Raw genomic sequence first — 288,358 nt, 5'->3', positions numbered from 1 at the left:
CCTTTTGCCCCTCCTGCTCTGCAATGTTTGTAGCCTAACGCAGAAGGGGTATTGAGACTTTTTTCCCCCTCAGAATATGGATTTGGAAATAAAACTAACAATGTGGTAGGAAAAAGTGATACACATTATTTTTTTTTTGTGTGCTTCAAGAAAATCCCAGAGGGAAATACCGTAAGGATTGCACTCTCTTGAATTAACCCACTGGTTTCTTTACAGATCTACTGTATAATTGCCTAGTAAAGCCCATTTCAATGAGATGCCAAGACGTGGAGGAAAAGAGTTGAACAAATCACAAAATACCTGCTTAAACCCAAACTGTGGTGTTTCCAAATACAAAAGCCCAGAGCGTGTCTCACCAGGCTGCCTGGCTTTGGAAATAGCTATTGCTACACCAAGTTTTGGGGGAAGTGTTGGAGGGGGAGGCAGGGGGCAGGAGCGGCTGCTGGACTTGTGGCTCACACTAGTGGCTGTTTGCCGCCCAGAAAACCATGTGGTGCTCTGCAGCTGGATAGTTAGAGGGTTCGTGGCTGTTCGTATGGTACATACTGCGGCCGAGGCCTCGTGGAGTGAAGGCAGCGTTTGGTTGGGGCGGAGGAGGCGGTGGGTCAGGTTGCCCGCCGTCCTTCTTCCCACCGTGCCCAGGGAACCAGGACTCTGCTGGGAAGTGGGGATGTCGGGTCTCTCGTTTTTTAACTCCAGGCTAGCTCAAGGTATTTTAAAGAGATCTTTTTCTAATCTGTGCTATAAAACAATCAAATTAAATTTAGAGTGGGGTAAATTTTGTCTCTCCTGGTTATCTCTAGCATCTAGATTTATATCTCTGTATGCAAGGACAGGAGTGACTAGTACTGGAGAAAACAAAGTATGCTCTTCCTCCACCACTGAAACAATGTTCTTCTGCTCTCTGAAAAAGCACTGAGTCTTGCAAATAGAAAATGAGAGTGGTTTGGTTGTTTTGGTCTTGTTTTGAGGCAGTGATTTATAAAATAAGTCAAATTGCACATCTGAAAATGGGTGAAGAGTAACTCAGAAAGAACTAGTCCTTTGTGCCTGCAGGACGGGCTCTTTCAGAAGTCAAGATGTCTGGCTTAACTACCGGAAGGTGAGCTTTTAATTATTACTGTAATTAATCTCTGTTTTATCTTTTTTTTTTTTTAATCTACTCATCAGTGACAGAAGGAGCTGTTGAAGAAACCCATTGAAAGCAGGACTCTTTAGCAGAGCAGGGCTTTCCCAGGTGTGGGCAGTGGGGTGCGGGCTCAAAAATAGCCCGTTGGGCTGATGGCAGCATTTAGGACTTCAAATACCGCTCTAGGACAGCTTGAAACCTTCGAACTATCAAAAAGCTGGACTGTGCTTAAAAGCTGGACTGTGCATTTGATGTGGAAGTCTTGGGTGAGAGAGTGGCATCCCAGCATGCTAACCGCCCTGGCGGCATGAAGCCCACTTCGCGGGGGGGGGGGTCCCATTCAAGGGTCCCAAATGAAACGTGAACATCCCATGGCTAAGCCTGAGTTTGCAGTAAGATGCTGTTGGAGACTATGGCCGCAGTGGGGTATGGGAATGAACAACAGCTGTGTCCTTTTCAAAACAGATCTACATTAAAAACAGTATGTCTTTCTCTTCAGCAGAAAAGTGTTTAGTTTTACAAGATAAAAATACATTTGTTTCTACGCTTCTGCCTTTCTATGATTGGTTAAGAAAACACCTAGCTTTGGTAGCATCATTGTAGAATAAATGTTTTAAAATCTCTTGATGTCTGTTCGTCATGTTTCTGTGGATAGTTCCACAGTCAAGGTTTGAACAAAAAATTCTTTTGAGACAAAACAACTAACTTTTATGTGATTTAAAGACGGCATTCTGCAAATACTGCCTTTGCTTAGATGTGGTCAGATCTGCACCACGTGAGTAAGTGTATTAAAGATGACCAAAAGTATTCTGACCGGCTGGGCTGCAAATTAAATATGAAGTCACTGTAAAACTATTTGGAAGATTAAAACTTTGTTTCCTAAGCTGAAAAGAGAGGGTTGAAAGCTAAATGCTTATCCATGGGAATGCCTGAACCATCACGTGATTTTAGATGTCAAAAAATAAGTGTTATGAATCTGTGGGGCTGAGGGGGGGATCTGCTTTCTATTGGCACATAGGATAGGTCACCATTTACAATAACAAAAGCAACAGCATCCACCAAAACCTTCAAACCTGGCATCACCCTCCCCAAAATCTGCGCTCACTTTTCATTGCAAGTACTTCTATGTTTGCATTGTGGTGAAATCCAATGTCCTGCTGCCTGTTTAATTTTTGAGGCAGACCGCTGTGCAGTCTGTCTCACGTGGTGAGACTCTGATGTTGAAAAATCTAGCAGAAAACTGGCAGGTCAGATGGGGAAGCGGTACAGATCTTGCTTTTTTTTTTTTTTTGTCAGGGTGAAACAAGGTGCTAAATAATGGGAGGTTTTGTGTGTTGTTTGATATTTGTATATACCACCAGGCATAACCACACGGTGCTGATCAGGAAGACGGACTGATAGGCAAGTGTGTAGCTGAAGGTGATCGCCAGGGGGGTTCCTAGGGAGGTTATTAAGGGCTGTAGAGAAGGGGAACGCAAGCTAATTGTTTTGATTCTCCTGGTCTGCAGCAAGAAAGGAAATCTTCACCTCTGCTGATCCAGTCACGGCCCTGCCACTTTGCTTGCAGTGCTCCGGATGAGAAAATGAACCCTCTGACCATCGTGTGCCATACAGTGCTGGCTGCCCGGGGGTCTCACCTGTGTGCTGTTAAAGCCCTGCCTCGCAGGTGCTCTGGTCTCTCCAGAAGGGCCGTAGCCGATCTCCTCGCTGGGCTGGGGCAGCACGGGGCTCCCAGGGCTTCCACTACTCAGTGAAAATCCAAGCTTCAAAATAACTACCCAGTGCTTGGAAGAGGATGGCCAAAGAAAGAGCAAGGTTGGTTTCCTGCGCTTCTGAGAACTGTTTTCATATTCACTTCTCACAGTAAAGAATTAAAATTGCTATTTTGTTTGAATCCATAGCTTTTGTAAAGCATGCTCCCCTCTGAGGAAATTACCACAAACCCAAATGTTCAAAAGCTGAACATCATTTTTCCTTATTAGACCATGCTATTATCCCATGTAATCTCTGGATTATAACTAATTAATGTAGCTACACCTAATTATTGAGTTAGCTACAGGTGAGAAGGAGCTTACTTTTAATGAGATTTTTGTTTGATGGAAATGAATGGGTTCTCTAAATGGCACGTCCTTTCATTCACAATTATTTGCCAAGAATTGGATATCACAGTGATGTCGGTTGTTTTCTGTTTTGTTTTGTTTTCCAAACACAATGCAAAATGTAACGTGTGGTGATTTGGTTGACTGCTCAGGAGCAGAGTGCTATTTGAGAAGAGGCTTGGAGTGATGACTTGCACTTTGCTAGGATTCCCAAATGTAAGAAACTGGGAGCGCAGGCAATAGTGCAGAGATATCACAGCGATGTGATTGAGGGTGGCAATAAAGTCACTGCTTGGAACTGGGCATCTGGAAGAGATCTAGTCCATTAAAAAACTTCTAGAACAGTGTACAGGTACAGCTTGTGCGCAGCCCCAAAATGATGTTCATTCACTGCACAGGTGATTCTGATCTACAGCAGGCTGGTGCTGCTCTGCCATAAACCATTTTCTCCCTCGCCTGGCTGCCATTAGTACTTGGGATATTTTAACCAAAATCTGAAAGAGAAAAAGATGTCCCTTTTGCTGGTCTCAGTGAGATCAGAGCGCGATACACTCTCTTGTTAACATTGCTGTCACAACTTGAAGCCAAATATAGTCCTAAATATTATTTATTGGTTCATCCAAATGCAGACTAATAGTTTCCCCCCTTATTTATGGAAATAACATGGTTTACTTGCCATCTGGTTGTTATATGCTATTTCCTTTTTCTTCTCTCCCCAAGATACAATGAAGATCTTTTGATTAGCAGCTACAGTAAAATGCAACTGATTTATTTGTGAGAATTGCTGTTTGCCAAGTACATTGCTGTACCAAAAGCACTGTTTGTTATGATATTGTACTGAGTCACTTGTTGATGCTATTTGAGGGAGAGAATTTAGTTAAAGAAACTGTAACAGGATGTTCATTTTATTTCAGTACTTGTAATCCTGAGTCGTGTCTGACAGATGATGAAATACAGCAACTCACATTTTAGCCATGGCTTCTCTTAACATAATTTGGTGATCCTGTAACCTGATAGAGGGTGGAAAAATACACAGAGCTGGTTTCATGCAGAGAGGTTTATTTTAGTTGTCGCTCTCTGTTGAAGCACTCTTAAACTTTGCACGTCTGCGGCACTTCGCCATGTCTTTAAATATTGTGTAGTTAGGGTGAGACAAGAGCCGGTGTGTAGGCAGCGCATGGCTTTGCAGGTAGTGGATCCGTCTCAAGTGCGCGGGTTCTGCCTGCGGAGATCAACTAGGCTGACTCTTGGTTGACCATGTTGGCTGCCTCACAGTTTGCTTCCACTGCAAAACTAGGAAATCCCCAGGTGTTTGGTTGTGTGCATGCAAAGTAAGGAAGCAAAGGGAAAGTTATTTCTTGTTTAAGTGGTTGAATTCAAACATTAAGTGAAAGTTTGGATATAATTTTATGCAAGCCTGTTCATCCACGGGATTGTGACTATTCAGGCGACTATCAGAGTGGTATGAACCATCGAATGTGTATTATTATTATTATTTCCTGTATGAATGTATTAATGATGGTAAGATCCTGAAGTTGGGCGTATTTCCTCTTAGGAGCACAGAGACCTTTCAAAATAATTTGCATGTATCACTTCAGCTTCACTTCAGGGTAGCAGGCAGCCAATCTTTAAAAGCACAGAGGACTTACGGTCAGAAAATAAAGAATATTGACTCTATTTGTGTGGGAAGAATTTATGTCGGAAGAATGCAATTATTAAATTTGGAATTTGACCAGGATGCACGATACTGCTTTAACTGAGGGAAAATACTATAGGGTGAACATTGATCAGAGGATATAAGGATGTCGTTTCACTTTTAATTTGGGTACATGCATGTTCAGCAGGGCAGTTCATGTTGTTGGCACCAAGGTGACAAGTTGGCTGGGAAAGCAAGATGATACCCCTCATCTCGCGCAGTCATTGGTTTTCTTTTGGTATCCTGCAGATGCAGCATAGCCAGGTTTGGTCTCGCACTGGTACGGCAGCGTGCCTGTCCAAAGGCTTCTCCCTTCACCCCTTCGCCTCCGGGCATTCCCAGGAAATGTGTGTGACCAGGCAGCAGAGCAGCTAAGAAGGCTTCTTCACCCCTTCATAGAAAAGTACAACAAACACAGGGAACGTAGGTAAAACTGTACATTTAAATCATCTGCAGACAAGTAGTGAAATACATTCATCCCTCCTGGCACTGTTCCTAATTTATATTTAAAGCAATATGAATTTCATGAGCGTTTTAAAAAATCATATTTTAAATTCAATTTGCTGTCAACTCATTTGATGTTTTGTGTAAAGTCATTTCCCGTAAACAGGTTACTGAATATCAAAAGACTTGTCTCATACATAATTTTTGGAAATAAATAATATTATAATAAAGATGAGAATCTGGCCCTCATGTGAGTCAGCAAGCGCTTTCTGGATCGCTGCAATTCTTTGGTGCTTGCTTTATCACAGTCAAGGGAGTGTCCTGGGCAAAAAACATTCCAGAAACACTCAACAACAATAACAGTATTTTCTAGGCTACAGTAGGTTATTCTGCAATTAACTACTGACATATAATATATGAAGAAAGACATCAGTGTATTTTTTTTTCCAAAAATCAAAAAGGGAGTTGGAAGAAAATGGATTAAAATACCTCAAATCTGACAGAACTTTCATGCTGTAGAGCTCGTGCAGAGTAATGGACTGGGTAATATTAATAGATATGTTGAAAACTAAGACATGTTTGTTAAAAACTGTTGAAGAAATAGCTGCTGTATTTCCTTGGCATGGGATTCTTACCTATGCTTGGAGATTGCTGTCATTTGGCAGATGCTGCGCTCTGTAAAACTGAGCATCAAAGCTGGTATGAAACCGAATCCTTGGCAAAAACAAATAAATTGGCCTCTGGATGTCACCAATTTCTCTTCCAAATGCTGAATAATGTACCCTGGGTGTTAGCATATAATGTACAATTAAGCTTCTTGGGCTTTCTCAAAGAATTGATGGATTCCTATCATGGTAGATCAGGCCAGTGAGGTTGAAATAGCTTTTTATTTATTCATTTCTTTATTCATATATTTGAACAAGCTCTGTTGTGAAAGTGGGCTTCTCCCTCTGTCTTTGAAAACTGCTACAAAAACTAGTTTCTAAATTTTGGATCTCTTGCATTGTAGTTGCATCAATATAACATAAACACTGAAATAGTATCTGTTATATTAAAGGTCATTATGGGCAACTGGACATTGCACTGGGTAGAACTGAACTCTCCTTTTGGCTTTCTCCAGCAAACTGCCTCCTAATTGGTACAGGTTTGAAGCCGTTTTATACCTTCATAAAATTCAAAGCTAGACTTTGAATTCCCAAGCTCCCAAATTTTCCCAAAACAATCTTTTTTTCCCAGCTGCTCATTGCCCTGGAAGAATTTGTGTGTTATTTCAGTTAGGGAAGGAAGCTCTACCTAATTGCTAAGCATCAAAATGCCCTAAAAAGTAGAATTTCTGAGTGTGAAGCAGCTCAGCTGAAGCCACTGAAGCATTTCTGAAACTGCACCATCACATCCCAGCTCTGAACCCACCTCAGGGCCCCTCTCTGCTTGTCTCCAAGGTTTGCTGTGCATGCCTTGTGGCACTGAGAGACATGACAACTCTGTTACAGGGCTCGGACAAAAGAGGTGTCCAGCCTTTGCCTTTCCCCATCACTTCTGGGCTGGCTCCAGATGTGCTACACATGGCCAGAGCTTTCTCCTTCTGAGCCAAAGGTTTTGAGCTGGGTCCTGCCTGCTGCGAGACCGTGGGCTGAGCTGACAGCAGTGGTACCCACATATATATTTAGCCTCCGTCAGCTACGTGTCTTTCAGTATATTATTAATGACGCTAGAAAAGACTTGGGAGCCAGAAGGTTTGTAGGCAAGGAGACCAAAGCAGACCCATGCTGCAGGGGTGGGAGAGAACGATGACTCCTGGCAAGGGCTGAAGGAAAACCCTGTTATTGCAAAAGGTGGACAGTGGTGGTCACCACCGAAAGGAGAAAGGAGCAGGTTTGTCTTTCTATTCTGCACCATGTGCTTTATAGTTGTTGGGCAAATTCTCATCTGGTGGGTATTGGATCTATTTATCTTCAGTGGAACTGATCTGACTTAAAACATGATAGGGATATGACCTAATGTGTGTGCCTGAGAAAAGATTCATTATGAGGAATGGAGAGGTGTGGTACAAATCCCGGGTGTTCGTGCAGTAGCGTTTTCCCCTGCGTCCCTTTTATGAAGAAAATGAAATGAATCCCTGAGGGTCATAGACACCTGGACCTAGTCTGAAAATGCTGACACCATTGCCTTGATTTGATTCTTGGAAAACATTCAGAGTGGATAGAAAGTGGAGCATGGCGCAGGCAGAATGGGGAAACTGGGAATAAAACCAGCATTCCCCAGTGAGTACATGGCTTTGAAGGAGTAGAACTGTAATGTGTGCTGGTAACGCTGAAGCCTGAAAGTTAAAATTGTCATAATATGAAGCAAATCCACAATACCCACAGCAGGAAGCTCAGCACATTACAGCGGAATTAATACACTATTTCTGTGGTAAAACGTGGGGCATGCTGAATAGCAGCTAAATCATCAGGGAAGAGCCTAGCCAGAAACCCTGTATTCCTTTTGAGTTCTTGTTCTGAGAGCATTTGACATGTCCTTTCCCACTCCGGGGAAAAGCAAAAATAAAGCTTCCCAGTGCCTGCATGCAGGGCAGGACTGATATCCATCTCGGTCACGGCAGCTCTTTTCTTTGAGAGGCCACCATGTCCTCAGGGTCACCGAGATGCCTCCTCCACGGAGACCATGGCCTGAGGGCAGTGAGTGGTCGTCAAAGGTGAGGAAGAAATAGCATCCTTTGGTCGTTGGCAGGTGTTGTGCTGACTCTCGATCGTGGCCTGTGCTCATAGTTGCAACAGTTATTAAAAAGAAGTCACCACAGATGTCACCACCTGGGACAGCCTCCCAAAGTATCAATAGCTCTCTGCTGCACACAGAGGTCAGATGATGCTGGGGGAAATTTTTATGTAACGTAGTATTTCTGATGATACTGATGTCTGAGAGCCTGCTGTGAAGTTTGTAGAAAAGGCTCAGCAGTGCGGAGGTGCCAGGTGATGACTGTGACCTGTGCGTCCCTTCGCTGCAGGGCCAGTGGGGTAGGGGTAAGCTGGGAATCAGAGCTTCCTATGTGATGACAATAAATTAAATTGGAGAAGAGGTTGTCTTTGAGTTCTTGAAAGGGGGAAGGAAAAAGAAAGTTAACTTCAAGTGAAGGCAGTTCTCTGTGGCCAGGGCTCTTTGTGACAAGGAATCCAGAAATGCTTGAGCCAGAGGTGAGGAGGCACAGGACCTCCTCTGCAAAGCACAGTCACTCATGGAGGGGCAGCTGCACCCCTTGGCCACCCCGGGGCCTCCAGGCTCACCCACTGTGCTGGGATGGGTGGACGTGTAGGAGGGCAGAAGATACAGTCAGGTCAGGGGCACCCTGGTGTTTGCCAAACAGCTGGTAAGATTGAGCGCTGCTTTTTTTGAGGCATATTATAATGTAAGATGCTGGAAGTACAATGATGAGTTTCTGTACCAAGGAGCACGGCTGAATTGCTGTCGGGTTTCTGTCCCTGAACCACTGGCTCTGTCGCGTCGATAGGTGGTGCAAGTTTGCTTCAGTTTCTGGAAAGCTGGAGCATTTTTTCAAAGATTGCAGTACATGTGTTAGGCTAACAGTGGGATTGGAGAAGGAAAAGCTAAACACTGTGCCAGTTGTAAGTAAAGCTGAATCTTAAATATAACCTCTCCGTGGTCTGGGCAGTACCAAAACAGCAGAGGCAGTGTCATGTTGTGTGTGTTACTTCCATAGGTGCTCGGGATTGTGCCTGGTAGATGGCATTTAGACAGGTCTTGCAGCAGAGGGACAGGGCAGACAGCAGTGAACTCCCAAGAGTGAGGACCAGGTCGGTGGGAGCCCGGGTCTGCTGCCGGGGGCTGCCCCGGCCCCTCGGCACAGCCTGGCTGCTGCAGCCGAGAGGGGTGAGCTCAGCTCGCCCAAAAGGAGCTCTTGGAGGAAAAAAGGCTGCAGCAGGGAGGACAGTGAAGCAATTGGACAGTCTCCATCTTCTGCGTAGCGCTAAGTGGTTATGACGGAAAGTGAAAACCTTGCTGATGCTGAGCAGAAATGACAAAGCCCCAGTGTCAGCTAAGGCAGCTATGACTGACAAAAAAAAAAAAAAAAAGAAAAGAAAGAAAAGAAAAAAGAGGATCTGCACCAATCTGCACCAAAGCTGGGCGTCTAACAAGCCCTTGCCCACTGAATGTGCAGTTGTGTAGTTTGCTGATCGGACTGTAAACGTGTCCTGTAAGGTTTGTAAATGGGTTGTGTTGCAGGTCTGGGAAATCTGGTATAAATCAGAGAAGCAGAGTTAGTGGTTTGCAGGAACATGAGGCAATCAGGACTTCCACTGCCAAAGGAGCTCTGTCCTAGTTTTTCCAGCGGTTAACTGTGGGGTTGTGGAGTCTAAATTTATTATATGGAAATATTTGGTTCAGCTTTTTCTTCGAAATAGATCCCTATGGATATCTGTTTGCAGGTCCACCCAACAGCAGAAGGAATTGATGCTCAGGCCATACAGTGTTTAATGTAAGGAGACTATGAAGCTGAGGAGAGAGAAAACTAATCGGTGCAGACTGTCTGCAGGAATATTTTCTAAAAGGGTTTGTTTGCATGCCCTGTAGCTGGCAGTCATCCTGCGCACAGCTGTCCAGGGAATGATGATTTCTCTTTGCTGCGGCTTTCAAGGTTTTTAACTGTGTCTTTTTCATATGGAAACAAAAAAAAATTCTTTTGGACTCTTTTCATCAAAATTGAAACGTCTGGTTCGGGTGCAAAAATAGTGGACGTGTTCTCAAGGCAGCGCACATTTTGCTTCTGCTTGCCCTGGTGTGTAAGGGCATTAGGTGCCACTATGGGAGATTCAGGTCCCCCCTGTCACTATGGCACCGACCTGCAAAACCCCTTGTGTGCGTATGTGCCTGCCCGCACCCTTCCAGCCTCCCTGCCTGCTTTCCCAGGCAGCTTTAATTGAAAGCAGTATATCTCCAGGCTGAAATGTTTTCTGGAAAAGCAGTATGCTTCAGAAAAATGTTGCTTGGTTAAAAATGTCTCAAACAGTAAGAACAGTCCTGGAGATAGAAGTAGTGGAGATAACAGGGTTTAGACAGCTTTTCTACTAGGTTGCTGCTTTGCTACATTTGTGGATTAATCAAGGCCTTTGACAGATAGGATGGAAGAGCAAAGTTAAGGCAGATCAGTCTCTGGTATCTCGGTCATTTGTTTTTCCTCCCCTTCCCAGCTGCCTCTCCTCACACAGCACAGTTTTGGACAGGGCGACCGCTTTCTCCCGCTGCTGTTGAAGTCAAGCTGCAGGAAAAAACTGCAGTGACCACCAGTCCCCGCAGACGAGGAGAAGACCTTGCCATCGTTCCCAGCTTCCCTGCCGGGTGGGCAGGTCCTGCTCCGCACCAACACGTAGCCTGCTCTGACAAGTGGGATGGGTCATGATCCCATGGTGTGCGATTCTCCAGTCGATGAATTCAGGGAGGACGGCCCTCTCCAGAGAAACGTGGAGCGCCTCTGAGACGGATGGGTGAAAACGCTGCATTAAGATCTCTTGCTAATAATCTTTGATTAATGTGGTTATACTGTTGTTAAAGGCTGTTGCTGGACAGGATTAAGGAAGAAAGACCTATGAGAAGTAGGATTGGTTGCAAGTTATCTCCCCGTATCTTTTAATCTCATGTGGTACAGCCTGATGTTTTCAAGTCTTCCTTTTGAAATGGCAGATAGAAACATATTGCTGCTGTCTGGAACCTTTAATCTTCAAATGGAAATAAGCTTTTCTTGCAGAAGTAGGCTGCTTTTTCAGATGCTTTCAGAAATGCTGATGTTGTGCCTTCGTTGATCTGGCTAATTAAAAATGAGCTCCTGTCAATCAAAACCATTACTTTAATGGTAATGGCAAAAATGCGAAGTGCAGCTCTAGTAAATCAGTATTAGGGAGAAATGTGCCTCCTTTCCTCCATCTAATTCACTGAGGAAGAATTTAGGTTTTTATTGTGAGTTTTGATATTTACAGACCTTTCTGTTACGAATTTTACTCTTTTAATTTCTGTTGGCTGCCCAGATGACCAATGAGAGTTTATTCAAAATACTTCATTACTTACCCAAAGTTTGCAAAGAGCCTTATGAGGTCTCTCCTCGAGGCCTCTGTTGGGCTGAGTCCAGCTGGGTTCAAGACACTTCCTCCTTTTCCACCTCGTACAGTTCACATCCTGGCCCCTTAGGAACACCTGGTTTTAGCAGATACTACATTTTGCTCCCTGCAAAAATGGTCAGAACTGAACCCGTAGCCCCAGGTTGTCAGTCCCCTGAGCTGTGCAATTCACCATGGTCTGTGTGCTGCCCTAAATGTTCAGAGAGCTGACCCTGATGATGCTGAATCCTTCTCTCGAGAAGCCCATCTTGCTGGCTATGTCTGGCTGAGAAGGCACCTAATGTATGCTCCCTGGTTATGCACACACAGACACGGAAGTATTTTTCCTCCCTCCCTTACATCCCCTCTGTGTATTTGGCTTTTTTAAAATCTATTTCTGCACCAAATAGATTGGTTGTTGCAGTGAGTATAGAGTTTTACTTAGAAGCGCACACAAGAAAGATACCTGATGGTAAAAAAAAATAAAAATAAAAATCCTTCTGGAAACCATGCTAAGGCACATGGAAAATAAGTAGAAAATAAGGAGGTGATTGGTGACAGCCAACATGGCTTCACTAAGGGCAAATCATGCTTAATAAATTTAGTGGCCTTCTATGATGGCATTACAGCATTGGTGATAAGGTAAGAGCAACTGATATCACCTACCTGGACTTGCTGTCAATGCAAAGCATTTGACACTGTCCCACATGGCATCCTGGTCTCTAAATTGGACAGACATAGATCTGATGGATGGACCACTCAGTGGATAAGAAATTGGCTGTATGGCCGCACTCAAAGTTGTGGTCAACGGCTCAATGTCCCAGTGGAGACCAGTGATGAGTGGTGATCCTCAAGGGTCGGTACTGGGACTGGTGCTGTTTAACTGTTTAACCATCTTTGTCGGTGGCATGGACAGTGGGATTGAGTACACCCTCAGCAAGTTTGCCGATGACACCAAGCTGTGTGGAGCGGTTGACATGCTGGAGGGAAGGGATGCCATCCAGAGGGACCTGGACAGTCTTGAGAGGTGGGCCTGTGCAAACCTCACAGAGTTCAACCAGGCCAAGTGCAAGGTCCTGCATGTGGGTCGAGGCAATCCCAAGCACAAATACAGGCTGGGCGGAGAATGGATTGAGAGCAGCCCGGAGGAGGACTTGGCGGTGCTGGTGGATGAGAAGCTCAACTTGAGCCAGCAATGTGTGCTTGCAGCCCAGAAAGCCAACTGCATCCTGGGCTGCATCAAAGGAATTGTGGCCAGCAGGTCAAGGGAGGTTATTCTCCCCTTCTACTCCACCTGGAGCACTGAGTCCAGCTCTGGGGCCCCGGACATAAGAGGGACTTGGACCTGTTGTAGCGGGTCCAGAGGAGGGCCATGAAGATGATCAGAGGGCTGGAGCATCTCTCCTGTGAAGACAGGCTGAGAGTTGGGTTTGTTCAGCCTGGAAAAGAGAAGGCTCAGGGGAGACCTTATTTTGCTCTTTCCAGCCCCCTGCCAAAGGGGGCCTACAGGAAAGATAGGGAGGGACTCTTCATCAGGGATTGGAGCGATAGGATGAGGGGTAACAGTTTTAAACTGTTTTAAGCTGGAAGAGGGGACATTTAGATTAGATATTAGGAAGAAATTCTTTACTCTGAGGGTGGTGAGACACTGGAACAGGTTGCTCGGAGAAGTTGTGGATGCCCCATCCCTGGAAGTGTTCAAGGCCAGGCTGGATGGGGCTTCGAGCAGCCTGGTCTAGTGGGAGGTGTCCCCACCCAGGGCAGAGGGGCTGGAACTAGATGATCTTTAAGGTCCCTTCCAACTTCAACCATTCTACGATTCTATGGTCAAGGTTTGAAGGTTATAAGTGTGCAGTGTTAGAGTGGTGTCAGCTCTGTCCCTGGCTAGCAAACCTGTTTGCAACAAAGATGAACCAAAACAAACCTGCCTTTATATATGGAATTTCTCAAATGCTGGTACAAAGACCCCAGGTGCCTTAATGATTAATTAGACTCAAAATGGCAAATATGACTGCCTAGCAGCAAAAACTAATTATATGCAAATAGTGAATTAACTCAACAAAAGTTAACTCAAACGACCTCAAAGCAGCTTGAGGATATTAAAAAATATTTCTTGTCCTCCCCCATGCCACAAAATGCAAGAAACAAACCTTCCTCAGAACAGCCTTGTATAGAGACACTCTTTGACTTCCCCCTCTTTTCCTGTTCTTGCTAATCTCCAGTATCACTCTTTGTCACTTGAACTTTTCAGTGGCTGTGTCCCCCTGCTTCTGTCTGCCCCGAGCTCCTTCCCCTGCTGACTCCTGGTATCTTTGGCTCTGCCATTCCTGTTCTCTCCTTTTTGAAATAATGCTCTTTTGTTCTGCCCGCATGCACGTTCTTGCATCCCACAGTCCAGTAGCACTTCCCTGGTTTTTCAGTTGCTGCCTTTTCCCTTCTTTCCGTTCTTACATGAAGCACTCTGGTGCATCCTGTTTCTCCTGCTCGTCTGCAGCCCCACTGCAATCGTGAGCTAAAAATCCTGGGGCAATTTAATAGCAGACCTGAATGCATCAGGACAGGCTACTGCAGGCGCAATACCTTTTCCCAAGTGCTGTAAAAGTCAGTCTTCCCTATTTATCTGCTCTTCAGATTAATTTGACACAAGCATGGTGGCACCAGTTCCCTTCACAAGGTCCTACTTTAGCCTGTCTCCGTGTAGGAGCCCTGGAAGTTTGCACGGATCTGTGACGAAGAAGAGCTGACATAGATCCTGCACGTGTTTACAGCAGAGCCTCTTGCCTTCCCAAGGTGGAGGCCTCAAAGAAAGTATCTGCTAGGGTATTCCAGTGCTCTTACACCCCTAATTACATTCTCATGACTTAATCATAAGCTGCCTTTTGCTCAGGTCTGCTTGTAACATCTTCCTCTCTTCTGCTTCTGACGCGTGGGCTTTCCCTTTAATGTAGCAGCTGTTCAGTTCCTGCCTGAGTGATGGGATTGAAATACCCACAGACAAGCGGAGGATCTTTCAAATTCCTTTTGAAATACACCTGGAAATCGCAAATTCAGTTCTCAGATGGAAAGCTCAACTGCCTGCCACCCGAGGGAAGAAACGAAGCACGAGCTTCCTGCACAAACAGGCAAACGGCACAGATATGAAACACAGCCTCTATGTTTAAAGACCTCTGCACTTCACAGTTCACTCCTGTTCTTTTGCTAGGGAGTCTCATGATAGTCAGTATTCTCCTCAGGGCTCAAGCTTCCAGTCTTGTGATCAGACTGCTTTCATTAAATAAAACTGGCCTGAAAGCATGAGGGTGCTCAACAGGGTGATGCAACTGGCTTGAAAACCACAAGACAAAGATATATAACACCCCATTTTAAAGCTTTTTGGCTTTAGAGGTCATGATTTCTTTGGAGAAAACCAGGGTGATAATTTTGTTGTGCTACTGGCAACTTATTCACAGCTGTTTTTTATTGTTAAGGTGGCACCTGAAAGAATGTTTTCCCCTGGTTTTGCTTCTTTGGGATATATCTCATGGTGGAAAGGATCATTTTGAAAAGCCTTTTTGTTTTGTATGACTTTTATATTTGAAATGTTGTTTTTGCTTAGACTGGAAGATGTGGATTCTTAGCCAAGCTCTTTTGAACGTGGCTGTTGACATGTGCACTTTGAGGGGAGCACAGCTTGGTTAAAGATCTCTCTTTACCAGTGAAGGTGGAGGTACCGTTTTGTTTCTTTCTGGTCATGTCTCCAACACATATGTGTTGAAGTAGTTTTGCCTTCGGATGATGTGAACACACAATGCACAAATTAAAATCTTGAGTGTCCTTCATGCTCTGTTGGGTCCCACCCCCAACTTGATGTTTTGATAGTGAGAAAAGAGAATATGTCCAAGTGGAGAAGAAAACAAACCAACCCTATATAAGCTAGGATGAAAAATGCATAAAATAAGTACCCTTTATTTCCCACAGGCCCTGCAGCAAAGCTGTCAAAGATCTGCCTTACCTTTCTAACGAAAAAAAACAAGATTTACTTTTTAAAAAAATTTCTTGAGTGTTTAAGTTAAAAAACATTTGAATTGAGTTACAAAAAATCATATACAGGTTAACTTTATCATCTGTTTAATGAGAACTAAAGCAAATCTGTGGAGAAAGTAAAAAGCTAAGAAACTTGGCAATGAGTTTGGGAACTCGAAAACCTTGAGAACTGTGTATTTGGATCATGCTGTCATCCAGTGATGAAAAATCTCCAGAGTCACCTTCTCGACCTTTTGGTGCATGTGATACATTTGTCATTCTACTGCATATTGTGAATTCACCTGGCTCAGATTTATGCACATATAAACATTATAATGAGAAGGAATTACTGCTGCCACCAGTGGATGTGTCTGGCCGGCTGCCAGGGAGTTCACTGATTGCTGGGGAGATGCCAGCGTTTATGAAAAACGAGTATTCTTTCAAATCACAAAATTGTTTGTGATTGAGGGGGAATTATGAATAGCTGCAGTGTCTGCGATGGCCAAATAAGTTTACTCTGAAATCAGTGCTTGGTGCTCTGATTGGCAAACCGCTCGACCGCTATTGGGGATTTGGGGCCTGATTTTCTGGTGCGCAGAGTGCTGCTGGTTGGGATTTGGCTTGCGTCTGGCCCTGGGAGACCCTTTGCCAGTGCCTGCGTAGCCAACAGTCCTGCCGGGCTGCTCCGCTCTGCGCCGTCTGCCGCTCTTTCCTGAGCTGGCTCCTGCTGCTAATGAGTTGTGGGGAAAAACCCTTCGACCTGGAGGATGTCTAGAAATATTCTGTATTTCCTTTATTTAGTCCTGACACCTTCTCCCTTTTGCCACGTGTAATCCCGTCTTGGTTTGGCTGCTTCTCTTCGGTTTCTTTAGGTTGGCTAGGCTCGCTTTGCCCTCCTGTGGCTGACAGCGGAGATTCAAGAGGTCTGTACGGTGGCTGCCCCGGACTGATTGATCCCTGCCATCAGTGGCCTCCAGGGCTGGAGTTGCCCACAAGCTCAACTCTTCTGCTCAAAGCAACTCCTTGATGGTTGCACTCAGTATTTAGTACTTGCTTTTAAGGGTAAACACAAATGCCTTTTCTTATCATTTAATGAGGAGTTGTAAACTCGTGATTAGTGTTGCCTATATTGTTTTTAACATTGCTAACTGGAGTAGCTAATAGATATAATTCCTTTAGGATTTATTTCCTCACCTTGCAATACAACTGAATTCTTATGAAGAGAAACCCACTGCCAGTTCTTCTTCCTCTGAACCCAAATAATTATAACTTCAGACAAAAGAATTCTCAAGAACAAAAGCCTCCTTGTAAGAGATGAAGCATTCAAATCCACTTCTTGAAATATGTGTAATTCTACCCCAAAATAATGTTAATATTGTTAACCTCCTGCAGAACTGTTGCATCCTCAGGTCTTCAGATCTGTGGCTACTTCAGATGTCGGTTGTTGATGTTGATTCAGTTGTTGGTTTGTTTTCAGTTGCCATTTTGTTGTATTTGTAATAAAATACACCGAGAGGGATAAGATGGGAATTGCTCACTGGCTCTGTGGGTTGTTGCCTTCTCGGATGCTGCAGAGGCGAGCTGTGTCGGCAGTGTGCAGGATGGCTTGAGCAGATGTGTGGAAACACACCACCTCGTATGGCCCCCATGATGGTGGCACGTGGCTTTCTCCATCTGTCTCATGCAGGCGTGGGGACGCCATCTCCTAGTCATTCTGATTAAGCAGCTGGGACTGCAGGGTGATGTTAGATTGACTTTATCTTGAGAAACTGGAGGTGTCACATATGGGAGTGGGAAACGGCTTCCAAATTTATAGCTGCTGCATGTCAGGGTGACTTACTCATTGGAAGTGGAAGGGTTTGTGGTTTTTTTTCTCATTGGCAGGTAGAATTTTTAATGTTTTAATAGTGATTAAGAGAAAATTACTGAAATAAGGAAAGTTGATGATCTTTGCCTTTGACCCAACTGGTACTCATTGGCTATGTTTCCAGTTTCAGCATGGCTGAAGGATATCATTGGGATATTTTGATTTATAGGTGGGGAAATGAGAGGACAGCATGAACACACATAAAGTAAAGCTTTCTTAAGAAATATGTCTTTAAAATACCATAAATGAATTAGTAATTAACTGGTACTTCATTTAAGATAGTTGAAATCTAAGCAGCTTAGGTCAGGTAAGGGTTCTTATTCTCTGGTACATGTGCAGTTCCCTATAAATCTCTTAACTGTTTGTAAGGATTGTGAAGAGGAAAAAGGGAAAGGTAAAGGAGAGCACACTTTGAGATGTATGAATTGCATCACACTAAAATAAATACAAGCTACCACTTTTAAGATAAATGCAATAGACTAAAGAAAACCACCTGATAATGCAAGGAAAAGCAGTTCTTAAAGCAAGTAGGAGCTTTTCCTTTCCCCACTGTGCAAACGCTGCTACCCCTGGTAAGCTGATTTCATTAGATACCATATTCTCTTTTCCCTGGCTATGGTGCCAGCCAAGGGCGGCTATGTCCCATGCAGAAGTCCACCTTGTAGATATCTGAAGTTAGGTGAGAGTAATCCCACCACATATGTAATAAGCTCCATAGTAACAGGGTAAGATTTTTACTGGATTCTTTTCTCCTGTTTCTGAGCTTTAATTACTGTTGCAAACATCTGCTATTGGCTGTGCATCCTCCTGGCAAAATTCCTGAAGCATGTTCTTACAGTTTGTTGAGGATGAATTCTGGGAAAAGTTGGGAATTTCTGTTCAAAGCTTACCCAAAATCATGTGTTTGATGCATTTTGCATAAAATACTCAGAGTTTGGGCGTAAAATGGATTTTTCCCTGTTCTACTATGATTGTAGGTAGGCACAACTTCTTGTCCCTCCTACAGATACAGAATACTTCTATTGCTAAGCTCCAAAAAAACCCAGCATTATAACATCTTTGAGAGTGACAGTAACAAAATCTCATTTAATGCTGGAGCCATATTCCTTTTTAGCATCTCTTTAATAAAGAGGGTGTTGAGGATTCTGCACTGTATAGTTTTTGCAGCCAGAAGTCCAGATGCGGTAACTGGTGCATTCAAATGGTGAAGAACCAGTTTCTTGGCTGCGGCAATAAAGATTGCATATGGCTTAACCGAAGATGGGTGCTGTGCATTGGAAGATATGTCCCTGCCCGCAGCCATGAAATCTCCAAAGCAGGACTGGGACCCGAATGTGATTATAATGTGAGTCAGAATGTAATTATGAATGCAGGAGGGGATGCAGGAGTGCAAACTGCGTTTGATATGGTAAAATCTTCAGCGTGCTGTAGTTCTCAGCCTGAAGTTCTGCGCCCATTGAAGATTTACAAAGTTGGAGCTTTGGAGTTGCTTTAATGCGAAATATTTATTTTTATATTACAAAGAAAATAATGGCCTAGGAAAAAAAAACGTAGGGAAAGTGTTCACAAAACACCAGGATTAGGACTGTGAAAAATTGCATAGAAAATTGCTTTCAGGTCCACATTTCAGAGCCGAAGTGGCACGAGTTCTCAGATGTGACAAGCAATCACCAGCTCCTCTTAGACTCTACAGGAGCTGCTGAGTGCTCAGTGTGTGTTTGAAATGAGGCCACTGATTTAGGCTTCTGTGTAGGGACTTAACGGCCTGATCTGAGGCATCCACTTCAGAAAGTTTTGACTGGATTCACATAAACCCTTCAAGTCAGAGTACATAATTTCATATTTCCTGTAGCCAGTCAGAGACTTAACTGCAGTTTTGCATTTCATAGGCAGAGATTGCTTATTGCCCTGGGAGGAAGGGAGGCCTTTTAAGCAGCGTTGTTCTGAGGACTGGTCAACCTCTTAAAACTCACTGGGTATTTCTGCTCTTGCAGGCTGAGGGGAGCAAAAAGCTGAGTGGATGCTTGATGACGACTTGGGGACAGGCTGACTCACGATGTCCTGGCTCCCACCTTGCCAGCGAACAGAATTGGAGGCTCAGTGCTGCAAAGAGTCTTCAGAGGGTCTAGTGCCACCACCTCGTCCAGGTACAGGTACGTCATTCCTGGCAGGGCTCTGTCCAACCTGCTCTTACCAGCATCTGATGACGGAGACTCCTCAGCCTCCTCAAACAATCTCGCTAGTGCATCGTGGTGGGTACCGTTAAAAAGCATCTTCTCCCCCTTTCTGTTGTTCAGAATTCTCTTTGCTGACAGCATAGATCATTACTTTTCTCCCTTCCTTTAGGGAGACAATAACTAGATGATCCCTTCCTAGTTTTGTAAAGTCCTTCTCATAACTGACCACTGGTAAGTTTTCCTCTGATCTTCAAGCATTATGACAAATGAATTATGACAAATGTATCATGTATTTTCCGTTCCTTTAACACTTTTGGCTCTCTCCAGTTGGCCCGTAGCTTTCTAAATGCAGTATTTCAGCTGATGTCTAAGGACTGCTGGGTTTGCTGTTATTGTTACTCCACAGGGATTTCTTATAGATACTGCATTTTATGATGTAAGTCTTTTTGCAGCAGCATTACTTTGACTCATATGCATTTTATGAATCCTTACAAACATCCCAGAAGCATTCCTGCACCACTGCCTTGCCCTTCCCTGTTTCATATGGGTGCTTATCCTGACTAAGGGTAGGCCACGGCATTTTTTTCTTCACTAGATTACAAAGCTGGGTTACATTTTTAAGACTTACTTGCATTTTTAAGACTGTTTGTTCTTCTGGTTTGCCAAGATCATGTTCATTCTAGCTCTGTCTTCAAACTTCCTTAAAGCTTTTGTCATCTGCAGAACTAGTAAGCATGTTCTTTTCCATCATCCAAATTATTTATGAAAGTGTTTAAGTCACCCAAGACAAATCATCATAGAAAATATCCTTTCGATTTGACAGTGAACCACTGACAATGCTCTCTGAGGACAGAGTATCTTCTGCACTCTAGGTCATGTCTCCTTTTCTTTATGATTATATCTGCAAAGAAAGCCTTGCTGAAGGCAAGATACGCATCATTGCTCCTTTTTTAATAAGAAGGGGAGCACAAGACAATCATGGATGGTCATGCAAGTTCTGTCCTGTCCTACTATCTGATCCCATTAAGGCAGGGACAAACTTCACGGACATGCCAAGGTGGAAGGAATGGGCACAGGGGATTTTCCATTCCACGTTTCTCTTCCTCTGAGTCCTATGGGATTCAGATGACCAAGGCTAAAACAGAAAAGTATATTCTTATGTTATCCGGCACATAGGTGAGTCTGTTTCTCCTGGTTCCTTAGGTGTAACCCTGTACCGTGTCCTGACCGGGCTGCCTTTATACAATCCCAAGGCACTGTTGCGTTGACTGGACACGCTTTTGTGTTACCCTAACAGCTTCGACCTACTAAACAAGGCCTGGGACCTTGGGAGCTGAGCACCACGCTAGCACTTTTAATTGCTTTCAACCAGGACTTGAAACGCAGCCAGAAAACGCACCACCTCTGAAAGCTGCTGTCTCAGCAGGGCTGTATTAAAAGGAGATTTAATGAGGGGAACGTGGATGGAAAGCTGCCGGAGAACCGCTGCCAGAGTGCTGGTCGGTTTTAGCCCCTTTTGCTGCTGGTGCCTCCGCCCGTGAGATGGACGGGCCTTTGCCCCAGCCAGCCTGCAGTCTGCAGAGACGTGGAGGGGTCTGCGGAAGACGACCTGGAGCGGAGGGGAGCCAGGTTACCCGCTCTGTCCCCTCTCCGGCGACGCTCCAGCCTGCACTGCAGCCTTCGTCGGAGAGGGCTTGGGCTATGGAGTGAGCAGCCCGGGGATGCGGAGGGGCCACGTTTGGGCTCCCGTTGCTGCGGGGGTACGGGAGAGGCGTCGCGGCACCGTCACGGGCACAGAGAGGCTGACGGGACGAGCCGCCGGCTGAACACCGACGGCTTGGGGGGACGCCGGCCTGAGGACGGGCCGGGCGCGGCCTCCCCCGTGCCGTCTGCCGTCGGGGCGCTAGGGGGCGCCTCAGAGCGACATCCCGCCCTGGCCGGCGGCTGGGCGATGGCCGGTGCCGTCCCTCAGGGCCAGCAGCCAGCTGGAGGCCCGTCGGGGGCTTTCAGTCGGCCGGGCCGGTGGTGGGTGGTGCGGAGGGTGGAGGCTTCCGCCCACCGGGCCCTCAGGCCCCTGTTTCCTCCTTGGAAAAGCAGCCGCGGGGGTGCCCGTACGGCGTGGAAGGCCTTGACGCCGCCGCACCGGGAGGTTGTGTGGGAGGGGAGCTGCGGTCGGTTCTCCGGGAATACGTGTGGTCAGGATGAGGAGGAGGAGGAGAGGCTACAGCGCTGGGTGAGGAGCAAGCTCCAGGGGCTCAGGCCGGGCTTTCCCATCTGTAGGAGCCAGGCGCTGTTTGCCTCCAACATGGCTGCACCGGGACCTGGTGCTAGCGGACACGCAGTAAATAATATTCTTAGAAAAGATGCATGTACTGCATATGCTGTAATTTTAAGCACAAGATCTGTGGAAGGAAGGTACAGCCTTTACATGAATGTGCGCTAAAGCGCTACAGAAGTTACATGACTCACGCTAAAGTCAGCAGGTCCAAAAAATGTCTGTCCTGAGGCATTAGTAGCCTGGGCTGTCCCGAGGGCATAGCGCTGGCCGGCCCTTAGCTGGGGTGAAACTTGGGTTTTCTCGAAGTGTTTCCAACCTGTGGTCCCTGTCTGATAAGCGATCTTGAAGATCTGTAATGGTAGAGGAAGGGGAAATCCTGTGAACTGAGCCCCACCTATAAGCAAAAAAGAAAATGCAGAGGGTGAACTTGAATGCGTCCTTGGATTTTGCATCCCACATAAATTAGTGGTGAATCATAAAGCAGCAACAAATTCCAGTCCCCGTGACTGCCCCTCTTCCCTTGCTTATCTGCTGGCTGCTGCCTTGCTTCGTGCTAAGCAGGTCACCAGACCATTAATAGTTCAGCGGTTCTTGCATAGACGAAAGTACAGGCTGGGGAAGGAAAAGGAGAATAGTGCTACTAATTATTAAAAGCATGGGATAACTCTAGTGCTGTAAAAATAAGAGATTTCATACCGTAAACGTTAGTCGCCGCTAACGGGAAGCATCGCGTATAAATAACATTCCCATCTGGTTAAATATTTTCCACTGAAAGGTAATTCCCGACTACATGCTTTTTTTTCTGAAGCAGACGCTGTCTCCCGCTTTGGCCTGATGCTTTGCTGCACAGGCATGTGGTCCGTCGATAGTACATTGTGAGGCATGTTAAGCATTTTACACCGTATTCTTATCTTAATTGATATTCATAACCAGCCAACTTTTTCATGAAGAGGGGAGGAGAAGGCAGAGCTATGAATTAAAAGCACCTGTATATGTCAGGAATACAAAGAATGTTGATTTCTAATAGTTTCACCTTACAAGGTATAATATAAGCTAAGCTGGAGAGTAATGTTAGTTGCTTCATCTCCTGAGGCACTTGACTCACCTTTGTGCTATCAGAGGGCAGATTTTCAGTTGAATTGAAGTGCAATAGTGGAACTAGCAATAATAATAATTCTTACTTTTGTATTGTTTCAGTAAGTGGTGCTAAGGACCTGTTCCTTGGTTCCCTCTCCTGTTCTTTCAGGGTGAGTTAGATGGATCTGACATTCACAGCTTGTTAATCACCAGAACCCCAGGTAAAAATAACTGGATACTTTAAGTGCTGTGAGATTTTCTACTGACATTTAATAACACCCTGGATGTTTTTCTTAGCTCTTGTACCGTGTGTACATTGTAGTGGTTTCATCATTGCAGCATAAACGTGTCTTCAGCCGCACTGAGATGGAGCAGGAAATGGGGTGGATGTTTCAAGCTGCAACAATGGCTCTGCAAGTTTTTGTTACATCTGGCAATTTCATTCCAACCCATTTTATTCAGTTTATTGTGAGTGGGGAAAAATACAGTCCTTGAAAGTGCAGTGTTTCAAGCTATACAAAAAGGAGCCATGCTCTAAGGAGCGTTATGGGCTTCAGTGCATCACACCACTCTTTTGCAGGGAAGGACAAATGACATGTAAATTGTATTTGTTTACTCTTAGATTCTGTTCCTGTGTTGACATCAGGGACACAGTTGCATTCACTTGACGTTTTCGCTTTTGTCGCTGTTCTCATACCAAGAAGAAAGATGTGTTTTAGAAACAGTGAATTTCAGATGGTAGAATAGTTATAGATTGAAGGTGAAGAAGAGGAAGATGGTCTTCAAGTTTTGGGTTTTTTTTATTTACATATCCATTTTGACACTAAAATCAGAAATTGCATGGTCTGATTTCTGCCACGTGTGTTCAGGGTAGCTCTTTCTATTAGTTGGTGTTACAGGGCATTGGTTGTCAGGTAATATTTGCATTATTAGAGATGTGATAAGCCTCTGCCAGAATTTGGCTGGCATGCAGCTGCGTGGACCCAGCTCAGATTGAGAGGGATTGCTGCTTAAACGCTGTTGGAGTTCCCACCTGGAAATTTGGGAAAATTAAATCGAACTACCTGGTGTCTAACATACTAATTTTCCTCACTTACAAACACGAATCAATTGGTTTAACAAGCAATACTTTATTGAAAGGAATTAAGTTCCCCTAGCTGGTACTGCTTTCATCTGCCCATGTGATCCCAGACAGCAGATGGTTGGCTTTAGTTGTCCCATAGATGTAGTATTTTTGCTTGCCTGAAGGCCACAGCGTACCCATAAATGCTGATCATCATCCAGTAGGAGATCCTGACACTTCAATTGTTCACCAATGTGAGCTGATCAGAGCCCTGTGTTGTGTGAGTTGGGGACATTCATGATTTCATGACCTTTTTTGGGTCTCTGCTAGGAACAACTTTCATATTGTGTAGCTTCATTGTCCTGGGGAAGAACATCTGTCATTCGCTTCAGTAGTCAGTCCGGCCCAAACCACTACATTCATTTACACAGTGTTTGGCCACTATCCCTGATGAGAGCTGACTTGTAACTGTAAAGCATTGGAAAATACTGCAGGCCTTGTCCATGCATTGTTTATTGCATTCCGTGGGTTGGCACTGCACGACATAAATTCGTTCCTGGATATGCAAACTCTGCTGCAGTTGTACTTGGTTTAGTTCTGGGGAATGCTTGTATTGGAGGGAAAGATTTACATGTCAGGCATGTCTTTGAATTACAGAGCACTCCCGTATTAATAGTTCGAGGTTTTAATATTGCTGTGACAGTTTGCTGAAAAACAGATGTATACATCCTCACGAACACCAATACATGAACATTTCCCTCTAAGCTCAGGGAAGAGGCTAATTTATTTTTGCTCTCAGTTCATGCCTTTCAGCATCATGAGCAGCAGCGCTAGCCACAACTGATGTCATAGAGTCCATGGCTAACAAACAGCAAAGAAAATCAGTGTTTTCACAGGCTCGTAATGCCCTGTTTATTTATGTAATAGATTGAATGTCATGTACAGTTTGAAACTGCACTTAGCTTTTCTCAGCTCCCTTGATCTGTCTTGCAGCTGCGGTGTATGGTTCTCTCAGCTGCTGTTGCTGCCTCTCTAATCTGTGCTTTGATTTTGCAGGCATTTCTTATCTGCTGGTTGTGGTCTGTTTGACACGTCCAGCTATGAAAGGAAAAACAGACTGTTGAGAACGTTTGTGATAATGCTTCTGCCCCAGTATAAAGGAACTTTATGTTCCTTGGAAACTTGCCATATGCATGCAAAACTGCGTGTCTTAAAAAATTCTTGTAAGGACCAAGTTACTAAATGCCAGTATTACCTTAATGTATTTTGCACTTGATTTTCAGTGGGTATGAGCTGATGTATCTCTGTTGGTATGGATGGAGCTATATGTGTTGTCAGAAAAAACGTCAGAGCTGTGTAGTTCCTGGAGCTTTGCAATGACCTGGTTGTACTAAATCGGCTCATGATGATTAATATTTTTGCCTGTATGTCTGTGTTGTGAGGACTGAGCCCAGGTTCCCCAAGGCTCAGGCTGACCCTGGAGACAAAACCCTGGAGTCAGAAGCTGCATTGGATGATATGGGACCCAGATGACTGAGCACAGACAGTGACTTATCGCACTGCCCAGGTTGCTGCTGCCTGCCCACGAGCGGTATACAGGCTGCCCCTGCAGCTGAATTGGGGTGGGTTACAGGGTGTGCCATGCTATGGGTAGTCTAAATTTCACAGCTCCATAGCCGTTGGTGCTGTTCATCCTGAGCAACAATGCTGGCTGCTGGACCTGACACTGGAGCCACATGTGACTGCATAGGAAGCTCATCTGTCATGAGGCACAGTCTCTCCTCTGCAGCAGCCCTCCATCTTCAGCACAGACTCTATTTTATCTAGGCTTGTGCAGCTTTTTAGTATGTAAGTTTATTTTTTTTCTGCATGCTAATTGTAGTTACTTTGATGTTCATAAGTAGGCTTAAAATTTGGCTTCTTTGGTTTGCTTCTAGCGCTGTTCAGGAAGCCAACTACCAAAGCCTGCTCTGACTACCATTTTGTCTTCTGACCTGAAAAAGCTGGTGCAAAAGAAAACAAGCTGCTTCTGCTTTGCCTCCTGCTCTCCTGTAGTCTCAATGACAGAAACCTGCTCCTTCAGTGGCATAAGGCTACGGGTAAGTGTTTTGCTGGAGCTGTGATATACGTAACCAGCTGTTCATCTTCTCTAAGTAGGGAAGAAAATCACCCAGAGGAGCAATGGCTCTCCCCGAGGCAGTAGCTGACGTGGATTTATAAGGCTGTAGCAGACATAATCAACCTATTTAGTTTTCCCAAAGCAGGAAGCAAAGCTCTCCTGTGGGAACAGACCTTCTTTTACCCTTAAGCAAAATAAATCTTGCTTCCTGGGTGATTCTGCTAGACGGGAGCCAAAAGCTGGGTGTTGTGCTGCTTTGGCTGTGGGAAGCTTATTTACCTGCTTGTGGAACAAGATCAGATGCTCAGGGCTTTATTTCACCTGGCAGGTATGACAGTCTATCCTAAACCTTTGGAAATAGGTTTCTAATGGATACTTGCCTGCCTGAGGAAAAGACAGTACTCATCCTTTCTTTCTCGCTACCTTAGGCTCTAAGCTAGTGCTAGTTTTTCTGAAATAGAGTGCTGCTTTTCCCTGAGAGGTGACCCTCATCAGCAATGACTCGTTTCAGCAATGCTCCCTGCGTAGATGGTAATGTTCAGGTACAACCAAAGCTGTTGAACCTGGGGGCTGGTTAGAGAGCACACTAAATCTATGGCAAATAGCGCACAAGTGGGTTGTGCTGTTCCGGATTCTGGTGTTTTCTCATTTGAATTGTTTGGAGATGAGGGCAGGCTGAGCAACGAGGGCCAGAGGCAAGCCTAGGTGCAGGAAAGCGTGCATGTGTAGCAGCGTCCCTTGAGAGGGAACTCTTCACCTCTCACAAGACTTGGGAACACAGGAACTATTCTGAAAGCAATGCCGTCTGTGCTTCTGATTGTTTGGATGCTCGCTTATCGCTGTGAGGCAAGTGCCTGGATGCAGTCCTCTTGGGGGGAAACCTGTTGTTGTTTCCTCTATTTACTCTCTATTGTGGTAGTATCTGAGAGCCACAGTCATGGTTCAGAGTCCCCTTGTGCAGGGAATTGATCATGAGCAGGACTGGGATGAAAGGGGACGGGTCCTCAGGGACAGGCTGAAGTTTAGTATTTTTCTCAAGTTTTATGGAAAAATAAATTATTTACTAAATGAGTGACAGAGCTGTTGGTATTTATGGCCAATGTGAGCAATATAACTCCTTTCAGCGTTTTACTTCAGGATGTGAGCAGCAGAAGGTTGAGTCCTGGGAAGAAGAGCTTCTAAGCTGAGCTCTGAAAACATTACTGCATTCAGCTGGCACATTTCAGTGGCAAATTCTGGCATTTTTAGCCTGTGCCTATGGTTTCAGAAAATGTTGAGGTAAAACACAGGTTTAAGGAGATGTGGAAGTCATCTTCAAGGAGTGAAATATTCACTATTGTTGGAAGATCTAGTAAGAGTGTGTTTAAACATTTGCGTGGTGCAGTGTAAGGAAGTTGGTAAATGCCTGTGGAAACTTTCATTGTTTTCTGTTAAGTGTGACCTTTTCTTACCCTTCTTTTTCTATTCTATTTTGTTGGCTGATTTTGTGGTAGGTTTTGGTTTTGTTTTGTTGTTGTTGTTGTTTTTTTAAATCAGAAGAAGCTCCTTGGGAGTTACTGTCGATCTACTTCAAAATCTCTTTGTAAAGCATTGAGATTTTTTGCTTGTATAATTCATGCTGAAAAGGGGCATAGTCCACAGGAAGCACCATTAATTTCAAGGAACCATTCAGCTTTAGTAAGGTTGATTATTTGAGAGCATTAGGTGAGAGGTTTTGCAATATTGAAAGTGTCAAGTTATTACCAAATTTTACGTTGATTTTTACCGATTGTCAGGTTTTTTGACAAGTGTTTTAATTGTTGACAGGAAAAGGAAATGAGTATTCATATTCCTTCTTTTGCTGCCTCTCTATTTTAGAGAGAGGAGTAATTAATTATCTCGCAGATACAAAACAATTAAAGTGTTGTGGCTTTCATCACTGCGTGATAATGGAATAACAAAATGGTGTCTCAGACCCTAAGTTCTTAACAGAGCTCTCGGGAGGGAGAGGAGTACTGTGTGCAGCTGAGCTAGCATAAGAAATGTCTCATTTGTCATGTGCTAGGGGGTGACTGAAATCTCCCTGTAAGCTACTCTATTAGATATGCTTATGCACTACTGAAAAAAATGCAGGCTGTAGAAAATACCACTGCAAGCAAAGCCTGAATATAGTAATACTTGCAGGCAGTGCTCCACTTATCTGGCTGAGAGCCACCTTTTTTATGATACAGGCGTCAGTGTTTGTTTAATGTGTCCCTTATCAAATCCAAAAGCTAATATTTGAGTTAGTCCTCCATGAAGATAAACAGGAACTGTTTGAGTGAGAATTAAGATATTGTGTATCATACTCCTTAGAACAGTATCTGGGTACTTTACCTTGCATCCAAAGAAACGTCTTGCAGATGAGTATTTAATCTGTGTTCAGAGAAAGTTCTTTTAAAAGCTAGTTTACATACTGAAAGTATTTGGGGAGGTTATAGCAAAGGGGGGTATCTCGTTTTTAATCAAATGCAAAGCATGCTGAAGTTGGTTTGAATTAATTCTCAGGTCAGGCTTTTAGTATTGAAGGTACTGAAGAGTCCGTCTGTCTTTTGAAAAAGCTCAAATAGGACTTCTGTATTCCTACAAACAAGAATTCTGCAATCCTAACCTAGCTGTGCAGGGGAGCCTGGTCCACAATCATCTTTTCTGCTACACAGCATAGATGGAGCTTACACAGTCCCATTGGCTTCAGTGCATTCATTTCAAAACTGCATCCACGTATACAAGAGTAGAATTAAGCTCCCCATACTTAGCTCTCACTCAGTGTCATGGTTTAACCCCAGCTGGCTGATAGGCCCACACAGCCGCTCGCACAGTTCTCCCCTTTCCCCTCCAGAAGGGTAGGAAGAAGAAGGAGAAAAGGAGGGGAAAGGAAAGGGAAAAAAAACCTCATGAGCTGAGATAAAGACAGTTTAATGGAACAATAACAGAAAAGGAGAATAATAATAATTAAAATAATAATGGTAAAAGAATATACAAGATAAAGTAATACAACACAAGTCACTCTCACCATCCGGTGAATTGCTTGCCCAGCCCATACCAAGCAGCGATCCTGGATTCCTGACCCCCAGCTAACGCACATTTCTATAGGGAGCATGACATCTATGGTACAGAATGCTCCGTTGGCCATTCCTTTGTTCTGTATATGCTCCTTCTCAGCTTCTATGGGAAGCTGAAAAAAGTCCCTGAGTAGTATAAACATCACCTGGCAACAACTAAAACAATATGCATTATTGACATTCCTTTCATACTAAATCTGAAACATAGCGACCAGAAAGAACATTAAGTCTAAGAAAGAAATTAACTCCTGGAACCAGGACACTCAGTTTATCCATTTATGATTTTGTTTCTGAAAATGGCACTTTTGAGTACCTTATGTACAAACTCAGTCAGATCTGAAGGCAAGCAGCAACATAAGGACTCTTACGATATGGTCAGGGTAAATGTAAATGAATGGATGGTGCAACAAATGATTCCAGGACGCCACTGCTGATGGATGTTAGGACCCCACGTCCCACATCACCACCACCAAAAGAAAAGAGTATAGTTAGGTCACTGCAGAGTTTAACATGGGTTAGTACAAGCCTGGTGAAAAACAATCTTATAGTGCAAATCAGGTGGTAGTGGTAGTGAAATATGGATGGAAAACAAGCAAGAAATTTGGAAGGCTGCAGCCACAGCAATGCAACTTGGGAAAGGAACAACAACAAATGATCACTGTACTAAATCCAGTTAAGAATGAAACTATAACATATATTAATTGTAGCAGGCTTTTCCTCACCAGGCAGTAGCCATGTACCATTCAAAGCTGAACATGAAAATCTGAAAATACCACGTTGCTATGGAAAGAGTATTATTGTGCAAGAAGTATTTCTAGTAGTCAGGAAAAAAGAACGACTTCTTACTAAGGGCAAGCTTTAACTATTGCTATAAGAACAATAACAGCGATTAATGCTGATAATCATGAACATTTAATGCCTTCAGGTTCTTGCCAGGCTCACCACAAGCTTTGTCAAGTTAAATGCTGGGAGGAAGCAATGTAGCTGGAACTTGCTGGAATGCATTAGGTGGAGAAGAGGAAACCCTATTTCCTGACAAATACTTTTTTCAGCTAATACTTTTTTGTAGTATTTGGCCAGCTGCATTGTTGAGTAAAAATAATATTTGGAGAAAGATGGCACAATTCACTGAATAATATATAATCTTAAAGAATAAAATGTCTCCATCACAGCGGGGCTACGGAAGTAGGCTAAAGCCTCATCCTTACCTACACAAAGTAGTTATTCTGTGTAAGCTTCTTGAATTCTTTGTATCTCAGGCATGTCAGAAAAGCATCTTGCCACTTCTTCCACCTCAAGTCCCTGTGGTCATCTGGACGGCAGAGCCATGGCAAGAGAACTGAGCTGGCGACAAATCTGACTGTGAGCTTTGCCCAGAGGCCCAGTGGATGGGCCCCTGTATCATGGAGGGGGAGACACATGCCTTGCTGCTGAGTCCACAGGCAGTATTTCATGCCACTTTCCCCAGAGCATTTAGACAGAAGAAAACCACTACAGAGTTCAGCTGATCTCTTCTTTATTCTCCTATTGGAGCCTTGTACAAAGAAAATGAGAGGAGACATTTTTTTCTGAAACTTCAGTACTTACTACAGGTAAAACATTTACCCGATGTATTTTTTTTTTCCTAATTATAGTCTAAAGATCTACTTTCTTCTATTACTTGGGGTAGGTTAGGCATTAACAGAGCAACAATGGAGTAATACCCCCTGCAACTGTATTGTTCCTGCAGGCAAAACTCTCTGTCTGCGTTGCCTAACTGTATTGTACGGGCAGAGATGATCTCACCCTGTCTGTGTTTTGAGCTGACCAGGCATCATATGGATGCAGTTAGTGCATTTCAGCTAATAAGAGACGTGGCATATTAGCTTGGGGCAACGTCTGACATTTAACATGTCTTCCAGTTGGCTTGAAGTGAGCTTGCATCTGTCTCAGTGTGAACATTGCCTCTGCCTGAAAAATATTGTGCAAAACTGTGTATGAAAGAAACGTATGAAATCCTTATAAAGGCAAACACTCTCTGTAATATGGGATTACTCCTATTAGAGCTGCAGCTTGAGTAACTCTCATATGTGATCAAGAACCACCAATTCAAGTTCTTTTGTCCCTAATTTTCTCTAAACACATTTGGATTTCGTTAATCTACCACTGCTGGCACAGATTTTGGCTTCTGTCACATCACGTAAAAGGGGACTGCCTGAATTTGTTTAGTTTTTCATCTTTTTACAACTGAGTTTCCACTGTCATTTTCATCTCTCAGTACATGTCCCCCTTCCTCTCTTCTGAACAAGCACTAAAATTTGACAGCAGCAGACAAGTAGGCGAGGAGACATTTCCCGTTTGGAGAGTCCTAATCCAGGTTTTCCTTCCATTGGCTCCAAAGCTCTTAAGCGTTTTGTCCCTGTTTCCCTCTTCTGTGTAGAAAACGATCCAAGTATGGTAGATATGAAACGCCCTGTATCAATTAACTTGCATCCTGTGAGACATTAACAGGAATTAATAGTAGAGCCTTTCATTTTATAAGAGAGTTATATAGTGAACTGAAGAGCTTCTGGAAAAGTACAAGAAAACGCCAGGAAACAACCTAGGAGATGTCAGGAGTGGAGCAGGAGAAAGCTGCTTCTGATCTGAGGGGTGTGTGGTAAGAATGGGACTTGGGTAGGTTCTTGCCAATGTCAGAGCAGAACCTGGCCTCTGCTGTGCAAAGTGGCAGAAAGGCACCACTAAAAAAAGAAACTGAGGAAAGCCAGAAAGAACAAGCTGTTTCTCAGCAGATATGTGAGGATGGAGCAACTCCCACGGGAAGCCAAGCACGAAGGAGAAGTGGCCCAGCCAGCATGGCTGCCTCGTATCTTAATATAGCAGACTTCTTGGCAAAGCAGGGGGTGAGGCCCAGTGGAGGAGGAGAGCTGTGTTTACTTTCTCAGAAACCTGTTTGCAATAGCAAAGAAATCCCACTGGCTCTGTTCCAGCAAACCGTTAGGATTCAGTGATCTGGCAGTGAAATCCAGCTGTTGGGGGTGCATTCCTCAGTGCTTCTAGTAGATCCTGCCTGCCCCGTGTCCACAGGTGGTCCATACTCAGTGGGGCATTAGCTAAATGTCTGGACAGGAGGAGACCCCATCCTGCTGTTAGCAGCCTCTACCCTCTTTCCCCCAGCCCTCCTCCCTGCAAGCCTTTTTGGAAGCAAGTAGGCATGGCAAATGTGCAGTGTTGCATGAGCATACGCTGACAAGCAGGAGTCAGCCCAGAATTATTTTCTTCATAAGCACTGCAGACCTGGGAACGGGCTGTTTCCAGCATGGGCTTCTGCAGGCTCAGGCTGAGCTGTTACGGTGTGTGTGAATATGATGTTGCTTTTGCCTATTCCTGACTAACTTCTCTCCCTGAAAAGAAACAAAAAATGAAAACAAAACAAAATACTTCAAGCAAAACAAAAAGCATTGACAACATTGCACAATAAAAATAATTTCTAGACCCAAATCCTGGGTGCTGCCTCTGCAATACTGATTGGCAGGTAGGGAGATGATTACATATTGTGCTCTTTCCTCGCTGTTGCTGTCTCTTCCACGGCAGCTATCTCACAGTCTTTTCTGACTGCCTACTCTCATTTCCATCCTTTTGAAATCTAGACCTTATTGGGTCTTGTTTTTCTTTGTTTTCTCTGTTTTGTTAGTGCCTCTTGGTTCTGTCCCATCCTTTGCTTTGTTGTCTTTGTCTCCATTCTGGGTGTTCCGCTGGTGTTTCTTAGTAGCCTTTCAGCTCCTTCCTCCCTGTTGCTCACCCTTCACACCAACTCCTTCCCTCACATGCTCCCTCTCTCGTGCACATCCCACCGTTCTATTTCTTACCCACATTTTCCTATTTGTTTTCTCTTCCCACACACTTTTCCCTGTCTTAATTCTTCCTTCCACTCCCAGCTGAATGTCAGCTATAGTATCATTAAGAAGCAATGGGAGCTGATTAAAATAATCTGATGGATTGGTTTTTAGGATTGGATTTATAGGATCCTGTTCTTCTGTTTTATTTTTAGTGAAAGAATTTAAAACCATTCCAAAATCCATAAAAACTTTTCCAGGTTCTCACCTTATTTGAAACTGGATGTCATGTATATTCCATGTTTTTGTCATATGTAGTGGCTTAGAACTAACATGAGCTTGTTTTAATTGAGATCTCCATGATGGAAAACCTAAACCAGAACTGCATATGTCCATGTACTACAGGCTTGTCTTTTATTTGAAGAGGTGTGCACTGGCATGCAGAGCATGCAGTCATTCTTCTAAAGAGCTAACGCCTGGACATGCAAACAGAAAACCCCTTCTTTTCAAATATGTGTAGGTCCTATTTACACAGGTCTTGCATGACATATCACCTGCTAATGTTTTCGGTCATAACCTGCTCACTGATTTTCAATTTCCAACGATCATCAACAGTAAAATGGTAAACCTTGTAGGAAAATGAAGGCGATTTAAAAGAAGTCACAGTGCATGTAGCTTTCACTGTGATGGTGTGGAAGTGACAATTGACTCTGCAAATGCAGACGACTTCTCTGTGTTCATAATTTGTTTACTGCTAGTCAGACATTCTCACTGTCCTTTTTTTCCATGTCTCTCTCAGTGCTGTGTGGAGTTGTAATGATTCAGGGACCAGGCAGCTGGTTAATGCAGCTCATGTTGTCACCCTCACGGGGCTCATTTGCCTACAGGCATGTCAGAAGGAACAAGTAATATAAGGGCATATATAACTGTAGTTGGCAGCGTACTGAAAAGATGCTGAAGCTCGCTTTAAATGAATAGCGTAGGACATCAGGAGCTAAGTAGCTGAGAAATAAGATAAATTTGCTTGAATGGAGCATTGTGTTTCTGTAGTTAGGCTGTGCCTGGTACTTGATCTAAATGAGGTATGTGTACATGGTGTGCAGTGTAGACATCCCCTGTGTGTTATTTGTACCTAACACTGTCTTGCACATTTTCAGTATCCAGGCACAGTTCACATCACCCGCACTTCCACACAACATAAGTGTGATGGGAGGGAGTAAAGAAGATAGAGCCAGACTTTCCTCATTGGAGTTAATGGCACAGGGCTTTACAAAGACCTTCTGCTCCCTGTGTTCAGGAATTTGAACGTTTGGGTTTTTTCTCCCACACCTTTAGGGAGGAGTACACAAGTCTGTAGAGTGATTGATATTATGCTAGTTGGTGTTCTGGTCTTTAACTGTGTGCCTGCACAAGCCTGAGCCTGCGTGAGCTGCTTCATGTCGGGCAAGGCAAGAACAAACCATGTACCCTTTGTATTGATGTCATCTGGCTTTGGTTTAGCAGCTGGGGATGACACTGCAAAGCAGCGAGAGACGCAAGCTTGTTCTGTCTCTCCATTTTGGATTATGACTGTTGACTGAATGTGTGTGTCCTTGGGTTGCTAATCTTCTTTCCTAATTCCTCTCCTGCAACAGACACTATAGGTTTTCTGAGCGCTTTGCACCAGCATGCAGCAGACGGTATGGGAAACAAACTGTCAGGGAAGCAGGAGATGGCCACACACACGCACAAAAAAAAAAGTCTTACAATCTCTTGTGATGATCTGGTGTGATCATCTGCTGAGCTATTCCAAGGACCTGTATGTGTAAGTTGTTCCAAAGCCAGGTTTTCAGTGAAGGGAGTAAAGAGAATCACGATTATTACTGAATTTGGGCTGTATATTGCAGCTGTGTTCTGTGGGAGAGGAGCTGTCGGAGAGTTCAAAGCTATTGACTGGCAGAGGAGCCATGAAAGTTTGTAACCTTGCTGCCACCCAGTATAATACAGTTTCTAGTTTGGATCAGTTCCAGCTGTCAGACCCCAATTTACTAACCATGTTGTGAAGGACACGAGTTTTCTTTCAGAAGGTCAGTATCATTTAAGGTTATTGAAAGCAAGGAAACCCGTTCCACCTTTGTAAGGAAAACATTGCTCTGGATTTTTTAGAAGCACACAGTTATAATGAATAACGGATGTATGGTACTTTGTGTAGTGTTTAGCTCAGCCTGAGAAAGAAAATAATGGAAGTTTCTTCTTTCTGCCTGTGTGTTCAAACGAAGGAAAATCAAAGCTGTTATACCAGAGCTATAAATCAGCTAATATATTTTAGGAACTGTGGAATGATCATAATTACAAAAAAGTCCTCCAGAGAGAAATTATGACTCATAGTTTATGTTCTCTTTAGTGTTGCTATGGAAAAAGAGGTTAGTGCCAATGGTCATACAGCAATATTAATCTCTGATCTGAAAGAAAAATAAATAACAATCTCTAGCTTAACCCAAAGCAGATTTATTCTCAGTTACTGCAGCACACTCCATTAAAGGGGATAACCATGTAAGAAAAATTAAAGATGACATTGATTATCAGTTCTCAACATGCAGTTAGAGAGAGTTCTTTATTTGAATTAGTGTGCACTTCAGACTCTCCCATTTGACTTGCCAGAGCGAGAGGAAGGGAAAAAAGGCATTTTGACCAAAAGGAGGGCAGGACAGATCAGCCACCACCGACAGCTGCAAGTGTGCTGATTAAAATTTCTTTATGCATGCAGTTAGATGCAGCCTGGGGTTGAGGCTGGTTCAAATGCAGATCCTGAAACAAAACCCTGGCAACGGGCAGTTTAAAGTGGTGGAAAGTGGCTATCAGCCTTTTTCCGTTTATTTGGGAAAGCAAGGGCCTGTAAGTCAGAGAGTAGCGGATACTTACCTACTGAGTCAGCACCCTCCGGGCTGCTCTGGCAGTTGTTTCCTGCCAGTTGTTTGGTTGCCTAGGCAAAGCCCTAACCAGGACTGGGGCCAAACAGCTGCGTGCTTGCTTTGCTCGGGTGGTAAACCTTTTTTCTTTGCATGCAGGAAGACTACCTGACACCTTCCTCTTGACGCTCAGAGCGAGTGTGGTGTGTCTTAGTGGGTCACAGTAAAACTTTTAAACTTTTCTACCTAAATACTCAACTTTGTTTTCCAGAGTTGGAGCTGCACTTGCTCCATTGTAAGCAGTTACTGACAGCAAAGACCTTGCAGTCAGAACTTAGCTTGAAATTTTGCTCACAGTTCACCCTGCAAAGCAGGCTATAGCCTTCCTTTCTGCCACGCTGTTGTGCCTGCTGTGCTGATGGCAGTAAAACTTTTTATTCTGTTGATGAGCTAAGCAGATTGGAATGGGGAGATACACAGATCTCATGTCCTGCATCCATGCACACAGCTCTTAGTGATGGCCACAGGAGTTGTATGTTTGGTCCAAAAACCTTGTACGGCTCAGAGAGTCCTTTGAGCCAGCTGGAGGCTTTTCACTGACTTTCAGGGTTGGACAGTTTGCCCTCTAACAGATTGCCATTACTTCACTAATTCTCCTGAGTTTATCTCTTTTTTAAGCGTGTGACTACCAGTCATGTAACTGTTTGGCACTACAGTGTATAACAACAAATGGGTTTCATTGCATCAGCGTAAAGGGCATACAGGTATCTTTTACCTTCTGATCCTTTTCTTCTTCTTTCTTCCGTCTCTTTAATCATCAACCATGCTTCATTCAGGAACGTATGAGGGCTTTCACTGCATTCTCTTTATTTGACAGTGAAATGGTCCAGAAAGCCCGTATCTGTGCCTTTTCACAGAGGAGCCAGCTCATGGATTAGCACGTGGGGGTCAACAGGATGCTCTTTGCCCTTTCCCCTAAAAGGGGACAGAAATGTCAGCTGGTTTTCTGGCATTGAGAATGGAAGTAGCAGGAGCTGCTGAGTGCTGTTAGTTTAAATATTTATACCATAAGGACTTTATCACACCCTCTTTCTTTGTGCAAAGCTTCCACTTATTTCAGTGGAGGTCAAACTCTGAATCTGTGCAGCAGCTAACAGGTCAGGTCTTCCAAGGAATAATGGGATGAGTGGAGCCCACAGGCAGGTGCTGTCCCCGTGTTATCGTGTCAAGAAGGGTAAACAAGCAGTTTTTTAAAAAGTAATTATGTAGACAAACCTGTCAGCACAAGCATGGAATACCCATGCATATGCTTGACATCTGCCAGCTTGACAAGATCCAGGCACATACTTCAGATACTTGAAAGAATACAGTGCTGCTGGTGCCGCAGTCTGCCTCCTCCCTGAAACAGTAAGTTTTGCAGACTAATATTTTTAGTCAGGACTCGAGAATGGAAGGAGAGGGGAAGAAACAGCTTGGGGGACATCTTGGGATCCTGAGCTTGCCTCTTTCTCTGGCTTATAAGATAGCGCAAAGGCCGACATTCATGAGTTGAGTAAACATTTTTCTTTCTTGCAAAACATGCTTTCTCAGTTTTGTTAGGATTACAGGCCTGCTCGTCCTTGTAAATGTGTGATTGTGATGGAGAAAACGTTTAATTCTAGCCCTGCAACTGATGGCTGTGTGTGTGGCGTATCCTTAAGTGGGTATTTGAATTAATTCTTACAGATGCTCAGTATCTGCATTTCCAATGGTTTTACTGGATAGCATTGTAATGCTCTTAAAACACTGCACATGGGATTCGTTTCAGCATCTCTAAAACTGGATAAAGCATGGCCAGGGGTATTGTTTGAATTAAAGCTTAGTAGGACAAACAAACCAGGCATATCTGAAAGCGAAATGTAAACATGATGCTGGGGTTCCTGGTTAGCACTTTGTGGCTTCGGGAAGTTGACAGCTGTTACATAAAGGTTAAACGTGCATTCTTTGGTCTGTCAGTAAAATTAAGCCTGCTAAAGACTATGTGGCACTCTAGAAGACAAGAGTTTAACTGTGTGCCTAAACAGAATATACACTTCCATATAAATATGCTTTCAGGACTATTTAAAGTATTAGAAGTGTGCTGCCGTCCAATAAAAAATGCAGATGGAGCTAGCAGATTTTGGAAAGTGCCTGACTACATTCAAATGGGCCAGAGATCTGACAAGTATCTGGAAAGCAAAGCACTGGTGTTTGCGTTGCTGAATAACAGCAGAGGGTGAGAAAGAAAATGGTATAGGTACAATGGGGACATGAACTGAAGTAATAAATGCTTGACCTTTAAATTTCATCTTTGCCAACTTCTCAGACTGCTTTTCCCAAAGAGTGACATGGCTGTGTTTTATGTTATGCTTTTATTTGTCATATTTGTAGTTAGTTACAAGTAAAAATGATTGAAATCCATTGTAGTTAATACAAAATAAAAATATAGCTGCACGAGTTATGCCATGATTTTTCTTACAAACAGTATCTCCTATATGATACCATACACTTAAGAGCTTAACTCTTAATAGTACTCGCCTACACTAAGCTCTTATTGACTGACTTCCAGTGTGATTTACTGGTTACAGATATTACCCCCGTGGAGTAATATCTGTTAATCATCTCATAATGGTATTTTTGCTGTAGTTTTTATTTCTTCTGTAATTTGTGATTCTAAATACAAGTTGAAGGAAGCAACCTTTTAGTGCAATGTTAAGTATCAGTAGAATTTTATATATATATAAAATAAAAATAACCCACTGCATAAACAAACAAGGATGTAAGGTAACTGTTGTGGGTATTGTGCTTCCCTTTCCTTCCTTCCGCCTTACCTTTGTTACAAAGTGACAGGAATGAACATTCATAGTGAACAAACTACCCTGTAATCTCTCATTTTCAATTAATTTTGAAAAATTACAGACTTGTAATTTTGAGAGAAGTTAGGTGGCTGTGATGAAAGTTATTAGCAGAGAATCAAATCCTGTGGCTTTGCAGACTCATCCTTATGTAAACTCATCCCTGCCATGAAGTTCACTCCATAACACATTGTTCCCTTTAGAAATGCCTAAAATAATATTTCACCTTTTTGAAAAAATTGTCCTTACATCCCTGTAATTATCTAACTCTTCTGTTTAGATATAGCTCTATATATGAAATAATTTGTAAAAAGATAAATTATGCTATTTTCAAAATACTCTGAGATACAAAGTTGTGCAGGTGCAAAGTTTGACAGTATATTGCTATAAAGACTAAGAATTAATTAATTAGTGTTATCTGAGTATATATTCTTTAAGCTGGGAGTATAGTATTATTATTGTGGGGTTTTTTTCCTTTTTTTACATTTCATAGCATTTCATACTTTCTTCAGACTATCTCCATGTTTGTATCAAATTCCTTCTATTTTTTTTTTTTTTCAATTTCTGATCCCTTAAAGGTGCAGTAACTGATCACACATTCATGCTTGTCACTAGCGTGCTTCCATAACTCTGGTAGATTGAAAAACATCTTTTCATTTCCCCCTAAACACAGTCATTTCTTCTAAGTGAATAGCGAGAGATTACTGGCAAAAATCTTTCCCCCACTGAAATGGATGGAAGAAACTTTTCAGCTTCGCCCTCTAAGTACTCTGCTCTTTTAGTCTTACAGTGTCGTGGAGCAAAGCCCCAAAAAAACTATACGTATCCGCACAGTTACTGAGGCTGTTAGTCTTCACAGAGCATAGCAAGGAAACCGAAATCAAATGTTCTCATTGGTATTTCTACATTTACATACAAAACTACTCACAGTGCTGTGAAATACTGAGAGATAGGAAAACAGAACAAAAATGTCTGGTTTTTGACTACTCTCCACGCATTCCTCTGACCTAACCAGAAGAAAGGCAGCTGACCAGCTTGCTTCTACTAGACATACTCTTTTCTGCTAGTCTCTTACACCAGCTGACAGCATCTCTAAACTAATAAACACCAGTGACTCGGCCTAAAACAGAGCACGTTGCAGCCTGTGTCATGGACCTTGTTCACTCTCCATTCCAACACGATGCAATAAATTACCACTGCAGAGAAAAGGATGGAAGAAACTGAATTGTTACTACCACCTGTGTAGCAGAAACCAGTTACTCGCCTAAGTAAAACCGTGCGTATCTGGAAGGCGAAGGAAGGCTCGGGTCAATTACGCTGTTTGGTCTATCTGCAGGACAGCTGCTTGGGCTGTTTCTTCATCAGATTGTTCCATTTCCCCGCCGACTGGGTTGTTTCTTTCATCATACAGTTTCTGGCTAGAAACTTCTAGAGGCATCCTATACTCTTCATCATCTTCAACAATGGACAGCTCGATGTTGTTGTTCATCATGGCGTTCCCTTCCATTCTGGCTTCCTTCTCTAGAGAATCGGCTACTGCTTTGCCCTCCTCGGTCAGTGAGGTGGTAGGTGTCATATCTGAGTGCATGTCAGCAAATGACATTTCATCCTCATTCTCAGCTTGGTCGTTGCTTGTAGTTTCCGTTGGTCTGTCCTCAGCTTCAGCAGGGCTATCTCCTTCACGGACTTTCTTCACGTTGAATGTGAGGGGAGATACTTTGAAAGCCGAACTCTTGGAAGAGGAGGATTTCTGATGATGTACAGTAAGTGATTTCTTGATCTTTTCTCTCCGTTCAGGCGAGACAATCTTTGTGCTGATCTTGTTCATCTTCTTCTCGATGTTTTGGCGGGAAAATGCTTTCTTGAGGCTGTCTACCTTCTTCAGGCTGGATCTTTTAATTTTCTCAGCTCTTGATTCTTCTGTTTTCTCCTCTGCACTGTCATCCATGTCATCTTCCTCATGAAACATTTCATCATCTGAACCCAATTCCACTGTGTGCAAGGTTTCTTCCAGTGTCTTGTTCTCATCCACAGGCTCCTCTTTTCCTTCTGTAATGCTGGGAATAGGCTCTTTTGCAAAAACACTGGCAGGGATCTCATTTTCCTCCTGAAAGAATTGACAATATTTGAGTTTCATAGTTCACAGGACACAAATTTAATAAACAAAGCACAACCCTGAACAATTACTTTTTTCCCCCCCATGATGAGATGAAGGATGCTGAACATTTCTTGTTGTTTCAGTATATTTAACCAGTAACAAGCCACTCAAAGCCCACTGAACCATTATCTGGTACAGTTTAAGACTAATGAGGTGTCAGCTGTAAGATTTCTCTTTCAGAGTGACTTGGAATGTATACAGAATGGAAATCCCATTCTTTGTCATTTAAATTAGATACTCTTTAATAAGACTTTAGCTGTAAAGTTGTACACCTATCCCTGGGCAGAAGGGATCGTATGGTGACTAAGGACGTCATTCTGTGGACCCCTGCGTAGGCCTATAGAAGTCACGTAACCCCCCAGAGCTTTCAGTTTCTCTAGCCAAAGACTGGGAATATCTCTGCAGAGATGTTGGTTGCATCTGAGAGGTAGCTTAGATGGCAAATGCAGTTAGCACTTTCACTGTGGTTCAGAAAAATCTATGTTGCTGTTAAAAATGTATTGTTGACACTGAGAAGCCATGCAGCCCATGACGTTTAGAGTATGTGCTATTTTACAGCTCTTTACAGGAAAAAAACATCAAATTTGGTTGGTAAATTGGTAAATATTAAAAATATGGGCAGGAAAACTCCTTGAAAAATAATAATTAAAAAAGTTTACGGCATACAAAAATAAAAACAGACATAGAAAACACTAGTAGTCACTTCTAGCTAAGAGGAAAATGATTGCTTTTTAGAAACAAAACCAAGAAAGGGCACGGAAAGAAAGAAGGTATCTGAAAACAAAACAGGCTAAACAAGGGCAGAAGCTGCAACTGGTAACGAAGGACCTCTGTGACTACCAAGCGCAGCAGCTCTGCAACCCCAAGCAGTTCAGAGGCAGCACAATGAACACTCTGTTCTGCGGTAGGTTTTGCCGGCATCTGTCCACGCAAAGAAAACCAGGCTCCTCACACACTCCCTTTTCTTTTCAGAATTGTTATGCCTTAGATCTGCGTGTTCTCTATTTATTACCTTTTTATCACCTTCAGGCAGAGTGCATGCAATATCACCTACTGTTTGGGATTTGAAGGATTATTTTTTTTTGCCCCCCTTTGCCCCCCCAATTCATCTTTAGATACGGGAAGCAGTAAGTGCTGAGTGAAATGGTTGTAATAGTCTCAGATCTGTCCCTAGTGGGCCTGAGTGTACAGTTAAGGGGAAAAAAGGCCACATACACTTGGAAGTTCACACTCGTTATTTCAGGACTGAGCATACAGTTGTGATCACTGGAGAGAATAGTGTCGAGTTAAATTTGCTGTCATGACTGTATAAGGATGTCTTTATGAATATACCACAGTACCTTGTATGTGATTGCTTTTAAAAACAAAATACTAGTTGTAATACTACCTTGTAGCGCTTCTGGAACTGAAAAATACACACATGGGCAGGCAGGATCATTTTATACCATATATACACAGTATATAATCATATATACTGTGATTCAAGTGTGTTGATGAGTATCCCTTGGTGATAAGAAAATGAAAAGTACTAAAAAATTGATGGCTGTTTGACAGTTTGTATGTGCTTTGCTTCTGCAGTTTCCACACACCTTCCTGGACCAGAGGCCTCAGTCAGATACACTGGCACAGACAAAGCTTTCCAAGCCCTTTGCTGGCAGTGGAACATCTAACAAAGCCAGCTTTCTTCTCCTAACACCTATAATGTTGATGCAACTATCAGCAACAGTGACCAAGATAACAAAACAAAGAAAACCTGCACCAGCTTTAAGTGAAAACAGCTGTAACTGCAGAACAAATATTTATATTTTCTCTCCATTGCAGTTAATGAAATATGAATTACATGAGTGGGTGCAGTGTTAAATTATTCCCCAGAGCATTAGAACTCAGTATAAAGCATAATTTACGTGTCTTTTGCATTCTTTCCAAATCTAGGTAATCACATATGGTTTTAAGCACCTCAACATTCAGGTGTAAGTCCCTGAATGGCATAGAAAACTCTGATTTTAATGAGTAAAGATGGGTTGTAACTTTTAAAGTTTTTAATCTAGGAAAGTGGTGTCGTATGAGATTGATCACAGTGCAGTCTGAGCCAGAGATGGGCCTGTGTGGCTCATCTCAAGGTCAGTTTAGCTCTGTGCCTACAGTATTCACGTTAAACTGAAGTACTGCATGCAGTCTCTAGAAAAATACGGACATGGATTTTGTTTCAATTTTAATCAAATTTGTGACTGAGTAGAAGAGAGACTGTCAAACTATCCATATTTATAAAGAAAACAAAGCAAAACCAATATACTACATAATAATGAGCTAATGATTCAATTAAAAACAGATCCTAGGTGGTCTTTGGCTATCAGACAGTACTGGCATTCAAGAAATTACCTCTCTGCCCAAGTTTCCTGCATGGCCCTGGAAAACATCAGCCTCTGGACATCTATTACTCTGCTTGTAAAATAGGAATGACATGCTTTCCTATCTCATGTTTCTAAAAGACCTTAGGATCACAGGAACTATTAAAATGCAAATGAAAATAAATTAAGTAAAATGCTTTGGAAATACAAAGGTGCTGTAGTAGAAATGCTCTGTGGTGGAACAGACATTGCTGTTTCAAATACAACATGATAACATGTTGTAAGTGCGCTATTGATAACTTTTTGGTCTAACAAGTTTATATGACACCTATATTTTGTTTTGATACATTTTTCAAGCAGTCTGGTATTTCATTTAGGAAGACTAGAACAATACACTGAAAAATGCCAACTGTTACAAACTGCGTAACTATTTTCCATGCCAAAAAAAGTAGAACTTTGATCTTTTCTTCTTGATCTAATCTAAAATTCTGAGAAAGCGATACATCTTTTTATTTTCCACATCTGAGTTCAAAAACAGCACTTGCATTTTCTCAGATGAGCTTGACTGTAGGTAGCTAGCTCCTCTGAATTTTGTTTTTCCATGTAGGAGCCAAATAGACTTGTGCAAGTTCTCTGTGTAAAACAACCCTTGCTAATACTACTAATACTTGCAAAGTTAAAATCAGTGCCTTCCCTGTGGCTTTGACCAGCCATTCTTGGGAAGTTTCTATAGGTCATAATCTCAACCCTAAGTTTTACCAGGAAGGAAGATAAAATCTGTAACGGCGTACTACAAAACTGGACAGCCTGAGTGAAAAGGTAGTTAATTTACTTAGAAGCGCTGAATCTGTGATGCTGCATGAGGGAAATCAGTGTGCTTTGGTGTGGATGTTTGTTAGGGGTGTGCTCAGAGGCCATGGCCTTCAAGAAGGAGAAATGGCATTTTCCCATGCTTACAGCAGTCCGGGCTTCTCTGTCCTTTGTAGATGCTGTTATATGCCTACAGGATTACTAGTCTAAAACTTGTTTTGCTGCACAAAATAGGTCAAAAGATGACAAATCCTTCTAAAAACAGCTATAGCACCACCTCCTTTCCTTTGGACAAATACGTGCACTTCAGACCTGGATGTCACCAAGGGGAGGGAGGAGGGCAAGGAGCAGGCTGGGACTGCGGGCAAGGAGGAGGAAGTTGCCAATTTGCACCGTCCCCAAGGCTGGGGTGTTTTGGGAGTGCATTGTGGGTTTGGCTGCACCAAACCTCCTACAGCACAGCTGGATCAAGTCCTAAGAGCCACGTGAGCTGTTTTTGTCATTAATCAATATAAGAGTATTCTCCCTGCAAAGGTCCAGTGGGAAATGTAGTAGTTTGATAATAGCATTATCAGTTTGTAATTCTTCTGTTTCCCTCACTTGTTCATTTTTGAGTTTGAAGTTGCTTTTTCAAAAGGTTATTACAGTGACCCAAACAACAGGATACAACCAAATGGCCGATTTCCTGTGCCTTCCTCTTGCTTCATTTCAGGATGGAGCATTTACCAAGACCAGCATCTGAAAGGGGCTTGAATATCAGCGTGCTTGACCCCAGGCTGTAATTTTGACTTATTTTACCTGTCCTATTCACCAGTAAACATGACAGTTAATTGAAAAATTAAACATGAGCCTTTTTTGTCTTGCATTTTGCTTTTGCAGCTAAAAAAGCAAACAAAACCCCCACCAAACCAGAACCAAAAAGCTGGTCATGTGGCGAGAACAAAATAGAAGGGAACAATGCCAAAGCTTAACAAGGATTTTTAAAACAGTCACTTCAGTGTTTTGCTAAATTGCTGTGTCACTTGTGGCATTTGTAATAACTTTTGCATCCTCAAATGCTTGGAGTGGAGCTCCACTAAAATATGTCACCAATTAAAGAAGTATATGCAAACTAGGAACAATGCAGACAGGCTAGGGAGAGAAAACTAAGAGCATTTTAATGGAAAATATGTAAATAGCTGAACTTTTCTAAACACAGTTCATTCTCAATGTGTACGCTGTGGGAAAGCTGATGCTGGCGAGTGCAGCACGGTTTCATAAAATGCAGAGCTGGAGCTCAGTCGTGTTCTGGCTGTGCTCAGTGCTCCCACCAAGTATCAGGGACTTTAAGGTATATGGTGAATGCAGAACGGAATCACAAATGTATATTTTTATTTTCATACAGAGCTGTCTTCCTAAGCTGGAAAAGCGGGTCCTAATGAGAAACGTGCTGCGTGAAGTTTGGGATGGATTTTTTTTCAGTGGAAAAGAAGAATCCCCTCAGCTGAAGAGAGGTCTCATACATCCAGATTTCCTTTTACAGAAGTACGGCGTCAATGTGGCCTCATTGCTGCGACTTCTCCTTCCCGCAATTGTTTTTCCATGGATTCCTGTGTGGGGCAGGGCAGAAGCCCAGCCAGCCTTCTGCTTTTCCCGCTGTACAATTATCCTAGTAAGGCGGTGGCCCCGGTGACTACCAGGTCGTCCCACCTCCAGCTTGTAAGGAGACCCCGCAGGGAGGTTTCAAGGAGGTGGGCACGCAGGTAAGGCTCTTGCCCAGGCTGGCAGCAAGCGTATGGGCACGGCCTGGCGGGCACCCACCATCCCTCTGGGTGCGGCCACTTCCCCAGTGGAAAATCCCAGCTCCTCCCAGGCTCTGCTGGAGAAAGCCCTGGGTGCTGGCCACCCCAGCCACCCTCCCACACCCTGGGAAGCTCCACTAGCCGCGCTGGTTTTCCAGAGAGCCATGCTACCTTTTAGCAGCAGGCTAGTGCCAGGAGCAATTCCCAGTTGACAGCTGAATTTTTTTTTACTGAACTTAACTGCAGTGTTTCTTTTCTAAGGCTTGTGTTCCTCATCTGCATCAGCTTGGGATTGGTTAAGTTCATTTTCCCCTGCCGTGGCAACATATTTTCCAGTGAGAGATGGGAACAGAGTCAACTAAAGCCTTGTAAAAGCAACAAAGAACAGTCCTGCTGTCCCAAGGTACCAGCCCGGTGACGGGCAGTGGATTTTCCTTAGCTGCTGTTCTGGGATGTGGGGCCTGTGCTGTTTGCTTTGGGGTTGTGCGCTTTAGGGCCCAACATTAAGAAAAGGCTCGGAGGTTTAAATAAGCCTTAGCTGTGTAATACTATTTAGTGTCATGAAATAAGCAAAGCCAGCCCTCCCCTGTCAGGACTCTGCTTTACCCTTCAAACCCTTCTTGGTGAGTTTTACCGTTACTTTTCACCCAGTGCCTGCAAATCGCTGCCTCCAGGCAGCAGCAATGAGGATCTCCCCCCGAGGTAACATTAACTGCCCTGCACACACACAGCTGTTTTCGTCTTTCTGCATTATGTCATCTTAAAATGCTAAAATTTGAGTTCTGTGGAGGAAGGCAGTGTAGTTGTAAAAATAAGGCCTTAATTCTCACGCTTGGAAGTAGCAGAAATGCCACAAAATTACCTTCCCCCAGGCCACACTGGTGCACCCTTCCCCATGAGAAGCATTCAAGGTCTAGGTCTGAACCTGGAGGCAGGAGCCAGTCATCAGCTAACAGGGCCTGGAAGATGGCAGTGTTTTGACTTACAGTAACGGATCTTAAAATTACTTGCAGAAGCACAGAGAACATGTGTCTTTAAATTTACCCAGTCCCTGTAATAATTTCCACATTCTTTCTGGGGTGGAAACCACCATGCTAAGTACACGCTGCAGCTCCTCCTCTTTTGGCTTGACAAGCCTGGAGTGTAATTTGGGAGAACAATAAGCAGGGAGGTGGGGGCTTCCTTTCTGGGGGAAGCACCTGTGCACTAACCAGGCCTGCCAGCTTCTAAAAATCAAGTACTGCTCTGTTGTTTTGGGTTTGTTTAAATAGAAAAAAAAAAACAAAACAAACACACAACACCCAGGGAGCAGAGTTATCAACTGACAGATGTAACAACCCAGCCGACAAGTTTAGTGTGAGGAGCTGGTGATGTGCCTGAGCTGTGGCTACTCCAGCCCCACCTTCACTCTCCTTCCTTCCCCCAGCATGTTGTGGAGGTCTGGCTTTTTTTTTTTTAAAAAAAAAGATGTGAAAGTCACATCCTGTGTTTAGTTAAAGCTCACGCCGTGTTCTGTCCAGACCATTGCTTAAAAAGGGGAAAATATGCAAACTGCTGCTATCACTGGATGGACTCCCAGGGAGCTGAGTATTTAACTGAATTTTTAAGCTCATCCCTGAATGCGCCAGAACAGCCTGAGGAGCAGAGCAGGGTGTGAGGCTGAGTGTGACAGGGAGCTGCAGCCCTGCCCCTCTCCTGCTTCTGAGGGCAGATCCAATGGCAGTTTTTAGGGGCAGTACTCTAAGTTAGCAAAATGGACTCTTTTCTCAAGTTTGCTGAATAAAAGGGCCCTTTCTTCAAGTTTACTTAACCCCCCCCCAAAAAACACCACAACAAAACAACTTTCCCCACATATACTACGAGTTAATACAAGAAGGCTCTTTCCCCAAGTTTGCTGAGAGTTAGTAAAACAACATCTCTTTCCTTAGATTCACTAGGAGTTACTAAGAGATAGCTCTTTCTCTAAGTTTGCCAAGACTTAGAGGGGTCTTCCCCAAAGTTTGCTAAAAGTTAGCAAAAAAAAGGCTCTTTCCCCATGTTTGCTAAAAGTTAGCAAAAAAAATAAAGGGCTTTTCCCGCCCCCCCCCAAGTTTCCCAAGAGTTACCAAAAAAAAGACTGTTTCCCCAGGTTTGCTAGGGGTTACCAAAACAGGCTTTTTTCACAAGGTTGCTAAGAGTAAAAGCGGGTGTTTCTCCTAAATTTGCTAAGAATCAAAGAGGGCTCTTTCCCCAAGTTTGCTGAGAGTTAGCAAAAAACTGCTCTTTCCCCATGTTTGTTCAGATTAAAAGAAGGGTTTTCTCCCAAGTTTGCTAAGTTAACAAAAAGACAGCTCTTTCCCCAAGTTAGCTAAGAGTTAGTAAATAAAGTCAGCTCTTTTCCCAGGTTTGCTAAAAGTGGGCGTTTCTCTTAAATTTGCTAAGAATCAAAGAGGGCTCTTTCTCCAAGTTTGCTGAGAGTTAGCAAAAGACTGCACTTTCCCCAAGTTTGCTAAAAGTTAGTAAATCAAGTCAGCTCTTTCCCCAAGTTTGCCAAGAATAAAAAGCAGCTTTCCCCCCCCCCCCCCCAAGTCTGCTAGGAGTTGACAGAAATGCGCTCTTCCCTCGAGTTTGGGAGCGATCTCGGTGGGGCCAGGGGACGCAGGGCTGGTGGTGGGGCCTCTCACCTGGAAGATGAGCACCTTGAAGCGGTCCCGCCGGAGCAGCTGTGCGTGATGCTGCTCCAGGCGTCGCACCTGGTCGCATTGCCTCTCCAGCCGCTCCCGCACGGCCCGGGTGTGGGCGCACACCTTCCGCGACTTCTCCAGCAGCTTCTCCACCGCTTCCCCCGTCGCCCCGTGGCTGCGGCACAATTTCCCCAGGTCTCCCTGAATACCCCGCACCGCCCCTTCCAAACCCCGCTGCCTCTGTTCCATCTGCCGCTGCTGCCCTTCCACCGCTTCCAACATCGACACCAGTTTCTCCAGCAAGGCCAGGACGGTCAAGGCGTTCACTTGCCCCCCGACCGCCTCCGACGGCGGGAGCGGGGGGACCGCGCTGCCTCCCGCCGCCTCCCCCATCGCGGCGCCGGGATGGGACGCTGGATGCCGGCGCCGCTCTTAAGGGCTGAGCCTTCCCCCTCCCCCGGGGAGGTTTCGGGCAAAGCCCGGCCCCGGCCCCGGCACGCCCCGGGCGGCCAAAGGCCGCCCGGGGCGTGCCGGGACCGTGGCCGGGCCCCCGGTGCCTCCCCCCCCATCCCGTATCACCTCCCTTTTTTAAAAAACAAGGGGTGTATTCTCGCTCCGGGCTCTGCGAAATGCAGTAGGCGGCTCCTCTCAGGCATCAGTAGATGGCAGGAGATACCGCGGAATGCGGCTGGGGATGGGAGGGAAAAGAGCGGCCGGTGGAGAAGGGGATGGAGGGAAAATGAGGAAAAGAGGGTGTCGGTGGTGGTGGTGGTGGTCCGGGAGAGTTTGTGGGTGTCGATCGGAGTTCAAGCCTGGCGTTTTATCGGAAGGAGTTAAGCTAATGATAAAAATTAAAAATTATTATTAAACGTGACAATTATAATAGTCTATAATAGGTGCTATAGCAATATATAATAATCACGGATAACAACATCATTAGTTGGTATAGTTATTCTTCTAAAATATTAAAATATTTTTGACTATGTGTCATAATTGTAATAATTCCCATACTTATAATATATTCACACAGGGTGAAGCAAATCTCACAGCAACACGAAGCAAGCACCCCATGCAATAACAGACTGGGATTTTTTAGTAATAATTTAAATCCTCCTCCTCCTTATTATTACGGTTTTTAATAATAATGTGGATAATTATTATTCTATTCTATTCTAGTCATTATGTTTTTTAATAATAATGTAGATAATGAGTATTCCATTCTATTCTATTGCATTCCATTCCGTTCCATTCTGTTATGGTTGTTATTTAAACCGCCACCCCCGCACGCCACCAGTCTGGTGTTGCATGGGGTGCTTGCTTGGTGGAAGGAGTGCTGGGAGATTTTCACCGCCCGTGATGTGAGATTCGCTGGGCACTCTGCTTGCCCTGACTTGATTCTCTGGTGTTTCTTGGGTAAAAAATCATAGGGTTAGGATGGCTGTTTTGGGGGAATAGCGATAAACGGTGCGGTGGCAGAGGGACAGTGTTTTCAAGCTTTTGCGTAGCACCAAAAGGAGCTATGTGGCGTGAAGAAATACCGAGCTGTTTTATTTAGAATAATACAGAACTCTTCCCAGGTCTGATCCAAAGCAGTTATCGTCAGGGAAAATATTACAAAGTTGCACGGACTTGGGTTGCTCATCTGCATGCTGACGTTCTCAAGCACAGTCAGTTTCTTTTTATCTTCTGTTCTTAACATTTGCCTGGTAACAGGACTTTTTGCTGCAACGCAGATGTTTCTAGTACTTGGGTATCTAGAATTCTAATCCTTGGGTAGCTGCAATATTTTCCTGATACTTCAGTATAATTCCTCCACGATTTTCCTGCATCCTGTAGATTAAAAACATCTATTTGGAGTCCAAATGGCTGTGATCCTCACCCTTTTTTTTTTGTACACAGAAACCAAAATATTTTAGTCATTTTCCCATGAAAAGGAATAAAAATTAATGACTTAAGAATAATGCAAATGAGTTAGCTGTTTCAATCACTGCGTGTTGGAGCCCCCGAATGTTCTGCAACGTTACCATTAGTATCTGATTTTTTGGTCCTTGCTTTTCTTCAGGCTGCAACTTTTGTTCCTCAAGTTGTGGGAGCTTGAAAAATGCGTTTGGTGAGTGAGTTCACTTAGGAAAAAAATCGCCGAGTCTGCCAGAGTTGTCAACAAGGAAAATATGCCGAGACTGTAAAATATGCAGGCTCCGAGGGGAGTGGACATATTTTAAAGGCATTAACTTAAATCCTTTCTGTTTCTGCTGGCTCTCCCTGGCAGCACTACCTGCTACGCCCTTCCGAGGACATTCGTGTTTCCAAAGGGCTGCCGGTGTCCACCCCTCTTGGTACAGGATCCTGCCCAGCTTCCTTCCTTACTCTCCCTTTTTTTTGGCTGGGACCTTGGAGCCTGGGCAGGGAGGAGGCGTTTTTGCAGAGAGCAGCGGATGACGTTGCCCTGGTGGGGTCTAACGCGCTGTCACTGTGTGGAGAAGAGCAGGAATTCAAAGTGGTCATAGTTTATAGTGGAGATGGCACACTGTGCTGGGCTGGGTGGCGGAGGGGAGGGATGGAGAGAGGCCGCTGCCTCCAGCAGTACCACTCCTGCTTTTTCTCTGCCGGCAGCCTTCTCCATTGCAAATCCAGAGGAGCGGCAAGCGCAGCTCTCCCCGTCTCTGACTCAGCTCAGTTCCTGTCCCTTTTTCCCATGGAAGGAGCAACCCAACTCTGTCCATGCCCACCTGCATATCTTTCCTGTGACAAAATCCCATGTTTTTTCCCCTGAAATAATTTTTTCTTCAGTTTTGATGAGCTGAAGTTTTGATGAGTTTTGAGTTTTGATGGTGAAGCCCTGGCCTTGCTGTGGTCCCAGCTGCTGGCCATGCTGGCTTTCCGCTTTGGTTCGCACTTTGGAGCCTGTCTTCCTGAGCCTTTCTGCATCAACATTCTACTCTATGTGGCACATTTCCATGCTGGAGAAGATAGGCATGCTATCTTTGCAATCTATATAAATGCTCTCCTGACTCCTGTTATGAGCCTTCTGCAAAGGTTCTGCAAATTTTTGAGTGTTTAGAACACCCATCCCTGTGTGCATCCTAGGGAAAAGCTGCAATGCCCTTGATAGCCAGCACAAAATCCGAAGTATGGTTTCCTGGTTATTTCTCTGCCCCGGTAAAGCAAAGCCAGGGACAGCAGCCTTGATGTAGCTGCAAGGCCTGTCAGCACCCACCGCCGGGGGTTCCTCGGGGTCCCCATGGCTCAGAAGGTGCCGTGTTGCCCCTGTGCTCCCTGCCCAGCCTTGTCACTCGGGTCACTAGCCCTGAGGCGATGCTGTGGGGACGGGAGGGGTGATGAGACCAGGAATAAGATGGCCCCAAACTGGTACCTTTTCCAGCCAGCCGCTGAATTCCAGCTGTGGGTTTTGACACCAGCTGTCAGCTCCGATTACCTGTCGCTTTTGTAACAACGCTGCCAGGCTGGCTGAGCTGCCAGCGCTTGGAGGAATCAGAGACTTTTTTTGCAGGTTTGGGTGGGTTTTTTTTAGTTTTATTGATTAATTTGGCAGGATAGCGGAGGAGTTTTTTTGCCAAGTTACGATGCAGGTTTTACCGCTGAGAAACTTTCTAGAGGAAAGCATTTTGCGTTTATTTAGAAAGAAGAAGCATTAAAGAGATTAAATTTATCAGGATCATCCAATGTAAGTCAAGAGTTCTTTTCATGTAAAATCAATGTGTGCAAATTACACGGACAGAAATTGGAGGTTAACTCACTCATTAGTCACATGATGTTTGATGCTGGAGCATTACTGGTAATTTATTAGGCATGGAGTAATAGGCAAACCAATATGACAGGAAAGAGTGGAGAGAGGAATTAATAGGGGAAGGAAGAATGGCAGGGACGGTACAGGTCATCCTCAGCTTATTGAATTTCGTGTCCAAGCTCCCACTGACTTTAAAGGTATGGCGTGGGGCCATGAACTGTTGCAAACGCAGGTAGGTGAAGAGCTGGTTAATGAGAAGAGCTGCGGGAAGCGTGGGAGGAGAGCCCAGCAAAGGCGGGTGGGTGCCTCGAGGGGGCTGATATCTGCTCCCAGGGGTCCAGGGGAGAAAAGAGAGTACAAATGGGATGGGGAGAAGCGATTCTGTGCCTACGGCTGCAGGGACCAGTGGCGTCTGCAACCAGCGAGCAACTGAAGATGTGAAACTTGGTTGCCTCTTGCTGGAGGGTTTCTCTGAGGGCTGATCACAGTACCAATTGCCTCACGTGGGTCTGCTGCTTCTGTTGCAGTGGCACTTGTCACACCATTGGAGCCTCTGCCTTTCAGCCAGGGTTGGTTGAAACTGGCCAAAAGCTTTTGGGGAAATGGAGGGCAGGCCGGCCGATTCGTTAAACACGCACGGTGATGGAGGGAACCCTGCGTTATTTGGCAGTGAGGCTAAAAATGCTGATGGGATTTGTCCCAGCAGAAGGCATTTCTTCCCCTTGGCCATAGGCCGCTTCTTCCCATGGCACAGAGCAGAGAAATTAGTCCATCAATCCTTAACGTTGCCTTTTGATGTGTTTTAAAATAAAACTGTATGTCTGTTATGAGCCAGTTTCACCGGCAGCACCCAGTTTGTGTTGTGCTGTACAAGCATTAGAGAAGAAACGTAATAGGTTAGAGAAACGGTGACTGCTTTACCGCATTGCCTTTGGCACTGAGCAACCAGTTTGGACCAGTACAACTAACCCAGCCCTGCGGATAGGTGCCAGTAAATGCAGTGGATTATTGACAGCCTCTCCTTTAGCACTCAGATTTTGAGAAGGTATCAGTCTCCCAGAAGGGATGTAGTGTTCTGTGTGTAGGAGCAAGTGGTGGGTCAGGGAGAAGCTGCTTACCACGTCACAGCTCCTGGGGCGAGGGAGACAACCCGGGAGGCTGCACGCGCCGCGGTGGCCATGCAGAATATTTAGCACGAGGCGAGCAAGTGGAAACCCACCACCTGTGTACAAGGTGGATTGGGATCTGGGCAGCTTGGGGTCCCTGGGAAGGGGGGAGTCGGTGAGAAGGGAGCTGTAGAAGAAGGATGCAGCAGCAGCATCCTCCTTGGTGCACTGGCAGCACGAGCCTTCGAGAAGCAGAGAGAGGCGGCGGGTGAGGCACTGGCTGGAAGAGGCTCCAGGCAGAGACCAGCCCCTCCTGCCGCCCCATCTCTGGGGTGCGCAGGGGAGTGGGTCATCGTACCCTCCCTGCAAGGGCTCTGCTTGTCCCGACGGCCTTCCAAGTTGCTCCCCGAGGCAGGGAACCCCCCAGGGCCTGGCTCCTAGCTGGTGACTCCATGCAAACAAGAGTAACGGTCTTCGGAGAGCCAATATGTGAGAACGGGAAATTTGGAGAGTCGCTGCTGGGAGAAATTTTAATATTTGGGGAGAGAGAGAGTTGAGGCTGGCTGACGGGAAATGTATCATCATAAAAGAACATGAAACTGCAATTTTGCTCTCTTGTGCAAACGGTATCCAGCAGAACTTAATATGCAACGAAGAAATCCACTTCCACTTTATCGGCCAGACTAAATCATGTTATGCACGGGAGACTTCCTTTTGCTGTGTGCCAAATAGTAATAATTCTGTGCAGACTTGTAGACAAGGAAAAAAAAATAAGCCACATAAAAATACCATATGTGCCAGGCATTTTATGTGTATTTCCTCAGACATTTGAGGAGCACAATAATAAACTACTTTTTTCTTTGAAAAGCAAATTAAGTTTATGTGAAAGGGGAAATAATAGTTTCCTTAGCTTCAGATAAAGGAGAATATTTCAGCTGCTCAGTTGGACTTTTTAGCAGCTTGAACAAAAGCGAGGTCAGGACACCAGCAGACACAAATTGAACAGCATATGGCCAGTCAGACTGGACTTGCCAATTTATTATATTCATCTAGCGAATATGTGGGGCACAGAGCAGGATAAGCAAGTCCATTAATATCAGAATAAAGAAAGATACAGAGGTGATATTAAAGGGACATGAAAAATGGCAGGATCTGCAGGATGGGCCATGGTTACCTACAGGGAACTAGCTCTGCTTTTGGAGCAGAGAAACAGCTTCAGCCTCGAAACCTCCTCCCGCGGCCAGGCCTTTGTGGTGGGTGTGAGGATCTGCGAGGTCACAGGGAACTGGAGCTTGAGGGAGGGGCTTTTTTTTTTTTTTGTGAAAGCCTTTTCCAACTGAAAGATTGGCTTTTTGGAAGTGTGGTTAAAATGCTCACCGACATTTTAAATTTCCTCCAAAGGTGCCAGGTTCTTTTGAAGAAAACACTGGAGGTTTTTCCCCAATTTCAGATCAGAAACTATATATGGTGTTCCCCACGGCTCAGTACTGGGGCCAGTTCTGTTTAATATCTTTATCAATGATCTGGATGAGGGGATCAAGTGCACCCTCAGTCGGTTTGCAGATGACACCAAGTTGGGTGGGAGCTTGAGGGTAGGAAGGCTCTGCAGCGGGACCTGGACAGACTGGATCGATGGGCCAAGGCCAACAGTGTGAAGGTCAACAAGGCCAAGTGCCGGGTCCTGCACCTCATGCAGTCACAACAACCCCATGCCGCGTTACAGGCTTGGGGAATAGTGGCTGGAAAGCTGCCTGGCAGAAAAGGACCTGGTGGCTGAATACGAGCCAGCAGTGTGCCCAGGTGGCCGAGAAGGCCAGCAGCGTTCTGACCTGTATCAGGAACAGTGTGGGGAGTAGGACGAGGGAAGTGATCGTCCCCCTGTCCTCGGCACTGGTGAGGCCCCACCTTGAGTACTGTGTCCAGTTTTGGGCCCCTCACCACAAAAAAGACATTGAGGTGCTGGAGCGGGTCCAGAGAAGGGCAACGGAGCTGGTGAGGGGTCTGGAGAACAAGTCTTATGAGGAGCGGCTGAAGGAGCTGGGATTGTTTAGTCTGGAGAAGAGGAGGCTGAGGGGAGACCTTATCACTCTCTACAACTACCTGAAAGCAGGTTGTAGCGAGGTGTGTGTTGGTCTCTTCTCCCAAGTAACAAGTGATAGGACAAGGGGAAATGGACTCAAGTTGAACCAGGGGAGGTTTAGATTAGATACTATGAAAAAATTCTTCACTGAAAGGGTTGTCAGTCTGATAACAGGTAGCCCGGGGAAGTGGTGGAGTCACCATCCCTGGGGGTATTTAAAAGATATGTAGATGTGGTGCTTGGACATAGTTTAGTGGTGGACTTGGCAGTGTTAGGTTAACAGTTGGACTTGACGTTCTTAAAGGTCTTTTTCCAATCTAAGCAATTCTATGATTCTATGGAAACAGAGCTACTCTTCCCTTTCATTTTTGTATATTTCTGGAAAAAAAGAGAGGTGTTTTTCAGAGAAAGGCAGAGATGATCTGTCTGCTTTCTCTTTCTTCCTCCATTAAAAGAGAGTGAAAATTAGAACGCTTTTAAGAATTTGAAGTTGAATACACATGCATGCTTTTTCTTCTAGGATACTTTTTGTTACAATACATTCTCAATGAATGTTTTGAAATTTGAATGCCTTTTGAAATTTCCTAAGGAACATTTAAGAGAGCAACCTTCTTGGAAAGGAGAAGGGTGGTCTGCTCCGGTGAAGACTGGCAGAGTGTTCTCATGTTGCTCTATGGAGAGTGCTCAAGGTGATGCCTCTTCCTAATGGAGGGGAGATTTTCTAGCAGTAAATCAGGGATTATCATCAGTACTGTGCTAAAAAGAAGTCTTCCTCTATCTGGCACATCCCTCGGGATTGTCATTATCGGTAAAAAGCTGAAAGAAGAACCTTCCCTGCTTTGTAATGAGGTTGTTTTGAAGAAGATGATAATGAAGTCACATTTAATGGAAGCAAATAGACCATTAATTATGTGAAAAGCAGGTGAATTGAGGAGATCTGTTTTCTGCAGATAACTGGGGAGACTCGAGTCACTTTTGGTCTGCAGACACACTGCCATTCATATCCCTTGAATCTTTTATTTGGGATGACCTGGAATCTAGAGAGTGTCTTTCCCTCATTGCTGAGGCATCTGTCATGTTGTGCCATGCAACTTCATGTTGTTCAAGTGACATCGCAGGAGATAACAGGGCAATGCAAAGCCAAGCATGATAAATATGACATGGCATGTCCAAAACAATACTTGCTTTTAGTAGATCAGTTATCCTTTAAAAGCTAGTATTTAGGTTTGTCCTTAGATAATTCAATAGCTCCCGTCTCTGGTAGGAATGATGTCAACCCGAGTTACTGTTTCTGATGAGCAGCGATGATGGGACAAGATGGCATGAAAAGGAAGCAAGAACAGCAGACTCCGGCTGCGCATCCCAGAGCTCTTTTCTGAGTACTTGGTCAAGGTGAAGTTCGTGGGGCTGAGCACGATAACGATGGGCCGAACGGTCAAACGGGATCCGTCACAGGCCAGCTGGCCTCCCTGGTAGCATTTGCCAACCGCAGCACTCTTGATTTTTCTCTGTCCTTTTTATCCTCCGGTCACCTGTGTATCCACAGCACGCCTGTGTTAAGGTAGTGGAATAAAAAGGAAAAAAAAAAGCACTACCAAACACGTGGTAAGTTGTGTGAAGTGGGTAAGTGAGGAATTGTTGAAATCAAATGATTAAAAAACAAACTGGGACTTGAACCTTGACCAGCCAGTTTGTCATGAAAACTGCATCTGGTGTGACCTGGCAGGGCTGGAAGGATCTCGGGTATTTGACAGTATCTTCTCCCCTCCTCTCTTGTGCTCCCTCTCTCTTTCCAGCACTCTCCCCTTGCTGTCTTATATATGCCCTATGCGTGCTGCTGTCTGTTCTTGATAATAATTATTTTCAGGGATTGAAAACACTTGTTATCTTAGCTATAAAAAAGTTGCATGTTTTTCAGAGCCCCTGTTGAGGTTAGAAGAAAAAAAGAAGGTTAAATCAGGTACTGAGCATCTGTGGTGCATAGTATTAATACCTTATTTATTACTGCACAGCCCGTAAGTGTTTTTATTCAGAAGTATTGAATAGGCAGAAAGTCATCTACATAGGACACGGCTAAAATGTCAGGCTGCAAATTGATTTGTTTACACAGCGAGCACCGAGGATTTTAGACCGGCTCTCTTGCGTGCTGTCATGCTCCAGGTTACAGGTGGTGAACCCACGTTCAAATCACAGCCATGAGCGGGGTGAACTTGTGTTTTTGAACCCAAGCACAGTTCACCAGGAGTTATTACATGCATTGGCTGCAGAACTGAACCCGTGGTGCTGTTCAGTGTTTCAGATGACGGCTTGCTTGTGCCCTGCAGCAGCCCGTAACTCACACCGGTGCTGCCTCCCTCTCCGGGCTGTCATCTGAGAGAGTTTCCCATCGCGCCGAGGGGCTGCTGCAGCTGTGAACGGGAGTGTGTCTTTCCCTACAAAATACTAAATAAGGCCTGACTCCTTCCACAGGCTCCAGGCTGTGCTGCCAGGCTTTCTGGAGATCCCTGGGACAGTATCTGCAATTTAGGGTTGCAGCCACATCCAGGTTACTCCTGCCGTGAGAAAGGATGGTGAAGTGGCTGCGTTGGGTGTGCTCTGCCATGCGTGATCCTTTGCCGAAGTCGATGTTGTTTTGCTGTGTTGAATGTGTTTGAACAAGGTCTTGGCATAATTTTCTGTTCTCTGGGTGGCTGCAGAAGGGTTGTGGCAGGGAAGCTGGTGGGATAGTCTTCCTCCATGCTGGCCTCTTGCTGTGCATCAAATCTGGATGCCGTTCCCGAGCAGATCAGCCCTGAGATCTCTGCTCACGCTGCCAACGCAAAGATCAATTAGTCCCTGTCATGCGGGGTACCCTAAGGAGGAGACCAGCACACTACAAACTGGTCTGGACTTGCAGAGCCATTCCGTGTCTGTCACCTAGCGACTATCAAAGAGTAATGACCTTGTTGCTAGTATGCAACTGAGATGGATGTGAAGCGATGACCCAGATGTGTAAGACTCCATCCCATAATTAGTCCTCCAAACAAACCAGCTGCTATGCCATTGCTTTTCAACTGGCTCTCGCCCCGATTGCATACCCACACGGTGCTGCTCGAATAATTTCACAAAAATTTCTCGTAAGTGGAATATAAATCAGTGGCAACTGTACCTATCCCCAACTGCACAATGCCAGCTGTAGGCAGGTCCCCAGGTCCCACAGCTTCCAGTGTGAGTGGAGATTCATCTCTTCTGCTTTTCGTTGCTTAGAAGGGGAGGACAGGGAGAGCCCAGGGATGTAAGGCACAGGAGTAGTACATGGGCATCTCCTCTGATTTAGACTTTTCCTCAGCATAGGATTTTTTGGTACTGCAGACCTATTGTTAAAGGGACATCATCCCTCCAAAAAACCCCAAACCAAAGTATTTTCCTCTCTGAATCTTCTGACAGGATTGCAGGTTGCTGAAAGAAGGTCTGAGAAAATTAATCTTCACCTGGGGAGGGCTTTTTCTCCTAGCTTGGTGTCTCTGCAGAATCTCGCGTTCCAGCTTCTTCATGCTTGCCAGGAGCAGTAGCCACAAATCCAATACTGAATGGGAGCAGGTAAGACCATGGAAGGAGTAAGTTGTGACTGAAGAAATGGAGCATCAGGATTTTGGGTTTTTTCTCCAGATAAACTCCCTTTTATAAAACCTATAGGGCCAAAAAAAAAAAAAAAGGAAAAAAAAAATAAAGAAGACAATTGGCATTGTGCTTTAGTAAAGTGCGTCCTAAAAAATAGTGCATTCAAAAGAACAAAAAAAGCCTGGCTCCTGACTACTAGACATGTTTGCCCAACCTCAGAGCTTCACTAAGAACTCTACTACGTTTCCTAGCACTAGCCATCCTAGCAACTATTTTGCAGTGTATTGCTTTACAGTGCTACGGCGGGTTTATTTGTTTGTTTGCTTGTTTCTGAGCGATCTCTAGGCATCTGAGGATACCTCAGTGGGTTAAGGCAAGCAAGATGCTGTAGTGCTGTAGTGCTATTCTCGATGCTACTTCACTTTTAACCCTCATGCACAGAAAGCAAAAAAAGCTGGCTGTTGTAAATTAGCTACGTGTAACTCCAAAAAAACTAATGTGAATGGAAATACTGACTTCCTTAGCTGACTTGTGATGAAAAATATCGTTCAAGGGACTCAGAAAAATATCTTTGGCTCTTGGACAACGTCCAGCTGAATGGGAAGTGTAAGGAAAAAAAAGCAAGCTAAATTCTGTATGAAAACATAGCACTCTTTGCTATCTTCTCTCTTTCTCTTTTTTTTTTTTAAATACTGATAAATGTTTCCCCCCTGTTTATCATCACATCGGTCCACAGTTTTGCATAGTGCAGCAGCACGTAGTTCAAGGTAGCACAACCTAAAGCAGCAGCATGCTTTAAAGCTGTATATTTTTCCAGATTCAATGTCATTGGGCCACACCAGGAGGTCTGTACCTTCTGCGGCTTTAATGAGGTTCAAGAGGACCAGGCAGACCAGGTTGTTCTCCACCTGAATCCTCTCTACATCATTTGCCGTATCTGCATTTGTGAGAATCCTGCACCCATGAGAGCTCTCCATCTTGAGATATAAGTGTGTGGGTGTTAATAAAAATGAAGTGGTTTTAAAACAAAAAAAAAAAAAAAGGCAAAAAAAAAAAAAAGCTTCTGGCCAAGTTGCACTCAAGGTGTTTGCCATAGGGATGATGCAGGAGGTTTGTGGTGAGTCGCTGGGTGATATGAGGAGTTAAGATCCAGACTAAAAAGTAAATAATAAAATTTTCTCCACCAAATACCTTCAGGAAAGATTTCCACATCTTCTCCAGTTACTAAATATGGTAATATTGAAAGAAATAAGAGCTGAATGTAGGAGCATATGAAATGTCAGGTTGTAGGAGGTTAAAGAAGTCTTTTGAAGTCCAACTTCCCGAATAATTTTCCTCTTGCGAAAATTTGATTGCCTTTCGAATAACCCTGTTTAGGATGCATTTACTGATCGTTATCTTGTGGGCTTACATCCTATAATGAAATCTTCCCCGCTGCCATCCTGAGCTCGGTCCTTCCGGAGCTGGGGGCTCGGCCGTGGCCGGCGGGCTGGGGCGGTCTCGCAGCTCCATCGCACCCCCCTTTCCTGACACCAGCCGCTTCCCTTCCTCTCCTGCTTTTAAAGGACAGCCAGAGTGTTTCAAGTGTTGAAATCCCTGTCTCACTAAAATTGCTCTCGACTGGCTGATTTCCTTCGCCTTACAAGTCGTAATTAACTAGGAAAAGGTTAATTCTGCACCTTCCAGTACTTTCTCTCTGATATTATTCAGACCATGGTTATCTTTCCCAGTCTCCCGCTTTCCTCTGGCTCTCCTGTAAAAATGGCTTTTCAGGATTAGTTGGTTTCTGATGTCGGTATTTTTGTCTGTTGCCTTGTACGTCTCTATTTAAAAGCATATTACCACTGTCACTTCAGGTGAAATCCATGTCATTATTTTTTAGGTTTGAAAGGTTTTTGCTTTTAAAGGGCAAGCAGCTCTTTTCGGCAGTCTTTCCAGGTGCATTAAAACACGTGGGAATTTCCAAATGCAGCAGGAGGAGAGGTTTCCTCATCAGAGGAGCTAGCCGGTGTCCCTTGACACTTCTTTGTGGAGGATGATGGTCATCTGCAGAGGCTTTTCAGAACCTAATTTTAAGAGCATTTTAAAGAAATCTCTCCTTTGCTTACAAAGAGGGACCACCCAGGTAAGGATGGATGTCTAAAATCTATAATGCGTGCCCTTCTAGGAAAATTAAAGGTAAGAAAACGAAGTTTTAGAAAATGTCAAAACCTTTTTCAAAGAATTTATATATTTCTGGATTCAAGGTTTTGTTTTCTCATGAAAAGTATTAATCAAATTCAGCATGGCTTCACCAGTTGACCAGGTCAGTCTTCGTCGTCATCAAAAGTTATTCACTGTCCAGCAAAATCAGGGGCCATGATGTGGTCTTCTTTTACAGATCTTTGCTCCACACTAGTTTAAGTTTCTGTGTGCCGGGAGCGCCGGGGAGCAGTGTGGCACAGCCGGCAAGTGGTGCTCAGTCAGGGGCAAGCCACCAAAGCCCGGCTGATGGCCAGCACATCGTTGCATCTGGCTCTCAGGAAAGATCTTCTGGCGTGGGGTATTGCTCTCTGTGACTGCTGCTCAGTGAGCCGGCGCCTTTCTGCTGTTCCCTTCAGGGAATGACTACAGAAAGTGGTACAGGGGTAATCCATGTTTCAGACTCTTCTGATGGGACTGGAGATTTAGTACAGGATGGTATTTCTTAGTTTGGTGAAGGGTAGTGTTGCGTAAGGTTGTTGGTATTGCTACTCCACCATGCTATGATTAACATGTTTTGTCAATAGGCACCAGAAAAAAAAATAGAAATCACATCTAGAAACACCCACTGACAAAAGTACATAGAGCAGCCAAAGGTACAGAGATGTGGAAGGGGAGGTCCCACCAGTGGGGGGATCATAATTAGCACTTGTGGGGGCTTTACAGGTTCTAGTACCTCACAGGGAGGCAATACTGTTTTCACTGATGTGGATGAATATTTGTGAAACTCTGGTAAGGTAACGTAGGGCACCTGTGCAACAGACGGTATACAAATACATCCCACATCCTTTGAACCAACCTTTAATATTCTCACAATCTGGCGTGTAAAGCACACACAGCTCCACCAGCCTTCTAGTCCCTGGAGTTCTCTCAAGGGTGAGGTAAGGACGTGGTCAAGAGGTTCCTTCACTGTCTTTCTATTTTTGATAGGAGTGGGTTGGAAGCACTTCAGCCGTGCTGCTGAACTCCTGTTTTTGAGACCTCTTAGTATTTCTTAGTATTCTGGTTTTTGCTTACTTTATTCAAGCACTAATTATGGCAACATTAATGTAGACCAATTTTAATACTGAACAAGCATGCATCAACATTTGTGAAGGCATGCTGCCGAGTGACTTTACAGCCGTCCTTGATGACAGGGTGGAGGTGTACAAGGACAAGAACTGGGAGGACTGGGAAGGGCTTTAGACAAACCCTTGCATATGGAATTTGAACTAATTAACAGGGAGAAGGAAGAGAACTGTTGGCAGGAGGAGCAGGAGGGAGAAGTTTCCACTCTAGTGAATCCCTGGTTACACGTGAGCAGAAGTCGGGAAGACGTGGGAGAGCGAGTGGGAGCAGACGAGGTCCCTGCACGTGCTGTTACTGCTCAAAGCGGCAGTGGGTCATTTGCCGCAGCATTTGTCCTCCTGAAGTCCCTGAGCTGCCTTTCCTCAGTGTTGACCCAGTAGCATTGATGGAAGAGGGCCTGCAAGTGACCACTCAAAGCCAGCAGCAGTCGCTGCTCATCCGGGGAGCCCTGGTGAGGGACCCAACACTCTTACCCTCTGCTATTGACCCAAGTCAGAGGCACAACACTCCGCTGGCTGGACCTTTGTTGTGCCCTGGTAGGGGGGGACCTGTGTTCCCCGTGTAGCCTCTGGCATAGCAGCTGTGACTATCGCAGCAGGTGACATGTGTTGGGATGAAGCAGTTCGGGTCCCTGGGGGAGCAATGACAATGGTTGATTTGTAGCCAGGCTTTTAAGCGCCATTTGGTAGAGCAAATGCATTTAGAAAATAATACTGTTGAAACAACAGGGCTGTATATGTTGTATCCTTGTCCTCTGAGGATCTCCTTTCTCCCAGCTTTGAGGAGAGCAGGGCCAACCGGTCAGGCTGTCCTGCAGTCATGGCAGCCCCCATGTACCTCTCTGAGCAGCACGTCCTAAAAGTCGCTCACCCTCTTCTGAAATGGCTTCTTCATTCTTGGGCATCAGGTTGGGTTTTGTCCTTTGGGTTTCCATCTCCAGCACAACAAGACTTGTCAGTGTCTTGGGCACGAGCTGCAGATGACTCCAAACTGAAAGGTGGCCCATTTGTCTTTCAAGCTTGTGCCAGGCTGTCTTTCAGGGTAGGGCTGGGGTCTGGTAAGTGCAGCATGGGAAAACCAAGCGATTGCTGGTGTTTGTAGAGACCATGGGGAGTGATGGGCAGACAGCAAGAGCAGTCCTACGCAAACCTGAAAGACAAAGCGACAAAATTAACCTTTAAGGGGGTTAATTTATTGTGGTTATTTTCAAGCAACTTCATCGTTTTCTCCCTTTCTTCATGCTACCTCTGGTTTTAATGCTGCCTGCAGGTGTGGGGAGAATCACCTGTGAGCAGAGAGAGTGTGAAATAAGGAAAAAAGGGGGATTTGAGACCTCCAGCCTTTGGTGGCGGAGGGGACAGGGGTCAGTGCCTGTGAGTTACAAAAACCACCCCAGATAAGCGCTGTGCACACTCGCCCTCCTGACCTTGCTGTTCTTCTGCACGGGTTTCTTCCGCAGCAGCTTTTGCGATGACCGCTGGCGTTGTTTTTAGTATCGGTGAGGTCTCTGTCGTTGTGACAGTCCCGCCTGGGCCCAGCTCCTCTAAATTGCCGGGGCAGGCTGGCCCCCCGCCAGCCCGGCGAGCTCCATCAGCGTAATTGGGGCTCCCGGCAGGGCTCTGCTGCGCCGAGCAGCTGGTGCAACCGGGGCACCCTCGGCAGCAATCGCTGCTCTTAATGAGTTTGTTGCTGTTTCGTTAATGAAGGAATGGCTGGAACGTCATTTTTTCCCCCTGTACTGGTTTTCCAGACCCCTTCTTGAGAAAGCAGACCAAATTCAGTCGAAACCAATACTGCACTATTCTAGATAAAATTGCTTCCCCTTTTTTTTTTTCATTTTTAATTTCCTTTTTAACCAGAGCAGAGTCTCTGAAGGCATCAAAATTGATACTTTTTGCATATACAGTGCTACTGCATTTGAAACTATTTGTCCTTATTAACTAACACAGACATTTCCTTAGAAGATGTTGCTGTTCCGGGTTAAGTAGTGTCACATATTGCCAGGAAGAATTAGGATTTTGAGGAGGAGAGGGCTCTGTGTTACCAAAACCTGACAAACAAAACCCACCGCAAGAACCACGCGTGTTCCTTTGCATGCATTTTCCAGAGACTTCTGCAAGGTCTTTTGCGAAGGGAGCAGCAGCCAGAGCTTCAACGCACCACAAATGTCGGTGAGTGAACGAACAGCAGCGAAAGAGTTCCCTTTCTGGAAGGTGGTGACACTTTCCTCCCCAGCCCCGGAGACGCACACGCCGACCCAGGCAAGGCAGGGACGGGCGATCTGCTGAGCTGGTCTGCAGAGCGAGGACTCGACCTGGGGTCCGAGGTAGCCCGGGGTCTGACGGGCTGGAGGATTAGCCTGCTTATCTGCTTTTCTGGCTTTCAGTTAGGATTTAGTTAAGAATTTCCTGCATCTGCATCAGCAAGAAGAAATGGCTGTCCCCGGGATTTGGAAAGGTCAGCGATAGGCCAAAGATTTTTAAGCACACAGTTTGAGACTTTTAATGTGTCAGAAATGCACAGGCTGGAGTCAAATCCTGAAAGTAGGTCCCGGGCGTCGGAAAAGTAAGCGTGGGAGAAGCTTCTAGGCAGGACTGCCTGGCTGGATATACACGCGTTTGCGAGCAGCAGGAGATGTACGCGCGCCATTTTGCGCCGGCTCTTCCTTCCTCCCCACCAAACCTGCCCTGGGTGATGCTCCCTTTCAATCCCACGGGCTGGGGTGATGCTGGGTCTGGCCGGGTGCCTGGCGGGGGGGAGGCTGTCCTGCGGGGCCAAGGCTCCCCGCGCTGCGGAGACCGCGGCCCTGACGTTTTCAACCCCCTCTTGCGCTTTGCCCACCAGCACTCCTCTGGTAGGTGCCTGCTTTGAAGCATTGCTCCTCTGCAGGCAGAAAGAGCCCCCTCGGATTAATGGTCTGCCTAAAAGCTAAAAAGAAAAAAAAAAAAAAAAAAAAGGGAAAAAAGGGAAAGAAATCATTTAAAACGTCACATTAAAATGCCACTCCACATCTGAAAGGATCCATTAAAACTTTTATAGAGCTTTTTACATTTTGTTTCCCCTGTTTTACATTTTGTTCTGGATTCAGGTACTCCTCTCTTATAATTTTCCTTTGTAATAAACATTTTTGCCTTGCTTGGCTCTGTACTAATGGGGACTATTTGCTGTGCAGAAGGAAACATGGGGCTTTTGCCTAGAATAGAGCTTTTCTTTCCGAAACCACTATTCGCCGAATCCAGTCACGGGCACTGTGGGCTCACCCCGGGAGGTTCCTGCACCATCTTTCCTAATTTTTTTTATTTTTTTTTCTGAGGGACTCAGAGAAGTACATCTGGGCTTCACGCTGCGATTCTCCGCCTCCAGTTCCCTCGCCAAAGGCTGGGTGGTGGCGGGGGCAGAGGGAAGGGCCGCGGCTGGGAAAGCTGCGGCATCCCGTGGCCAGGGCTGTGTGTCCTTCTCCCGGGTCCCACCGCGCTGCTCCCGGTCCTGCCGCCTCTGCCCGTGTCCCTGCTGCTCTGCCTTTCGCCACCTCCCAGTCCTCACGTGCGTTCTTGCTTTTCGTGGCCTTTCTGTCAAAAATAAAAGAAAAAAAGAAAAGACTTTAATTCACAAGTATCAGAAAATGAACACACAATCCCTGCTGCCTGCTGTGGAAGCCGGGAGCAGTGGGCCGTGTCCCGCATCCCAGCCAGCCCATCCGCTCCAGGGGGCTGGGGAGATGCTCAGGGAGGTGATGTGCTGCCGGTCCAGCTTTAACCCTGGGCCTTCTAAAAGAAACCCGCTTGTCACGGCAGGTTGTGCATGGCGGGGGTTGGTGATGCTGACTGTTACGTTCTTACTTTGAAAATAATTTTGTTTAAGACCTCAAATTTAGACTTCAGTGTCTCAACAGGAAAAAGCCAGCAACGTATCCAGTTAGTGACCACGGGAGCGTCTTGTGCCATGTATTACCCCTTCCTTGCCTTGCCTTTTCTTTCTTCTCATGTGTACACGGCGTTGCAGAGCCTGTCAGAGGGCTTCCCGCTCGGTGCTCACCTGTAGTTCCCGACTGCAAGATATGACAGTGCGTTATTTAATCCTTCATCTTTTCTCTAGCCCCTTGTTCTACCCCTTAAATCAATATGTGTTTTTGAAAGTTGGATATTTGCAACAAAGCCTTTGCTGGTGGGTCAGTACACCGGGTACGCTGTGGCTGCCCGGATGAGCGTTTCTTGGGAGCAAGAAAGGTGTGACACTGGCGGTGCTGGGGCGGTGCGGCCCCATGGTGCTGCTCCTTGCACGGCTCCTCTCCGTGCTGCGTTCCCGTGTTGCTGAGCCCGCTGCTGGGGCTTTCCTGCCCTCTCCCTGCCTGCCTGGCATCGGCACACCTGAGCCTTGCAAACCGGGGGCGGGCGGTGGGGGGGGGGGGGGGGGGGGCTGTCTTCAGGAATGCAACTAATGTTCCCTGTGCATCCACACCATGTCTCTAAAAACCTTTTCATCTTGTTCCTTGTTGCCCTGGAGGATAATTACTTCAAAGAGCAGCCCCGTTGCCTGGTGTTTCAGTTTATCTCATTACCATTGTGTTTGCCAAGCCAGCCAGCTTTGCCAAAAGGGGAATCAAGGTTGCTGGCAGTGCTGGCTGGCTCGCATGTTCACCCTCTGTGCTGGCGGAGATGCTAATTTTTCCTTGATTGCAAACCCTGCATTCATCTTTTGTGAATTAGCTGTGCCTACAGACACGGCATAATGGCTTTAAAACCCAGGCCCAAGCTTGCGGGCCCCTCTCCATGGGCCGCCAAAAGCAGGGCTAATGGATGCTGTTAGAATATTTACTTGCCACATTTTTGGCTAAGGGGAGCAGATGGCAGGCGCCCACCGCTGGCAAAGGGCAGGCGGGAGCGTCCCACCTGAGAGCTGCTGGGCAGGCAGGGTGCGGAGGGGAGGAGCTGGAGGAGGCACAGGGATGCGGACGGACAGACGGATGGAGGGATGGACGCAGGGATGTACGCACCATTGCAGAGGTCATTTGTGGCAGCGCCGGCTGGTTGCAAGAAGAGAGATGAGAGCTGACAGCTTCTGGCTGTAGGGACTTCCCCAGGCTTCAGGAAGACTAGAACAGCCTCGGGATACCCTCAGGATGGTCTTAATACAACCTGAGTTCTCTCTTCCAATCTTGAGTTGATTGCAACAAACTGTGTGTAAATTTTTTAAAAGTCTTCGGTGCAAAACGCTGAGCCAACAGTAGTGTAGCCACAACCTGAACAAGCATTCGTGCTCACGTTGACGTGTGTTGGCGTTGCCATCATGGTCAGCACGGGGCACCAAGCTTTGGATTGCTGCTTAAAATTAGCTTAATGGCTGAAGATTTTTCTTTTTATTGTTTTTAAGTTCCCTCAAATCAGACACTCCTCCAAAAAGAAAAAAAAAAGAAAAAAAAAAAAAAGAAAAAGAGCAAAGTCTGAATCTGTTAACCCAGGTCTGAACAGCACTTGCAGGGATGGAGGACGTGGGGCGGATGCCCACATCCCTGGGTTTTACATTGCTGTTTAGGATAAACCTGCCGTAAGTGATGCTATGGCTGTTGCTAAGCAACAAGTGATGATTGCTATAGCCAATATCCCCCTCTTAAAGGTACACTTGCAAAGGGTAATCTTTTGTGCACATGGAATTAATTTGCAGATGTATGGATTTATATTAGTTAATGGCAATAAACTTTGGAAATGCTTCAGTGCGGTGTTAAAATGGAATACAATGTGACACGAAGATACTGCGGAGCAAAAACATTAAGCCCTCCCCTTTAATTAATTGGAACTTAAAGCTGGGATATCTTACTCACCAAAATAAATTAACAGTAAATCAGGTTACAGAATAAATTAACAAATTAAATCGGGTTGGTTGGAAAGTTTAGAAGGAAGAGTGTCTGTGAGCTGCCTGTGTTGCACAGACAGTTAAAAAGTCTTGGGCTGGAATGGAAGGCTCACAAGGAAAAAAGTAAGTGGCCAGGTGCCACTTGAAAGTGGCTGATTTTCAGTCTTTATCATCAAAGACTGGACCTGCTCTAAACATGGATTAAAACTCAGCCCTGATGTACTGCCCAGTGCAGTCAAAGCAGTCACACAAAGGACGGACTTTGGCTGCTAATTTTCTTCTGGTTTTGTGAGTAGTTGCCATAGATTTGCAGTGGATAATGCTCCTCTCACAGGCCATCGCAAACCTCTCTTTTTTTTCTTTTTCTTTTTCTTTTTCTTTTTTTTCTTTTTCTTTTTCTTTTTCTTTTTTTCTTTTTCTTTTTCTTTTTCTTTTTCTTTTTCTTTTTCTTTTTCTTTTTCTTTTTCTTTTTCTTTTTCTTTTTCTTTTTTCTTTTTTCTTTTTTCTTTTTTTTTCTTTTTCTTTTTCTTTTTCTTTTTCTTTTTCTTTTTCTTTTTCTTTTTCTTTTTCTTTTTCCTTTTTCCTTTTTCCTTTTTCCTTTTTCCTTTTTCTTTTTCTTTTTCCTTTTCCTTTTCCTTTTCCTTTTCCTTTTCCTTTTCCTTTTCCTTTTCTTTTTTAAATTTTGTTTCCTTCTCTTGCTTTTCCCCACCAGGAAGGGCTTCGCGTTGTCTCCTGCGCCTGCAGAAGGTGCTCCTACCCTTTCACTTGCTCCCTGGGGACGTACCCCGGGTTCCAACCCGCGGATGCGGCGGCTCCCATCACCCATTGACCTTGCCCAACGGGGTGGCTTTTGGAGATGCACAGGGCCGTTGGCAGGCCAGTGCCGCTGGCTCTCAGGGTCTCCAGGAGCGTGATGGTCCCACCGTGCTGCAAAGCTTCCCGTCGGTCACCCTGGGCTCGCTCTAGCGCCGAGGCACGGCTGGAGAAATGCTCCTCTGCCGGCAGCAGGGGGGAGGGGAACTGTGGCAAAGTATTTTAACTGTATTACTTTCAGGTGGTTGCTACATCTTTTCTAATTAAAATAAAATCATCTTAGGACTCCTGAAATGAATATTTGGTATAATAGATTCAGAAAGTGATGAAAATGTTTTCATTAAATAGTGAGAGAGGGAGAGAGACCCTGCAAGGCATAGCATTTTATCTCAACTCTCTAATAACATTAATAAACTCTTTAATCTTTGTCACGTTTATGACTTAATGGCAATCCTTAAAGACATGACAGACAAGTAAGAGCTGCCAGGTTCCTTTAACCTATAAGCATTCATATTCTTCCCAGGATTTTGATTAAGTGGAAAATTCCTCTGCGACGGGCTTTATTCTCTGTGTAAAGCTGTGCTCTGCAGTTGGTGCGAGCGGCGGAGGATGCTCAGCCCTGCCCGGGACCTGTTGCTGGCAGGAGATGGTGGTGGCATCTCCCTCCTCCATGGCTGGAAGTCAGGTGGGTGCCATCGGCCGGGGGTGTTCGGTGTCAGCCCCGGTGTGACCAGCCTGCACCGTTGCCCTTGTCCTGCTCCTGCTGCCCGGGCACTGACCTGACCCTGCTGCTGGTCGGTCATCACCTGGGGGACTTCATCCATCCTTTCCATCAAAAGGGTGTTTAAAGTGATTGATGGCAAACTTTATGTTGTATCATCCACTTTCTCTGGGATAAAGAGCACGGAATTATAGCTCCCCCGCCCCTATTTTTCGTGAGGTCTTTCTTTCCCTGATGGTGGGCGAGCGTTTGGCCAAGGGGGACGTGTGGATGGGGATCAGCACAGCCATCGCGACGAGCCAGATCCCTCCCTCCCTCTGCTCCCTCAGTCTAACACATTGCAGGGGTGAGTTTCTCACCTCCCGCCCCGCTCCCCGCAGCCGGTGCGGGCTGTGAGCCGCCCCTGTCCCCCAGCAGCCGACTGGGGCTGTGGAGGAGCATTTCGGCAGGAACTCACCGGGATGCTGACATGGTCTGCAAGGAGCAGGGGGCATCCAGCATGCAGCCCGAGGACCCAGGAGAAGGGAGATGCATGGTGGGTTACTTGGTCCAGTTAGGACACACCATAAATTACTCACATACGCATGTGTTTGCGGTAGTCTGCGATTTCAAGCAAATAATACTTGCTAAGAACAGCCTTCAGAGTGCCATTGGGTTGCGCGGTGAAGCACTCCAGTTGCAGATGCCAGACCCAGAGTTGCCAAGCCCAAACTTCACTCTGCCCCTGGGTGCCCTTGTCCTGTGGTCCAAAAGAAGCAGGTGCCCAGGGGAAAAAAATCGTAGGTGATCGTGTAATTAGGGGGCTGCACAGTGAGGCGGGCACAGCTAGGAACTGAACCCAGGCTGTCTGTTTTCTTTCTTTTTTAAAAATATTTTTTTCAGACTCCCAGCAATCTGGCATTTTCTAATCTTCGAGTCCTTGACTAAAACCTAATTAATGCTCTTTTAATACAAGGTTTTTGCATTTCATCTCCCAGGGCTTTTTCTTCTTTCTTTTTTTTTTTTAATTTTTATTGTTACGTGCGAGCGCAGCCTTTTCTTCCCTCCGTTGCCAGGGTTTGGACCCAGGATATCCATTACTGCAGCCACCTCCCCGGCGTTCCCCAGTTGGAAGCAGAAGGATGCTCCAGCGATGGGGTGAGTCCAGAAAAGGGTGGTCTGTGGCAGGTTGGCCCTTTCGGTCCCCCCTGGGTACCCTGCGCCCCTGGGAGAGCCGGGGCAGCCGCATCCCTGCCCTGCCTGGCGCGGGGGCGCAGGGGCAGCTGCTGTGCCCCAAAAGAACGAACTCCACACAGTGCAGATGGTATTTCATCCAGATTTGGTTCAGTGTCATCTGCTGCAAACACAAACACCAGCTCGGTAACTTCACTCTTGTCAATGATAAGCTGAAACCTCTTTGGTTGTTTTTCAGTCAAATGCCAGTAACAAAATGAAAAATCACCATTAACCCCCTCCTTTATTTGCATAGTTTTGATGCTGTCAAAAAAAAGACAACACTCGTAGCATAAGGGGAATTTTTAAATAGAAGCATTACATTTTAAAGCCCTAATAAAGATAAAAGCAAAATAAACACTGAAATTTGAATGTAGAGGATGAGGGAAGAAAGATTAGTGTGTGCTGGTGAAGTAATGAAGGTAGTGGCTGGTAACAATTTTTAATAGCACATTAATGCTGAATTACTTTGGAATTTCTGCAGGAGTCGAGATGACATCCACATAAACACCAAATGAATTCCAAATGATTGGTATTATCATAAAGAGCACCAAATGAATTAATAATGATGGAACACTTAAACTAAAACATCGTCTTCTCTAATCTGATGTCTCCTTTATGCATGGCACAATTCATTTTTAGCCAACTATGACCCTTTCTTTCGTTTGTCTTTCAATTTAAAAAAATATATATTTATCTTTGCACGAATGTTCTGCTCCTGTACCGCGTGAAGGGGACTTGGACTAGTCCGTTTTCATAACAGTTTTGCGTTGGCATCGCAAAATTTAAGAGATAGATGGGAAGACATCTGGACGTATTGCTGGGAAAATGACTATGACTAATAAGAACCATAATAGTAACGATTCCGCCTTGATGGTCCCACATGTGCAGAGACCTCGGGGCACCCTTCACAGCGTTTAATAAACTAAATGGCTCACTTTACAGCGGCGCAATATGTCTCCCCCCTCCCATGGAGAAGCCCAACAGGAGAGGAAGCCTGAACTTGCGGTCTGTGCAAGGCAGCCGAAAAAGCGGCGGCTGCAGGCGGCCGGGGCAGCGATGCCCCGTGGGTGCCAGGGAGGAGCTGAGCCCCAGCGCTGTGGATACACGGGTTGGGGGGGGCTCGTACTCCTGCCAAACGTGGGCTCCTTGGGGCGGCAGGTAGGCACAGCCTGGGGAGGGGGACACCAGCAGCAGCAGCGTCGCCTTCCCCCGGGTCACGCCAGGTCCCTTCCCAGGGCCGGGCTGGGAGCGCTCGCTGACATATTAGCAGTCAAATGACATTTAGGGAGCACAAGTCTCGCTCCCTCCTGCAGGCCAAGTAAATATCATTAGTAATGATATTAAATCTCAAATTGTGCTCCTGCGCTATGGCAACCACTCAGCAAGCATTTGCTATTGCTGCTTGTTTCTAACAATTACGCTCATAGACTTTATTTCTTAGGAAACTATTACTGACCATAATCCTCTACATGGCAGGCCGTGAAAATAAAAAAAAATAAAAAAAAAATCACCGAAAAAGAAAAGCCAGCCCAGCTTTCAGAGTGAGGTTGTCGAGCTGCCGAGAGGCGGGCACGGCAGGTTTGGTTTGTGTTAAGAGGGTGGCGAGGCTGGGTGCTGCACTGGGGAGCCCGGCAGGGCAGAGATTTTTTTCCGGCCAGTTAGCCTGGATGGCTTTAGGGCGACGCACGCTCCAAGGCCATCAGCTTGCTCTTCTGTCTAGTGTCTGTCACTCAAACATATATACATATATATAAAAACATTTTTACTTTTAGATCTATGTGTATATATTATATGTAGGCATGCGCATATATTACATATGGGTGTATATATGTACATATAAGAGGGTGTGTGCGTATATATGTACACACACACAAAAAACCTCTTAGCTGTTGGCTTTTCTCCGCTGCAGAAGTGTTTGCTGCCGGTGGCAGTGGCGGGCTGCCGGCCCGTCACACGTGCTGCGCTTCTGTGACAGAAGCAACATATAATTATATTACAAATTAACTTGCAAATGCTGGTAGAGATGTACTCCACAGGCAAAAAAAAAAAAAAAAAAAAAAGGCAAAAAAAAAAAAAGCGGTTTCATCTTCTCTTGTGTCTTGTAGCTGGTCCCTCCAGCACAGCCTGCGTCTGTCAGGATCCGTGCCCTGGGAGCACTAATCATTTTTATTAACCATTAAACAAGAAGATCCTTTTTATTTGAAAATGTAAAACATGCAGGAAGCACTATCTGTAGCCGCTAATTCAGGTCACATTAAACGACTCTTCCTCACCTTTCGGCTCATCCCTGTTCTGCTGAAAGCTCCTCGCCGTAAAGCCCGCCGCTGCCCCGCTCCCCCGTCAGGGGTGACGGGCTGTCGCGCCCACTTGCATTTCGAAGCCGGATTTTATCCTGAATAATTACACTTCATTGCTGAGTGACCCGATGTAAAGCAAGCCCGTTTTAAAGCACCTCCCATGGCAATTTTATGAGACGTTACTACATTTTCTCAACATTTTTCACCTTCCGATCGTTTTTATTTCACGTTGGGGTGGTGATGGGTGAAGGTGCTGTGACCCCAGAAAAGCGAGCCGGGGGGACGGCGGTGTCTGGGGTCACGTCTGTGTCCGTGGGGTTTGGCCACTGGTGGGCTGAAGCCCTGCTCCTGCCCCTCCTCACCCTCAGGAGGAAGAGCCATGCGGGGCTGATGGCTCCCACGGCCCAGGGACACTCGGACGGGCGAGAGACCCGGTGTCACGGCTCCTACCTGGGGTCTGCTCCTCCTGAGCTGAGCAAAACGGGCCTCACGTTTTATTTACAGAGCCGTGCCTGATGCCACCTAGTTAGCATTATAGAGCAGATTCCTCACATGCTTTTTTTTTATTATGCAGCTTGGCGGCTGCTGTGTGAGACTGCGGAATATTTTACTGCTTTGTGGCTCACATTCAATACGGCACAAAAAAAAAAAAAAGAAGAAAAAGTTGACAAAAATCCCGCTTGCCTTTTTTTTTTTTTAAATACGTCTTTGTTTTCAACAGCCCTCCCGCTGTGACAAAACTATTAATTAAACTGAAACTAACATAAATTAAGCCCACCTGATACGAAAAGCATTTGAAGGCAAAGCATCAGCCTAAAAGCTGGCTGGAGTAGGAGCTGGCTGTGCCTGCCCCCCTGCTTCTCCTGCCCCCCCTGCCCCTCCTGCCTGCTCCTGCCTGCTCCTGCCCCTCCTGCCAGTGCTGGCAGAGGCTGCTTTGGTGGCACTGGCAGGGCACAGCATCCTGGGGCAAAACCTGAGACTTTTGGCTCCCGTGCCGAACAGAGCACAATTGAACACGCTCAGCCAGCCAGGCTGTGGCCTGTCCGGCCCAGAGCTATAGAGAAAATATCGTTATTATTAATAAAATGGCTCTAAAGACCTAATCGTAATGGCCAGTGTATCTGCATCTACCTTTAAGTCCGGCTGAGGTCACTGGTTGTTCTGGAGGGAAAACCACCCTCCGGCACCCCCAGACGTGGGCATTCCCACGCCCAGATCTCCTGACGGACCCGTGGGGGCTGATGTTTGTAAATACCTTGGAACCAGCCCCCCAGCCCGCCCTGGTCCGGCCACATACCTATAAATAAAAGAAAGCGCCGGCCTGGCCGAGGCACGGCGCCTACTTTGATGTGCGGTAATGAACTTCGCTTTTAATTCGGGGTTGTAACTTCCATCCCCACGCAAAACTGGGAGCTGCGGAAAAGCTGCATGCATAATCAGGGGTGAAAGCAAGGATGCGGCGCGAGATGTGTCTGATGTTGGATGAGAGGGAAGATAGCCTTTAATCATTTTGTTTTCAAAGAAGCTTGAGAGAGCTCTTTGAAGATGAGGCTTTTTGAGAGCTGCCTCTGGAAAACAGGAGGCGGTGGGTACCCGGCGCCCACCTTCTGCCCACGTCCACCCGCCCCCTCGGTTAACCTGCGCGTGGGACAGACGTGGATCCACGCGGGCGTCCCTGCCGCCGGCACGTGGCCCTGCAGGCTGGCACCCGGTAAACGCCTGCAAAGCTGGGATGATCTTGCGCTGCCCAGAGAGGTGACACCCGGATGGCTACAGCAGCGAGGAGAAACAGCCCCCCTGCCTTTTCATTGAGGGAATCACGGGGCTTCAGTGTGCGGAGGCAGGCGAGTAAAGGGGCCAGTGGCTAGAATAGGATGCGCAGCCTCCCTTCAATAACAGTATTATTTTTGTAATGATAATGTTCTGCAAAACATGTCTTACCATCATTGGATGAAAGGGAATGATAATGAACGGCTGATGAGACTTTATTTTAAGGAAAAGCATCACGATCCCTGCCAAGGGCAGGGGGGTTGGAACTAGATGATTTTTAAGGTCCCTTCGAACCCAAACCATCCTATGATTCTGTGATGGAGAGGCGTGGAAGCTGTGCCCGTCCCGTAGTGCGGCATTTGGGGCGGGAGAAGGCGAGAGCCGTGTGTCGCCCACCAGCTGCAGTCAGGCTGTTTGGTGCCGGTACAGGCGGCTTCCTTATGGGCTGGGATCCAGCAGAGCGGGCTTGTTGGCCGGCATCTGACGGCACCGAGAGATTGAACGTCACCAGGACGTCGCAGGCTGGGGAGGGTGGCTGAGCTCAGCTCACCAGCACTTGGCGTGTGCCAATAAGTAGCACCCCTGACTTTATTTTGGGGACCGCGGTCGGGGGTGATTGCGTTAAGGGCATCACATACAAAATAACCCCACACCTTCTTGCTCCAGAAGTGTGACAGGCTGAGAGGAAGCACCTTGGGGAAGGTGTGCCGGCAGCCCTGGTTTTTACCTGTTTTACGAAGTGGTTTGGCCTCAGTAGAACAGCAGCCAGGCTGGCAAGTGACGGCAGGCTGTTGGGATGCCAGTGGCATGCGCTGCCCCTAAGCAATCCTGCTAAGCGTGGCACTACTGCTCTTGTCAGTGGCTTTGTACATCTAGGTCTTCTCGTGTGTGGTTTGTAAAGTACGTGTGTCCTGGTATTTGAGATTATTTACGGATGCTCCAGCACCATAACAAAAAAAGCCTATGAAACACCCAAAATAAATGAATTACTGTCACCCTGGATAAGAGGTGAGCCGATACCCGTTGGTGTTGCAAGGGGCCTTGTTCTGCCTGGTGTAAGAGGGCATTGAGAAGTGGACAAATGGCAACACACTGTCACCCCTTCATGTGGCTCCGTGCAGAGGAGCTCGGCTCTGCCTCCACGCGTGTCACTGTCCTCACCCACCACTTCACCTGGCCAGGTCCTTACGTTCCCAAGCCCTCCTCCATTTTGTGAAGTTAAACTGCACAAAGATTTTTCACATCTTGAGTTATGGCTGCCACGCGGCTCTAACAAATGCAATTTCCAGTCATAGAACAATAGAGTCACAGAATGGTTCGGGTTGGAAGGACCTTAAAGATCATCTAGTTCCAGCCCCCCTGCCATGGGCAGGGACACCTCCCACTAGACCAGGCTGCTCAAAGCCCCATCCAGCCTGGCCTTGAACACTTCCAGGGATGGGGCATCCACAGCTTCCCTGGCCAACCTGTGCCAGTGTCTCACCACCCTCACAGTAAAGAATTTATTCCTAATATCTAATCTAAATTTACTGTCTTTCAGTTCAAAACCATTAGCCCTCATCCTATCCCTACACTCCCTGATCAAGAGTCCCTCCCCACCCTTCCTGTAGGCCCCCTTCAGGTACTGGAAGGCCGCTATAAGGTCTCCCCAGAGCCTTCTCTACTCCAGGCTGAACAGCCCCAACTCTCTCAGCCTGTCCTCATAGCAGAGGTGCTCCAGCCCTTTGATCGTCTTCGTGGCCCCCCTCTGAACCCCTTCCAACAGGTCCATGTCCCTCTTGTGCTGAGGACTCCAGAGCTGGACGCAGTACTCCAGGTGGGGTCTCACCAGAGCAGAGGGGCAGAATCACCTCCCTCACCCTGCTGGCCACGCTTCTTTTCATGCAGCCCAGTCCCTTCAGGAAAGGACAAAGCAACCAAAAAAAATCCACGTCAAATTTGCTACTGAGTTTGGTACAAGTTCTGCAAGTGTTTTCTGTAGAAATCTCCATTCTTGTACACGCAACCCCAAGACACGGTTAGTTTCAGGCTGTGTGCCCATACCCGCATGCTGCAGGCCCCAGGGAGGTCTGCTGTTCGCTGGGACCTGTCCTCTGTGCATTAAAACTGGAGTCACTTCCCCCTTTCTGCCCTCTGGTTTGCAGCAAGGGCTTAAAAACCGGCCTTGCCCTTGGAGGTGGGAAGGCTTTGTGACAGGCACTGCAGCTGGGGATGCAGCGAGTAACGCCTCGCAAACGCAGGCTGCTTAGGGGTTAAGTGTGGCCTTGCACGGCAAAAGCAAGGCAAATAACTTTGGGAAGCGTACAGAGAGTGCGGTGGACTCCTGTTTTCACTTCTAAGCGATGCTATGCTATTTTAGGCCAGGCCAAGCCTTGCCTTTTTTTAAATCAGGTTTATTGCTATAGCTACACGGCTGCGTGTATGTGTTAACATTTGATTTTTTTTTTTGTATTGAATGTAAGTGACTGAAATAAACAATCCAGATCTGATAGTCCCAGTGGGGGGACTGACATTTGGATCCAGCTCAAAGTCTGTGCTTTCGATGCTCGTTAGACTCCAACACCTCACTCCGAAAGCACAAAGCACGGGGCCGGGGGTGGTGGCAGGGTAGGGCTACGTTTTCCACTTCCAACCTAATCCTCAACCTCACACTGAGGTGCTCCTCGGAGGCGCTCGCTGCCATTGCTGCGTCGGGTTTAGTTGATGGAGGGATCTGAAGAGGGGCGTTATAATGCCACTTAGGTATCGCTTTAATTAGCAAAGCTTGCAAAGTCTCCCTAGAAGGGATCATGTGCCACCAAACCGGTACAGCCCCGCGCTGCTGTGCCGGCGTTCCCCTCCATGTCGTACCACCCCCGCTGAGCCTGTGTGTGGGAGACAAAACCGGCAAGGACTGGGACAAAGAGGAGGGTTTTCCAGTGGGTTTTGCCTGGAAGGGTCCCTGTGGTCCAGCGGGCCAGGATCACGCCTGCTCGCTGCCGCCCTGCTGTCACTCCTACCCCGCGCCATCGCTCTTCTTCGGCTTTGAAAAGAAGCCTCGAGGACCGGAGAGCTGGGGGCGAGGGCTGAGGAGGCGGGAGCGGCTGTACAGCCCCCCCCGTCCCCCTGCCTCTCCCCAGCCCAGGGCTCCGGGAAGCAGATGGACCCTGCAGGGACGGCAGTCCAGTGCCGGAGAGCTGCCAGGCGCCTTCCTCGGCCCCGCTGCCTGCGGAAGCACCGCGCTCCCACTCCCATCAATCAGCACAGACCAGCTGCCTGGAAGCATCTCTTGCCAATCGCCTTTTATTACCTTTAAAAAGCCAAGAAACCCAGAACAAGACAAAAACTGAGAGCGTGTGAACATCATGCAATGGATTCACTTTAAAGCAGGCTGAAGGGGGGGACGGACAACCAAAGGCCGTGTTAGAGTAGAAGTATCGCTTCGCCTGTGCCTGAGGGCCAGATCACATGGACTGTCACTGGTGGGGTTGGTGGTGACTGTTGTGAGTGACCAGACCGATGCTGAAGCAGGAAATGGAAACACACTCATCCCGAGTAACCCCAGACCTGATTCTGACTCAAATGCAATTTCACGTGGTGATGACAGCGAGAAATACTCCTGCCTCTTGTCACGGGTACTTACTGCCTAGGCAAAGGCTCTTTGGAAAGGAGCAGCACAATGAACACAAGGGTTTTTTAGTTCAATTATGTTATTTAGTGTGACTAGTACTCCGGCAGTCAATTAGTGGAGTGGATGTTATCCAGCAGGAGCGAAGTTACTGCACTCTGCCCTTCAGTCTCACTCTGTCGTCTTCAAAATTCATAGCACAAACTACAGTGATATTACCTTCTCGAAAGAATGTGTTTTGGAGAGTTTCGGCTGCCATGGAAATAACTTTGCATCTTGTCCATCATGTGGATGTGACAAAACACATGCCCTTATTTTCCTGAGGTATAGCCAACATTTGAGTTCATTACATTTAATGGAGTAGGGTCACCCATAAAGTTATTCATAAGGTGTTTTCTGAGTGGTTTTCACCTTCTCTTTGAAAAAATAAATTATATCAGCATGTTCATGAGGTACAAATGGTACTGGCATTTCAGCTGTTATTATGTTATTAACTTTTTTAACCTAATAATTTTCAATCAACAGTAAGAAGCAATTTTCACTCACTCCAGTGACCAGAGTTGGAGATTCTGCAAAGTGTTCTTGTAGGGTTCACCTTGATAGACACCTAATTCCCTCCCAAATCGAAACATTACCCCCGACACTCCCATTGCGGTTACCGAGAATCTCCATTTCCCCTTCGGTTAGGATTTAATTTAGAAGGCAAAGACTTCCTAAGCTATGGGAGAGTAAAGATAGATGGTATGGGAGAAGAAGGCTGATGAAATGTAGTTGACTCCGGATCTGAAATATTTTATCCCTCCTCAATGTAGGTTAAATTATTCTTCACCTTTCCCACATCCATAATTGTCGCTGATCTTGGACCAACTCAAAACCCTACTACTGAGTTCAGTAGACTCAAAATTGCCACTAGAACTGGAAAAAGAAAAAAAAAAAGAAGAGATTTGTTAGTGTCCATATACAATATCCCAAGACTATACACAGCTATGAGATACAGCAAATTTAAGAAAGGCAATTTTTTTCTCATCACTGAGTATTTATTATATATAACAAATACATGAAAAAGAAAAAACTATATTGTGTGATATAAATAGTTTATTTACATTACAGAAAAACATCAAGACAATGTATACTATTTCAAATATATCCATACATAATCAAATATAGCTGTAGTACATGTTCTCATTGGTGTAGATTACCACAAATGCAAGGCAACATGTGTAGATCTTGTCTTAATCTTTTGTCTATAATACTGTATTTTGTAGTCCAAGCTCTCTGCAGTTAGTTTTGCCATTGTGGAAACATGCGCTCTTTAAATTAACCTTGTCGATGCTCTTGTTGTGTTGTCTGAACTGTAGTGCCCTGTGTTTTGCTTCTGTCTGTGGATTCTGTTGCTCCTGGGACATTTCCTGGAAAAGAGAGTTGTGAGAATACACGGCTCTTAAGAACGCGTCTGCTCAAGGGTCGGTGCGGGCAGCGGGGGACAGGAGGGCGAGAGAGGGATCCTCTGGCCCTCGGCACATTTTGTCTTTGATGAAATGAAAAGGGCTGGCTAATGGCAACGGCATCACAGCAACACGCCACAAACCATATTGTAAACAAAAAGACGGCAAGGGAAATATTTAAGATTCCTGCTCCTTCCTGGAGAGCCGTGGCGAGACTGCTGTGCTGCAACAGATCCTACTGCACCACATCTCTTGGCTCGTCTTTAAATAACAGAACGATTTTCAGCGAGGCGCGGGTAGAAGATTTAGGACGGTCTCACGCTCACCTGCTCGGCATCCCAGGCCTGGGAAGTACTTACAGTGTGGACGCGGGGGCCGCCTTTCTGAGGAGCTCAGCGTCCGCAATCCCTATTAGTCTCCATGGAAATGCTCCATGCTCAGGTCATTAGCGAGCAGCCACTTTACTTACGGGTGCCTGCACCACGCTACGCTCCTCACACGGCTGCTTGGCTTAGCGCGGAAAGCAATCGCACCGCGAAGACAAAACCTTATTTTCCTGTGGATGGCTGCAAAAGCAAATCTCTTCTGCCTCAGGACCTCACAGTGCTCCTCAGCGAGGGCACGTTTCAACCCTTTACCTGCAGCAGCGTCAGCTACGGGGGCTGCTACAGCGTTTACCCCTCATAGAAAGATAATCGTGTGTTTCTGCTTTCCTCCCATGGAAAGGCGTCCTTAGACAGAGAGCATGGAGAAGTTTAGCCCCGGGTGGAGGCTGCAGGAAGTTCTGAGCAGCTGAACGCCAAGGGGCTTACGGCAGAAACTGCTGGGCAAGCGGAAGCACAGCAGGGTGACCAACACCCTCTAAAAAAGGCCCAGACTATTTGCATTTGTGGTACCTGTAGGAAAACGGTGAGCTACAGAAAACCAACCAGCAGTAAAAACAGTCCTTTACTCAGGGTGACCTGGTTAACTTTTTTGCAGAGGAGGAGGAGGAAGCTATTCCTAATTTGGCCGCGTGTTTGTCCTCTTTCTTCAGCCGAAGCTCTGCACGGGGTTTCGCCCCGGTGCGCCTCACGAGAAAGGCTGAAACACCCCCTTGGAGTGGTATGACAGAAAGCCCCACGATACTCCAGACCATACTGACATGGGAAAAAAAAAATCCCTTTATATTCGGATATCTTGTATTTCTGTTACTGGGAGGCTTTCAGTGGCACCTGGTGAAGCCCTCTGGGTTATGCAGTGGGGAGAGCCCACCCTCTCCGTGCAGTGAGAGCTCATTGCACTCGCCTTCAGCTCCGTGTCAAATAACTAACAGCAAAATAGAGTGAAATAAGTTTTTACTGACCCCTTAAAATCGAAAAGACCACTCTTTTTCCCCCTGTTGAATGGGAGTGATGCTATAGTTTAGTGACGCCAACTGAAAGGCTAAACAAGAGCATAAGGACTTATGAAGCATTTCAAAACGCTGAAATACAATTATATAAGCGTCTAACAAAATGTGGGTCAGATTGTCCTGACTTGCCTCACTTTTAAGCCAACAGGACCACCCCCTCATGAGAAACTGCACGGCTGCGCGCTATATTTTGCCTCCTTCCTTTCTTGGAAGCAGTAAAGTAGGCTGCTATCATTACTCCAGGAAAAATAAGCCTGCGTCTCCAGCGCTCTTGGAGGTCACGGCAGAGCTTTCATTATGAAACTAATGCAGACTTTAGCTGGTTTGCGATTTCATGACAAACTCATTATTCACTGCGTGTTCCTCAAAAGGCGATCAAACTTTCTGAGTGAGCCAGGGAGCCGCTGTTGGCAAACACAGGGCTGATTCACTGAGCCGCGTGTCATGTGCACGCCGACAGCCCCGACTGTCCCCGCGCGGCCTCTCCTGTCCATTCAGCCGGAGGCTGCACAGTAGGACCTCACAGCACTCCACGGGAGATGGCACCGACACCTCCACGCGCTGAGAGACGGCACCGCTAAATTCTGCTGCAGCCGCCGGCAGCCACGCAGGCTGACCAAGCTGCCAGGCCTTCCTCCCCAGCCCCAGAGGATGGGGATTCACACCAGAAGGCGCAGCCCTGCTTTGCCCCAGCGCCCAAGCAGGGTTGGGGAACCAGGCGTGGGAAGCCACGGTGGGCACAACTGGACTGTTTTTGTAAGAAATGTGTGGAGGTACCAGGTGCTGAGCAGGAGGGTCAGCAATCCCAGGCGATGCAGCCGTGCACTCCCAGAGAACGGTGGACACCGACTGCTCCAGATGGAAGCAAGGAGATGTGCATCTCACGGGCGCTTTCTCAAAACCGACACCGACAGTATCTATATGGGCACTTAGTCCAAGGTCAAAAGAAATCGATTCAAACTTAGAGATTACTCCAATTAAGATGATGAAAAAGCACCTCTTAACCAAAAATGCCCATGTTTAATTGCATAAGACACTATGCTACCAATTGATGGAAGCCTGGCAAGGCCCCAGGGCCACGTACTGACACCACAACTGCTTAAATGCAACGCTATTGCATTTACAGGTAGGCTGTGTCTGAAATGCGTTTGGATTTGCTAGGAGGGGCATTGGCATTTAACCAGTTTTTTAGACTTAATCATCTGCTAAAATTGAGTGACAGCTTTTTCTTGCTCCTTAACTCTTTAATCAAAAGTTCTTTGTAGTGCTCTGTGTGGGTGATGCTTTCATTTATGAACACAGCAGTTATATCAATGTAAACTAGGTGCTGGAGCGCAGGCTGCCTGCCCTCCCTCCATTGAAGCTTGTTCGCAAGCTTGAGTTACTCACAATGTGATTCATAGCAGGTAAAACACATTATGCATTCATTTTTAATCAAGTTATTTCTTCACATAAATAAGCTGCTGTGACTAAACATTAGGGAAGCACTAAAAATGCAAAGCTGTAAAGAAAACTGCTGAGAATCATTATGACACTAGGCCATACCTATATTATTTACTATCCTCCTTCACTTTTATCATTGCTTCTCTTTTGCCTTACCTCTGAGCTAAAAGTTCTCGGGCGTAGGGACCGTGCCTCACTGCTGCACCCCCTTTCCCCCTGCCTCTTGGCCACTGGTCCCCTGCCCTTCCACCCCAGCTGCTTATTCCCATTGCTGGCACTAGTGATGAGCAGCCAGGTGGCCAACCTCATCAAGGAGCCGAGCCGCTTAAAATTAAATTATCAGTTTTGTGGGTTGAGTTTTCAGCTGAAATCTGTCCCCTGACTGGGTTTGTTGCGTGGCTACACAAATGCTGATGGTGGCACAAGAGCATTGGCAGGACCAAGTGCCCAGGAGCCAGGGGAAGGGGCAAGGGCAGACCGCCCCTGTCAGCAGCACAGCTCATTTATCCTGATTAAAGTGTCTCTGCACCAATGGCTCTAAAAGTGCCCGGGAACTGCCCAGAGCCTTCCAGCAACGGAGGACACCCCAAAGATTTGCACCACTGTACAGGTACAATTTTAAAAGCAACAACACTAACGACAGGTAAAAGATTTGCAATGGTAGTCTTACGCGGCTCAAATGCAGGGTTTGGACACAGCGCACCAAACTCATTTGATAAATTAATTAGGTGAAGCTGCACTGAAATGAGCAGCAAAGAATTTGGCCGCAGCAGCCTCTGAGTGAGGGAGGCTTCCCTTCTTTCTCGCAGGAACCTGGTAGGGTGGTTTTAGTGCTTTCAAGAGTTCAGGGTGTGGAGTTCGAACCAGTACAGTCAGGTTCTCCAACGCGGATGACTTCAAAAACTCAATTACTTATGCATATGCTGCCACAACGCTCTCTTGTCATGTGGATTTCTCTTAGGCCACTTAAGAGTACACTTTTGCAAATGTATCTCGAATCATTATGCTGGGATGGAGGATGCTCTGCAGTAATTACATGCATTACAGAAAGAAGTCAAAAGATCATAAATTAACTTGGTTACAAAGTGTGCAGGAAAAGGTATCATCTATGTGCGAAAACAGTGTGATGGGTAATTTGCATTACAGTACCAGATCTCTCAGAGCACACTGTCTTCATTCTTCAACAGAAAGTATTCTGCGTTACTGTGTCAAGGTGACAAAACTGGAGTCACTCAACAAAATGTTACAGAGCATTTGTTCCACTATCAGTTACTACGCCATCTCCTTTTTGTTACCACACACTACATTTTCGGTTCTCTGAATTAATTCTGTGAATATCACCACAATATAATCTATTGACTCATTCAGCATTTACTGTTGAGTTGATGGACTCGGCCACAAAAGTAGCTACGTTTCATCAGACGGTTTCGGTTTACACCTTTAGGCCACAGAAGGACTTATGATTTTTGGGGGGTTGTCTTTTCTAGAAACAAATGCTACACTTGTCTTCCAGCTGGGTAGTGCAACATAGGGACTGAGATATCTTAGAGATTTTATTTTCTACAGAGGTATGATACCTGGCTTTTAATTTTTTTGTCTTTTAAAAGAAATTTATTTCGGCAAGAGTGATTTATCGGTGTTCCTAGCTGAGTGAATTTAACCTCGTAATTTCTGAAAGCAGCCTGAAGATGTCTGACGTTCAGAACTTACCCCAAGCCCTCCTAGATGCAGTAAGTAGGGAAGCAGAGCAGCACACGTAGGAGGGGAAGGATTGCGTTCACCTCTCTTGTTCTGAACTACCCTGGGGCTGTCCTTTCCAGTCAAACAACCCTTTCCTCATTAAAGCAAAAAACCAAACATATATGGCTTGGTGTGCCACTATCTAGTGAAGACCTTAAACATGTGCGGTACCTTGGAACATGTATACAAGCCTAATGAAATCATTTAATCAATGGGATTGCAAACAGGCTTAAAAGTTTGTATGCTTTGCCTGATTAGGACTAAGGGAATGGGCCCTTGAGGAAACCAGATGGAGATATGATTAGTTTTATTAAGTGCTGATCCAGCTGCTGTATTTGTATTCCTCTTATTTATATGAACAATATTTGTCCAAGCACCTGAATACAAAATAGGAAACTTCATTTGCTGTAGGCACCGTTGCTACCTAAGTTTGATTAAGATGGAAGTAAAAATTCCGTTATAATAATGAAACAGTACTGGCTGGCTGGACCAGACAATATTGTCTGTTTGTTGGTGATTTAAACAGTATTTGTTATCAGTACTGTCACTGCAGAAATCTGTATAATCAGCGCACAAAGTAGGAAAAACAAAGGTCTTTTTCTTTTTCTATTGCAAAGTACCAAAGTACTGACCTTGTAATACAGAGGACTACAACACAGATGATAGCAATCTGGATGGTTCCAATCACAGCTGCTATTAAGACATACTGAAATCGTACTGGACCTGGAACCACATATAAAACGCTGTAGTCCTTTTTTTCACAGTGTTGTCCAGTATAGCCGGCATCACATCTGAAACAAAAAATTTTTTTCTGCTTATACTTGCTGCTTTCAAAGAATGAAAAAAAAAAAAATTATATCTGAAAAAAAAAATCAGTGGCCTAAGGGTAAGCTCCTGTGGATACTTTTTGCAGGATGCCCCGCACCCAAGAAAGCACTGATGCCTCCTCGACCTCTCAGAGGGAAGACTTCAGGTCCTCAGCGTCACCAATGTCTGCGAGAGTGAACGACACTGCTACAGTACCAGGAGGTGCCCAGGGATGGGGACTCGTCTAGCATCAAGTAGAACTACTTGCACCTTGTGATGAGAATCCATTTAGTTCCTCGCACAACATATTTTAGATTTCTCCCTTTCTTTGGGGAGGTGGGGGAGGGTGAAAAGCCTTCTAGTTGTGGATCCTTATGCAGATTACCCCTAAGGAGGTGATAAGCAATCATCCAAGCTCCGTATGAAATGTGATTAGATGTTCCTGCAAGTGGATACATCATTTACATTTTGTCTGGTTGCTATAAAAAACCCTCTGTTGATGCTGCAACCATCCACCCCAATGCCGCCTGCTGCGCTGCTCACCAGTTCCCATCCTGCAGCCTGACATCTTCCTTCTGTGATTTTGGGGAACAAACAGTGGGTTTCCCATTTTAGCTCTTGCCCTCTTTCCCCTAAAGAGCCCGAGTGAGAAGATACAAAAATCCAGGTCAATGGCAGCAGCAACCATAAGAGACCGAGCCAGATTGTCTGGGCTCCTCCCAGAAGTGTTAGTGGGGCACTGAACCTGATGGGTCAAGCCTTGAGCTTCCACCCTTTTCCTCTCCTGCATTCCCACAGCAGCCAGCAGCTTGAGGAAAGGACATTTATCCATCTATATGGAGAATGCAGCGGTTGCAAAGAGCAAAACGTGCCCTGGCTGTTTGCAGGAGCTGGGAGAAGCTGGTTTGAGGATCTGTCCTGGGGAGTAAGTCTGGTCCGTATCTTTGCTCTCCCAGTCCAATGTCCTGGGAAAATGGCGCTTCATGCGTAATAGTCCTTTTCTTTGCCACCTGGTTGGACTTCAGGAGTCTTTGCAGGGCGGCATTCACTGCAGAAACACATGCTTTCACTATTACTTCTCCTCCCTGTCCTAACCTCCTCCAAAGCCACCTCCCGAAGGAGCCACCTTCGCCCCAGCCCGTTGCCCCATGATCATCACTCCTGCCACAGCAGGGTAATATCCCTCCCTGGTGGCACTCCTCTTCTTCAGGCTGAAGAGGCTACCTAGCAGCTGTCGGAGCACTTTGTGAAGTGCTTTTCAAAATATATCTAAATATAGATGAAGGTTACGGAATGTTTTTACAATCAATTAACATTGTGCATAACTCAATACACTTTTGCCACATAAAATGGGGACTTTGTTGAATAATTTAAGTCTAATGGGTTTTGTAGCACAAAGGGCCACGGTTACCATTATTTTCCATATTTTATTAAGATTAAGAGTTTTTTAAGTCAATATTTTCATGTGTGAAGCCTTTCCTTCTTGGTAGAAGGGTTACCTGCAAGATGGTTCCAGCATGTTAGTGGAGTGCTCACACTTGCCGTGCATGCAGAAGCCATTGTAATGCTCTGGACAAGGGATGTAGATCCCTCTTGCACTTTCTTCCAGTTTATTTGCATTCTCTGCGAACACAGAGGAAGAGAACATTAACCTGACAATGCAGGATAAGGTGAAATGATGGAAAGAATTCGACATATAAAAGAAAGGAAAATCAGAAGAACAAGATGTGAAAGATGCTGTTTATGGGAAGCAGGAGCAAGGGTTTGCACCTTGAAACAGGTAGGCCAATGTAAATGCAAAGCTTTGCAAGGTTTTCTGTTGTTCTCTTGCATATCTAATTCCTGTGAAATTACAGCAAATGAGACACCAAAAAAAATATTTGACTATTCAAAATCTTATTACACATGAAAAATGCCTGATCATTTCTGTTACCCTCTACGGACTGTCTCCTCACACCCAGGCAAGGCTAGGAGGAAGACTCTGGACATTTGCATGTAATGTACCATTACAATATATTTGGTCATTCAACACAACATATTCGAAAAGATAATTTTATAGCTGAAGTAGAGGAACAGGCGTCCAGAGCTGAAATTTATCACCAGTGCTACGTGCCCGTGCCCCACAGCATGGCTATCTTTAAACTACTTTAACCTCTGTACTTCCTTCTGCAGCTGTTAAATAGCCACTGAGACTGCAAATCCTTGAAAATGCCTCCCTCCATGTAGCCAGGAAAATCTAGTTTTGAAACAGGTATGTGCTCAATGTTTACATCATGGGCTGAAATGCAGAGCGTTACTTGCAATAAACTCATGTGAATTTTGTAGACCACCAAGGTGTTAATTAATCTGGGTAATTTTGGCAAATTCTTCCATTTAACCAATCAAATGGCAAAATCCTTTTTCTTTGATAGTATAATCTAGCCACAAGTTATTAACAACAGAAGAAAAAATATCTCCTGATGGATGTGTGAGGAAATGTAGTTTGCACACAATGAAGCTGAAGCATTTGTATCCTCCAAAGGAAGTCCCTGAGTGTTATGAAACAATTGCAATTTGTGTTCTGCCTCCAAGCCAGTCGTGCCGGCAGTAGGTACGCTTAGGTATTATCCCACCTTTGGGAAAAGTGTGTGCGGCAGATCCAAGATGCAGATTTTCATAATGAATTTCTTTCCTGTCGCGGCCGTCCAAGGAGAGTTTTAAGAGTCTCTAACAACTTGCACTAATAAAGTTGGTTATATTGTCCTTATGTTAAAACAGGCGAGGACAAGCTCCCAGCAAACGAGAACGACAAGGCAGCCTCTACATCCCTTTAGACAGCATTAACTCCTCTGTTGTTGTTAGGACTTTCAGAACATTTCAGCACGAGTGATGAAGTCTCTTCTTGGGAAAGATGAAGAGATGGGAGGCAGCAACGCTAGGCTTATGTCACAGCCCCAGCGCTGTTTTCTCTTAACCTGAGGAAAATAACTGCAGCAAACGCAGCCTGTGAAGTCATAAATCTAATAAATAATACTTAATTTTCATCTTTTTTTATTAAAGGGAGGAAATTCCATTCATGTGCTTCCATGAGATACTCCAGCCTGTAGGTCCCCAGAGAGGTACAGCTGGCACTGGCCTTGTGGACTACTTGCCATATAGCCAGCTTTCTGCGAGGCTACCTCTGCACCATGGACTGCTAGCGCTTGTTTTTAAAGGCACGTCTGTTGAACACAAATCTGTCTGCCTCTGCTGGGTCCCTGCTTACATTGGGACACCTGCGCGAGGCTGCCATGAAGGTTGTTAATGACAAGGCAGCACAGAAGTGGGCATCACGGTGCAGTGACGATCCCTGGGCTTGGGGCTGACAGCTGCTTCTGGGATGGCACAGATAGGACGGGTTGATAGGAAGCATGTTGTAGGCCTGGTGTAACCTCCTTCGAGAGCTTGCCCAGGAATTCCTGCTATTGGAAAGAGGAGTAGCAGAAGATCTATTTGGTCCAGCGCTAAACATTTTTGGCTACTTATCACCCCCTAGGGGAGGCACAGCTACCAGCATGTGAAGTATATACACAGAGAGAGTTATTCTCCCACCAGGACTTCGTGTATATTCCTTTTTTCCACCCAGAAACCTTTCCAGAACAGAAAAATCGTTTGTGACATAGGCCAGCTCTCAATGGACTTGCCCAGTGCACACAGGTAGATCCTGATGTACTCAGGACTTGTTGGACTCCATACACGTGTAGTGGCCATCTAGGCACCATGCCCGATGGCTTCCGGGTGTGCTGGACCTCTGCTATGGTCCACATTCAAACATATTTCTGTCCAGGAAACTGCATCAAGAAATAGGGGTTCCTTACTAATACACTTTTTTTTTTTTTTTCTGTTGTGGAAAATATGCCATTTCCTTCAAATCTTCCATTATCAAGAGGAAGTTTGCTTCCTTTCTGAAGAACAGGAGACCGCTCTGTGTGTCTGAAGGATCTCTGATCCTTCTTCCTTCTCAGATACCAAGACATCTCTGCGATGTCCATGAGCCACCACCAACCAGCGTGAGAATCCCTCCTCTCTCCGATGAGCCGGCAGTGTTGCTAAAATGGTAGGATACCATTTGGTTTCTTTTTTTTTCTAAAGGCATGCTTCAGGATGGTGAGGGAAATTGTTACTTTCAGGACAGACTAATCCGCTAGGACTTGAAAGGGGGACCAGGACCTCTCCCAGACTTGCCGATGCTCTCACTGTGTGTAGGCTGTAGGGCTGGTAAAAAGAGGAAGGATTTTTCCTCCTCTTGCAATCATGTGGGTGGAAACAGTGTTTTCTTTAAAAAGGTCTCTAGCATACTTTAAAGCAAATCTAGGATCCTGCAGAACTTGCAATTACACCTCTAAGCGTAATGTTATGATAGAAAATGCTTTACTGAATCAAAAACGAGATGGCCCAAGCTTTGCTAGCACTTCATAAGATAAACAGTTCATACAGGAACACCCGTCATCTGGCTTGGAAGAAACCACAAAACTTAGACATGAATTGCATGTAGTCCCTCATTTTGACTGATGACTGCTCTAAAAGAGTTAGGGATTGAACAAAAAGGCAGAAAGGTGGAAAAAGCTTGTATTTATTTTCATCTGCCATTTTGGTTGTTTGAAAGACAGATGACAATGAAAGCATCAGTTACTTCAGGCAAAGAAGTCCCCCTCCTCTTCCAGTACATTTCGAATTCACCCAAAATAATTCCCCTGTCTAAAAAAACCAGGTTATTTTTCTTATTACATGAAACATCTTTTCTGATTCAAAACAGAGACCCAAGCACTAAGATACGCTTTAAAAATTCCTTCATGTTAAAACTGACTGCTCTCATTCCTGAAGGATCTGAGCACTTTTCAGCAATACAGCCATCAATGAGATACTATCATGAATGCATCACAGGCTTCACATCACTACGAAACAAGAACTAGAAATCTCTTCTAAAAAGAGAGGATATGAATTAAAAACATGTTTAAATCATGAATCAAATAAGAACTGTACAAAGTTCAAAAAAGCAAAACTAAATGAAATAAATTAAGACTTCCTCCCTTATTATAATTTTGGATTATTTATAAATTCAGTACCGGAGGCAATCCTCACTGATCAGATTACAGTATCACCAAACTAGGGAGCCCCTCCATCACACCAACCTGGCATCTACAGAGAGCAATGCTTAAATACAAAGTTACCCCCTTTTTTCCGAGCACAGCAGATCGGTATTCATAGAGCAACAATACAGACTCAATTCAAAGTTCGTCAGGTTTCAGTAAAGCTAAATTCAGTAACTCCTCTTCATTAGACTTGCTGCATTGTTACTGGCAACTATGCGTGAAAGTTTTATTTGCACCAAAAAGACGGATTTGTACCTTTTTGTGATGGCTAGAATTTGAGACAGAAGCTGTAAAGCCTAAAGATAAAAACCCGAATGACTGGGTCAATCTCTCCTGTCTCTGGACAAATGTAATTCCTGACACATTTCTCAAAATGCTTCCCCTTTTCATTTTAAAAAGAAATACACTCTCACCCTCCCGATCAACTGTTTTCAGAAACCTTTTTCTTGAAGCATTTTTCTGATAGAAAACATCACATTGATGAAGCCAACATCTTTTTCATTTCTGCAACATTCTTTGCATCTTTAGCGTAACATGACATCTCATATTGTTCACATCTTTTGTTAGTGCCAGAACATGACATGATAGCCTATCATATAAGATACACTAGTCAAAACAGATTATTTTTAAATGCTTTGAGGCCAGATGCTACTTTGTGTAGACTGAAACAGCTTATCATCTTGCTTAGTAGAAGAGTCTCCCAGTCGAACACTTGCTCTCCAACCCTTCTGTGGATGGCAGGGAGATGCCGAGACGATGAAATATTTCACTGGGATAAGAAATTTGATCCTGAAAAGTTATCCAGTGTGACTAACCGCCCACTCAGTGATCTTGCTTTTCCCGATGGATTATCTTCTGAAATGTTAAATAAATTATTTAAAGCTATCTTGTCTAAATTCCTTAATATCTATGGCTGTTCCTGTCCTCCGTTAAAAAGCAGTAGAAGAATTATTTCAAATATACTTTGCATTCTTTTTATTTTAATTTCTGGATTAGCTATACCTTTACTTCAAAGTTTTTGGAAGCCGAATGTGCACCATTAGGATACTCGGTTAAATATCTCTGTAGAGGCTGAAATTCAAAAGCCGAAAGAGTGTGCCGGGTTGCAGGACCCGACTCTGTAAGGGATGAGAACAACGCAGCCAGATTCTTCCCTGGGCAGTCCTCACCAGCTCCCAGCTCCCATCTGAGCTAGCATGGGGCTTCTGGTACACAACTGAACATGTGGAGTAGCGCCACTGATGAACAAATAAATCCATTAGTGCCCTTGATGAGGAATATATGAAGTACTGCCTGGAGTGCCCAGAAAATTCTTTCCAGACATAAGTTCCTGCAATCCCCTTTGGAGAAATTCAATAAAAATCCAGGCAAAAATAGGATTCTTATATCCAAAAATCGACTGCCAGGCACTTAATCAGTTCTGCAGGGCTGATAATTCTGTTGTTCCTTACATTTGAAGCAGTGAGACTTTCCAGGTGATTTCTGATAAGCAAAGCAGAGGGCCACCGCCTGTAAATTTGCATGTTAGCATTTTCACCGTTCTACAGTGTGTAATGTTGGAGCTTATGGAAATAATAACTGCCCATATAAGAAAATATTGGCTCACGTGCAGTGTGTACCTTGTGTACAGTCATCACTGGACAAGGGAGGTCCTGCAAATACATATATATATACACATATATTTCATTGAATAAGGGATGGGATGTTGAATCACGTACAGTAAGAGCTATTTTAACACCTATCTCATTGGAAACAGCGGTTAAGGAGAACTGACTTACATAATAATTTAATTTTTTAATACTGCTGAAGTCAGTCAACTTTGCAGCTGAAAGCTCTCGCTGATATTGAGGTAGTGACTCCTTACACATCATAGTTTCAGAGGATTTATAAAGGGGGAAAAGGATTCTTGGGTCAAATGCATGTCCTTAACCTTCTCAACTCCTTTTGGAAGTGTGTGTCCCCCACTCCTTTTACCTCCTTGGCAGCTCTCCCAAAGATATGCTGCAGAGCATAGCACTGGGAACTTAACAATGCTCTTCTGCTCTGCATGATAGAGACTTGGTGTGGCAATTCGTATTTGAAATCAAAATAAATGTCCAGAGAGTATCAACCTGTGAAGCAAAGGTAGAGAATGCCCTGAGTTTTGTGGAAGAGCTTCAGTGATTGACATGGGGTGGGACTCTGAATCCTATGGATGAGCCTAGAGACAGTCTACGTTACTCATCTGCAGTCTTCACAGTACTCTGCTGGAGGAAGAGGGAGCTTCCTCAGCCCAGAAACACTTGCAGCATCTGCAGAGGTTCGAAGGTCCCTCTGCAAAGTCAGAATGAATGGGGCCGTAATGGTATTGCTCCCTCTGAAAGTGCAGAACTGCTTTAGCAGGTTTTCTGGTACTTCCCCCTCTCTAATAGCATCCAACAAGAATTAAGGTCCCACAGAAACTCAGGAGGATGAAGTCCTTAAGCAGGCTTCCTCCTAATGAAGAACCATGCTGATAAATCCCAGCTCAGACCTGGCTCTGATGAGAGAAAAGAGATTTCTCACAAGTCTTTGCTCAACAGCTCCAGACACCTTGCCCTTGACAAAGCTGCCAGCAGCCATGCTGCCACCCACCCCCACAGCCATACCTCGTCATTAAGAGCTGCTCAGATCTGACTTATTAATTATCTTGACACAGTGTGTTCCCTTCTTTTAAAACCCTTAATACCAAAGCTCTTCATCTTACAGAGTGTCTCTTTCCAAGGAAGAAAACGTGCGCAAGCAACTCGCCTGAAAATCCCTGTTTGGGTGGGCGTTGGAGTGAGGACTGAGAAGGAAGTGCTTGCTGCCACTCCAGGGGGAGCTCAGCAGCCCACTCTCCCTGAGAGCTCGTGGAAAGTGAGACACTAAATGTCAGCTGAAAACGGTCTGGCATCGCTGTGCTGCAGCCCCAGCCTAAATTCATCCTGCAGCCACTCCAAGTACAAACTTCAAGCCAGTCTTGCTACATAAACTGCACAAAAAATACCATCCCCACATTAGCTATTTTACCGAGAGGAAAAAAAAGAAATGGAACTTTGTGAATTAAATTACATTCACTTCTTTTCTCAGGCACAAAATAGGCTTGCTCAACACAGTAATTTATTAATTTTAAATGCCCCTATGCAAATGAGTTCCCTGGAATAAGATAACATCCACTTTCCTTTTTAAAAATAATCTAGTGCTTTTTATGTTTGAAATGATGGCAAGATGTCCTAGTGCATTTGGAAAAAAATATTGTGCTCTGTCTTTTGCAGCAATGTATTGTAATTATTCAGCCTGCTGCTACAATTAATAATAGAAACCAATGAATTAAGACACTAATAATCCCCAGATGTTCAAATGGTGAACAAAACGCTTTCAGCTTGTCAGCATATATATGTGGGCTATGCTATATATGTTAAAGCTGTCTCTGAACATTTGAAATCGAGAAGTACTTTTATTTACAACATCTGTGAACACATCTTCCTTATGTGAGAAACTGGGCAACTTGTTAGTCATTTTCCTGCACATAACAAGACCATTTGTCTACTCAAAACTATATGTAACCTTTTTTTTTGTTGACCCTCATTTGTTTTTTCAGTGGCCATAGTCCACCTGTATTCAATGGCTGGGCACAGATACTTTACCCTAGAGACTGACAGACCCCTAGCAGCCGAGCATCCTCCAAAAATAGCACAGCAGTAAGTACAGGCTAGCAACCATTGCTCACACGTTTGAACAGGAATACCCTGCAATATTAGCCAGGCTGAAAGAGAAAAAAAAAAAAAAAGAAAAGAGAACGCCGTGTGGGCTAACACGTTGCTTCAAACCGATATTTTCTCAGCGTTCAGGTGCTCACATCAGGCACAACTCCTACCTGGGGTGCCTGTTTCACTCAGGGAGGTAAAGCCCAGAGCAGGCTGTTGTCTCACCTTGTCTGACCTCTTTTGCTTCCCCACCACCACTTTTCATCCACTGACCCCCACCGAGGCCGTTGGTAAAAGCAGCGGCCACTGCTGTGTAAAGCGGATGCTGCACACTGGATCTGAGGACATCAAGAGGTGACGCACTGACCTCTTCCTTCAGCAGCTTCTCGGAGCGGTTCATCATTGCCTGTGATCGGCACCTGCCTGCTTCCCAGTCCGGTAGACTGGAGAGGTCTTCAGCTCCCCATACCGTCTCAGTGTTAGCTGTCACCAGGTCACTTCTCAATACTTTTGTGGATTAACTACACAGACGGAGCTCTTTAAGGCTGCCGCCGCAGGGGCAGGTCTAATTGCTACGGATGTGATTTAATGATGTGGGGCTGTATTGTGGATTTATCCCTTTACCCGGGGTAAAGGGGCCCTTACAGTTTGCACTTCCTTTTTTTGTTACAGGATTGAATAAATCTGCGTTAACCCCATTCCTAGAATAGATTAAATCCCTCTTTGTGCTAACTCAGCTAGTCTTTGTTTTTGGCAGGCCGTTGATGTTCCCTTCACTCAGATCCCCCTGTCTCAGAGAGATGCCGCCGTCCCCGTGGGAGCAGCTTCCTCCCCCTTTGGAAACCAGCCATGTAAAGGAATAAAGTCGTAGTTTTTCTCCTCGTAGTATGATCTCCTTAGGCAGCTCATGACAGCCCTTAGAGAATGAGTTAACCTTATTATTATTGTAATTCTGTGTTGAAAAAAAGTTGGTGTCAGTTTAGAGATTTGTGAGGTTCCCTCCATGCCTGAAGGCAGAGGGGCGAATGCTGCATCCATCACATGCGGCACGGCAGGAGCGGAGCGGGTGTCACCCCTCTGTGAGAAATTCCTCCCAATGGCTTGGCTGATGGCTCACTTTCCCTCCCATCCACCTCTCCTTGAGCTCCTCATTAGTGCCAGTGCTGGAAATGGTCAAAAACGTTACAGTGGGAACCAGAGCAAGGCTCCTCTCTACGTCCTCTCCCCTGAAAAAGTATGCCTGAGAGTGGCAATTTACTCTTTAAAATACTGGATTAAACAGAGACGGAAATACCATTCCAGTACGTGTATGTTGGCAGCAGCAGATGCTTCTTTATGTGACCAAATTGTGTCTCCTTCAGAGCAGGCAGGCATGGATCTACAGGAGGAGGCAGAGGGTGGCTAGGAGGGACGCTGACATCGGAAGCATCTCTACGTTCGGCACTATCTTCTGGGGCACAGGAGCCAGACCGTGGTCCCCACCGCACAGCCCCATGCAGCACCTACAAACACACGCTTCCCCCCAGCAGCAAAACCAAACAGCAGCTATTCACAACCATTCCCGGGCTAACACCAAGCGACACAGCAATATTGGTTAACTTAGTTAAGTGGTGATTAAGGAACAAAACTCCTCGAACTTGACCGAGCGATGTCCTGCTGTTTCTGCTTTGTGTGCTACTACGCAATTTCTGTATCAAAGCAGCCTTGCTAGTGCAGCACTCTAAGAGTGCTTATTTATATGTAGATGCAGCTATATGACATTTCCAAATGCCATACATTTGCATATGAAGGTTCCACTTTTCCTCCCCTCCTTCGAGTAAACAGAGTCTGCTGTGACTCCAAAGCAGTGCTTTCACTCAATTCGAGCTTTCTCCATCCTCCTCGAGAAGCTTAAAAAACCCTCAAACATCTCATTTTCATAACTGGGCAACCATGGCTATCAGTAGTGTCTATGGGCAGGTCTTTTGATTTATAGCTGTACCTTTGATACCAAACTGAGCACGAAGAGCAAAACTGCGAGACCTTAAGATTTCATGTGAAATGGCTACAGATAATCTGCAATACAAATCAATATTTGCAAATAGGCCTCAGGCATATGATGGAAGCTTGTGGTCATCCTAAAAAAGGCTGTGGGTCACATTCATTATAGCTATGGAGATGATATTGATTTTTGTCACAGTTCTTTCACTTGAAAAGAAGAGCAGGAGCTCGTTGCAAGAGCTGCCGGGGAGCTCCGAAACTGCCCACCAAACACAAAACCACAACCTCGTGTAATGCCGGGAAAGCCAAGTGGACATTATATATTCAGCTTCCTTGTCACAGACAGATAAGGCTGAGGCAGATGGTATGTGGGCAAAGTTTCAACCTGAATACATTGCCTGCTAAAAACCAATAGTGCTAGGAAAACATCCCAATTTTGTGGCACGAGGCAGACGAACGCGTTACCTGCACAGTACAGAGCCGTCCGATGCGGGGCCTCGAGGTATGTGTTACAGAGGAGCTGGAAGAGCTTCCCGTTGGCAACGGGTGTATGGAAAAACAATGAGTCTCAACACCTCTCACGTACCACCTAGTGTGAGGAGTGTGAATTATGTATAATACACAGATTGAGCCCCATCCTTGTACACATTTGCGCTGGGACGCCAAAGGGTGTGAGCTAAAGGAAGCAGTCTTTTGGCATCACCAGGCGGTGTGGGAGTGCTGATGGCATGCGGAGCGGATGGTGGAGTCACCAGGAATCAGCTGTCCCCCTCTCTCATAGCTCAGCCCTTCTCCATGGCTGCGAGCAGACCTCCTCCACATCCCTGCCTATCCTGTGGGTGGGCAAACGCCGAGGTGAGGACGAGCCATTCCCTCGAGCCCCTGCTCCGCCTGCTGTTAGGGGACTGTGACAGGCGCTTCCTGACTGTGACAACAGGCACAACAACCCCCAGGAGTCACCTTTAACCGTCACTGCAGTCTTAGCTTATGGAGTTTCACCCATCTGCCACTGCATTTCTAAAGGACTTCATCCTCCTCCCCCCGCCCACTGGTAGATAGCATCAAATATGACAAATGGGATGAGGTGCCAGAAAGCTGATAAATACTTTTGATATGGCCCTAAAAATAGTGAAGGGATATTTGTACCCTTCTGACACTTCTCCAAGAGTAGATGGATATGCATGACCTAAGTTTTAAGACGAGTGTCAAGAATATTGATGTGCGGAGGGAGAAAGATCGTTTCACTGGCACCGCCGGGGGGGACAGTCGCATGACTAACGATGTTTCCCGTCTCCCGGCCCCGGGGAGGGCTGTGCCTTTGGTGCCCATCCAGGAAAAGAGGATTCCAGTTGCCACTTCAGCTCTGCCCACCCAGGATGTATCTCTTCCTCTGTGGCCATGATGAAATGGGAGAAATAGGGTGCAAGAGCTCTCAGTGTCTGGCAGAACTTTTCATGGCTGGCTGGCACGTGGCTCACACTAGGGCAGGCTGTGACCACTGTATGTCTCTGGAGGACTATATAGGAGTTAAACTATCTAAAGGCTTATTTCATAAACACAATGGGATAAAACATGCAGCACGGTTCAGATGGAAGGGAATGATAGACTGGGTAAGAGTTATAAAGAATAATTTTGGGGCAGATTTGCTCTGGAGGACCAGTAAAACAGGGCATTGTAGTGCCCTAAGTTATGGCCTGGCAATTGCTGCCCGGCTAACTCGTGCTCCATACGGGATCAAGCCTGGTGTGTTTCTGTTGGGTACACCCTGTAAATTTAATTTAGGATTTCTGAACTACCTCTGGAAATGTGGAAGTCAAACTCAGTTTTTTGCTCTCCCCCCAATCCCTACAATAATATAGACTCCAAAGGTCCCAAATTCACACACGCAATCCCAGTGTCCTGAAGCCATTCCCTCTTTGGCACCTCTGCAGGTGGCTGGCAGGAATTTTAGTATTGATGCAACTGGTGGCTCTTCCAGTTTTTAAAGACTACATTGATAAAAATTGCTTTTAAGCAATTTAACTGTGGATTAAGAAAGCAGGTTCTCATGTTTGCATGCAGATGCACTTATCATCTGTACCTACCTGACTATATTACGAGGAACACGCACATTTTATGTAACACAAAGCTATCAATCCTCGCCCTGTCTCTTCAGCTATGTGAGTGGCTTTTACTGGCAGAAAGATTGGGCAGGCGATCAATGAAACAAAACAGGAGCTTCGTTTTGAGAAACTGCTGCAAATAAAAGCGCACCCTAATCCAATTACCAGGCTGTCCCCTAATTTCCAATAGGAACTCCATGTCTGAATGGATTGTTTTCTGCAGAGATCAATGGATGCCAAGAAGCAGTATTGGAAAAGGTCTCTGACTTATTTTTAGGACTGCCAGCATGAACGTTACGAGAATTTACTTTTTGGTTGCACGCTTCAAACAAACTCAAAAAATTACAACTGAAAGCAAGTACGAATGGCAAAACTGTCAGAGAGGTTTGATGGAAGACACGGAGATGGAAAGGTTACTCAGGTACGTGACAATGCGGACAAGTAGGTCAGGGACGTCATTTTGGCCACAAGGTGTTTCCTTCAGTCCTTTTGACAATCTGAAGGTTTTACAGCCCCAGTTTTGCTCTAATTTTACATTCAGTTTTGATTACTAAAAGCAGTATTTTTTTTTTTTCCCTTTTTTGGGGGAGGAAGGGGGGCGCGTGTCGGTAAGGTGCTGCCAAGCTGGAGCATGACACCCATTTGGCTCCCTTCCCTCCTTTCTTTTTTTCCAAGGTAGCATCTGTGCTTGTAAAAATATGCTGCCCAAGAGAATTCATCCAGGAAACCGAAGAAAGAGCTGCAGAATTTGGGGGAAGTGTGCGTAAGAAAATAGGAGACTGAATTAAAAATATGTACCTCCTATATAGCGTATTTTCGAATGCTTCCTAAATCCTGTGCCTGGCAAATCCATTGTGCATATCTTCGTTGTTTTAATTGCCAGAAGATGACCCTGAATGTCCTGTGACTACTCAGAGATATGTCTGTTCTTGACTAAAAGCATGGTTTCAGCCATGCTTTTCACTGCTTTTGTTCAGGCTATTCAGAAAAGTAAATACATTTTATTGGCATGTTGCAAAACTGTGATGCCCCGTCTGTACAAAGCAAAGCACTACGCTTGCTGAGGAATGAATCCTGCTCAGTTTGCCTCTATTTTTACTCAGTTGTCTCCCCTGAGTCCTGCATTGTAAAACTGTGATGGTAATGGGTCCGTGCAGTCTACAACTTTGCTTTCTGTATCTGCCTAGTTCTATTGTTAAAATCTTTTGTCGCTGCTCAGAGATCACTTTTTAGCAGACTAGATGTTAGAAATTCCTACCTGGTAATCAGGAGTTCCCATGCCTGAAGCAGGAAAGATATCCCTTGCTATTCACAATTTTAAGTGTAGGAGAAAAAGGTAAAACAATATAAAATGCCACTGCAGCAAAACCTGCTATATTCTTTTACCTAATTTACCAAAGATAAGCTTTGTTTCCCATCTGTCATTAAACTGTCATGTGCAATAGCATGACAAAGACAAAACCACTGCATTTTCTTGGTTTTGCAACAAAAGGGTCCAATCCTGCCATACAAATTTAAGTTTTTTGTCTATTACTCAAATACCAAAGGTCTATCAGACATTAACCGGTCTCTGAGATGCGGAGAGGAGACCACCCAATCCTGCAGAACATACTCTGTGCCTATCAGTAGCTCCTGGAGCTGAAAGAGACCCCCCCAGAGCACACATTGAACTGAAGACACTGTTACGGAGCCACCACCTCTCTTTGTCTGATGACTGCGAACTCTTTCAGAAGCACAATGTCCTTGAAGTGACTTCTCCATGGACCCAGCTCAGACTCTGCCTCCTGAAATAAGCCAACTGCAGATGGGGTCTGGTTGCCGTGTGATGTCCATCTCCCATCAAACTCTTCTCCTCAGACCCCACAGCTCCCCCTGCCTTTACACGTCGATGTATTTTGGTGTGACAAGACACAACGCGAGTGCAGAGCTTGCCCTGCTATTTCTTTCCATGAAGAGCAGAATAGCTTCTCTACGCCGCAGAGGTCCTGAGATTCATCACCGGTTACCCAGCCCATTTTGAAGCACAGCCAGAAAAGTGTATTAAGAACATCTTTTTTTATAAACGAATACCTGCATTTACTGTTTTTATATGCCCGCACCCATTATTATTGTCTTACAGAAGTGCCACAGAAGTGAGCTGCAGAGATGGCATTTGTGTAAATAAAGGGTTTGGCATTTTATCTCAGCGCTCACTCCTAGTGCTAATAGTCAAAGTGGGAGAAGCTGAATGGAAAAGAAAGGGCAATTTCGGGAAATGGAAAATTTACTAAGAATAAAAATGGATGAGAAAGCTGTACAGAGAAATCAGGAAGCCATTAAACTCAATGGCCATTCTCCCACTAGCTTCAGCAAGGCCAGAATTTTACCTACTGCCTCTTTAAATCTTATTCACTCTTATAACAGTATTTTAAACCAAACAGCTGACATCCTTCTGCCCAGCCAAGGCCCTTTAAATCACTGAAATGCAGGATGGAAAAAAATCCGCAGTGCCAGATGTGTCTAAAAACAGTCACGGTTCTTGTTGAGGCAATCCGCAGAGGAAAATGTTTAGCATATATTATGCCTGACAAAATACTAATAGTTTATCAGTTTTGATATTATAGACTAATAACAAGCCCTTCCATGGCTACTTCATTTGCAGAGCACAGAGGCAGGCTAGACTTATGCTACTTGATTTTAGAACAGTGTTTTTTATTTAATCCTTTCCCATCCTAGCTAGATGGAAGTACACTTCCATTATCAAATGAAATTGTAAATGAAATACCCTGGGGAGGGGGTGCTTTTGATGTATACCTAACACAGCTTTAAACAATAGACAAAATAAAAGAGGGAGATTAAAACCATAGGGAGGGGTTTAAATTTTTTTCTCCTCCTGAAAAATATTTTACCATTATGTAATGCTGTTTACAATGGCTAGGGCTGGTGATAGCAGCAGAATTTCGATTATTCGCAAAAATTTCGATTCAGTGCTGATAACATTCTGAAATGCGTGGCCGCTGATTCTGAAATAGCACATTTCGTTTACAGCTGTTGTATTTGCAGGGAGAGAGTTTCACGCTAACTTAATGCTCATGGGTACACGGTAAAATGACAGTCCAAGTGCGTAAGAAGTCACCTTGCTAAGCAGGTAAATGCAGTGTTTCAAACCCGAGTTTTTAAGAGGGCTTCCACTTGCTCAGTGGTACAGATGTGTGCCTCAAACTGCCGAGGCTGTGTTCCTCCCAAATGCAGAGAAGTGCTTCTATGCAAAGAAGCAGTGGAGCTGCTGATACTCAAAATGCTGCGTCTCCCACGGGATTTCCTACTGCCTATAAAGCATTTCCATTTTTCTTAAGTAACAATTTGCTGTCACTACTGGTTTCAGTGTCTCATACGCTAAATGTTAAGAAATACAAAAAGAACAGGTACGTTGCATTGCTTGGACAATCAGTCCCAGATACGAGTTTTAGCAGATGTATTCAATGAAAAGAAGTGGAACCAGCAGCAAAGTGAAAATGATGCAGCTAAGTATTTGTCTGTCTTTACTTTCTTTACTCAAATCTATTAAACTAGGCAAAAAAATTGATACTTGTCTCCATGTAGTCTAATTCTGAAGGTCTATTAAAAAATAAATTCACCAGCTCCTTCTTTTCTTCCCCAACCATATTTCTTTTCACTCTACCAGATGCATTTATACTTCCTGAGCACAGGTGAAAGCCTTTGTTATCTTAAGGCTCAGGTTACCATTTCACGTGTCTAAATGATCAAATTATCTTGTGTTTGTATTGTAATTTGACATGACGATACTCCTTCTAGAAAAGATGATGTTTCAGTCAGTTCTAAGTAGCAACTTTCCTTACTATGCAACTTATTTATTACAACTGTCATATGCTTTCATCTCATGATATTTTGATATCTAACATTTCATAAAGAATGCCAAAACATCCCATGAAACAAAATTCTGAAGAAATTCAGTTCTATGAATATTTCAAAATTTTTTTTTAACATTTCAGACTAGATCAAACACAAATATTTAAATGTTGATGTTTCCTGAAAATGGATATTCTAGCATCTCATTATAACTTTAACTCTCAAATCTTTGGGAAGGCTCTGTAATTCCTAACAGCAGGTTTACAGAAACTAGGCCTAAAATACAGCTGCTAGGCATAAAAATACACTGTGGTACTCCTTAATATCCGCTAACCAATTCAAACCAGTGTCCTGGATGGCAAACTGCTGCTGCGCACCATCTGAAACAGCATCCTTCAAGGATGACACTTGATCTAATCAAAGCGCCTGGAGGAAGGGTGGGAACCAAGGGAGAGCGAAAGTCCTACCCAAATCCAGACAACAGGATTCATTTTCCCAGCCTATTCCTCGGGGAAGAATGACAGAGCCTTGTCTCAAATACTTTTTTTTACTTTCCTTTCTTGTAGGGGAAGCAGGGGAGTTGAGAAGGGAAAGAAGATGCTATCAAGAGAGAAATGCCTTCATCAAGATGTCAAAAAGCCAAAGACAGTTAGGATCTACCATCTTCCTGGCACGTGGATAAAGTACAAGGTGTTACAGACCGATACGTAAAACAGCACCACAGCTGACACAGGGTGAAACGCAGCCATCGTGGCAGAGTATCGGAAGAGTCACACGTGCCACCACCCTGCGTCACAGCAAGTCTCAGACGGTACCTAGGCGCTTTCGCTGGTCCTAAGGGAGAATCAGGCTGCATGGTTTTTCGAGACCACAAAGGGAGAAGAATCTAAGCTTCCCCATGACTTCTGATATGAAGTGGGTTTGGGGCTGTCTGCAGTAAATTTAAGTACAAATCTGTGAAAGTCACTTTGTGGCCAGACTCTCTCAGCATTGTTAGATGGAGTTAATATAGAGGTCTGTTATTTAATCCAGGTATATATCAAAGGAGGGGCCTGCAAGTGGTGGGTACCTCATCTAAGAAGTAGCAAAGATACAGTATTAACCAAGTGCCACAATGTGATTCAGTGGGATATAAAATGACCTTTTTTTGATAACTGTAAATCCTTTCACAATAGCAGAGCCCGCGTGCTCTACAAGGCCAAGTATTATGGTGCATATTCCATATGTTCAAGGCACTGAACAGTGGTTGTAGATCATGCTGCTGGATCTTCATTTCCATAATCCTCTGAAAACAAAGGCTGGAAAAAATAAATTCTGGGAGTGGCTTTAACTAGAGCCTAACAGCTGCAAACCATGGATGTGTTTTTCCAAGAGTCCCTTCCTGCATTCATTTCTTCTGGGTATCCTTTGCCATTAGAGGTCCTGTTTAGAAGGAAGGTATCTGGTTAAAGACAACTTGAGAAATCAGGCACATTTCAGGTTGTGTTGAGTTTTAGGGATCATATTTTTATGTTTAAGCAGGAAAGTGTCTTTTTGGGTTTTTTATGCAAGCTCTGCCTCCCTTTGAGCTTATTCATTTTTCTGATCAAAACACAGATACTGGGCAGAGGACAAAAAGATCAGCAGGTACTGAAAGGCTCAGATTTGCTCAGGATGACGGGTTTCTATGCTCCAAATAAGACAAAAGATATGTAAACGATACATGGTGTGTTTATGGATTGTGACACAAAAAGAAGAATCCATAGGAACTCCTGTGTGAACTCAGGTCTGCCCATCTCTATTGCATATACAATTTCTGGTTTTACCCATCACCTTTAACAGAACAATATGTTACAGAAGACTGCTTATGTGATAGTATAAGGGAAAAAACAACCAGAAAGGTACACACAGTGTTGGGGAAGCAGAATAAGTGGGAGCCCGCGTTTGGAGCAAGCTTTATAAATTTTGCACAGTTCTGATGGAAACCCCAGATGGAAAAAATATACTTACACTAAAAACTCCACCCTCACCCCAAATTCATTTCCAGGACTTAAATACTCCAGGGATGCTGACAACAGTAAAATAGCCTGGTCTGATTTTGTATTTTTAGGCTGCCCATGCCAATATCGGTGTTACAAGTTGGTACTTGCTTGTCCTGTTTATTTCCTACAGATCAAACTCTTAGCCTGGACATAGTGAATTTTCAGGCTACTGAGCTTCTACGCAAATCAAATAGCTTTCTTTATAGTGTTCACTCACAACATTACTGAATTTGTTTATTATGGGACGAAAGCACAAATGAATTCTGCAACTTTTGATTCACATTCATTAGTGACTAAATTAAGGGCTAAGCTTTAAAGGCACAAGTGGAAATGCTCTTTTTCCTTGAGCTACATCGGTCTAGGGAAAGAGATGTCTAGCAGTTCACCTGAGACCTAATTTAAGTTTTAATGCTAACAATTACATGTTCCATGAGCATGACACGGGGAAATCGTAAGTAATGAAAAGGCACAATTTCTCTCATTATAAAACCACAAAAAAACAGAAATCCAAAAAAACAAGGCACATTTTACCAAGCTTAGCGTATGTAATTCAAAGTTAAAGGAGAACTCTCGTAAAAAGTGAGGTATTCTCTTGAGGCTAGCAGATTAAATGAGCAATATTTCTCACTCCCTATTGCTGGTTTTTAAAATCTCCGTAAGCCTGTTTTCATTTTGCATGCTCCTCAGGAAAAGACTGTTAGGAGTAAGTGCTGTTAAATCACACGGCGCAGCACAGCGCTCCCAACTGCTGCATCTTCCTTCCTGGCATAGGACCTGTTTGTGAGGCTCCTACGTGACCTCCACCTCAGTGTGTCTGGCTCATCTCCCCCCCAAATTATGTAGATTTTAGTAAGATGGAGCTTAGTGGGATCTAAAGATACATTTGAGAACGTTCTAGAGAAGAAAAACATTAAGAGTAGCTTACGCTGCAGCACCCACCACTAGACCAATTGCATTAATACCCTGTTTTTTCATATTTTAGAAATAAAGCACCTGGTCCTCCTGATGACACAGAAAAATGCTGGAGTGGGACTTTCCACACGCCGCCGTTTGAATCCCAGGAGTTAAATTACAAAAAGAAGCAGCTGCAATTTTTCATTTAAAAAAACACCCAGGACAAGCGAGGGTTTGGGGGCCAAGTGCGTGGCTGGGGCTCACAGTGCCGGCTGCTCACACTCTAGATCAGAAGTGTCTGACGGGAAGATTTATTAACCTACCAGCTGGCCTCTGTCTCTACTTTTTAAATTTTCTTCTGGATATCAACAACAGTGGAGGATCTGCAAGGTAGCAAAAGGGATGGAGACCGCCATGCTATCAGGCTCTCTCACCTTTGAAAATCCCTCAGAAGAACCCCAGAATAGGAATATTTTCTTATCTGTGTTTTATAGTACTCCATAAATTAGTTACATGCAGTTATTATTTCCAAGTCAATGCTATACTACTTTCCGTGATGATAAATTTGAGCTTGATTTTGGAAACCTCCAGGTTCCACGCAGTGAGCCGAGACATTTCTGTTCTACTTTTTGAAAACTTTTCTATCAGAAGTGCCTGGATTAGGTAGGCAAATTGACCAAAATGCCTTCTCCACCTGCCTTTATTAGTAAATTACGCTGTAAGTGGAGACCGGCTCTGTTCTTACATCATCTTATGTGCCCCAGACTTCAGCTATTTGTAGACACCTACATTTTTAAACCATCTTAAAGGACATTCAGGTATGTGGGGCATAATATGGTCATATCTCCCGGAGGGAGATGCCCTCATTGCTTTCCTCAAGTCATAGGCCAAAAATACTCAAAATTGTACAGCCTGAAATACAGCCTCTAATGTTTCTTCTTCTCTGTTTTGTAGAGCTCACCTGCCGCCTTTTGTGGACTTTCACTGTGCATAAAGCTTAGGTATATTTTCATAAAACCTTGCACTTGTAAATGCAACTAACAATTGCAGCAACACTCAAAAGCTTCGTGTTTTTCAAGAAATGTATCAATTGTATTATTCTTGCACTCCCAACCGCCAGGAGCGTGCGTGCCTATGTGTGTGAGAGCAGGTGGAGGCCGCAGCTAGACAGCATTCATGTTGCCACACAGCTGTCAAAATATTAAAATGTGGGTTTTTTTCAATTTTTAAGTGATTTGATGGAAAAGCAGGAACGCTTCCTAAATAATCTATTTGTTTAGTGTGACAACCTCTGACTTGGAGTCTGTGGAATCGAAAGCCAAGCAAATCTGCATATGCAAGGATGCAATTTTCCCCAGCGTTTTTACAAAGCTGCAGATGAGAAATGGTTTCTCTCTAGCTGTGATGGATGTGCGGTGCTCAGCTCTATGTCTCACTTGCTAATTCCATTGAGAAGAAAGGAAAGCCTGGTTCACAAAGGCAGAGGAAAACTGCATGATAGTTTATATCCCATAGCTAAGCTCCGGGGCTTTATTATTCTTCACCAGTTTAGGAAATGGCTGACATGGTAGTAGACACAAAATTTAATTTTAAGGGACAATGTCAAGTGGTTTACACTCAAAAGTTAACCTACTTTGAAAATGTCATAAACTGGAGAAGGAATCTGGGCTGAAATTCTCATTCCCGGGGGGAAAAAAAAAATAGTCACTCTATAGAAATCCAGTGCTGCTGTTGTGATTCCTGGCCGCTCTCCAGGCCTACTCCAGACAATGAAGATGACTGTGACCGAATTCGGTGGGTTCTGGATTGCGCCTGCATCACACCCCAGTGCTTCTCACATGTGCTGGGTCAGTGCACTGCTGCCAGTTCTCCACATTTTCTTTGATAGGCACGGCTTGTTCTCCCGTTCAAAGGGCTTTAGAAGTTAACGATGCAGAGTGGTGAGTCTTGGTAAAGTTTTAGGATATTTTTCTTCTCTCAAATATAAACATTACGTTGTATTTATTTTGGAGTCCAAGATTCTTGGACTTTCAAAGAGACTCTTTAGTGTGTCCAGGACAATTCTTTATCCTTGGAGTGGGGAATCTGCGGTGGCTCCCATGGCCTTCCTCCCACAGCCCTGGCCCAGCCAAGGGAAGCTGATGTGTTGACACAGATGAATTTTGCCCTTTTTGGTGGAGCGTTCAGTTTGCTTGGGCAACACAGCCATCTGTGGATTACTCGCCCGAGCACCTCCGGCAGTGCCAGGAAGGCCCCAGTGCCAGAAAGCGGTCTGAAAAAGATCCAAGACTGTCACGTAGATTTGAAATCCCATGGGAAACCAGGAGGGAGAGCAGGGAACAGAGCAGCCATGAGCAGACACGCAGCACTTTGTGCTCCTTAGTGTTTCCTGGGCACAGCAACAGCATCAGCAAGAGGGGCCACAGCACTGCCTGCAAGTGAGTCCCTGGACTAGTCAAGACCACCTGAAGGCACCACTTGAGGCTGCTGCCAAGGGAGAGTTTACTGCTGTTGAGGAACCCAAAAATACGGCTCAAATTGACGTTTGTGGATTTGCACTTTTCACCAAAGGAAACTGTCGGGACTGAAAATGCCTTCTTCCCCTTTCCATCAGCTTTGTTGTGCTGCTAGCGTTCATCTGCTGAGATTGATCTAAGGGAGGTTTGTCTGGCCTGGAAGATGATATTATTGAATATGTCTATCAAATTTGTCAGTGTCTTCGCTGACAATTTTCATGAATATATAACATTGAAATATGGCTCATCCATACTGACTTATTCTTTATAGCGCCTAAAATGGCTTGAAAAAAATCTCTGTAATTTGATAGGGAGAAAGGATAAAATCAGTTAGGGGGATAATTGCCAATACCCAGATCTTAAGAAGGGAATATAAATATTGAAGAATAAAAATAAATAGGCAAATGAATAAAGAGGATGAAAACTCCTTGATTGCCTAGACTCTGAACGCAAAAATGCCACCAAAACAGCCAATTTCTTTATGCATATAATGGGGAAATTCAAGAAAACATCAGTCACGGGACTTTCAGCTCAGACACTACGTTCCAAAAGATACATTACCCTTAAAATGTTTAGAAATGCTCTTTAATGGAAATTGCAAGATAAAGTATATTTTTATTGGATTTGAGGGTAAAATCCCACCCATTCATTTATTGACTAAAACTAAATCTTGTTTCACAAACTTGATCAATGTCAACAACCGTTTGTTGAAATGAGTGAAAATCCCCCCGAGTACAATAAATACTTTGGGGTTTCAGAAAAATGAAAGGCCAGAATTGCACAGAGAGGGAAACAAACACGCACGTACAGACGCTGTGCTGACATGTATTGCGCACGCAGCCGTGGCAAGAGTGGACTGGTGAACCTGGAGAGGTGGACACTGTCAGAGAAGGGCCACCCATGGCACACTCTGCCCATGTTTGCTTTGCTGAAAAAGGGGACACCACTTTTCAGGTGTCTCTGACATTAGTCGGGCATTTCCAATACTAGAGTAAATCTTGACTGTGTAAAGTAAGAGCCCTTAAAAAACCAAGGCGATGCAAACTTAATGCAAAGATTTACGCTCCAAAGGATAGAGCACTCTCGGTTTTGCAAACTGAAAGATTTGTGCGTTATCTGCCAGGATCAACAGGCTTGAAAGAACAGGAGGGAGCAAAGACACTGATTGAACAGACGGTTTGAATAGTTCAATGTGAAAAAAAAATCAGCTGGGTGATGGGACTTGTGGTTGCTCGCAAGGCTGCTGCCTTCCTGGGACCCCACGTTGAGCGTGCGGGGGTGGTTATGGAAAAACCCGCACCACTCGGCTACCACAATCTCTGCAAAGAGCATTTGGCACTGCTGCATTAGCATAACTGAAAACATCAATTATGCCCACTGCTATTTTCTCCCCTGGGAAAGTCAGTCCATACGAGTCAGTGTTTTTAAAAGCATGTAGTGCTCGCAGTCTCGGTGATTTTTAATGCCGTTAAATGGTAGAGAACAAAAGTATTCTCCGGAAAGGAGCAGGCTTGGGGTTATTGCTTCAGAGGCACAATGGCTGAGGAACTGGTGCTTTTTCACACAAAGCTCCCCATAGTCAGGGCAGCATTTCCCTTCTGAGGAGATATGAAGGTAGGAAAAAAGTTGCACATACCCCATTCCTATAATAGCCATAATCAAACATTTCTGCACTTGAAAGCACACGAGGACGACATGGAGTTTCCTGCCTGGCAAACGTTGAAGCCTGAATGTCCACCAAGCCCGAGTTTTACACTGCTGTCTTCCTTTTCACCAGCTATTTCTGAAAGGCTGGAGTTGGTACAGCTTTTTGATACAGTGGTCCCTTTCCCCTAGGGTCTCCCTGCAGGGTTATGCCACAAACATTTGGGGACGCTGGAGGCATGTGGATTGCCCTGCGTGAACTTGCAACTTTCAACCTACATGCTGTCACCATATATAAAAATGGAAAAATTAAGCAAGAATAGTAGTTAGGTGCACTATAAGAAGATGCATCATTAGCGGGTGTAAGCAACTGCCGTTCAGGTTAAATCAATGGATGGCACCCGCTGACACCCACCCACACAGTCGCTGCCCTCGAGAAGCCCCCTGGGGCCTGATCCATACTAAAAGCCTAGAGGAGCTGCTTGCTAAGGTGCAATGATGGTGCCCTTCAGTGCCAAACAGGTACTTACTGGACCCGACTGCTGATTTAGGATGTCTCCATCCCCACCCCTGGCTCCAGGGGAGTGAGGTGCCCCTCCAGGGGCCCCCCCCACCTCTCGCTGGACCGTCCGTTCCCACACTCCTCCTGACCTCTTGGCTCTCAGAGACCATCTCCACTGCAGACCTGCTCCTCGTGCCGCAGCTCTGCCCTCCTCCCTGCCCACTAACCCAGTTCCCTTCTCTGTTCCTTGCCCGACTTCCAACCCCTGACAACGCTTTGCTGCAATCGATTTTCTTCTACCCCCCATCTCTCCTCTCAAGCGTGGGCTGAAATATCATCTCTCTCCGAAGCGAGAGCTGTTCTCTTCCTCCTGCCCACTTGAGCTAAAGGTGCCTTCTGTGTGTCTCTTCCTCCGTGACCCATGACTTGGTTTTCTCTTGTCATCGCTGTGATCTCCTCCTCCTCCCTAATCCTCAAGCTGCTTTTCCTCCCTTTTTGCTACAACTCAATTGCTTCATGCTTAAATGTGTTGCCTTCTCTCTCTGTGATGTGGGTCGCTGCCATTTTAAAGCTAAAGCACGGGACAGTAGCAGAGTAGGACAGGTTGCAAACATTTAAAGAGGGACTGGATGTCTCCATCTTGATGTGCAGATGCCAGCGCTCTCCTCAGGTTCTCCAGCAAGAAAGAAAAAGGATTTAGCAAAACAATATTGCTTGCCCTTGTTTCTAACTGTAACTTAAATCATTTTGGCCTACTTGGCCATATCTCCTGCACATCATAGGATACAATCTCAGCCCTTCCAGCCTTTTAAGAAAACTGACTGCTGCCTCCCAGGAAAAAAGCTGAGACTAATCAAGGGTTTGGGGGAATGAAAACTTTCCCCTCTTCACATGACTCTTCACTCATGGAAGGGCTCCTTGGCAGCAGGAAATATCTGGACCACGGCTCATCTTTGATCTTTTGGAAATAAATCCCAGCAATCACTTTCCATAGAAATTTCTACCTTCACTGCTTCGTGCCGCAGCCACCCCCGACACCTAGCACTCCTCTGCCTCACCAAGTCATCATTTATTCATAGGTCTATGTTTTAATCATTGCGTACCTTTTTTAAGTAGGAACAGAACAATCATTTCGAACAGCTGGGTACCCTATTAACACAGGGCCATCGTGCACAAAGGGCCCTCACAAGAAATGACCAGAGAATCAAGTAATGCCAGGGGACTCTCCTGGGAAGCGATGTTAAGACCTGTGAAACCACCAGCTGGATTTCACCTAAGCCGTGCAGCAAGCCGCTCAGGCAAACCCAGCGATCTGCACCTACTCTCTCTAAATACCTACTTTCAAACCGCAAAAATATCACAAACCGAAGCAACGAATGCATCACCTGACCCATTTTCACAATACCTCCCCAAAGGCTTGATTTCTCAGCATGAGCTGTGAATATCTGCATGCACGTGTGCGCGCACACACACGTTCAATTTCTAAATCAATCCTCCCAGGCAAAGGGTGTAAAAAATGTCTCCCAAACCTTGCTAGTATTTACATGTTTTTAATTTCAAATGCCATACAAGGCTATTCAGCCATTATATTTTACTGTAGCTTCTAAATAAATTAAAACCATTTATCACTTAAAAAAATATCTTAAGAACCTTATTAACTTCATAGTCAACACACAGGCAGGTAATATTATCTATTATGGCAACGTTTTGTAGTATCACAGCTATAATCTGGATTTTCACTTCCTTAAACCTGTATATTGTGACAAAAATATGCATAAACTAATGCACTGATTCAGTAATTTTCAAAAATGTCTGCTAATCCTGGCAAGTATTTTACAACATTTATTTCCACTGTCGGAACAGGTGTTTTATGGCCAGAATATCTGTACAGTGATAAAAATGGGAGAAGTCCATTTGTTAAGAAGGAAGCTAGTTTCTAGCAAAAGCGAGAGTAATGCAAAGACACTGTTTTCTTAAAGTAAACCAACAAAACGATACTAGAAGATGAGGACACCTCACCTCACCAAACAGAGGAGAAAAGAGACTTACACAGTTCCTGGGAACTGTGATTGTCACAGAATAGGAACCGTACCTGCATAATCTGTTCTTGCGTAATGCCCATCTTCTGATTTTGTAGTTGTTGTGGTATTATCTGTGTGAAAAGAAATACGTCGAGTTGGTTGGGGAGCCTGTACTTGATACAGACTATGCCCCAGCTGCCAGTGCCCAGGCGAAGGTAGCTTCGCTTGCACGCACAGCATTGCTGCTGGCTGCAAGGCTCCCCTGGGCCTGCCAGGGGAAAACAGCAGGATCGGGCTTTTTTGGAATGAAACATGAAACATCTTCCATTAAGAAAACACATTTTTTTTTTCTGACAATATGTGATAACAGATTGCAGCTGGGATAAATGTACCAGTATGAAGCAGGAGTTGTCATTTCTGCTCTATTTGAAGTAATTGGGGAGTTTTAACATGTACCCTGAAATGATGCCACGTCGGGTGGTTAACTTTAAAGAGACAGGAATAAACTAGAATGTGTTTCATACACCTGTATAGTACGGCCTTGTAAGTAGATGTACTGAGGATTTATAGGTCAGAAGCTAAGGGGAAAAAAAGCTATTAAGAGTCTGAGCCTCAGTAGACACTTTATTTACGGGAGCTATTTAAAGGCAAATTTTCTTCATTTTTATTTTAGAACAAAAAAGAGCTTTTAAAGTCAACTCAAGGGCTACAGGTGCTGTAATAGCCCATGAGCTGGGCCCAGAGAAGTGTGGCATTCATGGAGAAAAACCGCGAGTCTTGAGCTGCTATTGGCAAAATTTCCTTCCAGGCACGTTTGGCACCTTGTGGGCCCACGGCAGGTCACAGGAGAAACCAGCAGCAGCACCACTGCTGTGAGCACATCTTTGGCCTCCTGAGATTGCTGCATGCTGCTCCAGTTAAAGGAGCAACAGAGGATCTATCCTGGGTGGAAAAAATGTATCTGAGGGGCTCTCCTGCTGTCCTCCTCCGACTCCTAGCCGGAGGGCAGAGCTGCTATGGGCAAAATCCAGGTGCCTGATTTTGAAACCAGTGCAGGGCTGGACAGGGTGTGATGGGAAGGGTTACGCACACCACTCCTCATGCCTCGCTTGGCATCTGTACCGTGGAGGGCTCTGCCCCCTCCCGCAGCCTGTGCTCCACAATATAAATTGCAAGAGTCTAATCGAAATGTAAGAAGTGCCAAATAAGAAGCCAGCCCTGGTTCTTTTTTTTCCTGAACAAAAATTGAAAACATTCTTTGAAATGAGTTTTGTTATGAGAGTTACCTTGACATCGACCCAAAGACATGACTTCAATTTTCTCCTGTTTCTGGCATGATGCCTCTTTGATTTGACATGCATTATCATAAGATTTCCCATCGGAAGCACAAAGAGGATTGAAGTTGGTTTGAGAACAGTCAATGTTGCACACACACCTGAAAAGATAGGGAAAGAGAAAAAAGAAGAGGCTAATATGAGAAACTTTTTTCATGACATCATAAATACATCTCAGAAATAAAAGTGTTTGCATTTTCCTGACTGCACAATGCAAATCAACAGAATGAAAGCGGAAAGTTCTATCAAGAGGTCATTTGTATTTCTGAATGGAAATGAAATGCAGGGAGAGGGAAAAGACACAGAAAAGAAAAGCAAGCAAAAGGAAAGATAAAAAAGAGCATTATACATGGAAAACTATGCCACAGCATTACCACTTGTAATTTCTTGTAAACCAAAGAACACCCGAGCAGATATGCAGATTACTCCTCTTGCTGCACCCTCTTGCAATTAAAGAAGCCACAAAATACAACCTCTGTTGAGGTCCTGCCCACTGGATGTAATGCTGTACAAATGTGGTTTTCTATTGATTTATGATTTAATTCTGATAATAACTACAGCACCTATAGGCACTCTGATCATAATAAAAGATGTGATACCAAAGCATCACCTCATCCTACTGGGATAAAACCATCTGCCAAGACTGGGACTGACACTAGCAACGCGACTGTACTCTTTGTGCCTAGGGGTGGTAGGATCTGTCCTACCAGGACATGGTGGGCCTACCCAGTATTAAAACCAGGGGCTATTTCATTATCATTAGCGATGTCATACACCCTTGGGCACCCTCAAGGGAAAGGCATGCTAATCTTCCATCCCCTGACTGTGCCATATAACAGACAGCTCAGCCTCAGCAACGCCTGCATTACCGCCACCGTGATTCTGCTTGGGGACAAAGCCAGAGGTCTAACCTGGCAGCTGCTTTGGCTCTTCTGAGCACGTAATTGCGCACATGCTGCTATCTAAACTCTTCCTGGCTCCTTCTGACATTTAAGGCAAAGTAATGCGGCCAATGTTCTATCTCCAGCCCACTGGTTGCGCTGAACCTCACAGCACTGGCTCCACAGCTCTCCCGTTGGAAAGTTAAGTAATGGAAATGTCAGCCTCTAGCCTTGCTGCTTGATTTAAGAAAGTGTTTAAAAGTCAGTTCACCTCCCATTTGCAGCAGACATCTGGACACCTTTGACCACTGGAAGTGTAGAGGGATATACGTAAGAGAAAACCTTTGGTGGAAAGACGGAGCATAGGAAATTAGACAGCATGGGTCAGATTTCTCCATCACCCCCTTTGGCCTCCGGCCTCCACAAATGTGCCCAGGAGATGAAAATCAGTGGAACCAGTACTTGCCTTCTTTTAGACTTTCTTTACATTGGGTAGGTCTGTTTTCCCCAAATGTTCACAAAATACAGAAAACTTCAGCTCAAAAAGAAGCCAAAGGTGAAAAGCTGTGGTTATAAATTAAATTACATGATTTCATAACTGGTGGAATAAAAGAGTCTGGCTCCCTGTGTAACGATTTCCCCATTCTGATGAACATATAGAATATAAGAAAAAAATCCAGCTCATTTCCTAAGAACCTCCTTATCAGAGGAATAAGAATGTTCTGCTCCACCGAAATATTATCCATCGTCATTTCTTCCCGCAGCCGTTTTCAGCTTCCCACCTTAGTCAAATTCACTCCAGTAGGAAACATCTACTGCTCAAGTAATAGTAATTCTTTCCACGTAGCTCCACCATTTGCATTTCAGATGGGACACAATCAGCCATATGCTCCTTTTTTTGTAATAAACCAGCTCAGAAACAGCTTCACTTCTCTACATTTTGCTACAAAAAATGAGTGTAGGTTAATATATATTATGTCTCAAGTCAAGAGAAAATTAAGTCAATGAGAAAATTAAAACAAAAGGATGCTCTTTAGGGGAAGTCAAAGCAACTTTGGATGCAATTTCAATAATGCCTAGGGGACACAGGAACCTATGCTCAGAGTTAGACACTTAAGAGACATATTTTTAAAGGTGTTTAGATGCTTAAAGATGCATGCAAACACTTTGTGTGGGATTTCTGAAATCTCAGAGACCTATCTCCTACTGATTTCAAAGACCATTTCAGAGCCCATTAGGCATTTATTTGCATCTTTTGATACCTTCCAAAAAACAAAGTTCCAAAATGACTTTTCTGACCTCCTTCAGTAAAAGTGAGAAGAGAACCGAGACTTTTCTCAACTCCATTCTAAACCATGAGACCAGCCTTTCTTTCCAAGCAAGATCTCTGGAGCCACAAGCTGCATTAAGAGGAGGCACCACACGAGCACCATGAACCACACGCTACTCGTGCTGATGTCAGATGGCTGGTGTGCAAGGAGAGCAGCGAGGGACAACCTCTGGATGATGCTATATGCTCAAATCTTACAGGGTCTCCTGCATGCAGCCCGATTTTCAGGGCTGACTAGATAGGCAGGAAAAAACCACTACAATAAACTCATCACCCCAATCTCCTTGCTGCAAGGATCTGTGCATCGTCCACCCCTTGCACAGTTTTCAGCGGAGAACTTCTAGCTTGCATCTGCAGTTTTTTACTGCTTTTGCACTTACATACTCAAATCCTACTTTTAGGCTGCACAATTAAGGCAACATCAAATATACGTCTGGAAATGCTAAAGGTAGGATTGCATCAGGAAGATTAATGCGCCTGGGTTGCTGATTCTGTTTAATTTATAGTGCTCATCTTACCAGAGAAAATGACAGTACATTCAAACATATTTTTTTAAACTAGAGGAACAAGCAGTCTGCCATTTCAACCTTGCCCCCTGTAAGTCCAGAATAGTAAATTACAGCGAAAAAAGTGGGGCACTTACTCCAAACCCTGCTCTGGCAGGGGGGGTTGGACTAGATGATCTCCAGAGGTCCCTTCCAACCCTACCACTCTGTGATTCTGTGTGCAAACGTGCATGCCCAGGCACCCACGGTCACCGAGCATACACCATCCTTAAGCGGGGTCCACCGGCGATGTAATAAATACAATATGAATGGCACTTAACATATTTGATTGAACAAAATCTTACATCCATAGGTAAAGGTGCCTTCACTTCTTGAAGCATTATAAAACGCAGAAGTGGGACTGTCTCCTATTAAGCATAATCAAACTGTGATGTCCCCATTTGCCCGCCAGGTTGTACATTAGGTGAGAGTCCTAATGGTGTTTAAGATTTCAGATGCTGTGGGGGAACACAGAAATCCCCTACCCCAAAACGAGAGCCTCACCCCAACACTCGTCATGCCCAGAAACCCCGTCCGGCTCCCAGCTTGCACCCAGCGCTGGTGCTTCCCCTCTCACACTCAGCCTGCAGCCTGGCTGTGTCCCGGCTCTGGCCCCGTCACCTTCTTGTTCTTTCACAAGTGACAAAATTGGAGCAGCCCCATCTCTTTTGGTTGTTGGCCGTACCAGTCCCGGGGTCCCTCCATGTCTCCCTGCCCGTGTGGGGCTGGAAACACGGATCCCGTTGCTACAGGGCTGACCAGCAGGCCGGCTGCCTGCCTGCAGCTTCCCAGTCCCTGAGGCACTTCACTATGCCTCTAATTTTAAGTAATTTGATCATTTGACCATTTTATCATCCTAGCTATGACTGATGATTATAGTTATATCAATAAATCTATTTGGTTTCTGTGTTCCTAAGTGTAGCGCTGAAGAAAGCTTGGCAATATAAAGGCTGACTGAGCTTTCCTTGGGCTCAAGAAGCTGTGAGAAGGTCAATGAGGTCTCCTAGGGGGTCACAGGATGAAACTGTACCCAAGAGCATACACAAAATACACGTGTAAGGCTTAACCATGCCTTCTGCAGCTGGAAAAGCAGCTTTAAAAGCATTCGTGAGGAAAGAGTGCTTCCAAGATGTCAGCCGATACCCTGCAGCTCCCCTGAGAAAGGCAGAAATACTGAACGCTGTCCCACAGGCCCATCGCATCTTTCAAGTAATGGGCTCATATTCTAATTGATTAAAATTTGGGCTGTCACTGTAAACAATCATTAAACAAGGCTCATTTTCTTTTGTCTATTCTTCCAGGTCATTATGATAGTCTCTGATGAATTCCACTTCTTTTATATGGTTTATTTTATTCCATTTCATTTCATATGATGAAAATCTTGGAGGAGCTGAACATCCAGCAATCCACTTCGTTATTTTGCTGATCACGAAAGCAAAAAAATCAAAACAAACTAAAAAGACTGTCCATCGGGCAAACCTGGGCACCTCCTCGGGGGATTCTGGGCTAACCCCCCCAGGCGCATCCTACAGCACAGTTTGGCGACACTGCTGGACCCTCTGATGAAAATACCACGTCAAGGCACAAGTGGGACGTCTCTGCAGACACGCTGGAGAAGCCCACGAAGCTGAACTAAGCCTGTGACAGGTAAGATGCTGACAGGCACCTTCTTGTGCCTGACTCCTGACTTGCGGGGTGCAACCCACTGCACTTCTGTCTCTGAGCTTCTGTCAAGGCAGTAACTTCAATAAATGTACTAAACAGCACAGGGGAACCCATGTGCATTTTGGGAGAGGTTGTCACTGTTTCTCCTGCGCGACATGCTTCTCCCCTTCCCTGGGAAACGAGAGAATAGTGCAGCAGTAGACCAGTAGTTATTTCTTGTACAGATCTTGGCCATGAAAAAAAAGGCTGCCCAGACCTCAGAGAGGTCTGTGTCCCAGCAGTGATGGCAGTGTGCAGTACCCGGCCGCTTGGCCAAGCTGGAGCAGCCAACTTGGCTTTTGGTTGAATTAGTCTCTGTAAAAATTAATGGGGTCAATAAACCAGGCCCGGGTGAATATACTGGTGAGCACACAGGCTCCTAACTCCCCATTCTTTTGCAAATAACATACGGTATTATTTTCTGAGCACAGAGAGTATCTTTGCCTGCAGAGAGCATGCTACTGAAGAGAGGATTCACTGCTATGGACTGTCCCTGGAGGGAGAAACTGCATTTTAAAGAGGCGTCTCAATAAAACGAGAGAATGGTTCTTTGCCCATGAAGTGTAGGGGAATGCTATAATTATATTTCCTTCGTTCATGAATAAAGTATAATCATTAGTGACACAGAGATGATAAAAAGAACCCCACTCCATGCTTTATCTTTACTCCTAAGACAACTATTCGGTCTTTGTTTTCAGCAATGTATTACTGAAAAATAATTCTAAAAAAATTACAATGCAATATCTGTGTGTAGTATGAGGAAGGTTTCACATGTAGCTCTGACGGGAGGAGGGGGATAAAAGAGACAATACTTCTAAAAGAGCGGTTTTACTGGGAACAGATGCAGGCACATTTTTGTCAGAGCGAGATGGCAATGGCAGTTCTTCCCTATTCAACATCTTTTAATTAGCCCTCTGCCGTTTGGAAACCTAAGAGCATTGTTGGTACTACCTCTGTTTATTAAAGATTCATATTCAGACTTTGCTGGCCACGGGTCATTTGCTTTTTGGAACCAGAGCAACAGAAAATTGTGTCTGAGATATCTGCAAAAAAGTACTTAATGAAATGACTAACGTCTTCAGCCAAGTGTCTAGTTGATTACAGGGTCCAAACAGCAGAACAGCAATAAATCTGCCACAAAGAGAATTGTCAGTCAAGAAAAAAGGCATAAAACCAAACAGACAGGGAAGCGAGAGCTAAAAATGTGAAAATGCAAATCTAGTGTTATTTTTACTAGTCAGAGCTCTGATATTTGAGCGCATATGCTAATTTGGTCAAGTGTGAGATCCCACCATGTCTCACTGAGCACTATTTTACAGGGAAAGCGATGTTCCTTTCTGCGATCATTTTAAACATGTCGTGTATTTTCTCTAGGCAAAAATAAAAAAAGAAAAACCACGGAAAAAACCAACAACATTTTGCAGCAAAAAAAAAAAGCCCAAAGCTTTCCCTTTGCCATAAAACAATGTATAAATAAAAACACGGTTGTTGTACATTTATGATATTTCCACCAGAGACATTTCTTATCTTCCTCTCTTTTGGCGAGAAAACAGTGATCAGAAACTCAAATTTCTGGTTGGATGTCAGTGTGGTCCTCTCCAAGCCCCCTGCCCCTCCGAGTAGAGTATTAAATGCCCTTTTAAAGCAAATCTGGCAGCGTACGCCTGCATAAAGAACCTGGCAATCAGTCCCAAATGCCTTCTCTATCATTTAGATTCCTGCAAGGTTTTTCTTTCTGGTACACGGGGCATCTTTGTTGACATTACCAGCAGGCAAGTTGAAATGAAGCCAGGCTTAACATTACGCCTCAACATTCGAACACGCATTGTACCGTGGTTCAGCCGTGTGTCAGGAGGCTGGTGGGAGCACTCGTTTACCCGGGCAGCTTTGGGTATGTTTAATGTGTCTCAACACAACGCCACGCAGAGATGCTTGAACTAGCCCTAAGCAGGGACTGGCAAGGTTAACCAGGCTGGGCAGACCTGTGCTCACACGCATCCACCGTCCCCGGGAGTTCAGCGAGCCCGTTCAGACCATCTGTGAGCTGTTGCATCGCACCTTCGTACAACACACCGCCTGCGATGCCCCTTTACTGAGGAGCAGCGACAGGTCACCTCTGCTACCCACCTTGGCACCACATCAGGCATCCCCAAAGCTGCCCGTGCACACAGGCAGCTAAACTGGATTGCTCCGGGGGCTTGCAGGCACCTCCCTTTTGACATCCGTCTCAAAAGGACCACGTAAATACCAGCTTCTTTCTCTGACCCTCCGCCCATTTGCAAGTACCCCATTAAGCTCTACAGTAATCTTATACAAACCTATAGCAGCAATGACTTGGTACTCTTATACCCATTTTACAGAGAGGTAAATTTTAGCGTAAAGTCCAGGCACCCTCAAAACAGAGTCAACAGGGACTTTTGGTAGCTTGGCCAAACTCAGGTACGCTACAGTGGTCTCTGCAGCTTGCGGAGCACAGACGAAGAGCATGGCACCCAGTAATGTATCCAGAGAGAAGACAAAACTGCCCAGCATCATTGTCTGGTTTTGCATACAGCTGAACATCAGGTTCGCAGACATACATATATGTAAAACAGTATATATAAAATATATTCATAATGCACACATGCACACAATTTTTTACACTTCCTATGAATCATACCCTACAACCTGTCTGTGCTTGCCAGGAGATTGAAATCCTATCACCGCACTCTTAAGAACATCATTAAGAGGCTTAAAGAATAGAGACTCTGCGTGTCTCCTTCAAAACAAACTTTGCTGTATTTTTGAGGTTGATGCAAAACTTTAGCTGCAGTGCAGAACAATAAACAATACATATTTTATAATGGCAGCACAAAAATAGCATGTGATATTTCTTTCCTGGGTCTGCTAGTGCTTCTCTTCTGCTTTAAGATCACAAGAGAAGAAAAAGCACAGCTTATTTTGAGTGCCTTCCATTCAATGTTATTTATCTAATTTATTTTTTTCTTTTTGTCCTTTGCAGCCCAGCATCTGCATTAAGGGCTTTAGCAAGTCTGCCTTTCACCGTGGCTTCCCTGGGATATTTTACCTATTTTGTCTGTTCAAATGTTTATCTTCACCAAGAGTAAAAGGAAAAAAGCTTGATTCCCTCAGGGTGACACAATGTTTCTGCATGGCATTTCAATAGCATCCCGTTATTCAAACAATTAGAAATCACAGAAACCATGCACAGAATTATCAGCATACTGCATAGAGATTTTTACTATTATGTAGTGCATAATGAAAATGATTTGAAGGACCCTAAAGCATCGTAACAGAAGGAAGCGCTGAATAATCAGGTGGTTTTGTTGGGTTGGTTTTTTTTGGACTGCAAGAGACCAAAATATTGTTTACTGGACATATGTCAAGCTAAAATGCACTAAAGTGGTGAATATATTTATTGCTGCCCTTCCTTGCATACCAAATGCAACACAGTCTGTGAGCCTAGAGCCAGAAGCTCAGGGCAATGGCCGTACAGCTGCCACACTGCTGCTGCTGCTTAACAGCAGAGAGAGACTGGGAATGCTTAGAAATACGTACGGATTTCTCAGAGCACATTTGTTATGACAGCTCACGGAGGTTGTTTGTTTCAAATCAGTGTTGCGGACCAGTCCCAGAGGCACCTCTCCTTACAGCGCTGAGGAGAGCTACCCGGGCGCTGGCTCCTCGCCGCAGCCAGACCAGTTTGGTGAGGAGCTGGTCCCATGCTCCACCAGTTTTCAAGGCTTCATCCTGGAGACTGCAGCTCATGAAAACCACTTTAATCTACTGTACAAGACACTGCAACTTGATTCCTGATTCTCCTTTCGTTCTCCCTCCGTAACTTTCTTTACTAAGTTTTCAACAAAAAACATCACAAGCTCCACCTTTGCCTCCCTTTTGCAATCTAAAGCAGCAATTATTATATGACATGCATCTGGCTTCCCAATGCCTCTAGTGCCCTCAACAGTACACTGAATTGTATGATAAAACCTTTAGGACAAAATAAATGTCTCATTTTATTTTTTTTTAAACATCATTCCTATTTAAAAGGAACTAAGCTGTGTAAAGCAGTCTTTGCTAGACTGTATGCTTTAAACACAAACAGATAAAACAGAGAATTACAGGGGTGACAACTGGGTTTGAAAAGTGATGGAAAAATCCTCACGCTGGCTGTGTGACTAGAGAAGAAAATTCTAATTCTGTTCACATGCCAATTCAAGCGTCTGCAGGTATCTAACGTGTGAAGTTTATTTAAAGCACATAGAACAAAATAAATGCCTTTTTATGGTTTGCCTACACTCGGTGTCCTTCACGTCTCTATAGTCTGTGTCAAAACAAAGCTTTGCTGACTGTTTCTTTCCCTCTGTAAACATGTGAGGCTGTCCTTCACGAATGCTTTATCGCTGTGTGCCTCAGACTGCTGATATTGTTCGCTCCTATCTTGAAGCCAGCAGAATAACGAGAATTGTTCCCACAAATCCCAGCATTTCACTTTGGCGTGCAACGTCTGGTGGGAAGCATGGACACCATCTAGCTGCAGGTCCTGGCATGGACCTTGCCATGCAGCAAGGCTCGGTCCTCTCTCGAAGAACTATGGCACCAGCTGGGATGGGACCAACGGCAAATTTCTGGTAACATCTTTGTTAAAAATGCCAGAAGTTACTTCTGAAAGTGGACTCTGATTTACCAGTGAGATGACAGCCTTCCTGCTAGTGGAGACCAGTGCAGTGCAAGCCCCGTCCCATGCAGCCATGTACTGCCAGTGGGGAGGGCAAGGCTTAGGAGCAAACTTCCTACGACTAGTAAAAAGAAAACCATGGTAAAGTAATTCCTCCTCGTAAAGACTCCCTCCACACATGCAAAATCAGACTGACTTTCACCACAAACTGCTCTGCGTCCTCAAACACGTGTGCCTTCTGCTTCCGAGAAGACAGACCCCCCTGAGGCAGCACCATCTGAATTGGCTGCGTACTCCAGGCTACCCTGCTTGTAGGCTGGCTTAAATTATAAAACAAAATCCAGTCTAGCTATTTAATGAAATTTTAGGAGGATACTCCAGGATTTCCCTCAGGCTTTGTTTGCACCTCCTGCACAGATAGAAATAAAGCAAAATAACCTCATGTCATCCCACACCGTGACAAAATGAGATCTCAGCCATAGGTATGAGACTGGGACCAATGCAACCCCGAGCAAATCGCTGCACATGCAAGGAGGAGAGAGCAGTAGTAACCCGCTTTTTCCTCAGAGCGTTCAGGTCTGTAGGTGAAAGCTACTGTACTTTACTGGCTGGGGATGCTGCCTCTTCTCTTGCTGTCTCACGATGACCACAGAGGCTGGCTGCCTTTGGGAGCACACCCCAGGGGAAAGTACTGCTGCCAGGGAAAAGAAGATGAATGAATGCATGAAATGTGCTGTCTCAAGATCACGTCCTTGCCAGCAAACCAACAAGATGAGAGTAACCCTTTTCAGGTCTGGGACACAGATCAGTAGAATCCACCTGCAGCTCCCAAAAGGGATGCGCTGCAAGCACTGCACCCTGGCCAGGATGGGTGTCCCTGGGGCATCCGTGTTCCTCCACATGGGAGAGCTTTGTTACAAAACGGGCAGGCTGAGAGACAGCAATTAAATCTGTACGTCTGGGCACACCTCACGCAGGCTTTCAGCCATGACTTGTACATGGGAAAGGACTGGGGCAGGAGATGGCTGTGGGGAAGGGACCCCTGCCACCCCGCAGGGGCTGTGAGAGCTGAGGTTGGCCCTCCGCGTCAGCTCTTACTCAGTTTTCCTCAGGCTCATATTTAATACATGGGATGTATTTTTAATGGCTTATATGTGTGAACAAATCGTGGCCCTGATGTTCCAACATGGGTGTGTGAAGGAGTCTCCGACCTTCTGTAATGGATGCAGTTTTAATTTAATAGTTAACATAAAGTGGGATGGAAGAGACGGAGCATTCTATTAAGACATTTGATAATAAATTGGAGAGTGCTTTCCCAGTGCTTTACATAGTTATTCTCTCTGCTGATCTATTTAGCCAACACGTGTAATTCTGAGCTACAAAGTTGTATTCCTGCTTTCGTAAACATACTTACATAAAACTCAATAACAACACAGTCTATTTATTGCTAAAATGCTAGTAGAAAATTGGAAAAGGTATAAATACAATTCATTGCTGGTGATCTCCTGCCCCCTGAAGGCACTGCAAGGCTCCAAATCTTGCTCAGTTCACAGCATCATAAAACCGAAGCAATAAATGTCACTCCTTTCTTGATTGCGCATTAGGCCAATTGGCTTTTTATTGCAACTAAATAGGCCGTCATGAAGGCACCGCTCAGTTTGCTACTAGGGTATGACTTTGGCTAAATGGGGGGCCAGGGAGGGAGGAAAGCTTATTTTTAAATAACAAAAAGGGGAAAAGAAAACAGGGGGAAAAAGGCGTAAAAGCGCATTGCTCTCCAAGGTCTCTGCACTTGCTCTTTCCTGCTGTAATGCCCTGATGTACGCAGACGATGATGTGTCAATGCACATTAATATTTGATGTGCATTATCGTATTATCCCTTATGTGCACTTTCACAACCTGGCGAGCCCAGGCTCTCCCAGCCGTGGGGTTACACAACCGAGCGGTGGCTTCTCCTCAGAGCACCCGCGCACAGCTCTGCCTTTGCAGAGCCAAAAGGGATCTTTTTGTGCACCTCCCACAAAGCGGCGGGAACCGGCCATGATCTTTACAACACCCTGTATTACAGCAAGAGCACAAACCAGACTGCCTAAACCATTCCTTCAAATGCAAATAAAGGTGTGCTCTCAGAAGGCTGCTACATTCTCCTACCTAGGACTGGCAAACGCAGTCACAGCTGGTGGCAGAGGAGTAAATACCAAAACTCTGGGTTCATTTGCTCCCCTGTTAAACTGGGCACGTAAAATGGTTGCCCTCTGCCGTGCTGTCACGTGTATATGTTGATCTGTGCATGGAAAATTCCTGCAAATGGAGAGGGATGCTGTGGATGTCTCACACGATGCCCAGCCCTGCACATGCAGCCTTGTAACAGGCACAGACCGGCATTAACGCAGCCCGCAGCCACGGCCTGGACACCCGCCGAGCGTCCCCGCACATCCTCCAGCTGTCCCTGCCACGTAAATGTCTAATTCACCCGCTCCATGCTGGGTGTGCCATTTCAGTGTCCAAGCCAGGCAGAGGGAAGGCAGGTGAGGAGGACCTCCCTGCTGCCTTCAGGTAGTGTCCCAAAAACCCTCCCCGAGCCCCTGCTTGTGCGGCTCCTCCCAGCCCTCCAGCAAACAGCAAAACAGACAAGTTGCAACTCAGCTTTCAGTTTTCTCCCTGCTTCCACAGTTCTCTGTCCTTTCTCAGTCCATCCCTCCAGCCTTTTCTGCTATGACCACCCAATCCCTCTGTGCCTCATGCCTCCCGTCCACACACCACATGCTGAACGTAGGGGTAGGCATCTTGGCCATGGAAACCTCCTAAAAGAAAATTTGGCTTTTTTTGAACCACACTTTTAAAATTACTGAAGCTTTTTTTTTCAATTCTAACGCGGACAGACTAATAATTGTGAAGACAAATGACCGCTCAACATGTCTTACCAGCCTTCCTCCCCTTAAATTTCAGAAAAATTTGCATCTTGCTCCTACAGCAGCATGATACCATGATAAGACAAGAAATCCCTCCAAAATCTCAGAAGTTATTTTTGCCTTTTCACAAATCAATATTTCCTCTGAAGCAATTGAAGCACTCAGTAAGACAAATTCTGCTTTTATCATCACAATTTCCAAGTTACTCCTTTGCACTCTGTGAACGACTGCGCATTTACACTCCAACAGTCTATTCTCCTTTCTGCCAGCGAAAGGCTCCACTGGCTACTGAGAAGTCACTCCACGGTTATGAGTATGGTTCTCTACTGGGACAGAACTTTTGTTTCACTGAAGTCAGTGGAATAACTTCCATTGACTTCCAAAAGCTGTAAGTTCACCTTCTGCAACTGAAAACCTAGTTTGGATCAGCATCTGAAAAGAGGAGCACAAGGAAAAAAAATCTATAAGCTTTATGACTGTGTAGGGTATTATCCCCTGGACACCCAGCAAGTTTTGCTGTAATTGCAAAAGATAAAAAATGTCTTTTTTATTACAAAACCAAACGCTAGGGATTCTAGTTTTTGGATAAGAGATGTATGTGTCGTATAGGGTCCCTAAAAGACCTACTTGGGTGAGTGGTACAGATGGAACACAATGTGGGTTTGCATTTATCTGAGAACATTTAGAGCTGTGATATATAGTCTACATAACAGACTTCATCGATGTATAGAGAAAATATAGCCAATTTCTTTGTGTAGGCTGAATTATTTACCAGAGTGTTCCGAAGAGTATTGGTAATAAAACACTATGAAGTATAAGTAACTCCAGACAACCTTGGCTTATGTTAAAACCAGTTTTTTTTAAAGAATGTTATTAAGAAAATAAATCCTGAGTATCTAGAAAGGCAGGAGTTTGTCAAATGAACATAAGCCTCTGAAGGATTGTGTTGACTCAATGGATGGAAAGGTCAAATTCTCCAAACCACCACCCTAAGGGAGTTGGGGAATCAGTCTCGCTTCAAAATTGAATAGGCTTTTTTGGCACAGGATGAAGGATGCGAAGATGGTAAGGTGATTTTGCGAAACTTACCTGACTCGGAAAAATGGCTGTTTTTAAATAAAACCAAATAAAACATATGTAGAGTAAAACAATTTCACCAGATGGCCAAACAAGCCATCACTTTTCCAGATATTAACTCTCTAGCCAAGCACCTTCTAGTACTGCATTCGGTTTAGAAATACAATGTGCTTATTCCTGCCTCCTCCTCCTCAACAAGACTGGACCATAACCTGCTCTTAGAGAAACTTCTGAAGATAAAAGCTAACTTCTTGCTCCCGTGTCTTCCCTTGCTCTTTCTGTGGACTCACTGCTAAAGAAAGAGGAAACCCACATATTTTTGGCTTGATTTAAGGTCTTTTAGAAGCTGGTGGGGATCTTTCTCTGGCTATGGTTGGGCACAAAGTCACTTTCTCACCTGGGGTGGTTTTAAGTTGAAACTGCCCACTGAAAGGGTCCTACAATACCTCAGTAGCTTGCCAGTGACAAACCTGGTAGGAACCGTGGCATTCATGCAACACTCGCCTGGTGACCATATTTTCCGGCTCTTACCTGATGTCTAGACACTGGTTGCTAATAAGTCTGAAGCTTTCACCGAAGCTGGAACTGCTGCAACTTCGTTCTTGTTTGTGCCATTGACAGCAATGCAAGCTGCAATTTTGTGTTTTGCGAGTTTTCACACTTTTTTGCCAGTTCACATGGCATTTCTTCCCACGGCCCAAATGAAGGAACGTGGCCGGGTTGTCTATTCAGCTCTCACGCCTCAGGGCGCAGATCTGGCTGAACAGCCTCCTATAAAAGCCACCGACCTGGCCCTTTCTCAGTGCAGGCTTAGTAATTAAAATATAATGTACAGACAGCTAAGTGACATCTTGCTTTTTCTAATGTTCCTGATGTTTTGTCTTTCACTGAAAATCCTTCATTGACCGTTTTCCAGTTGCTTAGTCTACTTTTTTACTGTATTGCTGACTCAGCCCATGGTATCTCTAGAGTTATCTCAACATCATGTCTCAACAGTTACACTACAAGTCAGCTGCTTTCTTTTTATTTCAGAATCTTTTAAGCATAGAAGACACCCCAAATGAATCATTAAAAGCCAGAACTGGGCTAATTTCTGGGCAGGCACTGGTGTTAGCTCTGCTATTAGGATGGGGCTAAGGTAAGTGACATGGGTGTAAGAGGGTGTAAGCTGCTTGGTTGTCTCCTGCTGTGCAATGCAGTGATTGCGTGCTGCAGCGCCTTTATTTTGCTCTGTAAACCCTTGCCTGGACTGTTATGAGACATGACTACTAAGCTCCATGTGAAGATTTATGCAGCAGCGGCTTCGCTTCATGCCTTAGGTGTGATCTCAAGCTAAGCAGAAATTTAAGTCTTTGCAGGATTGCATTTTTTTAATTATTTGATTCCATTCCTGTGGTTTTTTGATCCACAAGTCCAATGAGTATCTTCAAGTGTTATACACAGCCATGAACAAGATCTACTTTTTCTCTAAAAGAGAAAGGAAAGCAGCAGCAACCAGCAATATATATCTACTATATAATGCACGGGACATTGCAGATGTTAAAGAAGCTCGTTGTTTCTGCATCTGGAACAAGTAGGTCACACATAGTTATTACACACACTGCTGAACATGAAGCAGCCAATACCCGTGTAATGTATGTGAGCTTTCAAACTACCTTTTAGTACTTTATAGTAGTACAGCATCTTGTTTGCAGATGCTCTGGTTGAGAGCAACTGATGGAAGGGGGAAGGGACCCAAAGCTGACTGACCCAATTGCTGTGTGGATTGAGAAGCTGGCAAAATCATTAGTTTCTTTTATATGTTTTCTTTCTATACTATAATAAAGATAAATATTGATTGCTAGAGCAATATTGATTGTAGGGGTCACTGCGGATGGCAGCTTCACGATTTGCACAAATATCTCCCATGTACAGTGCCACTTATTTGCATGAGAATGCAGTTTCACCATCCTGATGTGTTGCCTTATAAGACCATTTATCCAAAATATATGTATCAGTGATTAGCAGTAGAATATGAAACAAAGGACTGAAACAGTTCATCTTCTTACTACATTGTGGGTGTGTTTGTGTGTATGTGTATGCCTGTCTGTCTGTCGGCTGTGGCTAACTGGCGTTGATTGTCCCAGCCATGCGGAAAGAAGCGCAGGACACAAGGGACCTGATGTAATTATGCTGCAACGTCAACACCTCAGTCGGGAATACCACCCAGCTGCACAGCATGCCTGAGACTGATGCTCCTTCCTTCACCCACTGACCTAGACACTGAACATGCCAAGCCCCTTCATTCAGGCCTGGCTGCCTTCTTCCAAACTCCCAGCTTTGGGTCATCAGGGACACAGTGTCCCCACAGAATGGCTTCAGTGTCTTCTCCTGAGCCAAACCTGCCCGGTGGGATCCTTGTCCACTTGTGAGAAATGGAAAAGGCCTCTTCTGGGTGGATGGGGTTCATGAGGAGGGAGGAAGGCACCAAAAGCGTGGTGCGTATGGCAGAGCACAAAACCCTGACGCTCAGCCAGGAAGGAGTCATTGGGGTGTGTGGGATCAAGTTGGGGAAGCACCAGGGGTGTTTCCGCCCCTTTTTATCACTGGTGCAAAGCCCTGAGTGGCCCATTTCAAGGTCAAGTTACCTCCTGCCAAGGATACCGCTGCTTCTCTCCTCCACCTGCAAACTCCAGGAGGGTGGAAGGGGAAGGCAGAGGAGCAACGTGCAGAGGTGGCCTCCTCACCTCCTTGGACACTGCCAGGCTGGAGGGAAAGCACTCTCTCCCAAGCACATTATACATCTCTGCGCGTCTGTCATAGCTAGGAAACTGCATCTTATTCTGGGCAACGCTGCACTTTGAGACTGCTGCTGACTGACCTGCTGGTATTGAAATTCGAAGGAAAAGCATGCATATTTAACCCCAATTCATCATTTTGATTTTGATTAACTCCACGAGTCAGAGGTTTGCAGGCTTTAATCTTATTTTAAGAAAATACTCCTGTCCTCCCTTTCTCGCGTTTTCCAACAGGAAATTCAACAGAAGGGTTCTTCCTATTATTTATCTCCTTCCACTTACTTGGACACATTGTGGAGCTCTGAAATAGCCGCCCAGCATCTATCCAAACCATGGCTTGTCCAGCGTAGAGAGTGCTCTTATTTCCTCAGTGGCCCATAAGGAGGAGATTAATACTGGAATCCAGGTTTCTGACGTGGTTATGCACTGACACTAAGCCACTTCAGCAGATGAGCAGGCACTCCATTTGGTGAATATTATTTATATACAGTGAGTGAGTATTTCGTAGATGCTTTTTGGAAGATCTTAGAAATACACCACGGTTCAGAGTGTTACGCTTCATTCTTCTTTTCCTTTTAAGTATATCTCTCGGGGTGTTATGTTGAGTAGCCCTGTCTTACAAAATCAATTATTCCTTAGCCAGCTCAGAACTAAAACCCAAAGTAAGCAACACCAAATGTCTGATTTACCAATAGATTGCAATCCAGTGCTAAAGAGCATAGCCAGTGCCCTGCTTTAAATATTCATGAAGCCCACTGGTGCAAAATGCATTAAAGGTGGGAATAATGCCAGTAATACACGATCCTCTTAGTGACAAGAAGCTTTCACATATTAAAGTAGCAAGATGTTAAAGACTTTCAACTGAGCAGTCTTTGTTTTTAACCCAGAGAAAGAGATTCACTAATGGAATGCCAAATTGCATTCACTCTCATGATATTAGACTGGAGAATAGGATAATAATACATGTGTGCTTTACCATGCCGCAAAAACCCTGTTATTACAGTGGGTTTCTTTTCTGCTTTTTCTTTGTACTTCCCAGAAAATGTTCACACACGTATCTTACCCCTTCGAGTAGTCTTCTAGGTGACAAACCCTCTATCAGAATCCCAAGAGTGTAGCCATTAACAGATTGGTTTTACTCAAATAAGAAGATTTAAAAATAATGGTGACACAGTACAATAGCACAATTTAGCTGAGTGACAACTGGCAATGAATAACCAAAAAAAAAAAAAAAAAAAAGAGTTAAAGCAGAGACAAGGGACTGCAAAATAACAGACTGTGGCAATGCAGAATAATGTTAATTGTCGCTTTAAATCATCGGCAGCCCAGCCACATCTGCTATCACACCTGTGCTCTCTTCTCTGATCTACTCTGGCACCCTAGAAATATTAGGCGAACAGCCAGCCTCGCATCTCCAGCTCTCTGTGGTCTGGCTCTGCTACCAGCCTGCATCCCTCTTACCTGCAATGGATCAGGCACTGACCCTGCACCCTCAAACTGTTTCTGACTGATAGGGGGACGCTGCCGGTGCTGGGCTCATCACCCTGTAACAACAGGTCCCGGGACTGCTGGGACCCACTGACCCCCTTTGGATTTTACAAACCTCATCAGTCAGATGAGACAGATAAAGGAGCCCTGCTTACATCTGAAATTTGGGCAGCATAAAAATAGTGATCAAATAATAAACTGAAATTTCTTTTCCCACTTAATCTAAGGACATTTCCTGCACACCGAATCTTGGCAGGGGGAGTGGGGGAATCTGTCTATCTGGTGCCAAACATGGAAATTCAATTAGCGTACATTTGAAAGAGGGATCTAGGTCCCCATACATAGCCCGCTTTTATTCTAGAAATACGAATAACAAAGAGCAAACACCCAGAAGGCTCATTTTTTAGAAAGACGTTTATCCAAGACTAATCAGGGGGCAGGGACAGGAAAACAGGGCTCCGTTACGGCATATGAAGTTGTTTACTTCAAAGCAGACCTTTAACAGGCTTTACATGGTCTTTGTACTTCTGGGTGGAAATCTGCTTTCCTGCCTTTTAACAGTTTGTCTGGTAGCATCTTCCCAGTAAATGCCCTTCCCTGCTTCCCGCCCCGAGAAGCATCTTTCCCTGCAGAAAGATCGCCTGTCAATAAAAATTGAGAACTTCAGCTCCTGCAGTCATTATGCTGCTCTGTATAAGCCAAGTTGTTTCAAAGGGGAAGAATTAGATAGTGCAAAAGCTGGAGTGGGAACGTTGCTGGGGTAAGGTGGATCAGGCTATTTTACCAAGCTATTTCTGGAAAAAAAATAAACACCGCTACTCAGTGCTTATGATTAATAATGTTATCTTGTAGCTAATTTTATTCCTTGCCCCTCTCTTTGCCTGCCTTCCAATTTGGAAGCGCACTTAATTATGAAAACATGAGCACTAGACTGTGAATTTTGATATATTAATTTTACCGTGGCTTTGTTTCTACACTGCACCACCAAAACTCTCAAGGACAACCGGTCAAGGAGACAATGAAAATCCTGACATCTGGCATAATTTTCTTAAGCGAAGTCAAAATTAAGCAATTTTTTTCCACACAAATCTCATTACGTTGCTGCAAACCTATAACCATGATGCATCTTGCTCCTGTTCTTCAACACCACAATTTCTTTTGATGACTGGAGCCAGAGTAAGGCCCCTGTGGTTTGTTTACTTGCTGTTTTTTAAAGACTATAACTGGAGGTTATTAAAAGCCTGGCAAGACAAAATCAAAACGAGCACAAATGGATGACCACGACCATATTCCTAAGCTTCTTCACTGAATAGTAGAAATGTTCATAATTTCATGCCTGACCAACAGTGCATGGATGCCTTGCCTGCATGAGGTCAGCTGCCCAACATTGGCCCCAGTTGTCACGTTCACCATTCATTCATTCTTCCATTGACTCCTCTCTGGCTCCATTCCTACCGTCCAAGTTAGAACTCCGGCAATACTGCTTTATTGACATCTCACTGCCCAGTCTCTGTATTCATCCTTTAGCTACCACCAGCCCACAGCTTCAGAAGCATCATCCAGCCAACAGCTCTAACATTTACATGATTATTTTGTTGTCTCACTAAATTTGTATTAATTACTTTGGTAGAAATATGAGGCTTGGCATAAAGGCAGTGTTAGAAGTATAGCTCTGTGAATAGTTACTTTTTTGATCTATTAGCTGTTTCAAAATCACAATGAAATGATTAGTTTAAAGTTGGCTTAATAGATGTTTGCATAGTATCTAGGCAAAATGAAAAAAAAAATATTTCTGAGTAGATACAATTATTTCCCTTCAGCTTATGCGGTTAAAGTTCAAAATAATAAAAAAAAACCCACCATGTAATTTTGAAACCTCTTTTAAAAAAATAAAAAATAAACCAATTTCCATTGAGAAAATATCTAAACATACACTGCAATTATTTCAAACATTTGCAGGTTAAGTCTTCAACTTGAGCAACTAGGAAAAAGCAAGACAGATTTCCCGGCATTTCTAATACCACACATGAATTAACATGATGATAATACTAACGATACTTTTTAACCGGAAAAGCTTTAGGTCAATTATTTTTCCCAATTCTATTTTTACCAAAGTATAAAGCAGTAAAACCCCAGATGGAATAACATAAGTTATAACAGCAACAAAATGGATAACTGTGTTTCTAGACTTTGTCTAAATTGTGCATGTTCCAAAATTATAAACCAGACTGCTTTACCCATTTTTTTCAGAGTAATAACCATCTCAATCACTGTGTGATGAATCTCCGGGTGCAGAAAATTGAATATCTAATATTTGTAATGCCTTTCTAAACCACAGTACTTTTAAATAATACAACATTCATTAAAATAGAAGAGTAGACCAAATTACTGTACCAAACATCCTCTGCATCTTCGTCACACTCCGCCCCAAACTGGCAAATGTCACAGGTCGATGTCTCTTTTTGATTGGTTTCACCTGAGCCTTCATTGACTGTTTGATGGAAAGCAGAAGAATACACATTAGTACAGGCAGCACTGTAGCAAAGCACTTCTCTCTCTCTCTAGAAAAATCTATTCACCGCGTCAGCTTAATGCGTTGCTCACCGAGCCAATGCCCGGCCAACAGACAGTATTTTTGAATGGGGCCAACACAGACATTTCCATGTTTGTCTGTGATAAATTACGGAATTAAAAGGGAACTGGAGAAAGACCCTTCCTTTTACTTTTCCACTTAAACCATGATCTCTTCAAGCCGCAGCCCGGAAAGGTTGTGTCACCACCGAGCCTCACTGCTTTGTTCCCTGGGAAAATAACGGAGGAGTATTGATAGCATCGTGCGCTGCCTAGTTCATTCCAAAGGCAAAACATTTTTCTCTTCAGAAGTACCGCTACGAGCCCCAAGGACTAGTTATCTCTGGCAGGAAAGATTTAGTGCTGCCAGAGGAGGGGACAATCTCCAGCATAGGTTAAATTTGAAACCCAGGAAAGTCAACGCCAATGTCTGCAATTGTGTAAGGTTTGTACCTGGCCCTGAAGTCAAAACCATGAAGGGACTAAGGGGAAAACAAAAATATGGGTATAAGAGGACTGCAAAAAAATATTGACATCTGAGTACTGAAAGAGAGAAACAGACCACTAAGGCAAGTACCAAGAAGACAGTATGTTAAAAGATCCAAGAGGAACATTATCTACATTTGTATTAAAGTATATAAGCACCTTTTGATATCTTTCGAAAGATGCTGCTTTCTAGCAAGATGCTGTACCTAGTGATGTCCTTCTGCCAATTACAGAATAATTAAACCAACCCAGACTTTCAGTATCAATCAGCTTTGACTGATGTTGTTATCTGCATAAACAGCCTCTGCAGTGTCATCCTTTCATTTCTCTCCTTCATTTGGAATCAGTGCTGTAGTGCAGGCTTACTGCACCTTTGGGTCCAACTTGCCAAAGCTGGTGGATACGCTGAAGTGTGTCGGCAGCCCCAGTGACACCGATGGGACAAATCGCCTGCCTGATGTTGTACATCCACTGCATGAGACCATTAACCTGGGTGTTACCGGCTAACTGGGTTGTTACTGGAGGTTTTTGTGTTGGAGTGCTCTGACTTCGAATAGGCTGCTTTTCTTATCTACTCAAGAAAGGACGAGAGTCCCAAGCTTTCACAAAGCTGTTGGAGGACAAAGGGCTCTTGCCCCTAGAAGAGCAAGTGTGACCCTAATGCCTGTTTTTCAAACTTGCTTTCTTACCCTGGACAAGTTGTTCCCCACTCTGTCATGTTTCCCATTGCGTAAAATGGGAATAACACCACTTTCTACCAACAGAGAATATGGAAACAAATATATTAAAAGATCATTATATGCTAGATACTACAGTGATACAGACCACAGAAATACTTAAGGTAGACGGTTTGTCTAAGAAGTTTTTACCTGAGGCTTAATATAGTGAAAGGAAGTGTTGGTGTGTTTAGGTATGTATGTATGAGCTATGCTGCAGCAATTTCTTATCAGTCGTGCCTTAATTTAGATTATATTAAACTGAAAAAATTCTCCAATGATGAGCATCCTGATTATCCTGAAAGGAAAAAAAAAGGGTTTTGCCCTACTTGTAGAAGTTTGCTCACCTTTATATCCATAAAATTAATGTACAAAAAACCAAAGGGGAAACTCAGAAAACAGACACTGGATTTTTGTTCTACTGCACTGTCAGGCTTTGCAGGGAGGGTCTGAGCTGAGGTTCTTCCGTTTCCTTAAATAACTGAGGAACTCTTCAGGCTCATGTTTTATAAGGGTCCACGTATGAGGGTGGACAAGGTGTCCAAGTGCCATGTCCGACCAACATTAGCATCTCCATGTGATGCACGAGGCACAATGCAGTTCTTAATTTCTACTAGAAAATAATAGGTCACTCCGTATTTTTCTGAAGCAGCTCTGTATCCAGCATTCCATAATCAATGTGCACTTTGTCATTAAATGTCCAAGCACGCAGCAATCTTGACTTAAAAAGACAGCTATTTATCTCTCTCTCTTTTTTTCTCTGTTTTCAGTAACCACAGATAATATTATTCTTTACATTTCCTTAAGATGTGTTTTCTCTCCCTCCACAAACACACATGCTGGCATGTGCACCCACACCCAGGACTGACACACACAGGGGCTCGTTTTCTCCACGCTGTGCAGATAAATGCTTTGATAAAGCTGGGCATTTTAGAAAGAGTTATTTCCCCAATATTTCCTGCTACTTTTTAGCTTGAGGACTAGTGGATGCTCATTTTCTAAGATGACTCCTTTTCCTTTTTTTTTTTCCTCACTGCATTTGCTGATTTGCACTTGCTCTCACATCCGGACTTAAAAAACAATGCTAGCAAAAATAAACTAGTTTCTGGATTCCCCTTCTGAAAACAAAAGGAATACGGTTGTATTTTTCCCATCCATGTTACGTAGCTCTCATGTTAGCTATGGCTGAGGTTTAACACCAAGACCCTATAGGAACGTAGCAGGGCTCCAGGGAGGCTAATCTCTGAAGCCCACTGCTTATTACTCATACAACTGAGAAATGTTAAGCTGTTAGTTTCTATTTGTATTAGCAAGATTAGCAACTTCCATAGTTCAAGGAAATGTGCTAGCATGGGTTAGAAGGTCACTAACATTATCTGAAAGTCACTCCAGAGACTATCTCAATCTCCTAAGCAATATAAATTCTTTAGCTGGGAAGGCACTACACACAATTTACAGAGTCAATGGACTGTGGTAACCACAACAGCTCCTGTTTTCATCGTTTGGTCCTTTTCTGGCATTCTCACTGCACTCAGATCAAACAGGCATGATTTCAAGAATATCTGCATTTCTTGCAAGCCCTAGAAGAAAGAAACTGGTTTTGAGACATTTTACTTTGTCTCCATAGCTGAAAAACTAGACTGAAAGTGTCATCAGTTTTAACAAATGGACACCAAAATCTCTGTGCATGAGCTTCTGCTTGAGCAGCCTGGTCTAGTGGGAGGTGTCCCTGCCCATGGCAGGAGGGTTGGAACCATATGATCTTTAAGGTCCCTTCCAACCCAAACCATTCTATGATTCTAGGATAACCCTTGCTCAGTCTTCCCAAGATGTTCCACCAGCGTCAAAGGCAGGATGGAAATAAACTTTTTCCAATTTCCAGAATAGCAGCTCCAATGGGATGGTTATGAACGTGCACAGCAGCTCACAGTCTTGATCTGAGACACAAAGCATCATCTATTTCCTAAGTGACACAAGGGACATGCATATAAGTTGCCTGATGGACCATACTGTGAGGAGTAAAGGGAAGTGTAAAGAGTAGCTGATGAGCCATGAGCATGAGAGACAATTAGGTGGCAACAGAAACCTCTCACTCTCTCTTCGCTAACACGCGTCTGAAGGCAACACGGCAAACTCGGGAGAGTCCCTGTTCAGTTTTCATGGGGCTTTGTAGGACTACTGACACTATTATAATAATCCTTATTCAATATATTTTAACCATACTGAAGAACACAACAAAGAAACAGCATAAAACATCATCACCACACACTTGAATATACAGAAATATGACTATAATAAATTGTTATGATTAGTTTTCATATTATGCAGTCTTCCATTGATTTATATGATCAGATGCGTGCTCATCGCAATCCCTGATTCTGACTTGACTCCTCATGGTGGGACATCTTTGCTACTGTTCAAAGAAGTACGTCACACAAAGCTTTCTCTAGCTGATCTGAACAGGATATCCACTTGGTTTTAGCTATAAAATCTAGGTGATAACAAAAATCACATGGAGATGAGGGTTGATGGCCATTTGTGCATTTTGGAATGAAAGACAATGTGCAAATGAAAACGTGGAGGAGGAGAAGGAGGAGGAGAAGAATGCTCTTCAGAGCAGCTGAGGTGATCTCACCACATGCTTCGGTCCTAACGGGACTGCTCCGGGCTGGTGACAAGACAAGTGGATGAAGTGTGAAAGCTCTGAGTAACGAGGGCAGAGAAGCCAGAAGAATTTACTAAATATGTTAGAACAAACACTGCCCACACCTCTACCAAATGGCTAAAAACACCTCACAAACCCAACCAATAAAAGCCCATATGCTGCAAGCAACTTCACTCTAATCAATAAGTCTTTTTTCCTGAAAGCATTAGCTCAGTCAAAACCTGCAAAGTGAGAAAAATGAAGGGTGTGAAGCAGGGGGTCGGCTCATGAATGACTCTGCTCTCGAAGTCTGGCAGAGGCTCAGAACAGCACTACGGTCAAAATGAAAAGAAAATGGCCTACCTTATCAGTAATAAATCCAAACTCTGACATGCCTTATTCTGCTTTTGTCTCCTGCCGTCTGGCTCCATCTCAATAAATACAAATTTGCTCTCTCTCACACACACAAACACTCTGGGGAAATTACTTATCGCACCAGAAAATAGTGTCTCTACCCAGCTCGGGACCCAACTCACAACTTCTCAAGGAGACCTGAAATATTCTCCTTCATGCCAAGGGGCCATTGATCGGTTTCTCCACACCACCAAGGGTCAGTCCTTGAAAATACCTCTCCACTATCGATGGGCAGGTTATTTAAACAGCACCAGGGTTGGGTGATACCTGAACTGGCTGCTGGTCTGGAAACCAGACCACCTTTCCCAGGCTTTTTATTGCTTTAGGCCCTGTCTTGGTAACCTCCACATTGCCATTCTCAGCCACGTGCTGGAAAAGGTTAGCGGGACAAGTTCAGTATGATGCGAATACCTAACAGGGTTTTCGAAGAGGAACTAGATGTATCCAGCCACCAGCTCGGATTGCTGATAAAATGTGCTCTTATCTTCTCACTAAAGACCATGTAGATACAGCCTGGCACTGCTTTCATGCCAGTCAGACTCAAATTGCACTGTCTTCCATCTCTCTGTCTTCTACTGCGACTCTCAGGTCATACTTTTCCTTAAAATCACAGCTGATGGGTTATCTAATGGTATAAGGATCTCAATTTCTATCTACGTTTGTTCTGAAAGGGATGTCTAAGCTTTAGGGATGTGGAGAAAAAGCTTGTAAATATAATAAATACCAGAAACTATAAAGTTCACAATTTTTGAAAACTTATTCTTTTCGTAGGGCTGATTCAGGATTTTTCAGTCCTGCGCATTGCTGAGTTTATGTTGGGCAGGAAAGAAGCACTTCTGAAACAGCTCGCTCTTGTGCAAGGCCCTGCGCTGAGCTCAGCCCCACCTTGTGCAGAAGGCTTCGACTCTGCCCTGGACACAGTCTAATTAGTGCAAGGCAGCAGCGTCTGGGAAGTGCCCAGCATTCAGTAAATAACTAGTTCAAAAATTGTTTCACGTTATTACTAAGCACTGGTGCTCTCTCTAGTTCTGTCTTTACTTTTTACCTCCTGTCTTGCTTCCTGTCATGCCTTCCTTCCCATCCTCTTTTGGCTGCTTTCCTTTCCTCACCCCCCTCCAATTCTTCAGTTGCAATTACCCCAGCGCAGGGCCCAGCACGGAGCAGCTCTGGCAGCCCTCCCGACGAGGGGCTACTTCTGTGAGGAGGGGAGTGGTCCCATGCAAAGCTGTGAGCCTCTTGCTTCACACAGCTCAACGTCTTAGAAACCAGCCTTCTCCAGCTGCTGTCCAGTCCAGGGGCTTGGAAGCCTCCCCTGACGAGACGGGCAGCCTTCACACGCTCTGAACCTCATTTATTGTGGCTAAAAGTGGATGGGATAGGAATGGTTCCACAGGAACGGCATTGCTCTTCTGCATCTATCTAATTGCAGTTTTCTCCTTTCAGCGGGCACAACTGGAATTCTTGGGAAGACCCAAGAGCACCCGGGTCTGAAGGACATGACCCCCTACAGACCTCTGTGGGGACTTGCCTGTATTTGTACAACCGTGGCCAGGGGGGAAGGGATTCAATTCTTACTCAAAGTTTATTTATTCTAAATAAACACCATTTACTTGTTTCTGTCTCATGCATATCCCTGCTGCTCCCACAGCGCATTTGATAAAAAATTAAATGCGATTAGTCGAGGCCAGTTTCTCCTAGCAAATATCTCTAATGGCATTTCAAAAGGGATGGCTCATTGAATAAAACCCTATTGTAAGCTTCCTGAATGCTGACATGAAACAGCTGTGATTATTGCACCCTTGTGTGGTCCCCCTACAAAATTTGATGTTTGCCTGGTGTGTGTGGGATGCCAACACCGCAGATTTATGAAGGTGTACGATGACCAGCACCGACAGTATTTGCCAGCTTGAAGAAGAGGAGGCTCATTTAATTTTGCCAAGAGCTTCCCCTCATAAACAGCTTTGAGTAAAAAGCCAAATAGCACGTGGGGACTATTCATCTCTGCCTTGCATTAATTTAATTTTAAAGAGAAATCACTTCCTTGCAGGAGAATTTTCAAGGAATAGATACAGCTTGTTGTAAAAACACATCTGCGATGCCGCCAAAGCTTTTGTGGCATCAGTCCCTGCTCTCATGTACTTCAATATGCCCAACAGCACGAACAAAACAACCAAGTGGACATGCCCACAGCTGGATGGATGCAATGTGACGGGCCACCAATTAAGGCTGTTATTACAGAGGCTGGAAGGAGACTACTGTAGTCCTAATTGCAAGGACCAGAAGATTTTTCAGGATCAAGGAGAAATAGAAAAAGATGATGTCTGATTCCCCCCTCAGGTTGACTTGCCTGGTCACACACATCATTAAACCTCAGCGCTGTGTCAAGGGAGATGGGAAGCTGCAGTCCAGGAAAGTACCCAATAGCATAACGCTTTTCTTATTTGTCAGAAAAACGGCCATCGAAGGTTACTCAGGGGGACAGTCAAGTGTGAGCTGCTTGTGGCCACCCAGCCCTATGTGCCAGAGGGGAGGGGAGCAGCCAGGCTCAAAACCCTTTTCACCCCTTCTGTGGACCACAAAACACCCTCTCCTTGAGGATCTGCAAAGAGCCCCGGCGCCATCAGGCTCTGCTGAAAAGCAGGGACTGGTTCTGGCCCTTCCTCTTCCTCTTGTATGTCTGGGCAGAAGCTGCATCCCATACTGCCTGAAACAGGACCTTACTGCTGGATACCTTATGCTTGGATGCACTAAACACATGATGAAACGATAATCTGACGGACAGAACATATGGACTATATACACACCCTAACATAGCACTTACAGCAAATCCTATCGAGCAAATACTGCAATGATATAGGTTCAGCTGGAGGAACATGAGTCAGCAGTGCCTTCCTCTGCAGGGGAAGATGCTACAGTCGGATATAAACTACAGAAATTACCCATTTGTGCTTTCCCTGACCTCTGTCAAGAATTCACATTCCACCTGAGGTTTTATTCATTCTCGGCAGAGAGGAACCTGGATCACCAAATTTTAGAGAAATTCTGAGGGGAAAAAAAAAAAAGGAAGGATCCAACCTATGGTTTCACAAAACCTCCAATAAGGAAGTCCCAAATGGGTGATGTGACTTTCCAGGACTTTCCCCACCAGAAGAGTGCTTTTGCCAGCTTCCTACCTGGTGGAAGGATTAAAAGACGACTTGAATGTGAACCCTTACAGCTACTCATCTTTCAAGAAACAGAATGAAAGGAACAAAGATAAAACCTAAAAGAGCTGTCTAGCATCCACTTGGTGACTACTTCAGTTTTAAGGTCTTTGTCACTTTGCTATTGATTTAAGTCTGTGTATCCTTTTGAATATTAGTATGGCTAGCAAGATAGCAACATCATACATAAAAATGTTCTTTATTCCAGAACAGATGAAACTCCCAGTGGTAAAAGAAGATTTAGGTATCTCTGAAGATTTCTTATCGCTGTGCAACATAACTCTCTAATGGTTCAGTGCCCTGGAGGGTCATCTGAGATCACTTATCACATAAATCAAATAGGTGGCAGGCTATAAGAGTGGAAGCCTATAGCAATTTCATGTCTTTACTCGCAGACATCAAATCTATCTTTTAGGCAGACTATAGAGGAGATAATATGCCACTCCATTTACGCCACTGAAGAAACTCAAATCTGGGTATTAACCAATTTTAGGAAGCTGCTCCTAGTCTTGACTGCACCACAATTATCTTGGGAAATGACTGGGTTTAAATCCTAGAACATGGACTGCAGACCCTGGTCCTGGTTCTAATTTACGCTAAGGCTTCTGTAAATCACTCTGGCAACGGAAGGGAGTGTCAGAGCGAGTGAAAGTCCAATTTACTTGATGTCCCATTTACATGATCAGGGTGGTGTAAAGTGGCTCTACTGTAAAAATGACAGTGAAGGTCTGCCTTTCACTGAATTCAACAAGAGGAGCAGAGTTTTCTTCTCCCACTGTGCTTTTCTCCATGTTACTCCTTTCTCTTTATTTCTGTGGTGCTAATGCAGGTTACACACATGTAACTGAGAGCAGGCGCAGCCCCGGAGCTCAGAAGTCGAGAAGCTCATCCTCTGTAACGGGGTGTCGGAAGGAGCCAGCTCAGCCAGGTGCCAAAACTGGCTGTCAAACCCCATGTTCAGCCAGGCTGTACCCTTGCGGTTGGGAGCCACGATAGATGGCTCCTTATCTGTGGCCAGCCTGTATGCAGAGGGCAGTCCCCAATCCCCCTTCACACCTCCTGCCCCAGAAGAATTTAATATTTCCACAGTAGCACTCCCCGATCTGGAATTTTCACCGCTGAGCTGATCCTTCAAACTTGCACAACCAGGGCTCATCCCTGTGTTTGCTTCTTTCTCTATACGTGAGAATTTCCATTTAAGGAAAAAAGAAAAGCTGGCTCAGAGCTAGTTGAAAAATATCCCTTCTGACATGTGCAAAGGTGTTTCTGCCTCCCCAAGCCTGTAGCGCGGCAGTCCTGGGGCCTCTGCTGTAGCTCAGGGTGCACAGGAGTGCGGGCACCGATGGACCTTGCTAGAAGCTAAGAGGAGGGCAACTGCAAAGTTTCTAAGTCACGCAGGAGGAGATACAGATTTATGCAAGATAGATCCTATCTTTTATATAACCCTATTCTTCAACAAACATGAAAACATACTGCATCAATTAATTGCATGAAAACGTTCAGCAGCAAGATGACCTTTCAGGACAAATGGGAAAAAATCAGTCTAACCGTGTTTTTCCTCTTTATTTCCATTATTAGTGGGCAAGTTGAGGCACTGCAAGAGTAGCACCATTACTGGCTTATTGTACTCCTTGGCTTACGGTTTATGCAATGGAATAGTCGTGTCCATAGCACAAAACCCATGACAAATAGCGGCAGCACTGCTGACAGCCTAAGCACAAAGGCAAGGGAGTTCATGAGTAGCACAGCCACTCCTGGAAGAGTGGCAAAGATTTAGGAGAAGGAGCCTCCACCGGCCAGTGTGGAGAAACTGAGGATCTGTTTTTCTGCTGTCACCCAGAATTTACGTGACTGTGTAGGGAAAAACCTCCCAGACCTCCACTAACAGGACAAACAGGTTGCGTGCCACGTGTCAAACTCAGCCTTGATACGAGCAGTGCAGAAGCATGGATTTGAATCCGTTTACACCAGAACAATGTTGCCCTTCTGAGCATAATTTTACAGATGTGTTTATGATATAGGGGAAGCCATATGGCACGAAAGGTTTAAACATTTAATCTCACTTAGCTTCAATACACTGCATATACAGAAAATTGGAAGCCCAGCAGGAAAATGCCAGATTTCATTCTCACTTAGTCGTGATTAACCTTTATGAGCTCGCTCAGAGTTTTGTCACCTGCGCAGACAGTCAGGGCAGGCAGGCTGCGAAAGCCCCGGCGTTCCGCTCCGGCCAAGGCACCGCCATCCCTCAACTCAAGCTCTCCAAGGGCTCCGCTGCCCAAAACGTGGGCCTCTCCCAGCTGAATGGCACTGCACCCTGTTCCATACCTTCCCCCGCATTTGGGGACTATAGGGAGTGAATGAATGACCTGGAGGGACTCTCCCCTTTCTCTTCCTGCAATTGCGCTTCTTTGCACGGCTCAGGTGGGTCAAGTTTAGAGCAGGCGTGCACCGGCAGACAGATGCAAAGCAAATAGCTGATACATATCTCACTTTGCAAATATGCTCTTTCTCATTAATATTGATTCCCACACACAAACACTTTAGCTATATTCACTGATTGCATTACCATTGCAGAAGTGTAATTAACAAATTAAAAGGGAGGACTGTGATTCAGTTTAATTTGGGGAAAATCTTTAAATAAAAAAAAAAAAAGTCTGATGTTTGAGGATCATTCCCCTCTGCTATTCATTTTAATGCCTGGGACATGCTCTAAGAGAAATGCTTTCATCAAAATAAACATGTCCTGAGGATGCTGCAGTACTGGCATACACGGGTACTTGAAGAAGCATCAGCGGGACAAAAAATAAACAAATGAAAGAAATCCTGACAGACGCTAAACAAGATACTAGATTGCAAATGAAGGTGTATCATCATGGAGAGAGGAAGGGGGGAAATGCCCGTTGGAAGCTGCTCAGACTGATCTCAGAGTGCCAGCTTATTCACAGGAAGTTATGAAAAGCAAGAGAGAACACGCACACCATCAGCCCAGCTGAAAGCCAGTGCCACAAATATTTGTGGAAGGAGGGAAGGTAGAAAATCTTGCTGCCCTTCCCGACGCTTGTATGATAAAATAAACGGGTTCCACTAAGTAAATCAATGTTTGCAAGAGCAGTCAAAACTCCTGAGCCAAAGTTTGACTGCTTTTGTCTCCAAAAACCAACTGAGCGTACCTGGAAGAATGGCTGCAAAATGATATCTACTTCCCCTCCCATCTCCTGTGAAAAACACCTTTCAGGTGATCTAATATTATGAGAAACCATAATCATTAAGGATTGACCATGCTAATATAATTTTCTGGATGGCTTATTAACCTACTAAGACATGTTTTTCTCTACTTCCCTTCATTAGCGACAGCAATAATTAGGTAAGGACAGAGTAGGAAAATTGATCATATGCTACTGCCGAAGGGGACAGAGAATGTATCATGGACATTTAGCATAATGTTCTCCAAACCCGAGATGCATTAATTATATTTAGTAACACAGCTATTTTCTGCCTTTGATGGAAAGAATCCATTAATGTAGATATTGTATAACAGAAGCTTATTTTTCTCCAATTCCCAAATGGAAGTTTCTTTTTTCTTTAAAATTCATATTACAAAACAGAATAAGAAAAGAAAACATTGTGTTCTCAGGTATATCCTGATACCATCTCCCTTTCCTATTTCAGTCTTGACTACCCGTCTCCTCATGAAAGCGGTGCTTTGACAGCAGAGTGGTCACAGAGCTATGGCTGGGAAGCAAGTGAGTGAGTTACACCGTCACCTCCCGGACAATAATCCCCAGGGACACTTTCCTTATTTTTTTGTGTCAGCTTCAGACAGTCTTCCCCTGTCTGCCACCAGAACAAAGAATCTGTAGTTTACACTTAGGAAGCACCAGTCAGAACACACATATAGCCGCATTTAGAAATTTTACAAATTTACAGAGATGGCGGAATAGCAGCTGCGCTCTGAGCCCATGTTAAGGTCCAGCTTCTCTGTTTGTAACATCAACAGCAGAAGCACCACCAACGTGCGGGCTGGGGGATGATGGAGCAGCCATACGAAGTGTCGGTCGTCACCTTCCTGACCGGCGACCCCAGTGCCACGGCCCCAAACTCCGCAGCAGCCGCCCTGACCCTTGAAAGAGAAACTGCCAGTTAAGCGGTCACCCCGGTCACCACGGGGATGTGAGGAGACAAGGGACCGGTGTCAGCCCATGACGGGGGCCACCGGCTCGACCTCGCAGCTCCACCAGACCTGCAGCGTGAACCTTCCCGCACCACCCTGCCAGCGCGGGAAGCACGTGTAAGCGCGAGAGCGACAAAGGCATCGCAGCGATGATGAATTTCTACATGTTTTTTTTTTAAATGCCAGCGACTGGCTTTCCCTGAGCTCTCCCCCCGTGTGAGCAGCAGGCAGCTTTCTGTAGATAAAAGCATTACAGGGAGCTGAAAAGAGTTGACATTACAAACTTGGCACTCCGATGGCACGCTGCACAAACAGGGAAAGGGAGGATCTGCCAGAGCGAGAGCCAGAGATAATATGAAAAGCATAAACCCAACATATTGACCTTATTTAAGTCCAAACAGCATAACACCAGGATACTTAACGCAAAAATGTCGAAAACATTCTTTATTCCACACACACATGAATGTTTTCTTTAAATATGCAATTCACTTGATATCTGCAATCCCCCCTCTTCAGATGCAAAATCCAAAATAATGATTATATCAGTCGTTGCTTAATACATTCAACCGTGGCCCTGATTTTCATGCATGAATGGTCATTTACATATCATTACCCATCATGCCATCCACTCAGATTTTTCTTTCTAAATAGAGTAATACATTTAAAGTTGTCATTTTAAAACAAAAATGCTTAAAAAGGGGACTTTCATTTCTCGTTATCTTATCTGTGCTCTTAGCGGCTAATAGACCAGAATATTAAAATGGAAAATTCTCAGTGTGTGTGACAACTGCCACAGTGAGAAGATCTTAGAGAAGAGGCAATTATCAAGGGATTTTTCTCAAATTTGTGAACACATATAGATATGAACAGAAAATCTGAAGCAAACCAACCAGAAGCAAAACAGTATAGTATGTTCCCCTGTTTTCCTAACACAAGTCCTTGTTGGGGACAAAGTTAGCTCCATGTCAGGAAAATCACTGCGGACATGAGGTGCAGTTAGAAGCTTTGCATGAATAAATTACAATTTTTCAATTAATATTGTCCATGCCCACAGTAAGGGAAAGACTTTTTTCCCCCGCCTTCTGCTACTTTTAAAGTAATTTTCAGCTATGTTTAATTAGGAAATTTCTCTACAGAAGGGAATGTGATAGAAGATTAATTCTCCATTTCCTCACCCACTGTGTCAGTAGACTCAAGTGGACACTCTAAACCCCAGTTAAATACGACAAGGATGATCAAGCACGGAGCTCCTTTCAAGAGGTCGCGTCCGCAGACTGTAGATCTCATTTTGAAACAATAGAAATGAGTTAGAAAATGGTATCTCTCCGTGGCGCAGCGCCACAGAGGAACGATTACAAGTGCTTCATGGTGCGAGGGTTCACCATGCCAGCTGAGAGGGTTCGCTATCACGGCTAATGATACCAGACGCCACCAAGTGAGAAATAGCATTTCCACACAGCCACTGATGTTTTGGGTCTTTTTCTCCTCTTCACCACTAATAATTATTCCTCTAGTAGTCACATCCTATTTTACATCCTTTATGCCAAGTACGAAACAGCAATTAAACAATAAATAATGAAATGTTCGCTTGTGGGCAATATAGTAAAGAATTTGGTGGGGTTTTTTTAAGGGAATAGACAAAGGGTGCAAACTGTGTTTGTTTTTAACGAACAGTGAAGGGAACGAGCTATTTACCCTCAGGACATAAAATCCTATGAATGGTATATTGCTGCCAATGCTAAGTAAATATCGGGTTAATGCTTTTTTAAATTGAAATCCAAGACAGAGCAAGAACAATTATTTAGAGGAAACTCAGACCTACAAGATACTGGAAGATACGAGACATCTCTTTGACAGAGAGGGTAAACAATTTCCTCAGAAGTTTTATTAATGGAGTAGCTGAACATCAAAACAGAAAAAGCGTCAATGATTTAGAGAAGGAAACGCAGACTTGCAGCCTAGTAGAGCCCGAGAGCCTTGTGCATTGATTAACTAGGACCAGATTGTTTTAATACAATAGGACTTGTCAGTACATACCTCCTGGGGACAGGAAAGGTCAACACAGGACAACTGGCAGAAAAAAAATGTGTAATGCAGAAGAAATCTCACTCCCAATTTTATTCTGGGCTTAAAAAAATAAATCAATACTTTGGCTAGTCCAATGTCTATTTGTCCCCCACCCACCCCATTTTGGTATCTTTATAAGACATTCTTATCCCACTCTGCTTAATATTGCTCTGCTTTCATGTAGAGACATGCTCCAGCCGAGTATTTAAGAAGGGGCAGCCACCTTCGCAGAGTCCGAGGGAAAGCTGCAAGGATGACACGATTCAGAAAACCCGACCTCCGTGGTGAGCTTAGGGGAATGGAAATTTTTTACTTTGGAAAAGAGAAGATTGAAGAGAGACTAGTCGTCTGATATAAAAAGGAATGTTAAAAAGGCTGCTATAAAAAGAAGGATAATCAATTGTTCTCCACATCTACTATTTCTGAGACAAGAAATAATTGATATAATTTACAGCAAAGGAGATTTAAGTTAGATATTAGGAAATTTTTTTCCCAACTTCTAAGGATTACCATGCGCTGGAACAGGCTGCACCAGAACAAAGCTTGTGCGCTCAGAAGTGGCTTCCGAGACTGGTCCATGCAGATCTCAGCAAGGGACAGCCTAACTATAGTTGTTCCTATCAGACTTCAGAAGGATGGATAAGATGATCAGTTGAAGCTACTTCCAGAACTACGTGCCTATGACTATATCATCCCTTTTCTGCAGGTCAGGCAATGGCTGGGCTCCGTACTTACACATAACTCAGTCTTTACTTGAACAAATTCCCGCTGAAATTAGGGGCATTTTTTGGTAATGTAATTAAAATGTCTTCATGTTGGCTAGGCGTGTGATGTCTGCCCACGTACGAGGCCAGTGTACATTTTTGCATTATCTCTAGAAGTCCCTGACTCCTGCAGATTTGGAGGATTTGGTTACACCTAGGACCCTGTGGACAAGATTTCAGCTCTTCCTCTGATCCTGAAGAGACAGGGGAGCCAACTGCATCTTCTTCCTCCTTCAAGAGAGAAGTTTCTTTTCTTAGACATGTTGGTTTGAAAATATTTGTTCCAGTTGACCAAGTTTTTGTTCCATTACAATAAAATACCTTTTAGAGAAAAGGCATACGTCTCCTTAAAGGGAAAACTTTTAAAAAAAATCTGTTAAATGGGTTGCAAAATCCATGTTAATACAGAAATACCAGCCATGCAGCGCATTTCCCAGAGCAGTCGGCAATGAGCTTCCAGTGTTATTACTCAGTTTGTCTCTACGTAGGTGAAACCCAGGGAGGCCGCTCCTGCTCAGAGTGGAGGTCCTGCCCTGCCACCCTCACACCAAACCGATGCCGCCCATCATGGACCCTGCGGCGGCTGCCCCCCCGATGTAAAGGGCAGAAGGCGGCGGAGGGAAAAATGCTCCTCATGCCAGCTCCAAATCTGCAGACGGCAAAGCTAGGCGTCTCGGGGAGCCCTGCTTTCGGCCAGAGCAGACTGTGACTGCCCGAATGTGTGTCAGGAGCCTCAGTGGCCCATGCAACAGCTGAGAGTCACGCAGCGCAGAGGGCTTGTAGCCACCTTTGTTCTGTGTCCCTTGGAGCTGTGCTTTCTGTGCCGCATCTGCCGGAGGCACAGCACAAAATCTGTCCCCTCTGTTCCCGTTTCCAAGGAGTGAGCAGCCCTTTTAGAGCAAAGCCAGTCTTCAGAGGTTCCTCAGCCTCCAGTGTTCGCAGCGAGTGCCCACGCTACGTAGCTGCCTAGGTACACACTTAGGGGTGTGCTTTCTTGCCCTTCCTTCACACAGGAAAAATTATGTGAGCAGGCGGGCCTGGGGCAGAATTACAGTTTATCTGCATAGTGATAACAGAGCCTTTCAGAAAGGAAATATAAAACGATGAATCAGAGGTCTGGACATACCCATCTGTCATATCCAATAAGCACGCGTGTGCCATGTGAATGCCTGGTCACTCTTGTAATTAGCTGTTAAAGCTGAATGGGCAATTTTCAGCCAGAAGTGCATGAAACGCACGAACATTTTAATGATGTACAGAACAATTAAGAATATTACATGCACAATTCCTGATCACCTGGAGGTTTTCTCTCTACTTAGCGCTGGGGGAATTCAGCCTCTCTAACCCTATTAGAGCAAGAGGACACAGCTGGAGTCAGGAAATGGGGAGCTGAATAAATCGCAGCAAGGCAGGCTCTTTTTAAAATGTAACTTTTCCTTCCAAAATCTCTTAGATAATGATGGAAAAATAGTCTGCAGTGAATTCTGATGAAAAAAAAAAGAAAGAAAGGCCATAATAATAAATGTGTCCCATGTGACAGCTGGGAAAAATAAGGGGGTCTGATTCAGGTCCTGTTCTAATCAATGGGACTCTCTTCGTTACCTCTGCTAACAATCACATTAAACCCTTTATGTTTGGTTGAGTAGACGCAGCACAGAGATAAGAAGCAAGAAAGCCTAGTCCCTGAAATGGCAGCTAAGCATCAGGTAAGGCACCTGAACTCGTCCTGCCTGATGCGGTAAATCTGTATGCATGAATACATATAGAATGCATGCAGATGGTACGGATGCTATTTCAGCAGAGAGCAAAGCCCTTCTGTCTTCCCCGCAAACATGTGAAGAGGGGATATGGATTAAAAAAAAAATCACACAGAAGGCCATCAGACCCTGTAAGCGTAACCAAGCGGTCCAGTGCGGTGGGCAAAAGTCTTAACACGCGTTAAGTATTTGCAATAGAGGATGCAAAGTTGTTCTTCCTCAAAACACTGTGTAAATTTGGCTTCAGGAACCCCCCCCAGGATAAATTCCATCTGGCAAGTGCCGGTCTAAAACGTAAGAAACGCTGTGGCCTTGGATGTACGGCATGGTGAGGGAGGAGGAAATGCCTCCTGGCTCAGAGGGAAGGTCAGCTTTCAGCTCCTCTCAGGTGGGTGCCCACTTGACTTCAGCAGAGCAGAGCTGACTCCTAACAGGTGGGGACCAAGCTCTGGGTGGCCACCATGAAACTTTCTTAGGAAACGTTAATTAGCATATGGTACATGTGGGTATGATTCTTTGCAAAAGCCTGTTCAGAGTAGAAGAAGCGTAAACATCACCTAATCTAACCACTGCTTCGTGTACCTTATTTTACACTGAACTGCTATAAACTATCCCCATAGTATTTTGTTGTAATTACATGCAGTAAAAGGAAAACCGGGTAATTACCTCAGACTCTGCAATAATATTTCCACATTAAAATGTAAGTGCACGGTGCATAGCTCGTGTCCGTGTTTTAACCATAGGAAGAACAGAAGACTACTCATTTGAGGGGAAAACCACACATTAAAAAGCTCTCTGCCAGCTACCGGTGGTCCAGGGCTGTCACAATTTAGGCGGGGGGTCTGCCTCTGCTTATAACTCTGTTGACAGCAACACATGGTTTTAAAAACAACTGTGTGCGTCTCCAAGGGGTGTTTATCCTCACTGGGAGCCTGGTAACCCCAAAGCGTGCACAGGTGAGCTTAAAAGAGACCATTTACACATGGAGAAACCAGCTTTCTGACCCCAGTCCCCCAGCGCGCCACAGGCTGGGATTAAGAGGGGCTGCCGACCCCTCGCGCCGCTGTCGGGCAGCAATTGCAAACGTTGTGGGGGAAGGTGGAGTTGGATTAGCCGTATTTCACCTCCAGAGGATTGTCTTCCACATTGAAGGATTTTCTGTCTTTCATGAGCTTTTGCGCTTCATTTAAGCCCTAAATAAAGCACAAAGAGCCCACGGGAGTAAACTTTACTCTCTACCTGTCAGAATAATTTCCTACCTGAATTAACTTGTGAATACACTTTAAAAAAAACCCCACAGACGCATCTTCTCTGTAGCCTGATTATTTGCCTGCTTTGTTTTCCAAACTTTTTTTTAACGTCGCTTTTCCATTTTGGGTGTGAGTGGAATGACATTAATGGACTGAGAGAGTGAAGAGCAAATGCAGGCTCTGACTTTATGTGGTGTGTGTGATCTGGTTTACACAACCCCCCCCCTCCCGGGCACGGCTGTTTGCTTAATCGTACTCGCATGGGCTCTGCCTGCCCAATTTCTCAGCACCTGCGTGCTTTGCAGATATACTTGCAATGAATTCTTGCTGTGGGAGTTGCGAATCCTCTCTTATCATTTTGCATCAGGACGGGCTACGTGAGCCCCCGCAGCCTCGCCTGGCTGAGCGGGAGGAGGAACTTTCAGGATGCCCTGTCACAAACCTCAGAAAGACAAACTTCAAAGAGCAAAAATGGAAGAAAAATAAAAAAGAAAAGAAGGAATAAGAAATGTTGGTTAAATACCACCACTTGAGATGCAGAGAATGAGAAATGACAAGAGGATAACGCTGAACAGACATGGCTGGTTCGAGCTTTGTTGGGAGAGGCAGGGACCGTGCCAGTCCCTTCCTGAGGGGTGGGCCCATCCCTCCCTGTGCCCCCGGCAGCCCCACCGAGTTAATCACCTCCAGATAGAGGCAATTAATCAAACCCACCCAAATCTCCAGCCCACCATCTGATAAGGCTTCTTGCAGCTTTACAAAACTTGGCATCTGTGTCGCATCTCTCCTGTGATTTCAAATAAGAACCTCTTGGTGCTCCTGTTTCCTGGGGGGAGTGGCAGCACCAGAAAGCAGAAGCAAGGCCCCCGATGCCTGCCAGCGGCTCAGGCCATGCTCTCGGCTCCAGGTGGCATCACCCTTCTGATGGCATTGGACAAACAAAACAATTACCAGTTTTGATTTATTTTTTTCATGTTTCTTCTTTTAGTCTCAACACCCATGGGGGGTCCTGTTCAAGGAGGATGGCACAGGTTTTTGCATCACTGCTCAAGATCCAGACAGGCCACAAAATCTTGGCCACCCAAACCAGAACTGACGGCTGTTTTCTAAGACCTAACCATGGACATATGAAGTTTGCAGATGGCTTTGCTTTTGGGTAGAGCAGAACTCTTCCTCTACCCCGCAACTTTTTGGTGAGAGCATCAATAACATGCCAAGGACAGCTGCAGAAGCCAGGAGAGGGCTGATGGGCAGCAGGAGGCCATCTGAGAGGATCTCAGCTGCACCACTCAACCAGCATCTACCAGATGCTCTGCCTAGCTCCGTGTTATCACGTTATTAATGAAAACAGAAATTGTCTCTTCCAGCCTTATTATCACAGGTAGTTTAATCAAAGAGCTAACAAAGCAAGCAGGGAAAATGCAGCCATGCGTTGCGCTAGTTCCAAGAAAGATGCTTTAGAGAAACCTCAACAGTTGGTGGCTGAGCTGGCTGCAAAGCAGGTGACCTATCACTGCCAACGCCATGGTCTGGTTCCAGGTGCTAAGTCCACAAGGAGCTCCAAGTCCCTGCTAGAGCATGCAAAACCCCATAGCAGAGCATGAAATGTGGTTCTCTCTTCTCTCCAAGAACCTAGTGTTTATCGCTCTTAAATCAGCCACAGCCTATTTTCGCCACATCCCAGCTTCTTGCCAGGATCTGGGTTCACATCTGGGTTCACATCCCCGGGATCTGGAATCACTGCTTCACAGAGGCACAACGCCTGCCCCTGTGGGGTTTGGGTCTGCATGCAGCAAGGGAAGGCAGGGGATGGTTCTTCTCAAAGACCTTCTCCTAACTTGAAAATTCCCACAGCGGTTTTTCTTTCTTTGCTCATATTTCTAAAATGGGATTACTTTATGGGTAGCATCTCCCTAACACCTGAGCACCTTCATGGTCTTACACTGTGCCTGTCTGCTTTGTTAATGCTGCTGTCTTCCTAAAAATATTTCTGTGCTGAAATGAAATTCACACCCTTTGCATCCCCTGAACAGTAAAAGATTTTTCAGGGGATAAAATATAATTGCTCAGTGCATCAAGCATGATTGATCCCTCTGCATTTCCTGGTAATTACCCTCAAGAACAGTGTGCATTAGACACTCTCTGCTATCGGAAGTAGTGTCTAGGGTCTTGTGGTCAGGTTTACTAAAATACCCCCGGCATTATGTGACCTGTAAGATATATATGCATATCCTACTTAAGTGCATTCCATTTTGCTCTCAGATTTGCATCTGATCAAAGGAAAAATATCCATAAAGCTATTCTACCACAATACCATTATTTAGAACAAGTAAAAAAAAAATAAAGAAGTCCAGCATTATGCTTTCTATTGGCTTCTGCATTTTTTCGTACTCGTTTTATTCTTGCCCTTTACACAATATATTTACAAACAAAAGTCCATATTTAGACTTGATTCTGGATATTAACCTTTACAGAGCATCTATTTTTCCCTCTGCAAGCATAAGTTTTTTAATGGTTATTTTTTATTTACAACATAAATAGATTAACAGAAGTTATGCAGTATCAGAAAGCTTCATCTCAGCTTTGTGTCACGTGTGCCCGTGGGATAGGCACCTATCTTTTCCCCATTTCATACGCACCGTCTATATCTACTGGTCGCCACTGCCACTCTGACAGGTCCAGAATAGGTTATTCTGGCTCTGAACTGATCCCTATTCAAATACAGGATCTGATGCTGAAATATATTCCTGCTTACCCAGTAGTACTATTGCTTCAACTTCTGCTTTGAATTGCATTATTTCTGATCCTTCTACAACAGTGGCAAACCTAAGCATCTGAGTAAATGTCATCCCAAATAATTTCTGCTCCTTCACCGTTGCCAAGGTAAAACAGTGCACCTGCTTTACGCTTGCTTCTCTAATGTTTGGTTCAGAAACCTATCAAAGCCAACAAGGACATTAAGCAGTTAAAAATGTCATAATCAGCTGCAAACATCCTTGCCAGGCCATAAACACCATGTCTTTGTGAGCTACTCTTCCGTCTTGCCAAATGGGTGGATCTAAATAGTCCAATCAGCGGAGCTCTAACTCACATCAAAGGTATCATTAACAAACGGAAAAAATGGTACAGGTCCTTCTAGGAGACACTCCATTTCCTGTAGCCTATCCACATTCTTTCTTTGCACTATTTTGGCTTGAGATCCCAGAGACTTGACCAGAGTTCAGCGATTTATTCCCAGAGGGTCTTTGGTCACATTGTTCCCTTTTTTTTATTTATCTTTTGCAACTGGCCTCAGGCCAGCAAACGTTCCCCAGCACCTATATAAAGTTTCAGTGCACTGTTCACTGGTGTGCACTCTGCAAAAGGCCAAACCTTATTGATATTCCCCCTCTCCGTGACGCTCTGGCTGAGCAGCCGCCAGCCTCCCTGTCTGCCCGCGCTCTCCAGCACGCCCGTAAACCAGTCCCACAAGCCTGAATAGGCCTCATGACACCGTGGCTTCTTCCTTAATTGCTTCCACAAATTTTAAACATCACTATTGCCTCTTACTTTTGAGTTAGATGGGAAGGAGCGAACCACAGCCTCCACCGACTACTCAGAACATGGTATTTGCTGCAGATCTATTTTTTCAGACCTCTTAAGTACACTTGTAATTCACAGCAATTTTGTACCCTGCCTGCACAGAACAGGCTAAGGGGTGCAGATAAAGCTTTCATGCTATTGCTAATATATTTTTCTTCTCTCTACGTATTCTAGTGCCCATCCCCACGCCTTAGTTGGGTTTGGGATTTTAGGTGCTGAAATTATTGTTCCTAGGGCTCGGCAGCCATTTGTAAGCTTTAAAGGTAACTCTTCTGTTACCAGATGAAGGATCTTCTAGAAAAGCTCAGAAGAGAAATAACAATGTCATCTTGACTTAACGATGTCATGTTGATATGTGCTAGCGGATCCCACCATTATCACACAAGGGCTAAGTGCCACAGACCCACACCAAAGAGCTGACACTGGAAGTGTCCCTTCAGCCCAAGGACATTTATTCTGGCAGGATGATTATGGTAACCAAAATGTAGCTACCACATTCTCAATTACCCGTCATCTGCTCTCAAAGCTGTTGAACGCCAGAGGAGAACTCAGCAATAACATCATGGAAACACCTACTCCCGTGCACAAATTAACCACCAGGGCCAGCCAGGTGAGTCCTGAGATAGAGGGAAGGGGTGGCTTTGCACAAGAGAAGTGGTTGCTGGATGCTGAAGGCAATGGAAAGGGACAGAGGATGATTTTGATGACTATTCACAGTGTCCCTCTGGCTCTTAGTTTCCTTTTTGGCTCCTAGATTTCTACTGCAACATATCTTGTAGCTATATGGTCCCAACTGAGCATCTTAAATATTTGTATCTATCTACATGGAACATCTCCTAGAGAGAAGAACATCACTGTCCACATTTCACACGAAGAGACCTAAGTACAGAGGCTACGCTGAGGCTGCTGCTGTGTGGGTACTGCAGTCCTGGGTGTTCCCACTGTCCAGCCGTTAGCTGCTTTCTGAGGCCATAAACCTGGATTTTCTTACTTTGTACCTAACTGAGGGGAGGAGCTCAGATTACGCCCCGTATGCCATCCTTATATACGGACAGGACATAGCCACTTTTGGCACAGTCTTTGGGAGGAAGATTCTGAACTCAACTTTGCAAAAGTCCAGGCTAATGCTCTCACTGCTGGCCAGCATTCCTCTTGAAGATTAGTATCCCAGCGCGGAGCAGAAGGCTTTGTAGAAGACAGGGCTTGTGGTGATGAAACAGGGTAGACGTTTCACAGGCAGGTAAAAAGAAATTACTATGGCAACACCACACGACTTCATTAGAGGTGGAAGAGCTCTTTTCAGGAGAGCGGCATGTTCCGTAAGGCCTAATGCAAACTTATCTTTGTGGCTACAGTTGGAGAACACCTGAGAAAAATAGGTGGGTGTGTAGATAACTAGAAAATTGGCTTATACTGCCAGAGCACACCAAAAGCATAGTATAAAAGGACAAAGAATACCAGAGTTTCCATCATCAGGTTTTGGAGGAACAATGCTAGCTACACCAAGATTTGTGCCTTGCCCACCTAAGAAGGACCATATATCTTCCTCTGTTAAAACTACCAATATACTAAGTTCAACTGTAAAGTTCATATTTCTATGAATATTGCATTTCTAAGGCAATCAAGGATACTGCCAGCAATTTAATAAATTTATAGCAAATACACCCAGGCTTACTGTAGCAACACTGTCTGGGTAGCAGTTTTGCACGCTCTGAATACAAGTGGCTATTAAGAGGACCAAGAGCAAGAGTTAATTATGGTATTTAAAAAAACCAACAAGAAACAACAAACCTCTGCCTCTCATTCATTTCATAGACTTCAGCATTTCATGAAGCTAGGCACATAGTTGAGTAAATAAGCCTTGTGGGCTCAATTTGAAACATTTGTAGAAACGAAGAAGGGTGGGTACCGTATTTCCTTGGGTAGGGAAGGAAAGTCATCACATTAAGGAAGGGGGTTTGGCTGTGTCTGAATAAAACCCGGCTGCCACTGCATATACTGGAACATGATCTGAAATCAGATTTGCAGTTGCGCTGCCAGGAAACCGAAGAGATCGGCTGTTTGTTTTATGAACCTCTTGATGTCTTCCCCTCTCCCTGCCCGCTCCAGTCTCACCAGAAAGCAGCATGATGGATGGGAGAAGGTCTCCCTGCTCCTGAAAACCCCTGCAGTGGAGGCTGCAGGCAGGCTGTCACCTCTGCCTGTCACTCCTGCCAGGGCAAGGCACTCCAAAATACCCTCTGTGCCAAGGGTCCCTGATTAGCCCCACATTCACCACAAAGCCATCGTTATCCTTGCTTCCTGGGCCACGACTGTTACACCCGATGGTCCTCTAAAGACATTTATAAGCTGTGTCTCAGATAATATAGCACTGCCCTGTTGAGTAGGAGTGCTCTGCAAGACAGGAGACAGCACTGCCTGGAAAATGCCTGCATCCCTTCCGCAGGCAGCAGATCTGCTGGGCTACACGTAAGCGCTGCACAACAATACGCCACTTGGACACATCAAATACCGAACGGGTTATGTGCCTACGAAGATGGGCCACAGGCTCACAGCAGAAAAAGGTAAGAAAACTTCTCCAGTCTGTGCACCTGAAAGTCGGAAAACTTTCAGACTTTTTGGATGAAAGGCATTTTTAAGCATCGTCCCTCTGAAGAGACTGGCAGAATAAAGACACTGTCGGAGCACTCCAGCGTTCTACTCTCAAACTCCCCAGAGTCCATGGGGAGCACAGCGCTGCCTTTGGTCAGCTTTGGATCAAGCCATAGATGCTAGCAAAAGCCATCCCAAGGGTAGCATTGCTTGTGCTGGAGCAGTCTGCCCATAAGAAAAAAATCAAGGAGAAGTACAGAAAACTATCTGAAGGGAAAATAACCCTGAATTTACACTTGGGCAAAGCACAAATCTTTGTCTTTATTACCCCTCTCCCTCGGCAGATCTTTTCTTTCCTCTTTCACACTCACCCTTGAATTTTCTGTTTGTTTCCTGGGGACGCAGGCAGGTTTTGACTCTCACAGCAGATATTACTCAGAGAACAATAAACAGGTGTTTTTCTCCTTCAGTTGCCTGAAACTTTCCTTAATGTTTCATTACAAGCACATACAGCCAGCTCACAGAGTACACAGTACAACTTGAAAAGAACTGTGGGTCGAAGTATCTCACAGCAGAATATTACTGTGGATTTAGCGCTAATTCCAGCTTTATTCCTTTCCTAATTCCTGTATCACATAGCCTTATCTACACAGATAAAGCCCCTTGAAGTGCACTTGCTTTGATGCACGGATGGAAGACTTCTGTCAAAAAAATGTAAGATTTGCGCAGAAAACAATCACTGCTATATTTAGACCACAGTCCACTCCAAACTCCCCTGACAGGTTTCAGCGCAAACAAGCAAAGTCTTCCCTTGGCTGACTACAAAAGTTACGTTTAAGACAGGCCAGTAGTCTACCAGCGTGATGAATTTTAACCTCTTGCAAGTATTTTGAGCACGGCCACGGTCTCTTAAAGCTAACACCACCATTACCAGCACAGTATTTGCACACCACGTAGCTAGTTCCCCAACTGCCTTGGAGTATCAGTGTCCCTGAAGGGCATACTATTGATCCATAGGTACATGATGTTAGTTGCTTGGCTTTGGGAGATACACACTCTCTCTCCAGCATCCTTGCAGAAAATGGCTGTGTTTAACGCATGCTCTGCCTAGGTTTTCAGGAGCTCTTCAAGCCAAATCATAATGGTGCAAGGCATAGATCTTTTGATGTCAAACCCTGTATGATTTTACAGCTGGCAACAAAGAAAATTTACATTTATAGTAGACAGTAACTTTCAGGAAGGAAGATTTCAAAGCACTTTATGAACTATCATTCAAAACAAATAACACTGAATGAAGACATTTCTGGGTTGAAATATAGAAAATATTGAACACAACTACTCAGCAGCTCAGGGTAAAAGGTGAAGAATACCCCATCCGATTGAATGCGTGCAATGCAATTTCAGTTAGGCAGGATGCAATTACAAAAGCTGGCATCTGGCCAAGCCACCAAGGTTAACTACTCTACTTTTTCAAAAAGTATCATGGGATTTTTCTAATGACCACAAGTTAATGATGTTGTGTCTGAAAGTCAGCACCTCTCCCCTTACAGTGGCCTTTACAATCATTTAATAGCAAAGGCCCGATACTCGATCCAATGAGGAAATTGCAAATAACCATTACCACCATCCCAGAAATTTCCTTCTCTTAGAAAAATCACTATGGACGGGATCAAGTGAGTCACTAGGTCCAGTTCTCCAGAATCACAAGAAAGATCACACATACAATCAGATCACTGATATTGAGTCTAGAAAGTTCGATATACCTTCTTCGAGACTGACTTCAAAGTTATGAACATCATAAACTTAGTACCTTTCACAAAAGGAGCTACACAGACCTGTGATAAATTCAGCTTAGTAGCTGAATACTTTAAAGTATAGTAGGTATCATAAATTTTGTGGTAACTTGCAATACATATATTCTTGGACTATGCAATAGAAGGATATAAAACTGAAGATAAAATCACCACATCAGACCGCGATGGTGTATAGTAAGAATCGTTACATGGATTACTTAAGTAATAAAGGGACTCTGGTAACCTATTCTTTATTAGTCCATCAAATCAGAAATACTATTAATAATTATAATTAGTAAGAGCATATCCCTGTGTGACACAATGAAAAAGTCTCTTGCAGGTGAAACAGGACTATTAGAAAATCATGCATGGCGAGCCAACTTTAATACAGTCATTAACACAACAGATACTCTATGTTCTTTGCACTAGTTTTCCTGTCTTCAGATATTAATATTGGGGTACAAGTCTTCAGCTGAAAAAATGACAAATAAATCGTGTACAATTTTTATTTTGCCATGCATGCTTTTGGATTTATCTTGTCTGATCCATTCCTTTTAAACTGACTTCTACACCATTCACTCAGACAAGTGGGTGAAAACTCTGTTTTCAATTGTTTGCTAGACAAACCATGACAAATAAAATGCAGACTTTAATTTTGGTAACAAATGGTACCTTAAAAAAGGGGCATGGAAAACCTAGAAATCCTAAAGGCCTTTATAATATTCCATTGAGATCTTGAGCATTGCTCATGCAGAACAAACCACCAGGTATTGTTTGCTGGTGAACATACATAACATTCTTTGCTACCAGATATAAAAACGGCAAGTGTCAGTAAGCCTTAGAAAACAAGGGTATGATCTACCAAAACCAACAAAGGTCTTTACGTTGATCTCTGTGTGCTTTGACCCTCACGTACCAGATTATAATGGTTTACCATCCGCAGCACGGCATTTGCACAGTTCATTGTCTCATGTCCCTTTGTTGAGCGTTGATCTGAGTAGTTAAATGAGATATTACGACTGACCTTTTAGAAACATTTGTTTTGTGCTTTTCTCGTGCAGGATATTAGATAAAGAAATCACAATAACTCGTGGTAGCCTGGCCTCAGAAAATCTACTATTCTAAAACAAAAAAAGGCAAAATAAATCAGGCTTGGAGAAGTCATGGCAATTTCCCAGGTGGAATAAATCAGAGAGCTCCTCTGCCAGCCATGAAGATCTCAACTGCCATCAATGAACCGAGCACCTAGCATACAGGATCTATCTTGTGTTAATTCATTAAATTCTAAGCAAATTGTACAATAGCTTTGCTGTTACTTTTAACACTTAGCACATTATACCGTCATTTGCCAACAGTTTTTCTTGGTGCCAGCATTAAACTTGCAGCACTAATGAGAACTTAATGGGAGTGAGCTTCACATCAAGTTTGCCAGAAATTTCAGGGTTTGACATGTTTTAAGGTCATTGGTAGATGGTTCTTTGAGTTCTCACTTGTTTAATTGTTTACAGGTAAAATGGTGAATCTGATCTTTGCTCTTATGTTAGCTGGATGTGAGCATATATTTGTGAGTATCCGTCAAGAATTTTTCATCTGGCAATTCATTTCCTGTAGATGAAAAAGCCATCTTCTGGTCCTAATACTCTGATCTTTATTTGATTAAAAGGATTCACTCAGACTTATTTCCTTGTGATATTGCATAATATCATGGCGCCCTGTCTGTTTCGTGAGATCTCTTCAGAGGTCACTTCTGGGCCCTCCTCCGAGTCCCCCACCTCAAAAGTACCACTGTGGGCACACAGCTGATCTTGCTGACCGTCTGGAAATACGTGAAGACGTTTAAGTATGCAGGCAATGCAGCCAAGCTATATTCAAAGGTCTCTTCTGTCATCCGAACTGAGAATCTAAAACCTGATGTTAATATTAATCAAAAATGGTTCATGAATGTAAGTTCACGCTGAAAACAGAGGGATGTGCATATTCTCTTAGCTTGGATCAAACCTCCGATGACTCAAATATTTTTCAGCTAAATGGGACCAAACAGAAACAAAAGGAGATTGAATAAAACGTACTTGTTAGGACTGCCATTTCTCCCAGCGAGAAGGGTTTTACAGCTGTGCATTTGGAGAAGGGAAAAAAACCCCCACAACGTTTATGTACCTTGGTATGAGCGCAGTAACTCAGCAATAACCCAGCACATAAAAAAGGAACACACAAAAGGCTTCAGGTGAAACTCTCTGCTGTGCAGATTGTTTGTCTGCTTTGCTGGTTCACCCTCCAGCTCTCTGCAGAGGCAGTTTTAGGCCTGGGAGATGGAGTGGATCACACTCAGGCTTTGCCCATTAAAAGCAGCACTGACAGCTGTCTTCAGATATTTGGGTCTCTATACTCAAACCCAAACTTGAATGCAGCAACCAAAGGCAGCACAGACACAGCTAATGTGCTTGATGAATAGATGGATGGATGGATGAATGAAAAATGAAAGCAGAAGAAACTAAATTTGACTGAAAATGTAACATGTTTCTTCAATAAAAAAATGTCCCTTTTAATGCAAAAGTTTCTGCTTTAAATGAAAAGTTTTAGATTTTTTTTGTGGAAGAACTCAAACTTATTGTCATATTTATGTGACTCTAATAGCGTATTTTTACAATGGTGTCAGGCTCATTGCAAATCAGTGATGTTTTCAGGGTTTCTCCTCAATGACAACACCCCCTGCCATCCCCAGCTGTTACAACGTATTTATTCTACTGCTGTGCTAAGAGTAAGCGAACAGGCATAAACAGCGATTCAGTTGGCATTTTTCTTATATTAGAAATATCTGGGATCCCATTCTGTGCTACATATTTTCTTAGTGCGGTGACGCCAGTAGGACTTGCACTTGTGTATCTCTACAGACAACGAAGATGAAAAAGTATTTATTCTCTTAAAAGACAAGAATTACAGAAGTGTAACTAGAGCAGGGCAGAAGAATTATATTAGTATTCTTTATATTAAAAAAATAAAACTATCTGGGTGCGGCTGAGAATCCACGTTTATTAAGAGCCTCAAACTTAAAACCAGATTTTTTTGTGATGAAGCCACTGGAAGAATTTTTATAAAATGAAAACAATAACAGAAGTCAAAGTGTCAGTGTAACTTCACATCTGGAAAATGTTGCTCCTTTTTTTTTTTCTTTTTTTTCTAAGCAATAGCCTCTCATGTTTGTTGAAACATTGCTTAGCTGAGCTTTCTAGGAATCACAGATCGTTCTGCTTCCAATTGCGCTGGAAACATTCTTTTTTGTTGTTTTGTTTTTTTTTTTTAAATTTTGGCATGAAAGCAGATGATCTAAACACTGAAGTGGTTTGGGCAGCACGAGTTTTAAGCCTCATAGCAAACAAAACATTTTTGTCACTGCACCTCCATTCAGACACGTGGCTGGAATTGGTGCAGCCCTTCCCCTCACACCTCTGAACAGTCATTTGAAGAGGGCGAAGTCTGTGCATCGTATATTCTTGTGTATAAAGTGAGAGCAACATGCCAAAATGTCAACAGAACTTCCATATACATGAAGACCATGCAAAAAAGAGCTGTCAGACTGTCAAACAACCCTTCAGACATCAACTTTAGGAAAGGAATCATATTCCAGAGAATGCAGCAAATCCCAGAGACCTCTCACTTCCTCAGGAGGAAAGAAACTACCTGCCCAAATCCACCAATGATCAGAACTTTTTGAAGCTTCTCCTGTCTTGTATCATGCAACGGGGGATCTTCCACCAGCCGCCATTTCTTCCTTCCAGAAATCTACCTGATTTGGGATCTCGTTATTTTCCACGCAGTCTTACAGCCTAGCTCTCAAATGCTACAAACACAAACAAGATTCCTTGCCAGTGAAAACATCCTCAAACCACTTTTTTGAGCAGTCCTCCCCTTTTCCAGGGTGCTTGCTCACACCTCCTTCAGCAGCATGATGTTTTTCCCCTGCTTTCCCCACGTCTTTGAATCCCCGACATCTTCCTGGTCCTCTGGTGTCCGTCCCATTCCCTTCTCATCTCTCGGACTCTTACAAACACTATAAACCCATACATCTATTGCCTCGTTCCTTTCCTTGAAGACCTATAAAGTCAATAGACACCTCTCCTGAAAGTAATTTTCCGACGTGAATCATACTTGAAAAGAGAAACAAGATCAGCAATGCAGTAAGAGGGAAGTTACTACATTAAGGTGTGACTATGAACCATTTTTACAGCTTTGCTTGCATCCTGCAGCCTTTCTGTAATGACAGTCTCCACTTACTCACCTTCCCGTTTTAAGAATTTGAACTCTCTGGGTCTTCTTTTTCAGCTAGAAGGAGCTTAACCCAGTATGGATAGTATCATAATAAATAATAAAATAGTTGCGTAATATAGTCACCTGCATCAGTAGACAAGCATGGATCTTTTCTAGGTGCTCCTACAGAGCATTTCTTCTTTAACCCTGACCTGGGATTTAAATAGTAACGCTTAAATAGTAACGGCCCACAGACACATTAAACACCGCAGTTTTGATGGGAGTTTAACAGTCTGATGCATTATTTGATTTCCAAAAGCAGTCAGCGCCAGCCCATCATTAGACATCAAGGCAATAATGTGGCCCCAGGGAACGCTTCTCCCTAGGCCCTAGTAATCACTATCGTCCCTTAAATTTCTTGCCAAAGCGTTAATTCATTCAACATTTTGCTCTTTTTTGTTACAGCTTAAAGAAAAGGACAGAGGGTAATTTCATACACAAATTTACAAGAGATTTGGTGTTCATCTGGTGTGAAGAAGGTAATTTAAAAGCTCTTTTATTTAGGAAATCTAAATATAAGAAACTTTGGCCTTCGTTTATTGGGATTCAGAATCAGGTCTGGAGACCAATAATAGTTCAGCTCACAAACCATAAAGAGATGTAAGCCCCACTAATTTCATGCTCCTTTAATCTGCTTTCATCAACTGTGTGGATTTTGTAAAAGCACTCAAAAATTAAATGTTGCCATTTAGTAAAAGCATTGACTGATTTCTAAAGGGTTAGCTTGCAGCACCGCTGAAAACATTAGTGACACGGCAAATAATCCAGTGCACTGAGCTTCCCAGCACTACATGATTTCTATTCTATCAACATAAATATTACTGTATGAAAGTTATTCTATTCTCTTAATAAAGGGAGAGAATAAAGCTTGGCCTGGATGTTGATCTGCTTCCGATGAGGTTATAAATAGACTGTTACTCGTAGTCTCCAAGACAAACCAGTTTGGATGTGCTCAAATATCATATTCATTAACATAGATTGTATTTACACAAATAGAAAAAAAAGACAACAGCGAACAAGGCCATTGATTTCAATGTAACAAGCAACGCAAAGCAATTGAATGCTGTTAAGCAACAATGCAAGCAATATTGCTTTCACAAGTTCTAAAATAAATTTTTTCAACATGTTCTTTCTTCATTTCTGTGATCATTGTTATCATGAATAATTGCATTAAGAGTGCTGTTTCATCAAATTAACTTACAACCGCAATAACCTTTCATGAAGATTTTTAGGATAGTAGTTACTGTGAATATATAGAGTTGAGTTCTGCAAAAAAAAAAAAAAAGGGACCAAACAGCTTAGCACAAATGAAAACACATTGGGAACAGCAGATGCTGGCATGTGCAGTACAGTTACTAAGAGCATTAATGGAGAACAAGCCCGATGCCATACAGCTCATCAACTATCATCAGTTACTTGACTAGAAAAACCAACATCACCTCCATCCTTCTACCCCAACTCAGCAAAATGCTGAAAAAGTTTCTATGAGCAACAACCACAGTGCACATCAAAGCACAGCCCGCTGTTCCTGTTATCGGTCAGGAAGTATCTGTGACAAAATTAAGACACCTCCATGTGTGATCTTATGCCTGACCTGCATTCCTTGCCTCCTTGGAGATGAGTGACACAGGAGAACATCTTGCCACCAGCCACAGTGGTAGATGGATACCAACAAATTTGCTACACACTGTCTGGGCACAAAACCTCCCTATAAAGTCAACAGGAAAGCTACTTCCAGCATCAAGTGACTTCCAGTGATACCCAAGCATCTAGACTTCAGAGTCAAATTTAGATGGTGGCAGCAATGACCACAACTCCCCCAGTCATGAGAAACACTGTGGATATAGCAACACCACAGGGGTAAAGAGGCAGTGTGATAGGCAGACCATGAGCCATCTGGGTGTGATGCCACTGTGAGAAAGGCAACGGGATTTCTGTGAGGACGAATTTTCACCAACAGGAGAAACAGAGAAGTATTAATACTGTTATTAGAGTGCTGTCATAAGCTCTAGTTACCCATGCTCAAGGAATCCTGATTTCTGAATCTAACTGACTATGGATAGGGAGAAATAGAGACATTCCAGGAGACTGTGGCCTGTTTGACCTAAGACAGAGGTTGAGAAGCGTCATGACTATTCATGGGATATTGTGTGAGGGAAGAGAGAGATGTGTCAGGAAGTGGAAAGAACGAGGACCCATGAGCCATTCAGTCTCTGCCATCTCTGTATGTAGCTTCTCAGCTGGCTCTCATCGGAGGAGATCTGGAGGGTGACCTTGGCCAACTTCTTTCCTGACAGAAGATCCACACCCAGGAATTCCTATGAGATTCAACTTTTTTGTTTGAATTTCTACATTAAACTTTTCACCCCTCCGGAAAAAATTTACAGCATTTCTGTAAGGTTTTAAAACATGCTATAGAATCTTCCAAAGTGGGGGAAAAAAAGAAAGAGTGTGAGACAAGGAAGCACACATAGAAATATTATTCCTCACTGAAATCAAAGGATATTTGTTTTGCTAACATTACACTGTATTTGTCATGTCCCCTTCCCTCCCCCTGAATGGGGCCAGTGAAATTCTGACATTATGAACCCAGCTGAAACCCTGCTCTGGTTACTGTATGATGGCTGCAATACTGAGATCCAGGCTGGGTTAATGTTTAATAATTTTAACTCTAAGACTGCTGCTAAAATTAGTAGTATGTTCATTTTGATTGCTTCGGTGTTCAGAACAGACAGGCTCCGGTGATTTTATCACAGTCCCAGTATGGCTGAAACTCCCTGGAAAGAAAAATCACCCATTTCACACCTGCTTCGAGAATCAATTGGTAAAGCCCTTTATAAACAGAAAGCAGGGGAGGTGAGCAAAAGCACTACATGTATTTGTTCAAAGTACAAAACATGCAAGTCAGACCTAAGGAAGTATTGCATGACAAATGGATTGGAACTATGCAAGGCCAACCTTTTCTATACTGTCTAGAGATCCTTTCTTCATAACCTCGGGCTACTATCAGCACTGTGATGCCTGCAACAAAGTACTATGTGCATATCAGTACTTGATGAACTGAATGAATAAATGTTAAATCCCAAAGCAAGATGTTCCTTGTGATCTCTGTTAAAAGTCTGCAACCCTTTAGAACAAAAGCCTTAACATCATAATCTCCGTGGCATCTAAATCATCATGAGAAACGAGTTCATTTTCCATACACCGTGTTCTGCCAAGCAGTTATTTTTCCGAATACTTATTACGTAACTGTTCAACGGGAAAGGCGAGACCAGAGCAAACCCGTCAGTGCTCAGCTCACCCTGATGAGATGCCTTCTGCTAATTGGAGCAAGTTCCTGCTCAGGTTCCACCCTCCTTTGGCTCTTCATCTTCTTTGTACTCTCTCAGTCGAAGCACTGGCAGAGGCCGTGAGCGATAAGCAGCTCCTCCACTACTCGGACAGTGCTTTAACAACTGCCTTGTACTGGGAACTTGCTGTTTATTTCCCAAAATGTATTCATGTCAAAGTACTTTATCAAGGTTCAGACCCAAAGAAAGAGAACAGGACATCTACGTTCAGGGTCTGATCCACAATTAAAAGATTTCTGTTGAGCTGGACGTTTGGGCTGAATCCCTGAAGCTGCCCTTCCATAGCTACCTTTTTCTATTTAAACACAGGCTTCATTTAGATCCGTGTTTCCACTCTTTGTAGTTACCTCAGGTGACCATAAACTGGGTGAACACAAGATAAAAGACATTAATATCCAGTGCTGTTAAGAGCGGTGAGAAAGCAAAGCAGCAAGATTGCAGAGCAAAGATTCAGCAAACAAGGGCAGGAATTCAAGACTGATGACGGAAGCCCTAGGAACTGTGAGACTGTCTTAAAAAAAGTATTTCATCAGAAATAATCAATCTGAGGCCCACCTTAGGTTTCCAGATTGCATTGCCAGCTAGCTTTCTACCACAGAGGGGCAAGAGGATCCCTTAAAAACTCTCAAAGAAAGCTCAGATCTTCAATAAATCACATGTAGAGGATCTTAAGCTTGTGATAAATTCAAAATACCATGGAGTCCATGATGAAACCACAAACCTTGGCAGCAAGCGCCACCCCTTTGCTACACACAGTTGGGAAAGAAACCATCTTCCCAAAACATTTATTTACAGCTCTCTTGACAATATATACCTACACCCGAACCCATTAAGCCAATATCAGCATTCTCAATGCCTTTGATGATCTCCAGAACGGGCCTCTGGAGACAGCCAGTCTCTGAGCCCCAGGAGAGAAAACCAGCGGTGTTGAGATGGAGGTTTTCTCTGGCCCCGGAGGCAATATGTGTGGCAGCTCCCAAAAGGTTTGATTTCCCTGACACGGACCCAAAAATGAGCCTGTACTCGGACTAGACCAGTCAGACTGAAAACAAGCTCTGATTCTGGCATTAATCAAGAGGACACAGTATGAGACCTAAAGGGAGCAAAGAAAAGATGGAATCAGGAAACCACAATTCATCATTTGTCTTCTCAGTATCCTGCTAACAACGGAAACTTCCAAACTAATGATTATTTAAATGCAGCCTTACACGTAATGTATCATCACTGAACAGAGTATTAAAACAACAAATAAAGAGTTCTAAGATTAACAGGATGTTTACAAATAATTATTAGGAGTTGATTGCCTAATTTTGGTCTTCGGTTTGGTGTATTTACCTTCTTATATTCAAATACATCTGTACTTTGTAATATTTACATATATCTAGTTTGTGGCTTCACAGAGTATTGCTATAAAAATGCTGATTTACTATTTATGCAGACACAGTACACATTTTACTATGCTGCAAATGCAATTTGCCAAGCTGTTTCATTCCTCCTTTTGTAATTGTGTGATTAATTATTTTGATTTTCCTTTATTTATTTTCCTTGATAAACTTTTCATCAAAAAAAATACGAAGTTTGGTTCTTGTTAAAAAAATACAATTTCTAAAAGGAAAAAAAAAGATCTTTCATATCAGCCTTTAGGTTTATCACTTGGCCTAACTATTACCCCTCTATACTAAGAGAATTACTGCGTTGAACATTCATAAAATACCATACTTAGTACATGAACTGCATTATTTTCTGTCCAACGTTGGTTGGTTGCAAGAGAAAAGGAACTGCTACGTACACAACCCAATATTGGTCAATCTGATTTATGGGCTGATAGTTCACCACTAAATAAGGCTGAGAAGTGCCCTCCAGAGGCACAGGAGAAGCACTGGTGATGTGGGAGGTTGTTTCTATGCTTTGAGGATGGTCCATGGCTTGGTTGTGCCAGGCACTGTACAAATAGGTATGTTCTAGCTATTGCAGTTATATTCAATTTCCCTGGGTACTACTGATATGCAGTAATTCTTACAGGATATGGTAAATTGACTTTAACCCACATCCGTGCATATTTCCCTGCCCATCACATCCCATGGGTAACCCCAGATGTACCACCAAGTCCTTAAGCATCATTTCCACGTGGATCTCCTGGTAACAGCAGCGGGAAGGTCAAAACTTTCCCCACGCCATCATATGGCAGACCAATGTAGGACAAACTATCCTTTCTGCTCATCCCAGATTACAGCTTTGTGCACAAGGGAGGAGAGCGCAATGCTTCCTCTGGGCAGGTAACTTCAGCAAGGTGGAGAGGGGCCAGGCCTTGATGCCATCTCCCCAGGGGGCTGCCAGCAGAGATGAAGCAGTAGGTGCTCCCAAACACTTCTCTCCTTCAGGCACCCTAGCTTTGGTGCTTCTTGTCTCTAAGGTCCATATACATATCAACAGGCAGAGAGACAAAAAGACCCTGGAGGGCATATAACGATTGAGAGAAAGAGCCTAATTTGAGTGCTCTGAACATCCTCTGGCCCAGCTTGTCCCACTTGCCGTTGTGCGCAAGGGTAACCGTAGAGGCTGAGCTTCCCCTGCAGGTACTTATGTTCAGAGGCCAGCGGACGATGCAACTGCCTCCCTTTGCCGTGCCATGGGCAAAGGAGGTGGGGTTCCTAACAGATCAACTCCTTTGTGCGAGTAATTATATCAAAAGTAACACATTATCAAGGGAGAGGCAAGGCAAGGAGCTGTGATTCTGCGCGCTTTTTGGTTAACAATACACTATCCCTTCAGAACGCAAAATATAATCCTGCCACTATGCCTATACACACATAGCAGTACTTATGGTGATCACAAACCAATAATACTTCTTGCTACAGAATTTTGATCAAGTAATAATATTAATAAACACAAAGACTTCCTACTCCACTGTAGGAAACACTTAGAAACGAAAAATGATGCTTCTGAAAACACCAATCTGGGGCAAAGTTATGGATGTTTTCTTACACACATCCAGTGATTTCCATTTTCTCTATTCTTGCACAGATCTTTTTCCTCCATTAGCTCATTTAGTCAGGGTCAGATTTACGAGGGGTGAACTGTATCCCTCAAAGCTCCTTCTACGACCTCAGGAAAACTATTATACTTATCTATATCTCAATTGCTTATTTGTAAAATGAAAATAACTACTCTTCTCATAGAGGAACTTAATTTCATCACAAGAAGACGTACGCTCTGACTACTAACACTGTAATATTCTTCTTTAAGCCATAATAATGCTGACATTTTACTAGTGTTTCGCTCTTCCCCTCTCAGAATTGTTAGAGCTAAAAACCAATGCTTCATACCATGTACTGAAATGCCAAGGAAAAGAGTATGATATAAATATACAGATATGAAACCGCATCTAAAAATGATGATTTTGATCTTTCAAAAGACAAATCACTAATCTCTGGCTCTAATGAGATATGGGATGATAAAGGTCATGCTGAGTAAAGGACTAAGCTGACAGATCAGTCCAAAAGTTTCAAAACTAATATCGCTGCTCTTGCCCCACTGGGGGGAAATAAAGCAATCCTTTGTATGTATTGCAACAGACTGTTAGAGGCATATTAAAGAGACCCGTTAACTGTGCTTAATGCAAGGACAATTCTAAACTCACCCAAGGATGTGCAGGCTGAAGCGTGGTACTGTGGTATTTTAAATGCCACAAAATCATTCCATTTATTCTTTCAAAATACACTTTCAGTCTGAAACCGGTAAAAGCTCCTTCACCTCTGCGCATCTTGATGAGGATTATTAATGCGATACAGTAGAAGTTGCCAGGTGACTGTGAAAGGACCTTTGGTCAACAGTAACTTGAATTAGCTGCTGACATGAATAAAGAAATGCAGGGTAACACGGTTTTATTCAATTTGGGACTTGCTGGTTTAGGACTTGATGTGAATCTGATACAGAATTGCCCATAAATAAGAGCACTACCGTAATCCTTGACTTACATCTTTCATCCTCAACATTTTTAGCATTTCACTGTCACTCCTATTGGGTTGCCAACTGGTGCTTGGCACTCTTTGCCGAGCTCTGCAAAGAGTGGATCTCTCTGTTTCACTGGCTGACATTTTTCAGTGTTTCCTTTACTCAGGTTAAGCTGGGCACTGTCTTATAACACCAACAGAAGCTGGTACAGAACTGCTGGACCTCACCTGCTGCCTCTTTCTACTTAGTCCCCACTGAACTGGCTTGTCCGTTGCTTTTAAGGTCTTTGATGAAAGCTAATGCCCTAACGCTAAGCAAAAACCCTGAGAAAACAGCCAAACTTTTTCCTTTGAAAAGTCTGTTCCTCTATGCCCCTGACTGTACAAACGCTGTAAGGCGTAGCTGAAAGTGCCTTACTCTCTGCTTTTCTTTCAGAAGCCACTTTAAGCTTATCCTGGGTTAAATTTGCCATTACGCTTTTAGGTACGGATCAGTTTGCAACACACTAATCGGGTTCAGCTGACTGCACAGACGAAGAGCAAGGGAAGCTGCGCTGCGAGCCGGAGAAGGCAGGGAGAGGAGGAAGCAGAGAAGAGAAACGAAGGTAACATTTTGGGGGAAGCTGTGAAACGAGGCAGTTTTGTTTGCTGCCCAAGTGAGCTCATTATTGCACACAGAATTTGAGGGAGATTGATTAATTCCAAAAAGGCCTAGACTGGACATGGTTATTGTCATTTAATTCTAAATAAATACAGTATCATACAAATTGCATCTAAGGGGAACAAAAAAATCTTTTGTTCCTCTCAGCAGCAAGTAAAATACTAAGTAAACAGTGTTAATAATAGAAACAAAGGGATGGAGTCTAGCAGAGCTTTTAGGTCACCGACTTCATTCATAGAAGGGGGAAAGAAAGGAGGGTAAGGTACAATCTAACCTAATTATGGCTTTGTAAAAATTATTTTCAAGTCATTAACTGAGATTTGGCCTACTTAGATTGTAAACTTCCAGGGGCAAAGACTTGTTCTTCTCTGTACTTGCACATCTTGCAAAATGAGGTCCGTGTCCCTCATCAGAGTTCCTGGGCTCTGGTATGGTAACCCACCACACCATGAAAGTGAGCCAGCCTGGGCTAGCCACAGGCCAGCAGCTGTGCCTACTGCCAGATGACCTCTGAAGCTCTCATTTGGCATTAACAGCTGTCAAGGCAGAACGTGGTTTGAGATTTATGAGGTATAGTAGGAAGAATTAAACTGTTTAGTTTAATAATTGGTCTTTCCATGAAGTCCCAGTACCTCCGGCATTAGAATAGGTAACCATCCCCTCTGAGCAGAGATCAGCATGAGTCAGGAGCCAGGCCAGGAAAAGCTTTTCCCCAGAATTCATGGGTATACACATGGTCCCACCCAAAATCAGTCACCCAGAATTTGGGTCAGTGTTAAAAAATTAAATAAAATTGGAAGAGTTACAAAGTTGAGGGGGAGTGGACCTCCTGGGGAATGATCCCAACTGTCTTTCAGGCTGAAAGTGCTATTCACTGAGAATGAGCACATTCTTTTTGATTTTCTATTTCTTCCAGGTCAGCTGCCCGCCTAACCTGCCATACACAGAGAGCTGCTTATTGTCATGGCTCTGTTGTGATACGTATGATACCTGATGGCTTTGTGTGGTCCTCAGGTGCTGGAACCAGAAAAACACGTAAGTGATTTCATGGAGCAGGCGGGGAAGGACTGTCGAGGAGTCCTGCCCAACTCTATGACTGCAGAGAAAAAACTCAAAAATATAAATGCACCCTTGAAGATCCTGAAACCAAAAGGGAATAACAGAAACACGGTATTTTAAAACAAGCTGATTTAGAGTCATTCCTGGTCTTGAAATGTGCCGTAAGGGAAGGTGCGGTGTAGAAATTCTGCGTTCTTAAATGGCCCGCACCTCCCAACACCAGGGCGATTACCTTTCAATTGCAGGTGAAGAAGTTCCACGGTGTAATTTATAAGTCATCTCCAATCTACGGAAAGCTCTGGTATATTACAGGTAAAAGTGCCTCGCTTCTTACACGGCAATCATCAGATGTCAGGAGTACAAGTGCTTGGTTCTACTGGTATTCAGCCTTATGCACAGGTTTGGAAAACACGTGCAGAAGATTTGGCCAGAAGCATTATTTTTTAATTAAGAGCTAGGGGGTGGGGGTGGGAATCTTTAGAAAGCATCTTAAACTGACACGGTGAGGTGTGTGGAATGACCTAAGACAGACAGGCACTGATTGAAAGCCATTGAGGTAATTCCAGAAGTAATTAGATCTTTGGCCATCAAAGTGATGAAACAGGATAAATGACCTTTTCTCATTTACACACTACCAGCTTATTTTTCTGATTTGTTTCACTCTCCAGGAACAGTATTTCTTTTAAATACTAACAGAAAAAAACCATTGCTACAGCAGTGAGCTGGGATGCAGAGTATCTGGATTCAGTGCCTGGCTCTGCTGCAGATTTCCAATATGACCTTGGGCACACCCATTAATCTCTTGCATCTCAGTTCTTCAGCAGTAAAGCAGAAGGAGCGCTACTACTTTTTCCTTGCTCACTTGCCTGTCTTTTCTACGGAGCCCGTAAGCATTTTTGGAGCAGAGAGTTTCCTGGCATAACCACGTCTATAAATTTAGCAGAGGCCACGTAGGTCAAACGCTATGCCAAAAGTCAAGCACGGAGAGGCCAAAGACAGCATTTGGAAGCACTGCCTGGTCCCTGTGCTACCTGTACCTGGGTCTTTGCTCCAGCGGGGGACCAGGTCTCTGGGCTGCCCTCTGCCCAGCGCAGAGCTGGAGGGGGCAGTGCTGCCTGCGCAGGCAGGAGGTGACAACCTGCCACCCCCCCCCCACCCGCCCACTGCAGATAAACCAGCAGGGGAGCATCTGCGAGGCTGTTCCCATGACATCAAAGCCCCACTTTTTAGAGCAGAGGAGGAAGGTAGGATTTAGGCCTAAGCCACGTGGTAACTTTTACATAAGGTGCGGTATCAGTTAATTACAGATTGGCCTTACCATCTGTGAGACAGCAAATACATAAGTACGCACCCAGACACTGACATACACATTCTTTCTGTATAGAATATACAGAGATACCTATGTGTGTAAGCATACGTATCATTACACACGCCCACACATGATCACATTTCAACACAGAGAGGAATGTCAGAGTTCATTTGCCATCAGAATAAACATCCAACTTGACACATTTTTCACAAGACCTCTGTGAATTCAGCGTAATTACATTTTTGAGAATGTATTTTGCAAACATGCCAGATAACGCCAGAAGCACAGCTTTGAGTTGACTGCATTCTTACTCCCACCAGTGTCCTTGCTATGACAGTTTTGATACAAACAGTGTGTATTAGATCATTAGTACAGAGACAACCCTCTCTCCCTGCCATGCCTTTGAAGCTCAGCCTGATGAATGGGAACTTGCTCCTTTTGTGTTCAGCTCGGCCAATATATCAGAAAACTGTGGCCAGGGAATGGCATATAGATTGCTTCCGACCACACTGCTGGGGTGTTCCCTATCAGCAGAAACAAACAAACAAAAGCACCCAACATGCCTACAATCGATCAAGGTATAATTTTCTAGAAGCACAGAAGGTCATTGGTTGACTAATAAGGCAGCCAATTATCCAGGGTCCATTAAGTAGTATGAGTACCCCAACCTCCACCCGTCTCCGTAAGATGTGTGTGTGCCCCCCTCCGCCTGGTGCAGTCCCTCTTAAAAAAGCAGAATGACATTTAACTTACGGAAATGTGCAAAGAATAACGAGTCAAAGATTTCTGTGCATGACCCAGGAATGAGGGCGGGGTTTTTTGTTTAGTTGTTTTTTAAATTTTAAACACTTGTGGAATATTTCAAAAGGCAAAACTTGTAAAACCTCTCTCTCTTTGCATGAAACAGCTTGGAAGAGGTGACAGTAATTACAATCAGAGTTGTCCAAAGATGCAGCCTTACGCTCTGCATCACCCTTTTGCTAATCAAGTCGCTGTATTGATCACCTCTCCTTGGATGCTTTCCCTTTTACCCCAGGGCTCCTGCCGTGCTCTCCGTATGGGCTGTAGCTTGAGCTTTCACAACTCCATTACAGCAAGGCACTGAATTTGATTTGGGACACAGTGAGGCAGCCCTGCACCACAAATACCGCAGATACCTACAAATACAAAAATCTTTTAGCTCTTCCATAGTTAAATTTGCCCTCCAGAGATCACATGCCATTTCTATCACTGTTAGAGAAACAGAATAACTTTTTGATTTTTCTCTTTCCCTCAGTCTTTTGCACGACTCCCACAATTTTTGTATCAGAATTTAAAAGAATACTAATTTCCTACAAGCCTCATGAGAATAAGCAGCTTCATTCAGATGAAGCTCCCCAGCCGCAGCTCCCACTGACAGAAAGGCTAGTACTAGAAATTGTGCTGTACTTGCAACATTAAGGAGCTTTGGAGGAGAAAGCTGCTGTGAATCCAAACCACAGGAACTGGCTTTATACGTTCTTCTGACCATGAAAGCGTTTGGAAAACTAAATTTTGGCTATTTTTGCAAAAAAGAAGGCCTCCTTACATCTGTATTTATGGACTTAGTTATTTTTCTTTTTTTTTTTCAAGATCTGGCATAAACTGGCTCCTCTCTGTTGACTTTGCAACTACACACAATGCTTACACTGGCTCCACATTGACCCTGCTGATCCTCCTTGTCATTTCTTCCTGACTCGCTCCTGTGCAATCTCTGCTGAATACGGCAATGATGATCAGTGACATCTTAGAATCAGTGGCTGGTTTAAAAAGATTTATCCCAACTTTAATTAAAGACAGTTATTACAGTCACATTTGATATTCAGTCTTTTTTTTTTTAAAAAAAACAAACCCAAAAACACTACCTAGTTTCTTTTCTGCTATGCTAATAAAATTGGAAAAATTCTGCTGGAAAGTTCTAATGATAGCGCTGTATATTTAAATTTCAAGACACACTAAGTTTAGAACAAGATAATGTGGCATTTTAATTATGGGTTTTCTATTTATATATTTCCTATGTGGCATAAGGACCCTTTAATGAAAGCATGTTTTAGAGTAGCTTCAACACCCAGCATTATTGCAAGTTTTTGAATGTGCCAGAAGCTTATCAGCTAAAATATGTTAATTTCTCTAATGGGGTAATGAAGTCTAAATGCTTTCAGGAAGACATTGCTATGATAATGGGTCTACTTAAAACACAACATTAGGAGAACCTTGATTACAGGTTGCTCAGTAGTTTCTGACTTCCTTAGGAACCAGAGTTTGTTCCATACCTAATTTGCTGCAGGAGGTGCTGGGAAGGAAGCTCATTTCCATTTACTTAGTCAATCACCCTCAATAACATAACCAAAACAGTTAGCTGATTGAAAAAAAGCTGCTAATACAATAGCATGACCCAGACTTAGAGACCGATTTAGAGCTGCAAAGGCTTTGAGGATGAAGCGAGGCCAAGCCATGGGCAGGGGAGCACGTGCATGGTGAGATGGCAGCACTTACGTAAGCAGCAGATGGACAGTCAGAATGAAGTGAAAGGCTTGATGAGAGGAGAAAAAAGCAGGGGAAGAGTTACATAAAGTGATGAAGACGGCATGCCCACTAAGGAAACCGCCTGGCCGACGTCTGTGCACATCCTTGGAATAAGACTCTCCTTTTCTGCTTGCGCAATACTTGGTCACTGAGAGGCTCCCCCATCAGAGCCTCAAGACACTTGTGTCTTCTAATGCCCTCTTGTCTTTATAAACCTGTTCACTCCCCAAGACTTGAACCTTATCAATGAATGTTTCTTCCACCTTCAACACACACTTGCAACCCTCAGTGCTAGCCTTTTGATTCTTCCATGTTTCCAGGTCGTAGAAAGCACGATAACCTCACACTACTTCTGATCAGGAAGGTGCAGAAGCAGAGCTGTTGTATCCGCTTTGTGTCCCCCAGCCAACACCTTTACACAAAACACCACCCAGCAAAGCCCTGGACAGCTTAGTCCTGCACCTGCCTTTGCTTCAGGGCTGCGGGATGCAACACACCTATGTATTTTACCATCTTGAAATACCAGTACAAGGCCTTTTGCCCCCGACTGCTCACTACCGCACCAGCGGCAGAGCCAATGACCACTGCCTCGCACCTGGGTTTTGCTGGGCTCTCAGCTGCCCGGCCTGACCACAAACACGCGCTTCTTCATTTCTCCATGTACCCTACCAGCCGCAGGATCAGGCCACAACATTGGTGGCCTGATCACTATGGTGACCAACGGTGACTGGTCACCATTGACCAGTCAAGCCAGCAATGATTCAGTTTGTTGCTCAATGGTAGAAAAAGACACACGGTGTGTAGAGGAAGCTTCTTGTCAAGTGGTGTCCTGTGTACAAGCTTAGAAAGCTTTTACTGAAAATTAGATAAAAACCTACCCCCCCAAAAAACCGAAGAGAATTCTCTACTTCCCAATGTATCGCACCAAGTTCTGACCTCAGACATCACATCTGATTTCCACTATAAGAAAATCAAGAAAGTCTGACCCTGTCGTACTGATACACTCTTTGAAAGGAAAAGAGCTTGATATTTGTCTTGATGTGTTCAGCTGGGACTATGCTCTCCCTCATTTTGGAAACAAATGGCTCTGTAAGTCCAGCAGTATCGAGCTCAGCATGATCTAAGTGAACTAAATATTCTACCTTGGTATTTGCATTTTCTCTTTTATCAAAACAAATAGTAATCCACTCATTAAATCCAGTATTTCTGTAATTAATTTGCAGTCATTACAAATCACCTTTAATTGGATTGGCTATAATTACAGTAAAATAATTCCCTGAAATCATAAGTTTTATTCGTGGGGGTTTTTGATTTTTAGAGATATGAACGTGAGGTGAACACATGAGAGGTGAGAAACACTTCAGAGGTAAATATTAAAACCCCCTCACTCTTATTTTCACTGAGTTCATCTGTGTATTGCCTCCTTTTGTCCCCAATGATCCTGTCTTGTACTTGGACTTGACAGACCCCAATTAGCCGAAATGGTGATTCATTGCTGCTCCTCTGCCGCCTGACCTGGCCCACCTGGCTGCAGCGTGGTGGCAGCTGGTGTGGGCCCACAGGACTTTGATGGCCATCATGACTCTCCTTTCCTCAAGTGTCAGTCTGTCCCTGGTGTTAATCACCTCGTTCTGACGAAGGAGGATCAAAGCCATGCCTATGTTTTAAAAATGGACAGGCATTTTCCTTGGCGCAGCATGGCATGACATGACTTTAAGGAGCAAAAGGATCATTCAGACTAATTAGTCTGAAATATCAAGTTTTTCTAGCAAAACGGGTTCCTTCACAAAGGCTCAAGTTAGGCATCCACAAGCTACTTACCACGCTCACTAATCCCCATATTAATAACGCACCCCTGGCCCAGGTCTGCGGTGTAGATAGTACCACGATCTACATGAATTTGGCATGAATTCCAACCCAGCTCACGCTTTGCTTTAGGGAGGGATTATTTCATAGCCAAGGGTGCTGCTGACCAACTACGCCTCTTGGGTTAGACTCTTCCTCGGCTTACATACATCAACACAGCTTCAGCTACTTCAGTCAACATTGGCTGGAGATGTGGAGCACACACTATGGGACATTCCCTTGCGCCGCACAGGACTTTACAGCTGCAGAAGCCATCTAGGTTTCTCTGCTCATATTCTGAGATGAAATCAAATGTCATGTAAGGAAGAAATCAAACAGAAAGAGGGCAATGACCTATGGGCATAGCTGACCCTAGACAAATGGAATAAATTTGCTGGAAATACAGGGTTCTCATTCAAGACCTTTCAGTCTTAAAATAAAATTACATGGCACGTTGGCAGGAGTTCTGGCACTGCTCTGACTAACACCAGTCACAATTTCACATTTAATACATGCCGTAAAAATAGCACATTTGATTCACATGAGCATGTCATGTCACATAAATGTAACACTGTGCTGCAAGTTACATTTTCTACCATGTATATGAACGTGCCGCCTTCCTTTCCACTCACTCCAGCTCCTTGCAAACAAAAGCACAGCAAGATTTCATCAGGCTGAGCAACCCGAAAACTCATTTTTTAAATAGATGGAGCCAAATTAGCTACGAAGAAGTATAAAGCACAAAACAAAGTTCTCTGGAAAAAAAGAGGAAGTTGAAACAGGTGCTATATTTTTAAAAAAAACAACTCCTAAGTGACGCACATTTTATGCAACCTGACTTTATCTAAGGCTCTAGTGTTTCTTTTTAACTAGCCCCTTAACCAAAATGTGTCTCTAGGGCTTTTACCAGCCTTCGATGCTGCTGTTGCTAACACATACACCTCTGGCCTGATCCGTCTCCAGCTCCCCATTTTCCACAATCCACAGGGCTTGTGGGTGCAACACTGGCTCCAATTAAAAAGCAAATTTCTCTGTAAGGAGGAGAGAAACAGGACTGACGTCCACGATACCTGCAGACCACTCTTTAACCATGCAGCATCGCCTCAGACACAGGTTCACCTATCTTCTCCAGCTCTGCTGGCATCCCTCTGGGGAATGCGGGCAGCTGCCCTTCCTCAGCCCCTTCCCGGAGGCGCTTTTGGCTTGTGCCCGGCCCTGTGCTGAGCCACCTCGCTGCAGAAGACAAAGCTACGGATGCACAAGCTATTTTCTGCTGGGTGGTGTATTGAAATGGCGCAGCCAGGGGCTGGGAAAACAGCAAGGCCAGCAAAATGCAGGGCAGGACCTCAGCAGCCCAGGGTGAGATGAGCCGAGATCGCTGCGCTTGACAAAACGGCCGGATCAATATGTAAAGGAGAAAGAGGGTAGAGAAAGAGTAATTAGAAAGAAATGTTACTTTTTCCCCCAGTTTCTCTTCAAGTTCCATTGCCAATCATGGCATAAATGATGTGGAGCTCATATATTTAGAATCTTTGTTCAAGACATCGCGTGGCTCAATTCATTTTGCTTACAGTGTGTATATTGCTTGAAAATACAGCCTCTGACTTGATGCTCAGACATTAGGCGGGCATTAAGTATGTTAATATTGCAGTTGTAATTACATGTTTTTTTCTTCTAATTTTGGAAGGATAATTCTTTGGAATAATTACATAGAGGCTAACTAAGTTCTGGGAAACGTTTGAGTCACCAAGAATCACATCTGCACTCCAGCAGAAAGCTTGTTGAAATCTTGAACATTTTTATCCCTGCTAATTATAAGAGCTGAGAAAAGCAAAAAGTTGGTTTAGCCTTTCAGGAGAAACACACGAAGTCTATTTGGAAGATGCTACAGGGATTTCCTCTAATGGAAATAGTATAGCTGCTATGACAACTTTCCGACTTAAATTTTTCTGAAGATTTTCCATTTCACAATTAGAACGGTGTTTTATGTTTATCCAATACCTTCATACTTAAAGGGCATGCAGCCAAACTTCAAACAACAACATCTCTCAAATCTTGTAAGCTTCCTACACAGAACTCCTGCCTAGAGCCAGGGACAAAACGCAGGAGGAGATGCAATCCGTGGTACGCGGACAACTTTGGTTTGTAGCACTGTCACTGCACAATAGGACACTAAAATACTCCCAAAAGAACTGAAGAAGAAAATTGCATACAACTGAAACTGCCATTTAAATGTCAGGCTTGCAGAATTCCAACTATGAAGCTGCTTATTTCAGAGCAGGCAAGGACCCCTGAATAAACAAACAAATGAAAACCAAATGGAACTTTTCAGTGTTCAAAAATGCGATTTTAAAACCTGAAGGTCTAACGTTTTAACAAATCAGCAGCAGCCAAAATAAGTTCAAGTGGAGCTACTGTACCTTATTCTCCTCCTTCCTTGCCCAGTTGTCATGCAGATTTATTTCAGCAGCCCAGGGTCTCCTGGTAGTGTTTGTGTGCTACTTGCAGGTCTGGAGTCCTCTATTCATTGGCTTTATTTAAATAATAATACATATGTATAATCCTCCTTCCTCCTGTAACTGTTCTACTTGAAGACCCAATTAATTCCATTTGTTACTTCCTGGTGTATTATTTCTTCTCTACAAGCTGGAATCCCTTTAGGATGCCTGTCTGCCCTTGACTACTGATGATTTCCTTGGCTTTTCAATCACCAGAGCCTCTTCCCATGGATTTTAGAGTATTATTGTGATTGTCAATTTTAATAATGCGGGTTTTCATAGTCAGTGCACACTGCAGGTCTTAAAAAAAAAAAAGAAAGAAAGAAGAACAATCCTGCTTCCCATGGCTTTGAAATAAATTAACCAATTATTTTGATTTTTTTTTTAAATATAAGTAACCCAATCTTACATATTGTATGTCCATATATTATGTGCTACATATACAAACACTGACACTTGCACAGCCCTTCTTCTGTTACTGGTCTAAGCAATAGCCACAAACTGCCTCAATCTTTTACTCTTAAGGAAAGACAGCTTCCTGAAGAACAAAGCAGGAAAAGAATCAGCCACTTAAGTGCCTGCCTTTAAACAGAAGGCACTGCGGAATGGCACAAGCCATTACATCTGATGAGGCTGCCTCAGTATTTTTTTTCCAAGACATTATGGATGAAAAAATGTTTAGCATATATTCAGGAATTCAGTTCTTGTGTAAACAGTTGACCAAATGGTCCGTAAGCACTTGAGTAAGTACTTCGAGGCACACAATTCAGAAACAAAGGCCTTTCCTGAAGCATCAGGCTTCAGGGATCCAAGTTTCAGATTGCTTGTACTGCCTTTTGCACTATTACTTGATTAGGAAAAGCATTAAATGCCTTGATACCACTGTGGCTGGGTAGATGGATTAATTTAGCTCTTGGGTTTCAGGCAGAGCTACACAACCGGATTCACTCCTAGAGCCGCAGCCTTGGAAGTTATAAATCTCCAACCAGTGTCACTGGTCCTGTTTATTGGCCTGCACCCAAACCGCTCTGGCATGGAGTGGATGAAGACTATTAAGAATCTTCCCTATTCTTCTGCTAAGGTGAACAGCACAGTAGCACCCATAGTTTCAGCACGGGCTTCTACTGATGTTTTTGATAGTTGAATAAACACCGTAAATGCAAACAGAAATGACACTTTCTCTTAATACTCTGCCCCATATTGCCACCACCACCTGCAGTGGTGCCCTACAGCTGAGAACAGGAGAGAGGTCAATGGGAAGTTTCTTATTTACCTTCCATTACTTTGGCATCGCCGGCCAAAGGAGGTCCAGCTCCCCAGGACGTGTCTCCTGTCCTGCTGCCTGAGCAACACCATGGTGCTCACACAGTTTGGGGCTTTTTAACTGTTCATTGTAGCAGTGCAAAATGAGGTGTAGGTCTGAGATTCCAGTTACACCTGTCAGAGCTGCCCAGACACTGACAGGCCGATGTTTGTGAAGTCGCTCGGGACCAGCTGAGCTTCAGCTCTGCCCCGGTTTTGCTCAAATAATGATTGCCAAATTAAACCCACCATAAGGCTGCTGATCAGACCAAGAGAGAGCTCACAGGCGTAGTGTATCTATGGGCTTCCAAATGCTGCCTTAGTTTCTTTCTTTTAGTTATTGATCAACACAAGCACATGAGGCCATCTGTTTTGAAAGAAGCGGCATTAAAAAACCACGCCAAATTGCAGCCAGTTATGTCAGGTTCTGGGAACGCCCCACAGTCAACCACTTAACAATTAGTAACGGTACTCCTTATGTCCCATTAGCATAGAAAATAGTGTATAAAAAGCACAGGGAGGAAATGGACAAGTTGAAACACTGGGAAAGTGTTAAGTGTAAAGGTGCTTCCCTAAGATGACACGTATCTTTTACAAGGGAGTTGAAGCTGAAAGGAGCAGACAGGCAAATAAAACAAGGCCCAGCACAGAGAAGGGTCTTCCACATCCTGAAGGGTCTTGCGTTCAGCTTTCAGAATCCCAGGAAAAGACGACATCCAGGGAAACAGGTTTCATTCCAGCAAAGGGATCACTATTAAGCTCATTAACATATCTCCAGACCCCAGCATTTAGGTGTATTCACAGCTGATTCTCACATACAAACACATTTTCTTCTACGAGACCATTCACGTTCACATTTACACTCCCATCTCAACGCACAAGCCAAGCATCCATTGGTAGGTCTTAGGAAGTGATTTCCCACTAGGGTAGCTCAAGGATGAAGCTTCTTTCACCTTCTTTGGAAACAGCTGCTCCTGGCTATCACCAGTGACATGATTTGGAAATACGTTGACCCCGCTCTGATTCATGATGAATATGCACACAGGAACATAAAAATTGTGGGCATGCATTTATGCACAATAATGCACACAAAATATGCATTAGGCTCCCTTGTAATGCTCATACCTACAAAAGGTTAAATAGCCCTAGGTGACAGAGAGCTATTTAAATGGACCTTTTTATAATGGCAAACAATAATGCATTCTGGTTACCTTCTGACATGGCTTACTTCCAGTCAGCATTAAGGAGAATTACTACCTGATTTTAATACATCTTGGTTCAATTTCACGCAGGCTTATTGTCTTCTAATTATCAACACAACAATTTGATCCACATCCAGATCAAGGCATTGCCCTGACTTCTAACACCAGAGCACCGCCTGTGCTGGTGTGCTGATTTCTCAAGCAGTAAGCAGTTTGCTGTTGTCTCACATCCCCAAGGCACAAATAAGCAGATGCTGCATTAAAGCTTGTTTAACAAAACTGCTTCAGTTGTGATATACATTTTTAATATAATATACTGAGTGCATTACAGGGAAAACTGCCAGGGCCAGTAAACTCATACAAATTCATTAGCAAGACCAGCTTCTCAATTAAGCCTGGCTGAAGACTACATCTAGTTGAAAAGAACTGTCCAGAAGCCGTTGAAATGAGTGAAAAGCTTGATCGTGTTTGCCACACGTGAGCACAGCTTAGTTTACCATTTCAGTTTTCTGAGCATCGGTTGGGATTGCTTCTCATCAAGGACAAGCTTCACTGACCTTTCGCTTCTTTTCATCACAAGGATACTGTGGTTGGCTCGAAAGCTTGCATTTTTTACAATATTACTATTCTGAGCGTAAAAGCAGAGGCGCAGCTTTTAATAAGCAGAATGGGTTCTATACAGGAGACACTAGTAGCCGCATGTTTTGGAGCACTCACCGACATGCTTTCATTCATGGGTAGGTTTAAAAGATCAGAAATTATATCTTGTGTTTTCAAAAGACAAGCCAAAGGAGGAAGTAACATTTTCACTTTCTTTGGCTTATTTGCATTTCTTACCTACACTCTTCTCCCTCAATTGACATTGTCAGCTGCAGGATGACAACTGAAGAGCACCTCTGGAGTACTCTGTAGCTAATCCTCTACAACGCCTGTAAACTATACGGTGAATCAGTGATTACAACAGGAGCTCTTCAAAAGCACAAATTTCGCCCTTCCTTCAACAGAGGGGAATCTTTGTTGTGCACTTTGAAGAACCTCAAGCTATCGCAGGATTATTATTCTAAATATATTTTTTTAAAGACAATGCAATGTAAGAGATACCAAAAATTAATCTGTCCAACAGCAGACTAAGGTCTACACAAAGCATCTGCTGGTTGCCTCTGATAAAACACTACATTTGTCTTGACTGTGTTTATGGCAGAACTGACTGCTACTGCTAAGAGCTGCGTTACAGCAGCCTTGTGCGACAGCTTGCTTTAAAGGAGGAGAAGTTCTGTAACACAACCTTCTCCACTGCACTTTCCGGATTGCTGTCTTTTATGAAGCCCTCTGGCACTGAATCTTGCGAGACAATACCAATGCAACCACAGTGAGGGGGAAGAGCTTTCCCCTCTCGCTACTGGTTCTTTCTTCTGCGTTTCAGTGTATTCCTTCACAGGGTCTCTTGAACATACCCAACATGCACCCCTGAGCAGTGTTCCCAAAAGCTGATCACCAGGCCAGGGTGCTCTGTGGCATCTTCTCCCTCTCTTCTTTACGTGCTTACACAACCATGAGAGTATGCTTACTTTTGTCGCCATGAGATGATGGCACCTTATTCACAATTTATCCTCATGAGAGGTAATGAAGATGAGGGTCTCTGGAACTTTTGGTATGTTTATAAACTCAGCTGAGACATCAAGCTGAACCAGTCTAACCCCTTACAGATAGCACTAAAAGTGACACCAAGCCCTAAAAACCACGAATTTTCATTGCCAGCCCCATTCCAAGACACTGCCATTTGACAAGTGACATGGCTACATGACTTCTCTGTGCCTTTAATTTAAGGCTGGAATTTGCAGGGATTTCCACAGTGACACTTGTATCACATGTGTTAGCACCTACTACCACTATACAAGTAGCTGGGCACTAATTTAACCCGACTTTAGCAATTTGTGCAATCTGACAGCTCCCCATACTGTTCACCTGCTGTCAGATTAGAGTCTGCTGAGGGTCTGACATTCCTTCTACATCCCTTTAAATTAATAGCATATCATCAGTTAGTTCTACAATGCCACTGAACGCAAAAACAGCAAAGATGACTTTCTGAGGCCCTGATCCTGAAGTCACAGCACCTTTAGAGGAAGGGAGAAAAGGCAGATTATATGCCTCACCACCACGTATTGCCTAAGAGAAACGGGGGTGTGTGTATTCCTAATTACATAGATTGCACAAGTAATCTCTTCAAGAAAGAAGAGACTTCCGAAATGTCTCATGGAACAGGATGAAAGATTAACTGTGCCACCATTTTTCCTGCCCCTAGCAGCTGTTCAATTCTTTAGTTAAGACAAAGCAAAATCTTTCCTTCCTATGAATTAAGTTGAAAAGGAACAAAGCAGGAAGGCCTAAAGATGAAGACAGGAAAATATGATGAAGTAGCCTGGTGGATTTCCAGGCTACTATGTGTAGAGGCTTCTTCACATCTGTTTATTAACTTTGAATTTTCTTGTGTTATACGTTTATAATTGTTTTCAAATAACTATAATGGTCTAGAAAATGATTTCAGATATTCTTTACAAAATGTAAATTACAGATAGATCTTCTCAGCATTACTTCCAAATTAAGGGTACTTTTTTGTCTGCCCTGGCCCTGGCTCGAGACTAACAAAACATAGATTATTCTTAATCTAGTTGACCCCTGTAAACAGGCTTAACTTTACACAAATGAGTGACTGCTAAGTGAAATTAAGAGCATCTCTTTTAACCAACAAATGCTGTAGCACAGGAGTTGAGATGGAAAGTAGGTGCTTAAACCTCAGGTAGAGGATAGATGGATAGGCATAAAGAAAACAAAAAAATCCTGTTGAAGACTGCCCAGCACTAGCTCACGCCTGTTTTCAAGTAGTAAGAACGGATGTCTTAAAAACAAAACCTTTCACTTCATGCGTACTATCATCAATTCAAAAATGTATCATGGTATTGTTTTCAAATAAAAAAGAATCCAAGAAAATCCTCCTGAACAGTATATGGAAAATTTAAGCCCCAAATCACCTGTCATCCAGCTAAAGACATCCTGAAAAGACACCTTACAGCAGAGGAGCTAGAGCACACTGCAGCTTTCCAAGCCAAATCCCTGAGTAACGCTAACGGGTTCAGATACACATTTACTCTACTGGTTACAAGAGTTCCTCTCCACCAAAAATGCTCTGATTTTGAAACAAACGTTATTGCTGCTGCCTATAGAAACTGCTTAGGCATTTGGCATCCCTCATCTTTAGGAGAATGCTGAAGTGTTGAGATTGAGGGCCTCAGACTTGATCCACTCCACAAGATACAACCTGATAGAGCATACCATGTGAATGGTAAATGAAAAAATCAAAGGAAAATACCCAAACATATTTTTCCAGAACCCACGGCACAGGCAAGATGTGAGCTCCCCCTGCTGACACAAGGGAACCCTGCCTGGCCCAGCCACCACTGCCACGGCAAGGGGACAGCCACCACCACTGGGGCAGGAGGGGAGAAACCCCAGGATGAAGCCAGAAGCAGCTCCGACAGCAAGGATGGAGCCAAGCATGGCGCTGCTCCAGCACCTGAGATCTCACGGCTTGACCTCGTAACTCGCTGAGCACCCTCTGTTCTTTTTGGGAAATGTAATGAGCCAGAAACCAGCTACGGACAGTACCTGAGGGAGCTGGGTCAGAAGGGGTTATGATGACAAAGGTGCCTGGGCAGGTGACAGCTGGCCTTTTCACTGCTGTTGTCTAGGTAGAAGCTCCCAGACTGATTCCCGCACACGGGCAGCTTGGCCAGGCCACCTTCACCATGATCTGCGCTGCAGCAAAGGCTTCACAGGGCAATCCTCTGGCCAGCTTTTAAAGGTCCCCTTCTGCTGCTTCTGTGGCACCTCAGTGAATGGCAGGACCCTGCCCCTGGAGTCCTGAGCCACTGAGCTGAGCTTTCATTTCCAGCATGTATACTCAGGTGCATCACCGCTGATCATGGCACGTCAGGTCTCAGGAAGAGAGATTGGACACCAAAGAGGGGGGCCACAGCCCCACCACAGCTCCTTGCACAGACGGGGCAGGGGAACCTGCCCATACTCCATGATGCCAGGTGCTACGGGGGTGAATGGTCATCTGAGAGAGGACAGCACTGCTGTGCCATGCAGTAGGGAGCTGGAGGCAGGAGCCAGGCGACAGCACCTTATACTCACCATGGGAAAGCTCACAGTTCGGCAAATACTCAAATCCCGTAAGTCTCGGGGATTGTTACACAAGGACAGGGGAGTGCTCTGCACATTGCTAGCAAAGGCCTTTGGAGAGCCAAGGAAGAAAGAAAAGACTAACAAAAACTTTTAAAAATATTTGAGAAAACCTGTGCCAAAATCTCCTTAGATGTGCATCTATGACTAAGCATAAGAACTCAACTGCTGCTGCTGTAGAGAGGATGCTGCTTGCTGGTCATGGTCTAAAAGCACTGATGCAGCAATGAGCACAGCTTAATTGCTGAGATGCTTACATATTAATAGCAGAATTTTCGGTCAGAAACATGTAAAAGCCTGTAGGCTTTGGAGCAGTAAAATAGAATTGGGGCCGTATGGTGGCAGAACAAAGTCTGCTGAAGAGTGTTGTATTTTCTGCCTTTGATAGGGACTTTCTAGAGCTGTCAGCTGAGCTGCAGAATTAGAAACCTGACATTGCAGCAGTCAGTTTTTAGATTTCAAGCTGTTCAAATGACTTGTCTCCAGGGAGGAATATCTAGCCCGCAGGAATCAATATCAGAACAGGTAAAGATGCTAGTGTACAGGGGCAGCCACCCCAGCCCCATGCCCCAGCCAGACCTACTGAAAAAGAGCCGTGGGAAAGGATGACGGAAAAAATCGCTCCCTCTTTGAATCAGTACCAGAGAGATGCTATAGACTATTCACTACATTTGCGAGATTGCAGCTTGATTATATTTGATTCCACGTTACAGATTGATCTTCCGAACGCCCTCAGTTCACACTATGCCAGTGCTCCAAGCCACTTGCTGAAGAGATTATAAAAGAGCCTATTTTATCATATCTTCACCTCTGAATGCATTACAAATGACATCGCTTAATTTTAGCCAATCTGAACAGCTAATTAGATGTAAACAGATTGAAAAATTGTACACATAGGACAACTCATTTTTCAAAAGGCCACTAATCTAAACAAACCTGAGTCCATCAATTTACTTCAGCATTTGTCTAAATGAATTACAGCATAGACTTGTCCTGCACTGGCCTTGTGATTCATGTAACTGGCTCCCTCCTCTTTTGATAAAAATCGCAGGCACTTTACAAAATAAGTTGTTTATAAAGGCTAAAAAGATGAAGGTGTGCCTCTGTAAGTCTAGTGGACGACGTTTATGAGCCAAAGCAATTACAGCCTACTCTGGTACCTTCTCTCTCACCTCCCAAACCCGTCACATACATTAATACATCAAAGCTAGGGAGGGTTTTTAATTAACAGATAAAAATCATATTATATTTAATCATAATCAGTACAGATTCCAACTTCAGAGCTCTTTGGGTGCGAAACTCCCCTCTGCTCTCACTCCCTTACATCAGGAGAAATAGGAAGGAAAAGGATCCTGGAGAGATCCTCCAGAGAGAGCTGGTGATCCTCCTCCTCCTCAGGACTTTCTCCAAGCACCGGCTGGGGGTAGACCAGTAATTCCACTGGGAGCAGACCAGCACTGCAGGACAGAGAGAAGCCCAAAGGGGCCTGTTATGACACAGATCAGATAGGGAGCTGCCGAAGTTACCCAGTGCCAGACAACATAAAGAAGTCTTAGGATGAAATGCAGTGTAGTGTGGTCTATTTTAAATACAGAGCAATTAGCAGAGCATTATGCATGAGGTTTTCCACTTGCTACTAAAGCCCACATCTCTTCCATTACCTGCATATGTAAATGAACACAATGAGAAGGGAGAGGGCAGAGAGAAAAACACTTGTGTGGATTTTGAAATGAACAAACATATCCACATAATCAATCCCTTTCCGGACTGCTTAACACAGAAACCTTGCTGAACAAAATCGGCTAATCTCAGACTATTTCATGTGTCAACTAATTTATGGTACCTAGAATTAAGGGTTCACTGAGCATCTGCTGTGACCTCCCATGTGACAGCGGCCCTGGACTTTCAAATTCATCCTTGTTTGAGAAGAGCAATCTAGACATTCAAGTGTCAAAACCTTAAGCGACGCAGAATCCTACATAACTTTTAATCACTTACTTCTATGTGCTGTTGCCTTCATTTACAAACATGCATCTAAACCTTACTCTGAGTTTGTCTAGCTTTAATTGCCAGCGTGGCATCTCATTAGACCTTTGTCTGTCAGCATGAAGAGCCCTGCTGCTCATTTGTGTTCCCCACACTGGTACTTACCAACCGTGACCTACGCACCCCTTTCCTTTCCCTTGACAAAGTGAAGGGCATCAAAGCTTTCACGGCAAAGCTGGCTTGCCAGCCACTGCCTTTGGCTGTGCACAGCCTTCTCCCCTTTGGAGCTGCAGGCACCACCTCCGCTAAAGGTAATTTGACATCCTTACCCCTGCTCAAGAGTCTGCTTCTTAAATATACCAGGGTAATTGTGGCCCTTTGGCCCGCTGTGTTCGCAGAGAACTCTCACTACGAGCCCGCTAACTACCAAGGCTCCAGCTTGCTTTGTAGCATCACCACTTCCAGGGAGGGTGGAACCTCGCTCCTCTGGTTTCCCAACTTTGTTCTACGGTTGTGGCTTTTACGTTTGGCCACATCAGAAGGCCTGCTCTTGCACCAGTGTACCTAGTAGGCCAGATCGGTCTGTGCCACTGAACTGTTCATTTCTTACTTCCCTAGCTACAACCACTGAGAACTTGATCAAATGAGGAAAGAATGTGCCCACCTAGTTCACTGGTAAAACAAACAAATAAATAAATAGCTTGAGGCTGATCCCTGTGCTGTCCATCCAATAATGATAAATCTACTTGTAATTACATTGTGAAAGGCAGTTTTTACTCCACCAATTATGCCCCATGTTAATTTTGCATGATTCTTGTTCCTTAATCATAGTGGCATGTAACGGTATGCCAAATACTTCACTGACATCCACATACACTACATCAATATTGTTGTCTTTATCAAGCAAACTTGTAGCTTCATAAATAACATTTCAATTAGTTGACAAAATCTATTACATCAGCCCATATTGCTCAGCATTAGTTCTCATTTATTTCTTTATTAAGGAGGTCCGGGTCTGCATGTCCTGCTTTACCTCAATCAAAGTCAGATTGACAGGCCTATAAATATGTGGGGTTTTCTTCCCCTACCCTTTTTAATACCCACACACCTACGTTCTCTCAGACCTTTAGAACTTTCCCATGTTCTCAGACTTACCGAAAACCAACATTAAAGTCCCTTAACCAGCTAGCTCTCTTTAAACTCCTGCCTGCAAGATATTTGGTGCCGCTGAGGTAAAAAGGGTCCTGCTTTAGTAGCTGCTTTTTTAATAGGTTTAAATAGGCACCATCATTACCTAACTGCCATGCAGCTAGAACAAATGAGATCAAGAAGTCCGAGGCATTAAAAAAATTGTAGGAAATATCATGGAAGAATTTGGACTTCTTCCCCAAATCATGCTATTTTTGAAATGCAATTTGGAGATCTCCCTGTTGTTGAGCATTTTGGGCATCTATTCAAGTAGTCTCCTGAGTGACTAAAAACATGTTATGTGCATGTTTCAAATGAAAAATTAATCACCTTCTATAACACTATTAAAAAACCCAGGCTGAAAGACTTCTGGCAAATTCTTAAGAACTGGTAATGCCATACCATACAATTTTAACTTGCCTGGATTTGATTATGAATTGTTCTGGATTCTTGGGCTTCCACCACAGTCATTAAACTTCTCCTGTATGTGCATTTACATAAAGTAGGTGGCAATCTCCAGTTTGCTAAGTGTCTGGAAATCGGTCGTGCCCTTCCTGAAGATAAACTCCCACTGACTTCAAAGACAGCAGGCGAAATTTCTCATTTTATTTCCCTATCTCTGAAAGGAAAGAAAGCCTCTTAGACAAAAGGGAATTTAAACATGTAATGCAGAATATATTAAATTTGTCAGATGCAGCTGAGGTCTGAAATGTAAGAGTTAAAGAAAAGCGAGTACATGAACCTTGAGAGAGACTTGGCAGTTTTCATCTCATTTGTTCTTTTTAAGATCTCATGAGAGCATCTAACAAAATCCTATGTCACGCCAAAAGCAGTTCAAAGCAAGCGCATAGCGAATCAGCTTCTTCAATCACTAAGCCACAGAATATATAACCGAGAGATGCACAAGGATCTGGAGAAGTTCTGGTCACTCCAAGGCTGCCTCAGGCCCCACTTGTGCAAGACACCCACATCCAGAAGGAAACTTAAAAGTCAATGGCACTTAAGCATGTGACAAAAATTAAGCATGTGCTTGAACGCATGATCTTACTCCATGAAGCAAGGCGTTCATAGTAAGCGTGACAGAGCCATTGGAAAGCTTGAGAAGCATTTTTCTTCCCTGTGGAAGGACTCCCTGCATAGGAAAGTGAAATGGTGGGCTAGATTCGCCTCTCGCTGTCATCACGGCTAATCTCCAGTGACTCCACAGTTGTCACAGGGAAAATTAATCCAGGTTTATGGAGATGTAGCAGACAAATATAGTCCACTACGTCTCTCTCTTGCTGTGTTTACAATAACAGACCAATAAATGAGCATTTGTGATCAGATGCCCCCTTTTTAATCTGTTTGCTGTGGTATCGTAGGATTTGTTTGCTGGTTTGATGACTTAGTTATTTGTGGATTTACAGATTGCACATGATTAGACAGCATATTTTGGATTTTTTTTTGTTTATTTTGATGTGGACAGGAAATTTTGAATTTTAAAGCAAAACCAGAGCATCCTCAGTATTTTTTGATGTAGGTAAGCATCTTCCATTCACAGTTTCCTTGTGTGCTCTGAACTACTTAAAAGAAGTGCTAAAACCCATAAAGGACTGCATAATTTAGGAAAGAGGCTATGAACGGACGTCATTGCTACTTCTCACCTACAAAAGTCTGTGGATCTTTATGGCATCTTCTATTCACTTTCTTGGGTTTTGCTTGAATGGCTGAAAGCGGGCCACAGATCACTCACTATGGGTCAACTCTTTCCCAAGGTATTTCTCAGTGTTGACAGATGGCTTGAGGGGAGCCGTGCACCACACCGAGAACACAGCAAGGACTTTGGCCCATTAATAACAAAGTAAGCACAGGGATAAAATGCATCTCTTCTCATGGGATTTTTGCATTCTAACTTCAGAAGAAGCAAGCAAAACACAGGCAACTAAATCCAAAACCAGTGTCTCCCAGACTGGTACTTCGTATATAGCCCTAGAGAGCTTCAAGTCCACAGGAGCTGTGGGGATTTGCTGGAACATCTCAGGCAGGGTCAATTAGCTCAGTACTTAGCTCAAATGAGAGCCTGAGAAGAATCCAAAAGCTGGTATTCCTGTTGTTCCCATACCTTCCTAGGATTTCCAAAACTGCTACTGCATCCCACCCAGCATAAAATGCCCATGGCAAGCACTTAAAAATTCAGCACTTGCAAATACCTGAGTGGTTCTCATCTAGTCAACAAAAACAGAGGAACTTCATCCTTTCCTAATTTTTAAAGGCCATGAAGAGACATTAACTGCCTTCTCCCGACCTAACTCTTATATAGGTCAGATGTGCACCAGCCCTGAACTAGAAGTCATGTAATCACGTTAGGACAGTGAAGAGCCTGAGCTAATAAACCCAGCCTTTCAAAGAGCTTATTGGTTTGGGCTCGGTGCCATGCTGAGGTTAACAAGGTAAAAACCTGTTTAACAAAGGAGACGTATATTTGACCATCCACAGTCAGGTCAATCATTTAAGATTTAAACATTCCCTCCAGAGGTATTTACCCAGTCAGCGCACGTTGCTTATAGTTGATTCTGTACCTTCTGATGCTCCTTTAAATTATACATCCCAAATGAAATTAGAGTAGAAGCTTTCCTATTGCCTTATTGCAGTTGATGATAGCACGTGGGGTCAGCAGATATTTTAAATTCACATGAGAGAAATCTGTATCACCCGTTACACCCAGGCAAAGAAAAGACAGGATCTGGAGCTCAAAATATGAATTCCTTTTCTTACAGAGGTTAAACAAGAACATTCCCAGTATTTTCCTATATATTGATAACACATGTGTATGTGTGTGTCTTATCAGCATTGCATTTTATACACTGCTTCATTCAAGCCAATACACACTCCAGGTTTTATGGTGTATTTTGACTCAAGTGTTATTGCTAGGACAGTGTTTACAGGAATATTCATTGTGTTCTGCATAGCCCTGCCCATCAATCGTCCTTATAATAAAGCAGAAAGGGAAACTGGTGGAAAAGCAGCAGAGCTGTTGAATTCAAGTTAGTCATACAACCCGAGCATGGAGACAAGCACAAACACAATTGGGTTAAAGTAGCCATTTGCCTGTTGATTAAAGAAAGAGATACACATGCTGCATTACAGTTTGCCTTAAAAATAATATAGGCTTCAACATGTTAATTTTTCCTCCCTATTTTCTCTGCGTTAGCATTTCAAGACGACTGCCGCTCCAAACAGATTTATAATATGTATGTGTTTACTCACACATCTCTAAGCCAACAGGAAAGGCAGACCAGAATTCCAAATCTATCATTAAATCTACATGTTGGCACCTACAAAGAGCTGCAGGACTTCAATTTTTCTGGATAAGATTGAAGGGATAAATTGAAAGAACAAACAAACAAGCAAGGCACTCGCATCCTTAAAATATACACACAAAATGAGGGACACAGACAGAGGGGGTGAAAGAAGATGGCTTGCAAGGTTATTCATTTCCATGTTTGTCTAACAAATTAGGAATAACTTTAAGAACAGTACAATCTCCGATTCTTTCTAGATTACATATGGGTCCGCTGACAAGCAGCATGGTTCCCAAGGCACAGCACCGGTTTGGCTCTGAAGCAGCATGGAGCAGCATACATGAATTCAGCCACTGAAGTGTGATGCAACTTCCAGCCTTTGCTCAGCTTGGATATCCAGACTCTGCTTCACAGATTTTATGCTCTCCCTCACCGTGAAGAAGTGCCTCACGGTATCAGAGTGTACCACACTGGATTCCTAATCTGATAATTAGCACCTCTAGATGCTACTGTAAAATAAACAGTGACGATGACACTGATGAATGATGACTTGTTTTTTTCATTCTGCTTTAGTCTAGATCATAAAGAATTAACGTAAAAATCAAACTAGGATAAGATCTGTGTACCCAGGGGCCCCGTACAATTCCCACTGAAGTCAGTAGGACTTGAATGGAAATTGAATGGGGCTCTGAAACTAATTCAGCGTAGGTGCTTATGGGCTGCTGTGCTGGGGACCACAAACACCTAGTGCGATAGTCACCCACACGAAATCCATCGGACTACGAATGCAAGCCAATCCACAGAGCTAAGAATACAGATAATGCAGAGAGGGGAAAGAAGTGTTCAATGTAAAAAAGAAACCAAGGAGTTTCAAAGTAAAAAAGAAACCAAATGTTCTCAGCACATTAAGAGCTATAATGAAATACTGCATCTTGAGTTTGTTGCTGTTTGAAGGAAGCTAGGAAACGAGCAAGAATTCATTATGAAGCTGTTCAAGACTAAAACATGAATCATTGGGTTCTAAAAAAAACCCAGTTGTCTAGAGAACAGTGTAGATGAAAATGAATGGAATCTCTTTAAATTACTCTCTGTATAAACTCTTTCACATTCATTCTCTCTCCCATTGATTAGTATCTTTCTGGGATATGGGTTTTTAAATAATTCCAAACCATAGTCCCAGCTTCCGCAATCAAAACAGAAACGGCTCTTGATTCTGCATTTTTAGTCTTCATTTACAGGGAAAAATGTTTTCTGCAGTAAGAAATCTGAACAACTACTGTTCTTACCCGTTTACTAGATATCCTCAAAAGTGCATGCTGAAGGCTCAGTAGTCAAATGAGATTAAGATTCTCCCGTTACTTTACAAATAGGGGACTTTTGTATGCTATTGCTGCATAATGCAGGGATTAGATCACCTCTGGAAGCCCTCAAGATCACGAAAGTGCTAAGAAGCTGGGACTCCTCTCATCCCAGCATCCCTGACAGTAAAGCAGAAACCCCCAAATCCTAAATCCTAAATTGAGAAGACGTCTCTGCACACCCAAGTAGGAACACGTGGAAGGTAAACATGGCAGGCAAAACATGGCATGTTTTGTTTCTACTCTGCCCAGTTTCCTGAGAAAAGGAGGCTTTTGTGACCACACTGTGTGTTTGTGTATGTCTGACCATTGCACCACCCCCTTTCCAGCAATTTCTGAAGCATCAACCAGTTATCCTTTCACTTGACAAGAGCTCCATTGAGGGAGAAGCGGTACTGAGAGCTGAACTCTATCAGTCATGGGGGAAACCACCACAGAGCAGGAAACTTGCTGTGTTCCAGGAACCAGAAAAACTTGATGTCCTCTACTAGTTTGCAATTTGAGTTAATTCCTTAGTAGATATGTACCTTACCAGGCCAAACAAATCCAATTCAAGAAATCCAGCGAGATACAACTCTGTTGAAAAGCTGGTTTCCTTGTCTCACAGCTTGTGGAGTGATGCACAATAACACTACGGGAACCCCCAGGAGTAAAATGGAGGGGCTCTGGTAAGAAGTTGTAAGCGCTGAGAGGCAGAGATTCCTGCTGCTCAGGATGGTCTTCAGCAATTCAGACTAAAGGATCAGCCTTTTTAGGTACCTTCAAGTAAAAGTCCATTCACCCCTTCCCTTCTTGAAAACTCTTTTCAACCTAAGCCTTCTAATCCACCGTGCCCAGAAGGTGGCCTGCCCATGCCCACAGTGGTCCCCCAGGGCTCCCAGCCTGGGTCTCCCTGGCTTCAACAAACCTTCCAAAGCGAGACCGCAACAGTTGCGCAAACCTGAACCTTGCCAGAAAGTCTGCCAGCTCTGCTAAACACAACATATATACACCCAACATAGAGCAACCAGCAAAGCCAAAGCATAGCACTCGCCTGCATCCTGCTGGCACTGCGATGGCAACAAGAAACGGGGCAAATTAGCAAGGGAATGGCTGTTCCTAAGGGCTCCCAGCACCTGAGATACGTCAGGTACCTCACTGCAGACATACCCAGCACCTCTGACACCTACAGCACCCAGCACAGCACCATTCTGCTGATTTAGGCAGAGGTACGGCCAGCTTGGAGGGTCCCTATGCTTCTAGTTTTGCAAAAAAAGCTATGCTGCATTGGTTAGCTGTTTGTTAACCAAGATTGCTTGAAGAAGTGCAAGAAAGGAAAATTTTCATGAAAACAGAAAACACACAAGATTGCCTAATATCTCAGGCTTCTCATGGAAAAACATTCCACTCGTGATTGTTGAAATGGATTTTACAAGACTTACTGCGATGACACCCAAAATTTATTACAGCTTTTACAACAAGACGGTGTCTAGTAAAGAGTGATGTAGTGACAACATTTACTTGGCTGGATTTAGCTTCTTAGGGCACATAAATATACTTTTGTACTTTAAGAACAGCCATGGCTGGCTACTAAATCTTGAATAATACAAGGCAGCTTTGTAGACCTTTAAACACATACACCAACTTTGTTCTGTCTCCTTCACAAATCTGCTTCCTTACTATCTGCCCAGTCAATCCCCAAGGTCCTATCCTGCTCGTCTTTTGTCAGCTTCAGCTCTTAAAGTGAAACTGTTTGGAAATCACGCTTTTAAATTCCTATGCTTTTTCAGTATGGAATTCATTACTCTTAGAAACTGGCCAAATTTGCTTCCCCACCTTGCCCAGTCATAAAACAAACTGTAAATCTTATCTGTTTTCCTTCATATATACATGATGAATTTTGCATGTCTATTTTTATTTGAAAACTTATTTACTGGCCATATGCGTAAGAACCCTATCATAAATATAAATCAAATTTTAGATTTCTGTTAAACACTGAATAAGGAATGTCTTTGGTCTAACAGTTTAAAAAGAAAATTTAAAAGGACATTAGAGTAAAATAGGAATAACTAGAAAAAAACTTTTTAAAACAAATAGCAATATTTTAGGTTGTGGTTTTTTGGGAGCCAGATTTGAAACATCTTAAAGTGTCCTGATTTCCAGAAAACAGCCCAAGTCCAATATTGGAAAATAAGGTCCCTTGCAAGTGCCTCATGCTCATGTTGTTGACAACTTCATAAGTAAAAATAATACTTTACCTACATATTGCACTTTCTAATATACTGGTTACCAAAACTGCACGAGGACTAGGTGATGCTTTGCCAAATAACGGGACTGTATTTGAAAAACCTGAATCCAGCCAGGAGCAGCCATAAAACTGGGTAAGAGCCCAGACCTGCTGTCTGTATCGTATGCAGAAAGCTGGCTCAGCTCCTGGTGGCTGCCCCAGCTGGAGGAACCCAGCAGCATCCCAGCCTGATGCCGACCTTGCTCTTTCCCTGCCATGGGGCTCCTACAGCTTACTCAGGGGGTTTGGGCAGAAATTACAGTAACTCTTAAGGACCATAGCCACCCAAACTAGCCCTGGCCCTCCCAGCCCCCAGAGAAGCCTGACCCACCAGCCCCACGATGGAAGTAACTCCCAAAGGTCATGTTCCCTGCCCCAAGGCAGGGCACTGCCCAGACCCAACACTTATACTTCCAAGAAGGATCGGTCACAAACCCTAGGATCAGCATTACACAAGCAAACCCAGAAATAACTGCACCTATGAAATAAAATAAAAAAACCAAACAAACAGCCAAACCCAACTTAAATGCGAGTTTGCCTACATTTTACAATATCCCCTATATGCAGCAAAGGGTTTGGACTATATCCATGTTCATTTTTGCTGCTGCTGTTCTTATAAAAACACATTGTTCTTTCTCTGTGACATTTCTTCATATCTTTGAAAGAATGCCCTCCTTTACCACAAAATATTTGGCTTGAATCCTCCTGTGAGGAGGAGCCAAGGGTTTAGCTCATGTTTTAAAAACAAAAGAAATATTACTCTAAACATGAAATAAACGAGTGCAACTGTAACAGTAGATGGAGATAGAGGTCCTAGCACAACCTATGAATAATTCCAAGTCCTATTAGAAGTAACACAGCTTCCTGAATTTCCCTAGAAAACAGCATGTCATTATTAGGTTCCAGCTTGACTAAAATGCAAAATGTCACTTTTTTCAGAGAAAAAGCTAAACAAAGACAATACGTAGTGTAACAACTGAAGTGAAAAGCTTATCCACTTACAATCTGAAATCATGAAAGACAATGGTGTACGTGTAAACACAGAGATATTAAAAGATGGCTCTTACCTCCGTCCCCAGATCCTGAGCCGGCATCTGAGAAAAGAAGAGAAAGAAATTTATATTCATGTGCTACAGTATGTCCTGTAAGCATGCAAAGCAAGACTGTTCAGTTAAGTGTATTACAGCGTACCTTACGTTTGATGTCATCCCTGGGTAAATTATAGAGATCTAATCTGAACATAGTTCACTCAAGCCATCTTAGTCTCAACTCCTTTTCTTTAAAGTCTCTGTATCAGACTAAAATAACGTAAGCCCTGGAGTGCTGTAACATCTTCAGAAGCCTTTGCCTCGTTTTGTTGTACTGAGACTGATAAAGCTTTGTTCCCAACAGTTGTGCAAAATTACTTCACTTGGCCACTACTAAACTCTCTCCATCAAAGATAATTTTTTAAAGCCAGTTTTTTTGAGGCCAGACCAATTGGAAATTCATGTCATCATCTTTACAAAACAGTGACATCTCATGAGATCATAACTAGTTGGAATAAACCATTGAAATTATTATTACTCAAAGTCTTCAGATAAATGATTAAAATGCTGTTTTTCTGCAGGTTGTTGCTGAGTTTCAAAATTGAGTCCTTTATTTTTCCTCCGCTCAGTGTTTTGTTGGCTGGAATGATGAGAGTCACAAATTTAGAAGGCGCAATATCACGAAATTGCCAAGTCCAGGGCTTCATTACGAAACTGTCTAAGCAAAGCAAAGCACAGAAATGCACACACATGTTGGGTTACCAAAAATAGTCCATGAGAGGAGTTTCTTTTGCAAGGAAGGGAGGGAGGTTGTCATCCCATCCTCCCCCTTAGTCGAGGGGTTATCCATTTATCAGCATCAAGATTAATAGAAAGAGTTTGGAAAGGCTGCTTTGGGATCCAATTACCCTATGAACTGTTAGATCTAGTTTACTGACAGCAAGGTCTGGTGGATCTGAACTGGCTTGTACATGCCATCATTGCTCAAAGATAAAAAAAAAAGGAAACCCTTTATTTAAATAAACCTGTCACAAGGATGGCTTAAAACAGTAGATTTACACAGCAAGACTACCTGGGGCAGATGCGCAAGGGGGCTGGAAAAGAGAATAGAAAATGGTAGTGTGATGCTCCTTCTGTCCTGATGTTTTTTTCCCAAATAAGCTACTGAGAAAAGGCAGGTATCTTCATCACAATGCCCTCACGGCTCTGGGAAGCGCTGCTTTTCCAGGTCTGCCAGGTCTCCCCAGCACAAAGAAATGAACGCCTGCTATCACCTGCCTCCTGCAATGAACTACCATATTCTCTGGCTCTTTAGAGGAAAAGGACCTCGTGTGTCTTCTCCTGCCCTTACCCTTCGATGCCCAGACCCCTGCCGGTCACAGCCAGGAGGGCTGCCCGCTGCTGGAAACTCTCAGCACCCAGGTCTCTGATGGTCCTGTGCACCCTCTCTCTGCCCCATCCCGCAGGGAAAACTTGAGGTACATGCCTGCTCCCTTCTCCCCTGAGCCTCCTCCTTGGGAGAAGGAAAAAGAGGCCAAATGATCAAGACCTCAGGAAAGCCCTTCTCCTTTCCAAAATCCACAATGTGTTTCAGGAGACGATGCTTCCAACACAGCCACTGCCAGAGGGCAAGCAAGTTTAAGAAAAGATGTCGCAATGCACTGGAGTTATACCTTTAATCAAAAAGTTTGAAACAAAAAAGACCAGTTGCTGTGCTGAGAGTTTATTAAGTTGAACAAATCCTACGCCACAATAGGCTTTGTCAGCCTGAGTTCCATTTAATACCAATTTATAGACAAAAAAATTGCAGTGTATGTCTTTTTCCTCTTGAAAATTGTCAGGGAACAGCTTCACAAAAGAACAACTTTTCCAGGGAAAGAAGTTTATTTTCCTCTCAGGTGTATGAAACACAAAATTACAGCACTGCAAAAAGTTTGTCTAATGCACTTTTTATTGAGTCCTCCATCCTCAGCCAAGAAAAAGTTCTGCTTTAAGTTTAAAGAACTCTCTCAAGAACAAAGACTTACTCCTCCTGTTCTTTCCAAGTGAGCTTCACTGCCCACCTCTAACAGATACTGAGCACAAAAGGAAAACATCAAGAACTCCTGCACATAAGCATCTCGGTTTTCCTGACTGCCTTTGCGCATTTACCTATCTAGCTGTTTCATAAAAGCAGAGCTACAAATAACTCACGATGCTCAGAGTTAAGCAAAGATGTCTCAAATGCCAGTCAGTTTTCACATATACTTTTTAATGAATTCTTCCAGCAAGTCCAGAAAAAAACCCCTCGTTGCACAGACTTGTTCATTAAGTGTTTTTTGGGCCAAATCTTCAGCTGGTATAAATCAGCAGGGCTCATTACAACCGGTGGTCTGTTGAATCTTACCAGCTGGGAGTCTGGCCCTACATGCATAAGGAAAAACCTAAGAAACTGGATTGCAGGCAGTAATGCTCCAGTTCCATCTCTCCAGATTATGGAGAGGTTTGCAGTAATCCAGATGCCCATTTATCAGACATCTGCTCGTTTAATCTGCTTCCAGTTACTTGTCGTAAGCGCTCAGAAGCGCATGCATCGCACAGGATGATCAGGAGCACAAGACACGTATTTAAAAAAAAAAAAAAAGATATCAACTTCTGTGTCACACTCTTCAAAACAGCATCAAGGGTATACTGTATCATACACTGTGAGCCTATACTATGTTATTTACTTAAGAGGGAAGGATGGTAGCAACTTCTCATGCCTAAAACTGCAAAGAATTGACCCATAATGAATTCAAAGGAGGGATTCAAATGGCTTTTGGCATTCACAGGTTATTTTATTCAGGGGTATGGCAAAGGTCTGCAGGCAGCCTGGAGCGTGTTACACGTACCAGTCGCACAGGATCCTTCGGACACCAGGAGTATCTCGCTCTGTTGCTTGCAGGCAGCCTGTTTCAAGTAGCATTCATTCTGGTAGGTGTCACCATTGGAGCCGCACACGGGCACGTAGTCATTGTTACACTGATGGAAAAGGACAGAGAGCAGCAGTGTTAGTCACACACGCGGGGTGGCACAAGCATCCATTTGGGTGTCATCGTCTAACCCCCCTCTGCCCCCCCCCAGTATTAAAACCCTGGGGAAACAACATAGAGGGAGACACTGCCCTTCCTTTTCACATTTACAGCTATCGGGGGGGAGGGGAGGGGCGGGGGAGTGACTTTTAAAAAGACAAAAGGCAGAGGAGCATAAACCAGACTTGAACAGGTTAGGGAAAAGATTATCCGAATGGGCAAAGTGTCCAATAGCTGCCCCCAGAGAGGCCTCTCCCTGTGAGAATGAGGCGGGGGGACATTCCCGGGGCAGGAATACGGGCCAGGCAAACATCTCCTCGCATCTGCAGTAGCAGCTCATTTGTTTCCATTGGATGGCAACAGCCAAATTGCAACGAAGAGGCTCGCTTTTCCCCTCCTCCTGCACACACACACCTTCACTGCTTCAGAGAGCGCCGCCTGCACACGCAGGAGTGTCCGTGTGCGCATAACTCTCTATTTAAGTACTTCGCTGTAATTAGAACTGATTGGACAGAGGGAATTTATTTCTGAGAGACCTATGATCCAAATCCATCCCTCTTTCTGCAGGGACATTTCTGTTCCCGGCGAGCTGTGCCCGGGATGCTGTGTGAAGGTCCAAGCTCTCCCCGCAGCGGCGGGCGGGCAGGAGCTGCAGCACCACCGCCAGCTCAGCCAGCGCGCTGAAGAGCGCAGAAGTCACTCGCGCCACGCACCCTGCCGTCACCTCAAACCCCTGCTCAGCTCCCCAGACTACCCGCTTTGTTCGCTCTGCCGCTGAAAGACGGCTTTGCCCTCTCTTGTTCATTTTAATAAAAATAATTCCATTTTATATTGAAAATTGGGCAACCTACCGGGTGCAGTTATCATAAGATAATCACACTCTGAGGCTTAGAAATACTTGGATGTACCCTGTACGCAGTAATTATATCAGGGATATGATTATCTCATGATTACTGTACTCCTGGTATGTCTCATTGTTTAATTATAACAAGTGGAATGATCACAATTATTATTTACAAATGCTCACCTCTGCTTAAATCCAAGTAAAAATTTAAAAGAAATCATACTTCCTATTTAGCTGCATTATGCCACAAAGTGTCTGAGGTGTGTTCGTCAGGCACAACGTAAAATGCAGAACTGAAATTCCAGGGATATAAACAACAAGTATGCTTCAAAGTGAATGACTACAGAAGTGATTAACACAAACAATTGCATAGATTGCATTAATTGCAGGCCTCCATGCAGAGCGGCTGCCAAGAAATTATTCATAGCTGGTCAGAGTGACATTTTGATTGGGCCAAATCAAATGACATTTTCCTTATGCATTGTATTTTCTTAAATCTTTCCGAGCTGCTGCCCACCCCCAGCATTCTCTTCCCTTGAAAAGAAAACCAGCAGCCACAACAGTAGAAATCCTCTCCTTCTGCTCCTAACGAAGGGCTCCTCCATGCAAAGATTGATTAAAAAGTGTTTCTATGCTATTGTCACCATTATGTTCCAAATCTGAGCAGTGTTTCTAGCAGAAAATGCCAACTTCATCCAGAAGCTCAACAGCAATTGCTGGAGGCTGATCTGGAACACTTAAGCAGGACAGTGAACACAATCATGTGAATTTTCTAAAGCATGAAGGATCAAATCGTGCTTGCTTTAGACACGCTATCTGCTTGTCACCAAGGGGACTTTTTGCCAGAGCAATCTGTGCGGAATTTGGCGCAAAGTATCTCAACGGGCTCCCTTACATGTAGAAACAATGTTGGATCCTCTTCCCTAGCACAGTGGCAAACTCTCTGCTGGTTTTGCCCAGAGCAAGAGGCGGTCTTTCACACAGACTCAGCTGCAGATCTGCAAGGCCAGTCTGCCCTGTGTTACCAGTGTACGGCATCAAGAAATCCTGACCCACAGAAACGAGTGACAGAGCTGCTATGAGCTAGGCGGAAACTTCTTCCAAAGCTTGGCAATTTTAAAATGCATTTGAAAGACACCAGGTCTCCAGGAAGGATTAACTCTCTTGACAGGAGTTTCCCCATCTCTCCTGTGGTTCATGCCGCACTTGAGCATGGCTTCAGACAGCGGGACGGAGTGTGCTCCATGATGAGCTCAGGTGGTACAGCCGTTTCTTTCTCAAACCATGCTGGACCCAGATACATTTCTTCATCTCCTGCCTGTTCTTCCCACCACTGCCTTTGGACAACCAGTATTCAGACAGAAAAGGCAGGAACCTAGAAGCTGCCGCTGAGCCACAGGGAACAACAGGAGTGAGAGCTTCCAGACAGATCCTGCCTTGGCTTTGAGCTGGGATGGCTCTGAAAGCCACCAGGAAACAGTAGTGGAAGTTACCCAGGAAAGAAAACAAGACGGCTGATGAGAAGGTTGTGACGTTAGTCACCAGGATACTCGTGACCCACTAGAGCTAGGCTCTTGTACTTGACCATGCTGAATCCAACATCTGCAGCTCTTCATTGTCATAACATACTTATTGCTAATACTGGAGGATATTAGACCTTGACTGCCATAGTCTCCTCAGTCTAGTGACACATTTTTGGCACTGGTTTAGGGCTCAATAGACCCAGCCCTAGATGTGAGAATGATTCTCCCTCCCTAAAGTAAGGCCTGATCAAGCACATGGGGAAATTCACGTCAAAACTCACACTAAACCCAGCAGCATAGCACCATACTGTCGACTTCTTACGCACACAGGTTCATAAAATACAGCTGTAGAGAAGGGAAATGGACACATTCAATTCAACCAGCATCAGTCAAAGGCTGCCCTCCTCAGCACTAGCAGCCTCGAGTGCCCACTATCACAGCCAGAGACAAACCAGCTTTGCAAGTGTCAGGGTCAGTGCCGTGCACTGAAAGCATAAGGTTTATCTTCTAAATAAAATTATAACCTGTGTAACTCCTCATCCTGCTAACACTTTTAAAAGTTTGACCTCCTCCTACTCTCATGGATTAACTGTTCCCAAAACGCCACCTACATCTTGAACCAAGTAGCACGAAAATATATTCAGGAAATATAATATAAAGCTGCAAGTTGGCCAGGTGATGTTCCAGCTCCACAAACACTGAAGCTTGTGAGGGATTCAACACACATGAAAACAGGGCTCTTTCCTCACATAAAAAACAACGAGTGTCCACAGTCTTGGTGACTAAAGAGAAAAGACATGCCACATTGATGGAAATACTCTGTTGTATTTTTGGATATACTTCATGACTTCTAAGAGGGAAGAAAACCTGGGCTGCCAGACCTACGGCTCTGGGCAGACTCAGGTACAGACCCTGACAAGATGTGTCTCCAACTACGCACCTCCTGGCACAGCTCTGCACCTTCTGGTGGACCCACTGAGCTTGTTTTGGGAGGGAAAGGGTGGTCGTTTACCCCACGCTCAGCCCCACTGCTGGAGCCAGCGCTGGCCCAGTGCCTTCCCTCCCTTCTGACACCAAGGTCTGGGCTTGCACTGAGCAGGGGACAGGTCTGCGTTTACTGATTAGAGTGGGACATGGTGTTTTCCAATGCAATACATGTCTCATCTTGAGGAGTCAGTGAACGGGCTACCATTTTGCAGTAGAGTACGACAAGACAGCCAACCAATATGAATCCCTTTCTTAGTACATGCCTGCCTGCTCTCCAGGGATGGAAGCTTAACTCAGGTGTTACAGAGCAGTCTGATCATATTCACCCTTTCAAATAACAATAAATTAATTTTAACTCCACTTAGACAAACCTGATGCACCTGTGATTCTGGTTTGAAAAAACCCAAACCCAAATTGCAGCAGCCCTGCTCCCCACTTCTGCCACCCCCAGCCCTGGACTTTTCAACAGTATGGAAGCAAAATTAGCTTTCCGTCCTTGTCTATTCTCTCAAGCTGCAGTTAAAGCCCCTGGCAAATTCTGAAGAAAACATAAAAAGTAATTATAGTGATGAGGAGTCTGCTATTGATTTGTTCACTATCACCCCTGAGAGCTGTCACTGAAACGGGGGACCTGAATTCTGATGGAGGACCCCCTTACTCGTGACATAAATTACCTGGCTGGCTCTGCCTCACTCGGCCAGTCTCAGACACCGCACTAGAAATTAATTTTCTACTCTGGTGGCATATCTTTTTGGCTTGTCACACTGTCCACTGATGTTACAAGAGAAGCAAACATCCCCCCAGCTCTGCCTGTATCAAAGCAGACGCATTTGACTACAGAAGCCCCCAGCACTGCACCACCCTTCGCAGAGCCAGCACAGGATCAGCCACAGGTAATTTGCCCTCCAAGGTCACAGTCAGCCCTGCGGCTCCACGGAGGGCTCAAATCAAGACAAAGAGCTCCGAATGTTTACGGGGCCTGATCCAAAGGCCACTGAAACCAAAGATTACTGCTGGTTTCAATTCATTTACCAGCGATCAGGTCCACAACTGCCCAACTCATTCTTTGGATCTCACTTACATACTCATACACCAGTTATCTGATTTCCTTAAATCTGTTTCAGCTGCCCCCTTGAGAAGTGCTCAACTCAGCATATAGATAGCTTTCACCTCTCAAAGAAGAGACAATGCAGCCCAAAGAGGTTTACTTAGCTTCATTTACCCTGAATCATCAGGGACTGGCATCCTGTCTTGGGAAAACCAGGCTCCCAACTGATAGCAGCATCTGAGGTTGCTCCTTCTAGGCTACGAGTCCACTGCTTTATGCCACATGGCAACACCAAACTGGGACCAAAGACAAGACCCAAGCGCTCTCTGTGGCCGCTCTGAGTTCCCAATGCTCATGGCACAACATCTGTCCTAGCTTGCCACCAATAGGACACGTTACAGTCATTTCACTACATTACAGATTTTTCTTAGAAAGAGAAAACAGACCAACCCTTAAATCACTGCACATGCTGAGCCAAGGCAAATGCTCAAAACAGCATTCTTACATTGAATTTTTGATTGCATGCAAACTAGAAATGGAATAAAAAACCCCCACAGTCAGTATGAATTCTCTCCCAACATGGGAAACACAAGCACTTCAGCAAACAACTGTCTTGTTCTTATTACAGAAAATTCCTTCTTTGTTTTAAATGAAGGAATTTATCACTTGGGTTTTTTCTCTGAAGACACATTTGGCTCTAGAAATATAAACGATACTTGTCATGCTTCAAAGCGAATAGTCTATCAAAGCTCAATAATAAATTAATCATTACAGATGTGCATGATCTTGAACTGTGCACTATTTGGCCTGCTCTACTGTAAACACTCAAATCAATAATAAATTAATCATTACAGATGTGCACAATCTTGAACTGTGCACTATTTGGCCTGCTCTACTATAAACACTCAAATCAGTGTTACAAGTTCCACAACTTCACAGATCCACATTAAAAAGCCAGAAACCACAGGGGCATAAACGTATACACGACACGTGCTGGTACATGCTTAAAACTCCTTTAATTTGTTCAGTTTTTATTCAGGTCATTATGTAAAGCACAGCTGTTTTGCGAGTTGGCTAAAACATATTAAATGGAATCCTTCATAATGAAATCGTCTGACTTTGAGAATGCCTGAGGTTTAGATGTAGCTGCAAGAGGGAGAGAGAAGAAATAGATGGAAAAAAACCTAGTACTCAGTAATAGCCCCCCTAAAAACTATATAAAACCTAAAGGAAGTTCATGATTTTGGAACAGAGGGATTGCTCTTTAATCTGATCAGCTGGGCAGATAAACAGGCAGAAGCATTGTCACTATGCAGCCCTTCCTGAAAATATCGCATAAGCACATTACAGATCCATTTCTTTAACTAGATCAGAACTCCGAATACAATAAGCCACGATCTGTATCAGAAATGAATTTAGAAAGGACTCTAAATCCTTGTTAAAAGGGCAGAGACACAAAATCAGAAATGCACAACCTGAAACTGCAGACCCGAAGGGACATTTAAAGCCACAGCATCTGCATTTTCCCAGAGAAACTTATGTCTTCTTGACACCAGTTGGTTCTCCTGCCGGCTTTTATACAGCCTACCGGGTTTTCCCTCTAACTTCTCTGCATGTAGAGAAATAAATTGCCAAGTGATAGGTTATAAAGAGAGATCCTTGATTTGTATTCTCATTAGTGAATTAGAGAACAAAGTATCAATCGTCTTACCTTGAACTGACAGACACAAGTCACACTGTCTCCAATCCTTAAACATTCCCCATCAAATTTACAGGTATTGGTGTCGCAGAGAAAGAGATCATTTTCTCTGTCATCGTAACCTCAAATGTAAAGAGGAGAAAAAAAATAAAAAATGTCAGCTTTGGTCTAGCAAGCGGAACAATACAGGATGATTGCATTTTAATGCACACAGCACAATAACCTTGTTGATGAAATGATACAGTCCAGATTTCTTTTGTCCTTCCCTGTCCTCAGTTTTCCACTTTTTCTCTTGTTTCTCCCTCAGTCTTTCTATTAATCCTTATTCCCCACAGCCTCACACACTTTTTTTCTATTTCACAGACTCTGTTTCCTCAAAAGTCACCCAGTAATTATGCTATTTCATGGCTCTGGATTGGAAATATCATCAACTTATCCCCATCCGATTGCAAATGTGTTGGACAAAAGTCCAAATTGGAATTTCTCCAGCCCATGATGCAACAAAGCCCCCAATAATAAAGACAAACAGGCTATGTGTTTTCCGTGATGGTCTGTCTGATCCCAATGAAGATTGATTGCCTCTAAGTTAACAGGAGAAGTGCCAGGTTCCCCACAAGCCGCTGAGTGAACCTAGCTCTTTGCCTTCATTTTCTCCAGGAACCAACAGATCTGACTGAAGATTCAGTTCACGAATACAAGCATGAATTTCAGATTTCGCTAGCTGACTTCCCACTCCAACAGCGTGCAGCAAGGTATTAAACAAAACAGCTATATCAGACTCCAAACCCATTAAGATCCAAATCCATCAATTTGTTTGAAGAAAAATACTAGCACTCTTAACCATATCACTACATGCTTAAAATTAAGATCTTACAGTGGAAATTCACCCCAATCTAACATATTATGTGCGATGCACACATTACCCCAAATAACACTCCTTCCCTTAGAAGGCTATTACAGTCTAATTTCAGAATTAGTTTACGTATCGGAGAAGGGCCGACTGCTAACCTACATAAAAAACTCATTATTAAAGGTCAGCCCGACTTTAAGGAACAGGCACCCGGTCCCCGGTGTCCGTACCCCGATTTGCTCTCGATCGGGAACAGCCGCCCGCAGGATGCGCACACACGGCCCGGCTCCCTTCTCCCGCACACACACGCCGAGCTGCCCCGTTGAAGTGCGGGAGTTGCGCTCTGGCGGTGCCGGGCAGCCCTGCTATGGGGAGCCGCCCGCGGCCGCGGCGCTGCGCCCCGGCGGAGGGGGCGCGGCTGCCGCGCCCGGCCCCGCGGAGCTGAGGGCAACGGGGTGCCCGGGGGCTGCGGCCGCGCCGGGAACGGCGGCGAGCCCCAACGCCTGGACTTTTTGCCTTCTCTATTCCCGTGTTTCTACCGGGACGCGGAGTCGCCCTCTGAAGTTGCCTTCCCCGAGCTCAGCCGCGCAACTTTGAGCGCCCGGCTCGGCCGGGCGCGGGGTGCCCCGGTGCTTACCGGAGCAGTTCCAGCCGGTGGGCGTCTGGCAGTCGCTTAAGGAGGTAGGGAAGGCCGCCAGCTTGTCGGGGCGGGCGAGGACGAGCAGCACGGCGGGCAGCAGCAGCCAGCAGCAGCAGTCGCAGAGCGTCCAGCCGCCGCCGCCACCGCACTGCCGGGGCGGGGAGGGTTCCCAGGGCACCATGACTTCCTAACTCAACTCTCCGGCGGCGGCGGCGGCGTAGCCCCCGGGCGGCAAGGACGGGCGGCGGGGCCGCTGGGCATCCCGGGGCCCCGGCCGGCGGCGGCAGCGGATCAGCGAGCGGCGGCCGAGTGCGGGTGCGACGCTGGGGCGAGCGGCGGAGCCCGGCGGGGCGGCGCGGGGGTGCGGGCGGCGGCGGGGCGGGGAGCGGCTGCCATAGGGGCCGGGCGGCGGTGAGCGGGGGGAGGGCGCGGAGGGGCCGCCGCCGCGCAGCCGCCGCCGCCGCCTGCCCCGCTCTGCCGCCCGCATCCCTCTGCGCGGGGGAAGCAGCAGGTCCCGGCCCGCCGCGTCACGTGCCGCCGCGCCGCCGCCCCCATTGGCCGAGCGGGATGCGGGGCCCGGCGGGCGGGGCCGGCGGGGCTGCTGCGCCCCGCGGCAGCGCCCGGGGCCGGGCCGGGCCGCGCCGCCGCCGGGCGGGGTGGGAGAGGGGCGCCGCGCCCGCGCTCGGCACCCCCGCGCCCCGGGACGACCCCCGCGCTGCGCCGCTGGCTGCAGGGATGCGGGCAACCCCGACGGGGCGGGGGCCAGGCAGCGCCGCGCCGCGCCGCACCGTACCGTGCGCACCCATACGTGTGCGCGTCCATACATGTGCGTGCCCATACATCCCATACATGTGCGCGTCCACACATGTGCGTGCTCATACATCCCATACATGTGCACGCCCATGCATGTGCGCGTCCACACATGTGCGTGCCCATACATCCCATACTTGTGCGCGTCCACACATGTGCGCGCCCATCCATCCCATATATGTGTGCATCCATGCATGTACGTGCCCATACATCCCATACATGTGCGAGCCTGTACGTCCCATACATGTGCGCTCCATACATGTGGGCGCATCGCCCGCTGGCCGGCGCAGAGCCGCAGGTGGCAGGCTCACCTGGGTGCGCCGGCATTGTCATACGTGACCCCCCTCCCAACGCACGCACGCACGCCCGGGAGCTGCTGAAGTTGCCCGGCCGCCGCGCACCCCGGGTGCCTGTACTTAATCACGCACGGATGCGACGTTAGGAAAATAAAAGACGGTCGCGGATGTGGGGCCTGGGGCGGGCACGCGGCCGCCGAGGTGGCGAGGGGAAGAAAGGAGCACAGCAGGGAAAGCGGGGAGAAGAGGGAGAGGGAGATCCCGCCCGGCCTCGGCAGGCAGCGGCCAAGGGCTTGTCGGGCTGCAGCACCATCCCCGCGACGGAGCCGGAGGAAAAATGCACCATCACGGCGCCAGGGAGGGCTGCTCTGCCCCGCAACGCCTAACGCACGCCCGGATACCGCGGAGCGAGGAAGCCCCGCCGCAGCTTCCCTGCACCTCCAGCCGCCGCTTTGCCACGGGGCTGCGGGCGCCGCCTCTCCCCGCTGCGCCCTTCGCCGCGGGTCCTCCTCCCCTCCTCCTCCTCCTCATCTCCGGGGCTTTAGTTTTGGGAGGTAGCGGCCAGGGCGGGCGGTGGGGACTCCACCACCCTCCCGGGGCGGCGGGAGCACAGCAGCAGGGTCCCCCCCGTCCCCGGTCGGTGCTTTGCGGCCAATGCTCGGAGCCGCTCGCCCCGCTCCCTGCCCCAGCCCCGCCGCGGGGCTGCGGTCGGCTCAGCTTCGCCCCCTGCTCCGCGCATCTCCGGGGCCGCGGCCACTCGCCGCCGGCGCCCGGGGCGCAGCGAAGCCCACAGACACCTGCCAGGTAAACGGGACCCCTTCGCCCCCCGCCCGGCATTTAACGTGCGGCGGGATGGGGCGGCCGGTGCGGCAAGGACGCGTTAGACCGGAAAATAAATTTAAAAAAAAATATCGGATCAATTCGTCCAGACGGCATCAGGGAAGCGCTTTCTAGGCACGGGCGTTCAGTTCCCGCGGACGCGGGCACCGCTAGCGATCGGGCCGCTGCCCGGGGAGGCGAGAGCCGCCCGCCGAGCAGCCGGGTCTGTCCCGTCCCGCGGGGCAGGACGGCGGGGCTCGGGGCTCAGCAGGCAGTCCCCCCCGGCTCCTCCTCTTCCTTTGCTCCCCCCCAACCCTTCTCCCTGCGGGGCGCAGCTCGGGAGCCCCGAGGGCTCCGGCGCCGCCGCGGGGCAGCAGCGGCCCCCGGACGGGCAGGGGCGAGCTCCGAGGGCGGTGGCTGCGGGCGGGAACAAGCGCGGTTTGCCCGCGGGCCCGGAGACCCCCGCATCTGTGTCAGGAGGCTCTGCTGGAAGTCTGCTTTTCCCAAAAGGATGATCTCCTTTTCGACCCCTAAGTTAAAGATTTAGGACTTGCTGTTTAAAAATACTGCCTGGTGGATTTGATGCAACCAAGCTTTTGAGGCGTCTCTACAAATCCATACAACAGTACTACTGCTTAGTATGCCTTCATATGGGGGGCCCGGGTACACGGGAGACAAGGAATATTTTATGCTCATATCATTCCTATCTAATAAGACAAGTTTTCTTCTACCTTCTTTCTGTCCCATACATCTACATCTGCTCCCCGCTCTGCCCACCTGCCGCTATTTGTATTGACCTCATCTACCTACCTGCAGTCCAAAAGCCTTTGCTACAATTAAAAGAGTATCAATTTGCACATTCCAATATGTGCTAAGGCTCTGAAGAGGATCCACACAAATCCTTGTGCCTACTGTTTCCTATTGACTAATCAAGCCGTTGACTAAGCAGCACCTCACAGAAAGGAAATAGTAATTTTTACTGCCTGCTAGTGGTTGCAATGAACCTTATCCTTCATCTTCTGTGGGCTTACAAAGCATCTGCCAGCTGAGCACCTGGTGCCAGATCGATTTTTTTCTTTCCCTTTAGCTCTTTATTTCACCTTTTTGTGCCACTCCATTATTCCATTTACTGTCATATTCTTTCTGTTTCCCCTTTCCCCTCTCACCTCTTTCTTTGTTTTTAACTTGTTTCTTCTTTCACATATTCATTATTTGTTGCTTGCTGAAACTCAGCTCTCTTCTTGGCTGATCACTGAGGTGCTTAAAGGTAAAAAATGTCCTGGCTGGCCAGGTATCAGTCACACAGACTCACCAAGGGAATGTCCCGCTCTCTCTTCCTTTCTTCTTGCTCTCCCCTTATTTCTTCTTCCTGCTTCCCTGCTTGCTCTATGTGGTCTCACTGCTCTATTTTCTCCTGGTTGCAGTTACTGTGGCCCACAGTTTCTGTTCTCATTCTCTTTTTTCTTCTTTTCCTCCATTCTCCTCCCTTCTTCCACCCCAAACTCCTTTCATTTCCACATAGCTACAGATCATAAAGGCACCACTGCCCTCCTTATTTAGAGACCAGTTTACCCAGACCATACAGAGAATGAAATTGTTAGGCCAGTCTTTCCCAGTCTCGCAGCCAGGCCCTCTCTGATCCATCTCTTCTGTCACTATAACTCACGCCCAAGATGATATCGCAAGCGTATCCAGCATTCACTGAGTATCATTAAATACAGCAGCAGAAGCCCGGCTATGGCCCGTGTTCTCCCCAGAGTGCCGTATAACACCGCAGAGACTGAGTCTTGGGCACACAGTTCTGACTTAACATTTACCCTGCTTTATTTTTCAGCCACTTTTCAGTTCCCAACAGGAACTGCCTGGGGAGACAAAGGAGCCCCTCTATTTTTGTACTTGTTTTCTGACTTTGGAATATGGAAGCTCCACCAGAGGTCCTGTAATTGTCACAATATGATGCTTGAACTATGAACCCGAAACTGTCTGAAGGGCAATCTGCAGTATTATGGGTTTTGCTGTGACTAGCACTGGTATTTTCTTTAAAAAGATTTTCCTCGTTGATATGAGAACTTTACTTATAAAAAAAAGTTATGATAAAAATACATCTGTCAGTGTTCCAAAAGTGACAGCCAGACCCACCAGCCCCATTTCTCCATTACTCTCTCTCATAATTTCATTTGAATTATAGAGACTGAGATACAATGATTTTTTCATGTGGTTCCTAGCTCCAAAGCATACATTCTTCTGCCCTATTAATCTGACAATGTGCACGCCATCTCTCGGTAGCACATTATTCCCAGCTATACTTCAGCACTCGGGCTAGCTGACACCTGCATCTTGTACTCCCTGATGTTCCCACCCCATCTCATCGCTACACAAAAGCTACTACTTGTAAACCATGTGAAGGGTTCACTACCACGCAGGCAGCGTTATGCTAGTGTCATGTACAAATTGCAACCAGCATCTCCTCCCCATTCTCAGTGTCCAAACCAAGTACCAAAGACCAACAGCCATTGGTACGGTTCCTTGTGGTTACACGTTTGGCTCCTGTGCCGGATAAGCAGCAAAAGTGATACGAATCCTTGGAAGGGCTCATATGCTATGAGGAGAGACTATATCTCAAGCAGTAAAGCCGTTACTTGTGGAGCTTTTCTGAGGCCTGTGCAGCTTTTAGATGCTTATACTACAAGAAATGGGCAGATGAGCAGTCTCGAGGGCAGCTGATACCGATACAGTTTTATCCAATACACATGGTTACACCACATGTACCAGCGCTTGGAGGAGATCAGCTCCTAGACGAAAAGCAGCTGGTTGAGATGTTTCAGGTGCTCTGAGGATCTCAAAGTGAGGTCAGATCTGCCCTGGCCATGCACTGCACTCCTTGAGCTAGGACTGGGCAGCAGTAGCCAGCAGCTGAGGCCTGGGACCAGACTGCACCTGATCCCAGTCCCACGTAGCCACGTCTGTGAGTAATGCCTTCTGTCGCTCTGCTTGGCTAGGAGATGGTGTACTAGTGACAAATTATGCAACCTCAGTTATTCACACTTGTATTATATATCTTGGCTGTGCTGTTCTTGGAAGCCTGCAGCTTCCCAAAAGTTTCCCAGAACTTGGGAGAAGCCAACTGGTACAGACAAGCTTAGCAAAACCTCCTCAGCAATACAAGCCATGGGTACACAACACCCGTTCTCTTTCGGCTCTGTCTACTCAAAAACTATAAAGCTGAGTTTGTGGATGCTTATCTTTAAAACACTTCACGGCTTGTGTCTGATGTCTCTAAAGGCCCTAGGAAGGTGACCTTGGTCAAGAACACCAATGAAAAAAAGGCTTCTTACAGTCCAGCTAATATTCATCAACAACATTTTCCTCAAGCCAGTACCAAAAGTATGCTATAAGGTTCCACAGCTGCTAAGAACAAATCCCACCAAATGCACTGCTGACACCACGTTGCCACATGTTTATGAAACACACATGTACAGAATTAAAAAAAAAAAAAAATCCACTCTGTACAATTCTTGAGAGAATGAGAGCCACACCACGTGCATGATCAACTGCAAGATACCACCAGGAGTGTTAGTTCCTAGAAAAAAACAAGGTCAAAAAAATCTATTTCATTTACAAGAGAGTTGACCAAATAAGGTCCTAGGCAGTACTAAAAAGAATGGAGTGTAGGAGTCACCTATTTTCAATGTAAATTCCTCTTGACAAAAGAGCAGGTATGATTCCAAAGACCCCAGAAAAGGCTTGGGAGCCCAGCTGCCAGTTAGAAGACCAAACCCAGAAGGAAAGGATGTTGCTTGTTCCAGCAGAAGACCAGCAAAGGACACACAACCTGTATGGACTCGCTGTGTATGAAGCTGGTGTTTCTCCCCCCATGGAAGAACAAAGGTTATTGCAGGTCCGTCTATTTTCAGGCCTGGTTTGACCAAAAAGTTGGCAGACAGCCTACACACGTGATCCTGTCACAAGTGCGTGAATCTCAAGCAGATTTTATGATCATCTATTTTTCATGTGTGCAGGAAAAGCACACGTGCCTCACTCGAACACACAGGCAGTAGGGATACTCTTTGCCTACATGCAATTTTACAGATTTTATACAGCTTTCATCTAAATCACATATCTCAATGCAAAGTATACCACTCTTGGATACCACATGGATTTTTAATGCTCTGAGGAATCCTTTGGGTCTATAAACAACAAGTAGATTGCATTCATCTACATACTGTCAGACTTTTTTCCCCCTTACTTGTGAGAAAAATAATGGCTCTTATTCTTCACTTGAACTAGTGTGTAATCCAAGTACAATTCATGGCCCATTATGAGAAAAGCATGCCGTATTTTTCATTGTAATTAACTGCTTCAGAGCAAGACTTCTCATGTATAAAGATGAAGAAAGGTCTCAGCTTTTCCTGAAAGACAACTTGCCTTTCAGCAGTGTGTCTCACACTTTGAGTTTTGACTGAAACATTCCACTACTTTGGTGACCTGTTATGCCAAAAAAGCTGTCTCATGTTATGCTTTACTTTCAACGGAATGTGCTGGCACATGCCAAGAAACAAAACAAAGTATTGTAATATATACTGGAACACTATTTTGTGCTGCTCCACACATGAAATTGATGTCAGAAAAAATTGCACAAAGGGCATGGAAAATGCGAATAACTACTGTGATCCTTTTACCTTCAGTTTTAAATAGATGGATTGAAATGCACGGATCCTAAAGATTTATGCATCCGTTTATAGTCCATTCTGTAGTTTTAACATTTCATGCAGCTTGTAGGAGGGAGTGTATTATTTATACAAAGTCATGGTTATTCAGCAGTGTTTATTCCTGAAGAGCAACAAAACGACTTCAAGGGAGAAGAAGAAATTCATAACTGGTTTACTACCAGGGTTAGCCAACTTAACAGTCTTATTTCTTGACTGATTTACAAAGAGCTTTGCTCCTACAAGCACCTTTGTAGGAGTGGACATTTTGCTACCAGCAGTAGAAATCACCTCCATCTCCCAGGACAGACAGCACTACAATGGATTAAGTGGCTTGACAGTTCTTCGGAGAGTCAGACACTGAAAGAGGTGGTGGTGGTGGTGACCGTTACCGTTGTGGAGATACTTGCGGTTTATTTTTGCAGCTCTCTTTCCAGCACAGTACTGAATGGAGATGCAGAACTGGGGCCTGCAAGAAGGCAGCTATTTGCTGATATAATTTCTGTGTGACGACAGTTTCTTGGCTGTGCAAACTATTTCTTCTGTCTGCTGCAGTGTAACATCCATCTCTTATTTCCCATTATTTTCCTTCTCTATCTTTGGGCTCTTTTGCCCAGAGTTGGTTTTAAGGCAAAGAGCATGAAAGTGTTATAATGTGAAAGAATAAGTGCAGCCTTAGCATACCATTGGTCTTTCTAGCTATTCTTCCTAGCTACTTTACCTCATTGGAATCGTAGTGGTCCCTTTTGTTCCTATCAGGGAATAAAACTGTTTCAGTGAAAAAGAAAAAAAAATGGAGAAATACATCAGCATTTTCAAATGGCATTTCTCAGTCAACTTCTAGGTTCACCTTCTTGCAGAAGTTACATTCGGCTCACCCCAGCTGACCGCATAGTATCCTTCTATCTAGATACGATTCCTGCAGACTACCAAGGAGAACTAATAGTTTAACCAAACAAATCCTAATCAATCTGACTTATCCACTCCTAGTTCCATGTGTGGAAAGGCTGTCAACAGAAACATCTGAACTGCGTCTATGTGTAGAGGCGAGAGGGCCCAACTGCAGACAGATGTAGTACTGCTCAACATACAGACATATGAGCCACTTTTGCTTGTTTTCAGTAGACCCTTGAGGACAAGCTGTTTAACAGAGGCAGCGAAGGAGGAGTGCTGTTTCCTGCGAGAGAGGCAGCATTGCTGAAGGGCCACAGACACTATACACTCTGATGAAGTACCTCATATGGGTCTTCTGATGTATAGCTAAGAGGAAGAGATCAGAGCAAGGTTACAGCGGTGTTTTCCTTGTACTCTTGCAGGCAGCTGGAGGCTGGGACTGCTCAAGGACAAGAGCTAGTGTCTCTGTGGTTAACAGCTCCTGACAGATTTTCTTTCCATGAATTTCCCATGAACCACACAAACATACGGCAGCCAGGAGGACTTGTGGTCATGAGCTTCACTACTGTGTGAGAAGATAACTTTCTTAAACTTGGCACCTGCTAACATCATTTGATACTCCTACTTCATGCATTATGAAACAACATACAATCATTTTGTATTCAGTACCTTGTGCCAACCCATATCTGTAAGCTCTGCTACATGTCTCCTGATATATTGCTAAATCATTCTAACAGATAACAACCTGTCCATGCTTTCCTTCTGCATATGGATGGAGACCTAGCATCGGCCTCCCTGCTTATGAGAAGCACCAGTGGGCAATGTCTGACCACGGTGTGCCCTGCTGTTATGAGCGCCCCTGCCACAGTAACTGAGCACATGGTGTGGATACCAGAGCACGCACCCACAGACACTGTTTTGGGAGCAACGGGCACTTGTATGGCCCAGGCAAATACCAAGATATGTATGAACGTGGACTTCAATTCAGCTACTCTGTCATGGTATCATGCCAAAGTGACTATGCCACAGTGGTGGTGTGGTCCCGTGCACTAAGCAGTGAAAGGCTGATGGGCAGCCTTCATCTCGCCTGTCTCAGGTCAGAGAATGAAGGGTCACGGGAGCAATTCTGATTGTTCTTGGGAATGGGGATCAATGAAAATTAAGTATAACGGAAAAAGTGCTAAGACTCTTGAAGGATTTGCATAAGAAGGATTCTCACAAAGATCAGAAGTCAATATCCTTAGAAATTTTTTACACACACAGAGGTGCACAAAAATTAATGATTTAGCTATTATGAAATCCCGTATCTGAGAAGGGAGAAGCCCAGAAGAGCTACAGTTCTGAAAAACAGATCATTTGGCATTTTCTATCTAAGGATCTGAAAGGGATGTTTTGTCAATACTGATATTGTACACAACAGACTACCAACAGTTAGCACAGAGATAATGTTCTATGTAAAATTAACAACAGCTAGCACAGAGATGATGTTCTAAGGAAAACTAATATTTAACATATTTAACGTATAGCACAGATACCTAGCCAGGTATAGTATTTTATCAAGCCACACTAATCTATCTGGTTTGCAAGCTATCATGCATATATTTAACTTTACCTTAAACGAAACAAAACAGCTATACAGAGAAGCATTGTTGAAAACTGAAAACATTTCACTCCCTATCGTGTAATTAATTTTTTATTCAAAATGTCATTGCTTGTGTGCGATAGAAACATTTTTTATGATCAGTCAGGCAAAAGTAACTATTATTTAGAAATGATTTGAAGGCATACCAACTCAAAACAGTAAAAAATGCAAATGAAGATGCTTCACTAGCTAAAACATTTATTGCAAATACCACATATAAATGGTAACTTTAAAAAAAACCAAACAAAAAAAAAACAGCAAACCAAGACATGTAAAGTACATCAAGGAAACCTCTGTAATAATAGAGAGACCTTTGCTGCCTAAAATGGAAAGTTTAATAGTTTCCATTTAAAGAAAGAGGAATTAAAGGCAGAGTGCAGTTTTAAATACCACCCCTATCTACTCTGAAAAGGGTGGCACAGAATCATTTTTCATAGGTCTGTGACATGCACAAACAGAAAGCATCCCGGGTACTCACTGCCCGACACATGAAAATAAAACTGGCTTTTGCGTCTACTAATACTGGGAGACCCAAACTGAAGGTGAGCGAGATGTCTTTACACTTGTGATATCTTGTGAACTTGTGAATATACAGGAGTCTATGGGACCTGACAAGATGCATCTTAGAGTCACACAGAATCACAGAACGGTAGGGTTGGAAGGCACCTCTGGAGATCAACTAGTCCAACCCCTCTGCCAAAGTAGGTTCACCTAGAGCATGTTGCACAGGAACGTGTCCAGGTGGGTTTTTCCAGAGAAGAAAACGCCACAACCTCTCTGGGCAGCCTGTTCCAGTGCTCTGCCTCCCTCAAAGTAAAGAAGTTCTTCCTTATGTTCAGACAGAATTTCCTGTGTTCCAGTTTGTGCCTGTTGCCTCTTGTCCTGTCACTGGGCCCCATTGAGAAGAGTCTGTCCCCATCCTCTTGATACACACCCTTCAGATATTTATAAGCATTGATGAGATCCCCTCTCAGTCTTCTCTTCTCCAGGCTAAAACAGACCCACGTCTCTCAGCCTTTCCTCATAAGAGAGATGCTCCAGTCGCTTGATCATCCTCTGGACTCTCTCCAGTAGTTCCTTGTCTTTCTTGGACTGGGGAACTCAGAACTGGACACAGTACTCAAGATGTGGCCTCACCAAGGCAGACTAGAGGGGGAGGATGACCTCTCTCAATCTGCTGGCCACGCTCTTTCTAATGCACCTCAGGATACCATTGTCCTTCTTGGCCACAAGGTCACATTGCTGGCTCATGGTCAGCTTGTCCACCAGGACTCTGCAGAGCTGCTTTCCAGCAGGTCAACCCCTAACCCATACTGGGTGCATGGCATTATTCCTTCCTAGGCACAGGACACTATGCTTGCCCTTGTTGAATTTCATTAGGTTGCTCTCTGCCCAACATTCTAGCCTGTCCAGGTCTCGCTGAACGGCAGCACAGCCCTCTGGTGTGTCAGCCACTCCTCCCAGTTTTGTGTCACCAGCAAACTTGCTGAGGGTGCACTCTATCCGCTCATCCAGCTCATTGATGAATATGTTGAACAAGATCGGACCCAGTACTGACCCCTGGGGAACACTGCTAGCTACAGGCCTCCAAATGGATTCTCCGCCACCGATCACAACCCTCTGAGCTCTGCCATTCAGCCCATTCTTAATCCACCTCACTGTCCACTCATCTAACCCACACTTCCTAAGCTTACCTATGAGGATGTTGTGGGAGACCGTGTCAAAAGCTTTGCTGAAGTCAAGGTAGACAACATCCACTGCTCTCCCCTCATCCATCCAGCCAGTCATGCCATCATAGAAGGCTATCAGATTGGTCAAGCATGATTTCCCCTTGGTGAATCCATGTTGATCACTCCTGGTAACCTTAGTTTCCTCTGCATGCTTAGAGATGACATCCAGAATGAGCTGTTCCATCACCTTTCCAGGGATGGAGATGAGGATGACTGGTCTGTAGTTTCCTGCGTCCTCCTTCTTACCCTTTTTGAAGACTGGAGTGCCTTTGACTTTCCTCCAGTCTTCAGGCACCTCTCTTGTTCTCCACAACCTTTTAAAGATGATGGAGAGTGGCTATCTGCCAGCTCCCTCAGCACTTGTGGGTGCATCCCATCAGGGCCCATGGATTTGTGGATGTCCAGTTTGGCTAAATGATCTCTAACCTGATCATCCTCAACCAAGGGAAAGTCTTCCTTACTCCAGAATCTCTCTCTTACCTCCAGGGTCTGGGACTCCTGACAGCTGGCCTTAGCAGTAAAGACTGAGCACAGAAGGCATTCAGTAACTCCATCTTCTCTGCATCTTCTGTCTGCAGGACATCCACCTCATTCAGCAGCAGGCCCACATTTTCCCTAGTCTTTCTTTTGCTATAGATGTACTTGAAGTTCTTCTTACTGTCCTTAACATCCCTTGCCAGATTTAATTCCAAGTGGGCCTTAGTCTTCCTCATTGCATCCCTGCATACTCTGACAATGCTCGCATATTCCTCCCAAGCAGCCAGTCCCTTTTTCCACATTGTGGAAGCTTCCTTCTTCCATTCGAGTTTTTCCAGAAGTTCCTTGCTCATCCACGCAGGTCTCCTGCCTCGTTTGCTTGATTTCTTAGTCATAGGTATGCACCAATCTTGAGCTTGGAGGAAGCAGTGCTTGAATATTAACCAGCTCTCTTGGACCCCTCTACCTTCTAGAGCCTTAACTCATGGGATTCCTCCAAGTAGGTCTTTGAAGAGGCCAAAGTCAGCTCTCCTGAAGTCCAGGGCTGTTATTCTACTTTTTGCCCTGCTTCTTCCATGCAGGATCCTGAACTCCACCATCTCATGGTCACTGCAGCCAAGGCTACCCCCAACCTTCACATCCCCAACTAGTCCTTTCTTTGTTAGCACAAGATCCAGCAGCACACCTCTCCTTGTTGGTTCCTCCACCACCTGTGTCAAAAAGTTATCATCAATGATCTGCAGAAACCTCCTTGACTGTGCACGCCTAGCTGTGTTGCCTTTCCAGCAAATATCAGGGTGGTTGAAGTTCCCCATGAGAACCAGGGCCTGTGACTGTGAGGCTATTTCCAGCTGTCTGTAGAGAGGCCTCATCAGCTTCCTCTTCCTGATCCGGTAGTCTGTACTAAACACCCATGACAATGTCTCCCATATTAGCCTGCCCCTTAATTCTTACCCATAAGCTCTCAACATGTTCTTCATCCACCCCGAGGCAGAGCTTGATACATTCCAGCTGTCCTCTTGTGTAGAGAGCAACTCCACCACCTCACCCCACTGGCCTGTCTTTCCTAAAAAGTACATAGCCATCCGTGACAGCATTCCAGTCATGCGAGCTATCCCACCATGTCTCTGCAATTGGAATGAGATCATGGCCCTGTGACCGCACACAGATCTCTAGTTCTTTGTGTTTCTTCCCCATGCTGCCTGTGCTGATGTACAGGCATTTCAAAGAGGTAATCAAGAGCACGCAGGTTTCCCTGGAGGAGCCATACACATCTTGGGAGTCAGCTAAGGAACGTTTGTCACTGCTCTGGTTGGCCTGGCTTATTCCCCAGTTGCAATGGCGTGAGCATTGCCATTTTGGACCCCACCCCCTGAGACCTTCAGTTTAAAGCCTGCCTCACCAAGTTGGCCAGCCTGCTGACAAAGATTCCCTTGCCTCTTCTAAACAGGTTGGATTCCATCCCTCTCTAACAGGTTATATTCATCAAAGAATGTCCCATTTTCATAAAAGCCAAAACCCTTATGACAGCACCAGCCATGTAGCCAGGATTTGATATGCATTATCTGTCCATTTCTGCCTGCTCCCTTTCCTCTAACTGGTAAAATGGAAGAAAATGTAACTCGGGAACCAGAGGCCTGAGGGAATTGGCTGGTGTTGTTGCCAAGCCACTCTCCAGGCAGTTAGGTGAAATTCCCAGTGACTGGAAAAAGGGAAACACTGCACCCATTTTCAAACAGGGTATAAAGGAGGACGCTGGGAACTACTGCGCTGTCAGCCTCACAGGAATATCATGGAACAGATCCTCCTAGAAGCTATGCTAAGGCACATGGAGGACAGGGAGGTGATTCCAGACAGCCAGCATGGCTTCACCAAGGGCAAGTCCTGTCTGACCAACCTGGTGGCTTTCTGTGATGGAGTGACTACATCAGTGGACAAGGGAAGAGCTATGGATGTTGTCTATTTGGACTTCTCTAAGGTCTTTGACATGGTCACCCACAACATCCTTCTCTCTAAATTGGAGACATATGGATTTGATGGGTGGACTGTTTGGTGGATGAGGAATTTGTTGGATGGTTGCATCCAGAGGGTAGTGGTCAATGGCTCAATGTCCAGATGGAGACTGGTGACGAGTGGTGTCCCTCAGGGTCCTGTATTTGGACCAGTACTGTTTAATATCTTCATCAATAACACAGACAGTGGGATCAAGTGCACTCACACCAAGTTTGCAGATGACACCAAACTGAGTGGTGTGGTTGACAAGCCTGAGGGATGGGATGCCATCCAGAGGGAGCTGGACAGCTCAAGAAGTGGGCCTGTGTGAACTTTATGAGGTTTAATAAGGCCAAGTACAGAGTCCTGCACCTGGGTCAGGGCAACTCCCAGTATCAATACAGGCTGGGGGATGAAGGGATTGAGAGCAGCCCTGCCGAGAAGGACTCGGGGGTACTGGTGGATGAAATGCTGGACATGAACTGACAATACGTGCTTGCAGCCCAGAAGGCCAACTGTATCCTGGAGTGGATCAAAAGAAGCGTGGCCAGCAGGTCGAGTGAGGTAATTCTGCCCCTCTATTCTGAGACGGCACCTGGAGTACTGCATCCATCTCTGGAGCCCCCAACATAAGAAGGACATGGACCTGTTGGAGCAGGTCCAGTGGAGGGACATAAAGATGATCAGAGCGCTGGAGCACCTCTCCTATGAGGACAGGCTGAGAAAGTTGGGGTTGTTCAGCCTGGAGTAGAGGAGGCTCCAGGCCAACCTTAGTTTGGCCTTCCAGTACTTAATGGGGACTTATGAGAAAGATGGGTGCAAACTTTTTAGCAGGGCCTGTTGTGATAGGACAAGGGGTAATGGCTTTAAACTAAAAGAAGGCAGATTTAGTCTAGATATAAGGAAGAAATTTTTTATGCTGAAGACGGTGAAATACTGGCCCAGGTTGCCCAGAGATGGGTAGATGCCCCATCCCTGGAAACATTCAAGGTCAGGTTGTATGGGGCTCTGAGCAATCTGATCTAGTTGAAAATGTCCCTGCGTATTGCAGGGGAATTGGACTAGATTACCTTTGAAGGTCCCTTCCAACCCAAACTATTCTGTGATCTGCAAAGTTACTCCTCCCTCTTCACCACATCTGAACTATTTTGTCCTCTGATGATGATCTGTGTCTTTGCTGACCCCACTCCACTCCTGGCCGCTGTCCTATGAGGTTTTGAGGCACAGCATGCACCCTACTATCTAATGGCCCTGTGCTTCTGGAAGAAGCAGGACCCTCTGGCACAATAAGCTGGCTTGGTCAACTGTCCACCCTCCTCCCGCTTGCAGCCCTAGGAGAGAGTCTCAATTCCAACCGGGTGGGCTGGGAGGAAGCAGGATACAACCAGCAAAGGCTTTTGCTTCCTATGGAAATGGCACATTGTCTGCCCACAATACAGCCTTGCCACTTGTTTTTCCCTCACTTTGTAAAATATGCTATGACTTCAGAACAAGGTAACTACTATTACTATTAATTGCTGTGTAGGAGAAACATGCGGCAGCTATGAAAAGTTCTCTGCACTCCCATGTCCTGCATCAGCCACTGCCTCACTGTACAGCTGTGGACAGGGCATGGAGGAGTTCTGTTGGTATAAGGTCTCCGAAAGATGCCCTGCAGATGATTTATGAGCTCAGGCTGCTGTAAATAGTTACTATTTATATCATATCAGGAAGATGTAAAATCTGCTACATGTCAGCTCTGTAACTGAGGAGGGTGTGTGGATATATAATACGTGGATAATAGATAAGGTGCCAGTAGATGGCTCTCAAGATATGAGGCCTATGGCTTTCATAGGACTGAGAAAACTTCTCAGTTATTGAGTAATCACCGCCTTTGCTGCATGCTGGGAAGAAAAGAACCATTCAAACTGTATTTTGGGAAGGTGAGATGACACTGCATGAAACTGGGGCGTCTCCTCTCCAGACCTGCCCCAAACTATCAAAGTTCTTAACTCGGTTATTTTTGATAATTCAAAGCAAAAATGCAACCCTCTTTCAGTAAAGCATGCTTGAAATTCCCCTTTAATTCTTCAAGTGAGATTTTAAGGGCTGTTTAAGCAGACTGGAAAAAGCGGAGGGACTACTTCTGTAGTACCCGTGTTTCTGTGCAAGAAGAGGTATTGACAGTCCCAGCAGGGTTATGTAGTGAATACGTTAGATTTTCTTAACTAAACAGTCGAGTTATGTCTATTTAGAGTTGATTTTCTCAAGCATATGAACTAACACCCTGAAGGGGAGGGGGTCCAGGAGGGAAGCTCACAGTTAGCAATTCTATGGAGGATTGAAATGAATTTTTAGTACTGTATGAGTGAAGTAGATAATATTTAATTGCCATTTTTGCTTTCTTTTAAAAGGAGCAAAGAAGAGAAGATCTCATTCTCAATCTAGGCAGTGATTTATATTCCAAGTCTAAATTTTGTGAATTGAACAAAGATAGACAACAAAAGCAAGAGCAATCAAATTCTTCCAGCTATTTAATCACTCCTAAAGCAAAGGAGAGGATTTGTACAACATAACTTTATTCAGACAGCTGTCCATGTAGCAAATGAACTAGAAATTCTGCTTGAAAATTTATTCAAATTTTAATTAAATTTGTTTCTGTCGATGCTTTAAATGCAGTTTTTTCACATAGCATGTCCTGGGGCCTGCGCCACCCAACTGTGATATATTTTCCTGGTCAGCGACCCCAGTCTATATTTATTATACTCCTTCTGTTTCTTGGTTTCATGGCAGGGACAACTGGAGTGACTGCTGACTAAATAATTAGCCAAAGGAATGCCTGCTCTGTATGTATCTGTACTCATTAGGCTAGTGAGAAAATGTAACTTACTTTCATAATCTCTTTCCCTATAGGTACCTGGCACTTTCCGGGAGCAAAGTAGGGAGAAAATGTAGTTGCTAAAAGCTCACGCACTCATTATTAGACTAATGATACCTTTTTCTCTCAATCTTGCCTGATAAAAGGCAGCTGTAGAAGTGAAGGTGTAGAGCTGCTGCTTCCCATTATCATAGGAAGGAGAAATGCAGGCTTGTATTATTTTTCCCCCCATCAAGCAATAGTGGGAGCACATAGAATACTACAGTATTGTATAATATAGTAGAATAATATAATAAAATAATATACTATTATTGTCATACATAGCGTGCCAAAACCATGTACACGGCCACAAGCCAAATAAGGGTGAAGGCAAAGGCATGTACGGACACCGTCCAACGTTAGGAGTCCCCTGAGTGACCTGCCTTCCCTATGTGTCCTCCAGAGGGACAATACCTCATAATTTCAGGTCCTGCTCCTAAATCTGTGTATGTGTGTGTATATCTTTCCTCTTGCTCCCTCCTACTCCACTCCTACCACAGGCTACGTAGGGAATTTAAGGAAAATAGTCAGGTAAGTTAGGTATCCCACCTGTTTTGCATGAAGGTACTTCTTCTATTTCATCCCATTTTAAAAAATAGGGCTGAGTTGGGCTGAGTTGAGCTAGGATCAAATTGCTTTATTTTGGTTTCTGCACTTGTGCTTTTTACAGAAGATGAATGTCACTCAGCCCATGATACTCTTCAAAACCTTGCACGAAACTCTGCTCTTAGGTTTAAGAAGGAACTGTTGAACTTAAACTACGTCAATGTAAATTACATCCCTGAACTACAGCCTTTAACATATTAACAGGGGTACCACAAGCTTTGTGAGTCATGTAAAAAAGCTTCCTTTCTTTCACAAGGTCATAATTTCTTTTTTTTTCCCCAAATTCCTCCCATATAAGGAGGTAGAGATTGGTATTAGCATTGGTAGAAAGTTGGATGACATTCTGATCCCACTGAAATCAATGTGAGTTAGTTATTTTAGTTAGCCAGGATTTTTTTCTGTCAGTTTTCATGACTAATATAGTTAACTCCTTGATTTACATACTATTATCTCCCTGTGAACTTTGGAGAATCTCATGCTCATTTCTTTTTATTACAGGACTAGAAACTATTAAAGAAAAGCTCACCTTGAAGTGTAGAAGACAAGGTGGTGATTCTGCAAATATGAGCTATCTAATGAATTCATGGCTTTCCCTACAGAACTGTTCCGGTAGTGGTGAAGGATGATGGGAATTTTTGAACAGAAATTTGTTAAAAAGGAAACGCAGAGTTTCACTTATTATGCTTCTTATTTTATGGATCTGTGCCCTGATGCAGTCTCCCATTCTAAACACCTGGTGTGCCTTAAAAAGACGATTCTTCCACGTGGAGCCTGGTTCCTGATTTCCTCAGCTATTATTTATTGGGCTTTGGAAGGGATTGCTGAACCAGTGTGGATAATCTAAAAAATAAACTTAATCTAAAACTAATGCTAACTGTACAGCATAGGAGATTTAGAAAAGCCTACTTAGCAGTCAAGTAAAACCCTTTCATTTATCTTGGTACTTCCCAAATCCAGCTCTGAACAGATATGGGACTACAAAGAAAAAAAAAAGTACTTTCTGAGTGACCAGAAGGCAGAAATTCTGCACACAAAACTACTTGAAAAAGATTGTCTGAGCAATGTTTAGGGATCAGAGCGGTTTGAACTCCCCAACGTTGTTCAGTGCCTGCCCTCTTCAGGCTGCTGACCTTCTCGGAGTCAGTGCATCCCAGTTACACCCGACACCAACGTTACGTGAGGGAGAAGTAACCAGTAGGAACTGCTCATTCTGTGAGCACAGGGACCCTGTCTCAGTTGCAGGGTGGCACCAAGAAGTTACAGCCCTTGTTTTGAGAACAGTGCCTATTACCCACGCTTAAGCCAAAGCATCTTTTCTGAATTTAAATGATAGCTGCCTTTATAGCTTACTGCCTGAAATGTTCGATACTGAGGCATAATGCTTTCCAACTGTGCACAATCAAATATAAGGGGCCCGTTAATGCTGTGTGCTGGCACAGGCCGTCTTTGGGAGATAGAAACGTGATTAGCACCTTCTAAGCTCTATCCAAATAGAAAGCTACAACAATATGGATTGGACATGAGCATTGCATACAAAATTCTTTAGCATCACATGTCTTCAGTCTTCAGAGTCGACGTTAGTGCCAATGGCTTCAGCAAATGAAGCAAAATAATCACACATTCAAGGCTTTCAGGAGTGCGAAAGGCAGAACTATTGGTGACAGCAGTACTGCTCTTATACCACTTGTTAAATGCAGTGTCGTTACATGAATCCTCAAAAGCTCATGAACCCAGATGGAATATTTTTTCTGTAGTCTTGCAGTAACGGACACTGGCTATGCAGAGACAGATGACCCTTGTACCAGGTATTGTGCAAAGACCTTGTGGCAGCATTGGGGATTTTCCACACCTCAAGCAACAAGTTCTATTTAGAACTATTCACTTCTTCAGAGCAAGAAAGTTGCCCTTTTTTTGTGTCAATACTATTTATTTCAGGTAAGGATTATTTGAATATATTAAAACACTTGTTTATTTTTTTCTTAGGCTTAACTATTATGAAGAGTTATTACATTGCTATAACAGCCTATTGTTTCATAACAGTAATGGGGAAGATCCAGTCCAAACCCTCTTCCCAATCATATTAATCCATTCTATGTATACCCACCACCTTTGCATGTATCATTCAGAGAACGTAAAATAGCCCAAAAGATGTGGGGAGCGAGGTCTGTGTTGCCTGGTCAGATCCTCTTCAGTATTGTTATAAGTACATTGGGATATCTTGCTGAACTAAAATTAACTATTTTCTTGTTTGACATTCAAGAGAACTTCTAACCAACTTGGCACCTTGAAACATAGAGAAACACTTTCTTAAAAGCAACAACATGTCTGCACCACTACATTTCAATATGGTACCTAAAGACAGCATACGAGCACTTTATCGCAGAAATTTGTTCAGTGCTAGCAAGCAGCCCCAGCGCAGATTTAAATGACGATGTCTCCCTGCCTCCTTAGAAAAGCTGCACAGGGCAGAACTGAGCTGCCCAGTGACACTCACCCAAGTCACATTTGCTGGCTACAGCTGACCCAAAAAGGTGGGAAGCCATGGCTGGATCTAAACTGGCAGCCTCACAAATCTGGGTTCAAATGTACTTTCCAACTTCACTCCGAGGGAAGAGTTGAACATGTGGCCTGTCCCTCCCCTGTGCCAGGGGGTTCTGCAGCAAGCGTGGCGTGAAGGCCACCAGGGCTCGTTGTGTGGTCTGGCTGGGTTCCCAGCCCAGATGAGCAATGACCAAGGGCATGCATGGGCCTTTGGAGGAGTGACAGAGCCAAGACCACTTATCTAAACAACCCCTTCCCGTGAGAGATGGTGCTCCAGAGGCAGATGCTCTGTTGCGTTCTGTAAACGATTTGTTTGTTAAAGACTATCAAACAGCTTAGAAATAAGATTTCTGGAAAATGCACAAAATGAAAGCAAAGTTACAGCACTGCTGTAGATAGTGACAAAGCATGAAGATACATCAGCATTAAGTAAATAGCTAGCTTGGGGTTTTCAATTGCAATTACCACATACTCTCTCTGTTTGTAATACCTAGGAGACCCATAGCACATTAAGAATTTTGTTAATTACTAAGTAAGTGAAGAAAGAGAGAAAAAAATATTATGACCAAAATATATATTGTGTATTGATTCAGAGAACTGTAATTTAGGTTTAATAATTTATCATTCCTCTTAACAGGCTACGCTGTATTTTATAAAAAGTAATGAAACCTTAGGAATACAGAGGAAATCACTTCACCCTCTGTCACTTGATCTATGCTGAGAAATGGGAGGGAGTGGTTTGTCTTCCCCTTGCCCTATTTATAAAATGTGCAGCTTGGCAAAGAGTAGATTAGCAAGATTACAGACTTTTCTTTGTTGTTATTTATCATGCAACAGTGGACAGTAACTGGTGTTTGATGTTAAGAGAGTCTTCCCAGGTAATACCCTCAGGAAGTAATCGCAGGAGCACTCAAAATGATGACAATCATTGTCCCATCAATTTGAGCAGTTCAAACCAGCAGAAGTTGCTTGGCTCGTTGAATGATAATGAGATCATTTCTCTATTGCTAGAAAAGCTAAGTCACTCAAATCGGGACTTCCACTAGTACTAGAACACTGCAAGCTATTAATGAAATCACTGTTGGTTCACGTCTAACTGGAGGAACAACCACAAGAAAACTAACTTGCCATGAGAAATTATTTAACCTTGTTACAACATACAGATCTGCAACTTTAGACTGCATTGAGTGTCTGTGCCCATTTGGGCTAAATAATTTCATAAAAGTGCACCGTAAAAACTTCAGGGGAAAAAGCTTCATACAGGACTTCAAAGAAACAACAGGTATTAAGTTCTTATGTGTGCTTTCTTTGTAAAAGCATTAATCATTTTCAGTTATTGCTCATTTTTAGCAGAGATAACTACTGCCACATCCACACTACTGAAATCAGAAATGTCAAACAGCTTGACGGTACAGTGAGGAGGTCAGGTCTCAGCATTGTTTCCAGTGGAAACAGGGCTTATGTGATCACATTGATTATGAGCACGCAACTCTTTCCTCCCTCATCCATTATTTATTCCACTGTCTGCTTTCAACCAAACTAAAGAATCACAGATTTCTCAAAAGTAATTAAATTCATACAAGTTTCATTGAAGTAGACAAATAGGAAAAGGACAGAGACCCTAGACATGCTCTGAACTAAACTCATTTTTAATAGATACCAAAGGACCTCAAGAGGAGATCCTTGAATGATCCCAATTACAAGTAAAATCCATGTGAAACTTTGACCTTTGACAAAGGTTGTTACACACAAATTAGACCAGTAGAAACAAATCTAGTACTGATGCACTTAGAGCTTCTCATACACAGAAAGGCCTCAAAAGCTGAGTTGTATTTGGCATCTTCTGGGTCCAAGACATGCTACCTGACTGCTCTGAGCCAACAGCATAGAAATGGTAAAGGCATAACGTCCTCCAGCTGTGCAAACTCCCCTGTTCCTCTTGAGTGCCCTGAGGCATCAGGAGATCACCGAAGAGATTTGTTTTGGTGAATCTGTACCAGCTGCCATCAGCTGTTGCATAGACCTTGCATTTTGTACAAATGCCTGATATGTTGAAAGGGTAGTCCAAAGTTAGGTCACTGTCCCAAGATTTGGAGAGACATGAGCTCTCTATCACATACTTCTGGGTGATCTTTGCATCATTGTACAAATCCTCATTCATAAAATGAGGACAATAGCATTGGCCTGTATAAAGAAACATGTTACAGATAGTAACGTACTCACGCAGTGTGGGGACATAAAGGGGGCATCTCAAAAACAAAGATAAGATACCTAAGCCTGGAGAAAACTGGGGAATTATCATACAGGCCACCTTTTCTCCCACTTTTGCATAACTCATCTTCCAGATTTTAGCCATGTTATTTTTACATATCTCATTTCTCATCTTTTTTTTGACCAGATATCCCCTGTCACCAATTATTTCCTTCCAGGTGATTCAATATATGTTCTAGGCCCGGGAAGCACCAGAGGAACAGCTTGTATAAGTCTTTAGGAAAAGAGTCCAAAGTACCTGAAGAGGCGACATCCCAGGATAGCTGATACATTGTGAAGGCAACCCGTATTTCAGAGAACCACTATTCTGCCTACGGTTTGATTTATATCCACCTGTTGATGGATATAAAGTCTCTTGACTCTTACTCATTACAAAATTGACTTCCCAAATTTTAAAAATTCAAATGGGTCTCCAAACAAAATCATCACAAGTACGAAAAAAATATCTATGTGGCTAATCACCCATCAAGAACTATAGACATAGGGCATGGCATCTAATCCACTAATCCCCAACAGCTGGAGAAAAGTCATTACTTGTAGACAAGCACAGACCTTCCTAAACCCCGGTGTCCTTTCATAGCTACACTCACTTTTCAGATACTGGGTTTTTAGGGACGGGATGCAATAGCAGAACAGAGGTAGCTTCTTTGATTAGGCAAACATACTACAAATATATCCTCAAATGTATAATGTATAGCTTTCCCCCTCCCAATGAATTAATTTTTCTTTAAAGTTCAGTATTTGTTAATTGATGGAAATGCCGTTCATTTTTTTTAATATTCTCTTCACCTTTTGCTATTCTCGAACCATCTCCCTTTCTGAAAAAAGAATGTCTGAAACATCAAATGCTTATGTAAGGTGACTTCTATTTATTTCGTCTAGCTGAAACTAAAGAACTAGCCATTTCATATACAGTAGGCAGTCCAGGACAAAGATGGAAACTAAGTGGCTCCCCACAGATCCCTTTATATCGAGCCATAGATCATCTTACTGTTGTGCTGAGGATAATGAAAAGTAACAAAGGCACTCCCATATGGCCAGATCACTTGTCTTCCGCTTAAAAGGCATACTTAATGATATAACTATCCACGATTTTTCATATCTAAGCAGATCAACAGAACACACAGCTTGTAAATAGCTAAGTGGATCTTAAAAAGAGCAGAATGGTCCTGGTGTTATACCTGGGTAACACTGTCTATTACACTGCCAAACTAATGAAGCCCAAACCAGCAAAATTCTGGGTAGCAAAACAAGGTATATCTGCCAGCTCTAGATGGACCACTGAATTACTGTTCATCTGCTCACAAAGTTTGGTTCCAATTACACCTCTGAATTGCTCATTCCTTGAGGACATCTGGTGTAAGTTGCTTTCTGAAAGGTAGCCACATCTTTCACAAAGTTATGCAGATACAACAGCTGTTATATATATGGTCACCCAAAAGTGAGAAGTGGCATTCTGTTTCTCCCCCATCTTGGAACATAAACTCATTTCTTTGCATCTACCGTTCAAGCAGAGTTTGACTTCTTGTTGTTGTTGGGGTTTGTGGTTTTGGTTTTTTTTTCTTTCCTGCTGGCTCGATTTCCTTACACATAAACCTATGCCTGCAAATTACAGATGCCATGTTGCTAAGTTCTGGCTTTCTATCTAGAAGGCACTTCAAAAAACCTGGCTGCGGTTATGCTGACTGCTACGCGACTGTTTTGGTAGCAGCTGTTTTTTCTGAGTCAGCTGGAAAACAGCTGTTAGTTAGCTACCTTCTCCTCAGTCAGAGGGTGCTCACTAGAGGCGGTTTCTGGCTTTGTGATACAGGTTCATCTGCAGGAGATTGCTGGACAGATACTGCTTTTCCCATATGCTGGAAGGCCACCTCTGCAAGCAGCTGTCATGCGATTTGGAAGGTGTTACAATGTTCCTGCTTTTGAGAGTTTGATTAATCAATATAATGTGAATTTTGTTCAAAACTGTATGGGGCCAGCCTAAAACTCACAGTTATCAACAGGAATGTCTCTACACACTTCATTGCACTTTGAGTTAGATTGTGCTAAATATGGCATCTTTATTTTCCCAGCAGATGACTGCTGGAAACAAAATTCATCTGTGTGCTCAGAGATCAGAAAAAAATCTATACCCAACTCAAGCAATGCATAAACTTTGTCTGAGTTAGCTATGTGGTTTGATTCATCTGTCATTTAGACTGGCTTGGTATCAGTATAACTCCCCCGGCCTCAGTCAAATGACTCTGTATTTACCCTGAAGAATGGACCAAAACAAAGGCCAACATCTTTTAATAGCATAACATGGGCTATTTTAAAATATACAAAACACAGTACCAACGTCTACTAAAAAAGGACATTTTTAGAGACAAATAAGGATGCTATTTACCTTTCCTGGCTTACTGTGAAGTAGAAGGGATGACTTGGATCTTGGCCCTACAATAGTGAATGGGAAAAAAAAATAATCCATCAATATTTTTAAACTAAAATTTTACCAGGATTTTTTCCTATGACAGATGAAGAGGTACATTTGCTCACGTTAGTTGAAGGCCTGTTTAATAGAACTGCATGAATCGTCACAATATACGTTGGCAGTATATTTATCTGATTTGATTGTATATGATGAGGAAAAGGGAAATAACTGTATTTAACACAGAAAACCAAGCACATATCTCAAATGATGAGATTTGTCCCAGCTTTTACTGTGATCATTCGATTCTACATGCTCCCCACCCCCACTTCTGCATTTCTGTGTTTACATCCTTTCTCGATTTTATCTGACTTGAAGACTAAGCTTCTAACTCTGGAATGAAGATAGCACACCTGGGTTGCTGCACTCTAAATAACGAAAAATGACTATTAATAGGATAATCGTTGCAGGAAAGGAAAATTGCAAAACGTCCTAGCTGTATAGTAAATGGTATAGTGTGCTACACACAACACAAACAAATATGCCTAGAAAAGTACAAAACCCCATGGACCTCTTCAGTTTTCCCCAATTTCTTGGCATTATGGATTTTTTCAAAGCCCTCATCTGCCTGTATCACAAGAGGCATGCAAAAATGTAATCATACAATAAGCTTTCTAAATATTTATAGTACCAGGGGATGAGAAGACATTTTAAACACTTAATTGCAGTACACGGCTGAACACAGAAGTCAACGCGTGTACTGTTCCTCAATCCCCCTCTGTTAAGGAGAGGGATAAATATTAAAATAATGTAGGGCAAGAACAACACATACTAGAGCTAGATCAACCCTTTTCCAAGGGCACTGAAAATCAGCTATTCTTGATGAAAGATGTTAAACAGGAGATATTTCCAAGAAGTTTTACATGGCCTTACGGACAGATCTGCCCCTTTCCTTGGCTCAGCCTCCACAAATGAGAAATGGGCCGGTGACCACTGTCCTCACAGCCTGCCTGCCTGTCCATCCATCCTCCCTGGCGTGGCACTTTAAAGCACTGCTCCTGATAAGAAGGAAAGGTAAGGAGGTGGAGGCAAAGGGAAGGGATTTTTCTTAAAGGGAAAAGGTTTTTCCAATGACAGAAACCCACGTGTTACAGATTGGTACATGCTCAGCTCTTTCCTGCTTTCAGATTGGCTTCTGCTCTCTGGTATGTCCTACTTTTTTTATTCTACTTTATCACCAAAGATCAGCTCTCCTAAACAGGGATTTATTTCAGAGCAAAACCAGAGGCTGGAGTCCATGCAAAGAGCAGAAAGACTCCTTTTGAATAAATTGCCACTGTGACCACGATCTGGTATCACATGAACACCAACCTGCTACTGCTGTTGTAAAGGTTACAGGATTTGTCTTGTCTTTGACGAACCTTAGGCTGCTGTTTCATATTCTAATAGAAATTAAAGAGCTAATTACATACAGTTTAGACTACACATGAGGGACACAGGCTCAGCTTCCAGCTGAGCTGGGAAAATTTTAATTGTTTAGTTAGAAGAGCAATCTATTCTGAGACATGCAAAAGCAGCTTCTGATTCTAGGTTAAAAGTCATTAGAGCAAGTTATGATCTTACAACTATTAGTTTCCTAATTTAGATCGAGGAATAACAACTGTAAGGAGAAGGCAGTGACTGTGCGGATTAGATCATTAGACCCACAGTCAGCAGAACTAATGTCCATTAACCTAAGTGGCGGCATTAACACCCTTCTTCCTGGCACGGACCCACTGCCTCCCCGTAACCTGCGTTTCTGTAAGAACACCTGGCTGCAGCAGAGTGAGCCAATTCCGGGAAAAATTAAGCAGGAAAACAGCAACGTACTTGTTTGGCTATGGGATTTTCCACCACAACCTGGAGTCCACCAGTGACCAGTGCAAGGGGGTCCCCTCCTTCCCACCCAGACTACTTAGGACACTAAGGATCCCAACGCAACTTCATTGGGAAATGACTGTGTGAAACTGCAGGCCAGAAGGCAGGACAGCACTAGTTCTCTGGCCGGCGTCAATGTCACCTGAGTTACCACCTCTTCTCTCCTGCCTGCTCAGGTCACCCGAAAACCTGACAGACGGCTTCCAGCAGAGACAGGCTGCTGCGCTGCCACCGCCGGTCTAGGGCTCATTGCACGGATCTGGGAACCACAGGACATTAATATGCCAAAAAAAAAAAAAAATTAAGCAGATAAAATTCAAAGGCATTTTATTTTTATTATGATGAAAAAATATCTTCATGTTTCGGTAGTGAATGCAAACACATGCATTTTAGGGAACTTTTAATACTGATTACTTCTTAGCTGTTCTCTTTCCGCAAGAGAGAGCACCCCCCCATTCTGCCCCCCCGCCCCGTCCCCCCCCCCCCTACTTCCTGCGTCTGCCACCATCAGCTGCCTATAGTCTGCAGTTAGCAAGGGACGTTATTTAAAAACTGCTAATGTGTAGGATTTAAATATCATCTTTGTGTTGACAGATTCTGTGTTACTATGCGGAAGGAGGGAGTAACAAAAAACAACAATAAATCAGAAACTTGCAACAACAGTGAGATTTAACGAGAGAGCATTCACATAGAGCTGCTGAGGGCAAATTAAACGAACCAGGATGGATTACCATCTGTTTTGGGCAGTCTCACTTGGCAAGGGTCTAAGACCAGAAGGGACTAGTGTATCTTTGTTGTCTAGGTCACCACACCAAGATGCTTAAAACAGGCCTGAGCCCTGGATTGAAATGAAATAGTCTCCTTCAACTTTCCCTCATGCCAAAGCATCTCAAAGCAAATGCCTTTTGCATAACCCTTGACAAGTTATCTGCCATATTAATCTTGTGATTTGCTCAGTTGAGTCTCCAGATTTATCTGTTCTATTTTAATTGTGGCCATGATTCAGTCATCGCATCCATTTTTGGTGGTATTGGTGAAACTGTACAACATTTATTCAGTAATATGCCCACTTTATTAAAAAGATAAGGAAGCAAATATAAAATGAAAGCTATTAATAAACATAGGACTGACTTAGTAAAAACCACCATATGAGTACTCATAATTTAAAAGAAACTAATCACATCAGTCACTGAATTAGTGCATCTAAGGATCTGGGCTCCATTTGCTAGGGACTACACAAATCTGTTATAAAAAAAGAAATACACAGCCTCTGCTTTCAGGCAAAAACATTGGGTAACTGTTTCGACACCAGTCATTAGTTAGATCGCCTGATACGTTGGTGGAAAGTGCTCAATATTATAGGTCCAAGAACAGCATAAAACCACATAAACCAGCATAAAGAGGCTGCCCCCCTCAACCCTTCCACAGTACCATCTGAATTGGTGCTGAGCTTCAGTTCCAGGGTGAAGATCCTGGTGGTGTGAAGGGACCTGTGCAGCTCTACAGCACCGCGCTTTTTGCCATTCTGCAAGAAACTGCTGGAGCACATGAAGGTAAAATATTTAGTGTGGCCCCTCTCCGCCTGAATGACCTGGGAACAGACTGTAGTTTAGCTACAAGTGGACTGAGTCTATGGACTAGAGGTCACTGCTCAGGCAGAGCAGTGGTGACTTGGTCTCTCAGCCAGTGTGGTGGGGTAGTTCATCTGGATCTTTCTTTTTTTCCTGAACTTAGGTGCATAGAAGAGACTTTGCCTAGAGATTTTTATTTCTCACCTATCACAAAGAGGGCAGAGACATCCAAGGCTTCAGGATGACGTTATGTGACCTCTGAAGAAACACAGGTTAGAATCCATAAACACAGCACCATCAGTGATCTCTCTTTGGAGAGGAACTGCTGGAGTATATGATCACACTGCTTAATATGTACTCACATAGCCTACTGACAAACAACAAGGGCAGTAAAAGTAAGAATACTGTCTTTACTTTTTTCAAAGTTTCCCCAGCACAACCGTCATGACCCACCATATTCCTGCTGCTCTTAAATAGCAGAGAAGCTGTTGTTTCTAGGCGAGCAGAGCTTTTGTTTCTTACCAGAGAAAGAAAATTATCATATTAGGGTGGTTATCTTCTCTCAGTCCTTGTTACTACAGAGTTAATTCATTGCTATGGGAAGGAATTATTGCTAATGGGAATATTTTATTTTTGGCTTCTGGGTGTTGGCACCGGTAAGTGAACATGTGCTGTCCCCTCAGTTCTCCTGGGCCTGATGAGACTTAGAGCAAGGAGTTGCTGCCCCTTTGCCCCTTGTTCTCCAGCCGGGCAATTATTCCCCATAGGGAGCAGTCTCCCCTTCCTAGCACTGGCACAGGCACCTCCTTCAGCTGTTCAAGCACAGTGAAAGCTGCCGAGGTCTAGGAGAGCCTGGGCTCTGCAAAGCTCTGCTCCTCAGCACTCATCAGGAACAGTGGGAACAGGGGCGTCTGTCTATGTCAGCGAGGTACATTGCTTACACTTCCCATGATCCCTGCGAGACAGGAGAGCACAGCTCCTCCGCCTGCAAGGGTCATCCTCATCATCAGTCACCAGCTGCATTAAGGGAGAAAGCATGAGCCTTGTCGTGTGGATACACTCAGACCTGGATGTTTCATATGGGATGATTTTTCTGAAGCCTTAGCTAGATGCATATTTTCTAAGGGATCTCTGTGTGGTACCGCAGACCACAGGGGTACCAAGAGGAGAGGTGACTCTGTACAGGAAAGTGAATCCACATCGAACTCCAGGGTGTTCGCATGCGAGGTCTTGATTTTGCTCTTTGTAGATGTAGAGAACAGCCCCTGCACTCAGCTTTACTAACCTCCAGCCGTAAAACAGTATGCGCCGCATTGCCTAAAACCACAAGGCTGATCAAATCCCAAATATTAATACGCAGAGAATTGCCCCCTTGCTGCCTTTTGAGCCTGTAGAGAACATTTAAGTTATTTTGCAAACTTCTCTGCATATTCAAAAAGTCCAGAAAAATACTGTCTTTAAATAAAAACAGCTTTTCATATAGCCCTGGAATTCTTGAGCTCTGGCTAGAAAAAGCCAACCAAGTACTGAAAGCATCTGAAGAAAAGAAAATATGAGAAGTCCGAGCCAGCAATACTGGCATTTTAAATGAGAATATGAATTCCTCCAAAATGTGGGGATAGTCAAAGAAAAGAGAAGTTGAGGATTGTGCTCAGGGCAGACAAGGGCATTGCTGGAAAGTAAGATGAACAAAGAATTTGGCAGAATACTATTCACAGACTGCCCCAGCTGAAGCAGGTAAAACTTGCCCTTTTCTTAGAGACCTGTTGTTGTTATGGTTTTAAAACTTTTTTCCAGCCTCCTGCCTATCTTCCTGCTGCAGATTTAAAGAAATAGGAGGCGGGTGCATTGTGAGGATGAAGAATGAAAAAAAAATAAAAATAAAAGACAGCCCTTATCATTCTCTGATCTCTTTCCCAAAGGTATGAAACAGGCTGAAAAATAGCTGCTCTTCAGCCATCTGAAGAGAAAGCGCCTGATGCAGCCCGTGCTGTGCCTGACCCCTTGCAGGAGGAAGCATCCCACTTCCCAGGACCACTGCGGTGATCCAGTCCCTTCTCGCACTCCGTGGCAAAGCAGGTATGGGGGAAGGCTGGCAAGGGAGCCAGAGAGCAGAGAGCCAAGAGCGGGGAAAAGGAAGCAGGAAAACTACCAAGACAGACAGAGTGGAGGAGGCTGGATGAGAATTCAAACAGTCACAGCCAAAATGAAAGGCTAAAGCAGAGCGCTATATTTAACAGAACTGCTCAATTGAATGTTGCTGGAGAGCTTAAGTTTTGAGGGATCACAGAGTCACGGAGTAACTTTAACTTTAGTGCTTCTTCCCCGCTCTGTTCGTGACCTTCACTGCTCCCATCACATTTGCATGTAGGTGGCAATTTCTCCAGACTGCATCTTTGCACCTGGCATTTCTTCGAGCAGTCGCACATACCTAATAAGCCTTTCCAAATATTACGTATTGCTTAATTTAACACCATTGTCCTGAAGTAACTGCACACTATGGAACACACTTAAAAAATGAGATTGTAAATTTGGCTTCAATAAAAGCCAGGGAGCGCCGAGAGTTTAGTAGCAATGTAAACTCATTTTAAGATACTGCTTGCAGAACCAAGTAGGACGAGAAAGATCTTGAAGAAAAGTTAAGAAAGGGCAGTTATGTGGAATTCCACTACTTTTGCTCCCAATTTTCTGATCTATAATCCCTTCCAACAATTGTACAATAAGCTAAATAATTAATATTGCGACACAGAATGTTACACCATGAATACATTCTGGTGTAGTTGCATGTATCTTCAGCCAAATACTTCATGTTGCCAGCTTCATTTAATTCTAGAGAACAACCTTAGATTCGACAGCAATACACTGATCAAACCCTATTTGGTATCAATATACTGATTGTTCTGGTGGAGTTTATATTGTTAAATGTGTATCGACTAGTTGCCATCAGATGACATATGCGGCAATATTAAAAATTTCTGACAAAGTTACACAGGATCACATCAAAAGCTATCAAAATAAACCAGTCCGACAGCAAATACAACAGTTTAAACAAGTGTTTGGTATTTGACACTGTGTTCAAACACATCTTTTGTATTTTAAGAGGTAAGCCAGGGTTAAGCTTGAAGAATTTGAAATAATTTATTTGGAATATCTTTATCCAATACACACAGTAAAAAACACTGCCCAGAGTGGGCTCAAAACCATGACACAGATGAATTGCTTCATTCTGTTTCTATACAAGGAGTGAACTGGTTATTCTTTAATTAGGGAGAGACATTTTAAGATATTATGAGATTGACTGGAGCATTTCAGAGACCTTTCTGGTTTGCTGTTAGAACTGAAACACAACAGTGGATGTAATGAAAATAGAACAACTTGTTTCTTCCTCAGGAATCTGCCATTATGGAAATTACTATGTGTTACAGAACCCTGTTCTTGTAGACATATGGCCTAAGCCAAAGACCACTGAAGCTGGTGTATTTGGGAGCAGACACATAATGGTCTGTCTAAAAGTCAGAACATTGGTGGATGTATATCACCATCTTCTACTTGCTTTGGTGTAGCTAAGCCAGCTACATCAGCTCAGAAAATGAGCCTTATTCATCTCAGGCAATAAGGCATCATGTTCAGAGCACAGACCAGCTCTGTGGCAGATGAGTAACCAGGAGTTTCTGAGATATGGCAGAACAGTATTTAATGATTATCTTCTCCAAGACTTAATTACACTTAATGCTCTCCTGTGACAGAGTGAGGTGATAAGAGAGACTTTCTCATGCCTATTTGTCAACAGAAATACCAGAGATAATAACAGTAGTCTCCAATAAATTCCATCTTGAACTTCAGAACATGACCAGCTGTCATCTCTGCCCATCCCTGCCCAGGAGACAGTGACAAGCCGAGGAATATGAACTCCTACTCTTAATTATTGGACAAGGAAGTTGCCATGACACAATTGCTTCTCACGTTATGTCAGGTTTGCCAAGGTTTTCAGAATACCAGGATCTGCTTTCCCTCACAACAACAAAGGGCCTAGACCCGAACCCCTGCGGTAGCCACAATCCTATTGCCAAGCTGTGAGAGACAATACTGGCATTGCACACGTTTCAGGGTGTGCGCACGAGAGAGAGAGGATGAGCACACAGTTCAATTCACACTCCTTGGTTTCCATCCTGAAACACAAGGAAACGTGTCCAGGATGACTTCAGCTGTCACTTAACAGAACGCCAGACCCCATCTGTTCTTTCAATAACAAAACAAAACAAAGCCCTCCACTTAATGTTGGAAGATACAGAAGGTTTTGATTGTAAAGCTGGGTAAGGCTCCTTTATTCGCAAATTCCAATGGACAGTCAAGAATAAAGCATTCTGAAACACTGAGGAAAACAAGAGCTTTAGATCTGCTTTTTATCTACCCTATGAATGAACCAGAGGGAGGAAACCAGGTGCAGATCTACGCATAAAACCCCTCACACCCACCCAGCACAGTGGCAGCGACATCCCATACACTATTGGGGTGCCAAAAATGAGTGCTGTAGAAATAGAAGGAACACGTTCTTAAAGTGAGTATTTCAATTGTAAAACAGTATGCGTTTTTGAAGGAAAACAGTATTTATTTAAAGGAAAGGTCCAGTTACTTCACGATTTGTGATCTAGATACAAACACGAGCTCAGACTCACGGAGGGAGAAAATATCCATGGACTTGTCTGACCTTCTCCCCTCCAAACAGTCCCCTCAACTCTTCTCTCAGCCCTTTCTTGAACTGCTACTTGTTCCCAGAGTTGAAGGGGTTGCAGCATTTTACCAACTGATCTCTTAGCCAGTTTTTACCAACACAAGGAAGAGAGCCACTTTTGACCATCATGCCAGAACTGGAGAGCTATCACAAACAACTTGGTTAAGCTCAGCTAAGCCTAATGTGGAGCACAGCCAGAAAAGTGGCTAGGGAGAAAGCTTGGACCAGCGCATCCTGATAGTCCTCTTAAGTGCAACATGTCGAGCAGATTCCTCTCCTTGTTCCCACATTGAAGCTTGAACTGCACAACTCTAAGAGGCACTTTCTGAAGGTGTTGATGGAAATACAGGAACACTGCAGGCCGCCCCAACCAGGGCACAGCCCTCCTGGAGGAGGCAGTGGCTCGCAGCCAGCGTGGTTTTGGCAAACTGCTCTTGGTGCATACGGTAACGCAATGAATCACCACGCTCTTCCCCGCTAATGAGAATTTACTGAGAAATCTCAGAAGAATTATACAAAGCTTTGACAGTTACAGCCAGGGCTACAAAGCAACCTCCCAGCGGGAACTCCTGCCTGCTTGCCAGGCCTCTGGTACAGGGTGGGACTGGATGAGCTCCTGTCCTCTTGCAGGTAGAGCTCAGTCATGCTCACTGGTGGCACTCCTCCTTGACTCCCCTCTCCTCCCCATGATACAGGCTCCAACCCAGAGCAGGCACTGGGTAAGAGAAATCTCTTAGCTCTCTCAGGTTGCAATGGCAAGGCTGGAGGGGGGCACTCTGCACGTGACCAGGCGCGCAGAGGAGGCCTGCGCTCTCTTGTCTTAGCCAGGAGCTTGTCTGTCCCGCCACCCCACTTACAGCACTGGACGGGCATCTCAAGAGAAGATGCCTGTGAGAGCTGCTCCTGGACAGCCACAAAGACCTGAAGAAGTGACAGGAAGACACAGAGGTGTGGGATTTCTTGACACTTCCCACCACAGGACCGAGGAAAGTGTCTGAATCCCGCAATGTAGAAGACTGGAACCCCTAAAATGCAAGCCCACAGAAAGATACTCAAGCTGGAGATGTCCTGGACTTCGTATAGGAGAAGTCAGAAATCACAGACTTCCAGCCACGTAGAGGCTGCAGGCTGTGTGCTCCACATACAGAGAGAGGAAGAGAGAAATGCAGTATCAATAATTTTTCTACTGCTTTTTTTAGGAGATTGCAAAGGTGCTAGAGAAACTGTTCTCCTCATTCCAGTTAAATAAGACTAGCATCTTCCAGTAATTTCTAATAGGGTGTACATTTGGTTTCCTGTAAACTATAAATTCATGAAGACAAGCCCCCACAAACCAGCACAAGTAGGAATCATATCAAGATTTATATGCACATGTCATTTTCAAAAAATTCCTGCAAATCATTTATACAGCAGGACATGTACGTGCTGGCTGTGAGCAATTAATCAGCAAACAACATTTCACATCCCTGGGCTGGCATTTGAGGTGTGGCCTGAAATACAGTAGGGTGGAGAAAAGGGAACTCAAACATCTTGTAAATATAGGAGAGTTGTCCATATATGACGAGACAGGGGAATTATGAAGGAACCAAGACCTGCATGTGCATTTGCTGGGAATGTGAGGAAGAGCCACTAGCATTTGTAGAGATTTCTCTCCTGGCAGCTGCCCAGGTCTCTGTCTATTTTGAATTTGAGCTGTGCCAGTGATGAAGGAACATCCTGCAGCTACAGGACCCTGGGCATGTCCTCACTGATATCTTCCTAAATGTTTCTGAGATGAGTTCCCGGATCCCCTTATACTCACGGATCCAGGAGGATTCTCCAGTTATTTCTCATTCTTCCCGCATAACAACTTGTTGCTTAGCCCTTACAGTACATAAGAAAAGAACGGATCCTGCTGGAAGTAACTGGCATAAGTATTTAAGGATGTTCAAGTGCCACCAGGAGAACTGAGATTTGAAGGGAATCCATGCAATGCTGTTGGTTACGTTTCACAGAAGCAAGTGCAGCTCGTGGCTGTTCATTTGAATAACAAGTTGATTGTAAATTCATGGTTCTTGTCATTTCAGGAAAATGTCATCACATACTCACAAGCTGAAAATCTTTAAATGCTTTTTTAGTTGACATGGAGGGAATTATGAACTGTAATTTTGTGACAAGAGTAACTAAAGGCTGGCTATCATCTCAGTTTAACTCCTAGTGAAAGGAGTCAGGGAGCATGAAAGCAACCATCAGCCTGGAGTCAGTCTGACGAGAAGGGAGGAGGAAATTTTCCTCCGTTTGCCTTAGTAGACCAACCTTCAAAAGCAACTGGAATAGAAGTCTCCAACCACACTGGAAAAAAAATGTACAGTTGAAAAGCCAGCCACTAGCTCAAAAAAACAGTGCAAAGGCTGATTGTTGTTGGAACTGAAGAGGCTTTGCACCCACTTCACACCCCATGCAGTTATGGCGAACTGGCCACAGCGGCCATGATTTAAACCCAGGATTTTCAAAAATCAAAATCAACTTCTCCAAGCACAGAGTCTGTCTCATCTCTTTCAAGCTAGGATGAATAATACAGATATGTTTAAATTTGAAATATTCTTCCTGTGAGTTTTCTCTTCCAGCAGCAGCCGACTCCTATCCTCCTTCCCCAGCTGAGCCAAGACATTCCTGAATATTTTATAACTAAAAATCTTTTTCTCTTTGCTCTCCTATGTAGATTCCCACACCCTGCAGCCCAGCATGACAAGTTCTTTTCTTTGAAATATTCAGCCACTTTCAGTGAGTCTTGTCAATCCTTTACACCTATTTTAATTGAATATTTCAAAGCTGAGTGAGATCAGAGCACTGTGCCTGGGTGGGCACTCACTGATGATGTCAGGCTCCCCCTCCTCACCCCTAGCTGAAGCGAACAGATATCTCACTTCTTTGCACTGAGGGTATGATGGATGTCACAGTCTAATGGGTGAAAAGTGGTGATGAGGGAGCTTGAAAAAGAGTAGATAAAGCATGCTAAATTTAGAAGCCGTTTGTTTTCAAGAATGGGATTGAACTTTAACTCACATAAAAATTGCATCTTGCAATTCTGCAGTTGCATGACATCTCTGTTCCCTAGCTAAGGGCAGGAAATAAAAAATCAGTCAATTTTTAATAGTGAGTTTCACCGTGTTTATTCTCCACATCTCCAAGTTTGGATGCCTAGATCCTATAGACAGATGCAGCACCTAGGTCGGCTCTAGATGCAGTGCAGTAGCTTCATCCAATCTGAGTTCTTTCCAAAGAAAATCAATAGGAGATAGTAGAGACTTGGTTCACACCAGAGCCAAACCAATGGATACATAATTTCCATGCTGATATAACATTTAAATCTTTTAAAATAGAATCTGAACAGCTACTAAATGACTATTAAGTTTCTAAAGCAGCTTGTAAAATTCTGGATAAATAAGAAGGCAGCATAAAGTGGGATACCCTGTACCTCAGTTGCACTTCTTCGCTTACATGAAAAGCAGCTTTTTAGAGGGAATGGCTATGCGAACCCAAAAAACTCTTGTCAGGGCATTCTGAATATTGGTGACCATCAGCTCCATTAGCATCAAGCCAGAGGCAGCCAACTAGAAGAGACTACCATGAGAAAAGTCCTGAAACTGAGTGCAAGCAAAAGGAAGACAGTACTTTCTTGAAAGCTAGATAGCCAAGGAAATACCGCTAAGACATTTGAGGTAAGAGTTTTTGTTGTGTTTTCTTCTTTCTCTAAATCATCAGTTTGTTCTAGCTGGCAATGATACTGTGAAATTAATTATTTCTATATGTTCTCCAAGGCAGAATCCCCTGCAATGCCTTGATAAACTCCTATCTCATGCTCCTGTCTTCATCAATTTAGAGTCTTTACTTCCCATTAGAATTAGTTGTTTATGGTTGACAAATATTATCTGTATTTTCCTTGCAAAAATGATCATGGGGATAAAACTTCCATTTTTATATTCACAAATTAAGCTGAACAATTATATGGCTTTTGGCATAAACAGGAAGACGACAAGATTTCTTTTCAAATATTTTTCCTCCCTTAAAATCTCTATTGTGGTATTTTGGATCCAATGCCTGAGCATTCAGTGTAATTAATTAAGCTTTTTATTCTCTGGAGTATTTTAGTGGGATTTGCCAAAAAATGTTTGGAAAATGGCTGTGCATTTAATAATACGTGCATTGGCTACTGTTCCAGCACTCTGTAGGAGTGTATAGCCACAATAAGCATAAAACATTACTTACGTCTGGGAACTGTGGCCCTGTTACATGAACATGCCTTAAAAACAAGAAACGAATGCCTGGCTTTTCTATTAGACCAAATGATAAATAACATATCAGAATGAGAACCCAATTACAGGTGAAATGGGTAAGTTTGTCCAAATTGTGAAGGGTAGGGCTCTAGCCATTTTGGTCATCAAAAGGTTGGGGCAACAGACTGAAAAGTAAAGAATAAACATGTACTGGAAATGAGTAAAGCAGCCCGAGCGCTAAAAGAACTGGCTACCAAGATCAGAAGTGGACTCCAGAAGATGTCCAGTGCTTAACCTCTAGCAGGACTCTACTGTTCATAACAACCTGGGTGCAAATTCTGTCTCATAAAGTCTTATACTCATTTTTCTATTTGCTTTCTTCCTTACATGTTTATTCTACTGTAAGAGTCACTGGAAAATAGGTTAATAAAATAGGCTTCAAACCCAAATAGAAAATGCTAGGTGACTTCACACTATGGTCACTCATCGTCACTATGAGCTGGGTCTGCCTCCAAGCATCTGTTTGCAGAGGATCTGATGTGTTGTAGTCTTACTACGACTGCAATATCAATAGTAATGGAAAAATAATAAATCTAGTCACCCTGTTTACACAGGTTTTCAGTCAATGAAGTCACGTGGGTTACTGGCCCCCCAGCCCTTGAGTCAATTTAAGGTCTCATTTCATTGCCCCAGAAGAGAAGACGTTTGTGCTAATGCAGTGCAACAGCATTGTCTGAAGTTGATCAGAAAGGAAAAACAAGACGCATACGGCTCTGACCTCAACTTTTTCCTCTTTCACTTAAAAGGTATAATAAACTAATAATTAAATATTTGAAATACTTCCAGTGCCATATGTGGTTTTTTTTCAAACAGCTTCACTTCATACAATTCTTCAATCAGATGTGTAGGAAAGAAGCACAATGAAAGCCGACACATGTTTCTGCACTAGTAAAGAAGGGATCATATTTAGCTTTGATGCAAGCACAATGCAGCCTGCCACTGATAATTGTTTTGCCCCATGTGTTTAGAAGTGTTGGGATAGACTCTACTAGTAAGATACCCTATAAAATATGGGCCTGACCGAGCGCTTACTGAAGTTAATCCGATTTTTTTCCCATGACACTAGCAGAGATGATTTTAAGCTCCTAGAGCAGAAGTTGGCTTGCTATTGTCCATTTTCTCTCGTCATTCACAGAGAAGAAATTCTACAGTGCCTTTTCAAAGATGATAGCTGAGTTTTAAATTCATGCTTTTATTTTGCTTAAAGAGAACCAATTTCTTTCAAATAAAATGGTCTTTTTAGCAGAGTTCTAGCACATGTTTCCAGGGTCAACTTCTAATAATAGCCTGTACAAAAAACCAGTTGTGACATTCATTCTTTGGTGCAGCAAACAATGAGACTATAATGATGATAATAACTGTGTTTATTTTTGCTTCTGGACAAATGTCATTCATTCTCCATACAGTCCCGTTGTGCAGTGGGCCTGAGCCACAGCCTCCATGAGGATCAGGCGGCACAGTTCCACCTGGCCCAAATTCACAAAAAATCTGCTGAAATATGGCATTTTTTTCTATGCTTTTCTCACTGCTGAATAGATCTCCTGTAAGAACCACTACTTTTAATTTATGTTAAAATATTTCAGCTAAAGTTAAGCTGAAATAATGGGTGCTAACGATGCATTTAAGATCCTCCTGCTGCAGAGGATCACCTTGTGTCTGTTACAGAGGTCCCTTCACCTACTCGATGGAGAATTACCTTCAGAAAGTAAACACACCTTTGTTTGCCAGCACCTTTCCCTCCTCCAGCTGCCCTACTGCCCCATTTTAAGGAGGCGCTCCACGCAATTCTTGCTACTGAAGTGAGAATTTTATTTTATTTTTAACTGTTGAGTGTTTAGAATATGGTTTTGCTTAAATAATAACTTTTCATTTTGCAATTCAACAGCACACATGAATACCTCTCTGTGATGCTCTTTTGGAAAGCTTTATTCTTCTGTAACTACATGGAAATATAGTTATAGAAGAATATAACTATGTGGGAAGTTATGTCTAGGGTTGTGAACTCCTTGTGGCTCAAATGGTCACTAATAGTAATCTAATCTCTATTTTTGACAACAAGGAACAAAACTGGACCTTTGGACTGTTAAGAACTGGTTAGACAACCCTAGGGCTCAGGCATTGGTTTAAGCTAAAAATATTTATGATCAATTTCCATCATGTCACTTAATCCTTCTGGTTCACTCAAGAAATGTTTAAACGTTCAGATCATGAGTTGTGCAGGGCAGCAGCTGTCTTGTGTGTAAATGTATGGTAGGAAACGGGGATCCCCAGAACTGGCTGGAGGTTCTTGTAGGCCAACATCTTATATGTAAACATCCTGCTACAGAAGTTCAGTGAACTACACATTTTCAGGAATTTTTTCTACTGAATTTCATTGTAACCAATGAAGAAGAAAGCCAACTGCATCCTGGTCTGCATCAAAAGAAGCGTGGCCAGCAGGTTGAGGGAGGTGATTCTGCCCCTCTACTCCATTGTCGTGAGACCCCACCTGGAGTACCGCATCCAGCTCAGGCACCCCCAACATAAGAACGACATGGACCTGTTGAAGCCAGTCCAGAGGAGGGTTACGAAGACAATCAGAGGGCTGGAGCACCTCTCCTGTGAAGACAGGCTGAGAGAGTTGGTTGGGTTTATTCAGCCTGGACAAAAGAAGGCTACGAGGAGACCCTATTGCAGCCTTCCAGTACCTGAAGGGGACCTACAGAAAAGATGGGGAGGGACTCTATCAGCAGTGTAGTGATAGGACAAGCGTAGTGGTTTTAAACTGAAAGAGTGTAGATTTAGATTAGATATTAGGAAGAAATTCTTTACTGTGAGGGTGGTGAGACACTGGAACAGGTTGCCCAGGGAACTTGTGAATGCCCCATCCCTGGAAATGTTCAAGGCCAGGATGGATGGGGCTTTGACGAACCTGGTCTAGTGGAAGGCATCCCTGTCAATGGCAGGGGGGTTGGAAATAGGTGATCTTTAAGGTCCCTTCCAACCCAAACCATTCTATGATACTAGGGTAAGTAGGTTAGAAATATTAATGATCTGTCAGTAAGTAATTTATCTCAGAAGACAATGGGAAATATTTAGCAGTGAGAGAAGTGGGCTTTTAAAATTATTATTTATTTTAAACTTCTTGCAAACTGCCGATGGCCACTATTTATGCCTGGCATGCGTGTGCCTGGTGCTCAAGGATACAAAAGAAATCAGTTTAAAGAGATGGGTTTTGTATCACTGCTTTGAGTGGTCTGACACCTATCCCAAAATTCTTCTGGGAATTTTACACCATTTTAACGCCAAAAGAAAAAAAAAAAAAGAAGAATGTTTCTGGAAGAGCTATTTTTATATGTATTATATATGGACTGCAGCAGCTAGGTATAAGTTTCAAACATGGTTTACAGGCATGGGAGAAATGCAAGCAATAAATATATATTCAGAAATGGGCATTTTAGAATACTCCGTGTTACCCCACTCATTTCCCTACTCTCACAATACTCCAACTTTGATCACTTTACCCTCACTAACACAAGATTTCACAAGATTTGCTCTCACAATATATTCTCAAATAGTCATTGTGCAGTGATGATCAATATATACACTCTTTCTTTTCCTTTGAGCCGAATATATGCTACTACCTCTGACTGACACGGTCCTGAAGATGTCACATCTACATTTCAAATAGACATATTTGTGTGATAAAGTGTTAGACAAGGGTAACACATCAAGACCTCACCAGTTGACTTGAAATCCATTTTGGTCACTACTGACGTGAAATAGTCTTCTTACATGTAGTGCACTGGGCTGATATTGCAGGAACTTGACAATTAATTTTAGCTCCATCTTTACCGTAATGAACCAAAACCGATTTCTATTTCCACTGAACAAAAACCTCAAAACACACACACAAAAAGTCTGGATTTTTTTTACCTTTTTTTTTTTTTTTTAATAAATAAAGGTGGATTCTTCCACCAATTGTTTTTAATGCAACTGAAAAATCCAACCACCACTTTCCACCTACCATCTTCACTGCTTGCCAGAAAAACTACCTGGACAAAATGCAATGGAAATATTCAGTGAGTTTATTTTTCCACAGCAGCTCTGAAAATTGGATTGCTTTCAGCTCTGCTTTTATAGGACAGGTAATCTTTATGATCCTTAAAAAAAAAAAAAAATCCCTCTAAATCTGTAGGATGAGAAAGCATTCATAACACACTGTGAAAAAACAGAACCACGCAATTTCTTTTGTAAAATAATAGCTTATTTTAAAAAATACAAAAGGCCATCTGCATCTAGGGTCTAAAGAGGTTGTTTAGGTTCTTCTGGAATGTATTTACCTCCCGCCACCAACCTAAGGCCACACTGCACACTGGGGATGGAGATGAGAAGAAGGATGGGAGTAGGAGGGAGGAAGAGAGGTGGGGAAGAGAAAGGAAGGACTGCAGAAATCTTACGTTTGTGATAGATTTCTTCCAGTCAATGCTGAGTTTGTAAAAAAACAGACTATTTGAATATCTTGTTTGATTATAGTTCAATATATTTTGAACACATAGTTGCACATATATTTTGAATGCTGAGGAATTAAGAAAAACTAAAGCAGCTGCCTACTGCCAACAGAATGCCTTGTAGGTGTATTACCTGCACACAAGTTATTTTAAATAAATATTTGAATATTTATCTTTTGAAAAAGAGATTAAAAATTCTTTTGCAGATCAGCAGTCCAGCAGAGCAATTCCTTATAGCAGTCCCTATTCTCTGTATGTTTACATTTAAAAGAACTGAAATTATTCTCTTTCTTACCTAATTTCTTGTTTTCCTCTCTTGCTTTCATTAACAGACTTTGATTTAATAGTTTTTGTTGGAGTCATAGTTCATCACTGTACCAAAGATGGTAGCATCCAGCAATTTACTTGTCAACCTCTTCTCAATACACAAGCAATTTTTCATATAAAAGAGGAACTTACTGGAGCAGTGGTCTATTGTTATGGCATTTGGACCTATTAGTGTAGTAAATTTATCATTATACATGACATAAAAGATGCATTATCATCCATTAAGTTCAGGTGGAAGCAAACCATTGCATGCCTACCATTGGATCTCTCTCACACCACAATATCCTTTCCAGTAATGCGTGTGTGCTCTTTGAAGAGTTTCCCTTCTAAATGGTACCCTACAATTAAATGTGCACAGCTTTAAAACATAAGCCAACTGTAAGATACTAGCATCAACATTTACTGCTATGTAATGAGGCCCAGCCCAGTTAAAAGTCCATAAATTATTACTTGTTTTACATGGACAGGAAACCTGTTTTTGCATTTAGCTTCCACCTCCCCTTCAAAAAAAGATCTTCCATTACTTTTTTCCCTTTTTGTTTTATTGCAGGCAGGGAGAGGGAATCTGCACAGCCCTGGGCTTCTAAAACAGAGGAAGAGGACCTCCAGGCAAAAAGCCACCATGCCCAGGAAGCACAAATGGATCCCCAAGGCTTTGCTTAATCACAGTCTCAAAACACCCTCTATTTTTAATAAAATGATCAGAATAGCAAAATTATTCTACATTGTCACATACTATGGTGCTGCCCTGAGAAAGGCGTGATTTGATCTAAGTTTATACCTGTAGGTAACTAGTTACAGGAAGATAATTTATCTATTGAGTTTTACCTATTTTAATTGTAATAACACTCTGGCAAACCTAGATTTTTTTTTTTTTCCTCTTCTCCACAGTGAGAAACGTTCCAAGATAAACACACCTCTCTACCTGTTGTAGCCAGACTGACCTTCGCCCATTAAAATCTGTTGGAGTTTCACACCAAAACTTTAACAGCAGCAGGAATCACTCAAAAGCACATAACATTTTCATTTCAAGGGTGATTAAATCTACGTCAAATTCTCAGGACTGATCCATAAAGATTAACAGCTTTCTTCATCTAGTTTCTACTGTTCAGTCATTTTACAAATTTTGCCATTGCCTTAAAAAAGGGGGGGAGAAAAAATGGGGAGGGGGCAGAGGACGACAAATTCTACAATGCCAAACCCTGATTTTGAAGTAAGCAGGACTCAAAGTCTAACTGCCAGAGGCAAGAGCCTCACATGTCACGCCTGCTGCTTTCCAAGTAAGCTAAGTATTTTGTCACCAGAAAGCTGATGAACTGCGAGCATCAGTGTCCTATTGGAGAGAGTAATTTGTCCTATTATGGGTGTCCTCTATGAGTGGAGATGAAATTGAGGACACCAAGAACAAACACCTAAATCTTACACTACTTTTGATCAAACTTTTGCTTGCCTCCTTCCCTGCTCATAAAACCCAAAAGAAACCGTTAGGTTCCACAGTTTTCTTTACACGGTTATTTGATTCAAAGGCAAAAATCATATCTAGTTATGTTACCTTAATGTTGACTACTGGAAAAAAGACGTACTTTTACTTTGTAAGGTAAGAAAGCAAGAAGGCAGAAAGTAACCAATACTATTTAAAACATTCACATCAAGAAAATATGATGTTTGGTGGACTTTTCCATTTGAAAAAAAATCCTTGAAGAAAACATCCAATGATCTAAACAATGAAGAATCCCCTGGCGATCCCTCAGTCAGTGCAGAAGAGATGCCCAGATCACGTGCACAAGTGTGGACCTGCATCACATATCAGCAGTGCTGCTGCTTAAGAAATTATGATGTTTTTTCTAGCAGTTACACGGTCTTGGCTAGCTTGAACAGAGCACATACAGAGCTGGCACCATGAAGGAGTATGAAGCTGCCTTAAGCATGTCCAGAATAGGTAAAGGAGGTCCCATGCAGTCATCGCTCCCCTGAGAACCACAGCAGCCCTCTTAGTGTTTGCACTGTGGCAAACATTGCAAATCAGTTATTTCCTTTGGTCTGCTAAATGGGATAGGAAGATGGGAGTCCTTAGGAAACCTATCACGCTAGGATGTCACTGCATCATTGTTTCAAAGGAAACTGCTCGTGAGCATTAAGAGACACTGTCTGACTTATCCTCCTGCCACTGATCAAGCCCACAAGGTATGGCTACAGGAATGAAAAGTGCTCCCCAGGTGCTTTCTGTTATAAACTGGTGAAGGGAGGAGAAAATTCTCTGAAATCAAAGACCTCAATTCAAATGTGCTTGCAGAAGCATCTTTTTATCTATCAAATGCTTTTGGAGTCCAATTAAGCAAACTACAGAAAGGGATGGAATGGCCCTGAATAACCTTTGCACAAGATAATGCTTGTACGCCAAGAGCGTAAAAAGCCATATAAGTTATTTAAACCCATATTTTTTGTCCATTTGCAGTAACAGCTATCACTGCATGCTGTGTATCAATGGGCTGACTTGTCAGTGGATGAAGCCTGCTATTAGCCAATGAGTAACATGGTTTCACGCCCCTCAGACCTTAAGCAAAGCTTAGCTTTCATTGTGAAATATGGACATATTGGCAACACATGCATTTTGGAACGTTACTGGAACACCTGGTACACTTCAAAAATATAGATTCTTTACATTTTACCACAGTGCCAGGTCCTGTAATGAATATTTAGCATTAAGTGTAATTATTTTGATTTATTGAGTCTGTCCCAAGCTCTAGATGTCTGCACATGATTTATGTTTTCAGAACAATACATACAGATTCCAATAGACATTGATGTACGCTCAGGTTCCAAAGCATTGTCAACTGCAGACAACCTTTCCAAAACATCCACGTCCCAAACAGTGTCTCTGCTGGGGAGGACCAAGTTTTAAGCCTGACGTAGCCAAGTTCATCTGAATGACAGAGAGAATAACCAGCAAGCATTTCAGAATAAGGAAAACTTGAACACTAGGATGCCTTGAAATTAGTCCAAAAAAAAAAGGAAAATAAGAAGAATAATGATTAAAAAACCCCATATAATTCATTGCACTAATCACAAGCTCGCATTTACTGACTCCAGAAGCACAAGTCCTTACATGGCAGCTACACTCTGTTTTACCACCAGCAAGCTCACAGGGAACCGTTCCTAAAGTCAGATCCTAGGTGCAGTGATCTGGTACTGTTCATCCTCAAAACAATCCATCAAGCACAAGCTTTATCCTTTATCCTGTACTACCTACTGTTGTTCAGGCCCTCTCAATTGTTAATCACCTTTTATTATGAAAGCAGACATCACCCTGAGGAGACTGTTGGTCTTCTGCGCTTGGGTGCGCCATTCAAGATCAAAAGCCACTTCACAGTCACATGCAGTGACACCAAGCACGGGCTCTCGGGGTTAGTGTGACTGCATGGTCCTGCTGGGGAGCAGGACCCTGGGGGTGGAGAGCCCCCCTTCTCCCACTACACAACCTGCTGAGTTCTGTGCAGCAGGAAACACAGCCTGGCCCCGGGCACACCTCCTCACACCTACAAACCATGAAAGCAGTGGCAGCATCACAGGGGAGGACTGTGACTCTTTCATCCAGCGAAACAGAAAACTCTCCAAACATCTCCCGAGTCCCTGGATGCCCATGCTATGCTCTTTCCTCCATCTTCTTCTGCCTCTTGCTGTAAGCAATTCGCATTCCTTGCCCATCTTGCTGCTATGGGATGTTTCTTGGGCTATCACAGGCAAGTCACTTCAGCCCAGGTCTTAACACCCTTCTCACCCACTTAGTATATTTAGGTACTCAGAGGTATGATGAGACAGTTGGATTTGCAGCTCCAAACCTTTGACTAAACTCTGCAACTCAGCTAGGTATTTACCTGTAATTTCCAGTACAATCTGCTCTAAATACGTGAAAGTACATTTACATAAAAATACTCCCCTTCATCATTCTGCATTTCATTTTGTAGCTGTATATTAAGGAGAACAGCGTTGTCCTTCAACAGGGCATGTGTGAAGTGTTTGGGTACAGCAGCAGGAAGGTCAACAATAAGGTTGCCAGAAATCCTACCAGAGGACACAATGCAATGATCTTTTAGGCCAGAGGGCCATGTACATTTTTTGTAATGACTGTATTTTACTTCTCCTGCTATGCAGTGTCTTAGATGGCAGTCTCTGGTATTTCTCACTAGACTGTGTCTCACCAGGACACTTCCATCTTAGACAGTAAAGCACCCTGGAGTGAAACCTTATTTAAAAAACCCAAAATACTTTGAATTCACCATCCCATGTTTCTCCAAATAAGAAACCAACATGAGTGCCCTGCACCTTGTGTGGGAGGGAGCTCAGAAGGGTACTTTACCCATTTAATCGCTTACAGCATTAAAAAAAATATCAGTTAATGTTAAGGATTTATGATTGTGTCCATCACAGTCAGTTTTAACAGGTAGCGTTTTTCATTGTTTGACCAAGAAGAACCGACTATTGTAACAAGGATTGACCCTGTCAGCACTGCTCAAGGCAGTTAAACATAAGATGTTATCATTGGAAACAAATAGCTGGCCCCTTATTTTTATGGATGGTAGAAGCAGCTTGTTACCATGGCAATGTTGCATTTTCGTATTTTAGGGCTACAGTTGAAAGGGGCAAGCAACCTCTAAACTTTACCAGTGATGCTTGTGGGACAAAACAGAAGGCAAGAATGTTAGCCCTTTTGTTGAAAATACATTTTCAGTTTTGGGGGAAAAATATTTAAGGTATCGCGTGTGTGGTTACACTGTTGTCACCTCACTCTTACAAGCATACAGCTCATCTTGGTGATGATTAGATGGAAATTTTAGTGCTGCTCACATCACCCGTCTTCATTATCCACAATGTTAAGAGGACATGGGTGAGAAAATTAACATTTTAAATTTATTATTGTGAATTAATTAGCAGAGGTTTTTGCATTTATTTAAATACAGATATTTAAAAGCTTCCCTATGGGAGAAAGCAAAACATTCCCTGGATTGGAATCGCATTTTAAGATCTAACAAGCACTACGTATGCATGCGTGCAAGCAGATATTGAACATGCACATGAGAACTTTTCATCAGCTTCACAGTCATTTAGGCATCAGGCAAAGCACCTTACTTTAGGAGGGCTCATTCGCCCAATTACAAGAAAGGCCAGAATAAAATGAGGGAAGCATCATCAAGCATGCTAAGGCAGAATCTTTCTAGCCAGAAACTGCCGTAAGTCAGTGCAAAGGATTGTAACAAAAGGATCCCTCACCAACATGCTGCTTTTGTTGTCTGCTAAATACAAACAGAAATCGGAAAACAGAAGGGTAGACACCTATGAAGATTAACTCATAGCTCATTATGTGGCAAATGTGGAGTAATACTTTTGAAAATGTTCACAACTAAGCAGGCGCAGTTTATCCAAAATGGAAAACACACATTACTTTGATTTAGAGTTTTGCATTTGGGTATGCAAGCTGGACAACAGCCACGGATGGAAGGAAGAGAGGAAGGAAAGAGAGAAGCAAGGACAATACACAGAGGAGTTGTCTCAATATGGTCTAGTAATGAGCTTACACCACAAAGCCTTCAATGTCTTTTAAGGCTTCCTTTTTTAAGTATTTCAAAATTTATTAATACTTCAGCCGCTTTCCTAGCACTTACTAAATTTCTAGCTAGGGTGGTATTTTGTGGCATTGACTTGCAAAGCTTAGCACACATTTTACACAAGATGCATTCCCATCCAACCTTCAGTTGCCATTTTCAAGTTAACTGAAGATTCCTGTGTTATCTCTCTGCGATAAGAAGGGGGAAAAAAAGTTCTCACACAGCTTTTTTCTTTGGTTCCTTTCTTTACACTCTACACAACAGAAATAAAAACTTCCTGACAGAAAAAGTTAAGATTTTTCTCTTTTTAAAGAAAGCTGGTCCAAGGCAAATATGACTGCTTGAAATGTTGGCCATGAAAACCTCTTGCATAGTGAATTACCCATCTGTGGGCTTGGAACAGAAACAATGCAGACCTCGTATTTGGACTGATCTTCCCATTTAATGCTCTTTCCAACAAACCATTCATAAAATTCATAGCTACAGCTGATCCCAGTTACTCTGTTTCTTTCTGCACATTTGTCTTGGAAAGTCTATTCCACATCTTTACAAGGCTATGTGCAGAAGAGTAATGTTTGACCTACAGCAAGCTAAAGGCCCAATGCTCTTGTCTGTGGCTATCATGCAGCAGTGGTCAAATAGTCAGTAATACAATTGCTGACAGTGTGTTTGAGGATTTTTCCATTTCTCTTCATCTCCAAAATATGTATCCTCTGAAAGCAGACAGCTCTGTAGGTTCAGCATTCGTTCTCGTCCCTTTGCAGGAAGTGGGAGCCACGCCACCAATTTCAGTGAGAACAGAGATGGACCCAAATGCAGAACTGGATGAGCCTAAGCTGACACATTTCTGTGGACTCTAATTTCTAGCTATTCCCCTATCATTATTTGCCCACTTTTCCACCCCCAGTTCCTCTGATTTTTCTTCTGAGAGACATGATATCTGAGGTTTTGACAAAAGGATCTAATAATAGCAAGGCTGGTCTCAATGGGATTTTAAACAAGAGATTGTTTCTTTTTTGAGGGAAAACGTTAAACTAATGGCTGTCTCTTTTCACCACCAAGTAAACAGATGCTGATGCTTCTCTGTAATATGCTTCTATTCAAAATGGGGCAGGACAGGGAAATGTATGAGGATGTTCAAATGGTTTCAGGAAAGGACAACCCAAGTCTCAAAACTCAGTTCCTAGATGCATCTCAGCATGCCCATGACATGAGAAAATAGCCCTATGGATGCACAGGGCACTTAAGCGGTACTTGGCAAACTGTAGTCTTTCTGATGACTCTAGGCAGAGTATTTTAGTACCGACATTATGTTTCTGTGCCCACATCTATCTAATTTAGTTGCTCTTGGGACTGTCACCGATAGATCTTGTCTGAAAAGAACTAGAAGACCAGAAGTCACATTTGATAATCCATAGCATTCATATAAGGTAGCAGCCGTACTGTCACTAAAAGGTATCCCTTGCCTCTCCACTGCTTTCACTGCATTAGATAACAGCTTATTTTAAAAATATCACCCTTTGCGCAGCAATTATTCTGAAGCAAAAGAAGGTGCCATTCAAATCAAGAAAATTTCTCTACTTTTCTTGGAGCTTAAAATAAGTGGGTTGTATGATGGACATGGAAGGATAAACGGGAGATGAGAAGAATGTGTTGGTAGCATTGTTTGATCCACTTTTGAAAAGACAGTTTTGCCACACGTCTGCTGTAGAGACGGAGATAAAGGATGTTCTCATAAATAAAGTGCTGGAGGCTATTCCATTGTCCTCCTACACAGTACACCTGCTTTTCATCACATATCCCATCAGATAGTTCTCATGGCTTAGCCTGTTTTGCATTGCCATATGTCTTCAGAATACTTTTCTACTACTTAAAAAACAAACAACAACCATAACAAAGCCATCAAGAGTTTTGCTATTTGCTGTGCTTTATACATCACAAGAAAATAAAAGGCTCAGACCCTTTTTCCTCCACTCACAGCACAGCAGACTAATTTAGTTTGCTTCTATATCTGCAGAAGAACATTTCCATGATGAAAATTCAGATGTCAGGGAGAATTCAGTACTGTATTAAGAAACAAGACATCTGTTATGGTAGGCTCTGGCAAGGAGTGATGTTCTGTAATTGAAATGCCCAACCTCTAGTGGGTATCAACTCAATAAACATTCTCATTGTTGGTGAAATTGTTACAGACAGAAGCTTCTTAGCTAGAGAAGCCAGCAACAAGCCCTGCTTCTCTGCATAGAAAAAAAGCTGGCCCCTACACATACAGTTCACAGGATGAGACCAATGAGGGAGACAAGCAAAACCAACGGTATTTATTCAGAGAGAATGGATGAACCTCATTCCCCTCCTGAAAAATATTTTCAGAAGATGTTCATTCCCGATGTGGATATTGGCTGAGTGGCTAGATCAAAAGCGTGCTGGAACATCTGGTTTGCAGTTATGCACAGCTGCTTGAGCTTTATAAAACTGTCAATGTTTTGTTTTCCATCATCAAGACTATAGTATCTTTTGGTTGCAAATCTAATCCTCAGCAGTAATATTCTTTAATGTCTTAAAATCTGTAAAAGAGTTTTTCCTCTAAAACATTGGTCTGCAACTTCTATGTTTGATATGTTATTAATGGGAAAGTTTCATCTGATTCAGGTAGTCTACTGCTGGCTCCATTCAAATATACAAACTTACAGGTATTTTTTTCCTACGTTATACTTTGTTATTTCAAATAAAAAAGCGATTCCTGTCCTATTCGTCCTTTTACAGTAAATACAACATCATAACAAATAAAGTCTTATCCAAGAATGACCTGGAGTCATTAATTTGTCACAGAGAACTAAAATTGGAGAAATATTGAATCTTCCATCCAGCAGCAAACACAAACTCCAGTACATCAGAAGTGAAGAAAGCTGCATTACACACCAAAGCAAAAGCAACAGGCAACATGGGACTGCAAAAAGAACCCAGTGAGGTAAGAGGCAAAAACTACAAGACTGCTCCACGTACACAAAGGTTTGCACTTGCCCGAACCAAAAACATGTGGGGGATGCACAAATTCAGAGATTTGATTCACGAGCACCCAAGGCTAATTCTAAAAGTAAGGCTGCAGATCTAAGCTAAGTAAACACTTGCTGTTTGGCTGAGATCACGTATCTATTTCCACCCTCTGGAAAGCTTTCTGTGGTCATTTTCTAGAGCTTGAATGAAACAGAATAAATGTCATCTGACATCAGTAGCTTAGTTCTGACCAAAACTCACCTGTGAAAAGAGACAACAGCAGTGGAACAAGTTATTCTCCATATATACTTTAAAAAGGGAGAGGAACCGAAAAGGGAAAGTCACTTTACATACAAATTCAGTTTTACCACCCTACTTAAAGAGCCCAGCGGCAGAATTGGATCATACTTTGTCATCAATGACACTACAATATCATTTTATTTATCTGTAATCTCTTTCCCAATCGTGTTCACCGTGCAGACAGACAAAAAGGGAAGCTTGCTACTACATTCCGAGAATTTAAAGATCTGCTTTCCTTACAAGTGAAGAACTGCTTTCTGAGTTCAAACTATGAGATAAAGATCTCAGATTAGAGAACCTATTTGTTACTCTGATAGAGAACTTGTTTCTTAGTGGTTTAATGCTCCTAATATCACCTTCTGCTCAGATTAATGATCTTTTTATTCACTCAATTATTTAGTTTTAATACTTAATTTGCACTTAATCACATATCATTTTATGATTAGCAATATTACTATAATAAGAATGCTTTGAGTTTCTATGGCACTGTTAACTCCAGAATGTTTTGAAAAACAAATGAACACTCTGAGCAACCCAGTTTTTGCTGATGAAGCAAGTAAACCACAAAAGGGTGGAAAAGAAAAAGAAGAAAATCTGAGTTTCTCAGAGTGAGTACTGCAATTACTATAGGATTATTCCCGCTTCAGTTTCACTGTCTTGCCCTGCAGTGTCCATGAATGCATTTAATTTACTGTCACATTCTTGTTGAGGGTAAGGGGTTGTGGCCTACCCTCAATCACCAAGAGAAGAAAAAAGCACAGAAATACCTTTAACTGAAGTTTTTTCACATGCAACTTCACTAGCAGGTTCACATCATTTTTCAGATGTTAGATTTTAATAGCTAGATATGTCCTTCTGACTTAGAGGAAGACGACACATGAGGCAACAGTAATGCTTCCAACATACCAGCTGCGCAGAAGACCCTGTTAAGCAATTGCCCATCACTTAGGAAGCTGTGATAAGGCAAGTGCCCCTCCACAACCTAAAACTGTGCCAAGTTCTAAGTCTGAAACTCTTTCTACTTTGCAAAATCCTTTGACAACGCAGATTCGGAAAGAGAGAGAAGCAGCACATTAATGAATGTTATCAGATAATTTAAACCAGTGTATTTTAGAGCATGAACAAGGACATCAAACTGAGGGGGCATAAAGAACTTGAGCATTTCCAAACAAATTAGGTCTCAATTTTGTCATCTTTAGGTTCTTGAAACATCACCTTTTGAATTACAGTCAATGTAAGACCACACTGAACATACAGATTCTCAAAGATGTCATATCCCATGAGCTGCTGGCCGTAATAAGGAATGTAAGTTACTGATGCGTTCACAGAGCCAGAGAAGAGCAAACTGCAGAGTTCAGACTACTTCCTGGTTTTTAGAAATTCTCCTCTTAACAATACATTCGGTCTTGTGGCTATTTTGCAGTTAATAATCTTGATTTTAACTAGCTGCCATTAGGAAATGGGACAAGACTTCTTTTAACCACACAGTATCTGAAAAGCACCGTAACTTGAGACTTAGCAGACTACGTACTTCTGCCTCTGTTGTTTGCCTTTAAGTAAAACAATCCCTGTAAGGAACTTACAAATTGTTCCCATCCAGCCTAGGTTTACGGATTATCCGTCTTTTTATGCCTGTTTGCTATTGTGACCTAACCTCATCACAGCAATTCTCCTTGCATTCTGGTCTCCACTCCACAGCTATGACTGTTAGTATTTGGTTGGTTGCTGTGCCTGGGATGCAGCGCTCTCCCACACTCTTTCAAGGTTTCACAGGTTATTTACTAGGCCTTTACTGGATTTGATTTAGGAGAAAACCAGGGTTTTAGCTAATACACTACAAACAAATTCTTGCTTTTGTGGTGCTCCAACTGACCACCTCTAAATGACTTCATATAAACGTATAGCCAGATATATAGTAACTATTTTAATATATAGGCACACATAGGAAAGAAGAGGCATAAAGAGATGGTTAAAATAAGTGGTATGCTTGGGAGGTGGGAACTGTAGGATCTAGACAACATGAATATAGAACGTAAGCACAAGGATAATAGAAAAAAATATCAAGACCTACAGAGACGTCTTTGTAAATGTCAGTGCAGAATTTGACCTTTTGGTATCTATGATACATTCACTTGTCTTTCTTTGGGATTGGTATCTCCAATGGCATTTTGCATTGCCCTGCAAATCCTGTGGTGTCTGCTCAGAAATACTGCACTGGGAGGATCCGAGAAATAAGGCAGACAACTTCAGAGACCACAGGGACAAAAGTCTATTCTTAAACTGTCCCAAAACCTAAAGATTGCTGTTGTTCTGCATCCAAGATATTGTGTAAGCATTAACTGCAACTGTATTCCATGCCTGTGAACATGGAGCTCCACATTCTTTGGATGCAGGTGGAAAGGAATAGGTTTACTCACCCATGGCACCTGCAAACTTTTTCTTCATCTGTGTACATTGCCTGAACTGACATTTTTTGGGGTACACAAAGGCTGCTATCAGCTACTCACAAAAAATGCCTGCCCACCCCCCCTCCCTCCCTTCTCCCTTTTTTTTTTTTTTAAACTAGCAGTACACCATGAGAGAAAATGATGAACTGATGGTGATCCTGGGGCAGACATGGACACTGAATCCTGCCACTGGCCTCTATCGCTGTACCCATTAAAACTGCAATCTACAGAAACCAGTGAGGTCCAGCATGAAAAGGAACGCTACGTGAGCCTCGCAGCTTGGTCTTTGCTTTTCACCTGATAACTGGAGGAAGGGGATTTGTGAAGAAGATTAAAGGTGAAGTTATTTCTTAACCAAAATGGGACCCAGAGGACCTGGATGTGACCTAATGTTCTTAGGACAGAGTACTGAAACACTGGTGTCACCAAAACAGCCAGATTTTACATGATACTCTTGACAATGAGATTCTATTCCAATAAGCACTCAGATGACACCATGTTCTTATCCAAAATTACTAGGCTTGTACCATCAAAGGGAGGTTGAGGTCCCCATCCAAAGCATGCAGTTCGGACGACATGTCAATCACTGCAATAGCAGCACACATTACAGAGAGATGAGGTTCTCTGCATAGCAATAGAGCTGCAGTTCAGCTGTGTTTCTGGACTAAAAGGATTTTGTCATCTATTTTTTTGCTTTGGCACTGGAGTTCTCTAGGGGTATAATGGATTGTATAATAAAGCGCTGACTGGTGGATGCTTCAATAAAGTAGATTTTTTTTAGTTATTAAGAGGGCTCTTTTTAAAAAGACATATAATTCCTTATCCTCCTCCCCTCTTTTTAATAAAGAGGAAAAAAGTATATGACCTTCTGACACTGATGACTTGAATAGGACACATGAAGACACTGTTGATTATCCCAGCTGCTAGCAGATCCTGTCTACATGGGAGGGTAATGTTTCCAGAGAAACCCAAATCCATTTCTCTCAGAGGTGTAAGAACACATTCTTTTTGTTTACTGTTCAAAGGAATGGAGACAGGTACAAAAGGAGACAGAAGCTGCCCAAGATATGATCAGCTGAAGCTAATCTTGCCTCCGATGTGTGAGTTGCTTAATCAGTGCTCTAAGTGCTTTGCTATTGATGCTGAAAGATGTACCACTCATGGAAACCAAGCATGTGCTGAAGTTGGTTGACTCAGCTGGGACCTCTGCATACGTGCTTTCCTGAATGCCTCTGCAGAGAGCTAAAAGCCCACTCAGATTTTAGCCCCTACCTACATGTTCTGCTAAACCAGGGTCTTAAGGCACCTACTGTATCTTGACTCCTATTCAGCAATGCCTTTAGCTAGGTACTTAACAAATAAACCCCCAAAGCAAGTGTTGTAGAATAAAGACAAAGCAAGGAGGCAGGTGTGCAATGCGTATCTGAGGAAGCAGAAATAAGGCAATCCCTACCTAACTTGTGCTAACCTTGCCTAACAGGGTATTTTCCCCAACTCTTGACAAATCACAACTTGGTTTAGACTAAAAATCTTCCTCTACATACATTAACAGTAACAATACACTGATAATTTACTGATAACGTTATATGGAACTGGATACATACTGCACCAAATACCCATTTGTGGTATTATTTTAGCACACATTTGTTTTGTGCAGATGTGTGTTCATGTCACAAAACAACTGTAATTCATTCCAGTATAAATGTTTGCAGGTGGGTTTTTTGTTTGTGGTGTAGGGGTTTTTTTGGTTTGGTTTTTTTTTTTTTAAAAAAAATCATTAATTTTTTATTTCCCTCCAAACAAGATATTCCCCCTAGAAGTTGTTTATGTGGAAAGTGGAAGTCTTTTCTCTTTTCAAATAACCTGTAATTCAGATTAATATTTGCAGTTTGAATGTTTCATTTAGTTAACATCAAACAATGAATAGATGCCAAGAAAAGTTACTGATTACAAATTACAGCATCCCAATAGCAAAAACACTGCAATACAAGAAATCTCAATACTATTTGTATTTCCTTCCATTTTAATAAATCCCAGGCTTTTAATTTTGAAAATAGCCTTAAAAGAAAATGAGTGCAGAACCCCCCAAAAAATACTTAGGTCCAAAGACCAGCAGACACAACAAACGCAGAGGGAAAGCAGCCATAGACAGACAGCATCCTTTGGCTCATTCAGTCTGCCCAACACAGAATCACAGAATGGTTTGGGTTGGAAGGGACCTTAAAGATCATCTAGTTCTAACCCCCTGCCGTGGGCAGGGACACCTCCCACTAAACCAGGTTGCTCAAAGCTCCATCCAGCCTGGTCTCGAACACTTCCAGGGATGAAGCATCCACAGCTTCTTCAGGCAACCTGTCCCATCTCTAGTCCTGGCCTAGAATCCAGCTTTTCTTACCCCAAAATTTCTGGTTAAAGCTTCGTAGTGAGTAACATGACCCTTCCACATGCTACATCCACATCTGCAGCCCTTACTCCTTTCTGGTTTCCACTACTTTGCTAAGTTTAGTTACATCCTCACATTTCCCTTTCACTGCAGCTTGAATATGTTTTACCTGCACATCCCTTTCTCAGCAGGCAATTCCCACAAGCTGTGTCTCAAGACCCAGTGTTACCTCCTTCCCTTCAGGATCAATATTATGGATTTATCTACTACCGAAAGGCTGAAAAAAATGAACCCACTTTATCCAAACACTGAAAAAAACCCAGATCTGAACACCACATGTTTTCAGGAATTGCGCTGTCTGAGAAAAGCGGGAGGGAGATGATCAAACATGTGAGCTAATTTATTGGCAGTTAATAATTTTGATCAGCTTCAGTTGCTGATATCTTCTTAAGAGAACCATATTTTGACTGATAACATCTCCCATTTCCTGCAACAATCTGTCTGCAATCAATAGATACCTGAGAGCAGATACCCCTGGGATGCACTGGTCAATACACACATGGAAAGAGAGTTTTCTTTCTGAGCTAACTGTGGATAAATTGCTGCTGTCTGCATCCACCTGTGTACCCTTTAACAACTACTCTTTATTCAGAGCTGCTAGGCCTGTATATTTGGAGAGAGCTATTTATGAGACACAGACACCAATCCTTCACCACCGCCCCCCCTAGAAAGACCCCACATGTTCTTGGTTTGTATTATTTGGAGATAGGCAAAGAATTCAGAATAAATAAAAGTGCATTCAAATACTTTTAGATTATTTTCCTACTTGTAGAAACACGTGGGATGTGTTCAGTCTTTGAAATTATTCACGTTCAGAACAGAAATTTCCCCTGCTCTCCACAGGAACGAAGCTGTTCACTATCTGTTCACTCTGCACCCTCAATACCAACATTTGGATTAAAAACTGTTAGTGGTCACCTGTCACTTGAGACCGTTTCCATTGCTTTATGGCGGAAAAAAAAGATATGTTATGATAAACAAACTCTGAAGTTACAAGTACTGCAGGCCAGATCCTTCTCTGCTTGTACAATTACCTTCCTCTAGGACTTCGCTAAGGGACCTCCTGTCTTCCTGTGTGGCATTTTTCCACCACAGCTTTGTACAAACTTATCTGAGGGACTAAGGATATTTGATTAAATTTCTCAATTAAGTAACAGCTGCTTAAAAAAAGATAAAGATAAACCATGTGAGTTTTCCTCTTGGTTCAGACCACATCTCCTCTGTTCCTACTTGCAGGGACCACCTTTAGTTACTGATTTCCAGAACATGTGATTCTACATCCTCCCAAATGACACAGATGTGGTTTTATAACAAGTTTTCTGAGATTATAACTGGAAACACAGAAGAAATCACAATAAGCCATTTTGGGAATTTAAGTCTGTTCTCTAGCCAAAACATGAATGGCCCAGGCAAACAGACATGGAAGAGATGATTGTTCCCCACATGCAATGAGCTTCCTACCTTTTATATCGAGTAGTTCAGCCACTGTCCCTCTCCTAGTCCACCCCAGCCACCGTGCATAGCTCTTCAGTTTGCACTGATGGCCTCCACTGTTGCACGCTTTATTCTACACCACTTTTGGAGCTCCAAAAGGGAAGACAACGCTCAGGCTCTGTCTCCTGCCAGAGATTTCCTGCTAGTAATTTGTCAAGCAAAATGAACAAATTCTCACTTCCTGGTATCCAGCCTGAGGGTACCCTCTCTCCCCCAGACTCAGAGATATCCTCTGGCAGAGCGGGCATTTCGGAGTGTTCTGCACAGATCATTGCACCTGCTTTCCCGACCCCCTCTGATTTCTCCCCTCTGCCCCTCCCTTCCCTGCACTGCAAGGCAGAGAAAAGCATCTGCCTCTAGGACAGCACAGGACTTAACAGAAGCCCCATTCTTGTCTTTCTGGCAAGGAAATAGGGTTAGGTGCTTCAATAACACATCATGCATGGGGACTGGGAGGGGGGAAGGGATGCAAGAAGCCAACGATTTCTGTCAATGTGTGCCATTTGGGTGCCTGTCTCATACTAATTTCAATACAAAGTAAAAACAATTTATCACTAACACAATTTATTACCTATTTGCATTTCAGGATCTTAAAAATAGAGCAGACAAATCATAATGCATGATGCCCCTAGTGATTTCTATTCCCTAATTACTCTGATAACTTGCTTGATTAGTGCTATGCTTTGTACAACAGGACTAGCTGGAACAGAGAGAGTCTTTATTTACTTCAGAAGGGCTCTGGATATGATTAGCAGGAGTGCATAAATGTACATTAGCACACATTAATGCAGCAACTAATCTAGACTGTGGACAGAAACAATACGTATTGTATTTTTCTACCCAGTATACTTCTATTTGAAAATTCCTTCCACAAGTGCCTCTGAGGTACGTACTTTAATTTTCCTGTTGCAATTTGTAATTACCTTAGATTGATATGTCTGTTTTCCTAAATAAATTGCTTTACTGGCAAAAATATGCCCGCTCTGTAAGCAGATTTTATTTACTGCCACAGAGCACACACAACTTCTTTCTCATTGGGAAAGAAAGGTTTGAACTCCTTGCTGTGAGAGGGGGGTGGGTGGGTGCTGTTTTGTTTTTAAATACATCAAGGATGTTTCCTATCCAGAAACACAGCTGCTCTGTAAGTGATGTGGATGGTTCTGACATCCACCTTCCTACTAAAGATATTTGCATTTTAGGGAATTCCACTGGGATCTCTGCATCAGTGAGGAGTAGCTTTTGTACATAAAAACTGGCACCCCAGGAAAGAGATGGATTATATTTCTAAAGATGCATTTGTTGTGGCCTTTGCTATGACATACATACTAACTGTTCACCATGACAATTATTTCCTCTGTAATATAGGAAATAGAGTAATTGAGATTTCCAATACAATGGGAAAGTCCTTAAGTACCAGGAAATGGAGAGGAAGTTCACCCCTTTTGTCCATGGTGCCTCCAGGCCCCTCCACACCACCACAGCTGAACAACAATCCAAAGGGTATCCACCACTGCTCTGCGGAAGACTGACACCCTGATAGGGGGACAAGCAACACCCCACTAATGAATTCATGTTCCTAAGCCACAGACAGCACAATCCTTTCAAGAGGGAAGGGAACTATACATCACCTCAGGACCTTATTTTCAGAATTTGCAGAGATGGGCTGATTTTAGTAGCATGCAGCACTTCCCACTTGAAAAAGCACTGCCCTACCCTCCCCCCCCACCAAGTCTTTGGAAGAAATGTCCTCTTCCCCAAGTTCCTTTCACCACTATCCATTTTCAATAGAAGAGTCAACAGTTGTTTGAAAGTTATTTAAGTTTTTAATGCAAGTCCCTGTAAGTGTTTTCATGTTTGTTGTACTATCCAAAAATCTCTCAGCTATGCTATCATGACATTCAGTGATAGATAGTTAGCATTGTGATCATCTTCAATAGAGTTTTCTATATGAAGACACAGGGGTTAAACAATCTTCTGTTCAAAAAAAAAGAAACAAATCCCAAAAAAATAACAAGATGTACTTAGTAGTACATCTGTACAAAGCCTGTACAAAATCTGTACAAACCAGACACACGTTTTCTCTTCTGTCCTTACCTCAGAAGCAATACACTTACCTTCCTTACACTTACATGCAAGCACACACTTAGCAAAACCACTTGCATTCCTCCTAATTTGGCATTAGTGAGACACATTGTACTGTAACTTCTTGGATACATTTTGCTTGTCTCTTGCTAATCAGGTTTCATTGCTGGCCGCCAAATGGATGATGCCCAGATTTCATGAGATTTGGAGCATTGCAAATTCCTGTTCTGCTGGGTACCTGACCATGTCAATCTGCAGTCTTGCTGACACTTAGCTGAGCAATTTCATGAAGGCGAATGCCAATACCAAATCACTAGAAGGATTACCAAGACCATGCTTCATACGCGTTGTGTATCACCATGCTAAAACAATACAAAGAAAGGATGCTCACAACAGCTGAAAGGAAGGAGGACGCTGCAGAACGGAATTGTCTTTAAAAGAGCAGAGCTGGTCACGCGGATGCTTCGGACGCTGCGACACACTTCAGATGAGCCTACAGCTCAGCATGCAAAGAGCAAGAGGGGGAAAAAGAAAAACTTGGTACTTTGTTTAACTGTAACCAGACAAAAATATCTCACCTTCTGCCTTCAGAACTGGGAAGTTACATTAGAGACTACGAAATTGCATGGCTTTTCTGGTGAGATGTTACTCTGCAGTACCTATCATTTAGCTTTCAATTTCTTTCCAAGAGTTATGGGTCAATGGCTAGAGTCAAGTATAACCACTTCCTCGTGCTTATGATAATTACTAACTCCCACTTTATCACTGTGCCTTTTATCTGAAGTATCCCAAAGCATTTTACAAATTCAGCAACACATCTATGTTGGACCCGATCCAAAGCGCATTAGGGTCAATGAAGTTAATATACAATGTATTATATGCATGTAAACATTGGATAAATTGCTTGCAATTGCATAATTACAGTTGAGGGCATCCAAACTGCCTTAACTCTGCCCTATAGTGATGGAAACAATAGAAAAAAACAATTGGACGAGTCTTCCAAAAACAAGCTGCATTTTTTGCAGCTAATACAAATTACAACTGTATTAAAATAGTTAAATCATAATTAACGCGTACTGTTGGCAAAGGACTGGGTTTAGGTTATGTGCACACCTTAGCTGAACATTCCCATTCTTAAGATTTTTAGAGTTTAACTATCAGTCTGAATTTCTCAGATCAAATGCAGTTTATCTGATAATCTTTGAAAGAAACTATTAGGGTAGAAGAGATGACAAACACTAGTTCTATTTTAACACCATATTTATCTAACTAGTGATCAAAACAAGCCTGTACTCATCAGTATGCCATCTTGACACTTTCCAGAGCACTGAAAAATGCGTACTGCCTCAGGAAGTCCTTAAATTGGAGATGTACCAGGGAAAGGATCATCCTCTACTTCACACCCTTTATAATGCTCTTTCCTTAAGTATCCTCCAGTGGGTCCTGTGAGAAATAAGACACAAGCTGGCTGGACATTTCACCCGACCTAGTGCAACAACAGTGCTTTTAATCACACTTTTTAGAACATAGGCTTTGGGCTATATACTAAGACTTTTAAAGTGTTCAAGCTAGCAAATCTATAGAGCCATTTCAGACATCATCTATGACTTCATATATTATAACGAAGGCCTACAATGAAGAACTAACATAAAAATACTTGCTTTCTACCCTGAGGCTGATATTTTAAATGTGGACACCAGTATTTTAAAGTTGCAATAAAAAATAATTGTAATTTTGTCATCAAGACAGCTTGAAGTCTATCATTATGAAGGCTGATATGTTGTTTTGAATTTGGCTCCCCTTCTCTTAGTGACATTGTTGGACTTTTACTGAGTAAATGACCTACCAAGTATTTTCCTGTGTGGGCTTCTGTTTTCCTCAGCACCAGAAGGAAGAGGAGACTGAGAAGAACTAAAGAAACTAAACAAAGCACTCCCTTACATCTGCCATGGGAGACAAAGGGATAGCGCTTCAGAACAGAGCTGGTGTTAAGATCAGTGCAGGTATCCCCCGCATTCAGTATCCGCTCCTGAAGTGCTTCTGCTACAACAACGTGATTCCCATCTTTCTTCCCAGTAATTCACACAGAGAGTGTGCCTCAATTCACATGGGAGGGATTACAGCAAAATTGCAGTGCTTGTGAGGTACGCTGGGTTGGCAGCCTCGGACGCCAACGCAGTAGACTATTCAGCAGAGACTCTCAGAACAGGTATAAAACAATACAAGCAGATGTCATTTTCTCAACTGGAAAGAGCTCTACTCTGGAAAAGCTTTCCCTCTGCCTTGGATCAGGCTCCCCAGGGATAGCACAGCTTTTCTGCCAACTGAAGCACAAACCGATGCTGTCTAGCCCAGCGTGCTGTTTGTGATAACTAGACTTGGAGCATCTACTCATTGCGTAGTGACAACTATGTTCAGCAGTAGCAACCTTCAGCCATTCAGATGTCTGTTCTAAAGATACAGAACATTATATTGTTACAGAGCAATATTATAACATTTCATTTGTCTGGAAAGTGTCACAGTTCTTCAGTTTTGAATGGAAACTGTTTTCACAGCAAAAGCCCTTTCTGTATCAAAGCGGAAAGCTTATATGAAACCCTTCCAGTTCAAGTTTGCAATAGTTTCCTGCATTGCTTTAATAACTACATGTTGTTGCATTGCTTCCTAATATTTATTAACTAATAAGCTAGGCCAGCTTAATAAAGACTATGAAAAAAAACTCCCTTCGCTTCAAACACTACAGACATTCATGAAAACTGTGTGAAGGTGAAAGGGAGAGGAGAAATCTTTTCACCGTGAAGACAGTTAAGCAGAGAAACGGGGACCCAGACAGGCTGTGCAGTCTCCAGACTTGAAAGTTTTCAAGGTCTGACTGGTTAACGCCCTGAGCAGCCTTGACTCACAACTAACACTGCTTGGAGGAGGTTGGAGTAAAGGTCCCTTTGAACCCGAGTTATCCCACGATCCTGTAAAAGTAACTGTCTGACATAAACACAAGACAAAATAACTTCAAAGTTAGTACTGGATTATCAAAGTATTTGATAACAAATACATTTGAGTTGGAAAAAGTCTCCCTCTGCTTTTCAAGTATAGCAGGCCAAAGACCTGACTGATAAGGGCAACAATGATGATAAAAGCTAGTGTTTTACCATGGTATTACCGCGACTTAGATGTTCACAGTACAATTAAAAGTCTTTATAATGCACATATTAATGAACTACACAACAGCCTAAATAGTTCTTTTCTAAATTTCAAGACTTGCAGTAGTACTACCAGACACAGCCGACATCAGCAAACCAGACTTGAGTTACTTGAGTCCTGAAGGGATCAGGTTTGCTGTAATTCAATAACAAAGCACGTATAGCTAGAAAAACTTGTGAAAGCGCAGAGAGCACAAAGATTATTTTGGCAGTAAGATGAAAAAGTGAGTAGGTAAACTGCTGACAGTTCGGTGACCTGGTAAACTGGCAACAATCCAAGACTACGTGTTTAATAACAGCCATATGAAAAAACCCACTGGCTCTAACTATGAAATAAGTTTAAAGATCAGTTAAGTTGTTCGAGCGGAGCTCTTAGCTAGCGTTAAGTTAGCAGAGGTAATGTCATTCCGAGTTGCACACCAAGGGAAATATATTTCTAAATATTGCATTCCGGTTCAGGAAGCCATATTTTAGGAATATGGAAATAACAGTAAGTCATAAAAGTCAGTGGCAAAAAAAAAATAAAAATGATATGACTGATATTTTAATTACATCGCCCAGTATATTTAGTTAATCCAATGCAAATTTTAGCAGTGAAATCTTAGAGTTTTTATTTTTGCTGTTCCCCAAAGCCACAAATAAGGAGCTCTCAAAGCACATCACAGAGTAAGGGCCTTCCAGTCATGTAGACAAAGAAGTAACAGCAACCAGTGATTGGCTAAACAGCAGCTTCAGTTCCTGGGAACTGCATTACAACAAAAATCTCCAAGCCCCTGGAACACTCCAAAACTGAACAAAAAACCCACAGCCAGCTGGCTGTCCTTTTACATTGATGCTCATTCAAAAATAATTTTCTAAGAGGCAACTGGTGCCATTCTGAATGCAGATAACAAAGGTGTGTATGTTTAGGACTCGCTACAGTGGTACACCCAGTACTGCAAGAACCAGCAACTCTTATATTTAAAGTGATGCATATATTACTAGTCTTAAACTGGCTGTCAAGCTCTACTCGACCTTCCTCCTGTTAGCTTCTATTGTAATCTATTTGTGATTCTAAACATCTGAAAAACCTCAGAAGCTATAACCTCACTTTAACATTGTCACTCTTACTTCAATGGGGCTGTGAACATACAGCACATAGGATATAAGTGTTAAGGGCAAGCATCTAATTGCCTTTGCCAAAGGCAGAAAAATTTGGATCGCCTTGAATACTTGGCATTGTGAGCGCACACAAACCTGAAAGAGAATAATTAAGATGAACGTTGGCCTGTTAGGTCTTTTTTAAATGGTGCTAGTCATGAAGGGAGAAAAAAGAACCTTAGAAGAAAAAAAGTGATTAGAAGCATTAAATCTGGTCATTTGGCTTAAATCCCATCCTGAGTCAGGCTAGTAGGAAATACAGACACTTGATCTCTTTTCCCTCCTCTGTCCTTTCCTTTCCCAGTGAATTAAGTGTTATGATACCCTATGTCACCCTTCCTGTTGTGCCATTTTTATGCAGACCTGCTTTTTCTACTCTGGTTATATCATTATCCTCATTTTAGATCATAATATCATACCTACCAAAAAAAATTCTGTTTACCAAGGAATGTAATGCTTTGTGTAAGCATTTTGAGTAGATGACATTACATCTACCTTCTTCACTCCATTATAGCTTAACATAGCTAAGAAACATGCTTCCAATTTTCAATTAATTAGAGCAACCAGGTGTAAAACAGTTTTAGAAAGTGACTGATCTGCAAACTATTTCCTCTGTTAACAGAAGCAACTTGGTGGGTTTTTTGTTTCCTTGGGGTTTTTTTTGTTTTGGGGTTTCTGTTGTCATTTTAAGATGGACCTCTTCTTTGTCAGTATTCTTATAAACTTTTCAAAACAAAATCATAGAATCATAGGGTTGGAAGGGACCTCTGGAGATCATCTCGTCCAACCACTCTGCCAGAGCAGGGTCACCTAGAGCAGGTTGCACAGGAACGCATCCAGGAGGGTTTGGAATGTCTCCGGAGATGGAGACTCCACCACCTCTCTGGGCAGCCTCTTCCAGTGCTCTGCCACCCTCAAAGTAAAGAAGTTCCTCCTCATGTTTAGGTGGAACTTCTTATGCTCAAGTTTGTGCCCATTACCTCTTGTCCTGTCCCCGGGCACCACTGAAAAGAGCCTGGCCCCATCCTCCTGACACCCATCCTTTAAGTATTTATAAGTGTTGATGAGATCCCCCCTCAGCCGTCTTTTTTCCAGACTGAAGAGACCCAAATCCCTCAGCCTTTCTTCATAGGAGAAGTGCTCCAGTCCCCTAATCATCTTGGTAGCCCTTTGCTGCACCCTCTCCAGCAGTTCCCTGTCCCTCTTGAACCGGGGAGCCCAGCACTGGACACAGTACTCCAGGAGCGGCCTCACCAAGGCAGAGTAGAGGGGGAGGATGACCTCCCTCTACCTGCTGGCCACACTCCTCTTGATGCACCCCAGGATGCCATTGGCCTTTTCGGCCACAGGGGCACATTGCTGGCTCATGGTCACCCTGTTGTCCACCAGGACTCCCAGGTCTCTTTCCACCGAGCTGCTCTCCAGCAGGTCAGCCCCCAACCTGTCCTGGTGCATGGGGTTATTCCTCCCCAGGTGCAGCACCCTACCCTTGCCCTTATTGAATTTCATAAGGTTCCTCTTTGCCCAGATCTCCAACCTGTCCAGATCTCTCTGCATGGCGGCACAGCCTCTGGTGTGTCAGCCACCCCCCCAGCTTTGTGTCATCGGCAAACTTGCTGAGGGTGCACTCTATCCCCTCATCCAGGTCATTGATGAATATATTGAAGAGGACCAGACCCAGTACTGACCCCTGGGGAACACCACTCGTCACTGACCTCCAACTAGACTCTGTGCCCCTAATCACAACCCTCTGAGCTCTATCTTTCAACCAGTTATCTACCCACCTTACTGTCCATTCATCTAACCCACTCTTCCTAAGCTTCCCTATGAGGATGCTGTGGGAAACTGTGTCGAACACCTTGCTTAAGTCAAGGTAGACCTCATCTACCGACCTCCCCTCATCTATCCATCCAGTCATGCCATCATAGAAGGCTATCAGATTAGTCAGGCATGACTTCCCCTTGGTGAATCCATGTTGAGTACTTCTGATAGCTTTCTTTTCCTCCACATGCCTTGAGATGACACCCAGAACGAGTTGTTCCATCATTTTTCCAGGGATGCAGGTGAGGATGACCAGTCTGTAGTTCCCTGGCTCCTCCTTCTTGCCTTTTTTGAAGACTGGAGTGACACTGGCTTTCCTCCAGTCCTCAGGCACCTCGCCTGTTCTCCAGGACCTTTCAAAGATGATGGAGAGCGGCCCAGCAATGACTTCCGCCAGCTCCCTCAGCACTCTCAGGTGCATCCCACTGGGACCCATGGACTTGTGAATATCTAATTGATCTAATTGATCCCTTAACTCGATCCTCCTCAACCCAAGGGAAGTCTTTTTTCCCCGTTAATTCCCCTAATGCCTGTGACTCCTGAGGGCTGGGCTAAGCAGTAAAGACCGAAGCAAAGAAGGCATTCAGTAACTCTGCCTTCTCCGCATCCTCCGTCACCATGGCTCCTGTCTCATTCAACAGTGGGCCCACAACTTCTCTGGTCTTCCTTTTGCTTCCAACATACTTGTAGAAGCCCTTCCTGTTGAGCTTGACATCCCTAGCCAGGTTTAATTCCAAGGCAGCCTTGGCTTTCCTTGTTTCATCCCATCTTTCTTTTCTGTTAAAAGTAAGAACAATACTAGTAATAGATACTGTATAAGTTATGTATCAGGGAGAGCGCTTACTACAACACAATTTGTCTTCCAGTTTAGCCAAGATTACAGTTGAAAAGATATATTCATCCAATAAATTCAGCTTATTTTAAATATTCCAAAAGAACTTCTTCCAGGTCATTGCTAACAATCATCCCTTCCTTTTCAGTGGCACTATGGACAACAAAATTAAGCATATACCTAACTTCGTTGCTAAATGGCTACCTGAAAACTACACAGAACCCTGGTAGGGGGTGAGAAATAGCATGATATTTTAGTATCATAGGAGAGGGAGAGCATCTCCTCGCTAACAGCTGGGTCAAAACAACCCATCCAAAAGGACACTGCTTGACTGCAAAAAGCGTAATGGGTTGTCCTATACTGTATATTTCTCTCACTTATATAGCAACTGAAAGCTCAATACTTACATCATGACCCAAATAAGAAAACATTGCAGGAAAAAGCCCATCCTAGCCACCATTTGACAGCTACTTACATGGAGCAAAATTTTACTGGTATTTGAGAGAGGTGGTACCAGTCTGTCTCATGGGAAGCGGCATGAGCTGGCCTTGCCTGTCATGGCATGCCAGGGGAGGACAATTCATTTTGCCATCTCCTGGATATAATGCAGGCTGAGCAGTTCAGCAGGTGTTTTTGTTCGCATTAAAGGCTTGCAAATGGTGCTGCTAATTGAATTACAAATTAACTCATTATCATATATAGTAAGTAATTTCTTTAAATTAAGTGGAGATTAATTAGAATAGCGGGGCAGAATAACTGAAGCAAAATGGTCCCACCCCCCCCATCAACATCTAAACCTGTCAAATTATTCTAATCTGACACAAATTGATTTGGGATTATCAAGTGCATCTGTCAAACGAGCACCAAAGATCTTCAAAACCTCAGTGACTCTCCTAATATTAAAACTTAGATATTTGATATCTACAACACTTGAGAAGATCCTTGAAAACAGGGAGTTATTTAGCAATTTTTCTTGAAAGAATGGATTCAATCATGCATTTAAATGCTTATGAAGGGCACGTTTGTTTGTTGTTTTAGCAGATTAAAAATCCCAATAGAAAATGGCCTCTATTATCCTTTGAAACTTTATTATTTATTAAATTGTTATGAATATCAGAGTAGTACTCCCTGATAGCTAATAATTACACTGTAGTTTCCACAGGTTATAGAAATATATTCACGGTCACCAGTGACACTGGAGCAATCCAGGTTATCCTTCATATCATGACACTGTGTCTATCTTTAGAACAGAACAAGACAATAAAAATGCTAAAAACCCCCCAAACCAACAGGGTTTGTGAACAAAGATTCAAATACAGCAATGTTTAAAATCTGTTCCTAAAGGAGGACAAAATGACCAAGCATTATAAATCATTATTAGCAACTGTAACATTAATGACAAAGACAATTTAGAAATAATCCATCAAATGATCAAGAATTTTCTTTCTCCTCCTGTATGTATAAGCAGTGCCACATGAAATCACCCAAAGCCTTACAAATAGCATTTTCACTGCTGAAAAATAGCGCATTAAAGTCTTTTCATGTGAGTCCCAATAAAGTACATCATGATAAACTGTATTTTAATTGGAGACTATGAGAAGGAAATTAATTTCACCAACAACTTTCTGTGATAAGGAGAGACATAGGTATTTGATGCCAGCTTGGTCTTGTAAGCAACTCTAACATTTACCAAAGAAAACTGGGATTCAGAATGCCATTTTTTTAATCCTAGAAAGGGGCTAGGTAGGGTGGGCCCGAGAAACATGTGAAAAGCATGTAAAACGTTAATTAACACCTCAAAATACCACATCTCCAGCAATGAACAATAGCCCAAAGGACTGGGAGGGACAAGAGGGCTGTAACGTGCAATCACCCTTCCCAGCAGGAAGGGCTCCATTTTCTGTTCAGTGACCAATACACAGCTGACAACAGAAACTATGATGGACACTGTCAAACAATTACTGGAAAAATTCCATTCGGAGACATCATGGATAGATACATTTGTATGTGGATGCCTGAGATGGAAAGGTGACAGATCCAGATTTTGTCTACGAAAGTAGATCACGACAGAAGAAAAAGTAGTGGAAAAAAGAATATCTATTTTTAACTGCCTACTTGAAAAAAAAATCAGTTCATCTTCCAAAGTTTGTCTTTTCTTTCAGTTGTCATATGTGGATGTAACATTCATGTCTTAGTGGGGTTTAAAAAAACCTAGAAAGCACACCTATGCCAAGAGCTGAATGAACGCCAGTGAAAGGCTAAATACAGCACTGCCTCTTTTTTAAACGTAAAAAGGAGAACAGTTAAAACAAACCCATGCTGGAAGATTGCCATTTTACAATAAGAAACAGAAGGAACACAAGTCAAATTCTTTAGGGGAAAATCCACACCCCCCACGCCCGCCACAACCCACAAAAACCAGCCAGACCACCATAAGTGCCTTTGAAGAAATAGAGAGGACTTACCCAGAAGTGAGACAATGAGGTCAGATACACTGTGTCAGAAGTACTGAACACAGAAGTAAAAAACACAACCAAAAAAAACCCCCAACCACAAAAGGCATAGTTCTAGTAGTTTCAGGCAGTTTGGGTCATTTTCTGCAAGCTACATCAACTCTGCTAAGCAAAGACAGCAGGCTTTAGACATTGGTGTTGGTTTGTTTTAGTAGTGATCAACATCATAGTTCTATTGAACTACAGGGTTTGTTCTCCTAAGTTCAGGTTCTCGACAGACATGAAGTTCTAGACATTGTGCGTCCTGCAAGGACTTTCGCACACCCCTCTCTTTATAAACCCAGAACTCCCCATAGGAAGAGCTGAGCACCCAAGGCGGCTATTTCGAGAAACTACAGGGGAAGGAAAACAGCTTAGGACTTTGATATCCTCCAGTGTCTCGTGCCAGGTTATACAACCTCCATGGAATAACTTTAATTCAAGACATACCCAGAAGCTGAAAACCATTTAAACCACATCTGAGATTAAACAATCATCACAGAAGAGCAAATTTGACTGAAAAACTGTTGTGATAAATGAAGAAAAGCTTGTTTCTTTCCTTTTTCTCTTAATGCAAATTAAAACACTATGACAACCTGACAACTTCCATGTCTGTGCGGACAAGGCCACACCCTGCCAAGTCCTCTATGGCCTCTTTATCATTATGGAGACATTTGAGGAAGACATTTGCCATTACTCTGACAAACCTGCTTGTTCCCATCCACATCTAGAATGTATGTGTGTTACAATGAACTAAGGGGAAAGCAGATACACCCAAAGCAAAGTAGAACGGCTGGAGCCCTCACTTCTGGAAAGGAAAGAATGAAGAAAGAAGTTAGAAGAGAGTTAAAAATGCTAGCTGCAAAGTAATTAAAATTATCTATAAAACTATCAGTGGTACCATATTAGAAAGCAGACTAGTAAAAAGCAGCCACTAAAAAAGGTACCATAAATTAACCAAACGACACACTAAAAAGCTTAAACTTAAAATCTGCTAATCCCTTTAGACTCAGCCTCTAACAATTTTGCAAGAGGAACTGCAGCTCTTTTTGACAGAAACAGTAAATCACCCCCTCAAGCAGCATATCTTCCTGCAAATAGGTATGTAAGAAACTAAATCTGTCCCAGTTGGTTCAGAACAGTGTTTTAGAGCAGCTTATGATTACATTTTAGCAGAACTTTCTCCTCATTTAAAAATTCCATCAGTTTTAAAGTTAAATCCAGAGATAAATTGGGCACTTAGAGATATTAGAGGCTTTTTCAATAGATGTTCTGGACATTGTACTACCTTTCATGTTATTCTAGAGGCTAGTTAAGCTCATTGTTTGAAGGCCAAAAGCTTTTGGAAATTGATGTCTAGGGCTAAGCTTAAATCTTTAAACACTTTTCAAAAGGAAGATTCATTCTGAGAGCCAAACAGTCTTAGCAGTCAGCCTTTTCAACAGAACCTATTTGCAAAGATGGATCTAAAATAAATTACTTTATCTGGCTGTATCAATGAAAGCCATTTTCAGAAAAAAAAAATATCTTAATACGTCAGTCTGTTGTATTCACAGAAAGCAGCAGTTTCTAATTTGTCCTTCGTACAGCTGCAAGTGAAGCAAAGATCTTAAATTCTTTATCTTGGGGAAGGGGGTGAGGAGTAAAGAAGGGAAATGTAGACATAAAATACTGAACTCATTTATTTGGACAGTGGATGAGGCAACAGTGATACATTTATTGATTTGCTGCTCTAATAATTAACATACTGCTTTCAGCCTTAGAGTTTGCATCAAAAGATTGAGCTGTTTAAGACAGTCTTTGGAAAGTCACTTCTCAGAGATACCACCTTAAAACAGAGCAAAAGCACTATAATTTCTGGTTTTAATTGGTAACAAACAAGCCAGTTCTTTGAAGACTGATCCACGTGCTCTGACATGCAGAGTTCTGCACAACAGTGTAAAAACCAAAACTGAAACAATATGTTGCATACTTCCTTCGAAGTAGCATGTATGTTGCAACAGGACACTAACATGGAAAACAATCTCCATTATAAACATGGAGACATTGGAAACGTGTCCTTCATCAGGCATCTTACTTCCCCTTCTACGATGCACCCCTGCATGACTAGCAAGTCAACAAACAATTCCTTAGCAAGTGTAAGAGAAGAAATAAAAAACAGGCTCCCAGAAATTAAGAATCCATTTCCATTAAATTCTACCATGCTTAACAAAACAGCATCTCATTCATTTTCTGCGAGACCTGCTCACTCATAGCCACAACAAACCATTGCAGCTCAAAGAGTAGGAAGGGAAAGATGATGTTCTTTACATCCTATGGTCTTGCCATGTCTCCTGGCATCAAGGAGGTTGTGCTTATTAATAGTAGCTTATGGAGAACTGTTCCTCCGTTTTGTGTCTCCTGGGGTTTTTTTGCCAGCATTTCTGACAACTGAGAGCGGGATATAGACAGATACTTATATACTTCAGTGAATAACTAACTATTACTGCTGTTTGGATACAAAACTGAGTAGCAAAACCATTCACCCCAGGCTACATGACAGTTTACTTCAGAAGACGCTACAGAAAATACTTCAGAGCCATGTGTTAAGGTGCACGCATTTTAAATTCCAGGTAAGCATCTTCCACAGAAGTGTGAAACTGCTATTCGTACCCAATACAGTTCAAATGAACTGTGTAAGCTTTTTTCCCTGATGCATTTTTAATCATATCCTCAGTATATTAATGTCAAAATGAAAATCTTTCCTTATGTGCTGAGAAGCCCATTTGTAATTAATTACTTCTCAGTGTTTTTATGCTGGTCTTTCTACTTACAATTTTACAGCTCCAAAGAATAAAATACATCCTCTTTAATTAAAAAAATAAATATACAAAGCCTTATTACTGAAAGTAGCAATAGATTAATGTTGTGACAAAACGGACTATAATGGTGTTTAATAAAGTTGCAAGCTCAGGTAGAGCAAACGTGACAATATTATAAGGAGGAAATGAAGCAAAAAGCATGTGGCAGGATAAAAAAAAGCACAGGGATGAAACAAAATAGTTATTGCCACACGTTGGGATTCTACAGTAACCTCAAATACTGCAACTATATGGGAACCTGTCATCAAAATGATTAGTACTTTTGTCTTTCATTTAAGTATAGCTATACTGTAATTAGAAAAAAATCTTTCAAGTTTTGTCTAGAAAGAATTCAAGTAATGCCCTTGTGCCTCCTCCTGCTGGATTCAGTAGTAGTTTCACGGAAGTGAAGGGGAGAGGGAAATGCAAGTACTTTAATAACCATTAAGATTTCTTAAAAAGGCAAATAGTGAAACCAGTGGAATTTGTCTGTCCTTTTCCCACAAGACTTGACTTTGCAGATAGCAGCTGTCAAAGTGGCACCAAAAATCTCCAGACACTTAGCATTAATAGAGGCTGCTCCAGCTTCTGAATACAGTGGTTAAGGAAGAGATGTCTGCTGGTGCAAGCGGCAGCTCTGGAGCTATGTGCCTTAAGATCTCAGTGGCTGCAGAAGAGTGGTGTCCTGGTGCTAGATCAGAAGGAAGCTCTGCTCAGTCTACCAAAACATTAGTAAACATGGGTTCAAGTTTGTACCCTGGGATAGACTTACTTGGGATCAACTTTAATTCGCAAAGTAGGCAACTGTGTCCAAAAGGCCACTCGCCAAAACCTTTGCAGGTGCTTAGATGACCAAATGCCTTCCAGGGATCAAATCTTCTTCCCCAGGCACCTCAGACTTGTTCGCCTCAATGACACGCATCTCACACTGGAACCCACCAGAATTTTTAGGTAAGGGATTTCTTTCCCCTGATCCACTGCAGGAACTTGGATGCTCACCGTGCCTAGCTACACAATGCTTACCAAACAGAAGCTGTATACAGAACAGCCCTGGTCTGTGAAGCAGCTCTACGGTCTGCAATGCAGAGAACGTCCTTTTGTTTGGGAATGAGAGAAGGACTCCATGCTACTGCCTCCCAGAAGCGGGGAAAGATTTTGTCCTAAACTTTACCTATAGAAGCCGTTAAGAACACAACCAGCTATCTCATTCAAAAGGATTTTTTTTTTTACTGTCTAGAAGCACAGTTGCTTTTCAGGACATGATGATGTGAAGATGTCAACTACTTGTTTGTCTGTCTGTCTAGCAGACCTGTTCCTCAAGCATAAATGTACTCGTGACCATGACAAAAGGAAAAGTGATTTTCCTCTTTCATAAGTCCTGTTAGTTTTACAGAGCCAACATGACAGCAGGCAAGCCAGATTTGAGTTCCCTCTTATAACAAGGCGAACTGGTTGCTAGGCTGTATTTTGTCACACCTGCACAACCCCAATGAAAAGGCAGGTGTAAACAGAAGCTGTAATTTGCCCTGCTGTTGCTGATGCATGGGAAGGCAAAAAACCCAGCTTGAGCCAGAGCCCCAGTTGAATGCACAAGGTAGAAAAACAAAAACATCTTTTTACGACCAAACCGTGTGTATTTGATCTGAAAATCACTAAGGCACAATAAATATGGAACCCCACAAAGAAATTTTTTTATAGTCAATTTCCAGAGAAGAGCTGCAATTTCAATTCAATTCAATAAAAAAGTTAATTAAGAAAGTGAGGTTTTTTTTAACTCAAAATAAGTATTTTGCTGCTGGAAAAATACAGTATGTACAGTAAATATGGTCTGGCAGGTACGGGTTATTGCAGGGCTCTATTGGTACAGATAACAGAGTTTTGTTCCAGTACAACTTAAAACAAATTCAGACACTCTATGCAGGGAAATAAAATATGAAAAAAAAAAAAAGAGGCAGCACATGAAACACCATAAGATCATAAAAAAGCAGAACACAGATGTGCAGAAATGGCACAAAACCCACAGGAAAAAGAAAGGTCAGATATTTCCTATTAAAATGGATAGCTAAAGTGTATTCTTTCCCTGATCTCGCATCACAGCAACTTTCAGTAGAAGCAGAGTACCACACAGTTTCCTCCATCAGTAATTCAGGAAAAGAAAAAAAAAAAGTCTGTAAAGAGCAGAATGTTTCCTTTTTTGGTCACACAGATTAAGAGGGAGATTTTGAAACCATATTCAAACATTCCTGTATCGATAGCTTCCAATTTTCTCTTTAACTCAACGAAAAAAGAAATAATGGCAGTGCCCTGAAACAGGAGGCAGTAAATAAGGATATCAGAGAGGCAACAAAGAAAAATACTGAAGAAGGTTCAGAGAAAAACATATGTGTATGGTGTGACATAGACACAACCTATATGGAAGGAAAGCTACAGATTAAAAGAGTCTTTCAGTCACAAGCAGAAAAACATAAAAGAAGGAAGAAATCAAAGAAAAAGGTCTACTTGTATCATTAAGCAAGGAGAAATACAGAGTAAACCTCTAAAAATGAAAAAAATCCTAACCTTTACAGTGTCTCATAGTTATAAAAAAGAAAGTGTAAGTTTTGTCAAAGCAAACAGAAAAAAGCTAGTGCACTACGTCAGACTCGGTGCCTAAAGAAACATTAGGTTCATATTCTAAACAGGAGACCTCAATACTTTCACTGTGAGCAGCCTACGCTTTCTCGCTAGTCCCGGTGCAGCAGGAAAAAGAATTGTTTTGCAGGTATTCAGCTTCAGTTTTCCCCATACCAAGCCAAGAAGTGAAAAGTGGGCCATGGCCCATCACTGAAGTTCGCAGGAGGGGATAACTTCCTGGGGGCTGACTGAGAAACACCCCACCCCGGGGCAATCAGTGCTTGTGCTCTGCAGTGCAAGTAACAGGATTCTTGAGAATACAGTATGACATGTTTATGATGGCCTCTTTATACATACCTCATTGCCAGGCTGTAAAAAAAACCTGACCGATATCTGTAGCCTACGCAACAGCTAAAGATTAAGTGTCTCTTGGGTATGGTAACAGTAGGTGGATTCACCAGCGTGGAGTGCAGGGCATAAGTCTATTGGGAGCAATATTCTGTTCCCAAAAGTAAATTTAATTTTTTTGTGACCACAAACCACCACAGGAAACAAGACGAGCCAACAGCCTGCAATCATAAACTAAGTGTATGGAAAGACATTTATTTTTATAGCACACAGAAAATGTGACACCCTCACCTGCAGCTCAAGGAGCCCCATTGACTAACACACCCGAGACAGACACCATACAAATGACTAAACACTAACCTCCTACCAGAAGCCACACGCCATGCTCAGAAGCACACATCAGAGAGGACCTTTAAGAGCAGATCTAAGCACACCACTCTGACAAGGCTCAGAGTAATTCCCTTTCCTTCAGAGCTCATTCTTTACACCAGAAGCAAGATCTTCACCAAAAACCTAACATACGGGCAGCACACAGACACTCACTTGCCCCTCTTCCCCTTGTCTAAATGTGTAATACTGCAAACAAACAGGGGTAAGCAAGAGTAGCAGGACCTCAGCTAAATCCAAGAGCAGACACACACTCCCCACTAAACTGGAAATATTAATATGACCTGTTTTGACCATATCATTTCATAATGCACAAAGTCTCTTGTTTGTTTGCAGGTGGAGAAGAAGGTGCTCTTGTTTGCTCTTATTCGCTCTTATTCATTGTTTTCTTTTGCTTTCACAGAGGAGAAACCAAGCCTGCCAGCTACTCCCTGAGAGCTGCTTGCTATTAGGGCCCAGTGAGCCCACCTGTGGCTAATTTATAGCCTTGACCATGGCACAAAGCCAATGAGGCAGGTGGAGGCAGCATGGGTAACTCAGCTCTGAAGGGAAACTTTGCAGACAACAACTTTGTGCTCATTTCAGGGTGGAAGGGGAAAGCAATTCTTTCTTCATTTAGCTCTTTTCTTTTTTTTGCCTCACTTTTTTGCTTCGCTTTTGTTCCTTTTTTTAAGGTTCCACCCTTCCAGCTTTCTTCATCTCTTAGTCTGCCTTTCTTTTTACACCAAGCGTTTACATAGCTTCAGTTTCCTGAAAAGGAATAAGCTTAAATGAAAACCTAAAGGCATATTTTAGACCAGAGTGAAAAATGCATGGTTTATTCTGACAAATTAAAACCCATATCCAAGAGCTGTTGGTGCTTTACCAGGGAGTGTTTTTTGCAGTTGTCTTTCACAAAACCGAAATGAGTTTTCACATTCACTGAAATGAGTATTTACTTACGAGCTAATGGGAAAATCTTCTCGTCAGTGTGCTCCTGTGTCACGAATCATGGCAGCTCCTGCTGCACCAGAGCAGTAGTCCGTCTCAGCCCACATTGCTAGCCTTGCTCGGCGACAAGCATTATTAATTGCTTTGGGGAACAAGCCTGGGAATAAGCACTTATGAAATTGCCTTTCCCTATTTAGAGGCTGCAGTCCTTACCTGTTAGAAGTGCACGTTCCATGGTGTTGGTTTCTCACAAAAGTATTTTAGGATGTTTGTGGAAGCCTCTGAATGCCAGGGCTTCTTCAGATATGTGTTTATTGGAGTTTTCACATATGTTTAGGTCCTAAAAGAAACATCCCTGCAAACAATATATGTCTTATGCAAACGTTCACAGAAAGTCATAAATAATGTAAATTTGGATTTTAAAATTCTTGTGTTTTACTATTTCTGCATGCCGTCGCTTTGTAAATGCAGCCTGTTTGACTCCCCTGCAGAAAGGCAGCCCACAGGTGATGACGCATCACCAAAGTCTTCTCTTGAATAATGAAGTAACAGAAAAATCTTAGGCTGATTTTCAAAGAGGCGAGCTCCATCCACAGACTGGGCGCACGTGGAGCCTTCCCCCGAGAATCCTCCCCTCTCACACGTTCCTGATCTCAGTGGTGGGTGTAATTAATTCTCATGTCCTCTCACACATCTTCCTTCTCACTACCAAGATTGTGATTATACTGGGTAGTGTCTTGTCTAGTCTATTAAAATGCATATTATATGACAAAAAGACCTTCAGCATCCAGAACTGTCAGTCTAGCACATTTCAGCTCCTGCTGACACTAGTGGGAGTCTCCCATGTGTAGGGAGCTGAATATCTGAGCAGGGATCTGTGGTCTGGATACAAGGACAATATTGCCTTTAGTCACCGCTAGCACACAAGTAAGTAGAAAAACATTTTTCTTAAGTCTGTTCTTTGGGATCCTGAAGACGAAGCATCTTTACTCTCTCCTCAAGAAACTCACCATGTACTGCACTGGAGAAAAAAAGTCAGGAATAATTAAAGAAGACATCTGCTGTCCAAACTTCTGACAGAAGCATCTTTGATAAATAATTCATCTTAAAAATCTTGAGAGGTATGAATGAGATGGCAAACGAGGTGCTCCTCTTCAGCATGCAGGCCTTCCTGGGTGACCTCCCATGGCACAAGCAGCTTATAATATCCTGGAGGGGCACAAAGAGAAAATAGTTTTAACAAATTTGTCAATGAAGCTGTCAAGTACAGGTGTATGCTACAATCAGGTACTTGCATACTTCACGGCAGACACTACTATGCAATTCATGAAGTATCAGATAGCTTCCCACAATGAATTCAGGGAAGAAAAGGGCAAATATCAGACTCAACCCACCAGCCACAACTGAAAAGCAATGTAACACATTAATAGGAGTTCGCACAGTGTGTGTCCTTCGTGCAGGATTGCAGTGACAAATATCCATGCAGTTACAAACTACATGACATTACACTGTTTAGACCTCAGGGAGCATCCTGCCAATTTTCTATCTATCGTTTATTTTTAGATCCGGTCGTGTACACACTTTGAGTGCTCTTAGCAGAAGGTCACATCCAGTGAAGTTTCAGCACCAAACCATTTTCCATCTTTGGTTTTGAATAGTTTGATTTTTAAATACTTTGTTATACTTCTTTTCAGGGGACATGTCAGAAGGAGGTCAGGGAGATGAGTCTTCCAGCAATGCAATTCTTTTGCTTTCTCCAGCGTTTACTCTTATACACACCAACTGAAACATTTGCAGTAAAAATTTTGCTCTTTTTAACCTTACATTATTCTTCCTAAAGCTCTCCCGATTCCTATGCTAGGGATGCTTATGACAAACAAATGTCTAAAGAAACATTTTATCCCTTCTCACAGTTAACAAGTAACAATGAACATTCCTCATAATGGAAAATCATACAAGTAAAATTTTAACAGAACCAGTCTTTGTAAATCAGGTCTCTTAACTGTAGGGCGGTTCTGGATAAGAAGATACAGATCAAATATAAAATACATATAAATTATATATACATATTTACTACTTTGGACTAGATTAGCCTATATGAAAATTCTTTATAAGAGAGAATTGAAAAGGTGCGTTTCTTTGCTGAGGGTAATCGAGCTGATCTCAAATATTTCTAAGAGGTATTGTTATGTGATAGGCAATGCATTAATGTGGAAGTAAGAAGTGCCCTGTGCTGAGGAGGGGCTCCCACATGGTTTGAATTTGACAAATTCAAAACAGTAGTAGGATGGTTCATCAGGAAAGGTGAGAGATACGCAGAAAGACATTTCAGTATGGCCCACAGCAAACGACTCCTTGTTCCCGCTCAGAGACGCTGAAAAATAGTCTTCACAGTTTTGTTTTTTCCATTTCTGTGTTATATGGGTCAATTACATTAAACTTTGGACATTTTCCCATCTACTTGCCAACCACCATTTACTTAACATAAATATTGATTTTTTTGTCTCAGTTAATCAGAGATCATCTGACAGACTCTTCCAATGTCTAGCCGACTCTGCCAAAGGAAAGCTCCACACAGATCCTGTTAGATTGCCATTGCTTTACTGAGGGGGGAAAGATTTTTATAACTCATTTTATTTTCCTTCTACTTCTAGGAGAAGAAAAGTCACAAGTTGAATCATACTTACCTGAATCCAGCCTACAGAAGTAGGAACAAGGGTGCCTAAGATTACTCATAACCAGATTTAATTAGGACCCATTTTGGATAACCAAACTGACTTAAAAGAAGAGAGAAATGGGGGGAAAAAAAAATCCCTACTTAATTCTACACAGATGTTATGTACGTGCATATGTGTCAAAGTAAAATCTCTAAGGACTTTTTTGACTTGGAAATAGGTGGTGCTTAATAGACACTTTACATTTTATTAAAAAATCTATGTAGTGACATTCAAAGACATTTTCTTGTCTCATGTTTTTACTGTTCTGGTATTCAAGCTGAGAAAACAAGCACAACATTTGTGCTGCAAAAGCATTTAATACTTTACACATTGCTAAGGGAGCATGAAGTTCTATAAATTATTTTGCAAAAGCCTCTAGCACTGTGTCTCGCGACTGCCTTCAGTGATGTCCCACGAATCCTGTTTAAACGAACGCTAAGCCTGGAAACTCCTGAGGTGCACCTGGACAGTAACCACACTTTTGCCGCTTTAATCTTCTTTTGATTGCACGTAGCGCACCTTATCCTTAAGGTCTAAACACAATTGTGCATTTTGATAGAAGACCACAAGCCAGTTTTAATTTACTTTTCTTTATTGGCTGACCTGGGCCATTGCTAAGGTTGCATTACACAAAGATGAGAGCCTACTGTGCCCCCTACTAAATAGCTAGGCGATTACTCAGAGTCAATGATCAAAATTAATGAAAAAGGAAAAGGAAAAGGAAAAGTTCAAGGCTATTAACGAAGAGGCCAGAAATAAGAAGCCTTCTATTGAACACCTTCTAATATTTTGAAGTTTTTTCTGAATGAGATCAGCTAAATAAACTTATGAGGACAACACAAAACTCTTACTGGGTACCATTTACATGTTGTCATTTTGCTGACACTTGTCCTTTGAAGAAAGAATGCCAAATTTGGTTACATAAAATACAAGCAGACTCAGATTTTTGCTTACAAGTCAATCCACAGAAGAGCTGAGAAAAGAATTAAAAAAAAAAACTTTTAAAGAATGACATGTTATAGCTACTCTTCCAGAAAAATAACTTCTGCAATTTGTGTTCTCCCAATACTATATTGTATCTGTGATTCAGACAGGAAGAAGTCTAATTTACACGACATCCACATCTAGAAATAACAATTTTGAAAAGAAGCAGGAAATGTATTTTCTCAAAATGAATTAAATGAGAAAAGTCCACATCTTTTATGACCATGATGAGACTGCATTTCTGCAGTTTTATACAGTTTTCATGTTTAGTGAAAGAGGATACTCTAAATTAAAATACAATTATTTTACCAAGAAACATACCCTTCTGCCCTTTACAAGAATGTCCCATAAGCTGAAGAGCTGAATGTTGTGGACATTATTGAGCAAGTAATTGCTTCCTCCGGAGAATGTCATATTATGTCTCCTATACAATGCAATACAATTTATTTTATAATGCATTTTCACAGAAATACCTCGATATTCGCAGAAGTTATGTAATACCTAAGCATTCTATTGTGGAGCACTTCAATGAAAGGGAAGTGGTGTAAATGCAGACAAATGAAAAAGTGACCTGAAAAAGTTTGTATGCTCGTATTGAGGGTACCGCTCTCAAGCCAGCAGTTGGCAATGAACAGAAACTTTCCTATTGCAGACAGCACAAGAAATCTAAACTTCCCTAATGCGTCGTTAAAGCGGATGTGAGGCAGACAAGCGTGGAGCCTGGTGGGGTGAGG

At 43.7% G+C, this 288,358-nt stretch overlaps 2 protein-coding genes across 2 annotated transcripts; both read right to left on the bottom strand.

Moving 5' to 3' along the window:
• Window positions 1-39,250: 39,250 nt before the first annotated feature.
• On the bottom strand, window positions 39,251-48,889 carry CAVIN2 (caveolae associated protein 2). Its single transcript, XM_063341789.1, has 2 exons — window positions 48,472-48,889; window positions 39,251-40,818 (listed from the first exon to the last, which is right to left on the bottom strand). The coding sequence occupies exons 1-2, from the start codon at window positions 48,862-48,864 to the stop codon at window positions 40,024-40,026; spliced, it is 1,188 nt and encodes a 395-aa protein (XP_063197859.1). The 5' UTR covers window positions 48,865-48,889; the 3' UTR covers window positions 39,251-40,023.
• Window positions 48,890-78,244: 29,355 nt separating this feature from the next.
• TMEFF2 (transmembrane protein with EGF like and two follistatin like domains 2) lies at window positions 78,245-208,972 on the bottom strand. Its single transcript, XM_063341128.1, has 11 exons — window positions 208,518-208,972; window positions 207,043-207,152; window positions 200,750-200,879; window positions 197,919-197,945; window positions 132,884-132,980; window positions 113,049-113,197; window positions 111,834-111,893; window positions 86,915-87,038; window positions 85,241-85,399; window positions 79,910-79,996; window positions 78,245-79,502 (listed from the first exon to the last, which is right to left on the bottom strand). The coding sequence occupies exons 1-11, from the start codon at window positions 208,699-208,701 to the stop codon at window positions 79,406-79,408; spliced, it is 1,224 nt and encodes a 407-aa protein (XP_063197198.1). The 5' UTR covers window positions 208,702-208,972; the 3' UTR covers window positions 78,245-79,405.
• Window positions 208,973-288,358: the final 79,386 nt, after the last annotated feature.

This window comes from Chroicocephalus ridibundus, chromosome 7 (genome assembly GCF_963924245.1).
Source record: "Chroicocephalus ridibundus chromosome 7, bChrRid1.1, whole genome shotgun sequence".
NCBI lineage: Eukaryota > Metazoa > Chordata > Aves > Charadriiformes > Laridae > Chroicocephalus > Chroicocephalus ridibundus.
The sequence above is the reverse complement of the archived record's forward strand: the minus strand, read 5'-3'. Positions and strand labels throughout refer to the sequence as shown.

What these genes read in the sequence shown, in the direction of transcription:
- TMEFF2 (XM_063341128.1), bottom strand. Translation starts at nt 208,701, where the DNA reads ATGGTGCCCTGGGAACCCTCCCCGCCCCGGCAGTGCGGTGGCGGCGGC. An exon ending in CACCGGCTGGAACTGCTCCG is followed by an intron (nt 207,153 to 208,517) that starts GTAAGCACCGGG and finishes TTTACATTTGAG; the next exon opens with GTTACGATGACAGAGAAAAT. An exon ending in CTCAGGATCTGGGGACGGAG is followed by an intron (nt 132,981 to 197,918) that starts GTAAGAGCCATC and finishes TCCATCAAACAG; the next exon opens with TCAATGAAGGCTCAGGTGAA.
- CAVIN2 (XM_063341789.1), bottom strand. Translation starts at nt 48,864, where the DNA reads ATGGGGGAGGCGGCGGGAGGCAGCGCGGTCCCCCCGCTCCCGCCGTCG. An exon ending in TCAAGGTGCTCATCTTCCAG is followed by an intron (nt 40,819 to 48,471) that starts GTGAGAGGCCCC and finishes CAATTCTTTCAG; the next exon opens with GAGGAAAATGAGATCCCTGC.